Consider the following 288,358-nt stretch of genomic DNA (forward strand, 5'->3'; position numbering starts at 1 on the left):
GCAGCTTGTACAGCCCCTCCCGAGTGGTGAACTGGGTCTTAATCTCGTTCATCTCCTTCCACCTCCCTCCGCCGCCATCTTGGAAAGGAGCGCTCATCCTGCCCCAGTGCCCGGATGTGCCGACACTGCGCAGCCGCCGGCGCGCGCGCGGCCCCTGCGCGCGGGGGCGACACGCGGGGGCGGGGCCGGCGGGGCCTGTTTACCGCGCGACTGCGCGCGCGCCGGGCCCGCGCGCCCGGGGGGCGTGGAAAGGGGCGTGGTTTGGGGCCGGGGCGGGGCCTGGGGTGGGAGCGGCGGAGAGCCCGGAGGGGTCAGGCCGGGAGGGAGCGCCGGGGGACATCGTGCCCGACCTCCCTGCGCCAGGGGGTCATCCCACAGCGCAGAACTGCACCCGGGGCGCTCCGGCATGTCTCCAGTCAGCGGGACTGGAAAAATCTGTTCCAGTGCGTGGTCTCTCCACAGTAAAGAAGGTCTTCCTCATGTTCGGGTGGAACTTCCTGTGCATCAGTTTCTGCCTGTGGCACCACCGAGAGGAGCCTGGCTCCATCCTCTGACACCCCTCCTTTAGATATTTATACACATTGATGAGGTCCCCTCTCAGTCAGCTTTCCTCAAGACGGAACAGGTCCAGCTCTATCAGGCTTTCCTCATAAGAGAGATGCTCCAGTCCTTCAGTCATTTTTGTACCTCTCCACTGCTCCCAGTCCAGGAGTTCCACGTCTCTCTCTTGCTGCAGAGCCCAGAACTGGACACAGCACTGCCGATGTGGCCTCAGCAGGGCCAACCCAACATGGTGGCTCCACGGGGCAACTGCTCTGGGAGATGGGAGAGAGGGGGAGGAGGCGGTCACAAGCAGGGACTTCGTGTGCCCACAGGGACCTGCCATCTATGCATGTGGGCATCTGTGCCAGCACAGCATGGGATGGAGTGGTCCCTGTTGCTGGAAGTGCCAGATCAGAGCCAGGAGGTGTCCATGTGCAGTGCAGGTTTTGGGGCAATGGCCCCCAGGCGAGAGCCCCCACTCACATCACAGTGAGGCATCACAACCCTGGTCATCTCATTGGCTCCTTTGCCATGGCCCCGGCCAGCTTTGCCCACAGGGCACTTGCCAGTGCCTGGAAGCCTGATGAGATTCCTGCTGTGAGAGTCTGTCAGTTTAGGAACAGAAAATCCAGGTGTGCACTGTACTTTGACACTTCATGCCAAGCTCAGGCTGTCCCTGATGGAGATGGTACTTCCATCCCTTCAGCTCTGCACCAGCCTCCAACCTGTTGCAGGCAGAGCCAGGCCTGGGAGTTGTCCTGAGGTGCAAACCTGTAAAACTGGTTATCAGATCACTCACCTCATTGTTCTGATCATCCTGCAGCCATACAGCCAGCTGTGTTGCATGGTGAACCAGATCAATATCAGAAGGAGGTGGCACAGGGTTGGGAAGGGTTGTATTCACTGGGCAGGGAGGCAGCACTGTTTCTTCTGACAGCAGTTTCAGCTTTAAGAGTTTGTCTGGCTACAGCCTCATGACTGACTCAAACTGATCTAAGACTGATCTCCAGCTGTGAAAAAAACGGTTTGGCCCCTCCTCTACAGGTATTTCCATTACCTGCCTTGCATCAGTTCTAGTAATCATGCAACCAAGGTGAGTCAGATCCACCTGAAAATTAACACACGCACAGAAATTATGAGTTCTCAGGGAGGCAAAGTGTTGATCAGCAACCAGGTTGATTCAACTCACCACAGAACTGCTGGAGCCAAAATAAGGAAGGAGTCGGGAATGTGTGAGTAGGGGAAGATAAGCAACACAGAATTTGATCATCTTATGTTAACAGTATAAAACACTCTTTCAAGGTGTAGTTTCCTGCTGTAGCTGTGTGGCTCTAATGTAACCACTACCAAAGGCATTGTCCTACTCTCTTCTTTCTGGACTATGTCTATGCTGCTATTCCTTCCTGTACCAGCCACAGTGCTCTCCTGACCTCATGAGGAGCCGTTTCTGAAAGGTAAATGGATAGAGAGTTAAACTCCTTACAAATAAATATAGTTAAATTAAAAACACTGACTTCTTAAGGGAACAGACAGCAGGACCTTCCTTCTTTCCACTAGATCAGCTGAGCTGAAGAAGTCCACTCAGTCTTCCAGACTGCAGGGGGTTAAAGGGATTTAGTTTCAAGTCAATTTAGTTCAAAGAGATTTTGTTTGTAGCTGAATACTGTCTTGCTGCTGACTACCAAAATATTAGTAAAAGATAGCTAAGAGCCACAAAACAGCCAAAGATCTCCAGAACAGAGTATGTACCTGAGTGAATATCTGAACAAGTACAGATAATTAGACTTCTAAAATGCCAGATATTGAAGACTTGCTTGAAATTCTTAAGATAAAGCAAATCAATAATGACCAATAGATCTTGTCAGCTTATCAGCCAGTCCTGCCAGATGGTATTGATGACCTCCTAAAAGCACATAAAGTAGGTAAGCAATTTTTTAAAAATCATCTTAAGAGTGATTGTTTCATAAAGAAATTTCATTAATGGGCTTCCAGAGAAAAAGAAAATTTTCAGTCACCAAAGAAGAGCAGGAACAACAAGGATCTCTAAATAGTAATATTTCAAACAGATAAGGATGTAAAACCAACAAAATTTTTTTTTAAAAAAAGTGTTGCTCCAAGCAGGCATACTGAGTATGTCTTATTCATTACCCACTGACAACACTGGATAGATCACTTTGAAGAAGAAAGCAGGCAACTTTGGTAGAAGGACTGAGTGTAATGCAAATCATACTGAAACCACAGCAGGCCATCTGTCACTGATGGAATGAGTGTGATTCAAAGAATAAACAAAGTTAACAAGTACCTGGTTATCAGCAGTACATGGTGGTGCAGAAAGTCAAAGAATTGATGTAGTGTTTAACATTTACAAGAAACATCAATAAAAGCTGCTGAGAGATTCCACGGAGAATCCAAGAAAAATATTCATTTGAAAAACACAGCTGCAAGTCACAAGAACACTATTGTACAGCTCCATCAACAATGCTCATCAAATACTAGGAGAAAAAGAGATTACAGAGATAAGTCCTATGAAAAAATTCCCTGTACCACTTGACAATTCTTCTGTTTCAAGCTAACCAAGGATGATAGTTCTGAAATGATCCCATGAGGACATCCCAGATGAGTTGTTTTGTATGCGCCACACAACCAATAAACTGAAGTCAGTTGCAATCACTGCTGCGTTGCGGCTTTACTTTTTGCAAATTGTTTTGGCAAATTGGAAAACAGACATGAGCAAAATTCCCTAACAGTAATAAAATGTGGTCCTTTGAGATTGCTTTAAGCAGGGCATAAATTGATTCTGCAACTTTTGAGAATGTAATATTAATAGTGCTTTTACTGGACATGAAGAACCTGCAATGCAAATACAGTTATGAACAAAACTTTGCTATGCTTGAATTTGAATGCCATCTGTTACTTCCCAGAAAGTACAACAACTGGTATTAGCTTTTACCAGCTTTCCTGAGACAAAAAAAAAAAAAAAAGAAAAAAAAAAAAAGGAAGGTGATTACACCCATACTCCATCAGCCAAACTATCTATTCCAGCATGCACTGCCTGCAGATTATGCTGCAGAAATGTCTGCACTGTCTGTCAGCTATAGCAGGTCTGTCAAGTCTTTCTGGGACTTCTAATGCCCAAAACAATTTAGGCATTTAATGTGCCTGGCTTAAGAGTCCAGGGAGTCAAAAGCTCTGCACTGTGTAAAATTTTAGCAACTTTTGAGTGTGTGTGAGTTACTAACAGAGGTACACAGACACGTAAGGAACACATCTGAACTAGGCAAAAGGTTGGTGCTGGTGAGAGGATGGCGTGCAGGTTCCATGTAATATGGGGAGAAGAAAAAGGATGGCAGTGTTGGAAATATATTTCCAAGTACTTACATGGTCTTTAAAGTACATTTAACTTGCTTTCATCATGACAAATTATTGTTTCTGGCATAGTTTCATAGCACCTTATTTGCATTAGGAATCTCTTCTCAACCACTGCATACATTTAACATTAAATACATGAGGTAATGCATTATGTATTACGAAGTGAAAGGGTGTTACTCAGAAGGTTGTGCTCTCCTGGAACACATTACATGTTGTTTATACCTGTATCCCTCCACAAGAGGAGCAAGAGCATGTGAAACATTTTGTTTTCATAGTGGGGGGGTTAATTACTGGGAAACAAATGGGTACTCTTAAAAACAGGTGTTTGTATTGAAGGAGGCAAGGTAAAATGAGTCTGCTTTGTAGCTGGGATAGGATGATGAGTGAACGCTGTTGTGTCTGTGGAAAACTTCACTCTGCTGTTTGCAATCAGGTCACTGTGAGTTGTCTCCTGAAAAGAGTACCTTGCCTCCATAGCCAGGGGTGCTGTTCTGTCAACAACAGTTATTATCTTGGGGCTGTAGTTGTCCTGGAAATTATGTTCTCTGAAGATAAGACTGAGATATTGAATTTAATTTAAATTCTATGGAAAGTCGGAGAGATTGGCTTGATATACCTACAAATAACTTGTGTTTCTAAGCTGTGCTCCAGCATTTTGTGCTTCTCAAAACTCCCTAAATAGGGAAGACATATTATCCATATATACAGTACTGCTGTAATCAGCTGAGGAATGACAACCTGTAAATAAATAGGGCCTGATTGTTGGCCAGCAGCAGCAACTCAGCTTCTCCCAAAACTGGAATTTCTAGACAGTGTTGTAGTGTGAGAATGCAGCACCATCGAGAAAGCTAAGAACACTCCTAAAATGTGGTCTGCAATAGATCCTTGCATGTTTGTAATTCAAGAAACAATAGATTCAGCAAATATGTGTTTCAAAATTATTTTCTCTCTCATCAGAACTGGCTATTTCACTCAGCTGGTTTTCATTGGGAAGCTTGTGGTTATTGAGTTACAATAATGCGTGGTTGGTTATTGATGGGTCTTGCAGGTCAGCCAAGCAACCTGCATTTGGTGTGAGCAACAGAGTTAGCAGTCATCCCTGAAAGAAAAGTGGTTGCCAGTGTGTGATTTAGGAGTCCCTAAGCAGAACAAGAAAATAAGGAAAGCTGAGAAAGGTGTTCTTGGAAAGGACAGACTTTAACAGTCAAGGAAAGGGAAGCATTAAAAAAAAAAAAAAAAAAAAAAAAAAAAAAAGTGGCTGAGTTTTAAAGGTGATCAGATTCAGGAATCTCTGAACATTTTTCACTTAAGACAGGTATATGCATGTATATCTTAAGTCTCAGTCTCCCCCAGGTCATCTAGCTGATGGTAAGATCTTTCTCTGTTGCTTTGGTGTACTACTCAAAGAGGAACTGAAAACTTGTTAGCACACTCTTCATTCCTTTATCACCTTTCTCACATCAGAAAGGTTGCAGAGAGCTTCAGAAAAAGCATGGCTATCTGCTTTCTGTCCAGTCATAGGGGGAGATTCTCCATCAGTGTCACAAGCATAATTTCATTTCCATGGCTGGAATGACTGTCTCCAAATTGTTTTAGATGAAGCATTGATGCTTTAGATAAATGATCATCTAATGGGAATTTTTATGAGTTTTTCCATAAGCTCACTGAAGCATGGGAGCTCTGGATACTGCACAGCACTGGTTGTTCATTCAGTGCTCATTGAATCATTGCACATCTAAAGAAAGGAGAGCTTATTTCCCTGAATTATGGGCTGGCTCCATTCTGGTCATCATTATGTGCTGGCTTCATTATGGTCATGTGGTCACTGATTTTCATTTGCAAGTCAAGAAGGGTGTAAGTTAAATTCACAAGGCTTTGCCATCCATCTGGTGTTCAGAACTTATTCATTTATAGGAAGATTATGTGTAACCTTTCAGATAAAACTTACCATCAAAGTGGGGTAGTTTTTTTACGATTGGGTTTTTTTCATCTACAAGACAGGCTGCCTAAGGAGAAATATTCGTTATTATGACATGTATTCTTACATCATTACCATATGTACCTTATAATTTCATCACACACAAAATTTAATTCATCATAAAAAAATTATCATCACTCAGGCTTCCAGCGGCCTAAGTGCCTGTCTAAATGGAAGTCTGACTTTATCTGTGCCTAATGAGACTTGCTCAGTTTCTCTTTCCTCCCTTTCTTTTGCTGAGTACATAAAGTAAGGGATGGTATTACTAAAGAAAGTGTGATTTAGAAGATTGCCTGAGCAGACTCCTGGGTCCCTGCTTTTCTGGTCTACCTGAAACTATCATTGTTATGCAGCTCATACAATATTGTTCTTATGTAACAACCATATCAGTAATCATGTAATCAAGTATGCACATTCCTGTGACATTCCTTGTCTTTACCCTCCATCTTTCTAAGGCTGAGTGCTAGCTATAACAAGATTTATGTCATTTTCCAATAGCTGCCCTGTTGGTTGAGCTAAAACCCATCTGAAGTCTGTTTGTTCACTGTAATTTTTCTTTTCATGAGTAGGCATAACAAGCTAAAATACATGTATATGCGTACTAAATCTTCATGTATTTTCCTCATTTTCAGTAGTAAAAATGATAGAATTGCTCCTCATAGGCACAGTAAAATACAGAGAGCACCAGTCTGTCCTCTTTCACAGGCAATTACTTTCAATTTTCAAATACTAACTTCCTGATTCAGTGATTTGACAAAAGTGAGGATTAAAAATAAGCAAGCCTGATTCAACCTACAAATTTCCTGAGACAACTATTGGTTTGTGGGGTGGGAGAGAATGGTTGAATAGTTAAACATATGATTCATGGAAAATGAATGTAACAAAGTATCTGTTAAAAATAATGGACTCATTGAAGGGGTTTACTTAAAAAAAGGAAACCAACCAACTTTTATAAGGTTTAAACTCCTGTGCCATATACACAAATATATATTGCTCTCTCTACCCATCTCTATACATTTGCTCAAGATGACTCCTATAGAGAATATTTATATTTGCTGTATTAGCCCCATCTGGTGAGTTCTAACAGCATTGCAAACTGGACAGACCTGATGCTACAATCTCAGGTCCCAGCTCTTAGGTGGGTGGCAGGGCTTGCAGGGAGACCCCCGTATTCCTCCCTTTGCCCACTGCAGCAACAGCACAAACGCCAAGGAAGAAGCCTCATTAGCACGGCAGTACCATGGTTCATAAGGTTCTCTTTTGCTTCAATGGATTAATCTCACCAGTCAGGGCGTTTCTTTCTTCATTTGCATCCGGAAACAGGCACAGCCCATCAGTGCACTTGAGTCACTCTCGTCCACAAGAAATCTTCCCTTTCGGACCCTTGCTGCTGTTCCTTGCTGAGCCGAAACAACGTGTGCCTGGGCTGAACCAGCTGCTCCTACAGAGACTTTACCTTTCAGCGTTTTTCTGGGAGGGCTGCGGCCCACTTTCTGTAATTGCAAAGGGATGTCACCCACGATTAGCTCGTTTCAGAGCAGCTGTTAGTGGACACAGTAATTGCCAGCCTGCTCCAGGTGGCCCTGCTTGAGCAGAAACACATGAGGTGTCCTCCAGAGGTTCCTCCCAACCTCAAACACTCCAGCATTATCACTTATTTTTGTGCAGTATCAGTATGAATCAACACTGTTTCGAGTAGGAAGCATTTAACTTACCTTCTGTAAAAAGAAATTTTTATAAAACTCTTTGGAAGTGCAGGCTGATGATGTTAGTTCCTAAACAAGAAACGAGGAGACTGCTTTCCTCTAGTACATGGGTTAGCCAGCCCTGTCAGCCTTTGATATATGCTACGTCAGAACAAGACACTCTCCACGCCTTCCTTGACTTGCTCCATGCCTAAGGAGTCTTGTTCAGTTTCTTTCTACTCTCCTTCTCCTGCTGCATGTTTAACCAAGGGATGGGCTGCTTTTTTTTTTTTTTTTTTTTTTTTTTTTTTTTTTTTTTTTTTTTTTTTTTTTTTCCCCCGGTGGCTTGAAGGTTACCTACATTAAATCTGTAGAAAGATGAATGATGGCAATGATTCTTTTACTCCCAGACTTAGCTGATGAAGATTAGTTGCTCTTCTAATGTAAGCTGAAATGTGGCTACAGTATGTTTCTTTCCATCACTTCCCTTTGGAAAATTCAAATATAATCTCATCATAGTATTTCTAGTCAGTTTAAATTATAATTTATTCTGTTTCTTGTCTCCTTTCCTTCCCACAGCTGTGACAGGAGAGAATTGGGGCAAAATAAAAACAGCCAGTAGCCAGACACAAGGGCCTTGTGGTCTTTTTTTTTATGAGAAGTGAATAAAGGGGGTTGTTTAAGTATAACTTAAATGGGAACAGCAAATAATAGTCTATCTTAAGGAGGAAGTCTGCATCTTTGGGTGGTTTCAGACTTGGTTTCTGTTAAATAATCAAGAGAAGAGACTTTATACTATAACATGTTCCTTCAATAAAATGTGTTTCCTTGCAGTGTTATTATGACTTGAAGGGACTACAAACAAATATGTGTTAGTTTCATCATTATACCAACTAAGCCAATATCTCTCATTCCCCAGAGAACTTTCAAGCTTGTTTTTAAAATTAAAGAGTTACCTCAGAGTATTCCTGTTGAGGCAGTGTTTCAGTTAAAGGAGAGTGAAAATCTTGTGTTTGTTATTTTGTCATAACTGCAAAATTTTATCTCTGGGATGTCTCAGAATGCACAAGCAAAATTCATTTGTGATAATAAATCAAATCCTGTGATGATTTTTTTCTTACTTTATACTACAGTCTAACATGACTATATTAAAAAGCCTTTGCATTTCCTCTTGATTAAACAATTATTCATCCTATGTTATCTTAATCTTAAGCAAGAAATCAGGGAAAAGGAAAAACTCTAAAATGTATACCAGACTATTAATGATGAATCTGAAACAATAATTAAATTTCTCTGTCCTATGCTCTCAAGACAAATTATTTGTATTTTTTCAGTTTAAAAACATATGTGCCCCTGTCAAGTATATGTGTGGGTGCACATGCAGTGAGGTTTCAACTCTGTATATCCTTGTTAACACTGAGTCTGTGCAAACTGAAGATCAGCCCATGGATGAAGAGGACTCTTGCCCTCCAGGCTGAAATAACTGCTCATCATCACTTTCTATTCCAGCAAGAAAAACTTTCTGAGGGAGGCAGTTAGCAAATCATTGGTTGCAAGTAATCTGGCTATTAATGTGACTCAGCCAGTAAAACACTGCCTGGATTCTTGACTGAAACCCTGAGAACGCTCAAGCCTTCTGTTGTGATCCCGGGACAGAATGAGACTTCAGACTGTGCCTGATCCTAAGGAGCTGGATTCTGGGAATGATGGGCCTGACAAGCTCAGTTACATTCTGCCCATCACGGATTCAGGCACAGGATGACCAAAGCTGATACCATGACTACTGTGAGGTCCAGCAGAAGAGCTTCTATAGAAACGTAGCTTGTGCTGGTGTCTCTGGGCATGGTCAGGTTGGGGTCAGCTTCTTTGCCTCCCTGGCTGCAAATGTGACCGTGGTCACAAAGCAAAGACAGGCAGTAGGAGAGTCACCTTCATTCCAGGCTTCTCGCTGTCATTGGTAAATGTTTGTCAACAGAATTCGCTGTTCTCTATCTCATGGCTGGTGAGAGTCAAGTGAACACTCTGCAGAACAGAGTGGGAGCACAGGTGCACAGTCTGATGGAATAGGATCTCTACCTTTGGCAGCAAATTTGCCTGGCTGGGTAACAATCACTGACTGAACTTTGCGCAGCAGAGAATGAATGTGCATCACACAATACAGCACCACTGCTGAATTTCATTTCTAGTATGAAATGATTAACCAACATTTAAAGAGAAAGGTCAAACGTAGTGAATTTCTGCATTATAGACTCCCTCTTGCAGTTCATATGTTCTATTGCTGTGCTTCATGAGGGCTTTGAAAGCTGGGGGAAATACATATTGAAATGATATAATTACTTTAGTTATTGCATTTGTTGGAGCATAGAACAAGTACAGAACACCAGCTCAGCATTATCAGGTAGTCAGTGATGATTAAGAATTTATTGCTATTGTATTAACTCTTCATTTCAGAAAAAGGATGCTATTTGTCCATTTGTGCTGTCATTCAAACTCACATATTTCCTTCATGGGGAACCACATGACTGTAAAACAAAGATTATCCTATATCTGAAGGAAGACCAAAGAGAATACTTGGGAAAAAGGCAAATCAAAGAAATTGTGAAGAAGCATTCTCAATTCATCAGCTATCCAATTACACTCTTTGTAAGTGCCTTGTTTGAGATGCTAATTGTACATGCTTTGAAACACTAGTTGCATACCTAATGTCCTTGCATCATTCCCAGATGCTACCAGCACAACATTAACTTAGATGTCTCTGTACTGCCGGAATTAACTTTTGCAAGAAGGACTCTTTATTGTGTGATAATTTCTTGGGTTGCTTTCCTAATGAGCTCTGAAAGAGTACTGCCGATGTAGTTATACAATGTACCAGTCTAGATGCTGAGCTTCTCATTCACCAGCCAGAAGAGATCTTATAAAGATAACATTTATCTTAGTGACTTTAGTAAGACACAGTTCATACTTTTGTTAAAATCTCGACTACTTGGCAATGAAAAGACATGCTGTAGCTGAAGATCATAATTACGCAGGTGAAGCAATAAACTCTGATTATGCATTTTATATTGATAAATACTAAAGCTCTGCTTTTGGGGCCAAAGAAGTCTCCTGATATATTTAGATATGCTTCTGAAAGAGGTCTGGTTGGCAGTGACTAACTAGTAATTCTGGATTTTAAGCCAGACTTACTATGGCTCTGCTTTCAAAAGAACAGATGAGCAGAAGGCAATTTAGAAAGGTACTTAGAATGCCAGGTGCATCAGTATTATTTAATGAATTAATTCTACAAAACTGCAAAGCAGAGTTGGAAATACATCTCATATGACCTGTAATTATGTTTATTCATACAAACCCAAGGACATGCAGGGAAGTTAATCAAAATGGAAATAACATGCAAATTAAATAATATAATAGGAATGTGACTTGCAGAGGTTTCTAGAAAAGAATGCCCCTCATGTAATTTTCTGTCTTGAACTACGAAAGAGAAGGAAGCCAAGCCATCATGGTTATTTTTAGTATAAATTCATAACTGTATTTCTGTCAGATGAAACAAACTTGAAAAGTTCTGTGGAACCACAGCCAAGAGAGATATTTCATTTTGAACAAATGGTCTGAGGAAACACAGTTTTAGGTAAGTCATTAGAAAGAGCAGCTATGCCCTGAGGAAAGAAAGCTGAAAAATCCCTTCTTTTACTGTCCCAGTCCTTTGATGCCCCTTCCTGCAACTTAGCTTTGTAGATCTACTGAAGGACAGCCAAAACAAGAAACAGAAAACGCATTCTGTCATTTTTTTTTATAGTTTTGCTTTATAATAAAGAGTTTGAGTGGTTAGAGTGAACTTGCTAGTTTTATTTTAAGCACTAGACATTTAAAAAGTAACTTGAATTTGACAAAACAAAAGTACTTTCACTCTTCCAGATATATCCCATCCAAATAAAGCAAAGATGAAGAAATTCTGGGCTGTCAGCATCTGAAACAGTTTTAAGTTTGTCAATCACAAGAGTCGTTGCAACTCCCACAGTGCTGAAAGACCCGTTCTTGTTTTGTTTTGTTTTGTTTTGTCAGTGATGTGGGGGGAAAAGGCAGAGGTATCTCCTGACAAGTGTTAACCAGCACCCCTCTGGTTAGGAAATAACCTGGTGATTTCTAGTAACTGTGGTCTGTCCTACTTTCCCAGAGCAGAGCAGCTGCATTATACTGACCTGCATATTAACTGGCTAAGAATACCCTTGGCTCAGCTGACTGCAAAGCAGGATTTCAGCATAAGGAGCCAAGTTACATCAGAAGATTTGCCTCAGTATGGCAGGAAGCATCTCCTTGAAAGAGATGATTTTCCCCTCTAATTCACTATGCCTGGTTCCTGTAGCCCACAGATAAATTTGTAATGATTAATCAAGTACTTACACAGCTCTTGACAAAATTTTTCAAAGTACCTACTCACAGTCAGCTTTAATCAGAATATCTTACTGCTACTATTCTTTTTTTACGGCATTCTTTTGTGGAGAGGAAGCTGGGATTCAGAGATCTCTTGGTTCTTCATAAGAAATAAATCTTTTGATCTGTCTGACACAGCAAGAAAATAACATTAAACTGTGCCTAAGCAGAGTGTTCATCACAGATAGCTGTAAAGGCTTAATCTGTGATTATCTGAAAGCACTCCATAATTTTAGTACCTTGTTTTTTATCCCATCAATATCTTGCTAATAAAATGGGAGTACTGTCTGGAATATGAAAAGAAAAAAAAAAAAAAAAAAAAAAAAAAAGGGTCTACCGCAAATATATGGACAAATTTAAATAAATTTCTTGCCTTTTTTTTTTTTTTACAAGTATAGAGTGTCAAATTAAGGACCATATCCTGTTTAAAATACTAGAAAAATCTACCCCATTGACATCCATTTCAAATGCTTGCAATCTTCCGTCCTGAAAAATGTAGATCCTGATTGCAGATTTTTAAAATTCCTATGACTACTAAGACCTTTGTTGAAACATGCTTCATGATGAAATTTGAAACCTCTAGGTGTGTAGCAGACTCATAGTATAGCACACAGCATACACTGAATTCTGAACAGCTGACTTCAAATATTTTTTCACAGATATTGCAGCACAGCACAATTATGAAGGTGACATAATAAAAAATTTCCAAGTTTTCCTTGACCTTCAGGAGGAAAGAAGACAGCAAGTTTGTAAGCAGTTCTCTGGACTGTGAGGTGCTCTGCCTGGACACTTCTTTGAAGGAGTGACAAGAGTCAGCCTTAGCCAAGGCTTCTTACAAATCTCTTTCACAGAATTCCTATCATATAGGTCAGATCCAAGGTAACTTGGCTAGTGATACCAGAGCTACTTTTGAGTTATAATTCAGACTTAATAAATACCTAAAATTCCTCCATGCAAATTCTTTCTAGAATCAACTTTATCAGATTAGCACAAATTTAAGCAGTTGTTCTGCAAGGTTCTTCAATTCTTTCCATTTCTGTGCCCTCTTTAAAGTGGAATGATTGAGGTTATTGCATACTCGGTATCCTCAATAAAAAAGCGTAATTGATTTTCTTTAACCTAGTTCACCGTGACTCCAGCTATCACTGCTTAAAACCTACTTTCTCAGCTCTTTACACAACTAAAGTTCCATTCACAACTAAATCTGAAAGTGTGATCTCCACACCAGATTGCTCTCTCTTTCCTCCTGATTTCTAAGGTAAACCTGTCTATGAAGAGTTTTTTTCTCTTTAATTCTAGGAAATCGGCTTATAAAGAAGTAGGTGCTTTGGAAGTGTTTCTGGACTATGAAGGCCTTTCCAGCAATTCTTCTTCTTCCTTTTGCTGAAGTGACCAGAGCAACTTGATCCTAAACGTATCTTCTTTATATAAAATTTTTCTAATGCAAAAATATGTGACCTTTCTTATCTGCTTAAAACCCAGGACTAGAACTTACCTTCTGTGCCCCTATTTAAGATGAATTGAAAATTTATTTGCTACTATCAACTTTCCTTTCAATGTCATAATCACCTAACTCAACTCTGAAAAGTCATCTGTAATCAGTAATTTGCAAAATTGATACTATTGTATCAAGAATGTGAGTGAAGTACAGAACTTGTGCTTTGTGACATAATTACCAATAGTGTCCAATATTTAGAAGGTGGCTTGAAGGAAAGTTTTACCTCCAGATCTACCAGGCACACAACATAAGTTATGTAAGTGCTCCATACATACCTACACTTGATAGTAAATATGCAACAGTGCTCAGCTGTTATAGGGACTAAACCCCCAACCCTTACTGTTACTGAAGTCAACTCTAGAACTTGAGTATGTACAGGAAAAAAAAAAGTGTCAGGTTTATTTCCATGCTCGCTGATACTGGGGCTCTACTAAGTCATTTTCTAACCATGTAACTTTATCTTCACTATTGTTTTTAACATCTTCATGGGAAGTCCAGGGTTTTGTTTGTATAGGGACTTTTTAGTCAAACCTTCTGCTGTCTGGAAGGGCTTTTTCTCCAAGGGCTTGTCCTTCCGAATTAGGATCTATGGAAACTTATGCCTATGAATAGAACAAAGCTCTTAACTATGGATAATAAAAGTTATAGCTGCCACCATACCTCTTGTTCTCCCTCCAACAGTTTTATGTAACTGTCCCTGATTTAAGAGAGCTCTGCTGGGCATGACATTCTCCTGTCACTCTCCAAGCCATGTAACGGTGTGTCCTGTTTGGTTTGGTGGTTGTGGTTTGTTTTTTTTTTTTTTTTTTCCTCATGCTAGACAGAGACAGCACACATTTCCACAGAGAGGTACCACAGTCATCTCACAATGCTCTTACAACAAGGAGCAGAACCACAGGGTGCAAGAAAAGCTTTTAACTTGGTTTAAGACAGTGTCTTGTACAGCTCAGCTGGCATAGGTAGGATGCTTGATTTGTACATGTAATTTCAGCTAAGGAATATCTAATTATGCATTTATTCTGAGGAAGTGTAAAACATAAGGTCAAAAACTATAAAGAAAATATGTTATGTTCCAGTCACAAGGGAATATTAAGATGAAGAAAAAGATAAAATATCAAATATGAGTTGTTATAAAGTTAACCCATTAATTTTGTAACAAACATAAAGTATTTTATGATAAGACTGAACAAATATTCTGGGACATTATTAATGTCCTCTGAATCCAGGCCTTTCCATGCTCATTCTCTCAGCTTTCCTATGCAGCTGAACTTTACATATCTACATAAATACATTATATATGTGATATACTATATACATAATACAAATTATAATTTACATTTGTTTGTAGTGGAATTGTCAACTTTTTCAATAACAAATACATTCTTATTCAACAGTAAGCCCTTTTAGAATTCCTTCTGAGAGAAACGACTGACAGTTTTCACAGTCCCTGACAAATACTTAAAGAACTATAAACTTTTAGGAAAATAGTATGTGTACACAGAGCCTATGGTCCATGCAATTATTGCTGCCACCTGCAGTTCTACATTACAACTACATTTTATGAGATCGATTTTGTTCTTTGCCTCTTAAGTAGCTTCTTCACCAGAAAATATTTCTTCTAAGTGACTATCGATCCTATCTCTAGTATGAATCACCTTTTTTGTGACCTGCAGATCTTATGATCACTTTAGCTTCCAGCAAGCAATGAGCAAGCACAAAAGAGAGCCTGAGAAATAGTTTTAAGAAAATATGAAGCTTTGCTCAGACAGATATCCATTCCCAGCTTTACATTTCATTATGATAACACAGATTTTACATGCATAATTCCATATGTTAAAGCAAACTATACATATATTACCACATCCCTCTACTTGCATCATTCTTCTGAAATCTACTGTTAAGCAGTTTCAGTTGCTGCTGTTATATTTTCCTTCAGTCAACCCTGAAGCACTGAGATAACATGGCAAAACTGTCTCAGAACTCAAAACTAATTTTAAAGCAATGCTATAAAACCATTAAGGCTACAACACCAAACACTCAGAAATTACATTAAATGCTGGAATTCAAATTCTCTATGCAAATGTTTCTTAATTTCTTTGTGGCTTATAAAACCCAAAAAAAATCTTCTTCAGCAACACAGAAAAAGCCTTTGATTAAGAATAAACCCCAGTTTTCATAGGTGTTATTTCAACACTTTGAACATTAAAGAACTTCCTCTCAGCTGACTTTTACTTTGTTCTTTTTAAATATTGTAACTTTCACACAGCAAGGAGTTCTATGAAATTGTGTAATTAAAGATTCTATTAGGATGGAAATGTATACAGAGAACAAGTATGGGACTAATGCTTAGGAAACCAGGAAATGCACAACAGAGGCTTTCTGGTGAGGAGTGTCCTGTTGGTCAGCTGGGATCAGCTGTCCCACCTGTGTCCCCTCACTGCTCCTTGTGCCCCCCCAGCCTCCTTGCTGGGTGTCAGTGTGAGGAGCAGAAAAGGCCTTGATGATGTCCAAACAACGCTGCTCACCGATAATAAAAACCTCTCTGAATTATCAACACTGTTTTCAGCACAAATTCAAAATATAACTCCATGCTGGCTGCTGTGAAGAAAATTAACTCTACCCAAACGAAAACCAGCACAATCTCTTCACCAAAAAATGGATCTATCTCGCTCAGAATCTCCTCCAAAATTAACTCTGACATGAACCAAGTTTGGAACCAGTCTTTTTTTTTTTCTTTCCCCTTGTCTAAAAGTGAAGTAATACAAAACTGGGATAGTTAAAATAGAGTAACCATAGGAACAAAGTGTCTATATTTGCTAGCCCTCACTGCATAACAGAACAAAAAGAACACAGGTTATTGACAAGTCACGAAGAAAATATGTGTTTTACACAAGCACAGAGGAACTTGTATTAAGAAGAGTTGGGAAAGCTTAAATGGTTTGGTATGAGATTACACTCTTCCAGTGCACTTGTCAAACAACTTGGACAAAATAAATCAGTTCTCTCTTTTGAGAGATGAATAACACAACCACAAAAGAGAAAAAAAAATGATGTGACTGGAGATTAGAGAGTATAAAGGTATGTGATCCTGCAGACATATGCAAAACCTTCCACAGCTCTTCATATGCTTGAAATGGCATACATCCCTAAGTCTGAATAATTTGACCCACATAAATTGAGAGAGTAGAAAGGAAAATACTTTCTTAAACATCTTGAATATTTTTATGAAAGTGGCATTCTTAAAATTCTGGACAGCTCAAAAGGAGAGCACACAAGCAAATTTAGTAGGATATTGCCTGATAAAATACATGGACAGATTTTCATATATTGCAATACTTTTGCCCTTCTCTGAAGTACAGAAGCTACTTGGATTCAAATATATGCTAGAAAGCATTTCAGTCAATGGAATCTGAACATGAGAGGGGCACATCATACAGAATTTATACCACAACTGTTTTTTAATCTAAGAAGAAAATGAAAGTTACATCATTATGCCTGAGTGTAAGTGCCACACTTTATTAGGACAGTGATAAAGAGCCACTAGGCTGCTTTATAGAAGCAGACAACCAAAGCAGCTGTCACTGCTGATCACTGAAATCACAGTCACTGTGCAAAGAAAGGAACTTGTTGTACTCAAGAAAGCATTTTGGTGCACATTATTATTTTGTACAGGCATATATGTTTGAGAGAAAGGAAGAGAAATGCATTGAGAAGCACCTCAAAATCAGACTTGAACAGAGTACAGAAAACAACCAGCCAAAGTAAGTATCAAGAAGGTGACCCAGACATAAGTGCAGAACTTTGGAGGCTGAGTGTTGGCTGAAATCCAGCTCTCTCAGTGGCTTAGAATGATGAGCAAATAACCTCACCCTCACGGTCTGATTTCTCCTGTGGGCTGAGCAGCAGCTCATCTGTGCACCCTTTTACGTTGTTGACACCACAGTTAATTTTTCCACCTAATTAAAATAACGTGCAGGATCATGTATTTTGGCCAATTGCTTGGGTCAGAGCTGGAGCACCAGGATTTAGAGGCCAAAGTCCTTTTGGACATTGCACTGATGCACGTACTGATCCAGATACTGCAGAAACTACAGCAAGACAAGCTGTAATTTTAATTCCTTGGTGTTCCTACATGTTTTACTTGTGTACTTAAAGTATCTTCTTGTCAGAATGCTGAAAACTCCATGAAAACATAATGCTATAACAAAATCAAGCCAGTGGAACCCAATTTTATCAGATTTGCTTGTCTGGGTTAAAACTGCAGGATAACCAATGCAAAGGACACTAAGTCCAGCATGAGGATTTTTGACTAAATGCATTAATGGATCTAAGTACTGGAATATCTAATTCATTCTAGCCAGTCTAGTTCAGATGCTCAGCTTGGAGAAGGGCAGCTTAGGCAACTTAAACTTCAATTCCCCAAAGTCAGACAAATGTTGAACTGGATAGAAGTCTGGGACAGATCTAAGAGCCAAAAGAAAATGGAAAGAAGTTGCAACTGAAATGCATTATTTTTATTCCTCAAATAAATAGCCATTCTTTAGAGCAAGATTTGTCTCGATTCATGCTTACATCAGTGCACAATTTTAACATGTAGTTTCTCTTGGTATTTATATCCTTGAAAGTGGATCAGTTCCAAGAAGAAAGTTTTAGAAGTCTGGTCTGGAACACATGGGATGCAGATCATTCTCCTGAGATGCAGAAGATCTGCATTTAACTCCCTGCACCCAATCAGGTCATTCAGGATATAAAAATAACCACCTGCTAAATGCTGCAATCACAGAGCTGCTGGGTATAATGAGATGTGTACATATCAAAGCCTTTATGCAGGATGTGTAAATATATGTATAAAGGTGTCTCTTGCGGTGCCCTTTGAACATCAACCGAGATTTCCCAGATGAACTGGCAAAGGCCACGTTCAGGCTGAGAATCCCAGCGGGTTTCAGGCTTTGGGCTGTTACAAACCCAACAGCACTGGCCTACGCCTCATGTCTACTATTAGCACTTAAATCCTTAAGTAACTGCATAGCTATGTAGGTCTGCTGAGCCGCTTGGATTCGATCCCATGGCTCTCTTTACCCCGTGGAAGCGCACAGACCGAGAGGCAGAATTTTGTTAACTCCCAGACTTATACCTGCTGCGTGAGAACCGGTGTTGTTTCCCCTGAGCAGGCGAAACGCGTTACCACAGCGTGGCTAAGCTGTGATTCACTCGGCTACGCCCGGCAGCGCGGCCGGATCCCGCCCGGCGAGCAGAGCAAGGGCAGCGGTGCCGCCCTCCGCAGCCCCTCGTCCCACCCGAGGGGATGGCAGCACCCGTACAGCTGCACACCTGCAGTGCTGCCTGCATCTGCAGAGCCACACTCCTCCACCTGCCCATCCCGCGCCGCTGCGCCTCTGCACACCTGCACTCCTGCACAGCCACACATCTAAAGTCCTTAAGTAACTTAAATCCTTAAGCTAGCACAAGTACACCTGCATGCCCGCGCACCTTCATTTCCGCACCGCCGCACACCTGCACAGCCACACGCCGGCACACTCGCACACCTGCACCCCTCACTCATTCCCGCACACCTACACCCTCGCACACCTGCACCCCGCACACTTGCATCCCGCTCCCTCACACACCCGAACTCCCACACGCCTGCATCCCGCACGCCTGCACCCCCGCCCCCTCACACTCCCGCACCCCTACACTCCGGCACAGCCGCAGGCCGGCGCACCGGCTAAGCAGCAGAGAGGGGGTTCAGCACGGAGAGAGAGGGTGACCCCAACCCTAGGCCACTCCCGGAAGAGGGGGGGGGACACCCCGAGTTTTCCAGGCCGTTCCCTGTCGCTCCGCGGGGGCGGGGGAAAGATGAAGGACTGGGGGGGCGCGTGAAGAGACCCTGGCCCCGCCCCCTTCTAGGACGTTCGGAGCGGGGCTCGGCAGCGAATGACGTCATCCGGCACCGAGCAACCGCCCCGGGCGCAGCCCCTTCATGGCCGGCCCGCGCGGCCCCCGCGCATGAGCCCGCCTCCTTCCCGCTCCCCGCTCCCCTGCGTGGCCGCTCGAGCCAATGGCTGGGGGCGCAGCGGGGCGGGGCAGGGGAGCGCGCGCGCTCGCGCCCATTCAGCCGCCAGCCCCGCGGCGCCTGTCGCGGACGGCTGCGATTGGCTGCGAGAGGCACGGCCCCGCCCCTCGGCCGGCCTGTTCCGCCCCCGCCTCGCGGCCCCCTCCCCGCGCCCCCCCGCGCCGGCAGTGAAGGTTCCCGATGGTTCTGGAAGGAGGCGGATCCCGCCGTATATAAATCGGGCGGGCTGTGGGGAGCGCGCACTAGTGAGGTTATAGCGGAGCGGGAGAGCTGTGTCATACCGTCAGCGAGCAGAGCAGCGCCCCTTCCCTTTGCAAAGGTGAGCGGTGGCGGCGGTGGATCGGCGCAGGGAGTGTTTTCTGACCGAATCCTGGGGCTTGGTGGTTGGGGGAGCGGGGCTCGTGTTCGGAGTTGCGTGGGGGGTGGGGGTGGGGTGTGCTGCAGGAGCCGCGTGGCGCAGGTCGTGCTTCCTTGCGTGCTTCTTTAGATCCTGGGAAAGGTGATCGGGGTTTATAGTTCGGGTGTAGGTGAAAGAGAGAGCAATGGTGATTATTCTGAACGCAGTTTAGTAAAATTGTGTCCTTGTAAGAATGGCGGCGGAGGTGGGAAGCGGAGCAGTTCCTTGGGGGGGCTCCGGTATGGTAGCGGAGCGGGGCCGTAGGTGGCGGCCAGGGAAGGCTGTTCGTGTCCCGGGTGCCGCTGCAGCGCCCTCGGGAGGGCTGCGTGCGGCTGGCCCGAGCACGCGTCGGTGCGGAGCTATCGGGGGCTGGGGAGATCCGCTCTCAATGAATGGGCACACAGCCATGAGAGTGCAAGATGGAGGAGCTGCCGGGGGGGGAGCGCCGGACCGGGAGCGCGGCGGGGGCGAGAGGGAAAAGGGGGGAGGAGAGGAGTCGGGAGTAGGAGAAAAAGGAGCGGCCACGATGGGGGAAGAAATAGGTGGCAGAGGGAGAACGAACGGAGTAGTGGGGGGAGAAGGAATGGGGGCCAGAGGAAAGGAGCAGAGTGCCAGGAGGGAAGGGAGCGAGAGGGGAAAGAGTAGGGGCGGCAGAAAGGAAGGAGCGGGAGGAAAGCGGAATGTAGAAAGGGGGATGGGGAAAAAGCGGCGTGACGGAGCGGGGGCAAGGAAGCGAGGGCAGGAGCGGGCTCGGGGGCCGCTCGGCACCGCAGCGTTTGGGGGGCGGGGGATGCGCGGGCGGGGGGCGGGGCGGGGGGCAGGGAAGGCTCTGGCAGTTTCTAGAAGGTCTCGCGCTGCCGGCGGGCGCCGCCAGGGGGCGCTGCGCGGCCGCTCCCGCTCGGGGGCGCGCTCCCGGCGCGGGCGGGGGGAGCCGGCGCGGCCCCGCGGGGATGGCCGGGACCGCGCCCAGCGCCGGGACCGCGCCCGCCCCTCTGCCGCCGGTAACGCGGGCGAGTGGCTGGGCAAATCCCTCGCGGGACAAAGCCTCCGCCCCTGAGGGTTCGCTCCTGCAGTAGGGGGCAAACGCGCAGCAGGCACTCGGTTAAGGACGAGTATTTTATCAGGGGTGAATATTTGTCCAGAGAAACTGGTCCGAGTGAGCAGTGTTGGTACCTAAGTGAGAATTGTGTGTAGTGTTTGCTGCTGGAGGTGGTAGCTGTGTATGCGAAGTAATCGGGGTATGTGAATAAAAGAGAAACAACGCAAATAAAGGCTTCAGGTACTTCGGTGAAAAGGGAGAATAAGGGTCCCATATCAATCTGTAAATTAAGAGAGGAGAGGGGATAAGTCTTGTCTTACCCTAAGTGCTACACGGTAAGTTAAGTGTAAAGCTAGCCTGGAGTTAAAAGTCCTGTTATGTGCTTTCTGCATGGCTTAAAATTTTTGATGGTTACTGGCTTGGAAATAGGATCTGGGTAGGGCTTTTTAATGCGTGTGTGTGTGTACCTCTGGTGCTGAAACCACGTGGTTAAGAAACTTGATCTCAGAATGCCTTTGTCACTGCCTGCAGAAGGATGTGTTAGGTAACCTGTTGGATGGAATTTCAATTTCTCCCTCTTCCTTCACAGATGCCGGAAGCTGTGCAAACTCAGGACCAACCAATGGAGGAGGAGGTGGAGACCTTTGCCTTTCAGGCTGAGATTGCTCAGTTGATGTCTCTGATCATCAACACTTTCTACTCCAATAAGGAAATTTTCCTCCGTGAGCTGATCTCCAATTCCTCAGATGTAAGTACCAAAACTAGTCTGGTTAATTCTGGCAATCAGTGAAACTTTTTTAGGAGTAGTCAGGGAATGTTAAAGGCTGTCTCTTCTTTTACAGGCTCTGGATAAGATTAGGTATGAAAGCTTGACTGACCCAAGCAAGCTGGATTCTGGAAAAGAGCTGAAAATTAACCTGATTCCAAACAAGCATGATCGCACTCTCACCATTGTGGATACTGGCATTGGGATGACCAAAGCCGACCTGGTCAACAACCTTGGTACCATTGCCAAGTCTGGCACCAAGGCTTTCATGGAGGCCCTGCAGGCAGGGGCTGATATCTCCATGATTGGGCAGTTCGGTGTGGGCTTCTACTCCGCCTACCTGGTTGCTGAAAAGGTGACAGTGATCACCAAGCACAACGATGATGAGCAGTATGCTTGGGAGTCCTCAGCTGGAGGGTCCTTCACTGTCAGACTGGATAATGGTGAGTGTTCAGTGTTCCTGCTCAGTGATGCCTTTTAGAGATGTTTACAAGTGATACGTAGTCTGCCTTGGAAAAGAAACAAGAGGAAAGGAATTAATACAAGTAATGTGACACAGTAGGCACAGGTCCTGGTCATACTTTGGCATTTCAGGTGGCATAATTTAATGCATATGGAATGCCTGGGTATATGGTGCATAGAGCTTTCATGGGGAAATACATGTAAGATTTCAACAGCTCAGTATTCAGAGTCCTTAAAGATTCTAAACAGGGTTGTAAATATTTTTTGAAGCTCGTTTGAGATACATGCAGAGTACAGTAAACTTGAGAAAGTGTAACCTAGGCTGTTTTTATACGCAAAAGCTTCATTTTCCTAGTGGTGAAAAAATGGCTGATAGAGCAATGTGTTATTAAGGAGATAATCATTAAGTTTGCCCTGCTGCAGCGAAGTAAAATGTGAACTCCATTGCAGGTGAACCTCTGGGCCGTGGAACAAAAGTCATCCTGCATCTTAAAGAGGATCAGACCGAATACCTGGAAGAGCGGCGAATCAAGGAGATTGTGAAGAAGCATTCTCAGTTCATTGGCTACCCGATTACACTCTTTGTACGTACCTTACTTGAAATGCTACATAAGTGTTGCCACTTCCATATGTGAGAGTTCATGTAAGAAGGAGCAGTCAATCTTTACTTGGTTTGTTTCAGTTCTTTCAGATGTTGCATGGAGGAAGCTCTGGGAAAGTGCAGTTCTGTTACTTAAAATTGTATTTCATGGGATTAGGTGTAAAAAAAAAAAAAAAGATTCCCAAGCCAATGGTTTCTGTTTCCAATGCATTAATGAATCTAGGTGTACTGTTACAAGTCATTCAGTGTAATGAAACTGAAAAATAAGACTTAAGCTCATGGCATGTGGAGACACTACCACTTGGGTCAGCTCCCATAATTAGAGTGTTTGGACTGTAGGGGGGAAAGCCTGACACTAGGTTAGTGAAATTTTCTGACTTTGTGAGGGTGCAGGGGGTACCTTAGAATGGTTACTTTGTAAATTTACAGCTTTTGTAATTTGTGTCCTGTTGCTGTTTTGTAGGTTGAGAAGGAGCGTGATAAGGAGGTGAGTGATGATGAGGCTGAGGAAAAGGAAGAGGAAAAAGAAGACAAGGAGGAAAAGACAGAAGATAAACCAGAGATTGAGGATGTTGGTTCTGATGAAGAAGAAGAGAAGAAGGATGGAGACAAGAAGAAGAAGAAGAAGATTAAGGAGAAGTACATTGATCAGGAAGAGCTCAACAAGACCAAGCCCATTTGGACCAGGAACCCAGATGACATAACTAATGAGGAATACGGAGAATTCTACAAGAGTCTGACCAATGACTGGGAAGACCACCTGGCTGTCAAAGTAAGTTCTTTGGATACACAACTGCAGTTGTATGTGTAGATACACGAACTACAATATACAGCGTGGAAGCCAGAAGGTTGCTTAACATGCTGCTGAGCTGTGATCCATTGCACTTTGGTGTTTATAATCTGCGTCAAACCTGTGTTCAGGAAGTGCAGGTGCCTTCCCAGTTCATAGTTGAGTTACAATGTCTAATTAAATTTAAAACCAGGTTGCATATAAATACAAAAACTAATTAGGTTTGTAATTTGTCATTGAAAAGGTTTTGTGCCTTTAGTTTGGTGGTGGGAAGTACAATAAGAACATATTTGCTTTCTAAACCTCAGTATGCTGTATAAGGAACTGAATGTGTTTTGAATTGGTCTGCTGACCTCATAACTTAACTCCAATTCAGTGTGTCTGTCTGAGGAGAGTGCTTGATCCTGACCAGTGTCTCAGCTGCTCTGTTAATCTGATCTCTGGTCACAGTTTGCGTTCTGCATTTGAAGAGCTGTTAAGTGGTTATCACAGTGGAACTGTGCAAATGGACTAAAACTGTCATCTTGCTTTCTTCTAGCACTTCTCTGTGGAAGGGCAGCTGGAATTCAGGGCTCTCCTGTTTGTCCCACGGCGTGCACCCTTTGATCTGTTTGAAAACAGGAAGAAGAAGAACAATATCAAACTGTATGTGCGCAGGGTTTTCATCATGGACAACTGTGAGGAACTGATCCCTGAATATCTGAGTGAGTATAATTCTGGAGAAAGTGTTCCCTAAAAAAGTTAAAACTGCTTAGCTGTTCTGTAGTTTTGTTTTGTAGGTAAAGAAATTTGGAAGGGAGGGGGGGATGGTTTTAGTTCTGAAACAGTTAGTGAGCAGTTAAAAATACTGATTTTAGTTCAAGTTTTTTTGAGTTTTATAGAAACAAATTCATAATTTCTAATGACCAGACCCACCTGTAGGAGGTAGAGTGACTGGTAATACTTGTTTGGTACTAACAAAGGTGACTGTGTCTTTTTGCAGATTTCATGAGGGGTGTGGTGGACTCTGAGGATCTACCTCTGAATATTTCTCGTGAGATGCTGCAGCAAAGCAAGATCCTGAAAGTGATCCGGAAGAACTTGGTGAAGAAGTGCTTGGAACTTTTCACCGAGCTGGCTGAAGACAAGGAGAACTACAAGAAGTTCTATGAGCAGTTCTCCAAGAACATCAAGGTTTGTAGTCTTTATGTTGAACAGTGCTGATACTTGAAGTTGGAGATTCTTGCAGCTTCTAAAGTAGCACAGTTCAGTGTTTACCTGAAGGAATCATTCAGTCATTTTTCTCTGTACTACTTTGTAGCTTGGCATCCATGAGGACTCGCAGAACCGCAAGAAGCTCTCAGAACTGCTGAGGTACTATACATCTGCATCTGGTGATGAAATGGTTTCCCTGAAGGATTACTGCACTCGGATGAAGGAAAACCAGAAACATGTCTACTACATTACTGGTGAGTTGGGAGCTGACATTCAAAATGCCACACCGTTACGTAGGTTTACCTTCAGGGAGATTCATAAAAGCCGTTCCAGGGTTTCCTTGCTTGGCAGGAATGGGAAGTGTTTTTTAGCTGGGATCCCAGGAAATGCAAATTGGCTTCAAATCAGTTAAAGAGTGTTAGGTGCTGGAGTGTCAGTTCAAGCAGCTTTCAGTGTCTTTGGGCTGTCAGTGCCCCTTTAGTTTTCCCTGTGGTTGGGACATGAAGCACCACAGCTGTTGCATAGGCTCTGCAGAGCCAGAGCAGGCTGCTGTTAGTGCTGAGGCTCATCTGTGGTGGTGTTTGTTGTAGGTGAAACAAAGGATCAGGTGGCCAACTCTGCTTTCGTGGAGCGTCTCCGCAAGCATGGGCTGGAAGTGATCTACATGATTGAGCCTATTGATGAATACTGTGTGCAGCAGCTGAAGGAGTTTGAAGGCAAGACCCTGGTTTCTGTAACAAAAGAGGGTTTGGAGCTTCCAGAAGATGAGGAAGAGAAAAAGAAACAGGAGGAGAAGAAAGCAAAGTTTGAAAATCTTTGCAAGATAATGAAAGATATCCTTGAAAAGAAAGTAGAAAAGGTAAAAGTAGTACTTGGTTCACCTGTGTGTAAAAGTGCAAGCTAATATTAATTTGGGATAAATCAGTTGTCCGTTCTGAAATGCTTAAATTGCAAACTTGCGCTTTGTATTCCCTCTGCAGGTTGTTGTGTCCAATCGTTTAGTTACTTCTCCATGCTGTATTGTAACAAGTACATATGGCTGGACTGCCAACATGGAGAGAATTATGAAAGCTCAGGCATTAAGGGACAACTCCACAATGGGATACATGGCGGCAAAGAAACACCTGGAGATTAATCCTGATCATTCCATCATTGAAACACTGAGGCAGAAAGCAGAGGCTGATAAGAATGACAAGTCTGTGAAGGATCTTGTCATCCTGCTGTACGAGACAGCACTCCTGTCCTCTGGCTTCAGCTTAGAAGACCCTCAGACACATGCCAACCGCATTTATAGAATGATCAAACTTGGGCTGGGTAAGTTTCCAAATCTGTCCTGGCTCCAGTGAACTCGGGGCGTGTATTGTCTTGGTCCTGCTGGGTGGTGGTGTGGAAAATGAACCCCTCAGGTGGTTGAAGTGCTGGGGAGATGAAAGGTTTGAGCTGAGTCAGTATTAACGGGGTGTGTTTCCTGCACAGGCATTGATGAAGATGACACTGCTGCAGAAGAAGCCAGTCCAGCAGTCACTGAGGAGATGCCGCCTCTTGAAGGAGATGATGACACATCACGCATGGAGGAGGTGGATTAAACCAGTTTACAGGAACTCATGAATGTTTCCTTGGCTAATATGAATAAGTTATATTTTGTATATTATGAATGTTACCTGCCAAAAAAAAATCTTTGACACTTTGTCTGCATTCCCTCTTTATATTTATTTTCAAAGATGTTATACCTTTATTTTTGTTACATTGCTTTTTCAGCTGATGTGAGATACAAATGCCATTGAGGGAATATTTTCTTTAACACTGTACAACCCTAAACAGGCAAGTAAGGAGTTAGTTTTGTCTGTATTAGCTGGTTGCAGGTGGCAGGGTTTTTGACTTATTCTTAATTGCCAGAAATGTGGAAAGAAGTAACGAAGATGGGAAGACATCAGGGTGTTCAAGTTTGTTTAGTGTTCCACAGCTCTTCAACTCCTAAGTGTCTAACATACAGTACCTAGTAACTAGGTATCCAGGAGAGCTGAATCTTTTGGGGAAGCTTTAATCCTTCTGCTCCTAACAAGGTCTTGATGTTTAAAGTTGTTTTTTATACTGTTCAAGGATTCTGGATTGCACTCTACCATAGAATAGAATCCACTGTAAATCTCTATTGTGACTTATGCAACTCTGCATGTACAGTTCAAACCTAGAACTGTAAGAATAAAAGTGTTAAGAATTGAGCTGTGTTACTGACTCATTTGTTCACACTGAAATAAAACTGTTCTGCCCATGTGCATTGCCGCTCTGGATCCTGAACTCCAGCTGCGTTTGTGCTGTATGTATAATCAATAGGATCTGCTTGGTGATCCCAGTACAAACCAGTGCCACACTGGAGCAAGCAGAGTCTCTGGGAAAGTGGTTTACTGCACGTTTGGCTGTTAACACCTGTGGATGGTTCAATTGTCTTGAAGTCAGGGTCAAGGGAGCTGTAAGCCCATGGCTACATGTTGCTGAGGGGTGGTCAAGAGCTTTTACCTGAGACGTTGCCGGTTCACACACTGCAGGCCGTGCCAGGGAACTGCTTGGCTGTGCTGTGTTCTGAATTGCTTGGCATCTGGAATAGCAAAGAGAAATTCTTGGTAAGCGGCTCCATCCAGCAACTTGCCCATGGTGCCTGTTAGGTGCCCTTTTGCTGACTAAGGCAGATTATGTTTGGTATTCACAATGGCTTAAATTCACTGAACTTATTTGAGAGGAGAAGCGATTTCAGGGCTAATTCTGACCCTTTTTCTCTGCTGATTTCCTGTGCCCCTCGGTTCTGCTCCATGATACAGGAGCTCCCAGTGTAAAATCCACATATCTATGCGTTGGTGTTCTTTGTGTAGAAAGCTGAAAGAACCGAGTTTCTGGTCCTGTGTTTCACAGGTATCTAAACTCTGTTTCCTGTAAGCACTCAAAGCAACTTGCACGAGCTGTGGGTTTGTAGGGAGATCTTAAGTCAAAGCAGTGTTCTGAGGCAGGGAGAGGCCAATCACTGTTCCGAGGCAGGGAGAGGCCAATCACTGTTCCGTACAGAGGTTGGGGCAGTGGCTACACTGCAGCCTGAGGAATTCAAGCTGGTGTTCCTGTATGTTCACTAGACTGACGTGATCATGTGGTTCCAAATCTGAATTCCTTTTTCAAATAGGGGATATGAAATTCTACAACGCTGCTTACACAAGTGCTGAAGGCTGAATGTGTGTAACAAGTGTGGCATTAGTCTTGCACACGTCGCATTCTGTATCATGACATGAAATGTTTAATTTTGAACTACAGTTAGCTCATAAAGTCTGCAGAAGAGACTGGTGCCTGCTTGTCACTGGAAGCATTGTCAAAGCAAGGACATAATTTCCTTGGACAGTGAGGCAGGAGCCGTGGTTCCCGCAGAGCCCCGCCTGGGGCCTGTGAGCTGTGCTGTGAACTCCAGTGTCCCTGTGCCTCGGCAGGAGCTGCTCACCCTGGGTGACATGTCTGTTTATCAGTGCCCCTCACGGTGGTGGATGAAGTGCTGCTGTGATAAACACGGCAGATACAGAAAGGGAGTTACATTGCCCGATGTGTGTGCAGTATTGACTGTTTGGTGTGTGGGTGACAGAAGCAACGAGAGGAAAAGCCTTCCTTCTGTGGTGTTCAGTGTTAGTTATCAGGAGAGCAGACTTCAGCAAGCTTTAGGTTATTGCTTGGAGACATCAGTGTCAAAAAATTGTTTCAGTAGTATTGTATCAAAGCTAAGGGAGATTCTAAGGTATGCGTGATGTGACTAAAATCCATTTTTACACAATCTTCCGTAATTGTAAAAAATGGTGAAAATACCTTCCAATTAACAACACTGGGATTTCAAATTTACAGTGGCAATGTTAAAGACTTTCCTGCTTGGTCAGGGATGGCACAAGTCTTAACCTCTCTTGAAAACTATCTCTAAGAGAATAATTCAGGTGAAACTTGCAGGTTCTCTCTAGTATTGGTTGCCCTGAGAATGTGTTGGGTGTTTTTCAGTCATTCCCTGCATTACCCTGAGCAGCCAGACTTTAAGAAAACCTGGACTTAAGGGAAATCAGAGCTGGCTGGGGCTAGCACAAGTTCCGTGCGGGGCCAAGGGTGCCGAGGAGAGGCAGAGCGCTGAGCAGTGGGAAATGATGGGGATGAACAGCGAGCATTGTGCACCTCTGCGACCCTGGGGCCACCTCCTCGTTCACCCTGCAGCCACAGGGCTCAGCGTTGGATCGATCACCTGTGTGCTCTGGGAGGTGGACACCCGAGATCTCCGTTGGAATTCTGTTGGTGACCGTAACTGCTGCCTGGCCCTGCCCAGAAGGGCAGAGGGAGCCCTGGGAGTGCAGCCCAGAAGGGCACAGGGAGCCCTGGGAGTGCAGCCCAGAAGGGCACAGGGAGCAGGTGCTGGGGGAGCCCTGGGTGTGCTCGCCCTTACAGCCACCATTTGATTGCAGCCCCTCGCAGACCAACTCATCCATGGAGCCCCGGGCCTTGTTGCTAACAGCTGCTGCCTGTAAAGAATCCTTAGCTAATTTTGGGCAGGTTTTTGTGGGAGTGAGGACTCCCAGCCCTGTATTTAGGTGAAGCATTTGGGCTCATTCAGCTCAGCTGGTGCTGCAGGCACTAACACAGCCTCCTGTGCTCCCACTTCAGTGGTGGGAGGTGCTGTGGGGTGTTGAGTGAGATTCTCGGTTGTGTTTGGAAAATGGTTGGAGATTGTGAAGAGAAGGAGTTAATCATCAGATGGTTTTAGTCTGGGTGGAGAAGGTAAGGAGATGAAAAGGCAGGTGTCTGGGAGGAAAAGAGGTGTAAGCAACAGGGTCTAGCTCAGCTGGAGGCAGAAGTGGAGTGAAGGTTTGTGAGCTGCTCCTGCTACAGCTGCTGTCACTGTCACCCCACTGGGATTTGTTCCTGGTGCCTTTTCAGAGCAACAACCCACTGCTGGCTTTAGAGTGAGACGTTTGTTTTGCTGAGGTTTTTATACAGTGTGCAGAAAGATGCAAGAAAGCCATCTAGGAAGGAGATGATGGGAAGAAAAGGAGTTTGATTTGAAAAAAAAATTGTTCCTCATTTCCCATAAAAAGAAGAAAAAGAATGGTGATGTGGCTTTTAAAAGCTCAAATCAGATCCGCTTCTTTGTGAAAAACAGACCTGATCCGTAGTTCTCCAGTAACTCTGAAAAAATACTGTTCCTGATATTTAAAACCAGTAAAATTGCTGTGCTGGGTTGTAAGTGATTAAGAAGGTTCTCAGAAAGCTTTGTGTCCAGCTACAACTGTTGCTCTGCTAGAGGGGAGATCATCTGCTCCAGCAAATCTCAGCAGGAAACATCCTTGGTGGCCTTGGCTGCCTCTGGAGGACGAGGGCGGTTCCCCTGGGCTCCTCTGCCAGCCCGAGGGGTCTGTGAAGGAAAAGGGGCTCCAGAAATCAGCTGGTGAGAGCAGAGGGGAAGTGTCACATCCCTGGCCACCAGGCCGTGCAAGCTGGATGCGTGTGCCTGTGTGTATGCTTTTAAATGTATATATTATATACCCGTGTGTGTATTTTATACGCACCCTTGGGAAGCGCAGTGACTAGAGGAGCGCCGGCCCCGCGCGGTCAGCGCTGCTGCAGAGCGGAGGAGCCTCGCAGCGGCACGAAGGGCGTTCTCTCGTGGCAGGGGCTCGCTCAGGAGTTTTCCCGATGAATTCCCCGTGTTGGAGGAGCGGCTGCCCAGGTGGAGGGGGTTGAGCGGGGCCCGTGTGAGGCGGCGGCCCGGCCCATAAAGCCGGGGGCGGGAGGGGCTGGGGCCGGCATGGCCTCGGCGGGGAAGAGACAGCGGCGGAGGAAGAGGAGGGCGGAGGCTGGGCAGGCCATGGAGGGTATGGAAGGGACCCTGTGACACGGGCCTGCGGGAGGGAGGGGGATGTGTGAGTGTGCGGGGACCGAATACTGGGCCCAGGGAATTGGAACGGAGAGCTGGTTTATGGCACAGCTTCGCATTTGTCCCGCTCTAGTCTGGTTGGCTATCTTGAGCACAAATACCTCTTTAAGGGTTCAGAAAACTCGTAGTGCCTAAAAGAAAAAAAACAAGAAAAAAAAACCAAAAAACCAACCAAACAACTTCTATGGTCTGACGTAAGTTTCTTTAAAAGAAGTTGTATTTTCCTAATGCTGTGTGAAGGGACCAATGAAGGCGTAGAAGACAGTGGCCGCTTCTTACATATTTTTAAACAGAAGCTGCCTTTGATTGAGAGCTTAATACAGACCAAGTGAAGGACTGATCAACTTTTCTGCCATAAAGGGAGTAGCTCTGTCTGGGCATTTTATCTCAGAGAAGGTTTTCTCTAATGTGCTCTCCTACCCCTCTACCCGTTGCAGTAGATGCCCTGGAAAAGGAGGATTCTGTTAAAAGCCCAGACTGCATAGAAAGACTGGCACGAAAATACATGGTAACTTTCCTAATTGCTGCTTCTCTACCTCCCTGTTAAAATACAATTCAAAAAGTGTTTGTTGGTTTGCCCTTGGCCTGATGGTGCAGCTGGCTGGGCTGGAAAAGAGTGCATGAAGAACAGGTGTGGATGAATTAATTTAAATGGGAGGGATAGAGGCAGCTCCTCCACTTCTGTGCTACCCTCTGGGGAGTAGGGGACCTGTTTGTTTGTAAGGTCTCTTTCTGAGCAAGAGTTTTAGAAAAAAATGAGGGTGTTTTGAGGCATTCATTTCTGAGCCATAGGGCCACCAAATGCAAAGAAACAAACAGAACCACAGTGCGAACTAAAAAAATGTTTTGTAAAGTTACTCACAAGCCTGGAGTAACCATTCTTAGCAAGTGTGAGGCAGATTCTGGACTACTTCCCTTTGTGCTTTTGGGGGAGGAGTCATGAGAGACGCTTCTATTTTCCCCTTATGTCTCACTTGCACAACCCAACCAGCACCACAACTGTGGGATATTTGGAAAGACAAGTTGACTTCAGATGGGGAAGCTTTGGAGAAACTCAGCACCTACAGTTGGTACTAGAATTTCAGCTTCAGCCTGAAGCTGCAGTAACTTCTGCTTTGAGTGGCATTTCTTTCCCTTCCTCCTCTGCAGCAGAAGTGCGCAATAGAGTCAAGCACCGAGTCTGAGTCTGAATCCTGGGCAGAGGTAAGGACTGACTGAAGTGGTGTGATGGTGATGTGATCCCCTGATGTGTATCCAGCTCTTCCTTCAGCCTCAATAGGGAGCATCCAAGGCATGTTGTAGGGTTGTTGATTTTGCAAAACTGGAAAGAAGCCTGCAAAACAAGCCCAAACCAAATACTATCCCTTCCATCAGGCTCTTTCTTACAACTGTTACTAACTTCAGAAAAGTTGATTCTACGGGGATGAGGCAGGAAAGAGACAGTGGTTTATTTCTAAGAAGGTGCTGACTTGGGCTGTTCCTGGTGGTTATCTGCAGCTCTGGGATTTCTACAGCTCTGGGTAGAGAACTTCCACCTTCTGACTGCCCCTTTTGGAGGTGATTAAGAGCAGCTCTTGCCTAGTTATGGATATTGTTAACTTCTTGAACATTGTTCTGTCAAACTAGTGTGTTTAGTGCTGATGAAAAAAGACCTGATGCTGGAGTGGAGAACAGAATAATTAATTTGTGGGTAGAACTCTTTGGAATTGATGCTCACTGTTGGTCCATTTGGAGAATGGACTGTTCTTGCTGCTGGAGAACCTGCCTGCCAGGAATCTGCCATCACTTCACCTTCCAAAAAGGTCAGGGCAAGGGTGGAGTTGTCTGTGTTCTCCTGGGAGAAACCAGCCCGGAAATCCAGCTGTGTGATGGCTGGGCAGGGTGAATGGGGGATTGCACCAGTCCCAGGCTGAACAAAGAGCTGGCTGCTCTCACTGAGGGTGCCGAGGCAGATGCCAGGCCTGGACTGCGGGATCTGTGCTCCCTGCAGAAGCAGAAGGGCTTTGTGGGGGTGTCTTTGTCCTTGAAGCAGCACAGGAATACACGGTAACAAAACAGGCTTGGACTTTATCTGCTGATAAAGCCTTTGGTTTCCTGTTGAGCCCAGATTCCTGAGCCCTGCTTTGTCTCAGCTGTGCTCAGCTCTCCCCCTTCCCACTGGAAGCAGCAAGGCACTGACTGGCTGTGTTCTCTGACCACCTGCTGTGGATCCTTTTCAAGAAGAACTTTCCCACCTTCCTTGCTGTTAACTTCTTTCCTTTTGTGAGACTTGGTATCTGGGGTTTGCTTTCTAAAGGGCGTCTCTGTACATGGCTCTTTTTTTTAAGTTAATAAGCTCAGACTCTAAGTGTTATCTTGGGATTTCAAATCATCCCCATGTGAAAGAACAAAGAGACCTGAGTGGGAGGGAAGCTCTCTAAACTCTAAATTGTATCCTAACTACTATTATTTAAGTGCAGTTTTGGTTTATTTTTCTGGTGGTATGTAATCACTCACTGTTCTTTTTAGTGCAATGCTTTAAGTGCACTAAGACTTACCATACCTCTGTTTTAGGTTAACTTTACCAAACCTTTAAAAGTTAGACTGAGACACACTTTTTATTATCTTTTAGCAAAATGACAGTCTGGCTTCCTCTTCTCTAGGATTTCCACCTACTCTGTTTTGAATTTGGTAACTTACGGGAAAGTGCCTTATAAAGCTTTGTTAACTTCTCTTGAATAGGTTGTGCCTAGCCTTCTTGCTGGAGGACTCAAGAAAGCAAAGGAATCCAGGAGACTACAAGTAGGTTTTGGGTATTACAGTTTTTGGTGTAACATCCGAAAACTAAAACAGAGGTAGGAGTGTGTGGATAAGCAGAAAAGCTTCCACAGTAAGTCTGCGACTTACATTGAAAGGGATTTTAAAGTCCATTGTATGTTGCATCTTGTTTGGTTTGATTTTTTAAGGACAAATCATCATCCACCCTGTTCAGAGATGTTTATTTTAGTTTTTAGATCCTTACGATGGTGATTCAGAAGATGCATCTGTTCACTCTGACTGTACTATAAAGGATGCACCATGGACAAACAGTGCCCCAAAAGCAATGCCTTTGAAGGGTGTGGATACTTCAGAAGATGAAGAATCCTTCCCTCATCCTCCAAATGTCGATGACATTCAGGCAGTAAATGTCTGTAGGGCAGCCCCGGAGCTTCCTGGCCTGGAGAAGGATCTGTTGCCATGGGCTGACCCGTCTCCGGCCACGGCAGCGTTTACCCCCGCGGGGCTGACCCCTGCTGGCGCCTTACCCACGGCTGTTCACCCTCCCGTCTCCGGGTATGTGCCTGCGATGCCGGCCGACACTGCTCCACAGCCCCTGCTCACAGCTCACTGCCATGGCACAACGGCCGAGCAGCCCATGATTAAAAGAAAACGAGGGATTCCTGCTCCAGAGGATGCTAGTGAAAAAATAAAGAAATTCCGTGCAACTTAATCTAAGGGATGAATAAATCATTGGACAAACTGTTCTGAAGGATCATTCTGGTTGGGATTTCTTTTGCAGAGTGTACCTGCAAATAGGCTGCCTCAGGCCTGTTACAAATGCACTGTACTGTACAGTAAGCTCTGAGATCCATCTAGAAAATGGAATCGAACAAGTAGTGTGTCAGTTCCAGTGTGAAGTACCAAAGGTATATCCACAGCATGACAGACAAGCTTGGTGCCCAGTTCCTGTGTGCAGTACCAGGAGGCAGCTGTTCAGTTTCAGTGTCATTTCACCACCACTGCGAAGGGTTTGTGGAGGAGGGAAAGAAGAATGACCCCTTGGCTGCAATTAGCTTCCAGTAGCTACGTACCTGCTTCATGTCATGTTTGGCTCTTGCTGGGTCTGACCTGCCCCTTGAGTGGTGAATGATACAGGTTTGACTACCACCAGCTGAACTGCATCACGCTGAACTGACTGCACCTACTGGCAATGCAGCATTCATTTTATCCTTCAAACGGGGAGAAATCATCTCCTTGCTGTTAACACAGCTGCTCCTACCTCCTTTGATCAATGTTTTGGGCAGTTTCTGTGTAGCTGCCAGATCAATGTTTACAATGTGATGTGGAACACTAGCTCAGAGCTTCTTAGTAAAAGCAATCATTCAGGAGCTGCAGGAGTGGTGCCCACCATTAAGGAGCAAAAACTGCGTCTCTAATTTCCGTCTCCTGTATGGTCATTTCTTTAACCAGGTTTAGGATCTGAGTAGTCCATTTGTGTGGGAGGGGAACTACTAACTATGAAAGTATAATGATGGCTTGAAAGATGTTAGTACCAGCAACTTGTGAAAGCATTTGTTTTGTACAACTGGCAGAGATTTTTAGTTTTGTTTCTTTCGTAAGATGGAAAGCCATTCAAAATATTATTTAACTGCTAGCACTGTACCCTTCCACCTCTGTTGTTTATTTTATTAAAGCAACTTTTCTTTCATACTTATTCCCCCAGCTGGAAATGGTTTTTAATCAGCTTGCAACATATGTGGTTAAACAGTAAGTTTCAGAGGCCTTTGCCCCAAGACAGAAGCTACTGTGGTTGCCCCTTGACTTGTCCAGATGCAAAGATTGATCCAGAGAAAAATGAAGTTAATTGAAAAAAACTCCACACAAACCAACAACCAACCAGTTGCAGCTATAGATTTGTGTGTACTGCAACTAGGCTACAGTTCTCTCTGGAATGAAGACTTGTGAAAAACTTAGGAATACAATACTGTCACAAAACCGAGCCCCTCATTTTAGGTCCTAGCTATTAGACACCCTAGCTCTCAGCCCCATCAGCTAAATAAAACTGAACCCCTGACTTTCAAACTGCAGCCAAAAACCGTAAAGAGGATTTCGCTTAAAGCAGCTTTTTCACACAGCATGGAAAAAACATGACAGGAGAGGAGGGAAGTGAGTGGAAAGGTAAGCCACATGGGACAGTATCTACTTATTGGAATATGTTTACTCAGTATAAAAATCCAGGTGTGGAATAACTTGTGAACTGAAGCTGCACATTTTGTTAATTCAGGCCTAAGGGAGAAGTTAACCTAAAAGAGCTGAAGTTTGGAAAGCTCAAGCTCTAGGATATTTGAGCCTCTTGCTCTCCCCATCAGCATTTGCCAAAATGTAGAACTGCTTTAGGCAGAGTTTTAATAGCTGTAAGTGGTACCACAGCCCAGGTCTATGAGCTGTGCACAAACAGCAGTTGCTGAAAGGAAGGTGAATGTTCAGTGGAGCTGCCAACAGTGAGCTCTGGATTTAAGTTAACACTTCATACTGCAGCTGGTACGCAGAGCATGCTGCTAGCAGGAGGTGCCTTTTTCTGTACAGTGTAATTGAAACGATGCTGGAGGCAGCGATACCAGTTCCAGACATACTCTGGTGCTGGAAAGCAAAGTCTCTCAAAGAGGCTGAAACAAAGCAAAGGCATTATTAGTTACAACTCATTTTGGATTATGATGCATGCAGTTCTCATCTATGTTCCTCACGACTGGGTAAGAACTGCACAAAGATTGCATGATTCACTGGTCTGGGATTCACACTTTTTAAGGTAACAAAACCAGACAGGACAGTTCAGTATCAGGGATTAACTTTGCAAAACAGTAGGGAGAGGACAGAAAGCAGAATTGTTTCAGTAAACAGCAAGCATTGACCAAAACAAATATGTGAGGCAGGCTGAGATAGCAATTTTTCCTCCCAGCACAGGCTTGTACTGTAGAACTCCTTATCACAGAAAAATACTAGAGCTGATGAAAGTCACTGCTTTTATAGGAGAAATCACTGAAGGAAGGGGATTATATGTGAGAGTCTCAAATAATATTGTAACTCCTTGTCTAAGCATTTAATAGCCTCCTCTTGGGTTACTGAGACATGAATCTGGAGACATATTTCACCATAAAAACAGTTTAAGAAAGAGGAAGCTCTATGGTCAACAGGACAAGAAAGTTCAGCTCGGGATACTCCAGCTTCTCAATGTATTGTATCTCAATGCAGCAGGTTACTTGAAGTAAGACCCCAGTCCACTGCAAGTAATTAATGCAACGGCCTGATTTATCACAGATGTCAGGCTTTGTGTCTTACTGCACTACAGACTTACATTCCAAGATCCCTGTCACTGAAGGTTAGCTGGAAGAGCAATTCATAGCTGCTCTCTGAAAAGATCATGGGTACAGGTTTTCCAAACCAAAACCATCACTGAGAATTAGATTAACAAAAATAGACAGTCAAAAATTTTGCTATATATTTTATTTAATATACCATAATCCATCAAATATCACATCTACCAATAACCATCTAAAAATCTCATTCAATTTTCCTTCAAAGAAATCTCACTGACCTATCAGCTTCCCAACGCACCATCGCCTTTCCAGCCAACTTGACTCAAAATCCATCTGCTAACCTACCCTGATTACAGAAATACAGGTGAGCACTACAGAAAAGACTGACACTTACTATAGCATGAACCTGTGAAAATGAATTTGTTCATTCAGTGCAGAGAACTGCAACACCACGCTCATAGAAGCTGCGGGGATCTTCCTTGGTGGCTATTTCAAAGTCAACGGTGAAAATCAGATCAGCACGAGTGAAGTTCAGATAAACTGGTAAAGTAACCTGGGGAAAAACATGAATATAGGAGAGTAAGACAGCTGAAGAGCGTCACAAGTTTCTGTAACACTATATGGTACCGATGAGATGGGAATTTAGTCTCAGATAATTTAGTACTCAGAAGATGAGGAAAAAAACCCCAAGACTTAATAAATTCACAGATGCTGCTATAGGTATAAATCTGAATTTTAACTTGAACAGCACTGAACAGCATTTTTGGATGCCTCTCCTTTTTATCTATCTACAAAGGAAAGACATGGTCAGCACTAGGTCTGTTTGCTGCTAGTCCTGAAATTAGATGCCAACTGACACCAAGGGTAATTAGAGAACACCAATTCGATTTTTTGTGCCTAGTACAAGTATCCATAAAGCCTTAGGAAAAAATTGCTAGGGATATCTAAATATTTTCATCAATACTTACAACATTTGCTTTTTTATCAGCATTTGTCTGCTTGATCCAGCGGAGCTGTGTAATGGGCAGGACAGTTGAAATAGCATTTGAAAGTGACAGCTTGTTGTTACTGCATGTAGCTCCTTGAAGCTTCAGGCCTGCAAATTGCAATACAGTTCTAAGAGTTCTAAGAGCTTTCACACATCCAAACGCTGTCTCCCTCTGTATCATTTAAGGGCTAAGTCCACTAAATGAGAAGTATTTCATATTGCAAAATGAAGAGGTTGTGGGTGATACACTATTAAATACCACTTCAATATATACTGACCCCAGTCTTGAGATTTATTGGCATTGTAAGTACTTCCCTAATAACTAACATTGAACTAATCCGAAAATACTTTCAGAAAGTGTGTATTAACTTCTGCAACAACAGTATCTTTTTCATTTGACATAGCCCATTCAATACCAGAAGCTCCTTCCTTCAGCTAAGTTTACCTGTGACTCCAAAGCTGCAGGCATCCAGGACTGCGTTCTGGGTAGTTGTAACATTGACCTCAAGACAGAGCTCTTCAAGAGACCAACTGTTTGCTTGGGCAACATATTGTCTTGTAGCAGTAATATATGCCTCAGGTACAAACAGGCCACCCAGGCACACATGGATGTTCTATTTAAGGGGGGAATATAAGGAAAGAAAGTATTTCAGCTGCAGTATTAATTAATGACTATTATAAAAACTTCAGCAATCTATTTACCCAAAAATGTTCTGCTACTGCTGGAACACAGTGTAACTGCTAAGAAGCTTTTTCCTCTAAGGCTTTGTCTCCTGTTGTTCCACAGTACTAATGCTCCCTCTGATCTCTGTGCAGATAGCCTGCTAAGCCTCATCACACTGTGATCAGGAGACGCTCAGCAGTATTTACAGATATTGCAGAGATCATTGACTCAAGTTCATTGACTGAGGAGCTATTTAGAAGTCCTGATGTGAAGACACCAGGAACTACACAGCTCCACCAATAACCCTGAGGAGTCAGCACAAGGTACCTTCAGTTCTTTCGCTCCACCAGATGCAGCTGCCTGGGAAATATTCTGGAGCTGTTTAATGCGTTCACTGAAGTCAGACACCCACTGGATAACAGTCATACCAGCTGGCACTGTGTAATGAGACCAGCTACGAGGCAAAATACCTACAAAGATGTGATTAGAATTAAGTTTTGTTCATATACAGGTTGAAATTACACACTATATTGAAACTTTGAAGACTTGGACTGGAATATCAACCTCTACTTTAAAAAGCCCTTCAGTAAGTGAAAGCACTTTCCAAGATTACAGAGCAAATGGCCTCCAGGTCTACTCTATTTAAAATGCCACCCACTTACAGACACCCTTCAAGAGCAGCTGCAGTTACACACAGCTGTTTACTGCAAGACTGAATCTTCAACTCTGCAAGAAGATTCAAGTTCTTCAGAAAAAACTGAAGAGGTCAACCACCTGTGTTTCAGAAAATGCTTTTGTTCAAATCACCATGTATTACAACATACAGCATGTCTGTGAAAATTCCACATGTATGTACAATCATTAAATAGAAATTCAGATAATTTGAATAAATTCTAGAAGATTTTGTAGGACCAATACTACTGATTTGGTGGTATAAATAACTTTGTTCTGTCACAAGTCAGAAATTGAAATAATTTAGTAAGATTTCAGCCTAGAAATTAAGCTCCTAATATAAATTGTATAAAAAAGCCTAATAATATTACTATTAAAGCCTGTTATATTATTATTACAGCCTAATAATTAGGCTATTATCAACCTCAACTTGAAATCTCATACCAAGCCAATGGGAATTTTATGCTCGACTTTAAGTAATACTTGTGACAAAGTCCATCCACATTTTTCTACCATTTTTGTTTGTTTTTTTTAAGCTGCTGACTGCAGTAGCCTCTTACAGAGTGCAAGAAGGAAAGAGAGCCCTGGGAGATGCTCATTTGAGTTGCCATACCTTTCACCAGCTCATTTATCAGCGTACGCAAATAGTTGGTTTGTTTCTTCTTCCCTTCGCACACTTGAACCACATCCGCCAGGTCCTGACGAACATCCTGGAGCAGCTTAGCTCCCATTTTCACCTCTCTCTCAAAGAACCGGAACAAAGGATCCTGACGGTCAAAACATTCAAAGTAAGCTGCAGATCAAAGCTCTTGCTGGAAAACTGCTATGAAAAACAACCCCCAAATTCTGAGTGGACAGAGCAGTGACACTGTGTCTACAAGCACTGAACATGAAGATGCAGCCTGTGGTGAAGAAAGTGATTGCAGAAACTGTTTTACAACTGTTTCTCTCCCTTGGAGATGCAAGGAAGTAAAAGTCACAGTTGAACAATTAATGCAGAGTGCCTGGTTAGACTGTTGCCATTGCATTTCTTCAAATACTACCCAAAAGACATAAACCAGGTTTTAGGAGCATTTCAAGAAACCCAGCAGGTCATTACATGGCTATGGCACCCAAAATCAGCATCAATACAGGTTCCATTGATCCCTCAACAGTGTAATTGGTACTTGCAAACCACGATGCACCTGAACTTGTGCTTTTCCTCTGCCCGTGTTAAATAAAACACAGTTCTTACTTTTATGTTTTCCACAGTCCGCTTCAGATGGTTTAGAGTTTGTGGGATCAGATGAAGCCAGTTAGAGGCTGTGGTATGCAGTGTTCTCATCCAGGCTGGCCGTCCATCTGATGTAGAATCAGTTCTTGTCTTCTTCTCAGTTTCTGCATAAGCCAGATCATCCTCGTCCTCCAGCATCTGCATTTTCAGCATTTTACTGATCATATCTATGCCTAAAAAAGAAGATTTGCTGTTAGAAAAATCAGTGGTATCAAGATTAAAACATCTCGCTACAATCAAGAACCAGGACATTCCCTTATTCCTAGTCTAGACCTAAGATTCAGAACTGCCCAGCTGTAGGTGGCTCCAGAAGCTTATAATAAAGTTTCCAGAATCAGGACAGTAACTTGCCATCTGGAAGACTAAATGCAACTGGCATTTTTGGTTCACAGACTCCTGGTCAGTTTTTGGATTACTCAAAAACCAATTATGTTGAGGGAGAAGGAGAAAGCTATTGACTCTTAAGCAAAATTTGTATTTCTCTTGTGCTTCTTAGTTAAAATGGTGGCCTGGTAATCTATGGAAGACATTGCTGAAGTTCTGGACTTACCTTGTGTGGTGAGAAGAACTTTCTCTGCATTATTTGGCAGTCCCAGCCATGATGGTGTTTGTGTATCTGGGAGCATCTCAACCCACTGCACAAACTCTTCACGCCTGCAAGGCAGAATTTTAATATTCATTAAAGGGTTTCCTCTGCTAGAATGCCAAGGTAATGCTTTGCCTGAGACAGATGTTTGCTCAGCACAGAAATACAGGTTATGTGCTCAGTTTGTTGTTTTTCTTTGTGTGCAGTTTTCTAATTAAAAAAAAAAGAAAAAAAAAAAAAGATGCACATAAGAGATCAGGATAAGGAAAAAGTGATACCTGATTCCATCTGGCATCTGGATGTCTTTGTGCCCATCAACCTTGCAAGCCAGTTTGAATTCACTGTCAAAACTTAAGGTGGTGAACAGACGTTCCAAGAAAGTGTTTAACAAACGTTGATCAAATTCATTATCGATACGACCTCCATAGATAGACTGGGCCATCAGTGTCTTCAGCGCAGACCAGGGGATCTTATCAGGGGAAATGTTTTGGCGACCCTGTAATTAGCAGGAAACAGTTGTTGAACTGCCAACAGGTTTTTTGTGCCTACTCATTTAACTTCCCTAATTTTTCCAGAACAGACTGTTTCAGTGAAGACCCAAAGTAATCTGTTACCTGTGCCTAAGTACACAACAGTACTTGCCTTTGCTGTATCATCCAGCCAGGTATCCACTGTGTCACAGGCAGACCTCAGGTCAGATTCTCCAAACTCGTACTTCTTGGACCAACCCAATGGAGCATAGCGCAGGCGCTCTTGGATAATGGCATGGAACCAGGCAAGGAGGAAATATAAACGAGCACGCTCGTTTGGAGACTAGAAGTGGGGAGAAAATAACCAACACAAAACCAAACAATGGTTACTCAAGTGAACTGATAAAACCAAAGCCTGCTAAAAGACTTAGAAAGTATCAGATTTAATGCTAGATTGTTACTGAAACTGAATACATTCTACCAAACAGAAAAAGCAACTACTATTTTTTTATTGGGTGAGGAGACAAAAAACACTCCAGGTACATCTTATTATCTGAGGTTTGATCATCTAAGGTAAGATTTCAACAAACATGTTCTTCCATTTAGTTTCACCAAGATAAACCACAGCCTCACCTTGCACATCCTAGAAACTGGAATGCTACTGAAGGTCCTCAGCATGTTTGCCTTTACACCAGGAGGAGGCTCAAACACGAAGATTCGGCCGGCACGCAACAAATTCACTGGCACCTAGAGAAGATCAATAAGCTCAAATCCAGCTGCTTTAGCCTTCAATAAATTAAATCCCAGCACAGTTTGCATTAGCTTCAAAACCTCATGGTGAGCACATGAAGTACTGCCTTTCTTTTGGCGGTTAGGGGAATCAGCAAAAAGAACAGTATGAAGTTTACAGCTACAATTCAGTTATCAGAAAGCAAGGCTAGTAACTGCCCTGACAGCTGTGTATTTTCCTTCTTTACTGCAGAAAGGCAGTCATGAGACAACCTTCCCTGGGGAGCACTCTTAGCTCTGCAAGCCAGTTACTCTGCCAGATAATCAAATTTTAAATGTGTCTTACCTTTGGATTAATCTCCATGGTAAGGAAGAGTCTGAAGCAAGCATGGGGTTGCAGGGAATGTAGTTTCTTTTCTAGTTGCATGAGCCAGCCAGGAGCCAGGTGAACATTCTTCAGCATTACCCATCTGTGAATTTTTGAAACAGAACAAGTACTCTTTAGTGAACAGCTTATGGATCCTGGCTGTGATTACCACAAAGAATAACAGAACGTATCAGTGCTACAGATTTTTCGCCCCCTTTTTAACTTGCCTTTTAAATAGAATCAGTTACTATGTACTGTAAATGGGTTAACTTTCCTGTTTTGCGAGTACAACCTACTTCTCCTGAAAATATTTAAACAAAAGATGTAAACAGATGTGCTTACTATTACAAACAAATTCAAAAGATAAGCCTACTTTTTTGTTTTACTCACAGTTTTATCTCTTTAACCCATAGCTAACTTCCCCCTTTTACCTTTTTACTAGGCAGTATTTTAGCTGAAAATGAAATAGAACTTACCTTCCAGATTTCACTGCTGTGTTTATTGCTTTATCTGCTTGGTTAAATCCTTCAGCAGAACCTGAAAGACAGAAGGGTTGCTAAATCTCTTACTGCTAACAATTTCATTTATCCTTAGATGTTGAAATAAGGTGTGCTCTTACCAATAGCAATAGAAGTAATCTGTGTATTCTGCTCAGCTGCAAGGTCTTCAACATGACCACTGGCATCATAACCAGGCACTGAACACATCAGCACAGGGGTATTTGGTTTCACCTGTGCTCCAAGAAGTTGAAAAATATATGAATCACTCACTAGATAAATATGAGAATGCAGTAAGCTCAATGGTTCTTCCCTCTGTACAACTAAAACCATTATGTTATTCTTAGTTTTACTTTTTTAAAAAAAGAAAAACAATCCACTGATACCAGAGAATGGTAAATGGAAGAAATATTCATTGGATAGCTTAACTATGAACTCATGCAGAACTTAAGCAAGGTGGCACTAAGCAGTTTAGAAACAAGTAGTTTACCTCTGTATCCACAATGTGTGTCAGATCTAAAGGCTGCTCCATAATGGACATGAAAGACTCTCCAAGATTTGTGGAAACAAAGGTATGTGCCATGGCCAGCAAACGATCCGGACGGAAGGCCTGGATCAGAAGCAGGCGATGAATGGCCTGTCCAATGGGAGCTGGAAAGAGGAGACACAATTAGATGGACAGATAAGAAAACCATTCTTGACACCCTCCTCTCTTCAATTCTCCATTCAATTTCTCCCCATCTTGTTCTGAAGACTACGTATTTAGAAAGTTAATTATCCTTTCGGAAGATCTGATGCAACTTTTTAATGAAATGCTTATAATTCTGTTTTCACTTTAACAACTGAAAAAAAATTAGCAGTTCAGCTGGTTTACAAAATCTACAGGCTAGAATTAGTGACATGAGTGATTTTCATTTCCAGGGACAACAGATCTTTTCACATTTCATTAACAAAATAATCTGCTCTTCTGCTAGACTTCGAAGTCATATACACTTGTCTAATGTGGATAGGTAGACAACCTAGAGCTGCTTCAGTTAATGGTCCAGCAGCATTAATAAACAGCTAGTAAATACAAGCTTAGAATCCTTAATTTAGAAAGCCACAGGAATGAGCCTGGAATGATCAAAGGCAGCAAACACTTCCTAAAGTCACCTTTCACATGGGGGAGGAACTGAAGGAAAACAGTTACCCTCAAGTTCTCTAAAAAAATTAGCACTGACAACTAATGTAGCAAGAGGTAAGACCTTATGCTTAGGTACAACTGCAGGTCTAAATGCTCTACTAGACCAGCCCTGTCCTCAGAAAATCTGCCTTGGAGCTTTTTAGAGTATTCAGCGATCTTCAGACTGGCAGTGACTAAGGTTAATCCAAACTATTACGCAATCAATCAATGTAATGTAGAATTACATTTCACTCTCAGTGCAAGACCAGAACAGGTCTGCACAGGTTAAGGTGCAGCAACCAAGTGTAGCAACTACTGCTTAGAACTGTTTGGTTTAAAAAAACCCAGTGAAAACAAACAAACCTCCCAAAAAACCTCAAAACAACCCAGAACCAAACTCACTAGACTTGAGGTTCTTATACAATGCCAACTTCATGATTTTTTCAACTATTAAGGTCCAAAATTAAATTCTGCTTTAGAATTGCTTTTAAAATCACAGTAACTGGTAAGATCAGTACAGTAGGACTGATATGGACAACAGTGCACCATCACTTACTTGCAGGTTTTTCTTCAGTCCAAAGGTATGGTACAGTCTGTTCTGGAGAACTGCTATCCAGCCAGATACAGAATTGCTGTATTGAAAAAAAAATACACAAAAAATCTGAAGTTAAGTTTCAAGGTATCAGAAAAGTACAGCGAGGACATGGAGAACTCAAATTACTTGTCTATTATACTATCTTTAGATGTGTCAAATCATTTCACTGACATGCCTCATTTCACTAATAGCCTCCAGCACCCTTGATTCTACAGATCTCTATCAAGTCCCAGGCCAAGCTGTTAATTTACTCCAGGCTGAACAGTTTGAGAAAAATGAGATGTAGTAAAGAGAATTCAACTTCTAATATAAAAATTAGGCAGGGCAAACCAAACAGGTACTATTTAAGATATGGCCATAATTTATGACATATAGTTTCACCGTCAAGACAAGGATGTCTTTGGACACTTCAGTCACAAAAAGGTGCAGTGTTCAGCAGCTGAGTACTATCCAAATTGATTCCACATAGGTTTGTTCAAAAACCCATCATAATGGAGTTATGTAGGGCTGAGACTGCTCTCCTCTACTGCATAATTACCACACAATAGTGACACAGCAAAAGATACGCAGTGTCACACTTTCTGCTCCAATGAGAAGCAGTGTTGGTCAACCACAAAGCCAATGAATGGTGAAACTGTTTCTGAATGATGAACAGTGCTGGTCTTTACAGCACTGTTTCACAGCTGGGTTACAAAGAAAGTAAGAACATTCCTTTCCACAACTACAGCTAGTTAAATCTTTAGGACTTGCCTTTCCACAGCAGGAGAGCTCACTTGTAAGCATGAAGCTTTTCTAGCAGACACCTGAAAAGCTTAACAAGATAGTTGGAGAGACAGACCCTAGCCAACACTTACCTCATCAGCTTGAACTTTTGAAACAAGGTCCTTAAAGGCAGGAAGGCAGCTCAGCCTCATCATTGCCTCTGTTTGCTCTACAGTCAAACCATTGATTTTCGGGAGAGATGCAGTGTTTAGTACAATCTCCTTCCCTCTCAAGAAGTGCTGGAATTCTGCATCATATGTAGGCTCCCTAATGTTAAGGAGGAAAAGAAGACCTTAGCTAGATACCTTCAAGACAGCCCTCCCATTTTCAACTGAAGTGAAGCAAGGAAACAAACATTTACCCAATAGTGCCTTTCAGTTTGATCCGGGCCAACAACATGGCAAATGTTATGTGATCCTGGTGCAGCATGCCACGTGCCACTCGATTGAAGGCCACCTAGGAACAAAACAGAGTAATAGTGTAAGAAGCTCTGAACTTTGACCCTTCAAAATTATTAAAGAACTTTATTTATTAATTAAAAAGCAGAACCTGAAAGAGATCCTTTGTGATGATTGAGAGACGATGAGTATGGTCTGTAATTCCCTTCAGATTTGGGTTCTCATACAAGACATTGTGATAGATGTCCAAGAAAAACTGGAGGGAGTATTGGTACAGGAAATGTATCTGAAAGAGAAGAGAGTTTATTTTTTCTCTCCACAATCCTGCTGTTTGATAACCAACAGAGTATGCCTACCAAACTGGAATATTAGGCAGTGCCTATTTAGCTTTAACCAGTAAACACTCAAAGCTCTTGATAGGAAGACCTCAACCTACCTGTTTCAGTGACTCCATAGTAAAGTAGATACTGCTGCAAGCTGTAGAAAGAGGCAAGTACTGCTGGGAAACAGTCTCCACTTCTTGCATGACAATATCAGTCTCTTCTACTTTTCTGGTAACCTCTGCTGCTTCCTTCTTCAGGTTCTCAAGTGTAGTAATGATGGTGTCATCATCCAGGATACGTCCCTTCACTTCATTAAGTGCTTGTAGTAGGGATTTTTCCAACTGACGTAAGCGCAGCTGAAATTCACCTTAATTAAAAAAAAAAGCCACATTGTACAGATGTGTTAAAGAATTATGTGAATTGTATGTACTTTGCCATTGGGCATCCTGAAAAGAGTATGACATTTTGCTGTGTACCTCTAAAGTAAATGCGCTGTATTCTTTTGGAACAGGAGGAAGTTAATTTTGGTAAACATACCCTGAAGCTTGAGGAGGTCAGAGCGTTTTTCATCAACATCTGGTCTTTCAGCTTTCAGGACTTCATTCAGACACTGGCTCTGCAAGCTGCTGCGAGTTACTGTGAAGTTCACAAATGTAACACGAGAGCAGAGGTCTGGTGGGAACTCAACCTGTCACAGGAAACATGGAAAAATTTTCTCAGCTTTCTTCACACTCCATTTCTACAAACAGGACAGCTTTTGATTTTACTTACTGTTGGATCTCTGGTGGAAAGGAAGATAACGAAGGATGGTGACAAATCAATATCTTGGTCTCCCAGAGTAATCAGAACTCTGCCTCCAGTTCTTCGGACTTCACGATTCAGAACAGGATTCAGAACTGGATCGTAGCTCTCCACATCCTAGAAAGACAGATGTGTTAAAGACTGTTGTTTGCAAACATCTCAAGCTAAAACTCCCAATCCAACAGGGGCTTAAAATTTTGGTAAGCAAACAACTGGCAGTTGGTTTGGAAAAGGGATCACATTCAGCGGGTATTTGCACTTAAGATGTGTAATTGAGCTACACAAGTACAGAAGAAAAGTATTATTAGTGGCTGTAGTTTTGTTAGCTCTACTGCATGTAAGTCCTATTCTAAACAGCACAAGCAATAGTTACTGATCTTTACCATTTCCATACTAAGAAGTGAAAAACAAGCCCATTTCAAGTGAAAGTCAATTTTTCCTATAGTTGCCTGTTTCTTTATATTACTGAAACTTCTCTGATTATCAGAGCAGATTTAATTCTAGATAACTAACCATATTAGTTGCCATTACCTATGACTAGGAAAAGCACATGAAAACAAAAGAACAGATAGACAGGTTGCAATTCATTTTATCGCATGGAGAGATCAATTCAAAATAAAAGAATTTGGTCTTGAAATGGTGGAAAAGGAGATACCTTCTTTTGATTTTTTAGCTCAATAATTCTTCTCAGGACTAACACCACATGTATCATTAGTTTACTTGTTAAATGGCAAATTGAAAATAAAGTTGTTTGCATGCTACTAAGAGAACAACTTCAAACTTTTCTAATACACAGCAGAGAATCCAAGATTTTAAGTAGCTTCTACAAGATCATGCCACTAACCTGAACAAGAAGTGGGTTACCAAATCTCAAGGCACTTTCCAAGTTCTTCCTGAAAGCGTCATCCAAGAAGCTTGTACGAGTTATCTTACGATCTTTATATTCATTCATGATAAACTCTGTAGCTTGCCCAGAGGGATCGATGATCAACGGATACCTTAAGTTAATAATAAAACACTTTCATTAATTTAGGTTTTGACTGCAGACAGTGTCTAAGCAGTTTTATGAATTTACATTGCATTATTAGTCTCAACTCTAAAACCTTGTTTATTCCTTCACTAAGCTGAGGCAGGTTCAATGACTCACTTCAGTTTTAAAAGGTAAGTTTGTATTTGAGGAACAAAACAGCTCAAATAACAAAACAGTTCAAGCCAACTTATTTTGACAGCTGAGCATAACAAAAAAAGGCAAGCAAAGATGAATGAGAGTTTTTATGTTTCACGTGGTTGAGAAGCTTTTAGGAACATTAGAGTTCCTAAGTGAACAGTGAAACAGTGCTTTGAAGGATCTACTATGATTCAATAGGTGAAAACCCTGCCTGCTGCAAGAATGCTGCTTAAGAACTTCACCCCTCAGAACAAAGTACCTGTTGAAGCGCTTGAGCATGATGGCATTCTCCGTGCACAGGTCATCTGCAGGCAGAGAACTGGCCTGCCAGCGCAGCCGCTCATCGGCGTTGGAAAGGTACTCGGTCCTTGCGATGTCTGTGCGGAACTGCAGGAAGCAAACACAGTTCATGTTTAACTTGGCCTTCTCCAACCAGCTGGTGAAGACACTAAGTAAATGCAGCTCTACAAAGCTGCAACAGGTTTCCAACAGCTCCATTCCTTACCTAGCAATCCTAAAGCTTAACTCCTACAGTAAATCAGTTTATTGTTAACTTATCATGACTGTATCTTTACCTGGATGTTTGCTTGCTGCAAATGGTGAGACCATGTAGTGAACAGATTCTGACGCATCTGCTGATCAAAGTAGCCAGCATAGGCAATAAAAGCTCCTGAAAGTAAACAGTCTCCTGCAATAGTGGACATCTGGTTTTTGAAAGTTTCACTTGTCTTCTCCCATCTTTCACGTTCAGCAGAAAGACTCTTCAGAAGAGCTGTGCTACGGTTTACCTAGAAATAAGTGGTGAAGTAGATTCTTTAGATGAGGAGATGTTCTTATATAACAAATCTCTCAGAACACTGAAATTCTGACTCAAGGCCCAAGTTAAATTTAAAAGCTCAGGATGAGATTAAATTTGGGGTTCTTCAGTGCTAATTTATTCAGTTGATTCTGTCACCTTGAGGAACTTAAAAGTCCTAACTACTTGTACAGTAGCAACGTATCAAGGATGAGATCAAGTACATAGAGAAATCCACACTCCCCTCCTTGAAGTCCAGTTAAGGCATTAAAATCCCACTACATCCATGCCTGTTTTCAAAGGCTTTCTACATATTTTAAACCTTACGAGAACTGTCATGTTAACCAAATAGCAACATGAGTTGGTACTTCTTTAACTCCAGACAGGTTTCTTGAGAGGCCTCATGACACCCAGAGATGAAACAGTTCAAATGCACTGCACAGGGGAAGCAACTAAGTCCACTCTCAAATTCGAAGGATTCAATTTTGGACTGTGAAAGATTAAAGAATGAAAAATTATTGGTATATGAAGTCTTACTTTTGCTTCTACAGCAGCCAAGTCTGCCTTAATAGCTTGAGCCTCTGAAATCAGTACTGCATATTCTTCTTTGTAACGGGCAATACTGGCCTCAAGATCACGAATCATTTGCTCCACTTCATTTGCTTTCTGTTGGTTGTCTTTGGCATCATCCTCCAGCTTCTGCAGCTCATTGCGTAGAGGTTCCACTCTTTTCAACATATCAGCATAGTTCAGCTGCAAATGGTAAATAGAACCTTAACACTGTCTAAAATGACATGTTAACAGGAACCACAGCATTCAGCTATATACTATCAACTGCATCTTTTTAAAGTCATGTACTTCTGACCCATGTAGGAATTAATAACTACTCAAGAGAAATGTAGTATTGTTTATCAGTCCATAGGACTCCAACTAAAAAGCACAGAAACTTAAGTAGTTGCTTCTTGCAAAGATCCTTGTACTGCTCTGTACATTCACACAGTCATTCAAACAGTTCAGACCATATTAAGAAGTGTACACCACCACTTTACATAAATATTCCATGGGGTGTCCATGCTAGTACTGTGCTGATCTGCCCTTCTTAGCAGCGAAAAGAGTAGAGCTAAGCCACAGAACAATTAGGACAGGGCCTGTTGGCAAGATTCAAGTTAAATAATCTCTCCAGATCATGCCATTCCAAGCAGGCACAGTTTTAAAGCCAAGAATTTTATTGTATTGGAACACCATCAGGCAAGTAAAACCATTTTTGGGTATCTCACTCTGCGAGTAAGATTCCCAAAGCCTATTCCTTTAGGAAACTTAAAAGTCTGCCTTGAGTGTGTCCTACTCTGAGGCAAGCCAAATGCAGTCTCATTAAGAGGACTGCACTACATTTTCCAGTGAAGAGTTGTCTTGTTCTGTAGAATGGCATCACACACAGAAAGTATCCATCAGTGCTCACTGTAAACCTGGCTTTTCAGTGCAGAGGCTGTATCACCACTGGTCAATAATTCTCTGGCATGGCACTATATATCCCACAAGCATTCATCTAAACCATCTACCCCATTTCTTGGAAGCAAAATAGCTTGCAATAATTAGCTGAATAAAGGCAAATTCAGAGCCTTTAGACATTGCTATGTGCATTCTAGCTCACTCTTTTCACCTTGCCTTTGCTTCCTTCAAGCTAGCTTTACCTGTGCAATTGCCCATTTCACCATAGGTCCACAGGCCAGTGATGCTCTGTTTACAATTTCATAGTTGTAACTCGGATTTGACAGGTAGTTCTTCTTCATCTTCTCCCGGATGGCATCACTGCAAGGAAAAAATTTTTGCAGATAGCATGAGTACACTGTATGTCAGCACACAGATGCTCAGTATCCCTTTATCCAGCCTGCCTTTCACTAATGACAAGAAGTATTTCCTGGCAGCTTTGCTGAGTAGTACCTGGGATGTTCAACATGTTTCAGAAATTACAGCTTACAGGTGATTAAAAAAAAAAAAAATCAGTATTTTAAGATTAGTCATTCACTAACTGTTCAAACTCTGCTCTAAAAAAACTGGAATTGGAAGGGAATTCAGATGTCTCTAGTCAGACCTGCTCATATTTAGAGCCAGCTAGGAAGCTGACCAGCAGCCTGGTCTGTTACTGCTGCAAAACCACTTTCAGCTGACAATGTGGCTTTGGACACCAACACATTAAGTCACACAACAAGCAGCTGCTTTGTCCCAAATTTCATGATACACCCTGGCTTCAGCAGTCTACTTTCTGTACCACTTGCATGTTCACCATGTGCAATAAGCTGGCGTCAAAAGAAGTCAAGTGCTATGAAAGCAATTACACAGAGGAAAGTCCAGTTAAGACTCCCTTTTCTTTGTAAATGGTTTGTTCACATAAATATCTTGCACTTGCACTTTACCTGATCTCCTCAGCAGAGAAGTTAACAATGGTTGGAATGAAGTTCTCCCTCATGATGATGGAACGTATTTGTTTCCAGTCAGTGGTGCTCTCACCCAGCAGCAGGCAGATGGACTCCAGGGCCAACTTAACTGCTGCAGGTGGATTAGCCATGGAACGGACCTCCACCAGGTGCTGCTTCTTGATTGACTTCACAGCTAACCAGTGCCAGAAAAATGAACAGTGTTGATTGGGAAGAAAACAAACAATTAGCAAAGCCCAGCAAACTACCCTGGATTTGTACAAATGCTTCAAGATTCTAAAAAGGAATATGAGGTTATCAGAGAAGCAGATACTACTGAATGACTACTATATTACAAGACACACTTCCATGAATATCAGCTTGCCAAATGGGCACAGGCAACTTACTTTGCTGCCTAAAATGATTCACTCAAACCAGTGATTTGTCTACCCAGTTTAATGAATGACTTGTATGTATGCTGTCTGTTCAGCAGCAAGGCATCACTAGTCTTTCTACAGCTGGTCTGCTAGAAACTAAGCCACAAGCCATAGGAGGAGGATCAAGAATCAGATTGGTACTATACACAGGATAAAAAAACCCAAACAAAACCACAAAAATCACAGCTCAAAGACTGTAAATTTAAAATAAGGGATTTCTTCAACTCTGTTCAACCCCATGCTAAGAGCCTACACTTTTATTAGACTGGACCAGCCCAGATCACAAGAAAACACATTCCCATAGAGCAGTTTTAGATCCAAGACCACAGTGTGATCCCCTGAGGTGCTTAACATACCATTCTGAGCTTCAATGACAGCAGGCTCCACCTTGTCAAGATCTTCTTTCACACTCATCTGCTTGTCTGCAATGACCTCCTGCTGCTTGTGCAGCTGTTCCTGAATCTCCTGGCTCATAACCTATAAGGAAATTTCACAGACAAAATACTACCTTTTAGAAGCTGAAATTCTTCCAGCACTTGCTCTGTAGGCTGTTTTGTAAAAAAAATAGAGCACAGAGATTTAACAATTTTTTTACCTTTTTCTTCTCAGCTTCCTGTTGATCTTTCACCATCTTTTTCAACTTGTCATTGGCTGCTGCATTTTTCACTTCCAGCTCCTGACTCTTTATTCTTAGGTCACGCCGCAATTCTTCCACCTAAGATCGATTGTAAGATGGAAGAGCGAATTCATATTGAGTATTGAGATCTATTTACTCACTCCAGCTTTATAGAAGGCAAAGTTCTAAAGACACATACCTGATCAACTGTTTCCTTGATTTTTCGAAGACCGACATTCAAATGCATCTGCTGCTCCTCCAGTTCACTTCGCTTCTCATTGAACAAGTTGGCGTAATGGTTGATGAAGTCCAAATAGTGGCGTGGGGTGATTGCCATGGTTCTGCCTCCTCGTTTTGCCAGCCGAGCATTAGCCTTTAGGGAACAAAGTGTTGTAGAGAATGCACTGTTCTAAAATTTATTTGGATGCCAAGGACCATGGTTTTTAGGAAACCGGTGAATGATGCCATGGCCTAGGGGTAAGTGTAAGTTAAGCAGTGTAATAACATACCTGGTGAAGAGTCTGATGAACAAACACACAGCTATTAACAATAGCTTCCCTGTGTGTTGGTGGCTGTGGCAGCTTATCATACACAACTGGCATGTAATCAGGCACAATGTAATTTGGTTTCTCAAGATCCATTTTGCTTGTGAACTCTTTGCCAACTTGGTACAATGCCTCAGTTGACCAGTCTCCAAACCAGTTCAAGACACATCTGAAATATGAAGCATTTGTGAAGACTTCCCCAAAAGTAGTGTTTTAATGATATTTGTAAAGTATGTTGGAATATGCAGCAATTACCTGTTGAAGAGTGCAGGAGAGGTAGCTGCCCTGTCCTTCAGGCCTTCAGAAGATGGATTCATAGTGAACACTACATGGAGATTGCGAATGACTTGGCTGGTGAACCATTTGTACAGTTCTTCATGTGAATCCAACATTAAACCTTCTTTCTGTGCTCCTTCTTTACACTGAGTCATGAGAGTAGCATATTCATCTCCTTCAAAGAGACCAGGAACCTAATTCAAAAGATAGTTTTGTTATAGTTTATGGTCGTAAAAAGTTGCAAAAGATATTTACTTAAAATCTTCTTACCTCTCCATTGGCTAGGAGAGTGTTCATTCTCTCCAGGAATCCAGAATCCAAGACGTTTGACTCATCCATAATAAAAGCTATCTTTTCATTTTTACAGCCAGAGCGTCTCAATACTGTCCTAAGGTCTTCATCAAAATCTTCACCTGTGTATTTTCTGTGAACCTGGTAAGAGTTAACATTGGCCATTAACATTTTGGTTTAGCTTTTTCATGAGATTTTAGGAGTCAATATGTAAGTGGGAGTTTTGCCTTACAGGTTTTCAGTAAACTTAGCACACCAACCTTGATTTGGTAGACACTCAAACCATTCATCCAGGCAACAAATCTTGACAGGGTTGTTTTCCCTGCTCCACTGACTCCAATTAGCAGCAAGTGGCCCTGTGGCTGACGGAAGATTCTGAAAAAGAACACAACCAAGTGTGATTGGTAAGTGTTAGCAACTCACTGAAGCTTTTCCTAGAACGTCTAAGCTTCAAGCTAGTACCGTAACTAACACCTTTCCAGATAGGACCCTGCTATATGGAGGCTGGCAGTGTATTTTCTATAGACAACAATGAGACCATGTTCCATTGTTACTCTCTACAGAGGCTATTCTGGTTTGGAGTAACTCTAAATAGTGCTAATATGAGCAGCAATGGAAGTCTGAACTTACCGGTCAATTCTTAACACATGATCCAAGACTTCATTGAACAGGACAAGAGGTACATCAAGTTCTTCTTCATAGAAGACTTTAAGCCTAGCTTTCACATAGTCTCTCAATTCCTCTTGATCCACTGGAATATAATCCTAAAAGAACCAGTCAATACAGCATGGAAGTTAAGATTAAGGGAATTTGCTTAGGGGTAAATTTACGAGTACACTAAAGCAGAACTAATAATACTTTAAAGCAGCAATCCTCTACAAAAGCTTAAGAACGTTGTACTCATTTAACTTGCACAGGAACAGGTCCACTGCCTAGAGCAGCACAGGTATCAGCATGGGATTTAAACTATCTACTGAACCTACCATAGGCTGAGCCTGTGCTGCCAGTTACCAAAGAGACTGGGAAGTAGCACTACAGACTTACTCCCTTCCCCAGTTTATTTTAAACAGCCTTTCCTAGTCACTTACTATTGGTCAGAGAAGGGTAGCAAGCTGGGTGGACTTTTGCCTAAACTCACCAGGATTTGTACAGCTGGCCCAGACGGACCACTTCCGATTATAAGAAACAGGTCACCAGAAAATGTGTAATATCAGTATTGCTCAAGGGTCACTGCCTTATCTAAGAGATTCTGTAAAGAATAACTGTAACCTGGTAATGCTGCACTGTTCTTGAGAAATATTATACTGCTTTTACATTCCATGGTAGCATCTCTGGCATAACAGCTATTAACTTTGTGGCAGAGTCCACTTCAGATAATCATAGTAAAAATTTCTTGGAGATCAATTTAACAGCATGATGGGCACTGATTATCACTTTAATACGGTCATAAGAGCTGCATCGCTCACTTGTATCTAATCTATTTAATTTTGAAGTAGGTTGGTTTTTTTTTTTTTTTTTTGATTTTAACTTGCCTTTGACAGCCAGTTGCTGTACAAGATAGGTCTGCTCATAGCTTTTTCTTTGTCAATGTTGGGGAAGTGCTTCAGAGCAACCATGTCAATGTTCTCATCAGTCCAGCGTCTCTCCTCATCTTCCACAAGCCTGGATAAAGAAGTAAGTCAGTGAGTACAGTGCTCTGTAATGGGAGGATATAATCACACCATGGCAGCACTATGAAGTATATTTCTGCTTTGTACCTATACAACTTCCAAGAGAGTCAAGCTGGAGTGAAAGGAAATATTCTCACTGGTATTCCAGCTATTTAACATAAAGTACACTTTAGTTTGATGTTCTAATGGAAGTTGGCAAGGAGTAGGCAACTTTTTATGGTCTTGCTTCCCCAGCTCATGAATTTTTTACCTGTCCTGGAAGAGACGTAAGGCTTCGTGGGCCCAAATCCTGATAAGGCCTTCAACTGGTAAGGTTTCCAGTGGTCTTAATGCCTCAAATATACCTCTCACCCACCGAGTCATTTCACGAGGTGAGTAGATGTAATGTGGCTGTGTGTCTTGAGTGAATCTCTCCTAAAAATTGAATCTTAATTAGTTACTCTATTATCTTGAAGTTGCACCATATTTTTTACAGGCCCTGGCATTAGAAGATATTACTCTGACAGCATAATTCAGTCATCTTTGCCAAAACTCAAGTAACTAGTTGAGTTCTTGTACACATATTATCCACATGGAAGGCTAACAACACATGTCAAATGATTCAGCATAGAAGAACGGAGTTCTTCAACTGTTCTTCAAACTTCAACTGGAGTTTGGAGTTGCACTTAACAAGTTACCTGAGACATTGTGTAGAACTCTACCATGGCAGCGGTGAGAGGTTCCGCATACGTGCGAAGTGATGGGATCAGCCTCAGCATTGCACGATTGAATGTTCCATATATCTGAGTAAGTGAAGCTGGTCCAGGATAGTCCACGTAAACCACAGGAACATGTCGTAAAAATCTGAAAGATTAGCGTATTACACAGTACAGAAAGTCAATTATCTTCATTATCTTTTGCCAATATTAAGTAACAGCTTGATTCAAAATCATCAGCAGCAATTGTAGTTGGCTTGACTGCTCCCATTCTCAAGTGTTTCAGACAGGTAATTCAACAGCCTAACACAGAGTCAGTCTACTGCCCAGCTGTCAGTAAGAACCAAGCAGCAGATAGTGCAAAAGCAAGGAACACAATTTCAGCACAGCTGTTGTTAAACAAGTGTATTAAGAACAGATTACATAATCAATGCCTCAAGTTTTGACTCTTACTCCATTGTTACCTAGAATTTACTAGACACATTACCTGTGCGACAGAGGTTTTCTTCCAGGATCAGTAGGTGGATTACATGCACCAACAAACTGAATTCTCTCCAGTTTCACCCATGTCTGGTCAGACGTACGGTAGAATCCTCCATGTTCCACCATCTGGAACAAAAACATAAAAATAAAATCAAATCAGTGGAACATTTTATTTCCCTATATGTAGCTGTTGTGATACAGATGATTACAAAGAAAAACAAACCTGTCTAATGAAGGATATGACTCTCTGTGTGCCGTACTTATCCATATCTGGCAAGTTGATTTCATCACAGAACAGCACCAGCCACTTTCCTAACTGCACAGGAGCCAGCACCACTCCATTAGGGGTACGCCTGTACTCACAGTAGTGATCAAAAGTTTTCAACAGCAGTTCTGGAGTGGTAGCACTTGAAAAGTTGAGTCCAACCACCTTAAAAAGAAAATAGTGGAAAAAAAATTAAAATACACTAAGGACTGAAAAAAGTGTATCAGGAGTCCTGAAAACAGATGTTTGGCTGTTCACAATGGAAGTACAAATCCCATCCACACTACAGGTATATTACCACATATATACAGCCATATACAGCCTAGATACTCTTTGCTTCCCACAGCAGGTTCTCCGTTTACCATGCAGTAATGCTTCTTGCCCAACCCTCTATTTTGAACATCACAGTCCCATGTAACTGTCACTCTATCCAAGTATGAAGAAGGATGAGAGCTACTCTTAAACAGTTGCGCAGGTTTTTAACTGAATGCAAGAATGCTCCTCTGTTACTGAAGTGGCAAATGAAGAAAGCAGCTTTAGGCTAAAGAACTTTAGAAATGAATTTGTATTCTCCTCAACACAATTTTTATTTTTTGCTATATACACACCTGACTGACTGAAGTGAAGCTATGACTGAATTCTGGCTAGGAAATAAATTCCATGCTATCTTTAATCTTAAGAAGATTAAAGACTTGCTACTTCTCTGTAATTCACACACCCATGTGCAGACACACACAACTCTCTTGTGTACCTCCATGTCAGGTAGAGCTCTGAGAGCACTGAAGAGGGTCATGGTCTTTCCAGAACCTGGTGGGCCACAGAGCACCAGAGGTTTGTGTTCTGCCAGCCAAGTGTACAGCAATGCTTCATGGCGAACTGTATCTAGGGTTGGCACTACAACATCAGGAGCTGCCACTTTGTGTGTTTCAACTTCAATTTGAGGAACTTTGGATTGCCATGGCACCCATTCACCTGTAATGGACACCTAGAAGCACAAAAACATAATCAGACAATTTAGAAGGAATCCAGCTCAGCCTTAGTTAATTTAAGTGACATCAAATTTTATGTGCTTACTTAAACACGCTTGTAAATAAATGTTTATTTGATGTGTTTGCTGAAGTGTGAAACAGTAAAATTTAAAATAGTCTAGTAGTTTATTCTCCAGGTTTGCCTCCAAAATCTAAAGCAAACTTTTAAGAAAATGAAAGAGCAACACTTCTAGCACAAGAAAGGTTTACCTCATAGTCAATTATAGGTATGTTGGGTGCAGTTGGCAGTGGCACAGTGGTGATTCTCCTGATGTATTCTCCCAGCTCTGCTCTCATTTTCAAACGACTGTCTCCGGAAAGAGACCACAGTATCGCATAGACCAGGTACCTCTGTTAAGAAGCAACAACAGCCAATATTGGTTTTAGAGTAATGGAACGAAGCTCAATGAATAACTCAAACCTAGGCAAACACAGGAGTCACTTAACAGCAGACTGCCTTTACCTGGATGTAACGCTCCAGCTGGTCTATCTGCATGGGGAAGTCAGGATGGTTGGCGTTGTACTGGGCCACATTGCGGCAAGCTTGGTGCAGCATGGAGAACAGAGAGCCAAGGCAGCGCAGGCGGGTGAGGTCCATGATGTGCTCCAGCTTGAAAGCGTGTTCAAGTGCCTTGGTTACCAGCCCATTGGATGTGAAATATGGCTGCATGATTGTTGCAGCATCTCTCTGAATCTGTTGGGGGAGACAAACACTGCTCTAAGCATTTGATTCTCATTTGACTACCACGCAGAAAGAAAATATTTTGTTTAAACTTTGGAATGCTTCATATTTAAAAAAAAGAAAGAAAAAATGTGTAAAGAGGAAGTCAGCTTTTCTATGATAGGCTGTCATAATTTCTATGTATAGTGTACTTGTGATACAAGCATTTTTACTACTTTATCCCATAATGCAATCTAAGTTATACCTGCAACATTGGGGATGCTGCTTCTTCTCCTTCATCCTCTTTGCCCTTTCGCCTGCGCTGAGCTTCCTCCTCACCTTCATCCAGAGGAATGCTTCTTAGTCTGGCCAGGAAGTTATTGAATATCATGTCTGTACTGAGAACATCCTCACTGAACCAGACCATACCACACCTTGACACTGTAGCCAAAGTGGCATATTTCAGATCCTGTACTTCAAACATGATACGCACCTGAAAAACAGAATTTAAAACAACACTTAGGAGTAAAAACAACCAACCAAGATCAAAACGACAGAATAACCCTTTCCCCGAAGAAACAGAGACCTTTTAAAATACGCACATTTTCATTTAAATGCTGAATAATCAACATCAACATTATACTGTCCTAAGGTAAGTTCATAATTATTGACATTTACCATAAGATTTATATAATTCACATTTTGTCTTACAGGGTCAGATTAAGTGTAACATAAAACGTTTCCACAAAACCCCTTTACTCCAGCAAACCACAATCTGAACTCAGTATTACTTTGCTTGTGATGAAAAAGAGGGACAACACTAGTACATATTAAATTAAACCAACAAGCTTATATACAGCACATAAATACAATGTAAAAAAAGTAACATTACATTTGGTGGGAGGCTGAGACGTTCTCCATTTGGCAGAGTCAGAAGTTTGTTGTCATCCAGAACAGAGTTCAAGTTCTCAACCCATTCAGGGTCTACATCACCATCAAAGATAATCCACTGACGCTTTTGTAATTCACCCCTCACATTGTCTATGATTCTGTATTAAAGGAAATATTCATTGAAGTAGAGAATTAAGACTCAGTAAGGTGAAATTATCCTAGGTGCAAATGTACCAGCCATTTTGTATTTGTGCTATTAAACACTTACTTTCTCAGGACATGTGTAAACAAGCCATCTGTCCATTCCCTGGTATTTGGATCCAAAGTACCATAGAGGTGATCTTTGCTGATTGCTTTTGGATCTATAATGTGAGCAACACCTTCCACTCCCTCAAGGCGTTCAAGGGCCTTCAGAAGTACTCTCCAGGCCATGCTCTTTCCACTTCCAGAGGGACCAACCATCATCAAACCATGATTTATCTGTGTAATCTGATACAGCTGAAGAACCTGTGACGCAAGAAATAATGCGGCAATTAAATTCAGCAGTTAATCTAAGATTTCAGGTATTGTTTGTTTAAGACAAGAAAAATTCAAAAGCTTTTGACTTTTCATAATATAAAAGGAAATTTAGTCTTATAAACTTCAACTCCACATTTTCAGTTTCCGGTTTTACCTTTTCAACCCACATGCCACCAACTTCCTCTCCATCACCATAGGTAAGGTACATTTCCTGACACACTTTCTTAAGTTCCTCTCTCAAGGCTGTCATCTCTCCACGGTGATACTGTACTCCAGGGAATACATCAGAAAGGAGACTGAACAGCAGTGGAATGTCTTCTGCAACCAGTTTTGGTACCATAGTTTCACATACACTTTGGATCAGGATCTGCAGAGAGACAGTCACATTTCATTGACGATTTTTTCATTAAGTTCACTTTAAGTTCACTTTACCAAATGTGTTTGACAAGGAGTACTTCACTAAATAGTTTACTGATTAAGTACCAGACCAGGGTAGTCTTAGTCAAAATAACCACTGAAGTGGTTTCAACTTTGGAACTACCCAATGATTTCCTACTGATTTTCAGTTTATACAAGTCCTTCTTATGTCTCTCCATTATGCTTTTGGCGTTAATTGCTGAGACGCTGAGCAGCAATAAGTGTCACAGATGCACCACCTCATATGAATGAGTTCTGCACTATAATTCAGAGACTTAGAAGTCATGTTGAACTTGGTGCTTTTAAGCTATCAAGTTACCTTTGGTAAATAACATTATTATGTTCACATGGCTTAATACTAAATGGTTAACGCTGAAGGGTTACATTCTTTGTTTATTGTGCATTCTGTGTCACAGAAGAACTTTGCACACACATTACCTCTTGCTCTGGCAAGTTCTCAGCGATTTCTCCCTCATCAACAACTTCACCACGCTCTTCCTTCTCCCTCTTTATCTTCTGAATCCTTTCCCTCTTCACATTACCTGCACTAACCAGCACACTCTTCAGTGCTCTCAGGCCAAAGTCATAATGACTTTGGGAGGACAGCTGTTCATCACAAAGCCTAAGAAGCGAAAGAGATAAATACAATTTGATTCTCAGTACGAACCAACATAACACTCAGTAAATGTCATTCTTTACTTGAAATGATTGCTGCACAATGTGCTTAGTGAGTTGCAAAGAATATTACAGCTTTGAACAATAAGTTGTATTGTTACTGACTGGAGCCAAACTTGTTACTCACTTGAAGAATGGTACTATCTTATTGGCAAGAACTTCAGCAGTACGGAAACCTTGGGAGTACAGCATGACCTGGGCAATCAACTGACGGTCTGGTTTTGTCATTGCCAAGCTACGGAACAACTTCTTCAAATTGTCAGGCAGATTAGATCTGCCTGCATAGCCAGGATTCATGGTGATGAAGATAGCCATGTCAGGGCTCACTTTGACTTGTTTGTTCAGCAGCTCACAGGTAATGGGTGTTGCAGCTGAAAAGAGAGTGCATTTAATTATACCTCAGGCAGATCCATCACTCTGAGAACTGAAGTCATACATTATTCCATTTTAGTTTCCTACAGTAATAAGTTACATCAAATACTTAAGTTTTGGCAAAAAGTAGCTTCATCCTTGCATTATTTGCAAGAAATGTAGCTGAGCAACAAAACAATCTGAAGGATGTTAGAGAAGAATTACATACTCTTGTCATAGTTGGGGTTGGAATGCTCGCGCAAGGCTTCCTGGATGCACTGAACTTGCTGTGAAACAGCAGAGAGCATTCGCTCCTCCAGCCTGTTGAACTCATCAAAGCAGCCCCACGCACCCACTTGGCAAAGACCCACAAAGATGCGTCCCATTGCCTGCAAGGAGAGGGGAAAATTCACTCAACTGCATCAGCAAAGGAGCAGAGAAGAGCACTTTATACGATGCATCCAAGGCAGGAAGAAGCTGTGTTTATTTGTAGGCTACTGCATTTGCAGTATTGTAGGAGACACGAAAGGGTTCTGAAGTTCAGCTTTCACTGCTTCAGAGAACCACAGAAGACCATCATAGCTCCCTATTACTCCATACTGTACTGCAGTGTGTTCCTAAACAGGTAAACTAAGTCCAAGGCATGATGTTTTGTTTGCTGATACCATTAATATCAGGTGGAGTTCTAGGCCTTTATTGCAAAGAAGGTACAAGAATTACCCTCAGAAGGGCAAATTGGATGGCCAAAGTATGACAACCGTTCTACATAAACAACAGCCTTTAAGGTAAGATTCTGTGGAAGGCAACATGAGGGAACATGACGGAAGTCTAGAATCTACTGGTTTCAGATGAATAGTTATCAATTATTCACTGCCTTTTCTACTACAAGAACTTAGGAATCATTAAAAAAAAAGACAACAAAGCGCTGCCCTTTAATAAAGTACATAGTAATAGTGCACAGTGGAACAATTTGGTAAAGATGTTATAGAACCAAGTGTTCAAGTGGATTTAAGGGGAGAAAAGGTACATGAACAAAGGTTCACTGGAGTATGAACAGAGTAACACATTTCCACTGGGACATCCTGATCGTCTTAACTGTTAGAGGGAGGAAAGGAGCTGGGGTAAGGAAGGATTGCATTATCTGTGATTATTAATATACTTCCTAGGCATTTTCCTGCAGTCACCCCTACAAGCCAAATGCTGGCTAAATAGAATTCTGATCTGGTCAAAATAGAGCTGTACAGAAAAAAAAAAAAAAAAAGACATGGGCAACCTGGCAGAGTCCATAAAGTTTAGTGATTCCTTGTCCATGCTTTATATTGTTTTTTATCTATACACTTGGCAAGGTTTTCATTTGAAGATAATTTACTGTATTATAGTTTAGAGATATTTCATCTGGTTCTCAGTTTGAAGATGCCATTAATCATCAAATATCTGGATAATTTTTTTTAGTTTTGAATAATTCTTCACATGCTGAGATAAACTACACAGCTATGTCATAAAGGATAATTTCGTAATAGTATAGCTACTTCAATAATCTCACACTCCCATCTGTTCCTCATTCAACCAGTACTATCAATGCAAACTACATAGTTTAAGATACTTTCCTAAAGCCAGTCTTAACCCCCTGCCCCTATACTTCCCTTCCCTCCATCTGCTGTTACAGAGCTACCTGTTCAAAAACCCAGAACCTCTGCTCTAGTAATGCTCCATCCCACTTCTGCTTCATGCATTTTTCTTGTTAACAGAGGTCCTGTATGATCCACAGATACCAGCTCAGTTAGGACTTACACATAATCATCTTGAAAATAAACACTGCTGGCTGTTCCAGGGTTCTGGAGAGATTCCTACTGTTTGTTAAAAAAGATTACATTGTTTTAATCAAACAGCTTACCTGGAAGTCAAACGTTTCGTCGCAGTTGAAAACCAACACAAAGCGGCCAAGCTGATGTCCAAGAGCTTTAACAGATTCTGTTTTACCAGTACCAGCAGGACCTGTTTTTGAAATGGGATGGACATGCTTTAGAGTTCATCATCTGAGTACCACTGCCAACTTGTGTAATCTGCCAATGTGGATTCTGAAAGTGCCTGCTCAGGAGGGTTGAACGAAACCTAAAACTGTTTTGATTTCTTCCAAAAGACCGTTTTGTTCTTTGCTATCTTAGTTATAAGTGTTCTGCATGTTCACATTCATGCTGTATTGTGGGCGTGCACCTCCTTTCCCCAGTCCACCCCCTAAACCCCAACCCAGGCCACACCACAGTCTCAGGAATGCTTGTTAGGGCCTTGGCCTACATTAACAGCACCAGTTAGGTCCCCTTGAGCTTATCAGAAACCCTGTCTGCTCCCACAGCTTCTGCTGTCTAATGAGCTCCTGTTTTCCACTTAATAGCCTTGAGACTTACATTTTTTTCTGTCTGAACAACAGAGCAAGTAGAATAATATTTTTGTTGTTGGACTTTTCAAGGAATGTTTCAGTAACTGGCCAACTCGGATTATGGCCAGGATAGAAACTTCCTGATGACTAAAATCAGTAATTTTGTAACTCTATAAACAGTGGTCCTAAGTGAGATCCTTTGAAATCTCCTGGACTGCAGCAGTCTGTGGCCAGGAACTCTCTCCCAGTGGGATGCCTCTTCGAGCTTGTGACCTCTCCAATTTGCAATGGAGGATTGCCATTGAAAGCTGACAACTGAACCTGGACTGATATCCCCCACTCTTTGAGACCCAACTCTTCATTTCTGCAGAGATGCAAAGGCATCTGACATATTTCACTGAATTCAAGGGGAATTTTTCATAGGTATACCTTTGCACATACTTCATGTCTGTGTGCCTTATGAGTGTTGCCAATTTAGGTCTATAGTTAAAGTAAACCTTTTGTAAAATTACTGCTGTGATTACAGAAAATCTTATTGAATCATTTTGTTTTAAATTAATCAATCGTTCAAGTAGTGCTATTATTGCATTGATTAGGCAATTAAGTGTTGCTAAATTCTTTAGACTTAAACTTGATCCAGTCTGAATCTAAGTTGAGCAGACTTGTGACTCGACAGTAGCTCCCTTACTGCTCTGCATCCCGTTACTGTAATCTCTGCTTTATCCTTCTGTGTCCCCAGTCTCCACATAAACCATTTTAGATTTTCTTAATCTGATCTTTTCTTGTGTGCTTTAACTATATAGTAAGTAATCGAATGAACCCCACCATAGAATTTGTTGTGCTTTTACAAATTCTTATTAAACCTGCCTTTGCTGATACCTCACTAGTGATTCTTTAAGTGACCTAAACCACTCTTTCTCATATATATTACAAGAAATAAGAATCTTATACATTTGTCTCCCAAACTTACCAAATGGTGATCCTCCAAGTCTTGCCTCCAGGGCTTGTGTCATGGTCAGGTAGCAGCGGTCAGTGAGAGGAGTCTGTACCAGCTTATCCTGAACTCCAAGGTACTCAAACCCATAGTTGAATTTAGCATTTGCCATCTGAATGGAGAGCTGTTGCAACACATCTGTCTGCTTTGGGTCAAAGTAGAACCGCATTTGGCTGAGCCACTCGAAGGATTTGGAGTTGTCGATCTTGCTTTTGATCAGTGATCTTGTAACATCTCTCTGGTGCACCAACTCAGTGATCTGGAGAATGAAGTAACTCCTTAAGCCCACAACAGAAACCAACAAAGGCTAATAAAGACAGGAATCCTACAGCTTCTCATAGCTATGTGCACAGTGAATTGCCATCATTTAGAAATTACAACATAAAACCAGTCTCTGGTTTAAAATCTGTTGCTACAAAGCCCAAACTAACGTTGCCTACTGTTCTTAATGATTTTCCTAGTTTACATCAAAGTATTTTGCCCCAGTTAGCCTGTTAATCTATTACAGTACTGAACTTGGTATTTTACTTGCCAGAAGCCAGGTATTTCCCTCTAGAAATAACCCAGAATGATTTTAATTCACCACCCCCCCACTCCAATCCTTATCTACAAACAAAAGCATATTATGATTACAACAATAAGCAACTTAATGACATATTTCACATTTGAATGAAAAGAATCAGTAACTTCCATACCTGGAAGATCCAGTTTGAAGATCAGTTCAATGAGATAGCCTATAATATGGTATCATGCATTAAGCTGACTAGAGTGAAAAACTACCACCACTGACATTAAGGATCAGGCCTTAATGTAATTGCTTACATAGCACAAAATCGTTTCCTGGAGGAATAGTAAGCCTTAGACTGATCAATCTTTTCATTAAAATTTAAAAATGCTCACCTGTAAACCCTGAAGAGGAAAGGAGGTTCTTACTTACCAAGTGCTCCAGTTTCCTTCTGCGAAGGGGTGGCTGCTCCATCAGCACAGAGTCTGCCAGGACATTGAGTGTGACCTCAACATTGGCCAGCACAGACTGGAGGGGACTGTTGTCTCCACCTCCACCATTGAGGGCTGACTCCACATTCTCAGACCAAGCAATCTGGGCTGACAGCACAACAAGTTGAGCCTGTGTAAAAAAAACCTCATCAGATTGTTTTCCTTGCTGAAGTAACCAAGCTGCAGTATACTTAAATGTTCCACATTAATACCTGGTATTTGTCAATCCAAGAGATGTAGACTGCTGGATCAATTGAAGTTGCTTTTCCAAAGATTTCTACTTCAGTAACAGACTCTGCAAGCAATTTAGCAAGGGTCACTCTCATTTCTTTTTCAACAAGAGTGAGCCACTCATTGATCTTGGGATGTTCTGTGATGGAGACGGGTGTTTTGAACAGCACCTGCAAGAATTAAAGGTTTAAGCCAGCCCACATTCACTTATTTTCAGAATTTTATTTAGGAAGAAATACTGCAGCTATACCTCCTCTCCTTCACGTGAGGATATCCCAAGAACCACAGAATTGTCTTCATTGAGAATAATGCTAGAAACTCCAGCAAACATTTTCTTGAAGTGTTTCTGCAACTTAGCAACATTTTTGCTGTTTCCAATGATTTCAAGCAAGTCTTCATCACCAACAAAGTAGAACCTGTTAATCACATAAAATTTGATCTATATCAGAACTCCAACTATCACTTTTAATTTACAATTTATGCTTCATCCATGGCCACTACAGTGGAAGTAATTGACAACCATTTCCTTAACACAGGAGCTCATGAACCATAAATTTGCTAGCAGTTATATCTCAGTGCTACCATTAAGTTCACGTGGTCTGTACCATACAGAAGTGTACACATGCTCCATAGTGTGGAACATTTTCTTTACTTATCCATCTCTGCAACACCCACAGTTGGGTTTGCAAATGAATTGCCTATCAGCCAGGAAGAGCTCCCACTCAGTATCTCCCCAACTCTTTTTTTCTCATGCTAAGTGACAAACTAGTTGAGCACTACAGGTAAGGCCAAATAATGACCTAATAACTGGACTGTGACAATTCAGACACAGTCCTTCAATACAATGTCAGAAGAACCTCTTCAGTTTACAGAAATCAGCTGCAATGGTTCCTTAGGCAATATCCAAATCCTGCACCCAGGATGAGCAAATAAAGGAAGTTTCAGCCCCACTTCTGGAGAAGTAGCTGTAACTGAATCCTGTATATAGACAATACACATTTAAATGGTCATAACATCTCATATATATGCACCATAGGAGAACTGTCAGAGGCTTTACAGAGCCATACACCAACTCCTGCACAGAAGCATCAGGTTACTTCAGGAGCCAACTGCTTACCGAGGGAAAGAGGACCTCTCCCTTTCCAAGTATTCTCCCAGAGCTTTCTGTATCTTCCCAAGTAAGTCTGCCAGTCTCTCTAATGATCTCTGCACACCTTGAATGTTTAGAACATCCATCACAAGTGGGGATTTGGACACCTTTTTCATGAGTGCCAAAAATTCAGTGCTGATGCTGCAAGTAAAATAAACAATACGTTAGTGCCAACTCAGTAACCACAGGCCTACAGAACACCAAATAAGTTGTCTCTAAATGACCACCCCAGCTCTAATGGCTGCAGCAGCTCTAGGGAACACAAGCCTTAACTCCCCAAATTCCTCTTTATCTACCTCAAATCCACAACAACAAAATCTAACTTCTTTGTAATGTTTAATCTACCAAGTTCAGAGCAGGTCTACTATCTTTACTTCCTGAAGAGATGCATAAATCTGATTCTTTGATCTGACTGGAAGTGTGTGGAATGAGCAAGTATGATCAGACCAACTTAAAAAAGGAAGCAAATAATGTTTAAAGGGTGATATTAAAGCCTACAGCAACAGAAACTGGCCTGTTTGTTGCAGCCACAGTGCCAGAAAAACCCTTGACGTAACTGACAGGAACTAGCAAGAAAAAACACCTGAGTCTAAAACATCTTCTAAAAATTGTACATCTGTCCATTTACTATAAACATTTTGTGCTATAGTTGTACCTCTCTGCTTGATGAACTTGTATCTACAGCAGCTGTAATCCAGCTGGACCAGGTAAGAATGCAGTCAGTATTTCAACTCAGAGAGTGCTACAGTGAGTCTCAGGCTACAGTGCTACAGAAGTGTCAGGCCTGCCCACATGGCGCCTCAAAGGGAGGCAAGAAAATAACAAAATGAAGTTACCTCTGGAACCGCTGGGTCTCCACAGGCAGCAAGTGCTTGATGTCTGCACTGCCAGTAAAGATACCCTCCAGGTAGACCCATCGCCTTTGGACATCTATCCAGACATCAAAGAGTGCCATGATACGGTTCAGCTTATCTTCCCAGCTAAGGGCATCTTCCTCAAACACCTGAAGTTTAAACACTGCATTAATATTCATTTTAATATTATCAAGTGTTTGACTACTAATAATTATTAGAGGAAACAGTTTTTTGAGAGTTACAAAGTATGTATATACAATTAACAGTCTGTCAGCTTTCAACAGTGAATATAGTCCCTGCTGACAAAAATATAAACTAAACAGAAGTGGAAGGCAGAAATGAACAAAAATTCTTTAGCTTTGTTTTCCATTTTACCTTGTAGTATGGTGACAGCTTCATAGCAGACACACTGTTAATGTGCTCCTTGACTTTGTTGAAAAGGTCATCCCATCCACGAATCAAACGACATTTGTTCTGGTAATTGACCAAGTCCAATTCATAGGTGTTCCACACTTCTCTTATCTGAACAAAAAGATGTTTTAAGATATGACATCAATCATTTCTGCTCCAACATAGTTACTAAGTAGTAAAGTATTGCAGTAATCAGGTACTATTTTTTCTACCAGAAGATTCTGGCTTTACACTCAAGCTTTTGTTAAAAAGATTGAGACTATGATGCAGCAGTTCAAGGTGGGATCTTTGCAGTCACTACCAAGAACTGCTTTTCCCGAATAATGTAAGTCTCATCAGAGGAAGTTTACATAGCTTTAAACTGTTCCCCAAAACAGAGCAAATCATGAAGTCTCGGCACTTGTTTACTACACAAGTAGCCACCTAACAGCAACCCTCAGATTTGCTATTACATGCATACATACAAGAGCTGATACTAGCCTGTTTCAAGAACTCTTCCAAAGCCATCTCTCCCTGAGCCACGAGCAGAACATCTTTGACAATTGCTTCATTTCTCTGTAAATCGACATCCCAGATCTGGCCCAGGGTCAATTCTGACACAACCCAGTTAACATGAAGCCTCTTCATCAGTTGTTTCCAGTGTCGGTCCTTAAGTGCCTCGGATTTCAGTTCGATAACTAACATGTTTATCTACAGAAGAAAAGAAAGCAAGTTACACCCTTGAACCTGAATATAAAACACATGCATTTTAGAAATGTGTGCAACTTACCTTCATGTAGCCCTTCAGAAGTCTCTGAACATACTCATAGGAGGCATACTGCCGCAAACGGGCAGGGAAGTTTTTCAGTTGGTTCAGCAGACCATCCAAGTTTTGTCGAAGCTGTCAGAAACATAAAAGTAATGAAATCTTTCTCTACAAGTCCTGTGTACATAACCATACAGGTTGCCTATACATTTGTTACAGAAAATTCACTCTAATGAGACATTAGCAACAGGACAGCTCTTTTAAGCATTATCTGTATTTACCTAAGATGTGGTGACTCCTCAGTTGAGAATATAGTTTTATTGGTCTGATTGACATTTATGATGCAGTCTTGTCACAGGCAATTAGTTTACAGATTATTGCTCCTTACCTCCTGAGCACTGAACTAAAATCAATGCTGTTTACCCAACTGTATAATGAAGTTTCTCTAATGAAGTCCAACAGCCTATTTAAAAACAGCAGTTTCTTCTCTGTAGATGCAGTCCAATCTCAAACTATGGAAACTGCATAAATTCTCTGTAAGATTACTTAAATTATGACAATCCTGTGAATATTTTTTAGCTCAGCTTCAGAAGAAACATGCTCACAAGATACTGAAAAAGGTACCTAAACACTGAAAATGATTCAAACTGGCAATAGAGCATGTCTGTCCCATGAGGCCTAATTTCTAATTTGCATATACTTGTGGCAGTTCCATTGTTCATGTACACAAAAGTGAAGTACCTTGCGAGGCTGTACTGAGACCCAGGGTTGTTCTTTCATTTGATCAATCTGTTCCCAGACCTTAGAGAGTTCAGACCAGACACCTTTGAGATCCTGCAGCTCTTCAAGGGCTACCTGTAATAAAGAATGTATCAAACATCAGCAGTTATTCCTAATTTTTTCGAAGTCAAGAGCATGAGTGACTTAAACAAAATACTTCTAATCCATCAAAAACCTTGGGATAGTTTGCCAGTTCAACAGAACAGCAAATGACCAAGATGAAATTTTCCATTTTGGTTCACCTATCCGTTTCAAAAGAATAAGGAAGAGTCAAGGAAGAGATCACAGACAAGCTCAGAAGGCTAGAACTGAGTCAATGTGGAGACTGTGCCCTGGTATTAGTAGAGCACACACTACAAGTCACTCTCTGCTGAGGGAGAAAACGATGGAACGGAAACACTTTTATCCGAAACTGGCAAGAAGGTGTGTGAGCGGGTTGTACCTGGACACGCTCTTCGCTGCCACTGAGCAGCCCAGTATCTGTGAGCTCCAGAGCTTCCTTGGCCTTTGCACACTTCTCACGGTCATCCTTCAGCCGGCCGAATTTTCCTTCATAAATGGTAAGAGCCTGAAGAGCCTCTTCTGGACGCAGATTTCCCTAAAGTTTGCATGGGATACATTAATCCGATAATTCTACAGTTACACTGAAGGCAAGTTAGAAGTGGGGACTAAATATAAATGTTGGTTTGTCTCATTTTTTCACATTTCCATTTTACTGACAATAAGACAACGTACTAGTCCACAGTAAGTCTCATTTTATTTTTACATGCAGGTTGTGGCTTTACTAAAAAGCACTTCATGGAAAAAAAAGTGCAAAAAGCAGCTTGCTTCTGAATCCTCCTACATGCATACCTCTGACATACACTTGTTTCAGACAAAGCTCTCTTAGTCAATGAAGTAATTTAGTTTTCTGCACCTAACAGAAGCCTATGTTTTAAGGGTAAATTTCCCTCTGCAACTCTTTCCAAAAATCAACAGTATGATAGGTTATTATAGAACCCTTAAAAAGCCTTTTACTATCACCTAAAATAAAAACGACAAAAAAAAGCATAACAACAAACTCCCTACTTCTTACTGGATGCAGAAAATCTACTTCATTCACTGAATATTAATCATCTCTACTTACTGTAACAGGCTTTGTTTTCTCCCAGTCTGTCAGCAAGTCAGTTGTTCGGCTCTCCACAGCACGATCCTCTTGAACTATTTTCATCTGCAGATTTGCTACTTGTTGTTGAATGGCAGAATCTTTCCTACGCATAATGTCATTAAAGGCACCCCACTCTCCTTCGATGTTGTCAATGTACAGCCAAGAGGAAGGGAACTGGAACCTTTGTTTCTCAAGCAAGCGCTGACCATTGCGATAAAGCTACAAGACACAGTGGTTTTAAGTTAAAAAGACAAAACTTAAGTTGCAAGGCTAAATAAGCATACTTTAATAAATACTCACTATAGAGCTCACAAGATTTTTAAGAATATGAAGTTTGAGTCTGTTTTTAAGAGAACCTGAATATCGTTTTATGATTATGATGAAGCTACATTTTATGAGCTAAGCCTGACATTTCCACAAGTCAGAGCCATTAGCAAAAGACAACAAACCTACCTCAACTTGCTTTTCAAACTGTTTGATTTTACGTTTCAAGGACTGCACATATGTGATGAACGTCACAGCATCTGACGTGCTAGCAGTGTCCACAGAATGCTGCTCCAGCTCTTGACGGGACTGTTAAGGGCACAAATCAGCAAATCAGCGTTTTAGCATTCTACAACAGTTGATCTAAAACAGAAAAAACTGGAATTAAGACTTTTCTTACCTTAGAAATTTGTGAATGAAATTCTGTCATATTCTGACCGAGCATTTGGCCAAATTTGCTGAGCACTTCCTTGTGCCAGGAGTCATACTTCAAGTTCACCTTTGATTGTACCTACAAGCGAATAATGTTACGTAATAGTAATTTGTCACCCTTGCTGTATTCTCTTATTTGCCTATTCTGAAATTCAATGCATTTACCACAACAAATAATTACAATGTCTTACCTTGCCATAGTCTATGACAACAGGTCCAAACTCCTTTCTGGTTTCTGCATTGTCAAATGTTCCTCTTGCCTTTCTTATCTGAACCAAAAGGGCCTGCCACTTATTCAGGTCTTCTCCAAGACGATTGTATATATTTTCAGCCTGCATATCCCATAGACACTGGTACTGCAGCCAAACCTAGTGGAGGTATTTCACAATGTTCAGAACTTCTCCAATATATTCCAAAGGATGAGTTTCCCTCCAGCCCCCAGGAAAACTGAAAGTCCATGTTCATTTTAACTGTTCCATTATATCCTGTCAGCCTCCTACCTTGACATACTGCTCCACTTCAGTCACAATTCCCATGACAGCTGAGTATGACTCCTCCAGAGCTGCAGGGCCATCAGGCATCCTTGTCAATGCATTACGATAGAACTTCTCTTCCTCAGACAGCTCATAATGCACTCCAACCTAAGAACCACAGTTATACGTGTGATATGCATGAAGTTCCAGGGCACTCAGGATTGGTTTTAGATCGACACACGAATATATTGAGGACAGTTAATTAGTAAGTGAAAGCAATTGCTCAGACTTAGATACAGCTTCATTACACTTACCTGATACCTCTGACTTTGAATTCTTGGCAGTGACAGGATTACCATTTTCCAAGAAAACATTTCTTGGTAAAGTTTGTATCGACAGTCTTCAATTGGTGGATTCAAGTATATCACCTGATTGGTTATTCTTAGTTCATGTACAATGTTCTGCAGAAACAGTAAAAACACCTTGTTTTACCGGCAGATAGTGCTATGTATAGACAATAATTCTGGACTTCAAGAAGCACTTTTCAAAAATCAGCTTGCACTTAAATGCAAAGAGGAAAATATTTCTCCAAACACAGATGCAGAAGAAATATTTGTCTCCCACATAACCCTCAGAAATAATTTCTGCATCAGTTAATTTACAATAAGGAAAAAACTAACCAACCAAAAAAATCTAAAGTGAAAAAAAACCAGAGGAAAACTTACTTTGATCTTGGGTTCACCACCAGGCTTATGGCTCACTTGAGGCGCATCTGTATCCATGTCAACTTCTGCTTTGTCGTCTGCTTGTCCCAGAAGAACCTGGGTCCAGGCCCTCAGTCCAGCTTGCAAACGAACACCCAGGATTCTTTCAATCTAAAGAAAATGAGACACATCGGAGGAAAAACCTGCATATTCACTGCATGAAGATCTCCACTATCAATACATTCTGACAGGCACCATAGCGCCTCAAAGAACCAAATGCTCCTTTACTAAGCCATTCCAGCACCAGAAGGAGCTTACAAGACTTGGAGTGACTGTTTACTAGGACTTGTATCAATAAGACAGGGAATAATGGCTTTGAACTGAAATAAAGGAGGTTTGGATTAGGTATTAGGGTGGTGAGCCACTGGAACAGGTTGCCCAGAGAAGTTATGGATGCCTCATCCCTGAAAGTGCTCCAGGCCAAGCTGGATGGGGCTTTGAGCAACAGAATCACTGCCCATGGCATGGGGGCTGCAACGACATGATCTCTAACGTCTCTACCAACCCAAACCATTCCGTGATTAAAAACGTTCAGGAGTTTTGGTAAACTTGCACTGAATATAATTCAAAGCTTCTCCTGGGTCCTCATGGACTTCAATGTAATTAAACAATTTTAACTGTATTGAAGTTGGCCTAGTGATCAATAACCTGAAACTTAACAGGCAGAAGCAAACAACATGATGGCAACAAGTCTTTGCTACCAGGATAGCAAATTTCCACCACCCTTTATCTACCTTGCTTGCCAGGACCCTTTAGCCCATCAAACTGTATCAAACTTTTTTCTTCAAAAGACAAAACTTCCCTTGAATGAATTGATCCCAAAAGCCAACAGCAAAAAACCCCAACACAGGTCTTGTATCTTCTGCATACCAAAAATACACTGAAATTTTCAAGGAATGAGAATTTAGTCTCTAGTATGACTATAATGAAAAGTCACCCCGGGTGACTACAAAGATGATAATCAAAATATATTTTGCACCTGAATGTTACCTCTAAACACATACTACTCCTCCGCCTCAAACCTACCTCCATATCCAACTTATTAACCCAGATTGGCAAATTTGAGTATGAATGAAGATTTAAGTCATCCACAGCTTTCTGAACTCTGTTCAAGATTTCGGAGAAAGTCTTGTGATCGTACATGCATGTTTCCAATGACCTCACTTCCAGGTCTATCTTCTCTTCAATAATGAGCAGATCATCCACCTAAGATAGTTAGGAAAAAAGGGGTTGTTTAGTTTGACAGGTTAGATCAAACAAACAACAATTATTCAGTGATGGCTAATCATGTACCTTCACTTGGATGCAGCAATCCATCGATTTTAGCAATATCAAATAAAAATAGAACTGCAAACAGCAATTTCAGCACTACGAAAAGATCCATCCAGTTGGCCAATTTGTGCTGACTCAATCAGCTACTTAACCCGAAAGCTGCAGAACTGGCTCTCAGCTATCCAACAACACTTTTGGATAACCACACAATACTGAATTATAAATGTAAAAGTTTTACAGATTTTGACAGGTAACACCCACCTTTTCCTGGAAGCTGAAGACAGTCTCAGCCAAGCGCTGTACGTATGGATCAAGTTTGTATGATTCCCAGACGAGTGCAATTCCTTCTGCAATCAAGGCCTGCACCTCTTTCTTCAAGCCAGCGACCAGCAGTGAGATTGTATTACGCTCTTCTACTTTCTCACATGTCCGCTCATATGTGCGGACACTTTCAATGAGAGAAATAGCAAATGGATAGAGCTGGTTTGCTTGGTGAGCTTTGTTGACAATTGCTAGAGGAACACGGAAACCAAGCCACTTCAGGTTTCGGACTTCTTTTGAAAGCGTAATTATTTCTGGGAGAAAGTTGACTTTCAGTTTCAGGACATTTCCGGTTCGACCTCGAACACGAGTGCTTTCGATGGTGAAAATGCGACCAGACACACCAAGGTTGCGCTGCTGAACTTTTCTTGCCCAGTCATCAAAGATCTCCTGAGTGTTGAGCTTCATGCGAAAGCTATCTCCATCCTGCTTTAGCTTCTGACCTTCCACATGGTTCTCCCAGCCTTTGCCAAGGACATCCTCCACACGCTTCATGTAAGCGGTGAGCTGCCTGTCAATCTGTTTTGCCCAAATTATAGACCCAGACACAGGGGGCAAGTCACGAACGTGACTCATTTTGCACGCCTGACTCTGTGGGTATTGTACCTTAAACTTGTCATGAAGAGACTCGATATCATCTTTCACACGCTGGATCAACTGTGTTTGGTATTCACGAATGGCGCCGCGAATGTGAGGTCTGACAAACAGGGCGTTAAACCGGGAGAAGATTCTGAACATTTCATTGGCATTCTTTGCTGTACCGAGCTGGTCTCTCAGACGGGCTGTTATCCTCGTTTCAACTCTATCAATTCTTTCATCATAGCGCTTCATGGCTGCCTCCCAGGCTTCTGTACCTTCTTTGGAAACATCTAATCCATCCACTTCCTTAACATTCTCATAAGCAAGATTGACTTCTTCAATTGCATTAGCATCTGCAGCATCAAAAAGGACTTCTGCTACTTTCATATCCTGTGGTTCAGGTACCTCTCCTTGATTTTGCTGGGCAACAGCTGTTACCTGCATTAGAATCACAGTTTAGTGAGTTGGATACTTAAAATTTCCCTGGAAGTAGAAAATGCAGTTAGTTCTAAAAAACATTGCACAAACCCCCACCAACCAGTGAAAAATACTTGACAAACTTTCAGTCATGCTTCAGAATTACCTTCCAGTAGGAACAGGGCAACACAGTTCCTTTACAAACTTCCACTACTGTGCAGCATAATCTCATTTTCCACTGTGGTTTAGCCAAATTCAAGGATTTAAACACTTATTAATCTCCTCTGTGTTACGTCTAAACTTGGTGAGTATATTCACAGAAGGATGTATTATGCAATGTAAGTCAGAATTAAAGCTAATCCTATTAGCAAGGGTTCAAAACTAAACATGTAAACTGAATGTTACATTACATTTGTGTTGGTAACTTAGTAATAGTTACACTCTTGAAGAAGCCACACTGATACTCTGTTTGCTAACAACCAAGATTACCTGAGGTCGCAAGACTCTCACAATGACTGCTCTCAGCTGCTCGTGCTGACGCCTGAATTTCCTCATCTGATCGAGACGACTCTGGAGTTTCCTGTGAGCAGGATTGATGCGCCACACCATCTTCAGGTTCTCTTCCCTTTTTCTCTTCACAATATCTCTCAGCAGAACCTGGAGCTTCTCATACTCATCATCCCAGGTTTGGAATACTTCAAAGCATGCAACCATTACCTAAAAAAAGTTTTAGAACAGGAACTTTAGCTTCCAAATTAAATGTTTCCTGAAAGTCACTGTCCAACACAAAAATACAGCAACTGGTTTCCCAACAGCATGAACAAACCTTTTCAAATTCTTCATAGGCCACATGCATCAGTTTTCTGGTTCCCAACACTTTAAGCAGCTGAGAGCTCAGATCTCTTGAAATTGCCTCCACTAAACGTAATGCCCTTTGGATTGGGTATTTTGTGTTCCTGATTTTTCTCAAATGGGTAAATATTGCAACAAGGGCCTGCCTGATTTTGTCCAGCTCCGTAGCAGACAGCAAGTCATTCAGTGGAAAGTCTTTCATCAGTGGATTATAGTCATTCACAGTCTCCAGTGCCTGTTTCAGACCTAAAAGGAAAAGATTTTAAATATAACTTTTCATTTCATTGACCAAAATCTCTATCTGTAACTAGTCCAAGGTTCCTCTAAGCAGCACTGCTCTTTGTTCCACAATGTTCAAGTTTTATAACAGTTTAAGTTCTGTAGGACATTTCAGAAAAATGTTATTGAACAGATATTTTACCTGTGTCAGTATCAAAGCTGACAGTTGCATGAAAACGTTTGCCATGTTTCAGAATGTCCAGAGTCAGCAGAACTTCTGGACTTTCACGTTTTTCCTGAATGCGGTACAGAGCCCTTTCCAAATTTAACCAGAAGCTTATCTCCTGTAATGCAGTGCCTGATGCAGGATCTCGATCTAATTTGGTCACCTTCAAAGTAATGGAGAGAAAGAGAGGGGAGAGAGAAAAGCATTTAATTTATATGCCTCACCTGTAAAAATTTGCTGTAACTAAATACAACTGAAACACTCAACAACTGCCAGGTTTTAATAATCCAACCTCAGACAGTTTTGCCACTCATTCTTTTAAAAGTGTAGGAACTGCATGCAACATGTGACAAGCGTAATTCCAGAGATCCTAAAGGTTGGTTTTAGGACCCTCATGTAATCATCTTCAGCACAGCCTAAAAATGTCACATGCCTGCTTTCCTGAGCAGTGTCTGTATTGGGGTTAAAGGCAGATGAGCCAGGCAAGATAACAAATGTTTTATGCTCTTTAGTAAGAAAACACAACAGTGTTCATGAGCAACAGGTGTTTCCTGTGCACACAGAGGCAAAAAATTCAGACTAGTATCTTAAATGCTGTCTTTGAATAACACCAGCAGAACAGCAGTTCTTCTGAAAAGTAACAGGCAGAAGTATGAGATTACAAGATAGGGCTGGAGCAACCACTGTGAAGTGGTTGTGGATGCACTGGGGACAAATAACAGAACAGGCCAATGACATGTGTTCCTCTCGATCTGCTCTAAGGATTTGAAGAACAGTTACAAAATTCACAGGGTTACTACCAGTTACTTGAGTCTATTACATTATGTATAACACAGTCATGCTCTTGATTATTTGTAGGACAATTTAGACTAGATTCCAAATTTAGACTAGGCTCAGCCTAATTTAGATCAGTGGGTCTGGTGACTCAAAAACCTGGTCTCAGATCTTCAGAGTATCCTGCACTAAGCAGCATTTTATCAGTTAAACTGTGAAGAAGATACACAATACTACATAGAGAAGTTCTTATTACTTAGTTGCTTTTTTTTTCCCTGTTCTTTATTTGGTTACCTTTTGTATTTCTCTAATCCAGCGGTTGACTCCAGACTGTAACTGATTAAGGAACAGTGGATCCTCAGCCTTCTCACCAAAATCTGTAACTTTTGGTTTTTCTCCACGTTCATAACACTGCTTGGCAACATTAGTAATGGTTGCATGAATTGGCAGACTGATCTCTGGGATTTCAATATTCTGTTGCAAATGCAAGAGGCCCATTTCAAGCTCTGCAATCTTTTTCTCAACGGAAGGAGCCATCTTATCTCCATCCCTGAAAAAGCACAGACATTTCCATACAAGAAGGCAAACCAAAAGCTATATATAACACATTCAGACCTGAACTGCTTCCACAGAGTCAGCAACAGCATCATGCTCAACTGTACGCTTAAACAATTCATGTGATTCACCTCGAAGAGTCACTGTTGTTTGTTATTCTTATAATCATGAAACACTTTAGTTCATTAGCATAGAAATGCAGTACTTATACTGAATTACCTGTCTGCTTTGCCAGATTCTCGGATATAGGACTTGAAAAAGGGAGCAACAGCATTGCTAATGAAAGAGTGCAATGTTTCATATGGAGAATCCTCACTGAGAGTGAGCACTCTGAGCTGGGAAGACACTGGTTTGTCGGCATCAATCACTGCTGTACGTTTAATGAACGCCAGGCTACGGAACAGAGAACAGAGTTACTAACTGATCTTAAAACTTAAGTGACACAACAGCTCTATTCTGACTGCAAGGTTAGGAGTAAAATGGTAATCATCATACTTCATAGTCTTTCTTCTAAGAGACTTGAATACAAGTCTTTTAAATAAATACATCTTTACAGTTCAGCAAGAAGCAAGCTTAGCTACCAGTAAGGACTCTGAAGTAGGGGCACACTAAAGAAACAAACACATTTTACTAAGCTTCAGAGTCAAATATGCCTCAAGATAAGTGATAAATATGTAAGAGCCAGACAGAACCAAAGAATATTGAACCCAAGTTGTGCAACGTTACAGCTGCATGTATGCCAAAATTAACAAAACTTTGTTTCTTTAATCCTAGAGCTAGAAGTCCTAGGTCCACTCCTTCCAGCCCCATGACACACCCTTTTTTTATCAGAGCCTCTGATAAAAATAGCCTTGAAAACCTACTGTCGCACTCGAATAAAAACACTGCCTGAAAGCACTAGGTAAACCAGAGGTAGTAAATCTGCTTGTGGAGGTTTACATACTTAGAGTAGAAATGTTAAGATCTATTTTACTAATTCACCTGTTTGACTTTATTCCATAATGAATGTCAGTGCTGATACTGTAGGAAATGAATTCTTTTTCCTCTTCTCCTTCATCTCCCACATCCTCTGCAAAAAAATATAGTATATACAATATATATAAAAATATAGTATATACAGTAAGAAATACTTAATTTCTAACATCTGCCACTCCTTCTCAACCACCTTGTGCTATTACCAGACTATTCTCTAATCTTTAAGCTCCACACCAACTTAATTAACTAAATTAGGTCCAATGTAGCTTTGCAATCTCTCTCAGATGCAGAATGGGTTCATTGTCTTTAAACAAAACTCCATTAAGATTTATGTTGCTATAAAAATAATAAAACATTGCAGCAAATGAACGATAACTCACATTCTGAGAGAAAAATCTGCAATACAGAATGTGCATTTATTTGCAGAGATATGTTGCCAGGACAACTACACTTCAGTGAGAACATTAAACAGCTGCTTTTTTCTTTCAAAGGTGGCTTTGTATTTTCAGACATCTACTTTGAAAATGACTTGGGAATTAAGTCTCTGAACAAAAAAGAAAATCTCTTGACAGAACAAAAAGCCAAGCCATGGGAAGCACTCAGGCACTAGCACAGCCAGTGTATCACAGATGATGTAATTGCTGAGGATGCAGGCAGTCCTGCTGCAATGCAGTGATTTCAGTGCAGAAGGTTACTCCCTGTCGGGAGACACACTCTGACTGGACACATTATAGCAGACTCTGTCCTGCTCTGTTTTCCTTCAGCCCTTAGGAGATACAGCCTCAGGCTGTCACATCTGTGGCCCCAAGCACCAGAAGCCTGATCACTGAACAACACAGCCCTCAAGCCCACAGGAACCCATAGGAGAGCAGCTGGCAGGCTGGGGAGCTGGTGATACCAGACAGCAGCTTTCATTATGCAGAAATAAGGCTTCTGCTTTATCATACTTGTAATTGATAATCTACTTCATGCTTTGTAGTCCATGGACAAGAGTCAACAATAACAACAATGTCAGAGCACTCCGTATGCTGCTGGAGGTTGGAGATCTGTTAAGTTTGAACACTTGGCTGCCATTCATAAAATCCACTCTGCCCAAATAACTGCTATTGAACCAGAAGACATGGACAGAAATGCCCTCTGTGCACCACAAATCAGTATCTGGCCTTTGAAACATCTAATGAGTCTCAATTTCTTTTTATGCATGCATATATAACAATATCTATGCCATGAGCTGAAGATAACTGATCACCACTACCTTTATTACTTCCAACCTGAACTAGGGATAACCATTCTCATGATCCAGCCACAGCAAAAATGCAGGAATCATCTGCATTAATATTAAACTACTTCCTTTAAATCTTATTAAACATTGCTTCATGAATTCATAAAGACAGCTGTTCTCTCGTCCTCTTTGAGAAAATTAAACCTACGAAAAAGAAGTCTCAAAATTTAGAAGTGGAAAGAGGACGATAATCTGGAAATAGGCAAAAAAAATTACGGGATATTTTTAAGCAACATTTGAAGTTTACAATAGACAGTGAATGAAAGAACCTTCTTGATGTTTCTCTCTGTGTGCTGCAACTGCGGGGCATATACTAGGATGTTAAACGGTTTCTGCTGACATGTTAAATAATGCAATATGAAGTATGACTTTACTAGGATTTGATATATACAGGAACAGAACCACCAGTACATTAGGAGTAGTGATCCAGAAGCTTAACAGTAGAATTATGCAAGCTCACGCTGGCAGGCAGGTAGCCATTTACAGACTGCAGGGGCTTGGTTAATAGTAAAACTCTGCATTGTTGATGAAACCTAGCTGTATTTTGCCACTGTTCATTAGGCTGCATCCTGTGACAGTAAGAGCCTATTTAGCAACAGATTTGTTGACAAGACATTTTCGAAATAAACAGCCAGTTACAGCAGCATATGAGTAACAAAGACACTCAAGCCAGAGTCTCAGCTTAGCTGCAGTATTTCATGCACCATTTGATGCGGTTCCGAGCGCCAGCAGCACGGCCACCAGGCTTTGATAACTAAACAAAGGCTCAACTAAACAAAGGCTAAACAAGGTTCACATCTTCGTTCGTCAACTACGACAACTTCCTAATTAACCAAGAAACGATGCTTTTTGCAGGTCGATTCAGGGTGGCGATATTTTTTTCCCCTTTATCCGGGGTTTTGGCGCTCTTGTTCTGTTTCAGAGCGGCTATCTGCCTCGCCCAGGAGGTCACTTCCCGAGCAGCCGGCCAGCCGCAGAGCGGTGCTAAGGCCGACTGACGAAGCACTTTCGGTGCCCCTCCGAGCAGGACCGCAGATTTGCGCCCGCAGCCAGCCCGCAGCCCCGCCGCGCATCCGCCTGGGCCCCGGAGCGCGGAACAAAGGCGGCGGGAGAGGCCGGGCCGTGCCGGGCGGCGGCCAGCACGATCCGCTCGCCGCCCTGGCTGTGCCGCCGCCGGCCGAGCTCGACGGCGAACCCGCGGCGATTCCCAGCCGGGGCCGCGCTGAGGGGAGCGGGCCCGCAGTGCCCGGCACGGCGATTCCCGGCCTGGCGATTCCCGGCCGGGGCCGCGCTGAGGGGAGCGGGCCCGCGGTGCCCGGCACGGCCATTCCCGGCACGGCGACTCCCGGCCGGGGCCGCGCTGAGGGGAGCGGGCCCGCGGTGCCCGGCCCGGCGATTCCCGGCCCGGCGATTCCCGGCCGGGGCCGCGCTGAGGGGAGCGGGCCCGCAGTGCCCGGCACGGCCATTCCCGGCCCGGCGATTCCCGGCGCGGCGATTCCCGGCCCGGCGATTCCCGGCCGGGGCCGCGCTGAGGCGGAGCGGGGCCCCGGCGGAGGCGCGCCCCTCCCACCCGCGGCAGGGCGGCGGCCGCGGCCGGCAGCGGCCATTTTGCCACCGCGGCGGCTCCTCTCCCGCCTCACCTTTGAGTGTAGAGCGTTCCACCAGCACCGTGTGCACCTGCGGGTCGGAGAGGAACTTGCGCATATGCTCCACGGCGCCCTTCTCCTCCAGCGCGGCTTCCAGCGCCGCCGGCGCCTCGCCGCCATCCTCCAGCAGCAGCGGCACCAGCTTGCGCAGGTGCTTCTGCAGCACCGACACGTCGGCCACGTTCTGCACCGCCGAGCCCGACACCTCCATGCCGCCTTCCTCGCCGCCGGGGCCGCCGCCCCCGCCGCCGCCGGAGTCAGACATGCCGAGCACAGGGACAGCGGACAGCGCCGCGCTCCGCCCGCCCGGCCGCGCCCCGGCTGTGCCCGCCCGCCGCGCCGCGGGGGAGCCTGGGACGGACGCCCCGCCCCGCCCCGCCCCGCCCCGCCCGGGCCGCGGCCGCTCCCCGCTGCCGCCTCCTCGTGCACTCCTGGGGCCGGTTAACTTGGGAGACGCCTTAAGAATCACCTGGTTCCAGCACGCCTGCCGTAGGAAGCAACACCTTCTACTAGACCGGCTGCTCAGGGCCCCATCCAACATGGCCTAGAGCACTGTCAGGGATGCGCATCCACAGCTTCCCTGGGTAACCCGTTCCAGTGCTTGGCCACCCTCACTGTAATAGGCGTCCTCCTAAATAGCTAATCTAAACCTACTGTCTCGGTTTCAATCCATTGCCTCTTGTTCTGTCACTACACGCTCTTGTAAAAAGCTGCTTTCAGTTAGAAGAGTTGCCTGCAGGAAACCCTTCCACAAGGGTTTTATCAGAGCGGCTTATTCTGGAAGGAGAGGGCGGGATGTGGGAGAAAAGGGGAAGGCAACAGCCTCTCCTCCCCTGCCCTGGCAGCAGCACCCGGGAGGCATGGGTTCTGTGCTGCTGCCTCCTTACCCGGAAGATAAAGCAGGCCCGAGGCTCATTTTTCCAAAGGAAAATAATGTTTATTTCACGTGAAAAATTAACCCAGAAGCCACAAGGTCAGGCGTCAAAAATGACATAATCCCGTGAAGAAAGCAGCAGGCCAACTGCAAGGTTTCTTCAGTGAAGTATCTCCGGTGCTTCACACAGCCAGCCCAGTCAGCCAGCTGCGTGAATTACAGTTTAATGGATCCAGCACCCAAACCACTAATGCCAGTCTTGTGTGAGACTGCTTCCCAAAAGCAAATGACATAAAAGGAGACAGGGACAACGAGTAAGTAAGCGAGAAAGTGGATTTTAATTAAAAATGAAAGAATTTAGAAACTTAATTTAAAAAAAAATTATTAAACATCTGTTACAGCTGCCACATCGCAATATATGCTTGACTGATTGAGGTATTAGGTAAGTTTAACTCACTGCTGCTGCAATGGACAATCCTGTTCCTCCTTGCCCAGACTGGTTGCCCAGGTCCTGGTCACCATTTGGAGGTCTCTGGGAGAGGGGAAGGGGCAGCGAAGTTATAAAGCAACTCCACTGATTCCCCAAAAGTACAGTAGGGATGGTGGATGTCCACAGACTTAAACTCCAGTTTTTGCCATATGGAAGCAGAAAAAGGAATGCTGTCCCCAAAAGAAAAGCAAAGCAACCATACAAAACTGTGCCTGAACCTCCCATGCAGTTCCTCAAGAGATATGCAGGGAAATGGACAGAGACCCCAGGCCCAGGATGTGTTCAGATGTAGTGCCCAAGAAGTAAGGATGCTGGGGTGGAATATCCTGCCTGGCAAAGGAAGACCTGATCTGTAAGCCTCTGTGTACATGTAACTCAGCATTAAAGTGTGTATGTCCAGCTATGACACTAGAAATCCGGAGAGCCCACCCACATATCCCAGCTCCTCCATCTCTACCAAGTGTAACACCATGCTGTGCTCAGGGAGGCTCCTAAAGCATTTATGTGTCCTTTTAACTTTGAAAAAACCAGAGTTCTTAAGTAATAAAAACCTCAAACATCATTGCCTGGAAGAAAAATTATTCGTTTAGCAACTAAGTTTCAACTGCAAGGACCAAAACTAACAGAAGTTTTTTGATGAATCAAAGCTATTTAAACCTCTTCCCCACAAAACGTAAATTTTTAATGAAAAACAGTAGTAGATACTTCTCTGAATACTCTGGTCACAGAATGGTTACTGAGACAGCGCTTAACACAACACTCACCTGTTTCAACTTTCCAAAGTCTAAGTTTGCTCACACCTCATAATTCTTCTAAATAAAGGTTGTTTCAGGATTGTGTTTCGTATTAAAAAAGCACTAACTTTCCATGGCTGCCTGAATTCCACCAAGGCTATCCTGTATCTGGTCTTGGCTCACAGCTTTCCAATGCAGGGAGAATTAGATACTTCCTATACCCACAAAGTGAGCACCAGTACAGGCCAAGCACCCAAACCCCACAGGTTAAATTAACATTCTGTATGTGGAGATGTTCATTAAAGGGGTGTTGTAATATTCCTAAGCAATCTAGATACTAGATACATCTCAAGCGTAATTTGGCATCTCTCTGGAGGTGAGCTCAAGCAATGGTTTCAAGTACTGGCAGGCTCCTTCTTCTAGAGCAGTCACCATCTGCAGTGCCAAACTGTCACAGAAGTTTTGTAGCTTACAAAGCAAGATACAGTATTTCACTGCAGTAAAACTGTTGCCAGGAAAAAAAATGCAAATAAGGAAAATAAGGAAGTAGAAGAAAGCAGGACAGGGATAGGAAATAAAAATGGAAGTAAATATTTATATACATTGCTGCTGATTTGCAGAGAAAGTAGGGTCAAAAATCCCTCAACAACTCTCATCTTACTGTAGGTTTTAAAATTGGAAATGCTCCATGAGCAGTAAGTCCTGAATTCTGGTATGTGTTAGGGTACCTGCAACTAAAAGTCAGTGTAGGTAAAGACTTTGTATTCCTTTAATCACTTCCGCCTTACCTACTATGCTGAGAGGAGCAGGAGAAAGATGCAAAGTTAAAGGAAATTAAAGCAGAGACAAGATAAACTAATTTTTCACGAAGTTCTCTTCTGCAGTCAAAGCCTATGGGGAGAAAAGGCTTTACTAGTTTAATCAGAGTGAAAAATAATTTGCCCTGATCTGGTTCTAGTTAATTATGGACATCCTTTTCCTGGGCACACAGGAGACCCTGGCCCTTCTTTCAGTGGTGTGAGAAGCCACTGAAATCAGCCATCCAAAGGGCAAGACTGCCAATATCACACATTTGCCATATAATTTAACTAAAGACAAAGCTTTCAGAGAATCATAATGAGAACAGGATTTGTCAAGATACAAGTCTTACTCCTAGCAAATACAATATATGTAAATAGAAAACATTTTTCCTAAGTTATAAAGAAACTTGAGGGGGGGAAGGATTTTTCCTATATTTAATATTAATTTGGTAGTATTTTGAGACCAAAAACAAAGGAAAAAACCCCAACAAGTAACTGTTTGAGCAAATCACCTCATTTCCCATCTCTAATCCTCTTGCATCTCAAATTCAATAGTGAGTGTACTAGGAAAATTACTATGGCAAGGTTTTCATGCTAGCATGAACCCTCTGTGTGGTTTTCTGGATCATCAAAACAGCTCAAGGCAATTATGTGACTTCCCTCTCTCCTCTTCACCACGAGGTCATTGCTCATGAACCTTCCCGTGTGTGTGCAGATCTCTCTGGGAAGGAATGCAGTCCCTGCATGCCCGGCTCCAGCTCTGCTGCTCTTCAATCAGGTGAGGAGGAAATAATGCACTGCCTTCTTTTAGCTCCACAGTGAATTCTCCCTTGGGAATTTGTTCATACGAAATGTTTAACTACATCAAAGTTCTATTTCATAAAGTAAAGACAGCTCAAGCCAAGCCTCCTCATAGAAAAGGAACTATAATCCAGGGAGAGTGATATGGTAATTAGAATGGCATTTCTTAATTAGTTATACACATTCAGAGTCTCCACAATCACTGCACTCAGTAAGGACAAGATCCAAGGGGCAGAAGTGCTCCACTTTTAGGTGGGGGGCCCATAAAGAGATCCAGAACACTGGGATAACCAGAAATCACAACTATCTCCTGTAAGTATGTTTGTGAGCATAAAGCAAATGAACACATATCCAAATACAAGTAGTATGTACTACACTAGCACCTTCCTGTCCAATTCTACAAGGCCAAACCATGAAAGCAATGCCAAAAAAGGCTGCTGGTCGAAGCCCTTGAGACCAATTCCCTTAGAGGGAAAGGATTAAAGGTAATTTCCTGAACAAGCTGGCAACTCACTGAAGTATTTATATGGAAAAAAATCACTGCTGTCAGTATTTTAAAACACTGTATTTTGAGATGTATTTAACCCTGATTTCCACAAGTGAGTAACTGGATCCTCCGTTGTTTCAGTATCTTGTTTTTCATCCAGGATCTGATGCGTTTATTACTGAGCTCCTGCAGAAAACTGTTTCTTCCACTACACAAAGACCTAATGTGTAACTCAAATCTTATATTTGTAACTCAAGCCAGTAGTCAGCTCCATCCCAGGCTCAACCACCCCAACTCCCCTTCCAACTCCCCAGTAACTGAATGCCAGCTTTAGGTGAGTAATTTCCTTAGTTCTTTTTAAGATTTTTATGGATTGCAGAACAAAGACGACTCTTACTGCAGACTTCGGTTTTTCCCTATATCCTTGCTTGATTATGTATCAAGTACCACAATGTATTTCCAGATTTTATGGCTACTTTCTGTCAATACAGAAGTGTTACAGGGGAAAATACTATGCTATGAAAGATGCATTTTTCATAGCTGTAGATTGGAGTATTACCGAATTTTAGTATTGACTGCTGTTATACAGGTAAAGTCTGCCTTTTCTACTGAATATCAATTATTCCTACTTTGTTTTTTTTAACCTAATGGTCTTTCTGTGTTTGGTTTTTTTTCTTTTTCTTTTGTGAAGTTTATGAAGTTAATTTGTACAGATGATTCTGTTAGCAGTGATAACCTAAATACATCCCCAAACACCTTGTGTTAAACTTAGTTTCATGATGAGCAAGTAAAATTCACATGTTCTTTATTTGTCCATATAATACACCTTTTTTTTTTTAAGTTTTAAAATTAGATAAAAGCATATTAAATGGCAGGTGTATGAAGTTCTTCAGAAACAATGCCAGAACAAAAAATTGAATTACAAAATGTTAAAAAATATGTAGGTACATTTGAACTTAACATTCCACTAACATATAATGTTACAGATATTGTCTAATGAAAAATAATTGTGCCACTTACCTATTTTTGCTGTTTCTAGGAACTTTTTATTCTGTACATAGGACGATTCTGTACAAAATATGAAGTCTACATTTTTATTACTTATTACCATAAAACAAGGTACAATGTATGTACAATATTAAAATGAAGCCATACTAAAGCCACACTAAAAAGACACTTGTAATATTACTTTTGACATTCCTGATGTACAGGTGTAATTTTGAAAAATGGGGGAAGGTATCAGACAGAACTTTATGAAGAACAACAGTCACCAAAATTCTACTTTGATTTTTCTTTTTATTTTGGATGTATTAGTTTTAGAATTGTTTAGTACAAGATTATACGAAATATATAAATATTGATAACAAACATGCTAAACCATTAGTGGTAATAAGATTTTGGAATATTGCCTAAGCAAATGTTCAGTGGCCCAAAATTTCAAATATGCCTTTGTAGAGAACTTGAAGCGTCTAAATTACCACAATGCTTCCCTTTTTGGTGAGTGTTTATCTTCAATAAAGAATAAAAATAAAATCTAGACAGTGAAAGATGTTCTTATATGCTGAGTATCACACAATCAATCAAACACTGATATACAGTTGGGTTTTTTCCCCCCTTGGATAACATAAGAATAATTCCTTTCAGCAATCTCTTGCACAGACATACTGAACACCCAAAATCAAAGGTAACTGATAATCTACCAGCTAAAGATGGAAGTTCAAACAATGGTATATCAAAATACATAGACATTGCTTTACACAATTAAAAAAGCACCCTTTTTCCCTCAAAAGTAGAAGGCATCTTTAAACTGTTTTCATATAGTTTATCCTAATGGTAAAGCATTTTCTTTTTCAAGTTTTACAGGAAATGTTTTCAGACACAGTGGACATTCCACTTAAAGGTTGGGTTGGTCTTTAAATTTAGTTGTTGTAAGCCAATATTTACCACTCACAATTTTCTTCCAATAGACAATGTAACAAATATTGGAAATTGAATGTTAAATGCAACCAACAAACAGCAGGCACTACATCTGCACAAGGTTACTATGAATGTCTGCTTTGAGCAATATTTTTTTTTAATGGATGCAGGAGATGTTATACTTCCTTAAAAAGTAAAACAAAACTATTTTCAAAGAAGCCACATTTTTTTATCTCTTTATGCATCAAGACATTAAACATTAAGTTATATCATGTTACTGCCAGAGACAAAAGAAACTAATCACCCATTTAGAATAGCAGAAAGAACACATTTCAAACAGCTTGTAAGCAGGATAAGTAAGTCAAAATACTGGCCACCCTGAGAGAAATCAAATATTGAAGACAAAGCACTATATTTTTAAAGAGATTTTCCTCCCGTGCTTTTCCATCTACAACAAAAAGCTCATTACATGCAAGTAATCTTGTGGAATATATAGCAGCATTTGAAGATCATCAGCAACTCAGATGCATTTTCAGTTCACTTGTGAGGTGTATTTGCAGCACATGTGCTCTTTACAACAACAACAAAAAAATATTTTCACGGTAAAATTATGGTCACTATCTCCTCAGCTCTCAGACTCATTTAAAAAGAAGCAGAATGGAATTCAAGAGTCTGCTTTTTTTTTTTTTTCTTCTTTCTCTTTTTCATTTTAATAAGCTTATGATGTTGTGTTCATCTTTCAGATAAAAACTGATGCAACTGAAATCACACACAGTATCTGCCACAGAATATTGAACTCCTAGAGCCCAAGAAAAATGCTGAGTATTAAAAGCTCAGATAAGGGAGAAAAAAGTGAAAGAGTTATTTTATTGACTTGAAAAAACTTAAAATGAAATTTTATATTCAGTCTATTCCCAGTCATAGTAAACAAATTTTCATTTTAGGAAAAATTCTTCTACCAGTTCATATCTGGAATACTGGTGCCATATTATACACTAAAGACTGGAAGATATGGCTTTAAATCTACATAAAGTATTAGGATGTGGTATATATGGATATATATATCTTTACCCTAAGTAAAAGAGAAATGAATTTACAGAATTCTTAGAAAGGAATGATGACTGAGAATTGTCATGAATGTTACCAGTTTGTAAGCCATGTTTTATAATATGAAAGAATAACTGTATTTTCAAAACTGCTGGTATATAACAAGACAGCAATAATGTTGAAACAACTGTAAAGCTGAGAAATCCTAGAAAAAGTTTAATACTTATATTTGAAGTAAGTTTACTTTTGAAAACATACATTTATCATTAGTACCAACTATTGGTCATTCACTTATTTAGATGGAAAGATTTTATAGAACGCTTTTCTCAAATACAACTATAAAAACTGCATGTTATTGGCTCGTTGGTACTATGACAACACCTCCAGGAAATTGTGTCCACTTGATTATAGTCAACCCAATATTCTGCAAATGGAACTGGGTAATTTACCATTGTTTGAACTACTAATCTTGAGCTGCATACTCTATTAAGTTATTGCCTACAGAAATGGGTTGAAGAAAGCTTTGACTTTGTGTGTAACTGATTGGTATGGCACAAAAAATTAAGTTCTACTGTAGAACTGAGTCCAGAAAAAAAACTTTTCCTCCAAAATAGTATTTCACTATAATAGTTTAATGCCCATCATGTGATATTAATTCATCAGCTCTGCAATGTGATTCCAAGGCTTTCATGGTATAGATATCCTGAGGCAGTTCTGACTTGCGTCGCACAAGAGGACGATCTTTTTTCTGATCTTTTTGTGCCTGAAATAAAAATAGAAAAAGTTAGTCAAACATACTAATTACTAAACATTACTTAAGAGTATTTCTTACACATCAGTATGCTCACTTACAGGAAAGAAATAAAAAACATCTGGAAAGAAGTTTATACTTTCTCTCTTTACCCTACCAGCTATGCAGTTTCATGTATTAAAACTAACTTTTTTGCTAAGAGGAAAGCTAGAAATAACTATGAAACTCTATGTTAATAACAATCATCACATCACTACCATTTTACCAATGTTCTCTCAAAACCAGACAATATTCCTAACAAAGTACCTTTAAGCTTTATACACTAATTTGCTTTTTTATTTTTTTTTTCTTTCTATAAACAAGTCCTTATAAAAAATCTGCCTGGCTTTTACTTCGCCATGTATTTACTGGCATGTTCAAGGTTACTATGTCACAGTGGTCTAATTTTATTGTGGAGCATTCACAAAAAGTGCTCACATAGGTCTCATACAGAAAAAACATTCCTGATCTACTTTCCTCAGTCAATCATCTCTTCAGCAGGGACAATCTGCTATACTGCCAGCCTCTGGCATAAACCTTACTTCCACTGAAAGTACATAATCTTTATGTAGTTGCTCATTTCTGAAGTTTAATTTAAGAAACAAAGCTGTCCTTTTGACTGCCCTTTTTTTTTTTTTCCAAACTCGTAACTGTAGTAGCCCTTAACATAAACTGCTGATGGTACTTAGCAAGGGATATATAATTGTCTGCCCAGTGTCGTCTCAAAGACTGATGCAGGAATGCTACCTAGCCTGCTTTCTGCAATACTCTATTCCTTAATCAAATATTTTCCTGCCTGGTGATCCAAACATATCCATCCTCTTGCAGGCTAAGTTCTTCTAATAGTAAGAATTCCTGATGTAAAACATTCTATTAGCTCTGCTAGGACAGGATCTTTCTCTTTGAAAACTTGGCTTATAATCTTTTAGTCATCTCACTTCTTGCACACTTTGTGAGCAAGGAAAGGGAAGAAAGCATGCACTTGGAGAAACGGCTGAGGAATGCTTGAGCAGTTCCAACCCAAGTTCCAGAATTTTGTTTACAGTTTGTTCATTTTCCATTAGTTTCATTTTTTTAAGTCCCCACCCTTCCTTGCAATCGTGGGTGGTGGCAAATCAAGCTCATTCATAGGGATATGATGCAGCAGTTTTCCAGCTGGAGTGCTACTAAAGAAGCTGTATATAGCCCGAATTTTATAGCTCATAAAGTTGAATTCTTTGTAGAAAAGAAGGTTAAGACCCAGATGATAGACCTTGGTTTTAGTCTAGGCCGACATTACTGTTTCTGCATTTTATATTGTGCAATACCAGCCCAAATCCTCAAACTCTTCCAGCAGCTGGGACTGGGAATTTTTTTCTTAACTTGTCCCAATTACTAGCACAGAATTCTACCCTGGCTGCTTTCCTTCTAAGAACTGATGTTGGAGCACACAGACTTAGAAAGTAGGAATTTAAATGCTCTCTGGCCATGACAAAAAGTGAATTGTGGTCTCATAAACCATGAGAAAATAGTTAATTGTTAGGAAATAGCACAGTCAAAGATGGTTGCTATGATCAACACAACTCTAAAATTAAGTGGTACTCATTTTTTTAAATAATTTTGTATGCACCTTTCTCTACTAGAACTGGTTCGGGGCTCTGGAACAAGTGAAAGAATTTCTCCCTCATGTGGGCCTGGCTGAGCTGTCCAAAGTATGAAGAAAGGCAGAGGTTTAGAAACTTTATTCAGTCCAGTGCTCCTCACTGACTAGCTTTATCCATCATTCCCACTGATGGGAATGTTACACTTGTTCATTGTCCTGGAGAGGGATGTAATTCAGCTACCATTTACGTGTAATGCGCAAGCATCCACAACATACCAAAGGTGTTTAAATGACAGCAATCCTTGAGTATGCCCTAGAGGTATTTCAGCATTTCTTTTAATTCCAACCTTCACCCAAAATGCCATGTAACAAATAAGTAGTAAAATATAATATTGCAGGATAACAACACTGGACTTTTAACACAGAAATTTAGGAGGTTAGGTTGACCACATGCTTATTTTTATTAAATGTCTTTTTGGGTACACTGGTTCAAATTAACAGACTTTATCTCCAAATTCAACTGGTTTTTCTGGGTCCATTTCTCCAGTCTTAGACTTTGAGGGATTTAGACAGATTTATAGTACTATATTGTACATATTCCTTCCAGAAATCTCAGTGATTCTGAAATGTTACCTAGCATCTCTCCATTTTCAACCAGCTCCTAGCTGAAATCTCTAGTTTCAACATTGGTATTTATAATTCCATTTAACTGATGTTAAATTTAAAAGACATGAATATTACTGAGCATTAATTAAAGACAAAAGGATGGAAATGACCTTGAGAGTCCTTGCCCTGCAGTGGGTAATGGAGCCTGACAGATGGTGGACTGAGGAAGAAGACCCATGAGTGGGCAAGACACACACTTCACATATATTTTTTTAAAACACAAGAGCTTTAACCACTAGGAAGGCCCTGAGTAACAAGCAAAAATGTATAAAATTTAGTCAGATTCTAGTACAGACAAGCTTTTCTTAGAAACAATCAAAACTGCTATATAAAGCAGAAACTAGAACCTGATGTAGATTTTAGCTATAGCTGTCACTATCCTTAAAGCATAATCATTGTTCTCATAATGACATAAAAAGCTACTCCTAAGTGAAAATAAAAAAAAGTTCTGAGAAGAAGAAACTTTTAAAAGAGACTACACAGCAGATTCACAAGCATTAGAAACAACACTATTTCTGGCTGCTACACTGTCACTTGAAAGCAGCAGCCCCGATGAATTGTATTACTGTAGAACTAATAGTTACTGGGCTGAAAAAACAAGCCAAATTTGTCATTAGCCATCACCTAAAAGAAGTTAATTCACAAACTGGAGTACTTTGCTATCTTCACAAGGCTTTACCTGACAAGCCTCTTCTTTCACTGTCTTTTTCAGTGTCTGCAAATCTTCAATTAAAGGCCCGTCTGTTTCCATTGCAACAGGACTGTTCAGCAAACTCGTGTCACTGTATGTTGGGTACTAATAAAATGCAAAATGTTAAAATAATCATTCTTAGTCATAATAACTAAATACTAGGAGCATATTTGAGCACTTGAATGATATGACTACTTATTTGCGATCAAATTCAATATTTAATGCTTCCAGGGATTAAGTAATAGATTTTGGAATGGAACTCCAATACTTTCACGCTTGGCAGAAATATCCTGCTGAAAAATGCAGTCAGTATTAAAAAAAAGATGATTTGATTATCTCAGACTCAGTTTTAAAATATTCAGATTTTGTCAGTATTGCATGCCTATTCTGGCCATCAGTTATCCTGAAACCTTATTAATACATTGTCAAGTGCTCTGTGAACAATGTAGTAATGCAAACACAACCATTTTATTTGCTGATGCAATTTTGTGGTGGAAGAAAAAATTACACTGCTAAAAGCTGAATATATCTAATATACATTTAATATAATTTCAAACCAAAATATTTAACTTTTCTCTCTTTGGAAAGTAAAACACAAACATATAAAAGTCTTTTAGGAATTAAAAAACCCCCAAATTTTTGTTGTTCAGTGATGTCAATACATAAGATCTTATTTTAATTCAGATAAGGTATATAGTTTTAAATTCAGAACTTATATACATGTATATACAGACTTTTTCATCAGTTTTTACTCATAAATATTTTGGTATCTGAGTGCACCAATAACTTAATGCAGATGGGAAAAATTTTTGAAAAACCCTAACAGCAGGGATTTAACGAATTTAAAATCTTAAATTGTACTTTTGTATCACGCAGATTCAGGAAGAGCTCTGAACAGCAAGAATCATCAGTCATTAGACAAACTAAAAAGTTAACAGACATTCCAGGAAAAAATAACCTCCTAAAAATCCATTATCTAGAGCACTAAAAGCATTTACATCCTTGTGTCAATTCACTGGAGCATTCAGTAATTTTTATTTTAAATTTCTTCCAAATATTAGCTTTCTTGAAGCAAACTATGCAGAACATACTGTATACGGGTGGTGTTAACCGCTATCAGAAAATGTATTTACAGAAAGTTCCTTGGAAAGAAAAGGAAATTTATACTCTAGAAATCTGAAACATTTCTACCACTCAACCCACTTGTTTAGCCAAACATAAAACAGCTCATCATTTGTGATAGCAAATGACCATGTGTATCATGTACTCTTCAAGCAAAGCTTTTATGTAACTTATGTCATTAGAGAAATGTTTTGTCACTCCAAGTCAATTATTGCATTCATATGAATAGTCCTTTTTGATTCATTTAACTGATCTGTTGTCAGAAAAAAAAGACATTTTATTAATTTTAGCAGATTTTACTTAAGCAGTTCAGTAATTGTTCCCTGACAAATGACCCAAGAGGGAAAAAACATTTACGAATTTCCTCTTCTTAGAAAAAGAGATGACCTCACACTCTCTGTTTTAAAATAGCACAGAGATCAGCAAGTGTCCTCCTTCTGTTTACAGAGAACCATTTCTCCCTCTTCCACCACTTTAAACTCAGCTAGATGGTGTTGGAAATATGCAGTGCATTAAGTTTCTTGCTACAGTATAATAGAATTCTGGCTGCAAAGTAATTTAAAAGTTTGGAGTTTTTTTCTTCATAGTAGAAAACCATATGATTGAAGTAAAAGAAAACTGGCAGCAATCTCTAAGCAAATGCAGGGGGGTGGGGAACCCAAGCCAAACCATTTCCTTCTCCCATAATTTCAAAATACAATGAATATTCTAAAGGAGTGTTGTTTCTTTATCATCATTTGAGTCCTATCAAGTAATGCCACAAGTCATATCAATAATGTCAGAACTTGTAGCATTGATACTTGTACTTGATAATTACATATCAAGTAATGACAGGATGTTTTCCTTTAGGAAAAGAGGAACAGGTTCATCAGCAGACTGGCCCAGTGCAAGTATGAGAACAAATGCATCAGAAAAGAACAGAGAGTATTACTTTTATCCATTTGATACAAAGGAAAACCGACCAGTCAAAACTCACAGTTTACAGAAAGCTCTCTTTTGTGATATATTGTTTGCAAAACAGCTTTTCAAGAGAAACCAATTATGGCCTCTATATTTTTCCATAATTTTGCCCAATAACTTTATAATTTTTCAAATCACAATATGGTGTAAGTCTTATTATAAGGAAAGGAACAAGTACTTCATATCATACTTTTCAGAAACTGTTTTAAAAAAAATAATTACTTGCACAAGAGAAAGGTTACAAATTTGAAAAGTACTTTTATTGTGTATCTTTCATAATACAGTTGGTGAAATTTATTTCCATGATCAGTCAGACCTGTTTTCCCCACTGATATTTAACAAAATTAGAGTATTTAAACATGATCACGTTAATCTTTTCTAAATACCTGGGGATTTGATTTGGCTAGATTTTCTATTTTAACCCATGCTTCTTCCCGTTCCTTCAGTTTTAGCTTCTCTCTGGGAAAAAAAAAAAAAAAAAAAAAAAAAAAAAAAAAAAAAAAAAAAGAAGAAGAAGAAGAAAAGAAATTAACAAAGTAAATTATTTAGCTATACTTATGTGAGCCTATTGGCCAAAACACCACTGTTGATAGGATAATTTGCATCACCTCATGATATCAAACCCACATTAAAAGGGGAAACCCTCAAGATTTTCCCATGAAAACAACAAACGGGCTGATACCAGTTTATCTTTAGTACACGTACATAGTTAAAAGTAAAAATTAGAACAGAAAGAAGTTCTGATCTAGGCTGAAAGCTTATTTGTGTTTTATTGATAATACTAGAATTCTATATCAGTAAATAGGAAGTCAATAACTGACCATGAAAAGGACAGAGATTTTTACTTGTCAGCCCAATGACTGCAGTTAATTACTTAAAGGAAAAGGCACCAGAGACATTTGGAATTGAACTCTAAGAGAAGTACTCAACAAAACCATGCTCATGTTAGGGAATAGCAAGCCCAGAAGGATAACATAAATGCCTTTTTTTTTTTTTTTAATAAAGTAGAAAAAGTTTGTTTTCTTATGCCTAATGCAATTTGAAAATGTAAAATCTAGGATCTGTTTTCCTTTCTTTCATACAAATAAACATCTTGCACAGACTAGAATGAACACCTGTCTTTGAAGGCTGGTAAAATGTAAAATAATGTTGAACTAAGACTGCTAAAGACTCTCAGTGCAAGAGCAGATGACCCAAATGTCAAGAATAAAAGGAAGAATAGTTATATCCAAGCACATACATAATTTGCCTCCAACTCTCAATTAAGTTAATTCAAGATGGGAGGTAGGAACCCCTTAACCATTCCCCTTCTCAGTTCTTATGTGGTGGGAGATGTTTTGTTTTGCTTTTATACTGCTAGCTCATTGCTCAGCACTCTGCTTTAGTTCACACTCAGAATATCACTCAAAAAACTTCTAAAACTGAGAGAAGACTTCATTTTTCATTTAAACAGGGTTCCACTTACTTGTGATCAGGGAAAAGAGAATTAGTGTCTTTTTTTGAAGAGTCAATGGTCATATTTTGTCATCCATAAACACACATCTTAAAAAATTGTTACAGCACAAGTTAATTTCTCCTTGAATTCTAATAAGGAATTTCAAAATTGGACAAATCAATCCACATTGAGAATGTGTACTACTTCCAGTATACCAGTAAAATAGGTGCCTAATCTGAACCACTACTTGAAAGAATCCCTGTTTACTTTGAAATTTAAAACACAATTCAAATCCAGGTATTTTCAGTACCCACTAACTGCTTCCAACCCCTAAAATGAGACCCAAACCATTAATACTTCTGACTTCTCTCTCTCATTTTAGCAGAATTCTTCCATCAAATAAAATCTTTACTAGACACCTGCACTACAGTAGAATAACAATTTGATTTCAGGTAACTTTTACAATAGTATGAAGATATGCCAACACACAATGCAATGCTGAAAAATGCTGGGAAAGTATTTTGGGACAAACTGAGTGACAACATGAAAGGAAGTAACACTGGGTAAATAAAGCACGCAAAAATAAACACAGGATGTGAACTAAACTGTTTAACAGATCCTCTACACTGGGCTCCACCATGAGAAGTGTCCCTCTCAAAAACTTAATTTTTAGGAAGATGGTGACCCCAGAAGTATTAGGTCTAAGTCTACATGAGACACCTTATTGTTAAGAAGATTTACAGTTCACATATAACAAGAAGTTTCAGCAAGTCAACTTTGAGACTGTTGGAGTCAGACGGGCAACTTCCCACTAATGATACCGTGGTTTTTCAGAGCTAAAGCACTCCGAACAAATTACTCAAGAACAGACAGACACACTGACACGAAAACTTACTTCAGTTTTTCTGCTTTAAATTGCTGTGTGCAGTCATCGAACAGTTTTTGGTTCATCTCCATGAAGAGTTTCAGAGCATTGTATATCAAGCCATGTATTGTCCTATAAGTAAAACTTCTGGTTGAAACTCAGAGTACTTTAAACTTTGAAATCTACTTTTTCTGGTCAACAGTAGCCAATAGCCTACATAACTGGAAAATTACATCATTTCAGAATAAGTGGAACAAAATTAATTAGTGGAAGTTTCAATTTACCCACAAGAGGCCTAACACAAGTACTAGAATTACCAACTTTGAATGCAGTTTTCTTACTCTGTAGTACTACTCATCACTTACACTTCTGACATTTGAACTTCACTCTTAATACTACATGTATCAATACAGGGCTAGTTGTGAAATTTAGTAGCTGACACTAATCCCATGAGGGTTATTAGAGAAAACACAGTATGACATTAAAGATCTTGATGTAAGTAACTTACTGGCAATTCATAAAGAAAAGAAGAGTTAGTGATTAAAAGGAGTGTAAAAAAGATCCCATAACTTTTGAAAACTGCCACACAGCAACAGCATTCACTTTAACACAATTATGCCAAAACTCTTCAGAAATGCGTTAGAAAAGTAAAGTTGAAAACATCACAAAAATTACACAAAACCAATCTGCTTTATGAGGCACTTTTACAGATAAATTCACAGTTCCAGGCTATAATGTACTGCTGCTCAAAAAGCAACCCATTAAATGATTACTTTGTATTGTATATGGAATTACAAGTAAGAGTGCAGCTGTACTGGGTAACATGACTTTTGCTCAGAATAAAATGAATGCATGACCTTGAAAGTCAGAAAAAAAACAACCAAAAGCAACCCACATTTACTATGTACAACTGCATCACTGAATTGGAATTTTATTAATGAGCACATTATTCGTTACTGCTTGCACCCAGCGACAGTAAGCCATCACTTCAACATCACTTTATTTTCCATTTCTTTCCCAGTGTTTAATTGCAGACTGATTACTCATTCTTGGCCAGCCCATCAGCAGCCCTGAATTCACAGCTAGAGCCAGACTGGGATACTGTCACCATCCCAGCAGTTGCACAATAGCTCAAACAAAGAAGCACTTTACAATGGAACAGCTGCAGAAGGGAGCTGACCAGGACTGTTTTCATGCGTAAGTACTACGTTATTGTGGGGAAAAAAGTGAAAATAATCAATGGAGAAAGAAGAAAAAAGGCAGTAAACAAAAAGAAAATAAAAAGAAGGGAAAAAATGATCTGATCTACAAGATATTTCCATAGAATGCAAAAGAAATGCAAATCAGCAAATAGGTTAGTGATAAGAAATCAAAGTTAGTCTTCAGAAGTATCTGAACTACAGGTGAGTGCCAAATTTGCTCCATATTTATAGAAGAATGTAATGGATTAGATGCACTAAAACACTCTTTCTTGTTTAATTAAAAAAGGAAAAACTATCTTCCACAGTTCTTAATACTTCCTAAAAATTGACAATAGTCTATCCAGCAAATTCAGCATCACAGAATAAACAGCCCAACATACTGTTAAACTAGCAATTCACAGATCCAAACTCTTAAACCTAGAACTACACAGAAGTGAAGTAGCAGAAATTTGTACAAGTGTTTCTTACTTATTCCAGTGCGTCTTTGAATTCCGGTACAAGGATGGAAACATGATGGGTAAAATCTTTGCTGCATTATCACTAATTAAACTCATAATATATTCATTATTCCAGTAGTATAATGCTCGCTCTGCAACCTAAGATGACATGAAAAAAGGAACACTTCTTCAATCTTTTACAAAGTAAATAATTATAACATTTGGCAAATATAAGGGAAAGGTAAAAGAAGTTGCAACTCAGACTTGGATTTTTTAGTGCTAATGAGAGTCATGGAGCTGATGGAAAGAGAGACAGAAAAACTGCTTTTTTCCTTGCTAGGAACATGATTCAATCTATAACCCATGAACTCTGAAATTCAACCAAAGAAACACTTCCTAAAAGAACAAGTATTTGTAGAACTCGTATTACAAGTAATGAAATGCAAACACTGTACTGAAAGGGTCCAGGTACTTCCGAAAAAAGTTTTTCAGCCTTTTTATGTTAAGTATAACACTGAAGTGAATCACCCAACATGAATGCACATACTGAACTCTTGAAAAGAAACAGCAAAACTAATGTTTGGATCTCTGCAAGTTAACATAGAATTGAAGACTTTTTTGCAACAAATAAAATACATTATGGTGAATAATACATTACAAGTCTTCTTTACAAAAATCTTGATATCATTGTACATGCAGTAAATACAGACCTGAAAGTGTGGACTGGACACACATTTGGCTAGCTGTCTGAAGAGAGGTTCCATAACTTTAACAAATTCAGATGGTTCAATAACATCTAAAATTTCTTCTAATTCATTTAAAAACATTACTTCTTTTGGACTGTGAGTCTTTGGCCAGTATTTCAGCAGTGCCATTACCACCTGTAGAGACAAAGGTAAAATAATTTCATGATAATTTCACTTTACCTTGAACTGAATTATAATGCATTAGTAAGTCTGGTACTTCAAGCAGAACACAAAACTCGTGATTCTTGTCTCATGTAACAGTAGTCATCAGACTTGGTTCAGTATCACAGAAATAACTGATAGCTTAATAGGTGTAAACTCACTCCCTCAGAAAACAAAGTTAAATGTCTAAAAGAAATGTTCAAAAATAAAAATCAAAATACTAGAAAGAACCTAACATCTAACTTAATATGATCGAAGTGCAAATTCACTACTACATTATCAGGAAAATTACCTGCCACGTAAGTGACAGCAGCTTTAAATCTCTACCAAAATTCAAGCAATTCAGTTCTATTATTACATTTTAACAAAGTATTTACTATAAATGCCTGAAGTGATAGGTGACCACTGCTCTAGGTATGTTGCTCTTAAAACTTTGATTTGACTATCTTACTATAATCTTAATCTTAACCTTCTTCATGATTAATAAATTATTTACCCAGCTCGCTTACCTTACAAACCAAGAACACTCAAAACACCATTCTATGCTATTATGATTTTTAAATATAAAAACTCTAAGTAACATTTAATATAATCACCAACAAGACAACTCTGACAAGTAAGTGCTTCTTTCATGCATGTATTATTTAATCATGAAAGCAGACATTATGTCCTCAATTAATACACAGATTGTATTGGTTGGTTAATACACAGATTTAAAAAAATATAGAGATTTTGTGTAATAATACAAAATACTGTATTGGTTAATACATAGATTTTAAAAAATAAGATGTCAAAAAGTCTCACGTGACAATTATAAGGGGAAGCAAAGCATTTAAATTTGAAAGGACCAGGATCTTTTGAAGAGGAACCCAGTACTTCGTTGATGTGTGTGCAAACTTTTTAGAGGAAGTTGTAATCACATACCAATTTGAGATCAAAAAAGGAAATAAACTTGGTTGCATATTACTTCTGATTTCTACTAGGAAATATGCAAAATTCTACCTAATGTCTGGAAGAAAGCTAAGCAAACAAGATCTCGTATAGTACAAATGATAGACTGACATTTGCTAGCTTATTAAATACTAAAAGCTGCAGCTAGAAGAGAACTCTTGCTGAGGTGCATACTTCTATTTGTTACAAGAAAACCAGTTATGAAAATGGTCATAATCGATTAATGCACTTTTATTAGCAGCAATTGTTTCACTGATCTACTGATTAAACAGATTAGTTCTTAGCTACTTGATATTGGGTGTAATAAGCAAACAACTAGATACTACAGAGGACATTTAAAATTATTTATCTATGCAGTAATGTGCATCCAGAACAAAGTCTGATTTTGTCCAAGGTTGGTAGACATGAACAGGATGTGATTTAAGACCCTTGCACCAACAGGTAGCTGTGTGTCAGAAATCTGTGTTCTATCATAACATTCATGTCTCAACAGAGCACAATTCAGGCAAGCTAATTTCTGACTAAACTGCTTCTGGATCCACCATCTTCTATCTGCTCAGCCAGAACAAAATAAGCAGAATAAAACCTGGTCTCTTTGTAAGACCTATACTCTTAATGTTGTTTAATTAGTTTTGGATTTTCCAAATGATGGTTGGAAAAAACTGAATTTGATAGATGAAAATGGTTAAATATTTGACTCAAATATAGACCATTACAAATAAATACTTTGTTCCCCAAACCTCCCCTTAAGCAGTCTACAGATGTAAGGTATATGATTAGCTCAAAATATGTAATAATAGCAAGATAAACTTACCGGTTCTGTAAGTGTGCTGTCCTTTTCTAAAAACTGAACTACACAGTACGCCAGCTACAACAAAAGAAAAAGAATTTTATTAATTCTCACTATGAAACTGAAAACATTTTTGAAGTCACTAGCATAAGTCAAGAATAATTTTGAATGCTTCAAGTAAAATACAAGTTTCTTCTGTAATTTAAAAATTTAAAATTTAAAAACTCATTTGGCAGACAACTTAAACAGAAGGGTAAAGAGACTTATAAAATTCTTTACAATCTTTGCAAGTCTGTCCTCACTTTTTTCTGTGTTGTAATATAGATATATGCAACTTGATGTTTTCTTTTTAGACCCAGCACTGCATTGCATTGCATTTCACCACACTTCATCTGTTCAAATACAGGATTTAAAAATCATGATCTTGTCCTCTAGAATGCTTTCCACTCACTAATATTTTGGTGTCCCACACTGATTTAGTATTTTCTATTTCATAACCTAAGTTAGACAGAAGTGCATTGAACAGCTGCAAATCTTGCGATTTTTTTTATATATCACAACTAATGATAACTATGCCTATCAGTGTAAGCTGATGCAACCTGAGGCTGAATTACAGTATTTACCATCTGCAATCCTGAGAATGAGACTATTCACCTGTGGTGCCTAAATAGTGAAGAATTACATCCCTTAAGAATTACATCCCTTTCACTCCATAGGCCACAATCCCAATATAAGTGGGGAGATCACTGTTCATCTCACAGACTGTTTAACCATCTTCCTAAAGTCTCTCCATTTACTGAAGTTCAGCTGATGACACAATTACTTTTTTTTTTTTTTTTTTTTATTCCTACCAGGAATGCCCCATGGTAATTTGAGGAATGCACTGAGATTACTATAGCTGCTGTTCTTCCCAATTCTAAAGTGAATTTGATTTAAACAAAAATTACCTTTCTCCATGTACATCTTTAGCAGGAAATCCTTCTATCTGCCACTGTTTCAATTTAAATTTTTATGCATCTCCTCCAGCGTTTCACACAACAAACTCACTTGGAGTACTTTTCCATTTCATTCAGCAGGACATGCAAGAGTAGTAGTGGCATCCCTATGTCACTACCCTGTTTTTACTGATGCTGAACAGCAATGCAAGTCAGCTGAAGGTCTTGGAGAATTAGTTTGTGATTTAAGGGGAACAGATAAAGAACAGTATGTCTCAGGTCAGTAGAAAAGCTGGTGATCACGGCTGGTATCTGTTCTAGCTGAGATATGAAAGGTCTTGCTATTCACACCCCAACAGGTTTCGTTCATGGCATTAGAAAATAAAAAATAAATTTTGAAATGGGAGGCATTTTATTCTATTACTTCAGCAGCACCTGGTGGAAGCCATTGAAGACAAGATCCAAAGCAAATGCTTGTAAGCATCTCTCATTGCTAGAGAATTGTAATTATAGAAAATGTATGCTTAAAAATGCATGTTGTTAGTAGTTCTATTTGAATAAATAGTTCTTAGAACTTGGGAGTACTCAAACAACATAGTAAACACTGAACTTTCAAATTAAAAACCCCAAAGTTGTGTAACAATCTCTCACAGAAAATTTCAGCAGATCACAATACTGTATTTTCTCTCATGCTGTATGTTTTCTCACTCTGGAAATTCTGAATGGAACTAAGTTTAGCATAGAAAAGATACAGATGGTTTAAAAGCACTATGAACTCAGAAGATCCCTTTATTCTGTGTACTTCTAAAAGAATCTATTGAATTAAATAATGATGTCCTAGTAAATTCCCAATTCGTTTCTAAACACCAACAAACTGAATTCAGCTGAATTGCTTAATGTAATTTAGAATAAAGTGTTTATAGATGACATTCATTATAACCATACTTTTCTGCAATTTTTTAATGTCTACACATTACAGAAAAGAAGATAAAAAAAATCCTGTGTGGATAAATACTAAGAATTGTCACATACAATCAGCTACTACATGTGTTCATCTATAACCACTATAGTGCTTTTTAAAAGGTGTTATTGTGTACACACGTTTTCTTTTTAATTTTTCTATCAACAAGAGAAGCATTACAGGCATATATGTTAAGGAATTTCCTCCAGGCAGGTTATCAGGGAATTTTTGGACCTTAGAAGTGAATTTACAGCAGGCTTACTCAAGTCCCTCAACCTCTTCAAGCAAGCTTACTTAAACACTAGTATTAAAAAACCAAGTAAAACTTACCTGTGGATGGTAGACACTGAGTGATTTCACTTTGTGCAATGGTAACAAAACCTTCAATAGGAATATTTTGTGCTCTTCTTTTAATGGTAAGGCAAATCCATTAATTATGCTGCCAGGGAAAGAAATTTAAAAATAAAAATGAGTAATTATATAGAAGTCTGCAGAAGGATATACAAAAATTCTTGGGCTCCTTTTCCAATATTTACAAATAAACAGAATAGTCAAATCAACCTCTGCCCATACCTTAAACAAGTTTTTCAAAAGTCTCAAATTCTTTCAAGCTGCACCCAACTGTACCTACAGTTCAGACTTCACCCCTCACTATGAATTATTCACTGCTTCAAAGCTTTGAACACACATCTCTCCCAGCTTCTTCAGGGTACTAACAAGTGAAACAGACACTGGATGCAGGAGAGGTAATCCAGGACAGCAGGCAAGCCAAAAACATGACATCTGCTTAACTATTAGTATTTCTGCAAAGCCCTGGAGTACAACGAAACAGCATTCCAACACAAGACAGTCCAGTTACAGCTGAGCACAGATGTAGCTCTGTATTGGGTTGGTGGCACCTTTACCTAAACCCACAGTACTAGAACAAGAAGCTCTGTGTCAACAACATGCTCAGTGAAACTTCTTAATGGACTGGATGAATAACCAACACAGAAGAGTTACAGCACAGAAGCCTCACTGAGCTACTAGAAATTTAGATTTGGAAGCCTGAGGGGTTAAAAAATCCCCAAACCAAACCAACAACATCACTTTTAAATTTGCAACACTTAAAGCAACCTAACAAAATCAAGAATGAAAAAGTTGGTGACTCAGTAACAGTGTGGAAGATTTAGTTCCATATTCTAGTACTTAAACTTTATAGCTTTTATGATGACTTTTAATGAGTGTTACTTGAGTACAGTGTGTTGAAGTAATGATGGACATGTAACCTCTTTAATCACTGAACATTTAATTGAAAATTAAAGAACTATTCTGGGCAGGCATGTAGAGCTAGGAAATTTTAAAACATCTTTCCAATTTCAACAACCATCTGGGCTGCATTAGAAAAAGCATTGCCAGTAAGTTGAGGTAAGTGATCCTTCACCTCTGCTCAGCCCTGGTGAGATATCTGGTGTTTGCATCCAGGACAAGAAAGCTGTAGACATACTGGAGGGAGTCCAGTAAAGTGCAATGAAGAGGCTGGAGCATCTGCCATACACAGAGGGGCTGAAAAAGCTGTTCAGTTTGAGGCTGAGAAGGCTCAGGGGGATCTCACCCATGTGCACAAATACATGAAGGGATGGTGTGAAGAGTCAGACTGTTACGAGTGATGTGCATTCAAGGGCAAGAGACAAACTGAAAGATGGGATATTTAACTCAAAAACAAGAAAAAAAACCAACTTTATTGTGAGTGTGGTCAAACATGGGAACCCACTACCCAGAAAGGTTGTTGAGGTCTTCATCCTTGGGGATATACAAAACCTGACCAGACACAACTCTGAGCAACCTGCTCCTGCTGCTCTGTTACTATCATGTGCAAAGACATGGTAATACCATAAAGTAATCCTAACTGAGCTTTTGCAGCGTAAATAATGTATAAAAAAATGCCAAAAGCTTGCACATGGATTACAGAAGTCAGTTAATAAAAAACTCACTAGTTTCAACAAGGCTATCAGCTTTCAATCGTAACATTTTAGTGTCAAAGGCTTACAGATACATCACTGAAGTCTGAGAAATTATGGGGTTAGCAAAAGGAAGTTTCTGAAGTTTTATAACCTGTGCTTCTTTGGTTTACCCACTATGTGATCAGTGAAGAATTTTTAATAAATTTCAACTCACTACATTTTACTTGTAGTTGCTTTACAACTAATGTTAATTGCAAGGATCCTAAGCAGAAAATAAGATCAAAAATAGGATTATGAAAATTGTCATATCCCAAAACAGTGCCATAAGGTCAAATTTTTTTGTGGTTCTACAATGCTACATAAAAAACCCTTGATTTTTGCTTTTTAATTAAACAAAACCTACAACTTACCTTCCCAGTATTTCCAGTAATTCTGCTATGCCATTGTGATGCTCCGTTTCATAAATAAACCTAAACAAATTAAACACTTTATTGGGTTACTGCTGAAGAGAGATACAAATCTAATACCAAGATCCTAATCTAACATTATAGGTAGTCCTGACCCAAAATATTTTAGTCACTCAGTAGAAAGAAAGCTTTGTGGAGACAAAAATCACTAGCACACCCAGCTGCTTTCAACCTTCACATCTGCTTGTTCTTTTCTCCCACATTTAACAAAGCAGCCTACACTCAAGCTTTTCCCAATACTCATATTTTATGCCATTTTAATAATGCAAAACACAGCAAATAACGCTTTAAATATTAAGATAACACAAGAATATCTGGCATAATTAAATGCCATGACCCAACCTTCTATAGCAAATGCAAGCAACAAGGTGTTGAAACAGTTACTACTTCTGGATGTAAAAAGCTTTTTGGCACTACAGGTCTCTCTGCATACAAAAGGCTTGTTATGAACCAAGGAAGTCACATTTTCCTCAATCTTCTTCTGACAGAGCACTGTAATTTACGAGGCAGTCACCTTTCCAGCCTCCTTCACCGGAGTGTAACTTTATTGACAAAGTTCTATGCATGGCTTCAGGTAATTTGCAGAGCTATAAAAATTTACACCTAGGAGAAAATAATTCCACTAATTTGAAAGCATTTTTTAATTTGAAAATTTTTCACAGGCTGACATATTAACAGCTACTTTTAATCCAGAGTATTTGAAGCAACAGTTTTTCATCCTTAAAAGACTCTTTCCATATAATTTAGGGCAACAATTCTAAGCAAAATTAAACACACTGATGCAAAAAGGCTTGAATTGAATTAATAGGCACATACGGGTTTAATAATTAAGAGCAAAGGTATTTCACTTCAGGGAAAAAAATATATTAATGCACTATGGGGAAATAATTAATGTAATTCTGGTCAATAACTAGAAGACAAATGAAGGCCATATATTTCTTAGGTAAGCACAGCAATAAACTGACAAAGGTAAAAGGTAAAACTACATGAAAATGAAATATTTTTAAAGTTGTACACATACTTTAAGAGCTTATCATTTCACATAGCCCAATTCACTAATTCAAGACAGAAGCTGGAACAACCTCCCTCCTTGGTGATCATATCCAAGTGTACCTGTTTACATTTAGATGTAAAGTTTTTAAACTTTGAACTCCTAAATATTATACAGGTAAGTGAGCTTTTCTGCAGGTTTGTGGTTGACTTTTCTTTTTCTCCCACAACTTCGTAGCTGTGCAAATTATATAAGCATATAATGTATGTCAAATTGAAAACTCTCTTATACAAACTGTATAAAGTTGATCTAATGATGAGATCATTTCTTAGTCTTTCAAAAACTTCACACCAGAACAATCCGTATTTGAAGACTTTGCTTCCATTATCTCTGAAAGCGAAGTGCAACAAGTGGCACTTTTAAAACACTTTTCAAAAGTGCATATAATGCACTATGATGCTGTTTTACCATGTGGTTCAGATATTTGACCACATTATGCATTTTAATTTAATAAAATCTATGGAGCATTTATTAATGTGTGAGGAAAAAAATGTGCATCTTTAAGATCCACCCATACTTTTTCCTTGGGATATACTGGCTCTTCACTTGTCCTGTGAAGTCAACTTCCAGTTGACTGCCAAGACATTACAGGCTCACTAATTATTTTGAAGTAGCTCCTCTGTACCCCTTCCAAAGGCTCAGTTGTTGCCACAGGCAGGGAAGATCAACTCCCTCGACAGCAAGTACTGCCAGGTGCCATTCATGATATGGCATTGAGGGCCTGGCAGCTTTTTTGCTACTTTCCTAAAGAGGTAGCACCACACATTCATTTTGGGATGAAAACAGTGGCAGAGAAGGAGCAAGATGGAAGGAGTGTAAAACTGATATACAACATTATTATTTCTAGAAAAGCAAAGAATATCAAAATGAAAAAATTAAAACAGGCACCACAATCTTGTGTTCACACTGGACGTAACAACAGTAAAAACACACTTCCAAAGACCTTTGGTAATACAGGGGTTTAATTTTTCATCTTCCTGGGTTTTTTTTGTATCAGTGATAATACTACAGTTCATTCTTTGGCAATAAACAAATATTTCACAAGAGCTCAATGGCACATGTCAATTCTGAGTAAAGAAGAGGCAGCAAACACATTCCTTCAAGCAAATTACAGATCTCGCAGGCATTCAATTTCAGCCCATTTTCTGCATTATAAAGAACTACACCTTAATTATTATTGCATTAGTCTAATACAAACACTACTACCAAAAAAAAAAAAAAAAAATTCCTCCCACAAAGATACCAAACCACCCACTAAATCATACACTAACGCAAATTTCAGCTGCCAGATTTATCTCATGGGCAAGACCACCCTAGTTTAAATCTCGCAGTGATATAAATTACGTAGCAATACTGAGTATAAACATATTAAGAATTTTAAAAATTGCTAGCAGTGTCTTGGAGTGTTTTAACTGCACACCTGATCACATGTACCGTAATACAAAGATGTTGACATACCTATAAAATATATTATTAATTTGTTTCCGGATGTAAGCTCTTAAGCCTAAGAATTTCCCATATATTCTGTGAAGAGTTGTTTTAAGAAAATCTCTTTCACGAGGATCTTCACTGTCAAAGAGCTCTAAAAGCTGAAAAGAGGGGAAAAAGATGCACTTTAACTGAATCTAACACATTGTAAAAATAATTTAGAGCTTGAAGTCAAAAAAATTTTTTTGCCTCACCTGTAATACAAACTTCTGATCAATATATTTCTTAGCTATATTAGGTTGAAAATCTGGAGATTCTAAAAACCTTAAGAAAAATTCATAAACAAGCTGGAAAAAATAAACAACAAAAAACCCATTATTAGTCTTTTAAACAAGAATCATTTTATAAGCATCACATTACTAACACTGCTGATTAGTTGCTCAGAACTGCAAAATGTTTTTAGTTATATTTATCAATACAACACACAGTAAAGGCTTTGCTCTTGCTCTCCTGACAAATTACAAGAGCTTGAGGTTCTTTAAACTGCAGAAATTCTGCTGAGCTCCATCACTACACTTTACCCAAATGACACACAGTAATCTAATATTTATCATGCCCAGAAGTACATGTTCTAAGAAGTCTCTGTTCTCTGTTTGTCACGGTACCTCTGAATGCTAAAGATGTGCCAGAGCCAGATCAAAGCATTCACAGTGACAAACAGAAGCTCATTTAAAATCTCAGCAGCTACATCTCTACCACAAGAAACAATGAGCGTTTAACCTGTAACAACTGATTTTCTTTTACCGACTTTCAGTTATAATTCAAGAAACACATTTTAAAAACCACATAGAAAAGTAACTGATTTGAGATAAACATATAATCTAAACAGTTTAGAATAGATAAACAAATAGATAAACAATGAATTTAATGTCAAAATTCTGTTATGGGCTGTGATATCTCAGCATCCATGAAGTACCTGTAGATGAGGCCATGCAGCTTCTAAAGTTGGTTCATCTTCCTCTGGATCAAATTCTGCTCCCGTTGGATTGGAAGATGGTGGTAATGTTCGAAACATATTAACTGCAAACTGAAATTACATTTGTCTTTAAGAACTCTAAAACAACTGAATGACCCAAAACCAGACTTCCAAGATGGTTTTGACTAAGAATTCTTTACATTAACTATTTTAATTAACATTTGCAAAAATACAAGCTACATAATGCAGTATTTTAAACACTGAGGAACATTCATACTTCTTTAAATAGTTCTAACTTGGAGAACCTTTTCCACACACTAAGTACTCTTCGAAGCACAAAACTACTGTCAGGATGTGTTTTATGAGGACACTGCTCTGATCTCTCTACGCAGAGACATGTATGTAAGCAAATGTATTTAAAATATTTACACAAACGTTTTTTTATCTACAAACTTTATAAGGCATTGCAACAACCTGCAAAAGTGTAAGTCAGAAGTAGAGATGCAAACCAGAGATAACTGACATCTGTTCTTCCCTGGAAAATATTAGCTTCATTTCACATAGTGGCTGCGCACATATGTGAACACTTCAAAACCAAATTCCACACCACCACCATACCCAGTGGTATTTCACTTAAACCACGTCCATATACCTGACACTACAGAGCACTGAGGGGGGAGAACCACACACCCTAATCCTTTCAATATTTCAATTCTGAACCCCCTGAAAAACATTTAGCATCCTCATGGAAGTGGACCAGTCTCCAAGTGCTTGTCAAGGTACAAGTGCCAAGGAGCAGATGTATGTGCTGTCCTGCCATGTCACATCTGACAGATGGCTGAGCAGACAGTGGGAGGCAGTATCAAACTGCATCAGCTAAATCTCCAAAGCTTACACTATATTCCCATGAGGAAAAAGTCATCCTGATGCTCTGTTTTTCTGCATAATATTCCTTCATTCAAGCAACTGAGACACAAGTCTGATACACACCAAGATTGACAGGTCAGAGTAATAAATAACTACTGCAGAGAATTAAAAGTAAAGCTGATATATCTTTATGTTCCCCTTCTTAAAAGCATGGACATCAAGTGATTAACCATCTCTAACCTTTGTTTAACAAATATGGTGAAAATTTGCACTAACCAGTGGTCTTCAAAAAAAACAAAACCAGGAAGACTAGACTTGATATTTAAAACTTGCTACGGTTGTTAAACAAATGGAAGAATAAGCTTATCTAAAGAATTATGAAAGTCTCAGGCTCTCACTGTAAAAAAGAACTTCTGGGTTGTGTCAGGTGTTAGCAACAAAGTTTTGTACTCTGTATTTTTGAAAACAGAAAATAGAGAGATTAAAAACCTAGAGAGTATTTTTTCCCATGAGAAATGGAACCAGTGAAGCCCGATGTGTGATCTGTTTTGCATTTTATATCCTTGACCAACAGAATACAAAACTGCTCAAATCAAGCTGCAGGATCTCACACTTAAAGCACAAACCTGAAACTCTTTTGTCTGTTAAGCCACCGAGGTTTAGGAAAACTTACAATGAATTAATATCAGTGAGTCCTTTACCCATCAAACTGCTAATCTTTTTTCTAATTGCTCAGCCTTTTGACCAAACAGACCAGACACAATCTGCAAAGCCTGATCTCCTAACAGAAGTATAAATAAACACAGCATAACTAAAAACATTTCTCTCCCCAGCTCCTCCTCCTCCCATCAACAAAATTCCACAAGTCCCCCCCAGACTTATGAAATCAGAATTTTTATGAACACTGGCCTAGTGTGCCAAAATTCTGTCAGGGCTGCCAGCACTAACAACACTTGACTTCAAAGGACATAACAGGAGGATGGGAGAACAAAAAAGGAAAACAACCTGCATTTTTACTGGTTCAGGGTAAAAATTTTTGCTGCAATGGCAATCAATATCCCTGGTTTCCTTGTGGTCCTTTTCATACAATAAGAGAATATTTTCAAGCAAGTAGGCATCAGAGATACTACACATTTTCTCCTCCCTTCTGCTGAGCAGCCTAAGTGAAGCTTGATGTGAACAGCTCTGTATCAAGAGGCACATAACCTGAAAGTTTGTGCCTTCTGCATTCACATGAAGAAGCCCAACCTTATAGTTAATACAGCAACAAGCAGCACACTTCTACTCACAGCAGTTTCTCTTATCCTAGGGCAAAGACAGAAAACACCACTCCTGCAATGCCCCTTCAAAAACACATGAACAACCAACCAAACAAAAAAACCAACAAAACCTCAAGCTCACATGGGTATACCGAGTATGTAATTTTAATAATGCATGAAAAGTTACACTGAAAACCACTTCAGTTGTTGAATAAAATTAGATCTGCTCCTATATATAGTATCAATAAGAAAAAAGAAGTACTACACTATGTACACAGAATATTCTCACAAAGCTCTGCTTTCTTCTAAAGCCAAGCTAAAAAAAGCATGTATTATTTTCCAAGTAAGAATGTGCAATGGATGCTTTTTATCACAAAATCCTAAGTACATAATGTGTATTTACAAAATTTATTCAGACATTTGCCTACACACTTTATAGTTCTGGGAAGAAGTACTTAATTGTATTACACCTAGGAAATGGAACTTGTGTAACAAGCAGTTAATAAAACATTTCCTTTTCCATCACATCTTTGCTTAGAAATATAAAACAAATTTGAAGGACATATCAGCTGGCTCTTTGAGGAATAAAGGGAAAATACTCTTGAATCCACTCTGAAAGAAGAACATTAAATCCATTTTAGAAATTAATTTCTCATACTTCGTGAAAAAAAAAAAGACTTGGGCTTAACATTAAATTATTAGCTAAGCCACTAGATGAATAAATAGCTTAAAGAATCTTTTTATCATTTAGTCCTGGATACTTCAGTTAAAAAAACAAAGCAGGGGAGAGGAGAAAAAAGAAGGGTGCAGTGGATAGATATGACACGAGCATTAAGATTATAAAGAATAAAAGAAGAATGATATTATAAAGTGAATGTTTCTTTTGACAGGGAAAAAAATGTTTGAAGCTATGGAAAGGAAAACATTATTTTTTTTTTAGTAAACAGATAACCTGTGAAATTTATTGCCCTAAGTGACTGGCCTAAGTAATAATTCAATAACACCAAACAGAACTCGGACACACACACATATATAGCACGTACACATGTACATACACAAACGAGTAACCTCCAAGCTGTGAAGTCTGGCAGAATGGCACAGCAAAATCCCAATTTCCCTGGCAACTCCACAAACTTTTCAAACTGAGAACTATTCTCAAATCTGAATATTTCTTGATCCTCATAACTTTATTGAAAATGCTATTCCTTACAAACATAATTCAGTGGCAGTAGCAGCACATAACTTATCAATCTTTCTTGAAAGAGTTTTAAAGAGTATGAAGACATTACATTTATTTTCCTAAAATCCCCACAATCAATTCAGATATATGTCTAGAATTTAGCAAATGTACATGACAATCTACACATACATGCCTGAAGGAAAGATCATAACAACTACTGGAAAAAAAATACATCTGTTTCAACAAATGACAGAAGGAAAAAAACTATCTGAACTTAACCTCAAAATACCAGTCCAGGTGCCTTCACTGACAAGTGTCTCACACAGTGCTGTGTAAAACAAGGAAGGAAAGCCCACACCCTTTAGATCATCGCACACAAAAAGCATTTTAAATACACTGAAAGAATTTTTGAACAATTGCACGCTACCAATAAAACACTGGCAACCAAGATAGCAGCCAAATTCTGCCGCAAGATCTGTTCAGCTGACCAAAGTGGAGACTTGGTTACCACTGGGTGCATCTGAAAGCACAGAAAGTATACATTCTTAGCCAAATGAACTCTGGCCACAACTGTTTGATGAAGGAAGATAATGCAGTCCTAGAAAGCACAAGCAATGAACTATGGGCAGTTAAGAATTCTTGCACAGAACAAACACCAATGTCTGACATCAGTATTCAAGAACTCATCATGAACTCCACTTTACCCAAAGAAAATCTCAGCAAGCTTATTCTTTTTCATATCTCTCTTTTCAACAATGTCAAGTACTCCAAAACAAGCAATCAATTAGAAAAAAAATTCCAGAGATATAAATAAGTTATTAAAACATGGGAAAAGCCATGATCCCATATCTCCTCATTAACCATCCTCAATGCTTTGGGTACATGTTTGACATCCAGAGTTATGTGTAATCCTCATACACCCAAAATTTCTCATGGGAATAACTTCTCTCTCTGTAAACACTTATGGCTGATTCAGATAACAATCTTCATCATAATCAACCTCCTACACACTATAAATCCTTAGAAACTTTGAAGAAGCTTCAAGGTTGCTGATTTTTAGGAAGACAACTAAATCTAAGTTCACATTTATGTTAAAGAAGCAGTTTTCTCAACCCACTGAAAATTCACCCTAAGTCTTAAAGTCTTGGGAAAAACCATCCAGTTACACACAGCCAAGAGCTTCTTGTAGCCTTACTAGCCACGAATTTCAAAAGATGCCTTCTGTTCCCAGGGTTTTGCAGACAACAGCTACAGACTGAACCCAACTGCTATTCCAAGCCACTGGTGTCTGGTCACCACCATGATGAGAGCTGCAAGATTGCTGTAATTTCATGGCTTTCTCCTCTGGAGAAGACTTGCACACAACAGAAAAATAAGCTAAGTCTAGCTAGCCAGGATTTGGATAGTGAGAAGGGAGGGAGAATGCAGGCCTGAATGGTTCATGTAACTTGTTCCAGCAGAAACCTCATCTGCCATCCTGTGAACTTAGTAAAGTCTGATTCTCATTCTCACCTCTGAACACATAATAAAGTCAATCTCTGGTACTGAACAGAACTACAAGTGTCAAGCTTGCACAGGTGATCTTAATTCTAATCTTCCAATTTCTTAACATTTCAGTTTTACAATTTACACGTTTCTTTTTAAACAGTTTGCGTATATATATACATACACAGGTATGCATATATTCTCCTGTTGGAGTCCAAGGCATTCCTCTGGACGCCCTGGAAGGTCACAGACCTCGGTAGAGAGGACTGGGACCTGAACAAGAGGGTTTGAATCCTGGCCAGGGGGGTGTGGACCCAGTCTAGGGGGCCTGCCTGGCACAAAGCCCAGGAGGACACAGTCTTTGACTTCAGCCCATAGAAAATCTTCCAACACTGAAAGAAGAACTACAAGTCACAAAGGTGCGACAGACAGTAGTGCAGTGTTTCACCAGGTGGAAAATTTTGTAGTTTTGGGTTTTTAGACTATAGGTACAGGGGGGACAAGATGGAGGCATTAGGGCAGTGCCCTGGCTGCTGCTTCTTCTCCCCTGGCCTCCATCTTCTGATGTGACGGTGGCACGAAGTAGAGATGATCCTGTTAGTACAGGTGACAGGTATTGGCACATAACTGTAAATAATATACAGGTAGTTATCTGTGTAAGAGGACAGCGACCTCCCATAGGGAGGGGAGTCGTCCAGTGTCTCAGCAGCAGAACACCTCGGCCGGGCACAGAGAACATTGTAAGACAAGAATTAATAAACAACACAAGAAACCAAGAAAAAAACAAGACCTTGAACACTCCGTTTCATTCTCGCGTCTGGCTCAGGGCCTTCAGAGGGCAAAAGACTCTCTTGAACCACCAATCTCTGAATCTTGGGTGAGCAAAGAGAATCCAAACCCAAGAACTTCCCTCCCTGTTTTTATAAATACAAGGTTTTGTTTTAACCAACTTAAACTGTCACCTAATTCTGCTTCATATATGTGTCTAGTTTCTGTCTTACAAAAATGAAAAATCAACACTGGCACTAAAATTTCAAAGCCCTGTTATTCTTTTGCAACTGTGCAAACATAGTTGGACCTAGTTGATCTTTTTAGAAGATTTCAGCAAAATTTCTTTAAATAAATTGATACAGCTGAAGAAGCAACATTGAATTATAAACCAGGAAGTTCTCATTGTTAAATCACTTACCATATGTACTACTTCAGGGTAAATAGGTTCCGTAATCACATTGCGATTGTGTGTGATATATTCTACCATTTCACTTAAAGCTGCTCGTTTTACTTCCTTCCACTTTAGGTCACTTAGTGGATCAGAAACAAAGTCAAAAAGTACGCAACATTGTCGTAACTTCTGGATAAAAAGCTTTTCTTGATCCGCTGGAGGAACATCTGAAAAGTGAAAATAATTACAGTGTTTAAATTATACTGCAGTGGATTCACTGCCCTTCCCATTTTTACTTTGAGAAACACAGGTATAGGAGTGTTTAAGATTACAAGCAAACTTCCTAAATCTTCACACAACTTTCAGGAATATCATGTTCCAGAGTATGACCTCCACTGAAATACTCTGTACACGTCAGAATGATTAAAAAAAAAATTGCAACAGTGATGCATAACTTGCCCCTTCCAGAAACAGAACTGCATGGAAAAAATACGTACTTGAAAAAATACCTGCATGTGCTTTTGCTTTGTGTTTTGCTTAAGTAATCCCATGAGCTGTTAACATTATGGATATATGTGAGATTACAAATTATACACACCAAAAATTTCCAGGATCAGGACTTAAATATTTAGGAAATACTAGATAACTGGCCAGAGGTAAGAAAGCAGCACCATGTTTTGACTGCCGCAAAAAACTCATGTCCAATTCAAATGGCCACGATTACAGCACAAAACTTAAGACATGAAATGTGAACATGAGAGAGTTCACACTACAGAGAGTCTGCCTAAGTTTATACCATAACACATTTTATGCTTCTGCATAATGCCTTTTTTATTGTTAGATATGAACTACTAAGGCAATAATAGCATGTTAAAAAATAGGACTAGATTGACTTTGTAAAGAGTTCCGCAATTTACTCCCACTTCTTCCAGTTGATGACTTTTTCCTTAGAGTATCATAAAATGCTAGAATTTTCTTACACAAAGCAAGAGCTCCCATCCAAGTATTTCAAGGGGATACTACTGAATACAAGCACATATGTATGTACAATCTAATTAACTGAATGTACAACAGATCTACAGGCCAGTTGTTTAAATACTGGTTGCTCTCCTTATAACTGCCTGAAAAACTTCCTATAACAAAGCTGGAATAGTTCCTCTCTCTTAATGAGAAGCTGCTTCCTAAAGTATTTTTGATATAACAAACCTAGAAGACTTATTTGGTTTAAAACAGCTAGCAATTTTTTTTTAAGTTACATGTGCCTAAATTCCCTGAAGAATAATTCCAGTAAGAAAACACTGCATAGTAACACCCCTCAAGAACATACAGAATAAAACTACAGCCTTCATAAAAGAAACCACAACTAGTTAGACCTGGTGTCACCAAGACACCTGAGACAGTGCAGAATTCTAGAAGTAGAAAGAAAGTGCCAGGTAACAAGTGTCCCTATACAGAACAGCTTTCTGATAAATAAACCAAAATTCCTGTCCAGTGTTGTGAACAAAGCCACTCAAATTTTGTATACGAATACCCATGCTTTTGCTTATTTGAATTAAAAACTAAAGTAATGAATAGTTTCTCCTGAGAAAATATAAAAAAAAGTAATTAATTGAAAAGTTTGTATACTGAAAGCCAGCCAAATTTATGACCTGAATGTAAAAAGTCTCAGACACAGTGGTTGAAGTAGTTACCTTTCTTCAATTAACTGTACAATGGAAAGTGGTTCAACCTGAAGCGTAACAGTTACACTTAAGGATACTATGCTATGGATGTATTCTCTAAAATCCAAAACCTAAAATACAGACTACAATTATACAAGTAAAGGACATACAATTATAGTGATTACAGTACACTAACCTTAAAGAGGGGAAGTATTAAAGATGTAATTTCCACTACTAGTGAAAGTTAAAGAGTGACAACTAAGTTCAAGAAACATCCTCAGCCAGGCAAGCCACCTCCCTTTGCCATTATTCTGAGGTGGTTTAAGTATTTTAAGTACCTGAGTCATTCTCGTTATTTGAGAGATCTTCTTTATATAGACTGAGAACTACACATATTTCTAATGAACTGTGTTTTGTTTATCTGGGTGAGACATAACCCCCTCCTTTAGGAGTGTTCATTCACAGCTTTCAAGTGTCTGGATCTCACATCTCTTCTAGTACTTTATCTGGAGTAGTTGCCTTGAAACCAGGATCATTCCTACTTTTAAGGTTTGAAAGGATGATTCCAGCATGATACCAAGCAGAAGGTGGTTAAGAAGATAACTTGAATAGCCCATAATTTTTGTGCAGAGCATGTGTGCACACCTGCAGGGCAATTCTGGGACACTCAACAAGTCATTTATCCTCAGACATTTGCCAGGGACTATCTGGTCAGGTTCTTTCAGTTAACTGCACGTCGATTTCTAAATTACCTTCCAAATAAGTGATAACCCCTCACTTCCATTTGCTTAATTAACTGGCATATTTGAAGAGAATGCCATTAGGGAAAAAAATCCCTACTTGTGCAACCCTGGTGCTCCGTTCCCCAATGACTGTGGGAAGGTCATAAATATTCAGAAGCTACTCCTTAAAATTACACCAGAACTGATACTTAGAGCTATTCACTGAACAATATTTTTTAAAAAAAAACCTCAAACACCATAACTCCCAATCAAACCAAACCCCTTTATGTTCTGCTCCCCTTCCCCAGCTGGTAGCCAATTACATAATTTTCACAGGACTTGCTTCTAAACAGTAGCAGTAGAAATTTTTTTTTATTCATTCCAAACACTTATCCCTGTCAGTACTTATACCTTAAATGAGTACTATTTCTGCTCTTCTACTGAACAGGAGCACAGTTTGCTGCAATCCCAAAGAAGGTCAGTCTTATATTTGGATTGAATGTTCATCAGTTCCTGACATAGTTTATAGAATTTTGTTTGTCTGCATCATTTATCCTACTGTCCTTTTGCAAGAGAGAAACATACACTGGAAAAAGTATCAAAAGATGGTATATATTATGAGAGCAAGGTATGTCTCTGGGACAGAGGGATCAACTTTTTGCCTTGTTTAAGCTGTTCAGAGGTTTTTTCCTTACAATCACAAGATAACTGTTGGATCAAGTTATACAACCTGAAGATATGCAAGCTCTGCTCCTTCTGTTTTAACAGTATCAATACAGAAATAGCTATTCATTATAAAACTTTCAACATCATCTTAGCCTGTGGCCTTGCCAGACTCTGATATACTGATGAGTATAAAATAAGTTACTTTCCACTTTATAACTGACACTAGCTGTGCTGTTATTATCAGATTCACTAGACCAATATCTCACTCTGAAAGGCAGCACTTCCAGACTGTATTTCCCTTTGAAACAGCCAGGTAAAGGTCAGAGGTACTCAGCTACCAAGTGCCTTAGCAGAACACGAATAATTGGCTGGAAAAGCTTATATTCAAACACTGAACTCTGTATGGAAACAGATTCTCTGGAAGCTTCAGGCATGTCTTCAGCAATTCCTCCTGTGTGAGTTCACTACAAACAGATTTTGCACTGGTAGCTGTCCTCGACCCCTACGCTTCTCAGCCAGGATGTGGTACTGGTTTGCAGCCAGGAGCTACCACCCCCACCTTTTCTTTTGTAATGTATAGACCAGCTAAACTAAAACACATGAATATTCCAACAAATCGTCTTCATATTAGAACAAATTTCTCCTTGTTTTCAAGTAAAAATAAACCAGCAAACAGTGAAGTTCATGTTTTCAGTGACTGTGCTTATGTTCAGTATTCTGTGAGACACAAATATTTTTGCCATGTAGAACTGTAGAGATCTGTTTTCTCAATTTTTTATGTTCCTTCAAATATAAGTTATATTTTTAGTTTTGTGTTATAATTGTGACATCACTGGGCACTGATGATAGATCCATTCCCTATATTTTTCATTGAAGCCCATTTTTCTGTGACAGCAGTGCAATAGTTGTAATAGTTGCTGAATGGAGGACAAAGGCAAGGCAGGGTAAGTGGGTGACCCAGAGATGTCACATAAAACAGCTGATTTCGAGTACAGATTGGAAACAAAATAAGGTTGAATTTTAAGTTTTAGGTCATATTCTGACACAGAGAAGAGCTAATACAATTCCTACCACTAAACACAATTTATGGCCAGTAAAACTCACTATGTTACATCATTTTAAAAGCAGAAAACAAGAAATACAATTGACAATTTGAAAAAATACATTCAGATGACAAAATTAATCTCAGTTGTGTGAATGCTTTTTTACTCTTGTATAAAAGCTTAGCAGGGGTACCAGATTTGGTTGGCTGACAGGTCCCTATTTTGTTGCAAGGACAGTAGCTCTTTTTTTTTTAAAACTATCAGATACCCACAGCTACCAATCAGGACTATGCACACACAAGTAAATAAAGCTCCTCTCATTTTAAATGGGCAGCTAGATTTTTTTTGTACAGAAAGACATATGGAAGTTTAAGCCAGAGAATATCATCACACAAAGGGCATGTGCAAAGACAAGGTCATAGGAAAAAAGACAAACTAAAAACCATATGACAAAAGTAACTGCTTCTTTAATACAGTTGTGTAGAGCAAAAGTCCAAGCATTGTAGGATGACTCCTGCTTGCAAACAGACAAAACATCTCATGAAATGTGTCAGCAACCTTTGTGAAGGACTAGAATTGTTAATGGTTTGGAAAAACAACATTTAATTAATTGTCAAGTAGGGTGCCCAGAGGATATCCTTAAATTTACTGGTCACATGGTCATTTCTGCTGGTCAGAAGTATTAATGCATTTTAAATTTGATGTTCATTGTCAAAAAAAGCAACATTAAAACTTTATTAAAGCTTTGTAAGATGCCCTATATAGCTGTAGTCCAACAAGGGGAATCTACCTTGCAATGTTCTCTTAAAACACTTAAGTTGACAAAACCATGGCAGGATTTTTTCAAAGAATAGAGTTCAGTGCCTTAAGTAAGAGAAATGGAAATTGCCAGACACAAAGGCAGAGGAACTACATAGCATGGAAAGGAGAACATAAGCTGTCTAAACATGGGTTTACCAGAACGAATACTTTTTCCAAAACTAGTGATCAAGTCCTTAAAAATGAGAAGAATTAGAAAAAAAATTTAGAAAGAATATTACAAAAGCTGAACTGACATTTGACAAAATTCCATTTAAAATATTTACCTTATTCTGAAAATGTTTAATTACCATCCTAATTTAAAGCAAGAAACACTATTCTGGAATTATTTTTACTGCATTTCTATTATGTGACCAACTCTTTATAGTTTTCAGTGATTTTACTGAAATCATGATGACAATAATTAACACAAAGTAAAGATGACAGTCTCTCATTAACAGAATTCTATCCTAACACATGATATTTGAAACAGGTGGGTGGCACATAGAAGAAAATTTCAAATTCATGCATGGACAAATTTAATTAAAGCTATTTCTTCTAGCAGCATACAAAAATAAACTCAAGGAATACAAGAAAGTCCTAAAATTATACACAATACATTTTATACTATAACTAGCAACTCTAGTAGTGGGAGTTTGGCTGTGGATAACTCAAAGCAGGCAAGATGTTGTATGGATACACTGGACTAACAAATACATAAAGGATACTGCTGTTTATATTGTTTTTATTTACTGACCCTGCAGAAACATTTCTTTGCCAAAAGAAATGCTTAAAACAAGAAAAATTACCACAGTGACCAAAATGCCACAGGAATACTCACTGAAAAACAAGAGTGCTAATACTAAGCTCAAAGAGAGTATAAACATTTTAAGTGGCCCAGAAAAGGAACAAACTTCCTTTCTTTATCTCACTATTGAAGATAAGGAAGGGATTGAAGAAGGGATGTAGTACATGTCAGTGTTGTAAGTCATAAAGAATACAGGCTTACTCTAAAAGAACTGAGCTGTAAGTTTAAGGTCCTTGTTCAATGACCATGTATGAGACCTATAAACATTCCTGGTTCTTTTGTTTGTGTTTTTTTTTTTTTTAAACACTTTAAACATTTCCCATCAGAAACAGGACACTGAAGAGCAGATAGACTTTGTCTCATCTACAACAAGCTCATGACTCCCAAACAACTCTCGATCAATTAATAAAAAATAACTTACAGATACTTAGACCTTCTGTAAGGATTACAAGAAAACACTTAACTACTCCAACTAGCTTTATCAAAGTAAAGATGTTTTGTTCAAGACCAGCTAGAAGGTGAGCTGAAAAGTGTGGGTGAGTGCACAAGGGAAGTTTCCAATCTCAGGCACCTGGACAATGAAGAACTGGAACTTCCAAAGTGTGCCCTTCATCTGCATTAGCTGCCCTGATGAAGCCCTGTGATGTTCATCACCTGTGCAGGTACTCCTAGAGACATGGGAATGAGAACCACCTACAATTCCAGGCTAATGTCCATTCCTCTGCATTCAAGGAACTGACCTGCTGTGACCACAAATACCGTTGGACTGTTCTTCAAATAACAGAAATTTGCAACTGGAACAAACCCTGACTTTCATTTCCCTGTATTTGAAGAAACTACACTGTTCGTATTTGCCGCTGTTTCACAGTTTCACCTGAAAAGCTGACGCCTAAAATGTAACAGACACACAAAATGTAATAACTTCCCTAAATACTGACAGAAAATAAGGTTTTAAAACAATACTTAGAAATAATTTTCAAGTAGTTCAACACTGAGGTACTCCATCTTATTTAAAGACGTCTTCTTTCCATCAAACAAGTTCTTTTTAGTAAAAAGCATTCAAACTTTATATTTTAATAAAGCAACGGCACTGATATTGTTTCTATGCCAATCTGCAGCCTGGGTCAAGCTGTAAGTCCACTTACAACAAAAAAGTTATTTCACCTATGACAGTTTGTGTATGAAAAGAGTCTTAATCATGTGTCCAGCTCTGGGATTGCTGACACAGGAAGGACAGGGATCTGCTGGAGTGAGTTCAGAGAAGGCTGATGACAGTCAGAGGGCTGGAGTGCCTCATCTGCTCATCTGTGAAGACAGGTGGTGCGAGTTGGGGCTCTTGTGCATATAAGAGTAGTCTGGGGAGACCCTATAGCATTTTCCAGTATGTAAAGGGGCTACAAGTGAGCTGGAGAGAGACTTTTTACAAGGGAACAGGGTAATAGGACAATGGGTAGTGGCTTTAAACTGACAGAGGGCAGGTTTACTGTAGACATTAGGAATAAATTCTTTACTGCAAGGGTGGTGAGACATTGGGACAAGTTGTCATGAGAATGTCCATCCCTGGAAGTGCTCAAGGCCAAGTTAGATGAGGTTCTGAGCAACCTAATCTGGTGGAAGGTGTTTCAGCCCATGGCAGGGGGGCTGGAACTAGATGTTCTCTAAGGATCCCTCCAATCTAAACCATTCTATGATACAGAATTGGGGAGGGGAAGGCAAGAGCAACATGTTAGAATTCATTAAAGTACACAGCATTTAAGATTTCGGGTTTCTACAAAAAGAAATCTCTTGGCTAAATTTTCATTCAAAAGAGTGGGTTTTCATTTGATTATGAGACTTTTAAAGTAATACATTTTTCCCATGTGATGACCAAAAAAAAGGCTGTTAGAATCAAATGAGCTATTAGCAGACTAATTAAACAGCAACTGAAAAAAAGAAGGGGGAAAAAAGAAAGACAACACCTCAAGAATCCTATAGCTTGAAAGCACCTGAAAGGAATGGGAAGCACATGTTTTGTCAGCCCCAGAGTAAAGCTCAAAGCAAGTGCTTCACAACACTAATCCCCTCTGAAATCTCCAGTCATTGGGGAATCCAGCACTGGTGGCAGCTATCTCCTAACAGAGATTACACTGTGGTTTTGAGGATAGAGGAACTAAGTAATGACATTTCACTGTCAAAGATTTAAGATGAGAGACTTTAAGGACTGATTAATAATGAAATAGAAAAGAAGGTCTGCTGTAATTTTAAAATATTTGGCATAATTTTTACATATTAAACAACCTGAGGCAGTGAAATTACTGCCAGTAACTTTATTCCAGGTGTAAATCATACGTCTAATGATGATAAGTAGATCAACAGTGAATAATATGCACACCAAATTATCTAATGATTTTTCAAAAGCGGACCAACGCCACTCTAAAGCAAGCTCTTGCTTTACAAAGAGTTTTATCAGAAGTCAACTGTTTTATTAGAAGCCCCGTGAAATTTTTAAAAACCTTAAGGGAATATTTCTAATAATAGTTAAGAGAAATGAGGATTTTTCCACTATATTAAAACATTCAAAAACAGAAAGTGAAAAGTAAAAACGATAACTGCATAAATATTTTAAAGGCAATGTAGCATAAAGAGGAAAACAGGAATACTTTTACAGAAATGACATGTGAAACAAGCCGAAATGGGCTTGAGCTAATGAAATAGAAATTCTACCTGAAAATTAGGGAGAAAAATTGCAAGGAGGATAATCAAATAGACAGTGGAACAAAAAAAATGTGTCTTAACAGGGAAAGAACAACCCTCAGTAAAGCTTTTTGGCACACATACAGTTAATATGACAGCAAATCTCACTTTTAAACACAAAACGCTAAGAGAAAACCCCTCGATTTCACAGCCTCTAGAGTGTGCTTGAATCCACACTCAAGTTATCCAACATCTTCAAATGTCTTTGAAAACTATTTTTAAATATATGTAAAAGTCTCAGAGAAAATGAAGCACTACTGTTGTGAGGCAAGACCTCAATTTTGTTCTGTAACATAACTGAAGTGTAGGGTGTAACTCAGGAGATTTGGATTAGGAAAACTGAAGGAACACATATACCTGAATAAACTCTGCCACTCTGGATACTTGGATGAAATAAGTATCAGGTTATCAAGCTGAAGCATCGGCTACAAGCAAATGTGCTGTTTCCTTAAACACACCCAGACTCCACACACCAACCCCCAATTCTAGTCAGATACTGCTCTGAGTAACTTGTCAATCAATAGCACCTGTGACACATTCATAGTAAATTACAATTCAAAGAACACTCAACCACCTAAATGTAAAATAACTTGGTTCCTTCTCCAGAGCCTGTCAGACTGCCTCCCCCTCTCCTCACTCCCTGTACATTTGCTAAACCTGGGGGCTGCTGCTTGCTTTCTGTTAGATGCTTCTGAATGCCAAAACTGGTGAATTTAACGATGACACTTAGAATAATCATTAACAGATACCACAAGCTAGGTCTTGTGTAGGCTTAGAAATAGATGACACAATAAATTACAAAGCAGGAAAAAAAGCCCCTCGGCTTTTCTATGATCAAACTGATGTGTTTCACACTCGAATGCAACCTAAAGCAAATGCCCAGTCCCCATGGCTCTGGGGAAGTTATAAGCACATCCTTGCTTGTCTGAAGCAAACATTTATTTTGAAATTAACTAAAACTTCCATAAACCATCCCTGAGGACAACCTTGATTTAGTTTTCTAAATTCTCCACTCTATTTAAAATTAGAAATAGGAAGGGTAGGTCTCTTTTCATAGGAAGAGCTTAAACAGCACAGGTCACACTGAGCTTGAGATGCAAACTAAGGTCCTGAATGGCTGATCAACATTTAAATCATCTCAAATTGTCACACATCATTACAAGATATGTCAAAGTGTTTTCACCAGATGTCAACAAGGCTTTTGTGGTTTTCTTGAGAGGAATTTCTTAATAGACTTCAGCAGACTGCAAGCCTATCTCTAGTACAGGATTTTTTGGTATGTATTTGGGTTTTTTTTGGGGAGGAGCAGTTTGTGAGGGGTGTGGTAGGGTTTTTGGTTGGTTGGTTTGTTTTTTTTCTTGTTTGATTGTTTGAGTTTGGTTTTTTGTATCCACCGGAAAAAACCTCCAATTCAGTGCATAGTTTTCCTCATTTTTTGGCATGTACAGCCCCTTCTTCGTCCCACATTCTGTGAAACTGAGCTGCCTTGTATGAGGTGATACCAGTAAAAGAAATGATCAAGCAGCACAGAAACAATGATTTGGTAAGAAAATAAGGAAATATATTTAGAACTAGGTCAGTAAATTGCTTAGCAGTCAACACTGGCCATGTCAAATGCTAAGAGCAGTTATGAGCAGTTAATTCTCTGTTAGGAAATAAAAATTAATTTCCAGCAATGAAAATTTTGACTCAAATAAAGTAGAAAGCCAGCTATGACCATTTAAAAACACATGCTTTCAACATCTAGGAGATTAAAGATACAATACACCTGTATGTTTATCAGGAATTAAGTGCATAATGATTTCCCATTTAACCCCAAAATAATTCCTGCACAATCTAACATTATTTTCCTCATATCCATTTGTCTGAAAACATACACATTTGCTTCAACAGATATCTTCAGTCTCTGGTCAAAATAATCTCCAGTCTCACAAAGGAATTCTAGCAAGAACTGAAAACACACCTATTAGCAACAGTGTCCCTAATGCTTAGCTGCCAGAAAAGCTGACATTCTGCTGATAATTTCCACCCCTCTCACACAGGAGAGTGAACTGCAGTACGGAATACATTTAAATTGGAGCCTCCAAGAAACTGTAAATTTACAGGGCACAAACAAGTTGATTGGCTGTATTAGCTTTGACTCCAAGTCTGACTCTTTACTATATGTCCAGAAGTCCTGGACACGTTAAGACATCTCACTCTCATAACATTTTCCAAAATATTCATTATTCTATTTACATCTTCCCTTTTTAACAGAAGATTTAATATGCAATGAAAGCAACTTGTTCTCATTTCTTCCATTTAACTACAAGCTTTAGAATGCTTTATTCCTTAAAATACATTAATGATTACTGAGTTTCCAACAATGCGAAGTGAAATACAGTGAAATTATGCAGTGAAATACAGGCTCAAAATTTTGCTTGAGAGGATGTGTAATATTCTGATTCAAAAACCATAAAAATCTTCATTTTGTACTGGGACAAGAACAACTCAGTTCTTATAACATGGAAATATCTTTAAGACAGTCCTCAAAAAAAACCCTGTGCATCAATTTTTGGATTTTAGGACACTTTATATAAAAGATTAGATGTAATAGAAGCAGAAAGTATAAAAAAATATTCTGGGAATAGGTTAGAAGAAAGATTCTAGAATTACGACTAGTTTGCTTGGAAAATTTTTTTGAAGAAAAACTTATTACACCCAAAGAACAGACACCACATTTGTTTTTTGTAGGCTTTGATAATTTTGTTCAAGTTTTCTTTCCAACATGACTTGAATGAACACAGGACACCTTTGCAAACTCACTGACATTGTTACACATTCATTTGAAATATAGAAGTAGTAACAGAATTTGGTTCTAGAGGCTGTGAAGCCACACAGCTTTAATTTATTAACAGATTTAATCCAAAATGCAAATAAAAAACCTTCCATAAAAATCTTTAAAATTAAAAAGCACTTCAAATTGGTAGGCTTCTACAAACAATTAGAAAAGTCCCAAATGAACAATTTTAAAATTACTTTTTAAATTTTACATTTTATGCATATTGCGTAACTTACAAAGAAAATATTTACTTCGTAAAATTCAGATCACTATCAGTAATGAGCAATTATGAACATTGACACAGAATTGTCTCTTCCTCTACTGATAACAATGCAGAGTCAGATCCCACTCCTAAGTTTAACTATACTTTTAAAAAAGAAAACTTAATTGGCAAGTTATAGCAGAAATGGTACCACACAACTGTTATGCACATTAAGTGGAACTGATTAGAGGATGTGCGGATGTGGTTTAAAACATCATGCACTCCATGCGCTTTTTATCTCAATTCTATCACTTGAGTCAGGATGGTGCACACAGAGGGGAGGCACCAGCTCTGTGAGGTTGCTGAGACTGTTTTCACCTGGACAAGGTGCCCACCTCCGGCATAAAAGCCACCTCCCCCAGATGAACATCCTGTCTGCACATGATGCAAATAACCCTGTATCTATTAAATATTGCTGGTGCTCACTTAATCACAGGGCAGTTTCAGTAGCTAACTATTTGATGGCACATGGAATTAATTAGCTGCTTTTACAGAAGTCTCGATTAATTATTAGAAGCTTTAAACAAACAGAAGTGGAAATAAAAAATTTCCACAGAAACAGATGATACTTAATTTTTACCTTAAAATGTATTTCACAGCAACCATCACAAAACAGTATGAAAAAAATTTTGAGGGCATCCATTTTTGGTTCCTTGAAAGGGCATTCACATTAGTCCATGAGTCACTAAAAGTAATGTAAAAATTCCAGCTGACTACCTTCCTATAATTTCATGGTATTTTTAGCTCAACAAAAAGTCCCCTTTAGAGACGTTTTACAGTCATGCCCTCAGATATTTTACATGCAGTATGAACACTTAACATCCTCATTGTTTCCAGCAGAAGAACCCATACATGGATTCTTCATATTGGCAAGGGGTCTATATGAAGGTAAAAACAACCTAATGAAGTCGAGAAAGGAGAAGTGACAGAGAACAAAGAGTAAAAACAGCAGCAAGGTAAAATACTCTCTGTCAGAAAGTGATGCATGGTAAGTGAAGAGTTAAAAAGCATGTCACCATGTTAAAGGCAGCAGGAATAATAACTAAGCAACTTCCTTTAAATCTGCTTTTGGTCAAATATTAAAAACACTCTCCATGAATTTCTTTGGTAGATACATTAAAAAAACATCAGTTTATGTCTGGCAATGTCCAAATGTCCTTCCAAAAGGTCCACCAAAACAGCACAAGAAGCAATACAACAACAGAGCCATTTGTACCCATATCAGTCCTTTGATAATTCAGGTGATTATAACAGATGAAAATTTTCATAATTTGATATATACAAGAGACCTAGGTTCATTAAAAGTAGAAATGCTGCTTGTCCTTGAGGAAGATGGCCTTGCTTCCTCTTTTTGAGGCAAAACTTTTAGAAAGGAATAGTGGATGGGTTTAAAAGTGAACAATTAAGCGTACAAGTCATTAAGCAATGTTAACGAGCAGCAGTGGCTCAGAATTTTCAAGGAGAAATTGGAAACTTTTGTCAAGATGTATGACTGTGAGCTCCAGGAATCAGGCAATGTACCAATGGAGACCAGGTGGCTTGGCAGGAACATAACAGCCTGAACACAAGGTTGATACCTGTTCTCATCCCTTCAGATCTCCTTCCCTCCAACCCATTGGAATGGGTTCTCCCCTCACCATTCCAATTATAATTGGCTAATGGAGAGGAAAAGGGAAGAACAAGCATTTTCATCTCCTTAAAATCTCAAATGAGGTTCATCCATTAGATCAAACCCCAACAAGCAGGATAGAATGTGCATGCTGACCACAGGAAATCCCATTTATTGGATTGGGAGAGCTAAAAAAAAGTTTTGAAGGTCTTTTGCATGGAAATATTTCCACAAAATTTTAGAATTTAAATTCACCCAGAGAATTAACGCAGTTCATCACTACCACGGGAGCATCTCAGAGGAAAATTAAGATGTCTCCTCTATGTACCTTTCCTCCCAGGAAGCCTTAGCTCACTTATCACAACTTACCACATACCTTAAATGTTTACTGAACTGAAATGTGCTAAAGAATTAAAGAAAATTAAGATTTAGATAAACAGACATGCTCAGACCAAATAAGCTCACTATCCTTAAAATACCTACTTATATGGAAGGTGCAAGATGCATGAGAAGGTGAAGATCATAATTACACAGAAAATACAGAATGAATCAACCAGATTCATTCTCTGCTGCAGAATGTCCTAAGAGGAAAAAAACAGTATCATGAAAGGTGACTTTGAGATTTTCAGGTATGCTTTTATAATCAGAATAGGCTAGTTTCAGAGTATAATAAAATATTAATACTCCCCCCCAAAAAGGCAAACTCAGCACATGTAAAGGAAATTACGCTTGAAACGTATCAAATTCTTGGAAAGAATCAGAAGGTTGGTAAGTGACAATTATCCTTGGATTTTTGTATTTTTAACATAATGTTGTTATAATGCAGGAAGACTACTACAAACATGTTGTAGGGATGTGTTAGAAATGACACTGTTCAACATTTTCATAAACACCGCAGAAGACGAATAGCAAGGTCACAGTTTGTTAAAAGCTGTGCTCATTGTCAATTCAAACTTGTCAAAAAAGGCTAGAGAAAAATCTCACAGTACTGAGCAAATTAATTCAATCTATTAGATCTTTCCAAAAGCTGATAAATGTAAAGAAATGTGGGTGAAATAGCTGCCTGTGTACATTTATTAATTCTATCTTATTCAGAAGGCATGGACTGTTGCTGAGCTCCTAAATGAAGATTTAGAAATGAATAAAACATCCTTTTAGCATGCCAATGTTTTTAATTCCGCATGCAGATCCAGTCACCCATTTTTAACAGTTTGCTAAAACATGGTAAGAATTATTTAAAACACCATTAACACCAAAAATTGTGAGTTAACAGAAGTTAAAGTACTACTAATAAGCATTCTAGCACCAAGTATTTACAATGCCTGCCTTAGTAACTAAAAAGAAAAGAAGGGGTATAGAGAGTTTACAGTAAGAATACTGCTCTTTGAGCTTGAAAAAAACCCTACATTTAAATGCATGTTGTACTATTTTCACATTACAGCAGGGTCAGCAATTTTTTTGGCTCATAAGCACCAAAGAACGACAGAATCATAGAATTTTCACCAGAAGGGACAGTCATTTCTGTTAGTCTAATCCCCCACCACACCAACCCAGCTGCTCTCTAGTCAAAGCATCTCCAATTACAGAGATTTCACAGCCCCTTTTAGAATCTTGTTCCAGCTTTTAACCACTTCTATGATGAAAATATTTTTGCCTTGCATACAGTTGCAATCTGCAGTGTTTGCCAAGTCATATTGGTTACCTCTCATTCACCCACTGTGGATCTCTGAGAGCACAGGTCTGTGCTCTACACCCTCCCATCAGTTAGGTGATGATCAAATCTCACCTAATCTTCCTTCATTTAAGCCAAACAAACCCAGTTTTTTCAACCTCCTTTGTATATCATGAGGTAAATGCTTACTGTTCTGCATGCTGAGTTTGGTCTGTTCTACTTCTGAAGTGAGAGTTTTGGACTCTGCTTCTCATTTAATTACAAAATGGATAATTTTTTATTCTTTTAGCTCAGACATACTTCCTGCAAAGCAACAATCTAACCACAGTTTTTAGCAACTGGTTAGACGGATGTATTTTCAGGGCAATTACTTTTCAAGACAAACACACGATGAATTTTTTCTAAAATGGAAGTACCAAGGTTTTACTCCTTTAAGATATAAATTGCCCAACTAAACAAAGATCTTTCACCACCTTTGAGGAGCATGCAAATGCCTATGTAAATACTCAGATATTAAACACCCCAGCAACACTACCACTGATATTTTTTGCCCTGAAGAATACTATGTAAAGGCAGAATCTGAACTACCTTTGAGGATCCCTCACTCAAGATGAACAAGCAACACACAGAAAACATGGACAAAGTTAACATTAATACCATCTTTGAAAAAAAGTCATAGCATCCTCCACACAAAATCTAAAGTATCTTAAATAATGACAAGTCAAATCGGTCAAAAAACATCTGCTGCTCTGTAAGGCAAAGGAGAAGGATGGACAATGAGATATTTGAAACAGATTATGGCCTACAGGAAGCATCAGTTTGAGTTAACATAGTATCAGGGTGTTCTCACCCTTCTTCCCACACAACTTTCAGTATGTCTTGCAAAACATCTTGAAAATAACTTCTGAAAAGCATCAACAGACATTACCAGTTCCAGCCAGTCAGCAACCAAGCCACTAAAGTAACCTTTACATTCTGCTAATTCTGCCATTGCAGATGAGAAGTGAGTTTTATATGTATTTTGTCCAAAATATGTCTTGAGTTCATGAAAACACTGGCATTTGGCCTACTTCTATGCTCTGACAAAACAATATTAAAGGACGTTTCTTATCAGCCCTAAACTCTATTCCTAAATGAAAAATGTCTGCTCCCTCCTGAGTATTCACATTTTGCCTACAGAACGAATTACTATTATTTTCTACCTGTTATTACACTTTGTACTACAGTTGTAGTTTTGAACACTCAACAGTACATATGAATTGGTAACTCAAGTCTAGTGACAAGCATATACTGTTTGTCCTAATCCATGCAGCTTTTACAGCTACTTTTTCTGCTTGAAGTGCTGACATGGAAAGCAAAATGCTTCCTTTCCCCAAGGCTCACCTTGTTTATGTGGCTTGTCCTGTCAGGGCCTTGAATGCACTTCAGTCACCCTGGGTTTTAGCTGCCAGAAAGGCTCCATACGGATGCATCCTGAAAACACCATCTAGATCTGCTTCCCTCTTTGCTGTAAAAATGCTAAGTTCATAATACCTAATCACCCTCTTAAGGTCATCTTGATTGCAAGTGGTCTGTCAGTGCACAAAGATTCTAAAGGAGCCCTCCATGCAGACATTCCATTATGAGCTCCTTTAGCTACATCTGTTCCACAAGGTCAAGTCTCCATCCAAGATCACAAATCACAGCAGTTATTCCATGGCTGTAAAAGCTGCTTAAACTGAAACTGTAATTTTCCTGGAAGCTTTATATCATTCCAATACAACCAAGTTTTCAGTTCATGATGACAATCAGTGACAATCAACTCAAGGGCATAACACTCAGCTACCTTCTAGATAGCTGATCTAGAAAGATCAATGCAAGCAGTAGCATAACTCAGACACACAGGAGGGCCTGTTGCTGACCAAAAACTCACTATCCCAGCAGGCCAGGCCAATCACTCTCACTGAGCCAATGTTTTCAGCACAAGCAGATAATGTACAGCAGTGGTGCCACACCACTTCCATTTAGTGTGGATTAGGCTCTTTTGGTGCTTGTTATTTTCCTACAGTGGGCCAAAAGTCACCTGCATTTCTGATTTCTACACACTGCTCTTGAATAACTGCCAACGGTCTACAGTTGTGACAAAGGGCATAGTCTGGCAGTACCTGAATGAAGAAAGGAGAGCAGCTATACTGCAACTGAGGAGGGTCAGCTGACAGTCCCGTGGTTGCTGAACAAGTGCTCAGTGAAGAGGGACACCAAGCTGGATAGTCAACACACTGGGATCCAGATCAGCAAGGCACATGACAGGACAAGCATACAGCTGCAACCCAGCTGAGGCAAAAACCAAGGCCACAGGCCTGAGCCTAAAGACAGCTCCTGAATCAAAGGGGAACCCCAACAAGACCCACAGCTCTGTCCACAGCAGTCTGAGTCAGAATTACAAGAAGAACTTGAGTACCAGCAGCCAAATGAACTGCTGGAGGATGGGGTGTTTATGACCATGACACCTCCTATCCTACAAGTACCTACTGTTCCTTCTTTTGCTGATGTTGGAGATACCAGCTTCAGCAATGGTGGTCAGTAAAATTCTAACATTTTTATTTCCCATTCACAAGACCCTAACATAATTTTTAAAAACCAGTTACATCTGTTTTTCCAATTGTGTTGTTTAGGTAAAGCTGTAACCCAGAAAACAAAGCTCCCTCCAGTTCAGGATGCACAGGAGAAAGGTTTTGATCTGGCATGACATTGTTGCTTGCTAAAAATTTCCTTTTTATTCTGAAAATATTATATATTTCGTAAGATACAGATACAGAAAGTACTTTGGAATTAACTTTAAAAGTAAGATTGTAATTTTTATTTTCAAAGAAGTACTAACAGTATAATCCACAAGGCTTCACACGTTTTTTAGAAGCAAGATTGAGTTCAAATATGGTAGCTACACTGTCTCAAAATTAAATAAAAAAAAAATTGATCTGGTGCTTAAGAAATATTTTTCCTATTTCAACAAACAGTATCTATGAGAGACACCTAAGGGGCCTATAGCCCTACCCCCTGTCCTTGACCCTGAAGTTTTAGCTCTTACAGTTGCCAAGAGGAACACTTGTACTAGAAATTTAATCCTATATTACAAGAGATGATGCAAAAGGACAACTGTTAAAGCAGCATGCATTGGGACAAACAGCAGTAACATGTCATTAACCTTCAGAATTACTAGCTAATTTTTACTGTCATTAATTTTGTATCTATTGTGCTGACAGGCTTCATTTTGGAAGCATCAGTACTGGTAGTACTGGTGACATGAGGAACACATAAAAAACCCAGAGGAACTTCCGCACACATGGATGTATGGAAGAGATGCTTTGCTCTTCCAGTGTCAAGGAACTCCTCTGGGCCGTAATACCAGAGAACCATTTTATTTCTTGCCAACTGAAAAATGAAAACCAAACAATCTCCTAGTTGCTCTTTACTTGCTTACAACAAAGTCTACTCTCATAATCCACTGTAATCAACCAAAACTGTAATCAACCAAACAGAAAAAAACCCCATACCACCCAAAAAAGCCCTACACCACAATCCCTTTAACCTCATCTTTACTGCTGTATTATTCAGTGCATCAAAAATGTAGGTCTTGGGAAAGTAAATTTTGGAACAATTTCTCAAAAGCCATTGTTTCCACAATTATGTATTACATTGGAGCAATGGCAGGATAAGAAATTCAATGACAAGAATCTTGTTATCATGTTGAGACAAAGGATTAAGGACAATCATTGCAATATTTCATCATTCTGATTCCAACCTTGGCTTGTTTCCCTAACTTGCACCTTTAGAAGATGGTGCTTTTCCCCTTCCAAAAGACAGCATCTAACTAAAAACTAAGATGATTTGTACAGAGTGAAAAGCAAAGGCTTGTCCACAGGTCAGGCAGTTCCATTTATATTCCCTTGACAACAAGCATAGTGCGTATTTGAAATCAAGGGAATTTTACTGCATTTCCTCCCCCAGTCACAGATCAAAATTAGTTTTCTAGAATTCATCCACTGCCAGTTGAGAGAAGGTTATGGCTCTTTTAAAAGGTGAAGAGAAATCATGATTTTTAAATACCTGAACACCCATGTTCCTACTTAAAAGAATAGACTTCTGAACAGTTGGGGTTTACAAACTTCAAAAGCAAAATGTTTTTAGTGTATGGAGTGTTAATGAAAAAAATTTCTTTCCAGTACTAACATCTAGCGTATGCCAGTGAAAGCTGAGAAGCAAAGGTAATTAAGAAAGGTATCAGCTATATTTCTTGCATGTAAATACCACTGTTCAAGGTGCGTGCACCCCAGCTAATACACGATCTGCCTTCATAAAGTTCTAAACCAAAACCACCCTAAGGCATTTAAAAAAAAGCACGGGTTGCTTAAGTGCCAGCTAAAAAATACACCAAAACCCCCCAATACAATGCAAAATTTTATTAACTAAAAAAATACAGAACAAGAGATACACACTCAATATTGCTTGGAAGTGTCATATCAACATGTATTTTCAAATTATATAAAATGTAATTTGCAATGCACTAATTCTGTAAACCCCAAAGAACGTATTTGGTGAAGAACTGAACATTCAGAACTGCACAACACAGCAGGCACATAAAAGCTGGCTTGTTAAAGCCAAACCGCATCCCTTCTAGGAAATGCCTTCTAAATACATAAAGGATATTTTCATAGTAAGTGTCACATCTCCTCCCCCTCCTCCTCTCCGAACCCCTTCAATTCTTTTACAAGCTGCAGTGCACTTTAAGGGAGCTATATCTGAACAATTCAAACGAACAAACAAAAAAAGGCTTTGAAGCACACCAAAGGTTTGTTCTTATTCTTTAGAAACGATATAGGGATAACTTGGCTTTTCCCTTCCCCCCTCAGTACCTTTCGGGGGTAGTGACTTCACATCCTTTGACATCAGCACAGCTTGGAGGGGGGATGGGAGAGTTACGGCAGAAAGCTGTAAAACCTGCTTTTAACTATGTATGCAGTGTCTCTACGAATTCTTAAACCTTCCCCAAACACATTTAATAGAAAATGGGTTTTGCTCTCCGCCTGTTTTACTGCGGCTGTAACAAACCGAGAGGGACTGAGCTACAAAGGACTTCCTGCTCCCCTTCTCCGAGCTCCACAATAGCCATTTATTCGCTCGTCAGAGGGTCGCGATTCACTCTCACACGCACAATAACTCACCTCTAATATGCAAAAGGGCCACGGGCTGGAACGGCCCATTGGAATTGGCTGCGTCAACCACCATCCTGCTGCCAGCTCTGTTACATGTCAACATCTAGGCTCCAGCAGGCACGGCACTATATTCCTTAAGGCAAGAAACCAGCCTCCATTTTAGTTTAAAAAAAGACAGAAACTGAAGCGCTCTGCAGCTGGAGGGAACTGGCTGGGGAGTGATGTCAGCGGGCGGGAGGAGCCCCATTGGCCGACGGCAGCAACTTCAAATGACACGGAGGAGGCCGCGAATGAGCGCGGCCGGCTCGGGGCTCCCCCCGCGCCCGCGCCGGGCCCGGGCCGCCCGCGGCAGGGGCGGAGCGGCTGCGGAGAGGGCGGCTCTGCTGCCTTGCGTTTGCGTTTTTTATTATTACCAGGATGATCTCATTGCTGCTGTTGTACCCCCGCCCCCTCGATAATATTCAGTGGCACCTGCTAGGAAAAGCGCGTGCATTTTTATTTTTCTTCTTTCCTTAGCCTTTCCTTCAGTACGGTTTCCCAGGATTATCAAAGCAATGTTCCATTTAACCGTGGAAAAACACAGCATTGAGGGCACCATCTACGATTGAAGCTTTCAAGGGCCATAACAAAAGGTACTTAGTTCACAGTAGGATACAGGTCCTTGGATTATTATTGGTGATTTAGAAATATAAAACGTCATAAGCACTCCCTGAACTCTTTTATCACTGGTAACTAGTATGTATATAATGAATAAAAGAAATACGTATATATGACAAGCAGCAGATGAAAGCCTCATGTTTCATGCTATTTCTTTTAATCTAGAAATGGACCTGGATACTTCTATCAATCTAGAAATGGATCTGCCTTCAGTTTACATTAATGTTCCTAAATTTGGATATTGCAAAATACTAGTTTTCCTTTCTAAAAAAGATCAGTAATTATAAATAACTTTTTAAACTATTACTGAAAAGTAAAGGACTAGGAAGCAATATATAGGCATATGGAAGCAGTTTTGTTCCATAATCTCAGAATTACAATAAAAATAAGCACAGCACAACAATTTCTGAACTTGTTAGTTTGATTATTTAAGGTATTTACAACAAAACTGAGAGCAGCCTTTTTTCGTCATACGAGACTTGCACGTTTATTTTTACAATGAACTATTTGAAGGACCATTTTGTCTGCTGGGAGTGATCAGAGAAGCTGGCACTGGTTACTTGTGCTGTCTCCAAATCGGTCCTTCTCCCCAAATACTGTATGTCACGTACTAGTGCAAATCAGTATGTAGATTACTTAATCTATGACACTGTCCTAACTTATATCTGCTCTAAAAAAAAGGGGCGGGAGGCACATCAGAAGACACTTTTCCATTAGGTAATTTGCCGATGAAAATTTGAAATAACAACAAATTATAGGGCATATGTGTGTACCTGGTTAGAAAAATTATAGCACACTACGATAATATACTTTCAAAGCTGAGGCAGAGCGTTACTGAATATTATTCAATTGGTGAAGGGAAAAGACTAACTGGGATATAAAAAAGAATAATATCATCCATAAGACACACAAGGAAATCAATTGGATTTAATGATTGCTGACAAGGCCAAATTTGAAGTACATCCTGGATGTAAACCTGATGAGAAAGCCCAAAGACAACAAATCTTTAAAGTATTACTTAGTTAAAAAAAATTAAGCTCCTCTGTTTGATGTGGTGTGTGGGTTGGTTGGTTGTTTTCAAATAGAACAGACTTGACTGAGAATACCCAAGTACCTTAAAAAATAATTATGGAGGTGGAAGGAATTAATTATTCTACATTCACTACAAAAAGTAAATACATCCTACCTCAAAGAAGATTAGGTTAGAAATTAAATGAAATCCCTTCACGATAAGCACAATGAAAATAAATAGAAGACTTCGAAGTTTCTAGTAATTTAAAAAATGACCAAAAATAATGTGTGACATAAATGTAGTTGATCCTGCTTTTGACAACATCAAAATGAACCATTTTAGACCTTTTCTACAGACTACAGATTCAAATCCTTAATCCTTACACTGTAGGCAAAACCAGGGAAGGTGCATCCTCAGAAACTTCATGTTTTTTATCCATATATCCCTTGAGTATACCTCAGAATCACAGAATTATCAAGGTTGGAACAGGCTTTTAAAATAACCAAGTTCAGTGTGGGTTTTAGCCTTCTAAAACAAAAAGCTACCATAGAGATATGCTTTTAAAAAACTAGATTGAAAAATAAAACCAAGACTGACCTCTAACAAGGTTTTCTACAAGATTTTGAAGGAAAAAACTAAACAACTTGGGTAGTTTCTTGAAGTATTTTCACATGCAGGATCTTACAGCAAATTCTGGTTTTTTTTTCCTGATCTCAAAGCAGAATTAGTTTAATTAATAGCAATAAACCACAGTATGAAGCAGCAAAAATTGGGTTTAAAATTTCAGTTTATCTGGTAACCATATGTTTAAGATCAGCTGCTCCATCACTCCTCTTTAATAATGTCTTTGTTTTAATGGTCAGCTGCTGCTTCTGTCTCTCTGAAACTCCTTACAAAGATTAAATGGCTAGGAAGGCTGTCCCTGTGGCCACAGACACAATTTAAAAACAGAGCAAAAGGGGAACATTAGTTACAGCTCCATTTCCTAATTTATACATAAGCATGACTTTCATAGTTGTTCACTAGCAAATTTTAGGTAATGGTTTAAGAGTCAAACCCCTAGAAAATTCTTCATTAGAGAGAGTAAATGTGATATTTACAGAGCTAGCAGTCCTACTGGCGGAACACCCAGTCACAGTCATTGAATTTTCTCTTGCAGAAATGTTCTCATTTCTTCTTTTTTGCTGGACTCTGTTAGGTCTGAGTCCAGTACTGTGCAAACCACCGAGAAACTACTTAAATCAGTGTCTTTCTGGGGTAGTTTTGACAGGGCACTAGGGGAGCTAAACACTTTGGTCTTCAGAAGACCTTTTGCTGGTTACCACCATCTGCAGTCTTCTCACCAGTGTACAGATTGAGAATACATTCTGCCCAGGAGGTTTGTATACCCTCCCTTTGTTTCAGTCTTAAAATATTTGATTTGCCATCAAAGGAAAATATTTACTTAAGTTGAATTATTTTGAGCAACTTCATTTGGGAAAAAATTGCTAAGAAAATTGAGTTAGGAATTGACTTCCTAATGGAAGGGAAAGAATATTAGTGCTAGTGGAGCAGAGCTAATGAATATCAATAGAGGAAGAAAAGCTTACTTTAACAAATTTATGAAGACATTTCTGTTGCAAGAAAATGAAAAACAGTACAAACTTCAGCTATCCATTCTGAGAATTAAATCAACAAAACAATCATATTGACAAAACAGTGAAACACTAGCTATTACAGGTTTCCTCTGAACCCTGCTCATCACTTCTGACTTTCCAATGGCGGGAATGAAGGAAAAATCTTATAAAGTTCTCAGAATATAACTGTGTAACTTTTTAGAATTATAGAATGTTTTTTGTCGGAAGGGACCTTTCAAGATCATTTAGTTAGGATCCAGCATATTCATCTCCTACTAGCTGATGAATACTCCTTAAATTTGGAGACTATGTACCACTTTTTCAAAATCTCCATTTGGGTTATTGATTTTAAAAACAACCACTCACCCCACTTCTCACTCCTTCACAACACACACAGCAAATTCACCTGCCCAAAGGTTGCCTCTATTTCCATTTTACACCATCTACTATTCTAACTGATACTGGCAGAATCAACAACCTAAGATAATTAAAATTGCATGAACTCCTATTTGCATGATGACACTTGGGTTGGCTACTTTTTTATTTTTTGACTGAGAGAGGAAGGGAGGATATTTAGCCTGAGCTCTAAGGTTACTAAAGGCATAATTCCACAATTGCTGAAATTGTTATTCCTCATCAACCTAGGCCAGCCTTCTTGCAGGCTGCTTCAGGCCCCTTCCTGCACTTCTCTCTGCTTTACATTTGAAAATATTTTGCTCTCATCTGCTTCAGTGGTCATCAGACCCACAGCTGAGCTGGTGTAGTTCCTAAGTCAACAGAAAGCCACTTTATTGTTAGGTTAGTTTTCTGCTAACTTAGACTGTGTGACATGGCAGTCTAAGCTGAGCTAAACCTATAGGAGCTACTGCTGCAATCCCCTCTCTTCTGAGGCACAGGTGCCCAACTGTCTGAAATTGCTGTATAAGGGTTTGTGCAGCTGCATGGCTGAACCAGATTAGGAAACTGAGCACAGTTAAATAAGAAAAGGGTGAGTTTGAGCTATGTTGATTCCATTATCTGGACCACCAGACAGACACCCAAAAAAGGGACAGGAATAAACATGACTTGCTTTTTCTGGTAGGAGGAATGTAGTTTACTTTTCTCCCCCTCCAATTACAGCCTACACAAAACTTAAACAATTATGTCAGGCTATAAGAAAACATGAGTCTCATCACAATCCTGAGCTACTCAAAGAGTTACTCAAAGACAATAACTTTGTTTTAGAGAAGGAAAGGTACTGGATAATACACATTCTGGAAGAGAACGTGCAGCAACAGGAAGGATATGGGCTTCTCCTACTAGGTTCTGACTGAATTCCAAAGGACAGCCAAGAGGAAATCCTTCAAGGAAAAAGAGGCAGTAAACACCATGTTAATACCTAGCTATCAAAAGAAATACAGAGATAAGAAACATATACTTAACTGGATAAATGAAAGGGATATGAACTATAATGCAGCTTCCTTAAAAATTCTCAAGGCTGAAGCATGGTAGAAGACAATTCCTCATAGAAAAATTTATAATACTCACTCCTTCTAGTACAGCAAAATTTGGATAAAAAAGGAATTGGTAAATGTCTGTTTGTGACTGGATTTCCTGTCTCTATCCAGATTTCCTAATATTTGCATGGTCACTGTAGCACACAGGTTCAACAGTGCCAAGTTTTCCTTCAATCGATCTTGTATACTCAAGAATCCATCTTGTACACTCTTGTTTTGTGAGTGGGGGTAGGGAGAAAAACCAGTAGATATTGGTTGAGTTCAGAAAGCTGTACAACATTACCTTAAAAGAAACCTCTTTTTAAAATAGCATTGGTACAAAAACAATTCCTAGGGCAGATTGCAGAAGCTCATTTCAAATACTGGCACACTATTTTAATCAAGCCCTGTGCAAAATCCACCAAAATAACACCAAACTTACTGCTTTCTGCGGTCTTATTACATAGGTCACACATACCACTTTAGAGAAACAAAGTGTAAAAATTACATTTAAGAGTAAAAATCTGAGACCAGGCTAGTTATCCAACAACCACTGATTGATATTTATGTGTATAAATTCTATGCTCGATCTGTAGAGGTCTTAAGAAGAAAGAAGTTCAGTGCAGGGGCAAAAATGTGTTGGTCTAATTATAATGAGGATCTATGCAATGGAACAAAATGTTCCTTTTGTGAATAAGGGCATAATAGAAGACATTTTAAGAGAGATCTAAAGTGAATTCAGAGACAGGTTAGAATCTAGAAAACAAGACAATACCACATTTTAAATCCTATTTTTATGGATTCTATCCAAACTTCAGTGGAAACAAGTTTGGTAGGAAATGCTGCCAGTGACAGATGTAGTGCATTCTTCTAACACTTTCAGCTGCTGACTAATGAGTAGGTGTTTGATAGGGCAGTTGAAATGAAAAACGACTCATTAATCCAAGCCTATGATTTCATGTAAAACTAGCTGAAGGAGAAGAATTCACACACTCAAGCCAAGTATTTTTCCTCTACAACCTTTTTTTTTGGTAGTTCTTCATTCACTAGCTATCATGTTTCTTAATCTTTAAAATGCTACATAGCAATTCAGACTGGACAATTTCTCAGTATTTTAATATTAATTACTTTATAACCACTGATTGTATATTCCTGTATGAACACCAAAAAATTGTCAGCTTTTGGTTTAAGAAATGTATATGCTTACCACACATATTTTAATAATTATTTTAAACATTTAAAAGAAAAATCAGTACAGGAAAGTCTGTTAATGCAATACTGATAATGCTTTTAGGATCAAAGTTCAAGGGCAAAGTTGCTAAAGTAACAGGACAAAGAGCCTCCACAGTTCCTTCACATAATACAATACATACATTCACTAACACAGCCATACTGATAGAGGAAAGAACAAGCTTCTGCAGTATTTTCCATTATGGATTTTTTGTTTCAATAAATTAAATACAACGTTGGGCTGCCAAAAAACCCCTGTAAAAGCATGAACACAGTCAGGACAAAAGGACAGCATTCAGCATACTATACTCCACTATAGGGAGTAACTTCAGATACAAGGGAGAGGAGAATGATCTATTTAAAAAACTTTTAACATGAGAAGTAATTTGTTTTGCCTCAGTGTCTTGCCTTTTAAAAGAATTATGTATTAAAGCAAATTATATTTTATAGCAGAATTATCTTGTTTAATCTACCATCTCACTTTGCATAAAAGACTTAGCTAACCAGGAATGCTACCACCTTGCAGCTGGACACAATTGCCATGCATGCACATAAGTATAATTAAACTGGAAAGGCCGAAGTACAGCATATTTGTTCTCTACATAAATTACAAGTGGCAGGAGTAGATTTCTGAAATGAAAGTGATCCTAAACATTGAGGTCTCCAGTTTCAGCAGCTTATATGAAAAATGCTCCTCAAAACCCCCAAGCAGTCCATTAGTGCCATGATTCTCATAAATTCAATTATATTGCACACATCCAATCAGTCTCTTTTGTATCATGAAAATAGATGCTGGTTTCATATGAACAGGTAATACACTCTGCTTCAGTTTAAATATATTCAAATATGAGTTTGTAGAAATTATCAACATACATGTTGAATTTCTCTGCAGTACTGAGAACAAAACTTGACTTGCTTTCTCATTTACTTAGTATCAGTTTTGCTTACTTATCTGCACTCTGCAGTTGAGAAAAACACACAATAATTTTCCATTTCTGACCTCTTGAGCAATTCTCACTTTTTCCTTCTTCCTCATGGTTTCAACAGTTTTATCAATCAAAATTTGGTACAATTGGTTTTTTAGGTATCAGACTCAAACTAGAATCACCTCTTCTATAATTTTGATGCATCAGACTTGAATATTTTACAGATGATGAAAACAGAGCTATCTCCTAGACAGCCACTTAAAACTTAAAAACATTAGGAAAGCTTTAATAATGCTTGCCTCCCTATCAGTCCTGTATCACACGCAGACAAGTTGAGACACCACCCTGATGTTCTTTTACACAGAACAGAGTCAGAATTTGGCAGAGCTCTGAAGTCTCTGCTTGAAAGAAAACAAGAACCATGCTCTCTGCATGACATGTGCTCAGAAAAATGACCTGTCATGTTAATTTCTTTTCCACTCCCCCACTTTTATTGGGTAGGCTTTTTTGGTTGTTCTGGGGTTTTTCAAATATATATGACTAATAGTACTTCTAATGTTGAAACCATGCTAAAGCAGAAACTGACATCACCAGAAGATCAAAACCAGATCAAAATGTGTGGCAAGATCTTCAACAACAAAATACCAGAATCTGTTTAATCCTATGACATGCAGATACTCTACATTAAAAAACCAAATCTATACTTCTCAGCACTAAAAGTCAGTACATATGTCCTCAGCTGTCAGTGTAGCTCATTTCTTCCTACCTTCATAAAAACCTTTATAAGGATATAGTATCCACATCTTTGAGATCAGAAGTCCAACTCCCAGAGGTAAATAGTAACTTTTAAAATAAATTCAGAACTGTATTTGAAAATAAAAGCTGATGTCAAATCTCCATCGTATCTAACAATGTTCACTGTTATCTGAAAGAAACCCCCAACCCCCCTAAAAAACCAACAAAAGAACCCAATCCCAAATGCACAAACCCAACACAACATCCCAAGAGGCCTTTATATGGCTGTAACAGGATTTTACTGAGCTTTAAAAAAGTATATACAAAAATGCTACCAAAAAGTGTATTTTTGAATCGTGACTAAATTTACATATGCATGACTAACATATGTTCATTGGGACAATTTGCAACATTTTAGAATATTAAGTAGTACTGACTTTTTTTTTTTTCAAACTTGTTATTCTAGAACTGACAGAGAACATTCCTTTTAATGAATATTACTTGAAGGTTAAAGTTAGATTTGTGACACAACTGTATTTGACAGCGCATAAAACATTTTATCCTAGTTAGGGTGTTTTAGTATTATACTTAAAAATTCTCGTTGTGACATTTTCTTACATATTATAAAGGTTCAGACCACATCCTTAAAAATCTCACCACTGTGTACAATCATTTCTATTTTACAGTTTACTACATTTACTGTTTACTAGAATCAGCACATTCATGCAAAATAATGTCCAAATACAAGCACATTCGCCTATTTGCATTGTTAAAAATCTCATTTACCATGAAAAAATTACCAAAAATGTAACAATGAATTCAAGCTTCTTGCATAAAGCTGAAGTGAGCATCTGGAAAGAAGACAAACTCACTGTGTGAGAAGAGTGTGTGAGAAGACACACTCACTGTGTGAGTGCCCAGGTGTGCACAAGCCAGGATATGCTACTTTTTAAACATATTTACATAATAATACTGAACACTTACACTGTTTATTTCACAGAGTACATATTTTTGAAGTTTTAAACAATATTAACAGTTTATGTAATTGTAGTATCTTAAGTATAAGTTACTAATGTTAACTCATCCTAAACTACAATCTGCTTTCTTAGGAAACCAAAAATTAAGAAACTGGTAAGTTTCTGAAGGCTGAAGCACCCTTTGCTATTTATATTTGATAAAAAACAAAGCATTAATCTGCAAGCTTTCAAACCACAAACCCATCTTGAAGTCTAGTAATTTTTTCCAATGAACAATTCAAAGCAAAAATCAATTTTCTGTAATTTAAGTATCTGTACTACCAATGTTAGCTAACAAACGGAACTGGATAAGCAGAAATCAACAAAACACAAGTTTGTTGGCACAGATTTTTTTCTTTTTTTGGTGAAAATAGGTAAGATCTTTTTAAGATGTTTGACACTGTTCTGAAGGCACTTCTCTAGAGATACCTCTAGGTTATCTGTGGGCAGACAAGCTACCTGTTCTACCCAACTAAAGCAGGTTGCACTGCACTGTGCTGCAGGGAGCTTCATTAGTTTGCAGCTTTGCTAATACATGGATCTTGGTGTTCCACAAAGTAATTACATCAGAGACTTCTCTTTTCTATATTCAGCTCTCTTCTTAGAGCCTCTTAATTCATAATCTATTTCATTTTCTTTATGCATTATCTGAGCTATCCTGCTCCTCCATTTCCTGGATAATCTGAGGGTGCATAACATTAAACATAAGTTGCTCCAATGAACACAAATCATACTACACTAATATCAGTCACCAGGGCAAATATGCTGGCATTTCCAGAAGCTTACCATCAGCACTTTTGTGTAACACCCAAGAGAAAGTTTCCGGCATGCCTGAAGATCAAAAAAATATTTCTTAAATAAGAAATCTTGATGAAAAGCCACCTTGGCAGCTCCTCCTTTCCCTCCCAGTATTTCAAGTGATCTGCTGACCTCATCTCCAGACCCGTGGCACAGAAGAAAGGTGGTTATCTCACCAATACCACAGCTCCTTCACATCTTACCAGTTACAAGCTTTTACATATCTCATAGGGACCTTCAAGTATGCAAAGACAATCCCATTCTGTATTTTATGCTTAAAATACAGTCTCATGTAAAGTACCACAGAGTAGTCAATGCAACATTTGTAAGAAAAGACACATTTCTTGCTCTACTACAGACAAAAGAAAGGTTCCCCAGGTACTGTAGCCATAGAAATACAGCACCTGTTATGAGTAACAGGCGTCTGAAAGCTGGTTAAGCACAGCTAACCTGAAGGAACACTATGTTCTTCCCCAGCACTTCATAGAAGTCAAACCTGTCTTAATCATTTCAGTCCTTTAAATTACAGCCTGCCAGTCCAATTTAACTCTTGTCCAGACACAGACATTAAACAACACACTTAAAGATCTCCAAAAAGAAGGTTTCCCAGATTTGCTTGACCCACTAAACACACATCAAGTCAGCTATTCTGTATCTTTTAGAGGAACAGTACAACTGGCCAACAATATTCTGAGGCACCCTGGCAGATTGGAATTACATCAGGAGTAAGCACATGCAGTGAGCACAGCCATTATGCATCTGGTATGATCCATGAGATTGGGTACAGCTTGATAATAAAGCTATTACTATCTTTCCTAGTAAAAGGTGGCAATTACTACCCTTCACTAGGTCAACAATTGCACCTGTGCTCTGTAACAAACTTTGGCCCTTGACAGCCCAGGGGTGTACACACAGCACCAGGCATCCACCAGGGAGAAGCTCAAGATCTTTTCATTCCTTTCACCTCAGGGTGGGGGGAGTGATTGCAGACTGAAGGCAATTACAATGCACAATACTCCTACCATTTCTTCACAAGTACGTACACTGTGTCAAAAAGTGCTAGAATGCTCTGAGAAAACACCTCAGACAGTTTTTAAGAATTTTCTTTTTTTTTTTTTACTCCTCTCTCCTCCAGCAAACATTATTCTGCACTTCACTGAACTACTGGTTTAAACTCCAGCATAGCCAAAGCAGAAAAAGATCTTGAATTTCACCTTCACCACTGTAGGATGGATTAGTTCTCCCCTGTCCTACCTGCACTCATTTTCCCCATGTCCAGCTCTCTGTCCACACTGCTTCTAATTGCATGCTCAGATCTGGTATCCCTGAGCTGCAGTCCCAGGCACTACCAGAACCACTGTATTTAAAATAGGACCAAGAAACAAATTATTTTCTTTGCGGCTGAGTCTTTGAACAAAAGCTTTGCCAATCAATGTGGCTGTATGCATAAAAATTGTATAAAAATCACTATTTTAGTTCAGTGTCTTTTGCTTATGTCACTCATGCCCTTGGTTGTCACAGCTTGTGCATGAACCTTCTATGTCAGTTTAGAAGACAGAACATATTATTCATAACCTGTGGTGCTAAATATCCTTATTTTAAAAATTAATAAATAGATTGAAATTAACTAAATAAGCAGTAGTTTAGTCTTGAAATATACTAAACAGCATCTTGTATATAGGCTGCTATACTAACAGGATGGACAGTATTTCAGGTTTGTTTTGTAAAAACAGTACCTATGTGAAGAGAAAAATCTTACAATCTAGTTTAATCTGAATGAAATGCAGTGTAATTCAGATAGGCTAAGAAGCAGAGTTTATTTTCAAGAAACACTAATACATATTATATATAATATAATGTAATGTAATGTAATATAATATATTAAGAAAATGATGCGTGGAGGAAAGAATCCAACAATTTCCCCAATAATTTTTACATTGTCTGCACCAGTACTACTCAACATTTCAGTGATCTATTAGGCTTTCACTGCCAATCTTGAACACTAAATCAGTACACACTGCACTTCAAAAATGTCCTTTTTTTTTGTTTCCTCTAAATAAGTCTTCAGGACAAATAAAGCTGATAAAAGCTGGGTTAGTAAGAGAAAATGCATCAATTATCACCATCTTTTTGTCACAGGTGGAAGTAAATATAAATCTAAGAGATTAAAAAACCTTAAAATCAACAAAGAAAAAAATTCATGTGCACTAAAAAGGTACCACTCTGCCTGACCCATGCCCAGGAAAAACAGACCCATACAGACCAGGTCTTCTAACAATGTCAAGAGAAATTTTAGCACAAACGAAGTAAGCTTTGAGCACACTGCACTGAGGACAGCTGCCTAATATTTTGCAAAGAGAGCCCAAATATCCTGCAATTTTGCAAGATGAGTGAATATGCTGTCACACAGACATTGCCTATACTGATCGCCAAGAAGGCAACATACTGGAAGTCCTCAAATGCAGATCAAACAAAATTAAAAACCACCCAGTGCAAGTATGTGCAGTTTGTATATGTGCATACTTGATGTATTATGTATGCTGTCCAGATATTAGAAGTATGATAGCTCAGATGCTTCTCAGTCTCATGCCCAAATTTCCACACAAGAGTAATTCTACTTTGGAAAGACATACCTTTTAAAGCTGGCAGTTTTTGAAGCTCCCTGTTATTGCTAACATTAAACCTTGAAGAACTCTGACGCTTTTCCTTCTTCACTACAGTCTGTGGTGCTGGTACTTTGATTTTAGATAGTTGTGCTGGGGGAGGAGTGCTGTTTGATTTTTTGTTTGACACCTGTTTAAAAAGAAATTAAAGCAGTTAGTTACAGCTGAACTTAGAAATAAAAATCTTCTAAAAAGCCATTTTAGTCACAGAAAAAACTGAAAATTAATATACTTTTAATTAAACTATTGTATCCGTTATCTTCTGAATGTATTGCCACCTATTGTTCTGCTCATCTTTTCAGGATTCATTTCTGTACCAAAGCCCTCATATAGATAGGAACAGATCACCTTGGTACATGCAGTAGCCCATTTATTTGAAGTCACCAAACAATTCAAAAGAATTTTTCAAATCATGTATTTCTTCAGCTACTCTCACTTCTCCCTCCTTAGAAGTCCAGGTCTCCTCAGTATTAAAGTTCATCTTCAAAGGGACCAGAGAAACTTGTCTATTTACAGCAGGTGAACCTTTCACTGCCTATTCATCCTGGGCCTTGCTGCCACAGTCCTGAGCTTGGCCAGGGCATTCAGGCAGTCTTACTATTGTAGTAGCTTTAACAGCTTCTAAAACATACACTAAGATTTGTAGTGGTTTACTGCCTACTCAAAGCAAGTTGCTTTTACTGTAATAATCCTTATTAGACTGTCACTGTACCTCTGTATGAAGTTTATAACATAAATCAAGAAAAATGGTTCCCACTACAGGTTTCCAGTTTGCTGTTATTCCCCTGACTACACTTGACAGTGCTCTCTCTTAAGCTGAATAAAATGCATCATTAAGAAAAGCCTGTCAGAACTTGTGGTGCTGCCTTTCTCATTCCTTTTTTTTTTTTTTTTTTTTGAAGGAGGAAAAGCAGGTTTAAAGGAGGCAATAGTTAACTTTTAAAATATGAATAATTTCATGACATTAATTACAAGAATGATAATATATCTAGGTGTGATCTACACTAAAAATATAGAAACAGCTGACAAGGACCTCTTGCTGCAATATTGTAATTCATATTGTAATTCAATTCATTAACTTGCTGTAGAAGTCTCTCCAATTTGCAAACTAGAAGCATACACATCTTAAAACACACCTTGGCACTTCTGCCTTGCAGGAAAGACCATATTCTTCTCTGAAAGTGCCCACAAGATAACCAATAGGGAATAAAATCAGATGGGAATGCGATTCATGATGAAAATCAAGTTCTAACCCTGGTACTTTGGCAGTTCATCTTGATTTAATTATAATTTTGTTAAGTGTTATAGGTGTGAAAGCAGCTTCATTCCTGCATGGAATAACATCAGTGGCATTTTCACAGAGATATTGCTAAAACAAGATAAACCAATTTTCTTCATGTTCTGAAAAGTATTCCCAGAAAAGCTTATTCATCAACAATTTGCATAGTCTTGTAGTGTATATATTCAGCATGCATGGAAGTGTTACCATACATAAATATCTACCTTTTGAGTCTCCAAGACAGTAATTTCATTCAAATTTTGTTCTAGTAGCATGACTGGGAAAGAATATATGCTTCAAGAATATATTAACTATTTTATTATATTATACACACAGCACTTTATGTATTAAAGGTGACTGAAAGCAACATTTAGGTTTCATTGAACACATTTAAAATGACCATTTTGCAAATTTAATATAATAAAAGCAAAACCCTTATAGAACAAATATAGAACAGCCTTATAGAACAAATAAAGGGAGCCAGTACAGTGAATATTCTAAGTCTCAGTTACCAAAAAGACTCTAGAACTTGTTCCAGTAAAAATGGAATACATCAGCAAATTGAATGCATTTATGTACAAGTAATACCTGTTACATTGCATTTTTCAGACTATTTCACTTTTTAATCTCAGACAGTAAATGTTTAAAAATGTTTATGCTGAAATACAAGTGATCTGCAAGGTAATTTCTATCCATTAACTGAAATTTTCAAAAGCATTACAAACAGAAATATTAATAGACTAAGCTAGAAAAAAACCAATACTAAGAATTAGGAACCAATGACTTACCGAGTATTAAGCAGTAAATGCTAATTAAGATGCATCATAAACATTATTACTGCACAGGATTCTGTACTTTCAATACTGTTATTGAGCCTAATGGTGTTTTTCCAAACTGGCTACTTTCCACTGACACCTGTATTTTTTCATTACTTAGAACAGGAAAAGCCGTTTTCCTGTTTCCTCCATTCCCAAACAAATTCTCCATTTCAAATTAACAGGTGCACACATGCACACACTACAGTACCCGAAGGTAGCACACACCTCAGGGAAGGAAGTATTCTAAATTGCAGAAAAATTCTAAAATTAGCCCAAAGTGATTATTTAAGAGGATGGGAAACATTTCTGAATTGGAAATGTTGAAAGAAAGCATTTTTGTTGCTATGGCAACTTCCCATCTAGAAGTGATGACTCCAGAGTAATTCTAGCCCTGAATCACTGGACCATTTATCCAACAGATTTCCTTTTCCTTCCTACCTACCATCAAGCATGATCACTCCTGTTTTTCAGCCATCTTCCAGTCAGCCAGTACATACCAGAAAGCTACCAGAATGATTTCTAAACCATTATTTCAGTGGCACACAGCTGCACCCAGTGACCTCTGCAACTGGCATTATGGTGCCGCCATGAAAGAGCTGGCCTCCAGGCCTTACAGACAACATTGGATAGAACGGCACCTGGAAACTCAGTAAAGTCAACTTAAGCCACAAAGCTCAGCAGTTTTAACCACATCCCTTAAAAAAAGGCAAACAAACTCAGACTAACAATTTTGTATTCACTGGCTAAAGATCTCAAGGTACCACACCTTCTATGAAAGTACAGTCCTTCTGAGTTCAGATGGAAGAGCCAAGCTCAGCTTCTTGCTCCCAGTAACAAACCAAACTACCACAGATGCCACAACTCCCAAGAGTAAGTGATGGACATTCTGCTACGTCAGTTCAATGTATTTGACACCAAAAGTTAAGCTACAGACACCATTTTATCCATTTTCTTCCTATGACTAGAATAAGCAATACCTATTCTTGCCCTTCTTCTAGCAAACGGCTCCCTCCTACCCAAATGTTTATATAGATAGACACATTCAATTCCAAAAATTGGGAAAAACCCTCTAAAAATATGCACAAACTGCTCTGAAAAATGTCACATTTGAGAATGTTTCTTCAAATGATTAAAACACAACCTTCAGGTTTTCTGATCAATTTATTTCTGAAAAGCTAGAACTTTACATATTTCAATGAACATTAAGATAACCAGCTAAAGTGTGATTCCAACTTTTAAATTCTGATTTTAAGTATTGAAATTATACAGCTTATGTTCCTCAGTGCCTGTGACTATGCTTAAAATTAATTCAAGAGAGTGAAAGGTGGGGAGGAGAGAAGGTTTATTGCCAGTCACAACAGTTACAGGATCCTTGCATCCCTTCAGCTCTTGAATCCTGCATAAAGCAGGATGTGGTACATTCCTGTTCTTAACCTCACTCTTTTTAGCAAAGTTGCTTCTTTTACCCTTCTGACATTATACAGGCAGGTAAAGATAAGAACACAATGCTGAGTTTGCAACCAGGGAAAGAAAGATATGAGTAGAGCAAGCACATCTACAGTTACAGCTATTTTTTCTTTTTAAATTAAACTGATCATCATCAATCATCCCACAATGCAACTTTTACTTTTGGACAACTAAGATACAAGAGCGAGCATGGTGGGACCTGGAAGGAGGATCCACCCTGCATGCCATGTACATCAGTAAGTCTTTCAGAAGGATCTATTTTTCCCTTTCTGACAGTCTCTCAAAAATGCTGTTCAAGGTACCTTGACAAACGAGGGCAACCAGAAGAACTCTGTCTGACCTTACATTTCAAAGCACACTCACTAGTAACTGAATTAGACCAAAGGACACAAAGCCTTCTGATCCACAAAATCAAAAGCCAAGCCAAGCCTAGAGTGGGGTTAACTCTATAACAATGCAGCAAGCTTGCTGCTTTCTAAGATAAACCAGTAAGAGCACGGTGAGGGTTAGAAAAGTACAGTAAAATCACCTTGATGCATCTGTCATCAAAAGATTTAGAAAACTGGATGACAAAAATCACATCTCCTAAGCACAAGGCAATGGAGATCCTCTGCCTACAGAAACATGATGCTGGCAGCACCCTGTATGGTGTTTCTTTACACACATCAGTCTAAGACAATTATGCAAATTTCTGCCTTCTAATAAGTATCGCCAGTGAATTCAAATTTGTATCAGTGTGCACACCACTCCACAATGGCAGCAGCAAAACCTTGAGAAAAAACTCTGGACTATGAAATCTGAATAGGTGAACCCTGTACCAGTTCACGCGTGATTAAGGTTCCCTGAGAAATATAAGTACACAGAGCAAAAAGCACAGAACGCTGTAAAAGAATCAGCAGTCTGAATCTGAAACAGAGGGAAAATGCTTATTTTAATGCAGAATTAATCCCTTCCCTCTTCTCCTTTTGGTACAGTAAGCAGCCTCCATGGACTTATATTTCATTAAGATAAACAGAGGTCTGATCTACAGCACCCAGAAGAGCTTGTTTCTTGCAAAGGCAGCCTCAGAATGCTATGAAAGCATTTTGGATTACATCTAAAGCATCCTTTCAATTTCATTGTAATACAGGTTACTGAATCTAAACACAGATCATCACAAAACATGAAAGGGACATTAACAACTTGATTTTCAAAACTGTATGAGGGCCCAGTATGTAACCAAAATAATTTGGCTAACAAGTTGAGGCTTAATACATAATCAATGTAATTAGGCTGAGAATCTGGATTTAATTTAATCTCTTGAGATGAGAACCGAAATCAAAGATCAAGGAGTCAAAAGGGGTGGAGAGCAGTCAAAGAGCCTTCCATGTAGTTCTCTCCCCTTCTGCAGTAACTTCAAAGTAGTGAGAAAAATCTCTGAACACTCCAGGAATCTTGAACGCTACCACAGAGCTCTCTCCTTTGCAGATCTTCATCTACTGGTTTGGGGGTGGGAAAAAGGACATATCGTATCTGGCATATGGCCCAGCTGCCATCAACCTGGTAAATATATTCACACCATACCTACAGGAAGTGGGCTGGGGATGTGGTATCAGCAGCTGAGACCAAGGCAAGTTGCTCAAGACAACATCAACAGCAGAGCAGTATTTGTCAGCTGATTTCAATTCTCTGTTGTTAACAACAGCAATTCAACATGACTTCCAAGAGGATAACATAAGAATAAACTCTTTTTACTAATGGTATTAAAGATAAGGCCTGACAGAGCTTTCAGACAGTCTGCAGTAATTCTAGTACATGAAAGTACAGGCAGAGTTTATTATGGAGCAAATAGATACGATTTTTAACATGAATGTTTTCAATCTGCAGAGAATCAGTACAAACTATATGGAATACACCAGATATATAAAAGGAAATGCTGATCCATAAACAACACAGATAAAAACAGCACGGAAACATGTTTGCAGGGTACCATTTTGGACAGCAGATGTTTCTGAAGTTCTTTGCTGAAGATTCTTGCTACTATGCCATTATTGTTTACTAGTTTTACCACCACAAGCCAGTTTGGACAGACAACTTAAGGGAGGAGTCTCTGGAGAGGCAACTTATGGTGCTGAAGGCTTTGGGTGGATTCACACAGATGGCAATTTAGATGTCTATTGTTTTTCCTCAACAAAATCATTTGCCAGAATGATACCTGGGTTGGCTGCTAGAATGATCTTTGCAGCTGCCTTTCTAGCAAATATGCTTATTATTGTTAAACACTCTCAGTGGTTGAGATTACTGCTGGAGATTCCTATCCAATGCATCTCAGCATAACTTATTACTATTATATTATTATTATAATTATTACAGCAAGAGCTGCATCCTAAACCTTTGAGGATGCATGCTGTTACAATGATAAGCAAAAAGATTAACTTTTCAACAGGATAGTAATGACAAAGTTTGTCTATTTTAGCACTCGCAGACTTGTGTTGTAGTACTCGTTTAACAACCATGATTTTGCATTTACACTCAGCAGTGCTGGTGCTGGCCATTCTCAATGTCTAACCAGGGAGTTCCATCAGTGCTTTGCCAGAGACAGCAAGGAGTCTGTAGGATTGCGTCAGTGACTGGGATGTTTCCTAAAAGCACTGAAGGCCATCTGGGCCTCTTCACCATGGAGGGGTGCCCACAACAAACTTTACAGTCACAAACCACTTCAGAAGACTGATCCACAACTTGCTGAAGTTCTTCTGCCTTTCTTGCTGCTATTTCTCACAACACAAAGCATTGCTTGTACTTCCTGTTAGCTGCTTATACACAGAACTCTAATTTTATCTTCTAAAGAATTGTATCATCACAGCTTTGTGTAACAGACTGGACTTGCAACACAGCAAGCCAACCCCATGTTTCAGCTTAGTGTGCTGCATCCTTGACATTAATACACTGTAATTTTACATTCACAATTAAATATCAGTAGCATAAGGTTTGTTTTCCATTTGCTTCTTGTAAACTTAATTTTGCTTTAACTGGTTTACCCCAGAAGCTGATATTTGATTCCCCTCAGTCAGAGCTCAGATCTTCAGCTCAAGGTTGCAGAGTACTGGCAAAGATGAGAGAGTGCCCAGGCTCAGACTTCAAGTGGCTTCGCACTGCTTTGTGTTTGCTGAACAAACCACCATCAGTGAGCACCTGGTACTTCACAAAAGCAGCAAAGCAGCTCTTGTTTCCTACTGTATCTTCTATCACAAAACTTCAAAGCAAGAAATGTCCTTAGGAAAAAAAAAAAATCGTTACCTGCAACCAGTTAGTTGATTAAGTAAGATGTAAACCAGATAATGTCCTAAGTATTATTTTAAAACATTTATAAAAACACAAGGATGAAGAATCTGGATAAAGGATGCCTGGCTTAAATTACTTTAGTTCTTGATTTTCATTTATAATTTCTCTCCGAGCATGAAGCATCCTTTTACTTTAATAAAACCCCAAAACAACAAAAACTACCTTTGTTTTTTTAAATATAGATAGATAGACATGTATATACATACATATATATGTAAGGTTCCCAAATTTGAAGGAAATCACATACTAACTCATTCACTTTAGTCATCAGCTCCTATACTCTACTATAAATTTTAGTTATACACGGCTACTGATGAGCTAAGGCAACTGCACATGTGGCTTTCCCACTGAGGTCTGTATTTTTGTGCTCCCTGATCTATTCATAGAAGCTTCTCACTTCACACACTCATATTGAAAGCTTTTTCTATTTCGCCTCCTGCCTACCAATTTGGTATTTGTATTAGATGCTCTTTGAGAGAGTTATAGTCCATGACAAGTAACCTGGTCTAGTGGAAGGTGTCCCTCCCCATGGCAAGCGGGTTGAAACTGGATGACCTTATGGTTCTCTTCCATTCTAAGATTCTGTGAATAATAACCTTAACTGCTTCTAAAGAACTGTTACAGCAAATCATTTCATCTTTGCCTCTCATCATGCTTTTATTTTACATGTTGCTGGAGAAGCTTACGCACCAGTATTTCAGACTGCTAAATCGAGAAGTGATGAGGAAGTATATAAAAGTCACTATAAATATGTAGCGAATTATAATATTTGGCAGTCATGTTTTAAGAAGCATATTCAGGAATAGGCCAGGATTTTTTTTTGCCTAGCTTTTGGTTGGCTGGTTTCTGTAAATGGCCCTCTAAGCCTGTTGCAGGGAAGGACACATAAACAAAAAACCCCAAAGCCCACCGTCCCACTTCTAGGTTTACAAATTTATTCTGGTTTCGAATGAAATTGAAGGGGGGAAAAAGCACACAAGGTATGTTTTTAGAAGCTAGATTCAACAGTTACCTGTTTTTTTTCTCACTGTTCGTATTCTCTAAGAGATAACTACATTAATAATTCTGTATTACACGTGTTAATGTACATCTGAGTACTCTCTGAGTGGTAGGCCTTAAGTCTTATGAAAAAATTTAAGAGAAGCAATTTTAACAAAGGATGAAAAGGATGTTTTCAGTTCACAAAATGCTGGTATCCATTTTTTAAAGTCACTTTGCTCCATTTGATAAGAACAACCTTTACCTTCATTGCTGTGCTGCTTCCATTCAGGAAAGATTCAGAGAACTTAAAAACACCATTAGGAAGCAGAGGATAGGAAGTACTCAACCACACACAGTTCTCACACCTCGTATGTTACACAAGTAGTTCTGAGCCTTGTGTAAGTAGAAGAGTGTAAGATCCTGTTTTCAGAAGCATCCCATTTTAGGTAATAAAATACTTGTATACAGCAGTGTTTGGTACACTTCAACAACAACTTTAATTTTAAAAGCATAATGTTAAAGTTACATAACAAATGTCATTATGATAACCCCTCCACTATTCAGTAATAAGGTACCTTTGCTTGAAACACAGAAGAAAATTCCAGTTCCCAAAACCAAAAAGCCAAGATGCCAGTAAAACTTTGAAACTATGGATGTTAAAGACAAAAGGTTTCGTAGATGCTCTAAGAATAACACATATGGCATCTCTCTACTCAGCAAATAGCTCCTCATTTAGTACTAAGGGTGTATACACTCACATATTTTTAATGGTTATATGAACCCATTAAAATAATCTCTCTAGGAAAGAAAATCAGAACTGCACAACATGATCAAAAATTAGTTGTCAAATTAATTTTTATAGAAGTTGGCACACCCATTTAAAACCAAAAACCCCACTCCAAAGCCCACAGACTTTATTTTGGATCAGTCATAACTAATTCAAGAGAAAATGCTTCCCAACTTCACACACAGCTTTGGTTTAAAATCCTGTTTTGCTAATGATATGAGTAAAATCCCAAACTAACTTAGCCCTAGAAAGCTACATAATGGGTCTAACACTGTTTATAGTCCTTCTGTGATTCAAAGAGGATAAGTTATTTGAATTTCAATTTTATTTCATAATATATCTCTTCTTCCAAACAGAAGACCACCAGTTTTAAGATCACCTTTATCTACTACTGCATGGGACTGGCTCATGAAAAGCACTGGCTGCTCTGCCTGTCCAGCTGGGGCCCACCACTGAGCACACACTGAGCAGAAGAGCCAGGGCGCAGCTAGGGTTGTTATGTGATGAAGACGCCTGTCAGTGCTAAATGTATCTTTGGTAAGGACACCAGCTTCTATAAAGAACAAGTCAAGAACAATCTTAGACCTCAAAGATGATGAATGGAATGTATCCAAAATGCAGTGCAACTGAGTTACAGAGACTGCCCAACCGGTGTGAGGGTTGACACACCTGAAGGGTGGGATGCCATCCAGAGGGGCCTGGACAAGCTTGAGAAATTAACCCAAGTGAATCTCATGTGGTTTAACAAGACCAAGTGCTGGTGCTGCACCTGGCTCAGGACAATCCCAGTATCAATCCAGGCTGGGGATGAACAGATGGAGAGCAGCCCTGCCGAGAAAGCTTTGGTGGGGCTGCTGGATGAGAGGCTGGACAGGAGCCAGGGATGTGCAGTTACAGCCCAGACACGACCCGTGTGCCGGGCTGTACCCAAAGCCCCGTGGGCAGCAGGGGAGGGAGGGGATTCTGCCCCTCTGCTCAGGTGAGACTGCCCCAGAACACTGGATCCAGCTGGGTGGTCCTCAGCACAGGGAGGACATGGAGCTGTTGAGCAAGACCAAAGGAGGGCCAACAAAGACAATTAGAGGGATGGAACACCTTTGTTATGAAAAAAGGCTGAGAGGATTGGATTTGTTCAACCTGGAGAAGAAAAGGCTTTGGGGTGCGTGACCTAACTGCAGCCTTCCAGTACCTGAAGGCACCTAAACAGCAGGAAGAAATTCTTTACTGTGAGAGTGGTAAGGCACTGGAACAGTTTCCCCTAAAAAGTTGTGGATGCTCCACCCCTGGAAGCGTTCAAGGCCAGGCTGGATGGAGTTGTCAGCAACCTGATCTAGGGAAAGGTGTCCCTGCCCAAGGCAGAGGGATTGGGACTAGATGGTCTTTAAGGTCCTTTCCAACCCAAACCATCCTGTGATTCTACAACTGAACAACAATAATAGGAAAGACTTATATGATAGATGCTTTACATAAATGAATAAATACTTACCTATGACAAGGAGGTATTTCCAGAAATTATTTAGGAGTAGTCCTAATCCTTGTTAACAAGAAAGAGAAAACAATCCCAGAACTTTCTCCCCTCCCCAGTCCCCAAACTTCCACCTCCTCTGCTGTGGTGCCTAAATGAACCGCCCAATTAGTACTTACTTGTGCCAAGACTTTAAAGTATAATTTAAAAAAAATTCTGAAGTTGAAAATTCTAGTCTCAAACTGGACACTGAGTAACAGTCCCCATGCACCATCTTCAAAATCTGGTATATTTGTTTCTCAGGGTAAGTAGCACCACAATGAAAATCACAAATGGTAAATATGAGAAAAAATAAGCAGCATATATAGACAATATCCACTCAACTTTCTGAATAACTTCTGCTGCTGGTCACAAAAACCTGTTGTCACAAATTAATGCTGGATTTATTGCTTTTGTCTATTCCTCACTTTTCTTTAAATGTTAGGATACTTCCACATATGATCTCAGCTAAAAAAGCCATGCAAAAAACATCAACACTGCTTCTACTACCCATTCCTTTTGAAATTTCTTACTTTTGATGGAAGTGACAATCCTATGTGCTCATATATTCAGGAAACATTACAAGCAGTAGTGAGAATACTGAGAGTCTTTCCCCACCATGTGCTGGCTAATATAGCAAAGGTGATCATGGAAAACTGGACAGCCATCTCTGGAGGTTCTTTCAGACGGATGAAAATCCTTACTTGTGCTAAGGTGTTTTGAAGATGGCCCACTAAAAAGAAGATTTCTGTAATTTTTTGGCAATTCCATTTACTGAAAAGTACTACCACTATGTTAAGTAGCTTAAGAAATTAACTTTTAAATTTAAAAGGCTTCAAAAAGCACAGAAGAAAAACTTCTGAAAACAAAGCCTCACAAAATTGCTGCACTGAAAGCCATTGCAGTAATAAACCTACTGAAAAGCGATGGCTGTAAGACAGTGGCAGGATAGAAGCATGAATCAGCACTTAAAAGATTTTAAATTATTTTTAAAATTGGTTTCAGTAGTGATTATAGTCCAACATCAGCAACACATGCTGTCAATAAATCCATTTCCTGAACAGCAAGAAAAATGGCTAATACAATTTGCATTTTATTACATTTTAATTTGCCTATATTTAAAAGAAGAAAAAACCACAACGAAATACCTTTAAAGTAGAAAGAACCAACAAGGACAGCACATGGAAACAAGAATACACACACACACTTCTCAAAACCACATTAGTCTTCTGTTTGCTTTTCTGCATGGCAGCAGAATGAGTTACAATTTCTGTTTTCATTTGCTGATAGTCACCAGGCCAATACTTTCTCAAACAACGAAAATAGTCTTTCTACAGACTACTCAGCATCTAGATTGAAAATTAATACAAATGAAGTTTCATGCCAGTTTAGGCCAGCCCAGCCCAGAGAGAAGAAGCTATCACTCCCAGTCACCAGTTTCATACCAGACTGTCTTGCATGAAAGGCTACCAGCTACTTCTGACCCTTCCATCCCCCAGATGAACCACAGAAGGGAATTAATTGTCCTGGACTGTCCCAGTGACTGGTGAAAAGAACAAGTTTTAGCACCTACTCTTCCCACAGACATAAAAGGTCAGAAATAAAGAGTACATAGGGTTAAAATCTTCACTTCCTTCCCCTGTGGTAATATTTTAAAACCACTGCTAAAGTAAACTACCACACTTGAATTATTTTAGCTGTTAGGTTAGGTTTTTCTGGAGATAGAAAAAGGTCATGTTTTTCAACAGTCATTAACTATTACCAAGTCACCTTCTCTAAAAAAATGAGCCTGTCCACAAATTACTACTGCCTCAACTCAAAAGGAGACCTCCACACCCGTGTGACAAAACAAAACTCTACAAAAAAGCTTATCCAGCAAACAAGTAACTTCCAAAAAAGTCAGTTAGATCACAGGGTCTACGTCCACAAGGTACCAAGTGCTGAAATGGCCAATCACCATACCACAAATTCTTGGGCATTTAATTTTCAGCATTAGTTTTTGGTGCAAGTACAGTTTTTGGGCACCATTAAGCAAAGGGCCCAAGAATTTACCAGAGTAGAGACACAACTCTCATAGAGAGGAAAAACAATACACAACAGATGAAGTCTTTGTTTACAACCTGAAGACACTGATATGCTGGATCAGCTGATGAAATAAGATGTTATACTTAAAGGAACCAAATCAACTATTCTGGCAACTATTTAGTCTAATTTATTAATGTTTAGTGACAGGTTACAAAATAAGCTTAGATAGGACTTAATCATATTAGCTTTTTTCCTAAGTGTTCAATAAACAAGCAACATGCAACTGGAAACTGGAGAATTGGCACTGGATACACAAGGATTAGGTGCCCTCACCTCACACAGACTGTGCATTTCTGGTACTTCTGTCACAAAAAGGATAACAGTAGATGGAAACAAGAGAAGAACAATTAAAGCAATAGGAGTCCTCCTATCTAGGGGACATTAAGCAGGATTTTTGGGGAAAAAAACCCTAAATATAAAAAATATATTAAAAATAAATAAATATCAATTATATAAGTAATTTAAATCCAAATTCACACAACTTCCAGTTAAACAACCTTCCAAACCACATACTGGCCTAAATAAAAGCATACCAGGATGGAAGATTATACATACAAATCTACTCTGTTTCTGATTCTCTCTCCTTGAGCACCAGTAGATGACCATACAGCAGTTCAGAAGGGAGGCCCATGTTACTTCATATGTAGCAAGCCTTTTTTAGAATTACATTGAGTAACCATGCACAGCTAATGCAAGAAACATCAGCTTAAGTGATTTTCACCCTCTTTTAGCATGGGCATTCTGGACCTGGTATACCAGGAATCATTTCAATCCCTCTTCAAACTTGCTGTACAGCTTCCCTCAACTGAAACCTCATTTCCCTGACTGCAAGACAGGAAAAACACGTGCTCATTTTTGTAAATACTAAGATCTGTTGTACTTTTTTATCTATAGAAGTTCAAGGCATCATGAATTCAGTTAAGTGCTATAAAAGTGTCTATAAATAAAGTATTTGTGGGATGCTGCTGCTTGTGTTGTCCCTGTTCTTTGAATAGCAGGCAGTTTCCAGTCTTTACAATCTTCCATTTGCATTAAATTTATTTGCATTAAATGCATATGCATTAAATGCATTTTGAGAAACAAAAAGCTGAAATGAGGCATAATATTTCCAAATCTACTCGTAGTCTAGAAGAGGATTTTTTAAAAGCCATATTAAAGGATATGTAGAATGACACATGACAACGTTTTTTAAAGAGAAAGGAAACTTAGAAATGTATTAACAGTGTGATCCTGAATATTTGTGTATTTACCAATCCTTGCTATGTTAATAAGCAAAGGTTTCTGCTCATATAAGCACCAGCTAACACAAAGCAGAGCAGGATTACAGCCAGCCACGTTAGAATGCAAAGTCTACATTACTATTTGTGTGCAATAACTCTATTAATTGAGATAATGAGTCAAGCACTGAGGTGTTCAAAACTGTACAGAGACTAAATAATGCCCACTGGGAATGAGAACCATGTGCAGTCACATTCCCAGTTCCTTTTTCATTCTGCCCCTGCTCACATATGATCAAGTATCATAGACAAGTGAACTGTACTTTAGGAATTATACTTGGATGGACAAAAGAAACAGTGTATGAACAGTAAAACCTATTCTTCAGTTGAGATTCATCTCTCTCACATTTCAAGTTTATAACCCAAAAATCTAGATCTGCAAAGACACAAAGAAATGACAAAGAAACCCAAATATATATTTTTGGCTAGCATACAAAGCTCTTCACTCATTATCTCGGGGAACTTTACAATCAATCCTGAACTATCAAGAGGGAATAAGAAAATAAGTCTTGGTCTCAGCAACTTGTCATTCAGAAGCTTGAGAAAATCAGTAGTCAATACATGTACTGCAAAGATGGTGATAATGACGAGCCTTACACTTGCAAAGGAATTAAAATTATGGTGTCAAGTGACCCTCTCTTTAATACCACAGCAATGTACTGTAAAGACAGAACACACCACAATGAAGTGCATCTATTTACACCACTATAAACATCTACACTGATACACTTCCCACTTCATTATATAAGCTCCTAGCTAAGAGCCTTTCTAATAGTTAGCTTCCCCCCATCAAAACCAAATCACTCTTACAGGAATTTACCAAAATACTTTTCCATGTAATTTGCAAGTTTTAATGATCTTAATTTATAACAGTAGCATGAATTGCTCTGCCCAACAGACAAATGAGAACTCACTGAACTGTACACAATAAATAGTCCAACCCACCTACCCCTAATGGTCATTTCAGAGCAGGAAAAACAGTAAAGCTGGATGAGTATTTTGTCCTCAAACATTATCTTTCAGTATCAAGACATGTTTAGAGGCTGAAATATGTAACCTTTCAGTACACCATTTTACATTCAAACTACTACAAAGGTTTTAAAGGCAATTTCAGGAAATTCACATAAACAGTGGATTTCCAAATCAAACAAAACCACTAATTCTGAGTTTCTGGATGAATGTGTACAAGGGAGTGAATAATGATTTAATCGTCCCTTTTCATGTTGCTGTACCTTGCTGGTGGGCAAAACAGAGAGAAATGCAGAAGGAAAAAATCAACAGAATAATTTGTCAAAAATGGCACACTTTGTCGTACACCTTTAAAAAGAAACCACAGAACACAACAACTGGCAGCCTTTGATTAAGCCTAAGGTCTCCTGACAATAAACCAGGCTACTGACACTTAACTGACACGCCAGCATTGACAGTTTGTGGGAAGAGACCTCTGGGAATTACAGATTTCTAAAAACTACAAGAAGAGGAGCCCAAAAACTCACAATAAGGCTAGAAAATAAGACAGATGCACATCTCATAACCAAAAACAGGGAATAGAGGAGTATTTAAGACTACAGCAAGCAAATATTTATTTACTCTAAATAGAACTGACTGCCTTAAAAGCATTGTTTCACATCTTGACAAATACTAGGGCAGTAGTTCTACAATCATTTTCCCTCAAAACTACCTGTCAGGTCAAAATTACAATTTTGAATTCCAGAAAAACTTAAAATACTTTTCAGAAGTGACTACAAATAAGCGTGAAAAATACTGTGTTTCTTAGTAGTATTTACCTCATGTTCTTGGTTATCTTGTCCATCTTTGCCACTTTTTCCACTCTTGGCTGATTTTGCAGGTTCCTTAAAAAAAAAGTTGACAGTTTCAGTTTTTGTTTTTTTTTTTTTAGAAAGGAGATCTAGAAAGATTTTCAAGTCAAGGAATCTGGCTTTTTTAGACACTTACTAAAAATAATAAAAATGATACTATTTAACTGGAAGATGATAATATTGAACTACCAGTCTCTACAAAGCCACTTTAGCCATTTTTTATCTGTGGACAGACTTTGGAATTTTATTTATGCCTCAAAATTCACCTATAAAGATAAGTTTTCACATAGGTAAGCAGGCAGGGACAAAGAATGCAAGTGATTTGAACCACGTCTAAGAAATTACTTAGTTCTACTACTTTGCTGTCTTTGGTTTTTTGGTTCAGAAATATTTACATTTAGTTTAGCTTTGAAACTAGCATCAGTACAGTACACATTTTACACTTTATTATTTGGTCTGTTCTAGGGACCAGAAAGCCTAGTATTAGAAGTAGGCCCACAACTCAATTTTCTGCCTCACATCATTGTACTTACCTTGAATCCTTCACCCATTTTTGAGATTAGCGAATTTCAAAAAACTGAAGGAAAGTTTCAATGTTTTTAACATCGAAAGTGCCAAGGACATTGGGAAAACGTTAAAGCAAACAACCCTCACAAACCACAACACTCAACCTCCCGACATCTACTTTTAAAATGACGTTGACAAACGAAAAGCCAAACAGAAGCGGCCGAGAGGGACAGCAGCTTGGCTGAGGCAGACAGAACACTTCACTGTTTCTGACTTCCACTCGTGGCTAATTGCCTATCACACAAAATAAAGTGAAATCCAGCTAACTTCCTGCCGGATTTGCAAGTTTTCTGCGATCATTACTTGTGCAAGCCCCTTTCGTAGCCGCCAGACAAATCACTCCCTGGAGCCTAAGGCAAAGCGGGGCCAAAGCCAGGTTCATTCTATTGTCAGGAGAAGGAGCTGAAAGACTCCGAGGGGCGATTAGCGCTATTTGAATACTTACGGAGATCCCCCAATCGCAACTCCCACTGCAGCCTGAGCTACGCAGCAGCCAAACTCCCCAAGACGGGGCCGGGCAAGTAGCCGCGGGGACAGACCCCTCCACCTCGCCGTGGAAATACTCCCTTCCCCCTCCACAACGCCCCCGGGCTAGCCCCGAGCGAGACCCCCCCCTCCCCGCTCCGCCTCAGCCAGCCCCGGCTGAAGACACGTTTCCCATCCCCTCCCTTCAGCACTCCCCCGCACGCCAAACCCACGGCGGCCCTCCACCGACTCCCTCCCTCCCTCCGACGGCTGCCGGCGAGACGGCACCAGGACCCCGCCTCGGCACCCCCGGACTAGGCCCCGCCGGGAGCTGCCCCTTCCCCGGCACCCGGGGGGAGGCGGAGGTCGGCACCGAGCAGGGAGGGAAGGAGCTTCCCCTCACCCGGGGCTGCCCCTCGCGCGGCTCTCCCGGCGCCGGGGAACGGGCGCCGCTCGCCGCTGCCGCCCCCCACCCCAGGCCCCTCCTCCTCCTCCCCGCGGGGCCTACACCCCACGGCCTCCCCCTCTCCGCGGAGCTCGGCCTCTCCCGCTGCCCACGACTCACTTTCTCCTTCTTGTTTTTATTCGGCATGGCCGCGGAGGCACAGCCCCCGCCGGCCCCGCTTCGCTCCTCGCCGCGCCCGCCCCGCGCTGCCGCTCCCCCGCTCCGCGGCGGCCTCGGCGCCCCCCCTTCCTCCCCCGCCCGCGGGGAGCGGGCCCCGCCCGCCCATTGGCTGCGCCAGTCACGTGGGCCAGCGCTCAGCGGCGCGTCACCCAGCGGGCGGGGCTGGCGGCGGCCCCGCCCCCCGCGGCTCCGGCGCTCTCCTCACGGCTCCGCGGCTCCGCTGGCGGCTGCTCCGCCCCGCCCGGGCTCCGGCCGCGCCTCGGGCTGTGCCCGCGGGCTGAGCGGGACGGGCCGAGCCGTCCTCAGGGCCCCGAGCCTCTGGCAGGCTCTTTCTCAGCCGGTGGCAGCCCGTGCGAAGCGAGGGGTCCCTGCACCCGCTCCCTCAGCCGCTCATGGGAGAGGGGCATGGGCTCCCCGTGGGCGTCCGGGCGCCCGTCACTGCGGAGAGGAAACGTAAAGGAAGGACAAAACAAAACGAAAAAAAAAGGAGGTAAAAAAATATAGAGCATACCTGAAGTTTGCTGGCCCTCTCGTGCAAATCCAATGTGTCTGTCATCATTTTGAGGACTTCAACATGCGCTTGCAGTATGTGGATGAGGAAGGTGAGCTTTGCCAAGCCTGGTTTTGAAAGGATATCTTGGATGCTTTTAAAAGCCTGAGTTCAGTTGCGCATGTTTTTATGATGCCCACCTGTACAAGTGATATTTTTTTTTTCCAAAGAAATCACTTTATAATGTCCCAAAACCAGAATGCAAAATTGAGGACAGTCTTAGAAAAGGAAGAAATATGCAAATTCTTCATGTGGAAAATTTACAAACTCTATTTCTCCCATTGTCAGATTAAGCCGCAAATTACCATTAGCTGAGGAAAAAGTGCAAAGGACATTAGCATCAAGGCATAAAATATTTTAAATTTAGATTGGACATACTTGTTAAATTCTAATTGTATTGTACTGCTAAAGGATAGAAAAATTATGACTTAATATATCCAGTGTAAAAGTGAAATTGATCTCGTTCCTTACCCAGCCTGTGAGTATCAAATCCAGCATGAGCAAGCAGATACGCTCTCATTTTTGTGACATGGAATTCTAATAAACACTTGTCTGATGGGATAGTATCTAATGCTAGACACTTGTATTAGCTTGTATCCGTTATGATTGAACGCTGCTTTTGCTGTGGCTAAAAAGACAAACTTTCCCTTTTCCAGGCACTGCAAAGAAATTTACTAACTGTGGAGAGCTGCTTCTTCTTGCTTAAGTCCTCTTCCTTTCCTGTTTCTTAGGTGCTAGGAAACAAATTATGTCTGCCTCTTTATCCTTTCTCTCATTTCTGGTTTGAGAGTTTGGAAATAAGGTGCAGTTCTCACTGTTGTGCCTCTGCTAAGAGCCAGTCACGAATGAGTTGCTACTAATAAATGACTTTTCTCACCAACAGAATAACATGAATTTTTGAAATACTAAGAGACAGCAAAGGAAAGAAATCTACCTCCATCTGTAGTCTGGAGTTTGATTGGTGTGAAAGGGTTTGTATAGCTAAAGATAAACTGAAGAGCTTCACTTCTTAGTTAGGTTACAGTTTTGTAGAAGCTTAAACTACTCTTAATTCCCAGCTGTTGTGCTCCTATCTCCCTCCCCTGCACTGATGCTGGTGCTGTGAAGTTTAAACCTGTTTGTAGAATTGATCAGGTTGAAAACTGTCCTCCCAAAATGATGTATTGGGGTGTTGGTTTAGTGTTGGTTCGGAGTTTGTTGTTCGGGTTTTTGTTTTTTTGTTTGCCTTGAACTGGCACACCACCACCTGCTTCTGTAAACACTAGCATTGGCTGAAGGAAGGGGGTGGAAATATGTGGCGGGGGCGGGATGTGACCTCAACAGCCTAGATTTAGATCAGTTTAAGCAGCTTAATGAGTTTCTCATTGGCTCTTGGCCTCTTTTGTGCTGCTAGTGCTCACAGTTTTTTCTAAATAGTGGAAAAACTCTGTCAATGCCGTTCTTACCCAAGTATTTCTGAATAGGAGCAGCAAAAATTGTCTGTCCTTATTTTGCAGTTAGTTGGGAAACCTTGAATCGGTATGTTGAACTGAATACAGGTTCAAAAGTTGGCACTGACTCAATTAACATTATGAGGTTTTCTTTGTGGCCACAGATGTAGAAACTCTTGTGAAAACTTGACTCCCCCTCACCTCGCTTTGCTGCAGAGTCTAATTCACCAGTAACAGAAAGCAATTGTGTTTTTCAAGGCCTACTCTATTATATGAAAAAGTCAGTGGGTGGAGGAGGTTTACAAGAAAAATAGTTCCATCTGTATGCTCTAGTGTCTTCATAAAACATTAGACTAAGATAAGTGACTTATGTGATGAAATCTTACTTTTACTACAGTGGTATGGCACTGTGGGCCTAATTATTCTGCTATGGAGTAGAAATAACTATGTAAATAAGGTGATTTAATTTGGGTCTGAATATGACTATATTAATAATTGCATTAACTTCTGAACACTTTATACAAACTAAATGTTTTCAAAAACCAGAACATAGTCACACTGATTAAGTCATTGTTCTTATTAAAATGTCAAAAACTAATGCATGTGGCATAGTTTTCAATTTCCATTTTTTACTGCACTGATCAAATTCTCTAAATTTGCAAAAGTTAAGTCACCAAATAATGTCAAGTGTTGTGTAAAACACCTGGATAATATTTGATAGCTTGAAACTGGGCCAAGTGTCCTGTGTGCCAATGAAAGGGGAATATTTACACAATTAGTCCTTTCCAGCTGTATTGGATATTCTTGTCTGTTTGATTGCTTTTCATTTGTTTTTGTTGCTTGTTTTTTTAATCCCTTTACAGTGGCTGAGCAGTCATGCTCTGGCCTGAGTTTACTGAACAGATCACTGTCACAGTGACAGGGATAACATCTTCCATCCCCAGTTGTATGAATTTATTGCTTCCCATGCGCTTCTGGTTTAATTGGGTGGTATGCCAGTTCAGCTTGTTAAAATGGCAGAAAACTAACTGAGCAGTGGTGACAGGAGACAATGAGACCTTTTGCTAGGAAGCTGTTAATTTGGCTCAGCTGAAACTATGCTGCAGCACTTGTGGACAAGGTTTTAGCAGCCAGTGAACTGTCATCATTATACATAATTGTCAAACATTGTCAGGCTGTTTCTCAAAACATCTCTTCATTGACTGATGCTGACTTTTGTTGTCTGGCACACTGTGTCAGATATAGAGAACTGAAACCTGAAGGACCAATGGCAGTAAAGAGGCTGGAGTAGATGGGCTGAAATAGCAACAGATTTTTTTTTCTCATGCTTGCATGGGCCAAAATACTACTTAAGGTAACTTTCCTGGCAAGAATAGTGGAACTGGCAGATTATGTCTGAAGGAACTAACTGAGGGAACAAACTGCTTAATCAGCACCTGTAATAGATTCTGCTTCTATGCAGTCTAACTTGAAAAGCTGCAAAACCAGTATACTCAACTTCACAAAAAAGTTTAAACATCTTTCAGGAACTTTCTCTACAAGCATGCATTCATTCTGCTTACCCTGAATCACATTGAATAATTCTTGTGCTGCTCTCAATCTAAATTGTAAGGCTTTGATTCTCCTCAATTAATTTAAAATCCATTAGTATTGGATGCCCTGCTGTCACAATCTGCAGTACTGTAAAACAATTTATTCACAGCTGTGTAAAAGTCAGATTCTTTTGAGGTGGTCAGTAACAGGTCAAACTTGGAACTTCATGCATGTAAACAACATGATATTTTAGTCCTATATGTGACCACATAATTACAAATGGCAATTATTGGCATCACTTAACACAGAACCAGAGATGCATGTTCAGAACCATAATTAATCATATGTGTGTGTAGTAGTGTCATATTGGATGCTATCTAGCTGTAATATTACTCTGTATTTTTGTAAAATTTGGACTAGTAAAAACTGAAAAAATGTTCATGTATGATTAATTATGCTATCCGAATCTTAGCTTTAAGAACTGTGGAACTATTACATTGAAATACAGATTTCTCTGAGTTTTGTCTGTTCTAAATCCTTTTCCCTCTCTTCCTTTCCTCTAAGTTAAAAAAAAATTAATAAGTCTTCATTTGAATGTAGTGAATATTATTAGTTATTTAGGCAATTATTGCATTATAGAAAATTTTTGCTAGGAGATTTTTCCCTTTTTAAAAAAATTCAGAACTCTCTTTCCTTCAGGTAAGTAGTGATACTCGTGTTTACTCTCTTCTCAGTAAGCTCCCAGAGGCTTATTAGCAAATCCAGAAGTCAGGTTGCTCATCTTCTCTTGGGGAGCAGCAGGAGATGCTCCATGAAAGAGAAAGATCTGGGAACAGAGCGTGGCTACAGCAAATGCCCTGGCTCTCTTACCAGGGCATTGACCCAGTGAGGTCACGATGGTGATAATACCAGTCTGAGACAAGACAAGAATTTAGGCATCCACCCAAAAAATCCACTCAAAAGTGGCAAGAGAAAGAGCCAAAGACCAGAATGAAGACAAGACTTTCTATAACACAGATCAGAGCCAAGGAGGTAAGGCTGGACAGAAGGCTGCTTATAACACAGGGTTAAGGTTCATTCAGGCCACTAGGGCTGGAGAGAATGGTGCACCTGCAATGTAAGCCTGAGGTCCACCTAGGAAGTTCAGTTAATAAATCATGTTTGAAGGAGACATGGCTGGAAACAAATACAGCTCTGACAAAGTGGGCCAGGTTCAGGTGGCCAGGCCAGAATTTAAATGGAAGACCTGGAGCACTTGGAAATGTCACATATGGCTGGAAACAGGCCTGGTACTAGATATTGTTGGTAGCCATGTCTGTCTTAATTAACACATGGATTCTGGATTTCTGTTTGGGCCAACTTAATTTTAAAATGGGCATGAAAAACATAAATAATGAGAATGGGACAACTCATGCAGAATGTTACTAAGGCATTGGAGTGTTTTAACTGGGATAGAGTTATGTTTCTTCATAGTAGCTTCTATGGGGCTAGATGTGCTTTGAATTTGTGATGAAAACAGTGCTAAGGACATAAGGATGTTTTTGTTATTGCTGAGCAGCGATTACATAACCTCAAGACCTTTTCTCCTTCTCACACTGCCCCACCAATGAGGAGGCTGGGAGTACACAAGAGGTTAGGAGGGGACACAACTGAGACAGTGACCCCAGCTGACCCAAGGAATATTCCATACTGTACAGTGTCTTGCTCAGCAGTAAAACTGGATGGAAGTGTGTGGAGGTTGGCTGGGGCTGGCACTACTTGGGGACTGGCTGGGCATCTGTTGGCTGGTGGTGAGCAATTGTTTTGGTTTTTTTACATATTTTCCTCTTTTCTTGTTTGTGTATTTTCCTTTAATTTTTATTAAATTGTCTTTTTCTCAACCTCTGAAGTTTCCCATTTTTACCCTTTTGATCCTCACCCCTATTCCATTGGGGGTAAGTGAGCAGCTGTGTGTTGCTGAGCTGCCTGCTGGGGTTAAACCATGCCAAGCATCTATACAGAGATTCAGAAATATTGGGGGCAAATAATATATCACAAAAATATCTAATAATGTCTAATGGTAGTTAAAACATTTTTATCTGCTTGTGGCCCCAGTTACCACAGTGGTTAAGTATTAAAATGACCTACATGGGGGAATTCAGATGATGATCAAAGTAAAAGACAGGCTATTAAGCCGGATGAACCATTTGTCTTATCCAGAATGCCAATTCCTATGAGAAGTGCCTGAATCTGTGTGCTGATACCCAAATTCCAGGGAGATGGGAATTATAAAAATAGTAACATTAAAACACTTTGTACAAATCGCTTGATGTTCTTCTGCCTCAGAGAAGCAAATAAAAAGATTTAAAAGCTAGACTTTGCTGTATATCATGGATTTGAATCTTTTCAGGAAAAACACCTCAAAGAGGTGCAGCTCTATCTGTGACATTTATAAATTAGGATGTCTGCATTCACATTTCCACTATTTCTGTGGTTTTGTTTTTTGTCTTTATAATGAGTTAAGAGTTACTTGAAAACATAATAATCTGTTTCAAATTTATTGTCTCTGCCTAGCATTTAGGAGGTAGAAGGGACATATTTATTTTTGGTAGTTCATCTCTTTTTCATGTCCAAATTGAGTATTTTTATGGTGTGTTTTGGTGCAATTTATAGAAGTCCTTGTGCATTCCAGGTTTTTGCTGCATTAAGTACAATGTTCTATACATGTACTAGCATCCTTTCTTCCCACTCGATATCAAAGGAAAGATTAATTTTGTATCAGATGAGTGAGACTAGTAACATAAAGGTGACTGCAGCTAACCTCCTACATTTTCATTTTTATCATATTTAAGTTGGTATTTATAGAATGAACGAAGAGATCCAATTAATTGTACCTCCTGTTGATTGCATGCAAGATTTTCTCCTTCAACACTTCATACCTTTTTTTCTGCGGTTTTTAGGATTTGTCATAGCTAATATAGCTGTATATTTTTATCTCAGTGTGGGAAGAGTTGAAAGACATACTGAGAAGGCGTACTCAGGACTTAACCCTGCAAGTACCATGAGTTTGTGGACTCATGAGGGTCCGTGTCTGCGTATGCTCAGGAATTTCCATATTCTGAGATGATGCATAAGCTGGATTTCTGATTTTCAGGAGCAATCCGTGCTTCCTTGTCAGAATGTGAGGAGTAGCTTCCACCAGCAGAGCTTTTGGCTTGCTCCCCCTAGGGCAGGCTGCCCGCCGCTGCACAGAGCAGGCTCTGCAGGGATCTCAGAGAGCTCTGCAGGCCTTCCACAGCCTCTCTGCGTGCATAGCACAGAGCATCGCTCCTCTGCTCTGCTCTCATCCTGGGATCGCGACAGTTCTTACTGTGTACTTGAAGAAGGATAAAATTTGGGTTTAAGTATCATTGCCTGGGTCTACACCGAAACCCCTCAACATGATGCAGCCTCACCAGGTCTGATTTGGTAGTCAGGGTAATTCCTGCAGTCAAGGTTCCCTGTCTTCAAAAGCTGTGATAGTCTGAGGGCCTCTGCCAGACTGATTCCCTCTTGGCACTTTAAAGTCTATCTTTGCATATGAGACAGCTGAACAATTTTGAAAGGTTCTTTAATAACAAAACTCTTTTTTGTTTGCCCAAGATAAAAGGAGAAATGCTTGCGGCACACCACTTATCTCCTACTATACCATGTTATCAGAAAGACATCTTACAGGGTCGTGCCAGGCAAAGGCTTGCAAGGATGATGGAGGATTGGACTAAGCATCGAGCGATTTTGTTCTCAAACCAGTTCCTAGAGCTCTCTAGTCACTGAATGGCTTCTGGAATTTTTCTAAGAGCAAGCCTTGTTTTGATTCAGAGAATATTCCAGGAATAATCAAACATGCACAGAGTGAATGCTAATGAAGATGACCTTGGAAGGCAGTAATTCAAACTGATAGTCCAGGTGCACTCAAAATCTCCTTATGTGTTGCGATGAAGCCTTGGATTCTAATTCAGCTGTAGATTCTACTGGTTGGTAAAAGTCCTGAGTCACAGAATCATAGAATGTGTTGGGTTTGAAGGGACCACAGTAGGTCATTTTGTCCAAACTCCCTGCTCAAGCAGGGTTGTCTTAGAGCGCATTGAACAGAGCTATATCCAGATGGTTCTTGGGTGTCTCCAAGGACAGAAACTCCACATCTTCTCTGGACAATCTGTTCCAATGCATAGGCATTGCACAGTAAATAATTTTTTCCTCATGTTCAGGTGGAACTTGCTGGTCATCAGTTTCTGCCTGGTGCCTCTTGTCCTGTTGCTTGGCACCACCGAGAAGAGCCTGGCTCCATTCTCTTGCCACCCTCCTTTCAGATCCTTGTAGACATTGATGGGGTCCCCTCTCAGTCGTCTTTTCCCAAGGCTAAATAGGCCCAGCTTCTTCTTCCGTTTCCTAGAGAGACACTCCATCCCCTTAATCACCTTTGTAGCCTTCCAGCTAGACCCAGTCCAGGAGCTCCAGTCCAGTATGTACTGAGGAATTCATAATTCTAAATTCAGTTTTTCGATAGAAGCATTATTAAGAACTAATCAACTTCATCAAACCAGAATGTTTTTGCTTAGTCACATTTTAGAAGGTGTCTGCTCCATTTTTATTGCAGGTTTAAAAAAAATCATACTCTGAAAGAATTTAGACAGAGCAATTAAACATTGGCAAAGCTTGTAAGCATTTCAAACCAATATCTTACAATAGGAAGTGTTAGACCAACTTAACTGCAGATTTCTCTTCCATCTGTATTTATATCATGCTGTGTACTGACTATCTGGTATGCCTGTACAGACTTTGCCCCAACACTAAATTTGTTTGCATCTTATGTTCAGTATTTGTTTCAGAAATTTTGCATAGATATGAGTTGTATTTACATTTTATCACCAGTTCTTAGGTATGTTAGAACTTCTTTTGAACAACAAGAAGTCGATTAGAAGTATTGGGTTGACAAATACTAAGAAGTCATAAAACGAGGCCTTTGACACAGATTTTTTTGCCTGCATGAACCATGACACATAATCTTTATATTTCATGCAGTCCATTCACAGAGGTTCATGGTTTTTTAAACTTTATGTTCCTTTTTTCTGTCCACAGTTTTTTGCTGTGAAAACGGTGTGTGTCAATGTCAGCACAGCTGATTAATCACAACTCTTCTCTCAGAGTTTAATTTCCCAAACTAGCTCCCATCTCCAGCATGCTGTATTTTCTCTGCTTTTGCTTTTATTGCTATTCTCATGTATTTATTTTCAACTCAATCTGAAGATTCTTGATTCATACATTTCTTGGCTGTTCAGGGAGGTATTCCATATACATGTAACAAGGTGATTCAAAAACCAATTGTGAAATCTCCTCTTCCTTTCACTGACACTACCAAGGTAGTTTTATGGGCAGCCCTTAGCCTGTCTTGTGTTATCTAATTTATACACTAAGTGCCCAGATTTCTTTATGTACTCAATTTTTATTTTTCAAAGGAAGAATTAGCAGGCATTTGAACTAAAGTTATCTGCTTTTTAATATAAATTGAAATGAAAAATCCCTGTTAGTAGAGAAAAGAAGAAGCAGATTGGTAAGTACCTGTTCATAATTCCCAGGGCACTTTACATTTAAAGCTTCTTTCATATATGTAAAGAGGATAATGGTAATAAGGTAAATAAAATGTGTACAGAAATGAGATAAGGTATGTAAGATATATAAATAAAGGTTTCTTTACATGCATTTATATAAAAATCATACTCATCACACCAAATTAATTAGATTATTTTATGACTGCACCAACTTGGATTTGAATTTTAGTTCTGCTAAATATATCAAGGCATTTTAATATTTATCTAGAATGTCAGAAACTAGATGAATTAATGCCTAATCTTTAAAGATTTTTTTTAAATTTACTTGTGTTATGGAACCAACCAGGGATTTTAATTCAAGGCTGAAGCATTATAGCACTGTAATTGAAATGCTACTAGGGAAATGTTGTTTTCACAGAAAGATCTGGATTTGCTATGTACTTCCCAAACAGCGTGCTTCATATATATTATTATTCAATTAAATCCTAAATTAGCCATATGCATAAGATGTGGCCTGGAAACCAGGATGAGGGGGAAGTAACCAAAAGCTGAGCAACTGAGTAGTAAAATTTATTAAGTATACATAAGTCAAGGGATGCAAAGGTTCGCTAGTCACTGCCATGAGTGTTCAAGCTCTGATGGTGTTTTTCCAGGCTTCTCAGCTGTGTGTCGATCAGTATTGCTTGGCCTGAAGGATAAAGTTCATCACCTGATGCTGCCCCTTGTATTCCTGTGCATGCTGTTGGCTGCAGAAGATGGTAAGACATCAGCTGGCTCAAGAGGCTCATGCAGGCTTGAGTGAACCTGGAATATATTCGGTGCAGCATGAACATTCAGGAGCCTCCTTGTCAACTTCTTGATTATTCTCTAAATGTTACAGAGGAAGTGGAATTTTGATAGATGGTAAATTCAGATGCTTCATGTTTAATAAGTCTTTTAATGGTCTAACATTAATTACCACCAGTAAACACTGATGGCTAATAAAAATGTCTTAGAAAAAGCCTGAAGGAATACTCTGTGAGCTCAGCAACAGACTGGGGGTTGAATGATCTGGATTCCATTCCTAATTTCACCATTAATTTGCAGTGTGATTTTGACAAGTTAATCTCTGTGGCTTTTTTCCTTTTCACATCTTCAGTCTCTCTTGTCTGTCTTTATGGCAATTGGTCTCTACAATGCCTAGAATAAGGAAGGAGGCAATCTGGACTGTGATTCTAATAACAGTGATAACAAGTAGCTTTAAATACAAACTGAATTTCAGTTGTTCTATTGAGGTATGATTGTAATAGGTTTTTATGGGTATACAGAGACAGAGATTTAAATTATGTGTCCAGCCACCTTTAACCTAAGGGATTCAGTCCTGTCAGAGAGCAGTCTTTAGCATTTGTCTTCATGTTCTGTACTGACATGAAAGAAGATAAACCATGAAGATAATGTCCATGGAAGTCAAGGAGGTATCAAAGTTGTATTTTTAAGAATTCTGACTCAACAACTCTATCACCTACTGCTAGATGTCTGCAGCACTTTTACATGTAGAATTCCCTTTCATTTCTGATACATTTTTTTGAAATATTCTCATAAAAAACCCTTTCATGTGATACTGACCTTATGCTTGAGATTGACTGATTAATTATGTTTGAGATGTCTATTGCTAGGCTTACTCCAAATACACCCTGATGGTAATTTTCTTTTCACAAGAAAAGGTCTTCCGCATTATGATTAATTTTTCTGTCAGATTCAAGGTGCTGTAGGCAGCCTTTGAGCCTGTATTGAAATTCCCTGAGTTTCAGTTGGATTCCCTGAAAATGTAGGTGTGGTTTGTTCAGTAAGCATAAAAACCCCTCTAATAAATTCAAAGCTCATGGAGATTGCTGAACATGATGAGTTTTGTTAAGAACAGCCAGGCTTCCTGCAGAGAGGGGAGTTACAATCACTTGATTTGATCAATCTTCTAATTCTTTTTTTGGCAGTACATTTGTTTTGTATCTGCACTACATGTTTTTATCCATATGAAAAATTCTTGTGCCTTGAGTGGGCAGAAGAAGAGCATGTCCTATCCTTCATGCAAAACTTTGTGAAAGCAACAGTCTGTCTCCTTACACTAATTTTTTTCACTTTAGGTTGTTTTTTTGAATTCATCTCAGGTTGGTGTTTGTTTTTTTTTTTTTTTTTCCCTATTGTATTTTTGCATGCTTTTTTGTATTTTTAAAAGTTAATCTAGTAATTGAAAAAAACACCTGATGGACACTAACGGAAACTGTCTGCTGAGTCCATTGTCCCACTTGCACCTGGGTCTCAAAATTGTTCTGGTGGACTGACCCTTTAGACCTAAAAGGGTAACCAAGTCTCCTGGCCTACTCAACCCTGAGTTTGAAAATAACATGGCAGCTTTGTTAGCCAGATTGAACAGGAAAAGCAGAGTCTCTAGACTGAGACTGGCTATTGCGTTTTTGCTATTGAATGCCTGTCAAACAGTACCTTTCAGTTACAGCCCACTTGAGACAGACCTGACACAGATACTTGGAGATGAAAAGCTGTGTATCCTGTTACCAGTCACTTGAGCCGTTCAGTGGCCATCTGCTGATTGGCGAAGAAAACATCATGAATAATGTATTTGTGGATTGTGCTGTAACTTTTATGTTGCTATTGGTTCTTCCAGCATGAGCTATATCACCATTATTTAGCTTCTGAACTCTAGCTTCTAGTTAGTAGCCATGGCAAGATTTTTTGTATTTCCTGTTTTAGGGGATAAAAGGAATTAAAGCATATGATGTGGAATTATAACTGATCCATGAGTACGAGTTTGCTCACTGTTTTCATCAGAATCTTTACCACATTAATAATTTTTATCACCGTTTCAAATTGTTTTCCAAAAGAGGGAGTGTGAACAAAGAAGAGTAACTTGTATAATAATTTATTTTAACTAAAACAACTGAACTCGTACTTGAGAATATAAATCATTTAATGCTATGAAACAAGTAATACAATACTTTGGACTTAAGCTGAATGCTGACATAGATTGGTGCAGTTCTGTTGAAGTCAGTGCTAGAAAAATAGCCAGAAATATTTAAAAATTTTTGTTTGTTTTGAACAATGTCTTAACATTTTTAATTAACAGTTTCACCAGGCACAATACAATTATTGCATTAGAACTTAAGCCATTCAAACCCATAATTTACAGTCTTATCATTTGGAGTAGTTTCAATTTTATATTGCTGAACAATATGACCTGAAAAGTTGTCAGATTAAAGCCTGCAGCCAAAACAAGACTGAATTAGCTGTTAAGTTTTTAATGTCTCTGGAAGTATTGCTTTTTTCTAGGTATTGATCCTTTTTTTCCTTACAAAGGGTGGTTTGTATACACTTGGAGAATAATTATGTGCCTGGGACAAAATGGCATGCGGGTTTCATCCTTGATCCAAAATAAAAATTCTTTTTAGCCTATTATTTTTTACAATTTTAATATCAGATATTATCACTGGCCAAAACCACCAAAGGCTTGGCTGTTTACCTGTGCTACAGATCTCTGTAGGTTTTATGCCTTTGTGGCTTCATGATTGTATTACTGCAGAACACAGGGACAGAGGAGCTATAGCTATGGCAACCAGTGCCTGGTAGGTAACTGACAGCATGAATTGCAGCATCTCTAAGGATTTGCTGCAGACTGGTCTCCTTGCTGGTCTGATGGCTCATTTTGGGTTTGACCTTCAGGGCAAGGACCAGCATCAAGACATTTTCTGTCTGTGGTATTCATCCTTCTGTAAGAAACTCTAAAGAGGTCATGTAGATAAACAGGTACAGATGGCTCTTAAACTGGTTTAGATGAGGATTTTTTTACAATCATATTTATTGTTATTCTTCAATTGGGACAAATTGTGCCTCATTTTTGCGAGTATCAGTATTGCTGTACCACTTAGACCACTACAACTAGCTCATTCAGCAGGGTATGGTTTCCAGCCTTGGTTGACTCAGTGGTATGAATAAATTCCTGAAGTCAAACTCAGCTTCAGATATAGCTCTTGTATTTAACATGGATATTAAGGTGGGATATGAAACATGCTTGTTTTTATTATTTAGGTTATGCAAAATGTGTCTGAATTACAAAAGCCAGTTGCAACTCTGACATTAAAGATACAGGTCTTCCACTGTCACTGGCACTTGGAGAATGTTTCATAGCCATATCACAAAAGCCAAGAGATTGAAAGGGGAAATATGAGAGAAAATATTTTCTTAATATCTCTGTGACTTGCTGATTAAATGTCAAGAATAATTATACTAATGTCCCTGGGTAATATGTGGGTCATGGTTCAGAACCTGAATTCAGTTTCAGGTATCCTTGCCCAAAAACACCACTTAATGCTGATTAAAATACTTCATAGATCAGAATTTAATCTCTCTGTTGACAATTATTTGGGCTTCTTTTTTTATGAAAACTCTTGGCCATTTCTGTAAAAATCATTTTTCAGCAGTTATCTACTCACATTTGCTTAATCATGTACATTTAAAAGCAAAACTGAATGTGCCTAAGCACTTATACCTACAGCCAAATACCTTGTTAGTGCAGATATAATAGCATTATGTAATAGTAATAACAATGATTTAATTGAGTAACCCAGGACATGTGTTCTGACATTGTATGCAATTAAATAGCTGTTGCAAATATTTCAAGGAAAATGAAATTAATTTGTAAGAAAATGAGAACTGCAACTTATAACCAGTTTCAGGAGTCATAGCCAAAACCCCCAAACTCGTCTGAATGAAGCAGTTCATAGTATAGAAAATCTGATAGATTTGGTGGATTTCTTTAGAATGCAGAGATCGCACACAGAATTTTATTGCTTAAATATCATCTCAAACAGTAAAGTGTAAAGTGTGATTTTTAACATGTTAATACAAAAGTTTGCTAAAATGGAAGTAAAATATCTTTATAAAAACAACCTTAGTATGGTGATTATATCTGCAGGGAGACAACGCATAATGCAGCAGTTCACAGGAAAAATCGCTATTAAATGTTTTTGGAATTTGCTGCATTCAAAATTACTCAAATTTGCTTCATTTTAAATTAAGATAACAGAATGAAATTATATTCCTAATTGAATTTAAATAATTGTTTGAAAGAAGAATGCTTCAGTTGTGGCATGACAAAGCTGAAGCATTTGGGATCCTTGGTTTTGGTAACTACTATTCACTTTTTTTAGTGACTGATTTCAGTACTGGGAAAAAACTGTCAGAAATTGTTAGTACAGTTTCCAAGATTGGACTGATAGCTAAGAAAATAGGAGAGAATTATTTGCATGGATAATACCATTATCCTAGTTTGTATCAATTTTATTTGGATCGCAGATGACTAGAGATTTTTGTCTTGCAATAGTTTAGGATTTTGTTGAATAGTTTAGTATTTAGGATACAAGAATTACAAATATGCAGGAAAGGTGAAGAGATAATCCATGGTAACCTATTAATCTTGTCAGTTTTTTTCTCCTGAATAATACATGAAAACCTCTTTAAATTTACTGAAAACCTTTGGTAAAGAAGGTCTTACAGCCCTCTTAGTTAGTCTACTACTTGGCAGAATTATTATTTTATATGTTTTAATTATTTTCAATATAATATTTAATTACTATTTCCTGTGTTTCTTCCAGTCTCCTTCTTCTAGTGAATACATTGAGCAATAAATTATAATCTTTTTACAACTACCTTTTTCTTGTATAAAGAGAATTAAAGTTCTGCACTCTCAGATTCTTCATCTCTCTCATAGGTTGCATTTTCTAAGCCACACGTACTGTTGTTTTTCTTCTCTATATGCTAACAATTGCTAACCCTATGGAGTTTTTAAATTAAAACAACACAAAATAACTCAGTAAATAGACACCTTACTTTCGCTATTGTCATATTAGTAATGTAAATTGTTTATTAAGTTTTTACATTGGAAATTGTAAAAACTTTATAAACATTAAGAAAAAATACTCTCTGGTTCTGAATAGTGTGGTGTTCAGTGTGTGAAATAATGTCATAAGGTCATCATATGTCTAAAAGAGTTGACTGTGTTCCACTGTAGATTCCCACTGCTGAAAACAAGTATGTAAAATGTATCCTGGCCTTCTTCATGGAAGAATACTCTCCATATCTTCACCAGACTGAAGTTAGATTTTGATTTTTTTTTCCTCACAGAAATCAGAATTCTTGTTTTGAACATGGAGAAACTTATAGATGTAGTGCATCAGGTAGAACTGTTGGGGATGACTGAGATGCTATCTCCTCCTTTCCTTTCTTATTCCTGACGGCAGCAGTTCATAACGGCTTTTTATTTAATTTCTGAAACTTGCACAGGTTTTTCTCCTGTGATCTGCAGATTTTGATTGAAATCTGCAGCTGATCTAGTTCTGCTTTGCTGAAGTGAAGGTGTAAGTTATGTATTGGAGGAGTGAGTTTCTGATTCCCTGCTACTACCATAAAGGAGTGTTCCCCAGCTTAGCCTGATCTGGCTGCTAGTCCTCAGAACAGTGTCAGTCAGTTTTCAAGTCTGATACCTGTCTGGTGCATATCAAGTACCACTACAATAGAATTCAGTTACCTGCTTCATGTCAGACCCCTGCACCAAGGCTGTGTGCTTCCAAGACATTCCCAGGTAGCACACTCAGTCTGAGGTGCATTGATTTAATTTACTTGAAGACAAATAACATATTAAAGATTACTAAGATTACATATTAAATTTATTAAGAATAAATATTCATGCCATGTGATTTTGCTCTCTGATTTTTATTTAAAAAAATACTTCAGGGTTTTTCAGGGAAAAAAAATCCTTTTTTGAAATAGAATATTTTTTCCCTGGATTTAGAAAAATAAGCAACTTGAACTTTTCACTAATTTCATGTAGTCGTTGTACTTAACGTGTGTCCGTAGTCATATGGCAACACTATCCTCTAGTGGCGGAATGTGTTAACACAAGGCTCCTGCTACAGCAGTGGGGACTGGTTTATGCGTGTTGAAAAGATGGGGTGTGGTCGTTACATTCATAAATTCAAAGTTTTGATTTACATAACACAAGGAGAAATTAACTGAATGCCGCATACAATGTGATGACAATATGTACTCCAGCCACCAGCATCAGCAGCACTACATAGATTTTATGTTGCTATCAGAATATATATATATATGATTTCTTGTGATTTTCCAGACTTATGTAATTGTATTCTGCTACGATCACTTTTTCATAGGTGTCGTGTTTAACATGGTCGACCACCAGTTGGTTTTTAGTCTCTTCTTCAACACTACTACTAAAATCTAACACTCATGGTGAGAGTGTCTCTAGATATTGTTATCCACATGCACATGAAATATCCTTAATTTCTTTTTTTTCGGTTTGAAATTCCAAAAGTCCAGGATATGGTTTCAGGAAAAATAATGAAATGAAAAATTTGGTGTAAGAGAACAAACTCTGAGATTTCAGTGCATCAGTTTTTTAAACTTAATAAAAAGGCTACTCTGGACTGAAGATGTATTTGTTTTCTGTGAGTATAAAAAGTACAAAAATTTGAATTATTTCTCACTCATGCTCAAAAAATTTTCCTGCTCTGGAAGTCTGGGAATTTGTCTATGTTAAAAATCCTATGTCATCTTGGTTTTGTGGGGTTTTTTGTTGGTGTGGGATTTTTTTCCTGTGTTTTTCTGTTGTTAGGGTTTGTGTGGTGGGGTTTTTTTTGTTGGCTTTTTTCTTAGTACTCTGACATATTTTGCAGAAATCTTGTCTAAATATTTCATCATGCATTTTGGGAATAAGGTGGTTTCGATGCTTTCCATTCCTGCGTGCCCCACATAGATCCAAGGCCGAGTGACAGAAGGAAACAGAGAAGACCCAGTTAAAGACACAACTTTAGCTTTTGGTATGGAGCAATTACTGCAAGCGAGAAGCAGAACAGATGGGAATGGACATGCTGATGTTTCCACTGTTCTGATTTTACTTTTGAAGATCATTTGACGCATAGCCAGCTAACTTGTGTATCAGGTCCAGTTAGAGGACCACATACCTGGCTTAACAAAGCTTCCATTTTTCTTCTCCATACCCAGATTTAGCAGACATGTTTTAGGAGGTGACATTATACCTTTTAAATGTTACCATTTAATGCTCCATAAAATATTAACACTGGATATTAAAGGGCTTCTACTGGCATTGATATATATGATATCATTCATATAACTTACTTGTTTTTTAAAAAACTTTTTTTTTAATGCATAAGTGTATTTGTTCCTACTGTGCTACGTTGTTTTTCAGTTCTGTACAAAGAATTCAAAGTAAATATTTCCTAAATTTCCATGTGAATTGTCCTTAAAAGCAAAAATAAGAACTTAGAAATGCAGTATTCTTTTCTCCAGCATTCAATTTATATTGCAAAATTTTTGCAGTGCCATTTTTTTGGCCTCTGAGGTCTGTACTTGGACCAAAGGAAAGACTTGATTTGAACAGCTCATGTGCACAGAGAGAAGTCATTGTCTTGTTGCCTTTGTTCCGCAATCCTCTTAAGCAGTGTTTGCTATAGTCATATAAATTGCAGTGTGAACTGCAATAGGAAAACGTCAAATTTGTGACAACATAATTCTAGCCACAGAACAATAACTGGTCAATAAGCAATTCTCTTGAATGAAGCAACAACTGTTTTTAACGTGTCAGTAAGAACTATTAGTTCTATAAGCAGTGCACCACTGAGGGTCAGATGTAACTCTGCAATGAACGCTGGTATTTTAAAATATCATACAAAGAGTTCACGAGTTACAACACTTGAAAGATTCTTGCTCAGGGGCTTACATTGAGTTATGGATCCTCTTGCTTCTGACTCATGACTTTAATTCCAGTTCACATTGCTAGTGACAAAATACTGTATGTCAGAGCATAACACTGTGTTTCAAGAATTAACTGGATGTGTCAAGTCCTCAAAATTCCAGTTAGAAGTTTACACTGCAGATTGACAATGGCTGGTGATTTTGTTGGCAATGTTTGAACTGGGGGCTTGACTGCTAGCTCTGCAGAAATGAATTAGCAGGGCAGACAACACAGAAGAATAGTGAAGGTTCCTTGGATAATATCCTTCTCTGTGGACCTAGAACATGGTTCATTTTATCTGCTCCTTTGAAATTCATGCTGCTTGCTGATTTGCACAAAGAGAGTCCAATAATGGCAGAGCGTTCACTTCTGTTAGAAATCTGTGAAGAAATACAGGAAATGAAATCATCAGATGTATTTCTCACAGGTCAATGAAGAGCTACAATGTCACGTGCAGCTAATAGTTGCACACCAACCATCTGGAGAATGTGAATTTGCAGTCTGGCACAGTTACACTCTGTTTCCACTAATAACCACATGAAACAGCCCCTGTCATTGTGTAATGATGTACTGTATGCAATGCTTAGAATATTAGAACTTTCATATGGCGAATGTGTCACTTTACCGGTGTCGCTGAATTCAATTCAGTAGGGCAGGTGTTCTTCAGTGAATAAGGTTATTATTTTGCCCTGAATTGGGCAGCACAGAGTCCTATGTCTAAGAAATTGTGCTGGCAAAATGTCTCTATTTTTCTGGAGTTTGTCTATAAACATAAGAAAGAATAATTCATTGTGTAACATAGGAGGGGATACAGCAGTACAATGAAGGGATTGACTGTGATTTGCAGAGTGTGTTTTTCAATGCAATTTCAATTGCACCAGTGTGAAGTATACCTTCTCTTTCTCTCCAGTGACACTATCCCATACATCTGGAAGCAATCACTGTTAAACAAAGGGCCCTGAGATCTCAAGGTACAGAAAGCAGACCAACTGTATGTGGCAGAGCTACGACAACAAATCTGAAAATCTGTCTTCATTGATTTCAGTTGCTGTAATTTAGATTTGATGCAAAACTTATTAAGTATCAGCTCACTCTTACATGTGTTGCTGCCCAAGCTAAATATCTGGAAAGTATTACGAATTACTTTTTAATATAAATTGAACAGACAGATCATGTAAGAATGTGCTGAAAATTTATTTTATTTGAATAGGCTGCATAACAGCCTAAAGTATAATGAAGTGTAGCTGTGAAGTAGTTTTTATACTATAGGACTACAGAGAACAGAATCTTTTTTCCAGTCAGCTTCCGCATCAACTGCTTAATCTCTGTAGAATAAAAGAGCCTTCTGATTTTCCATACTGTGAACTCAAAAAAAAAGTGTTTACTAAAAAAAGCTATTTTATTACTAAATACTTTACTTTATACATTTTTTGTATCAATTTGTAAGCTATAGTTTTTGAAAGTTACATTCTTTTCAATGTACAGCTTTGTGGCAATTGTGAGAAAAAAAAAATGCGTTATTTTTTCCCTTTGCAGATATTGAACAAATGTCTCTAGATGTGGTATAAATCAGAATCTGGCTTATGAAAAGCCTAGCTCCTCCTGGGATTCAATGGCAACCTAGGCTACAGGCAGGTTCATACTGCTGGAGATTTTAAATCTCATATGAGGAAAAGAGAAGTTGATCAGGGATGTTGAAAAGGAAGCTATGTCCTTCTCATTTTTTAGTAATAGTACATACTATCAGTAGTATGAACCAACAAAACTACTAATTTGTTACCAAGTAGAGCAGAAGGCCACTTAAAAATTAGTTATCCTATTTGTTGATCTGAGACTGTAACTATAAGAAAATAAGTACTCACCATTGTGAAAATCATTCATTATGTGTCTCTGGAGTCATTTGCTATTAAATTTAATGCCTTGTGTTTTAAACTGAGAACCTTTTGATGTGAGAGGGGAGTTGTTTCTTCAGCTTGAAAATGGCACCATTTCTAGGTGCATATTTTTTTACTGCTTTTCTATGAAAGAGAAATTACTGTGTGCAGGAGTAAATGAAGAATATGGTACTAAAGTAATTAACATATTGGTTTGTGATGGGAGATAATATTTCTATATTTGAATAAGTTAACAAATAAAACTGATATGAAATAAAATGAAATTTCTAAATTAAGCAAGGGTTCTAAATGTTTTGGTCAAAATATTGTGTAACAAAAGTGCTACCAGACAGAGGAGTCACACAGCTTTTCCAGGGAGTGCCTATTTCTGTATTTCAGCAGGTCTCTAATGGGAAATAGTGCTACAAAAATTACTGGTAACAGAGTGTGAGAGAACTTAGTGCTTTAAGAATAAGCGTTTTGTCTAAACCAAATAGTGCTGTAGTGTTGTCATAATAATCTAAAATAACATTAATTCTTACTTTTTTTCTGAATAATCATGTCACTTCCTGTTCTCTTCAGGACAGGATACCCCTTCTTCATTGATATTCTCTTTACAAATCAAATATTGAATTCCACATGCTCCTTTTTGCTTGTTAGGTAAGAAAACAAACTCATGGCTTCGGATACATTGTACAACAGTTAAAAAAAAATCCCATCTACGTTCTAACTGTTCTTTCATTACATGTCTGTTGTTTATAACACCACTTTTCAAAGTAATTTACTACTCAAAGGAGAAACGTTAACTAGATACTTTGACAGACTTCATGCAAAGAGTTTGTTATCGATCATGTTTCTTTTGAGGAATGGAGAACATGACTCCATAATATTATTTTTTCTATTAATCACAATTAACTGCAGTCTCTTCATTACCTTCCAAACTGTTTCCTGTGCCTAGACCCACCTACTGTGAAATTATTTTACGCCTAAGAGTGTCTCAGATAATTTTCTTGCCAAAAAATATTTTTAGTGTCTTACATTCTGTTCTTTAAAGGTATCAGAGAGAGTGAACTAATAAGCCAAATTCCCCTCAGGATTTGAGAATGTGACTCTGTAATCTTGTGTAAAGAGGCATTAACAATATTAGTCACAGTACTCTGCTTTTTTCCATATTCCTGACTAGTCCCTGGTGTGGCTGTTCTTTCACAACCAGAATTCTCACTGGCATTAACGGATTTATCAAATCATTCTAAAAAAGGATTGAGATTTGTAGAAGGGTACTCCTGTTCCTAAAAGGAACAGCGTATTTTATTGTTGTTTACTAATGCATACAAGTTGCACAAAAAACATCAGAATTTTGAATAGACAGTATTTTATAGTAGGGGATGCCTGAGTGGGGACCAAGGGCAGAATTTTTTGTTTCTGAGATTCACTACAGTGAATAACCAGATTTATACGTGAGCACTGCCTCTGTAAGAATTGTATGATAAAACTGCTGAAGGATGATTCAAAATATGTTCATGATAATGGGCTGAATTTTTTGGCAAAGGACCAGCAGGAAGGACCTTAGAACTTTCAGATTCTAAATTCAGTTTTACATCTACCCTTGCAGCACTACAGAAAGAGGAGCAGTCAAAATTTTCACCTTAGTTAGGATCCACATGAGGCAGTCCACCAGCTGGAATTGTTTTGGTCATGTTCTGGGCTTGCTTCCTCAGTTCATAGAATGAACTTGCTTCTCAGTTCATAGAAAAACCATAGAATGGTTTGAGATCTTGAAAGTCATCTGGTTGCTAGCTTAGACTATAGGAGTTGATTATACTGAATGGATCATGAAATGTGCCCCCAAAGATGTCTTAGAATAAGTAGCTTATACAAGGAAATGTTTATTGGAATGTGTGTTCCTTTCAGCTTTATCAGCAGAAGGAAAACACCTGGATGTCATCCTTGCTATGCTCTCTTTACCCTTTCATTCATTTATTTTTGTTATTGTGAATTTTGAGTACATACAAACAGTCTGCAATTGAAGAATCAGGTGCTTTTTAGAGTATGTTACTACTTTCATTTTTCTTGAATGTTCATATTTGAACTTCCCTTAGAATTTATTTGACTGCTTAAATTTTTTCTTGGTTTTTTTTTAGTCCATTTGATATAATGGTAAATGCACAAGATTGAGTTTCTTTCCTGAATTGCCTCTTTGTTCCTTGAATTCCTTACTGATTTCAGTGAAAAACAAAAATTGATTTCATGTCACAAGAAGGATTCTGAAAACTGAGTGATATCAAGAACGAGGCAAATGATGAATGAGAGAATATTTACTACTAAAATTTGAGATCTAATATCCTTATGCACTCTGGATATGCATGTCTATGGCTTATGTAACATTATGGAGTGTGTTCCAGATTGAAGTATTTTTATTTTCTTGTAATTGTTTTGGCCTAATTTTTTTGTGTGTGTTTGACAGTGAAAATAGTCTTTTGTTTGGAAACTGATTACATTTAGATGCTCCCAAACTAGGGACAGATAGCCATAATTATTTTATATAGTATAGATTAAAAAGTATGTTTGTATCAAGGTGAATCAATTGCCTGTTTTGAGATCAGCAATAGTGCAGCAATATCAAATTTGAAAAAACAGTGGTCAGCTTTTTTTTAGGATTCTTACCACTGATTCATAGGAAGGAGTGAGCTGTGGCATGTGTCCAAATGCAGCTCCTACATGGGATAAGAACAATAAATTTTAATTGAAAACAGCCATTAGACTATTCAACTTTACTATTTCCCTCCAGAGGCGTTGGTGGCTCCAGAACTCTCTAGTGAGCATCGTTTATGTCTCTCTTTTAAGTATTTTAAAACAGATTATAGAATTCTGTCTCTTAAATTGTACTTAAAAATGGAAAATCATTGTAGTATGTAAGACAGACTTTGGGAAGATAGTGTCTCTACAGGGTTTTCCAACCCATCTTTTTATTTTAGTTAATTTTCTGGACTGTATTTAATGTGATATAATGTTATATTGTAACATCATCCAGCATCTGTAATGACTTGGTGTGCTCAGCGTAACTTTTTCTGACAAGCATACAGGAGTCATCTACCGTATCTTACTAATATAAAAATGCATCCTGATTTATTAATGCTTTAGTACTAATAATGCAGTTGACATGGGTTATAGTGCAAATAACAATAGTGGGGACTACTGCTAAGGAATTTCTTGTGCCAATTTTTCCAAAAAAGAGATGATTCTATGAATGGAGTTCTTAAAATACTGAATTTATACACTAATATGTGGGCAATGTTCTCATTTTCTCACAGAGAATTTATTTGCTAATAAACTATCTCATGGGACTTGTTAAATAAGGAATCTGCAAGTTGTTTGCAGCAATTTTAATTTATTTAGTGCCAATAATCTAAGAATGTGTAAACGCTTAAAAATATTAATAAAGTAAATATCTGATTACTCTGATAAGGTTATTAGATCTCTTGCAGATGAACAGAAAGAGGCCTGAAAAGGAGGTGTGATGGTTAAACACTAAAAAGGAGATCTGTTAAAGAAACTGGAATGTGTTAACCTGAGTGTCAAATACTACAGTAGGAGTGCTCTTCTCTGTCTTGCTAGCTTCTTTTGATCCATAGCTATTAATGGACTTGTGGAAAGATGAAAACTCAACTCTTATTTCATTTACTTGGAAACAAAACATAAATTTACGTGAGCAGTGACAATTCAGTCCTGATATTTTAGAAAATAAATAAACATCTCCTTGCAGACTACAATTGAACAATATCTCAGGAAAAATTATGTATTTACTAAAGAATTTCCCAACATTGCAAATTTAAGTCAGAATTTTATTGTCTTGGTTTTCAGAATTATCTTAGTTTCTGAAATTAATGGTATAGAATGTAGAAACTACATTTTGTAACTTGGGGATAGATGCTGTATAGGACTTCAAGGAAAGATGGCAGTAGGCCATCTGTGGGGTCTGATCAGTGGGGTTTGGACAGCATCTATTGTTGCCGAGGAACATTATTAGTAGAACTGGTAACTACAGAACTAAGCAAGAGCAAGGGGTCAAATAAGGATAAAGTGCCACATCCTGCAAACTGCTGAGCATAATCTGAAGTGCTGCCCTTGACTCCTGTTGACTCCTGCATGCAAGGAGAGTGGATTGAAAGAACGTGTGTATGTGCATGTGTGTGGAATCAAAGAACCTTATTTGAACCTGTCTTTGGGTTATAGCCAAGGACTTTAAGTCAAGTCGATAGTCAGATGCCTGGGCTATGGAGTTACTTAAAGCAAAGGAAAAAAAAGGAGTATAGCTGCTTTGGTTTTGATCTTGCTCATGTGATAAAAGTTCCAATAGCTTTCGATCTTGCTGGCAGGTCCAAAGACCTTTTCTCATTATATTTATATAAATGTTAATAACTATTTCAGTATTATTAATGATGGCAAGATTTGAACTCATTAAAGGTGGGAAATTTGTGGGATTAATTTGCTCCAGCTTCTATTTGCCAAGAGAGCATTTTCCCAGCATTATTCTTTCTCCATATATATTAACTTTGTAATTGTGGATCAAAGCATACTCAGCTTTGGATGTATTAAGTGAATCTTACTGAAATAGAAACTCAGAAAGGCATTTTCTGCCAAAAAATGTAAGTGGAGAAGTCACGATTGAGTTCAGCTTATTAAATCTGTTTACTCAGTGTGCCTAAGTCATATTGGAATTTAAAGAAAAATTAAAATATGGGTATGCTTGGGCTGTGGGACATAACAAGAAGTGTATTTTAGAAGAAGTAGTCCTGAGGTACAGGTTTGAGAAACATCAACAAAACAAAACGGTAAACAAGACCTCATAAATATATTACCCAGAATAATATGTGGCTCTATGAGATGAAAATTACTCAGGAATTGTGAAAAATCAGAACTTTAAAGGCTTGTACTTTATGTTCATCTGAATATAAGAATTCCATCTGGTCCTGTATCCTGCCTCTGAGAATTGCTGATACATTTATGCTTTCAAAAGAAGGTGTAAAAATGTACAGGAAACTTTGTGGCTGGCATTTTCCTGAACTCTAATTGCTAATCTGATTCAACTTTAAGTAGTTCTTTCCATAAAAATAAATATATATTAAATAATAATTGTAAGCATCTGCTCTATTTATATTATTTTATATGAATATTTACATATAAGTTCTTGACGCCATTTACGTAACTTAGAATATCTGATCAGTCACATAAATGAGACTAAAGTCAGTATAGCTCAATATTGCTTCTCACTTGCTATGTGATAATTCTGTTGGTGGGCCTTATTATTTGCAGAGCAACAAAACCCGGATTATTCTTCTCTGTTAGCCTCTTTAATTGCATTAATGACTTTAGTTATCACAACATTATTATTAGTCATCTTTTGCTTTCAGTCTTCTGGATTTTTTAAGTGAAGCGTCTTGCTGTGTTTTGTTTTTCTTTTTGTAGAAACAGAGAATCATTAGGATTGGAAAACACTACTGATGTCATCAAGTCCAAACATTAACATAACAGTGCCAGATCCACCACTAAGCCATGTATGTCTCTAAGCACCACATCTACACAGCTTTTGTACACCTCCAGAAATTATGATTTCACCACTTCCCTGGACAGTCTGTTCCCATGCTTGACCATCTTTTGTGTGAAGAAAATTTTCCTAACTTCCAATGTAAACATCCCCTGGCACAACTTGAAGCCATTCCCTCTGGTCCTATTAAATATTGTTTGGGAAAAGAGAGTGACCTACACCTCACTACAACCTCATTTTGGGTAGCTGTAGAGAGCAAAAAGATCTCCCCTGAGCCTCTTCCTCTACAGGCTAAACACCCCCACATCCCTCAGGAACTCCTCACAGGATTTGTGCTTCAGACTCTTCCCCAGCTCCATTGCCCTTCTCTGGACATGGTCCAGCCCCTCAATGGTCTTCCTGAATTGAGGGGCCCAAAATTGGACACAGCATTCGAGGTGTGTCCTCACTAGAGCCGAGTACAGGAGGATGATCACTGCCTTGGTCCTTTTGGCCACACTATTGCTGACAAAGGCCAAGATGCCATTGGCCTTCTTGGCCGCCTGGGCTCATAGTGGCTCAAATTTGGCTGCTATTGACCAGCACCTCCAGGTCCTTTTCTGTTTGGGAATTTTCCAGTCGTGCTGTCCCCAGCCTGTAGCACTGCAGGGGTTGTTGTGACCCAAGGGCAAGACCTGGCACTTGACCTTATTTAATCTCAAACCATTGGCTTTGGCCATCAATCCAGCCTGTCCAGATCCCTCTGCAGAGCCCTCCTGCCCTCCAGCAGATCACGCTTGGTGCATCAACAAACTGACTGATGGTGCCCTTGATCCCCTCATCAGATCATTGATAAAGATATTAAACAGGACTGCCCCCAAGACTGGCCCCTGGGGAGCACCACTGGTGGCTGGTTGCCAGCTGGATGTAAATCCAGTCACCACCATTCTCTGGGCCCAGCCATCCAGCCAGTTTATTACCCAGTGAACAGAGCACCCATCCAAGCCCTGAGCAGCCAAGTGAAGCTCTTCCATACTTTTATTTGTCTTCGACACTGTTTCTATAGTTTAATAGACATTATAGTGTTGTAGGAGTTAAAACTATTGTTTTATAGGGTCTTTTTTCTGAGATGAAATGTCAGAACTGCATACTTTGCAGATATGGTAGTTTTATGTGGTTTTAGAATTATTTCTGTTTCTTTCCTAGTAGTTTCTATTGTGTGCCTTTTTGAATCCTGGTGCATATTTAACTGCTATTTTCAAAGAATTATCCAGAATGAATCTTCTTTAGACCACCCTTCATTGAGATAATATAAAGGGATTGCATTTTTATATGATTTCACCTGTATGTATTATGCTGCCTTTATTGATTTTATGCATCCATGATCCATTTTAAGAATATGGGAATGATTGTCCTAGCTTGAACTAGAGGTTACCCTAGGCCAGTCTCCTACCTCTGCCACTGGCTAAAATAAAATGCTGTTGGAAAAAAAAAAAAAAGTGTTCTTGCAGGGCAATCATGTATTGTTATTTTGTCAGAATATTCTCTCCAGCTCCAGCAGTTTGCAGCTCAGGAAATTCCAAAGTCAGAGATACTGTCTTTGTAGCTAATGGATTTTACTTCCTGCACTCAGTACAGCATAATTCTGCAAATGCTAGTAGTAGGTTTTAGATTTGACTGTCCTGACTAATTTTTGTCATTAATAATGCTTCCTCCTATTCTGTCGCTATACTATTAGACTTAATTGAAGTAATAAAGTCAATTAGTCTTCATCAAACTTCTAAGTTTGCTTAGAACCTCAGTTAATTGGTCATTCCACTCTTTTTTTTGTCATATCTAATGTAGTTTATGTTTTTTTACAGCCCTTTCTTAACTCAGAAACTTTAATTTCCTAGTTTGGCTACTATTTTTTTTTCAAGGTAGAAAACACATATTTTAGGAAGAGATTAATTGAATTTGAGGCATCCTTTGACTGTTTACACCAAAGCATGCTGCTGCTTAAGGTGTAGAAATTAGTGGATATTCCAAATGCATTCTATGCCAGCTGCAACTGTTTAGGTAATTCACTATTTTTTGAGGAATTATGATTGAATGGGGATAAAAGTGGAAAGAATTGATAAGTGTTTTGATTTAAAATGTTTCTGCTTAACCTTTTATTATGTTCACATAGTATTTTTGCAATAAATACTGTACTTAAGAATTTGGTCTGTGATTAATGATCTGCCTGAAAATATGAGTATCTTGTTTAATGTTACATGTAGAATTAGATCCTGCATTGTTGAAATTAATAGCTTTCTGTTTTGATCTTATTTTAGGGAGCAGGACCTTGGACACCAATGTGCAGTTGGACACATTGATGGTTAAAAGGTTTTCTGGGGTGGTTTCTTTTTGTGTGATCAAGTACAGAGATAAACACTGTAACACTATTTACATTTTCAGGACTATTGCTATTGTAGTTTTAAGGGTGATATTGTGTGCACCAAGAATGTGTGTCATTACTCCTTTGAACAACTTCATATTTTAGGCATGATATGTTAGTTGTGGCTTAAGGAAAGAACAGACGTGCAGTCTACCTTGTGGGAAGGGGATTCTTCTGGTATTTCCCTATTATTGGATAATCTCTTTGATGAGGAACAGTCCCCAAATTTCTGTTCTCCCTTTAAGTCTGGCACCTGCCCCAAATCTGTATTTATTTGAAGAAACAAGCCCCCAAAATGCCTTGCATATTTAGCACTGCTGTTTCCATTTACTGCCTGATCAACCTTTTTAGAGACTATGCTCTTTCTTCAAAGGTTATTGTTGCTGGGGAAAAAAATCTAGTCCTAGATACGCCCTCTGGTCTTAAACAGTATCTGTTCTCAAACCACAGGTTCTTGAAATGAGTCCATGTTAGCTATTACAATGGGTTTGCTACATCACAGGCACTCAAGATCCAAACTTTTGTCCTTGTGATATAAGTAGAGGTGTGCTGTTGGTCTTCATATAGGGAACTTCTCTTGTTGAAAGGGAATGATTTGCAGATCTTTTGCAATTGATATATTTCTTTCTCCTGAACTGAAGATTTAGTCCAAAGCCTCATTTCAGTTGTGCAGAACATACAAAGGTTAAGTCACATGACCAAGCCTACATGTGGGATTACCTTTGTTTACTCAGTTAGGGCCATATTTCTCAGGGGTTTTCTCTTTGCTGATTGTTCAGGATGCAAATACTATGCAAAAGTTGGCTAGACTTTGAGGTTTTATTCTCAGGAGTTAAGAAAACTTTGGTATTTTCATCTTCTCTCTGATCACTAAAAGATGAGTTCATGCCACAGTCTAAATTCTCCATATCACTATCTAGTGATACGTGTGTGTTTTATTCCAAGACTGTCTGCTTCTTGAATTGGCTTATGCGGATCAACTTTCTCTCTCCTCAGTCTAAGTGGGCTTGCTTATTTCTCAACACTATTGCAGCATTGGCTGCTGAACTGTTTGGCTTTGTTTTCTAGACACAGATTCAAATGGCTTCTTCCCTGTGTTCTTTTGTCCTAATACTTCCTTCTCCCTTTTTAATGAAGGCCAGATGGTCTCTCAGCCGTGACATGCCTGCTCCTGATATGGCAGACATAGGTACCCATTCTATTTTCTTACCTGTTCATCAGTGGTGATTTACATAATTACAGACCACTGGACACCTTTGGACATACAATACTCAGAAGGAATTTGCTGTCTAATCATTCCTTCATTTTCATTTCCAGAGTTAAGCTCCACTCTACAGTCTTTAGAATTCTTAGACCAGTTCTGTTGGCCAGGAGTCTTTTCTTGCAAAGGGAACAATGTTTTACTAATTGCTAATATTAGATGATCTGTGCCTTCACAGGCTTTGAAGACTGTAAGCCTTGGCCATGCGTTATTCATTTTAGGTTTTAGATTTATGTTTCCTCTCAAAAAGAGAACTTGCAATAGATACACGATGCCCCTATTTTCTACATTCTGTCCTCAGATTTTGGATGGAGATTCTGGCTACTGAAAGAGATTATTGAAATAACTGGCAAGCTAGGCATCCTGGCTTCAGCATGTCTAGCAGTCAAAGGACTTGAGAGAGGAAGTCAACCAGTATTTCAAAGTGAATAAACTCTCTTTTATCAGAGGTAATTAATTACTGAAGGGAATAGATAGTAGTGCATAACGGTAATATTCAATATGATGGCATTACTGTTAACCCTTACCAAACAGTTCTTCAGGGCTTATGATGTTCTTGGCTTTTAAATACAATGTAACCTCTGTATAACATCTCTAGTCTAGGCAGTGCTAAGGTATGCCTGTGAGTTCCCCATCCAAGCCTCCACAACTTTTCTGCATAGTCATTGACTGCATTTTAATTTCACCGTGATCTCAGGTTTTATGCAAACTTTAAAGTAACTAGTTTTGATATTCCCAGAGATCCAAACATTATAAGAGTAATTTTTCCAGACACTCCTTGTTTATAGAACACTACTGCTATGGCCTTTATCTAGAGTATTTAGCTAGGATCTAGTAAACCGTATGTGTGAAGGAAAGAATGAATTTCAGCGGAAGCTTCTGTACAAAGCTTTCCTAGAAGAATTAAGAATTCCAAACTGCTTTGCTGAATAGCTATTGGTATATGTGTCTTGTAAACAAAAAATGACAACAATTGCATATTTGGGTGCCTTATATTTTTATTTCTCTGAGTTACAGGATAAGAACATTCCTTCTTCTTTTGACAAGTCTTTGAGTTGTAGTGATAAACAATTAATCTGTTCCAGAATGTTTGTTGGACTAGCATTTATTAAAGATAAATAGTGCTGCAAGATGTAAACAGTGTATACAATGAAAGGTGATGGTTTAATGACTAATGTGAAATTCTAAGAGACAGCAAAGCCTTCAGAACACATTGATACTCCTTTGAAAACTGTGGAATGAAAATCTTAAGAATTAATTTTGAGAATTAGTCTATAATCATGAGCAGACAGAGCTGAGGATATCAGATTGCCAACAGATAAGTATTTTCACATTGGAAAAACACATCAGTATCCACCTCAGGATTTTCTGGAAAAAAGTTTTGGCTTTTCTTTATTCACAAAAGAATTTCTAAATAGTTTTCTGTATATAATTCATATTGTTTAGACTTTTGGTATTAAAATAATCCCAAATTCATTGATACAATTTTGTTTTCAGAGTCTTCTATTCCCCAGGCAAAAAAATGTTTCAATTGCTATCTAGCTTCAATTAAATTTGGCTGGAGGGGTTTTTTTCATTGGAAACATTAGTCTATTTCCATTCCAACTGCAGGCTAACATCCATGCTCTGGGATAAATAGCAATGAGCCTTCTCACAGTTTCTCAGAAGCTCTTTAAATAAACAATAATTGCGTATCAACACCCTCCTGATATCAGAAGTTCTTCTTTTTAAGAGGCATTCAGTCTGCTTTGTGGGTTAATAATTCTTCTCCAGATAATGTTTAACTAAATTATTTGTATAAATGGTGTAAGATGAAATTCTATGAGAAGGAGCTACAGGAATATGCAGTGTGTTGGAAAGTGATAGTTAAACAGTGCGAGGATTGTTTGTCTGTATTGTCGTAGCTTAAGAGAGATGGCTGGACCTTGAGCTGCAAGTGGGATATACTGTGGAGCTGCCTAAGGGAAATGGAAAAAAGTTCTATTTAAGTTCTCTGATAGTAGAAGAGTGCTCAGAATTGGTCTATGCCAGGTATGCTGGTTGCCAGTGGCCCCACTGGGATAATCCAACAACCACTGGAAAACTTCATTTTGTGCCCCCTGGCTCTGCCTAGTGTCTTGTTATTGGTGGAGAAATGGGATAGAGGGCACTGTGCTGGGGTTGCACCACGGGGAAAAAAACGTGTAGTGCATTTTTCTTAGAGAACTGAAGGTGTCACTAAAAATCATGAAGACGAATCCCTTCCCTGGAAGCCAGAACAGGGAAAATCTGGGGAAGTGGTGAAAAAAATGAATCCTTTTCCAGTTGCAGAGTCTGATAAACCAACATATCGGAAAGTAGGGGGCTTTTTTATTGGTGTTAGATCTGTCTCAGTTCTTTACACATCTATGTCCTTAAAAAGTGCTAATTGTGGCTATAATTGGACTTAGTAAGTTCTCCAAGCAGTCATTATGGTAAGAACAGTCTAAAAGGTTCCATTTCCATCTGTTACTAGATCTATGGCTTGAATAGCAAACATTTTTTTTTCCTTAAAATTGGCTTTGTTTCTTGTATTACACTTGTTTGTCACTGTGTTTGGTATGTGGAAGATAAATACATGTCACTGTAAAATGTTTGAAAATTATTTTTAAATGCTTCCTCCTGAATAGGTACAACCTCAAATAGTCATATTTTCTGGTTCTTTCTTTAGAAGTGAGTATTTATTATTGAAATATTTTCTTTTCATAATTCCTTCAGCTTGGCTTTCCTTATAATTTAGGATCTTGTGTTTTCTGAGGTCATGTCATGGGACATAATGGTATAGTTAGTGGAAGAATAGAAAAATATAGAAAATATCTTGATAAGCATGCTTTAATTGACATGATACTGAACACAGTGGAGAATGTAAGACAGTATTGCAATAGTTCTCTATTCACTCTTCATCTTTCAGTTTCCTCCCTTTCAATTTTGACATAAAGTAATGTTTTAAGTTTCATTTTTGGCTGGAAGACAAAATTTCTGGGAGTATTTGCAGTAAATGATCTGTCATAGTGTCAAAGAGTACATCAAGTATTTAATAAGACAATTACCAATGGACCATACTTTTTTCTATAACAATGGAAAATGAGCACTTTATCACTTTTAACAATGAGCAATCATCTCACCTTTCTACCAGGAAGCGATATCAAAGAAATCATTAAATATCTACTTAGGAGGAAAAAGCAAGTAGGAAATAGAGAAAGAGATGGCTGAAGAGAAAGCAGCAGATTGAATCTAAATGGTCAATATCTGCCTCCTGCTATACAATCTAGTACAGTCTTATTGGGCTGGGGACTGTTGATCTCTGCCTCTGAATGATCCTTAAATTGAAAATTATTTTAGAAAAAATATTTGTCCAATATCAAACTACTGCTGGGTTCGATTTCAAAACAAATTTCATTTGCATGCAGTGGTGTGGTGTGCCAACACTTCCTGAGTTGGAGGAAACACTGATCATTTATCCATATGCAGAAGCAGAGTGAGGGCTAACTTTGAAACTGATTTGAGGAAATTGTGTAATGGCCAAAATGGAAAATGCAATTACTTTTGTCAAACATCTGTGGAAATATGAATAATCATCTCATGAAATGTGTTAAAAAGTGTTTTGCAGAATTTATTACTTTGCTGATTTAGATCCTGTTGTACAAGGTGTTAACTCCAGGAATAGTTTGTGTCTCTGTCTTCATGACTCTTTCTCATCTATCATCTTTAAGTGCTCTCTGGTAGTCTTGTCCCAAAAAAATGTATGTTAGATAATCTGATAATGCAGTTGGAAGCTTAATCCCATAGCTGAGTTTAGCTTCTATGGGAAACAATATTGATAAAGAAAAGTGCACTTTCCTGACTGATTCTCAACTTTTGCAAAGTTTCTGTACCTTGTTTAACATCTTCAGCAGACGTCTGAAAGACTAATACTTTCTAATTTTTAATATTTTTTTAGAAAGGGCTTCATTTTTTCCCCCAATCATTTGTATTCTACCAAAGCCATAAATAAGGCATCATGCACATCTGCGTGTCTTTCTCTACCAAAAAAAGCTCTATGCAGAGCTTTCCCACTTTCATTTTTCACTTCATCTTTATTGGCTGAAAATCAAACGCCTTCTTGTTTATTTTGGCAGGCTGTTGAAGGTTATGACTGAGCCCCTCCATTTTCTTTCTTTGTTACATTTACAGTAGTGATCTAAACCATGAAGTTTCCTTTATGTATTTCTTTGCTGAGAATTCCTGTGAAGTTATATTGTGGACATAACTGCTCTTGGCATTTACTGCCAAAATTTAATTATCTGATGCCTGTGTCATATTATCACTTATTCATTTCAGTCTCTTCTTATAATAGGGTCATATTGTGCCTGCAACCACATTTTCATTACTTGTCTTTGACACCTTTCTCTTTCAGCTAAACATCTCTTGAAGCGACATGGAACGCAGTAGTCAAAGTTTCATTGCACCATCACTAACCTTTACACAGTTTATATTGCTTTCCAACTTTTTTCTCTGCTGTATTCAATTCTCAGTTTGATGATTTTCTGTGTGAGTTGTAAAACTCATTTGTTTTCCAAATATATCAGTGGGTTTTGCATCACACTTATGTTAACAACAATATAATTTATATTTCTCAGATTCAATATTTGAGTTTTGCAGTTTGTCATAATAATGAAAAAAAAAGCAAGGATTTTCTCTATCTAGTTTATTTCACTATTTTTGTGAAGATTATGACACTTAAGTTTCTAGTACAGCAAATGAAATATAAAATTTCATATAGATAGATTAGATGAAAATATTTTTATGTGAGAAATATAATTGTCTAAAAATTTTCTCAAAATGTTATAAGATACAAGGAACATATTTATGGTTTTTTGTACATGAATGTTTTTAGTTGGTTGACCAATACTTTTTGTTCTGTTCATGAAATGTTATTTGCAAGCACTAGGCTGTTTGAGAATTCATTGTGCTACTTGGAATATTGAAGAATGTTATGCTTGCACTCATATTCATATGTCTAATACACGTAAGTACTTGTTACATTAGGTGACAAATATATGGGCATATAATATGTGTGAGTAATTGAGACAAATTAAGACCTTACCATTACCTCTGGAAAGAATGTGCCACTGTTTGTGGAAGCTCCACCTAGAGTTACCTTTTACAAACCTGAATTTGTGGGGAGAGGGCTTTTACTGCACGTGCACCAAACATTTTGCTGGCAACTTTCCCCATCCCCATCAAGCACCACAGGAATGGCTCCTTGCCTTAAAGAAATACAAAGAAATAAGTGAAGAGAAAAGTCACTAAATGCCAGAATGAGAACAACCACAAGACTGAAAAGGGATGAAAAATAAAACATTCAGAATTTCATAATAAACTGGAATTCAGATGGAAAACAAACTGAAGGAAATAATAAAAGAGAAATCAAGACATACAGAATAATGTATTCATGTACACTGATATATATTCAAAAGCAGTAATTAGTGATCCAAACTTGTAGATTTCTGCCACAAACTCCTGTCTGGGAGATTTTGGCCATCTTCCTATGAGAAGGCAAGGCTTTTAGAAAGCATGGAATTCTCACAGCTGAAAAGAGACTTTAATGTTGGCACACAGATGCTCCATTGGCTTCTTAAGTTGTTGATCTAAAAACATTTCTTATTCCAGCAAAGGAATATATGGTAGAATTGCAGGCTGTGGATCATCTCCACTTTCTCCTGCAAGAGAGAAGACTTCAGGAAGCTGGGTTTTTATGGAATGTAGAGCCATAGGAAAGGGTTCTTCTCCTTGAGTCTGCCAGGGAGAGTAAAGAGAAAATGGTCAAGTAGTCTGAAGTTCAGTGCCGTTAGTTAAACACAGGGGATGTCAAGGATGTTTTCTTTATATTGCCTTTCAGTTGTGAAAAGCTAGTTTTGAAAGCATATTAAGTCCTGTCCTGAGATATATTATATGCCTGAAAATCCTACTGACCTCGCTGGAAATTTGCAATCCTGTGTAGGAGGTCAACAAGTTCATTTTTATGAACTCATTGCCTTGTTTTCCTTTGAGGCTGACTCCTGAACTACCCGGTAACAGAGTTCACTGTCTAGAATTTGTCTTTGCAGTCTTGTCTTAGTTTACCCCAGAGCCAACATCTGTGTTCGTCCTTTAAATTCTCATCTGAGGGAAACTGGCTCGCTTGGCAGACAGCGTTACTGGGACAAATATAACTGGACCTCAATGTAATTCCCACATGAGCAGATGTAGGCTGATGTTTTTGCTACTTGTTGTTTGGCAAAAGGTCTTGCAAAGCCATATTGGTTGTTGCTTAGATTGTGAAGCATTATAGATTATATACAGTGGAAAAGAGTGGAATACATGAAGCCTGAAAAATGAAGAATCCATCGTGCTTTTGCATCTGTGAATTTTCATTGGTTTGGTATGTAACCATTTGATTTTGGCATTGTACTTATGTTCGTGTCAATAAGTAAGATAGCTAAACCTCTTGGGATTTTCTGTCTCTTAATCAAGCCCATCATTAAACTGGGTATACAGAAATGGGCCTAGAGACTGGAGTTCCTGCCAAAACCCCAGAAGCCAGAAAAGAACATAATGATTTTAAAAAACATTCCTGTGAGACATTTACCAATGTTTATGCGAGTCTTTGTCCGTCTCTTCCATTGCTACTTTCAGTTGATTGAGAGCATAAGGTGCTATGTTTCCTGTAAGTCAAGAGAAGCCTCTAGAGAAGCAGATAGGAATGATGCCTTTTTTCACTTTGATGTGGTATGGTCTTAAATTTACTCAAGAGTTCTCTTGGATCCTCCTCTGGACTTCACCTATCTGCAAAATCCTGATTAAGCAAGGCTCCTATTTGTTTTAATAGCCTCAGATTTCACTCCAAGAGTGCAACAGTATGTTTGGAGTATCTGTGGACACTAGTTTTAAATTGTCATCTGAAATGTGTTTACTGCATGCTCATAGACTGAAATGTGTTTATTGTTATGCGCATAGAGTGTGCATCGTTATATAAATGTTTAATATATGTATAAACTTGGTTTTTTTTCCTTGCTGCATTTCCTTGTTGCTAAGAATCGTTCAGTCTAATTTGTGTGTTTATTGTAAGAGCACATGCAAACAAACATCCTATGAGTATTGATATAAGCACAAACCTAATGGAAGCATCTACTTGATGATCTGGCTCTGCCAGATATTTACTATCACATGGTCATTATGTTTCGAACAGACTATAAGTGTATTACATGCACATAGAAAAATACCAGCAGCTGTAAGGGTCTAACGTTGAAAATTGGATCTTTAATCTTACCTTTTCCGTATTTCCAGATTTTTCCGCTTCCCCCTCTAATTTGAGCAAAGTTTGAAATTAAATTGTTGTCTTTGAAATGAAATAAATTGCAGAAAACAGTGATTAGGCACGAATCATCTTTTTAACTCCTGTAAAAAATTCGAACCTATAATCAGCAGTGGTGAGGTCCAAAAAGAATAGCTCAGGAGTTAAACTGACCCGAAGTGCGTTCTTTTTACTGACTTATATATCTTTCTCGAAGGAAAAAACCCAACCAAACAAAGCTCAACAAAAAATCCACACAATTGGTGCACAGATGGTACAGAGCAGAACCAGATTCCTCTGCAGAACTGTAAAGCTTTCATGCCATGCAGTTTCTACACTGATACAGATTTTACCCATCCATCTGAGCTGTTAAGTTTTTGTGCACTGAGTGTGAGACTCATAGATTTGGCTCCAGCATCCACTCACCCCCACAGATAGGGGTATGTCTTACAGACTTTCCTAGCACAGTGCCAGAATCTGTCTCCGGCTGCATGACCTGATATACCAGCTGCAGGTGGTTGGCAGCTCCTCTCATTCCATGTCTCCCAGTGTGCTGCTCTGCCCAGTGGGACAGGCTGCTGGGCTACATGTCCACCAGCTCTTGCCCAGGTGTTGGGTTCCAAGGAACCTGCTTCCAGGTGTGTTTCCTGGCTGCAGCACAGGAACTTTGCCTCTTCCCCACCATGAACCCCAACATGCAGAGGTGTCATCTGCACAGGACCAGTCCACAGTTTTGTCTTATTCACTGGAAAAGAAGAAACATGAGAGGATGGAGCCATTTTTAAATGAAGTTATGCAAAGCTACAGTCAGTTTTGTTTTGCCAGAGTGTTTTGCCATTTGCTTGATGATTTAAAAAATTTGTTCACATATTTCTTCCAGCCTGTATCAAATATTCTGGAAAGTCATCTGCTTCTTCAAACATCTTTTTGGTCCTCTGTTGTATCTGGATAAATGTATCTGAGGATTGCTGCTTTATTGGACTTCTACTTTCATAGTAATAATGCACTAAATTGTCATTATTTCCCAGACAACAAAAAGAAATATTTTGTTTATTGTTCCATAACTTATTCCACTCATGTGGCTTTTTAAATTTTTGCTTATTTCAGGTCTGGCTCAGCCGTATTTCATCAGGCAAAGCTGCCACCAAAGCTTGATGGTAGATCTGTCCAAGTAAAGGCTTTAGGATTTGACATGTATTATTTTGCTGTGTCTTTGTGCTGTTATTGTCTGTCATTTGATTTGGAACATAGATAATTATATTCTAGATTTAAAACAACAGCTTTTTGTCTTGTACAAATAAAATATTTGGTTTACTATACAACGCCTGGAAACACCTTCAAAGAGGTGATTTTAGTATCTTATAATTTTCTGTACACCATAAATAGTTACTTGGAATGTGCTTCTAGTTGTCTGCCCTAAAAGCAAAAAAATACTGACCAAAAGAATTTAAAGTGCTTAAGAGGTTTAACCACAGAGGATACACAGAGAGGCTAGAATGGCACATGGTGCTGAGCCTGTCAGATTCTTAAAATACCACCAATTTGGTGGTCTATAATCCTGTCACTCTTTTCATATATCTGAAAAAAATGCTTAACATCCTCGTTAATTGAAACTATAGCTTTCAGGCAAGAGATTTGATTTTTCCAGTATCAGTGTTATAAAATCAGGGAGGATTTAGAGTAAGAGCATAGGGCTCTACTTTCTAAAAAAACTACTGAAGTTTTATAAAAATATTTTCCAAAGCAGTTTACTCAGAAGGGTTCTCTTGTATATCATGTTATCCACAATTTCTCTTTTCTCATTTTTGTTGTAGAACTTTCTTTTCAATATCTGTGTTTTAAAATCCACGTGTCCCCTTTTCTTCCTGCCCATGAGAATTAATTCTTTCTTTGTGATTTCATTCTATCAAACTCTTTATGATGTCACAAAGGATTAGATTCAGAGGAAACCTGAGAACTGATCAAAATTAGTGCTCAGAATTTCACCGTGTTGAGCCCACTGCAAGAACTGCAATCATATTGAGGCATAATTTTCTAGCAAAAGTGAATGAGCTTTAAATGTGAAGTGATCCAAGAATATATGAAGCTTAAGGATAAATATTTCAAAATAAAATGTTTTCCAACATTTTCTCTGAAGGGTCAGCTATACAATTAAAAAAACCCAACAAAAAACCAAAACCAAAAACACCCAAAAAACCCCCCAAAAACCAAAACCAAAACTCCAAACAAAAAAAAAGCATCTTAGTTTCAAATCGAAGAATAGAAGGATTATAAACCAGAAATGAGAGTACTAAATAGCATATTATCTACAGTGTATGAACCTAAAGACATTCTAGAATAAACTGGAGCATTGTCATCGTTATCACAATAATTTTTAATTATTTATTCCAATATATTTATTCAGAAATTTCTGTTTGTTTTCACCCTTTTCTTATCTATGTCTTACAAGAAAAAATTATATAGAACCAACAGGACCAGTGAAGCAGTAAATTGCAGTGCCAAATCAATTTTATTTGTTGAGCCACACATGGTTTGTGTTGCAGTTTGGGTTTGAGTGATTTGTTTGGTTATTTTAGTGAGAAATAAAGTTTTCCTCTCCTCAACAGCAACATTAGTGACGGAGAAGATGGATCAAACCATTCTGAATTTCAGTAAGTGCATTAGTCAGCCTTCTAGTCTTTCAATATGACCAGTTCACTCTTTATACAAACCATTCTTAAGTTCTTTCACTGAGTAAGTAGAGACAGAACAGGTGATTCTTTCAGCAGAGGAGCTGGAGGGGAAAATGCCTTTACCACCTTCTGCTATATAACATGTGCTTACAGATGTCCTCATCCACTTCTCATCAATGAAATTATAGGAAATAATTGTTGGGGATAGGAATCCTGAGAATTTATAGCATGCATGTTGAGTCTATTCAATCTTGACAATAAGGTCAGACATTCATTTCACTGAGGTGGTATGTACATCCTTGAGACATTTTCTCCATCTGACAACAGCAAGGTCTACAGGAGATTGAAAGTGGATGTCCTTCCACCAAAGGAGGGCATCCTTGGGTTAGCACAGGATGTTTGTGTATAATGGGAAAGATGAAATCTTAAAAGTCTCTGTTGACCTTCACTACTAAAATGAGAAGAAGTCCACATCACCTATGTGTTACTTAGGTCTATTGAAGGCTACCAACAAATTCTTATATGCAAATAATTTGTGCATTTGGTCTTTGTAGATACTAGCAGACTTATATCTGGGGAAACAGCTGAGAAATTAGTGATTTCTTAAATGGGATAACTACCTTTGGTGATGTGTTTTTATTTGATGCTTGGCATGTTTTAAATTCCATACAAAACAACCTGCCTGCACTGTGATGTGATATCCCTGCAAATTCTACTCACTAATCAGATGGAATGGGTTTTCTTCTATCTTCTTTTTTTTTTTTTTCCTTTCTAGACTAATAAGATTTTAGAAAAGGTACAGTCTTGTAAGAGTGTTCATAAACTCTTGTCACGTATCGTATATTACACAAAATCTCCTAGGTATTCTTTAATTTCCAGGTTTTCCAAAGGTCTCTCTCCCAGATACCTTTTGAATGATTATTTCCTTCAGCTTGCGTTTTTCCAGAATGAATCTCATTTTGGGTGATATCCAGAGCCCATTGAGGTCAGAAGAATGTCTCCTCTTGACTTCAGTGAACTTTGGATTTGTTCTTTTATTTCCTATTTCCAGAAGCCAAATTCTGCACACCTTATTGTTTTAATAGGAATTTTGTATTAGTAAGGCAAGCAACATTGGCTTCCATAGTCTGACATTTTCAGACTCCTTTGCAATGTATTTCACTCTTTTCACTAACATTTATAATGGCACAATATAATTTACAAATATAAGTCCTGTTTATCTGTCACCATGAATAGCTAATGGAAATCTTAAGTATTACTTAAGTGAGTGAACTCTGTTGCGTTTGGTACCACCTCTTTCCAAACTTGATATATGTTCTTCCGTTACTTTTTCCTTTGGTCTTTAAATTACTTTGCAGTTCATAAGGCTTTGTAAGGGTTTGGAAAAATATGAATAATTTGTGGATAAAGTTTTGGAAGGCACTGTAATCAGATATAAAGTCCAGCTACAGGTTATATTTTACATATAACAATCCTGCCCAGATTCGGGAAAGTGCTTTAACATGTGCTCACATCTACCCCTGTTAAGAAATGCAACTAGATTCTTAAATGTAATTGTGTAAGTGGGACTTTGATCTCAATAAAAATTAAGGAATACTTTATCTTCATTCCTGAATAGGGAGGTCTTTTCAAATAGTGTCTTTTATATATTATCAGTTCTCTTATATGAAAAATTCCAAACTGTTCTAAAAAGGCTATTCATCACTGCATTATGATTATGTCTGTAGTGAGTGTGCTATACATCTTGCCCAGGATTTGTCATTTCAATTTAAAACAGGAGCAAGTTTAGTGGTGGGCCACCAAGATAGTCAGGGATTGAAGGATTTGGCTCGGGATGAGAAGCTGAGGCTTGTCCAACATGGAGAAGATATGGCTTTCAGGGAGTCTCAGAGGATGGAGCCAGTGCTGTGTGATGGGATGATTAGGAATAATGGGCAGAAGTTCAAAAAAGACAAGGTCAGGCTGGATTTAAGGAAAAACTTTTTTACAGTTTGGTCAGTTAAGAACAGATCAGAATCTCAATAATCAGAAGAGATTGCTAAGAGAAACTGTGCAGTCCTTGAAGGTTTTCAAGACCAAGCTGCATACGAATAAGTTGGTCAGATCTCAGAGCTGGAGGCTGGACTGGATAAACTTCAGAGGTACCTTCCAACCTGAATTATCCTGTGGTCTTTTGATCCTATTCATTTTCTACTGTTGCTTATGGTTCTTGTCTGCTCTTAGTCTCCTATTGGGTCCATATTTTTTTTTCCAAATAGCATGTATCCAGTTGTTTTTCTGAAGGAGAAGAGATACTGGAAGCAAGTACTGGAAGCAAGTACTGGAATTCCTTGGACTTCCTTATGAAAAGTATTAACCATATTTCTCTCTTTGGATTTCTTTTTTCCATTCTCAGTACCTGTTCCTCTTGGCATACCAGTTTAATTGTCAGTGGTTCATGAATTATCTAGGTAATTCTTCTATGATCTGTGGATGCATATGTTGTCCTTCTGGTTTATATTTTTTCTTAGCTGTTTTATTAAGTACTTGTTAAAAATAAATGTACCAGTATGATTCTTCTTCTCTAGTTCCTCTGGCATATTTTCCTGGGTTTTCTTGTTTAAGATGATTGTTTTTATTATTCCTTTATTCTTTCATTTTTCTTCTTTAATCTTTGGTCAATTTGAGTGATATTTCACAGAATCACAGCTCACAGAATGGCTAGGGTTGGAAGGAACCTCTGGAACATCTGATACCACTGCCTTTCCCAGCAGAGCCGAATGGAGAAAATTGCCCAGGTCCATGTCTGAATGACTTTTGAATATGCTCATGGATAAAGACTCCACAAGTTCCCTGGGAAACCTGTGCCATCACTCAGTCATCCTCAAAAGGAAAAAGGTTTTCCTGATGTTCAGATGGAAACTGAATAGGTTGCCCGTTGCCTATTGTCCTGTTCACTGGGCACCACTGAAAATGTGCACATCTTCAGGCATTTATTTACACTAGGAACCTTCTTTTCTCCAGGTTATACAGTCCTCTATGGGCATTTTTAGTGCATGGAGTTATTTTAAGGCATTTTCATTTCATACATAACAGAAGGCCTGCAAGGGTAAAGAACAGCAGCTGAAGAAATCTGAAAACAGGTAGTTTACAATATAAACTATTAATATGCCTAGAGCTTTAGCTGGGCTGTATGAAAAATTACAGATTGACTGAACAGGTGAAGCCAATTTTTCAGACCATGGTTCAGTGCTTTACTACTAAAAACTTTAAGATTAATATGAAGTCCTCTATTAAAATTAGGTGGATTTTTTTTTTCAGTATTTTTCCTCATCTTTCAGCAAAAGTTTTAGTTTTAGCCGTTTTAGCCTAGGTTTGTCTGGGGCAGAACACTTCTGGTTTTGGTTTCAGTATCCACTACAAGCGCATAAACCTCTTGAAAGATATTTCAGAGAGCAATAACCAACAAGGACATACTCTACCCAGGAAAGTTAATCTATGAAGAGGTACATCTAGGCAGATATTGTTTCTACATAGAAGATATTAAGAATTCCTCAAGGGTAGCTTCTGTGGTGTTGTCCACTCAAGACAAATAATGGACAAACAGATCCTGATTTGGTCAGTGAATGAACTTGTCTGTTTGTAAAAAATGCTTATACTCTGTGAAAGAGTCATCCCAAGTGGGAACAAGAAAGAGAAATTCTTGAACATCTCCTGGAGGGGAAAATAAAAATACAGTTTAAAACTACTTTGGATTGCTTGATTGTATTGTTTAGTTAAAATAAAGACATTCAGTTTAAACACTTGCAATTTTTTATAACATGAAAATTTGAACCTTTCTTTTCCAGAAATGTCTGATTGAAATTTATCTACATTTTAAAAGTTTTTTCCACTTTCCCAAGAAACTCATCAAAACAGGGTTCAATGGAAATGACAGTTTTCTGGTAGAGATTAATCTGACATATTTTTTAACATTTTGTGTAATTACTTTAACTGAAATGCCTCAGTTTTCATTCTATGATAGTTATATAATTTATAAAAATAATTAGTTTTATTACTTAGAGAAGATTAATCTCTGAACGGAATAATAAAAATTTCTGTGGTAGTCTAAGAGACACCAGCAAAATTAAAAGGAACCATCAGGAATACCCTGAATCATGGATATAAATTAATAGTTAGTTTAATTAAGTCATTAAAATCACTATAGGCTTTGTTGGTCAGAGCTATATCAGGCAGGCATTATGTGCAAAAATGTGTACACACCCTTTTTTCCTACTTAGAAATGGCATTTAAATTCATCTGTCACTTTACCATCAAGTCATTTGGGACTGTGAGGTACTTCTATACCCTGCCTCACACAACTGCAGTTTTGATTGTTCTGAGTAATTTTGGATCATCAGCAGAACGTATAAAGTTTCTATTTACTCTGTGTTTGAGGTTACCCAGGAGCAGGCTGAAAAACAAAGATTCCATCAGAGACCTTGTAACGCCCTGAGAGCAGCTTCTTCCCTTCTGACAACTGGCTGCTCATTCCTTCTTTTCCCTCCTAACTTGAGAAAAGCTAATAATACTCAAGCAGACCATTCCTCTTGTGCCATGGTAGCTTCATTCTCTTAAAGGCTCGCGAATTTTCTCAAAGCTCCACGGAAATCCATGACATATGCACCAGAGTATCCAAGTATAAAATTGCAACACTGCAGTTAGCAGATCATCTCATCCACGTGCTCCTTTGGACAAGCCTAATACATTTTTGAGACATGACTTCCATCTGCAGATCTGCATTGATTCTTCTCCAGTAAAAATCTCTGTCACAGCTGTAACTCCCATCATATTGCCATACTAGGGTAGACTTGTTAAAATATGCAGTCTTTGTCTTCTAAATTGTTTGGATACTTACCCTTTGATTCCCCCAAGTATTATTTTGCTTCTTTGTTTTTTTCTTAGAAAAAGAAGATAAAAGTGAACAAAACACCACTTATTTTTCTGACTAAATAATTAGCACCAGAGAGTTCATTAAAGAATGCTTATAATGAAAACCAAATTCCAGAAGTTTATTTTATGAAAGGAAAACAAAATGAAGCAAAGAATCCTTTAAGGTAAGGTCCTGCATCTCTACTAATTAGTTACTAACCTGTAACTAATTAAATATTATTGTCTTTATGAGCTCTCTGATATTATTTTCTGTGTTTTGATTTTCAGATACGTATGTAGGCAACTTAATCTAGGCTTTGGCTCTCGCTCAGCTATGTCTGGCATATACACATCTGAGATCTGTGATAGAAGAGACTGTTTTAGAGACATGCACATTCACGTCAGTATCACATTTCTAAATCTCACAACAATCTTCATTTTCAGGCCTTCATACTTCATACTTTGTGCTAGATTTTCCTGTTGTGTCACTTGGTTTTTCTGCCTGTGGAGCACCAAATAAAGCATTGGTAAATCCAGTCGGAAATTGCCTGTGCTCTTGACATTTTCTGCTGTTGAAAAAGTAGCAACAAACAACTCAGTTCTGATTTCCAGCTTACTTTAAACTTACAGAAATGGTGTAACTGCTGCCTGTTTCTAATTATTCCTGAAAAGCCAGTAAGAGGTAGTATGAAGTATCATTCAGGGGAATGATTCAGAGTAACCTGGAAGCTTTAGCTCTTGTTCCTTGACTGATGACGTTCTCCTTGCTAAGCCAGACGTGTGCTGCCCAGACCGCAGGTTGTTCATAGTGTCTGTTCTACTCAAGGCACAAAACCACACTGATGGGGGTTCAGAGATGGTGAGGATATTATTTTTCTTAGAAATAATAAAAATAAAGAAAAATAAGTGGCTTTAAGAGGTGTTCTATTGGTAACAGCATCTTCTGTGGAAAATCGAAATCTCTGCAGCTCATCAATGATACCAGCAGTTACCAAATATTTGAGCTCCTCACTGCTACACTCTTCAAAGAAAAAACATTAAAAACTGGATGCCTGTATTTAAATAGGCTCCTGAATGTATACTGATAATGAAATTTTTAGGTAGTGGGATATTTAGCCAAGTTGTACTTCATACTCATTCACTGAGATTTGTGGATATCTGTCACTGAGAATTAACAAATTTACTGACTCGAGGGAGACTAAATGCAGATTTATAAGTTTAACATTAGGTTAATAAATATGTTAATATTTTGACCTATTTCTTAGAAATTTTTCTTTTTTTTTGCCTTAGAAACACCCACAGTGAGTAAAGCAATTTTTAAATGTCTTGGAATGGTAGTTACAGCATCTTATAATCATATAATTATTTGGGTTGGATCACCAAGTTCCAATCCTCCTGCCACTTTCCACTAAACCACATTGCTCCAAATACCATCCGACCTGGTCTTGAACACTTCCAGAAATGAGGCATCCACAACCTCTCTGGGCAACCTGTTCCTGTGTCTCACTACCCTCTGGGTAAAGAATACCTTCCTTATATCTAGCTTCTCCTCTTAGTGTTTAAAGCCATTCCCCCTTGTCCTGTCTGTGCAAAAAGTTGCACTCCTCTATTTTATAAGCCTGCTTTAAGAACTGGAAGGCCACAATGAATTCTTCCTGGAGCCTTTTCTTCTCCAGGCTAAACAGCCCCAACTCTCTCAGTCTTTCTTCACAGGAGAGGTGCTCCAACACTCTAATCCTTTTCGTGGCCCTCCTCTGGACTCACTCTAACAGGTCCATGTCTTTCTTGTGTTGAGCATCCCAGAGCTGGATGCAGAACTCCAGGTGGGGTCTCGTGAGAGCAGAGTAGAGGAGCAGGACCACCTCCCTTGACTTGCTGGCTACACTGCTTTGGATGCAGCCCAGGAGTTAAAACATACTCCAAATTTTAATATTGGTACAATCAAATTAAAAAAAAAATTGGTCAACATTTCTTAAAGACACATAGAGTAGAAGCAAAATCCTACCAAAATTAAAAGCAAGTTTATTGCTTTTCCACACCTTTTAGCATGAGGCAGTGAGACAGAAAACCCTGGATGTGTTGGATGTAAAATGAGAAGTTTTGGTATGATTCTGTTTTATTTTATGTAGACAAATTAATACATGAGTAAGTGTGTATAAAATCCTTCATCTAACTGTGATTCTTGAGGAGTCTTGATCACTCGTAGCTTCCTGGCTTACTGCATTAATGCTACTATTTAATATGGGGTTTTTTCTGTTTCGTTTAACACTGTTCTCACCTTTTCTTAAGTAAATCTCACTCATCCTACCTCCATTTCTCAATGATGTGTTTATTTTCACAGTTCTCTCAACCATCTCTTGCACAGGCAAGTTCACTGACCATTTTTCAGTAACTTTTGAGACCTAAGTATGTACTTTCTTCACATGATCCACTGATAATTTAGAATCTAGGTCTCTTCATCCTCTTATTTCCTGGCAGCTTTGTCTAAAACCTATCATGGGGCGGCCAGCCATCCTCAAGTGCTTCGTGCAAAAGCTGATCTCTGCAGATCTCAGATAACTGTTGTCTTTAGAGATCTTCTTTATTGAACACCCATTGTCCAGTGTTGTGTGCTTACCTTAAGGTATATTTATTCAATGTGTCACATGAGCATCTGCACAGCAGATAACAGCAATTTGTGGAACTTCAGTCCTAAGCTGCAAATAACTCTTTCGTAATAGAAGCTGCCTCATCCCTCGTGCTCAAAAAAAAAAAAAAAAAAAAAAAAAAGCAAGCATTGAAACACAATGTAAATGAACTGATAACTTTACTATGCTTTAGTAATGTGGATTATTTTTTCCTAATTAAAATGGAAAGTCCTTCAAACTAGAAAGTCCTTCAAAATAGAAAAAAGATTTATATTTTTATTATCAGCGATAGTGTTTACAGCTAAAGCTCCTGAAGATAACCATCTCCTGTGTTAAAATGCTTTTTTTGAAATCACTGCAAGAAGCAGGCATAAATTCTCCCCTTGCCATGTTCACTGTTGGACCAGTGATTTCTGTGCTGCCTCTGACATACCAGACACATGGCATTGCTGGTGTTCAGATAAGATAAATTATGGTTTAGACCTGATATTTCTTTGTTAGTTTTACAGTATCACATATAATTATTTTAAAGTGTAAACCTGAATAAAACTCTCCCATAAAGAAAGCTCTCAAATGGTCATAGGCTTAATGTCCCTCCATCCTTTTTACAGGAAGAAAAATGACTAAAACTTGAAGTCAGACTCTGGCATGCTTGAATACCATATGCCTGCACTATTGAGAGACTGGAGCAGAGTATCTGGAGAAAGATGAGAGAGTGTGGGTGGCAATAGAAAAAACAACCACGACTGTAAGTTAGCAAGATATTATCCTTACTTTCTTCTGTGGGTCTCAAGAGTGATTAAAAAAACATTGGTGTTTTAAAAATATTGCTGAGGACTACAGTGTGACTCATAATGCTTCAGAGAATGGAATTCTTGGAAGTTTCACTGTAATGCCAGATTTTAGAATGGAGGGCAGCAGAGCTGCAGAGAAGTAACATGAGGCTATGTGGATGAAGAAAGAACATTTCTGAGGAAATTCAAGTGAGAGAAAAAGAAAGGAAAAGAATGGGCCTGAGGAGATAAGACAATCAATTACTTATACTGAGAACTGTTGCTTGCACTGATGGGGATGTTTCACTGCTTTTTGAGGTTTTGTTGGTCAGCACACCTGCCTACACCATACTTGATCATATGCCCAGCAGGGGAAGATAAGTAACCATGTTGACCAGTCAGACAATGAAACAACTACAGGCAAGTCCAAAAGTCTATCCTAGAGCTGACCTAAAAGTTCTGAATAAAACCTTTCCTTTCCTTTCCTTTCCTTTCCTTTCCTTTCCTTCCTTTTCCTTTCCTTTCCTTTCCTTTCCTTTTCCTTTCCTTTCCTTTCCTTTCCTTTCCTTTCCTTTCCTTTCCTTTCCTTTCCTTTCCTTTCCTTTCCCTTTCCTTCCTTCCCTTTCCTTCCTTTCCCTTTCCTTTCCTTTTCTTTTTTTTCTTTTCTTTTCTTTTCGTTTCTTTTCCTTCCTTTTCCTTCCTTTCCTTTCCTTTCCTTTCCTTTCCTTTCCTTTCCTTTCCTTTCCTTTCCTTACCTTTCCTTTCCTTTCCTTTCCTTTCCTTTCCTTTCCTTTCCTTTCCTTTCCTTTCCTTTCTCCTTTCCTTTTCCTTTCCTTTCCTTTCCTTTTTTCCTTTCCTTTCCCTTCCTTTCCCTTCCCTTCCCTCCATTGGTTTTTTTTTTTTTTTTTTTTTTTTTTTTTTTTTTTTTTTTTTTTTTTTTTTTTTTTTTTTGTTGGGGGGTGATTGGAGCGTGTGTAAGTTTCTGGAAAGTTCAGTACTTTTATGAGGGAATGTATTGGTTAAATGTTGGAAAGCTTTCTCAAGTCAGAATAGCATTTCTGGTCAGAATAAAAAAAAGAAGAATGTTGGTCATCTGGAATTAAATAGTAGCCTCACAGTTATGGCATGTACCTGATATTTTGCTTGATACTGTAACACAGCTGTTTTTTATCCTCAGGAAGTAGCTTTGCTAGGAAAGTGAGCAGTCTTTCTCCAACCATTCGCCACAAGAGCTGATCTCACAAGACCTCTTCCCTTTAAATTCCAATAAAACGGTTTCTGAATTTCACAGACTATGACATTGTCCAGGTTATGGAATTTCCAGGTTTAGATCCATGGATGTGAGCTGGGCTTTTACCAGAATATCTTCCTTTAAGTGAGTGTCCTCACTATCTGGCAACTGAGGTAGGATTGAGTTCTCCCTATTGCTTGTATTGGAAGCCTAAATGCTAAAAAGTAGGCTTTTTATTTATTATTTTAAGAGCATTCCTATGATCCAGGTCTGTCTTATAAACTCTGGTTTGTGCATATTATTAAATTAAAGATGTTGGTTCAGATTTCTAAAAATGTGTCAATGGCTTAAACTTAGATAATACTGCTATCTGGATAGAAAATCTGTATATCTTGTAAATATTATTGTTTGTCTGATAATTCACATCTAAAAAATGCCATTACTTGATATTTGGTATTTCCTCTCGGAAAAAACAAAGCCATATAATCAGCCGAGGAGCAAATATGAAAACATTCATGTAAGTGATGGTTCTATATCACAATCTAATAAATATCCTAAGTGAACAATTAGTTGATAAATTCTTGGCTGTAATTTCTTAATGTAATTTGATCAATGAAGTGTTTGCACAAATTAACTGATCATAACCAGTTCCTGAGCCGTTCATGAGCAGTAAGATGCACTCCAGACCAGGGAATTTGAATAATGTATATTTTATTTCACTTGAATAACTGGAAAAAAAATTTTTGAGTTGGCCAAAGTGGAAAACGAATTTTTTTTTTCTGGAAAATTTAATCTAGTTACATTTAGAAATGAAACATCCTAAATGAGAAAAGTGGTCTATTATGAAAATGAGCATAGGGGTATTTTTTTGTTTTACTTTTAGTGTTTAAATGTTATAATGAATTTTTGGTGGACTAATTTTGCAGTTTTCAGATGAATGACACATGGATTTTAACCAGCTTGAACTGACAATTGAGTGGATAAAAAATGTGATTGAAAATTTTTCTAGATTTCCTGGGATTGGGATCTACCAATTCCTTGATTTCCTAAAGCAGTGAACTGAGAAATGTTTATTCATTTATGGGGTTAGTGCAACTAATTTTTTTCTCATATTGCCTGTCATCCAGTAAATTTCATAATATGTGAACACAGCCAGACTGCTATGATCTCAGAGTCAGCAGTGAAATCTACAATGCATGGTGATAGTAGGTTCTCAAATAAACAGGACTTTGGACGGAATGAAAAAATGCACCAAAAATTTGAGTAAACAGCAGCAAGTCAATCTGCATCTTCTCAGTATATGTAGGAGAGATAAGTTGGAGCTGGGAAACATTTTCTGTTATGCACATTAATGGATATAAAACTCATCCAATCACTCAGGAGCTAATACTGCACTTTTCTGTTCTATGCATAAAAAATGTCATGCCAAATGACTCTGAGTGGTATCCATAATGATGAATTTACAGCTATCAGTGAGGAGACTTCTTCGATTGTCTGCATTAAAGCAGCAGATGATTATGATCCCATCCAGTGCTGCTTTTCCTTGGCCTTATTAAAAAGAACAGCATACAAGGCAGTCATACTCTTGGGTGTCATTTGATTTGCTTAAAAGTATGACTTAAGTGTTGATTTCTTTTCCAAAAAAAACCCAAATTCCATTTTGCAATGATGACACATCCATTGTCTAAAAACAAATGACATGGGAATTGCAATGAATACCCTGATTGCTCACCTGGTAGCAAAAATAGCACCAGGTTTCAGAGACAATATTGATCTGTGCATGTCTGTCAGCTGTCAGTGCTGTGTATGGGAATAGGTAATCTTCTTCTCACTGTCCCACAGTTTGGCCTTAATCTCATGTATTTGTGGTACAGTGCTGTGACCTCAGCAGCTTCTTCCCCATTTTCTGGCCCATGATCCTTACTGCACTGAGCAAGAGGGGCTTGACAGATCTAGGAATAAACTGTGTCAGAGGCCATGTTCAATAACTGGAAAGACAAAATAAAATCTGATATTCCTTTTTGTTGAGTCTCTTTTTTTTTGAGTTTAGATTTATTAACAAACCAGAAGATTCCAAAGTGATTTCATAGTGATACAGAATATGTGGTAAAAGAAAAAAGATCTTTCGAGCTTCCAGCAGTGTCTGCGGGAAGTGCTAATTTACATCTCTCAGGGTAGCTTCCTATCCAGCTTTAGAAAACTGATGTATTTCTGTGGTATGTACCAATTTGTTTCAGTTCTACTGGTATATCACTATGAAGTTCCTCCCAACCTGTCTTTGTGTTCATGAAAAGACAGCAGAAGACTTTTACTCAATTAGTAAAAAAAACCCAAAATGAAAGATCCATGACGTTTCTTCCTCAATCTGCTCTTTTTTCTTCCATTCTATTCCTCCCAATAGATAACTTCCGGAATTTATTATGGCCGAATGAATCAACGGAAGACATCTTATGGGAATAGGAGAGGTCTGGACGGTCAGTTCTGGGGAACAGTTCCAAATTCTTCTGCTTCATTTGCTTACTGTACTTTTGCTCTAATCAGGTAGATAGAACAATTGATGTCATGGTAGATTATTTAGTATCAAAGATACTTCAGTCAACTAAACTCTGACAGAAATGCACACAGATCTGCATGAACATCAAAGGAACTGGAGCCCAGCATAATCATTCCAGTGGTATGCATTCTAGAGAAGGCAATATACAGTTAAAAGGAAAAAAAAAAACATGATTAAATGAAATCAAGGTAACTAGACAATTGAGTTTTATCTAATCTGATCCATTTCCCAAAACTGTTCATTATTCACCAACACACGTGCAATGGGATATGTTTAACTTTTGCGTGAGAAGACATAGAAATTTATTTGGTAATTAAAAAAAAAAGGTATCTTTATCACTTCTTGAAATAACTGTTTTATTCTATAAAATGCACAACTCCCTGCCACTCCCTTTCCAATGTTCCAAATACTCTTTGGGCTAATTTTGATCTCTCCAATTGTATGCATCTGTATGTTAGTGGCACAATATGTTCTCTATGTCTATGTGCTGAAAATCTGGTTGACAGCAGCCTTGCACCCTATTCTTTCCTGATTGTCCTTCATCACAAAGAGAAAGTGATCAAATAAACAATATTTTTTCTTGCATGGAATTGTGCAACTTCCAGAATTTCTTCAGCTCAGTGCCATAGTTTTTTTTAAGGGTCACTTCAATTAGAACAATTCTTAAATGACATAACATATACATTGAAAATTTACTTATAACTTAATAAAATGTATTTTAAAATAAACATATATTTTAATTTTTATCCAGATGTTATGAAATTATTTGTTTATTCTTAGGAATTATTGTCACTATCAGGTCTTCGGCACTAAAGATATCTGTAACATAATTATGCTTTCAAAGTTATATGAACTCAGAGAAAGCTCTGGAAGATGTTTCAACACAAAATTTAAAAAAATTATGATACTTGAGGTGAGGTTCTATGCAGTGATGCCTCATTTAATTTCTGTAAGGTGGCACATAACTTCAAAAATTATGCCTAATAACCTATAGTGATTAAATAACTATACTGAAATTTTGTCTACTGCAAAGGATTAGCTCAGTTGCTTGGAGCGTGGTACTAATAATGCCACGGTTGTGGGTTTCATCCCCATATGAGCCACTCATATAACAGTTGAACTTGATAATCCTTGTGGGTCCCTTCCAGCTCAGAATATGCTGTGATTCTGGGTGTATATCCTGACTGACTTTTCAGGCAAGAAAAGCAAGATGCAAGAAAAAATAGAAATGTGGCCCCAAAAATCCAGCCTGGGGTGACTTGGAAAGGAATGTGAAAGTCTGGTGAAATGCAGACTACTGAAGCGCTAGCTGCTTTATAGACCTAAAATAGTGAGAAGATGGGCGTAAAAGAAAGCTTTGTCATGGTTCTTACCCTCATTGTTAGGGGTTTCAATAAAATACAAGTCTGCTTATAATTTTCCATAGTTCCCATTGCCATATGATGGATAATGGAATAGCCTTCTGCTGGGAACTATGTGCCAGTTCATTCTTGAAGACTCCAGTAAGAAATGCAGCTCTTGGACACCTTTATCAGACTTCCAGGGATCACCTCCTTGTTGGGGTAATTCTGGGCACTGGGGGGGTTGCATAGGAAGTTGAGCTACCTTACCCTATACAGCCATGTTATAAAGGTCCTTTTAAGGCAGAGGATATTTATTACTTGAAAGGAAATGGAAGTAAATGCTTCCATGAGCGAAGTCAGGATGGAGCTATTAATTTGCCAAAGAGAGATGAAACAATATACAGACCTGATCTTCGAAGTCTGACTGGCACAGGAACTTCATGGACCAGACTGAGGGAGCCTAACTTTTGAGGGCACAAGCCCTGAGAAGGATTCTCATGTAAAAGTCGCTGGCTGAAGGATTTTAACCTTGTCTCGTATTGCATTTTTACCCAGAAAATACTGAATGCTGTTTGCAATTCTAGTGAAGATGTTTTTGCCCATTGAGTGTAAGTGCATCTACTGCTGTAAACCACTTCCAAAATCTCTGAAGAAGCAGGTGGAAGGCCAAGAAAATGAGAAATACGTGAGTTAGTCAATTAAGTGGAGGTCATAAATGAGCCCCTTTTCAAGAGGCATCACCAAACGTTTGTCTGAAAAGAAAAATTTGCAAAGATGGAAGCAGGTGTCAAATTCCCTTTTGGCATCTGGATCTTAAAAGCAATTAGAATGAAAAGCTACCTGATCTAAAGCTCAAGACACCAGGAGGATGTGCAAGTGGAAGGGAACACGTATTGATGGGGTTTACAACTCTCATGCTGTAGGGAGGATGCAGAACAGTGAGGAAATGTGCTGACATGCCTAAATTGTGGCAGGATACAGGACCCTGGCACTGGCAGTGAGGAGGAACTTGAGAATGATTTCTGAGCTCTGTATGCAAACAGATGTCTGTCTTCCACAGCATGCTGTAGAAAATAGAGGTTTTGAACCATTAGGAAAGCAAAGGAAGTGCAATAGCCCAGATTTTGATCATAATTACACCCAGGTGGTTCTGAAGTGACTACACCCGTGTCATTGAAGTTACACCAGTGCAAAAAACTTGTGTGAGAATTGAATCGAGCTCTTGGGGGTTTTTTGCGTTTGTGTACCAAAAGAGTACTCTAACAGCTCTTAGTAAATAATAAATTAATAATGATATGATTATCTCCCTTATGACTGGAAGAAGTACAGAAAAATAAGTGTCAGAGTGAGAATTTGCTTGCAAGATTATTTGAATGTGTCATTTCTACATTTGTATTGAGTATAGGATGCTTTGTTCGTCTAATTTTAGTTTCTGGACCAATTTAAATTTTTATTGCAAGCATCAGAAACATCCAGTGCAGTCAGGTAGTATGTGGTGAACAATAGAAAGACTACAACATATAGGTCATAGTTCAAATGAGCGAAGCCTTTGGTCTTTGCATGGCAAAGTACCTTTAAATCCCCAGCAGAAAGTTGTAATGAAAACAACTAATGAAGGCAAGTGCTTTTTCGGTCTCCCTGCTGTAAAGCAAATAATATTTTAGTAGTTGGTTTCGTTTGTGTTTCCCCATTTGTGTCTCAGAATACACCAGATTGCAATGTTACATCACATTTTTAATGACTGGAACCATGTCCTTAGATCCCCCTCTGACCACACCACAACTTCCTTCTTTCCTTTCTCCTCCTGGCTAAAGGACTGTATGTAATTACGATGAGGACATAATTCAATTAATTATTGACAGAACATGTAATTGCCACTCAGATGTCTCTCTGATAAATCTCTCCGCGCTCTCTGACTTCTGTTTGTCGTGCACTAGGGAGGTGGAAAGGCACTAAAAATGCGTTTTAAAGATAGGACGTTTCTCAATCCTTTTGTATCAGTCGGAGAGGCTTCTGCCGCCCAGGGCTCTTTAGATGTACAGCGTATTGTTCTCTTCTGTGCTAAACAAGTATCCCCGAGAAAGCTCAGTGGGATGGAGGCTTATGATTCATTTTAAGTGGAGGATATAATAGGAGCAGATAACTTTGATTTGTGCAAAGGAAAAGTGTGATCTCTTTCAGGGATTCCAGGAATTCATAGCAAATTTTTCTTCTGTTGCTGATTAAAGAGAAAGTGATAAATAAGAGCTCTGTGTTCGGTTTAAAGGAGGAATGTAGCTTTAGAAAGCTGACTTATTTAGGGAAAAAAAAATCCTGACCTTATATAGCCTTTGACCAAGATCTGCTAGTAGTAGAGAGTAAAGATGAGGCTGTTTTTGTTATTATTAAAGCCCACAGTGACCATTTCTGTCTGTATGACCGGAAAACGTCCTAGGGGCCAGGCTGGGGTGGGGATGTGCCCGGGTCTTGCCCGTAACTTCGGATTACAACTAAAGCTTGCCAAAAGCAGATAAAGGAAAGAGATAACGAGGTGAGAAAGCAGAGAATGGCTTTATTGTAAAGTCAGGAAAACTAAGCTGTTAAAAAAAATAATAAAGGAAAGAGAAAAGGAGTAGTCGCGTACATAGAGGCTGCCCTTGTAGCCGAGAGACGAGACCCGCTGCTCCTCTGCCTTTGGTTTTTACGGCACGACGTGCGTGGGGCTGGGGAAGGCGCCGCAGGGCAGGGCCGGGGCCGGGACCGCGCTGGGAGCCGCGGGCTGCAGGGCGGAGAGGGGGGCTCTGCTGTCCCGCAGCGGGGCACGGCCAGCTTTGTTGGTGCTCGGGAGTCTCGTACCGGGGAGGAGCGCTCATTCGTCCCTCGGCGGGAGCGAGCCGAGGCTGATGTGCCCGTGCACCAGCCGGGAGGCACCGGCGGGGGCTAGCCGCGGCTAGGCACCCACACCTTGGCCGTGCCTGGGCGGGCGCTGCCCGTGCCGGGGGGAGCGGGGTGATGTCCTGTCGCAGCCTCTCCTGCTGGCTCTGCTGCCGAGGCTCCCCTACGCTCCGGGACTTCGCAGAGAGCTCTGTGCTTAGCGCCCGGCCAGGGAAAGCAAGACCGCCTGAGGGTGGGCGGGAGTCCGCCCCGCCGCCCCAGCATCAACCAGAGGCACCTGAGACGGGCGGAGCCGGTGCCTTGAGCCCGATGCTGGGGGCTCCGCTCTTGGGGGCAGCGGAAAGGTGAAGAAGGGCGGAATGGGATTCGAGCCCGTCAGAGCAGACACAATGGCCAGCCGGGAAACCCGAAGCGGGCACCTGAGCAGCATCTTTGGACACCTCAGCAGAGCGGCCCGATTTTCAGGGGGGGCTGCAGGGGCGAAGGGGCGGATGAGCGGGGTTGGAGCATCTGATTTCTTTGTGAGAGATCACTCGGTGCTGCTTTTCTAGCGGGCAGAGGAGGGAGAGGTTACGCAGGCTGGTTTAAACCCTGGATGTTGAAAGACTGGAACACTGAGGTTCCAGAGGAACATTGTGAGGACAGGGGCTATAACGCCCTTACAAAACAGCTTCTCGCAGGTATAGTTTAGCACTCGGGGCCCGACTCGGTGCCCACCTGCAGAGAGCGGCGTCCGCCGCTTGCCCTGCCTTCGGGCCGTGCACCCTCTCCAAAACTTAGGGGCGTAACAGCCCGGGCGCCTCGTCCCGCTGCTGTCAAGGACGTGGAGACGTTCAGAGGCGCCACGGGTGGTCCTTAAAGACCCACTCTTTCTGAGCAGCTTTGAACGGCTCCTGCGGAGGTTGTGGGATGCTCTCCACGCCCTCTCTCACCTGTGGGGATCCAAAGGAGCAAGGTTCGGCACCGCGCACACTTTCAAGCGCAGCCCCCGGGGGTGGGGCTGGGGAAGGCGCCGCAGGGCAGGGCCGGGGCCGGGACGGCGCTGGGAGCCGTGGGCTGGGCGCTGCCCTGCCGCCCGAGCTCAGCCGCGCTTCGCCGCAGGTGCGATTCGCGCTGCCGCCGTCCGGGCTCCGGTCCTGCACCGCCTGCGTCCCCGAGACCAGGTGTCCTCGGCGGGGCGGCTCTCCCGCCCAGGACAGCCTTCCCCGGCCCATGTTTTCGGTCGGGACTAACTTGCCTGCACGGCGCCGGTCAGCCCTGCGCCTTCGCCCTCCAGGGCTCAGGGCTCAATCCGGGGCCGGCTCGCCGGGGTCACTGAGGGAGCACGCGGTCCTCCTGACCGGTGTCTTCTCCCAGGAGCCCCGGGGCTTTGGATTTCCCTATGGGGACACCCAGTACTCTCCCTTTTCTCCGGGTCGCGGGTGGTGCGCGCTCCTGCCGCCGCCGAGCCAGAGCTCGCCGCCCCCGAGCCCCCGGCAGCGCATCCTCTCCCGCCCGCCGCTCCGCCTGCCCCTCCTCGGCTGCGGGGGGATGTTGCGAGGTAGGCAAAAGGGAAAGTGAACGTAGCGGTCTGAAGATAGAGAAAGGCAGTCAACGTATTGTTACTCAACCTTTATTCTTTAAAAAAATTCATAAAAAAAAGGAAGGTGAACGAACCTCTTACAAAAACCCCCCACATAAATAGGACATTCCGTCCAGCTCTGGCTATTGGCAGTTCTAGTATTTGACAACATCAGACGCGATTTCCTGGCATTAGAGAAACCCATTTCAAAATCGGTCATCACAAAGAAATACTAGAAATCCCAGTTAGCACTTGCTAGGCAGCACGGAGCACTTGTACACAACTTTTCAGACACACACCCGCGCACACACGCAGCTGGGAACAGATCCCGTAGGAAGAGAGCCTCCTTAAGAAATAGTAAAGGCTTAAAAAAAAAAAAAAAAAAAAAAAAAAAAAAAAAGGGAAAGAAGAAAAAGGAAAGAGACTTATTTACAAAACGCACATGGAGATACAGTATCGACAGAGCGTGGCTGGCAAATCAACATGATTTGAATAGAGAAAGGACTATGGCACGTCTTGCTCGAAAGCTCGCGCAGCAGCCTCCTTTGAGTGTCCCCGCGGGAAGACAGCTCCTGCCATTCGCGACGCAGTGCCTTCTCCCTCCCCACCTCTCCTCCCGCCCTCCCTCGCCTCTCCACCCCTGCGCTTCTTGCCAGGTCCTTTTTACACTTGGATGACCACCGTGCTGGGGCTCTGGAGCCGGGTTTTGTACTGGTCTAGCCAGCTCCTCAGCTCCGAGATCTTGTAGCCCTCTGGTCCTCTGCCTCCCTGGTACATCACCTTCTCCTCCTGGATGATGTAGAGCCTCTCGAAGTAGGCGCCGTAGGCGGCGCTGGAAGCATTGTCCATGGTGTCCACGGCCAGGGGGCAATCGGGCGCCCCTTCCCTCATCAGCTGAGCTGCCCGCAGCCTGTCCTGGAGGCACTGGTGCTTGGGGATGTTGTAGGCTGCGTCCGAGCTGACCCAGCCGTCGGAGGGGTGTGCTTCTTCGATGTACACCAGCAGGAAGTCGGCAATGTCCACGAAGTGCGCGGCCAGGCGCTGGAAGGACCTCAGGCGGGCCATGAACGGGGGTCAGGTGCAGCTGCCGAAGTTGAGGATGAGGGGTCTCTTGCCGCGGGCGAAGTCCAGGATGCGGAGCCTCTTCTGGCCGTCCAGCTGGATCACCTCGGGGTTAGGGGCCACGGAACCCACGTGCGCCGACTTGAAGAAGTCCAGCTTCTGCCCGTGCCACACGGCTTTCAGCGACTCCAGCGTGAACATGCGGTTGGAGTCGGACACGCAGACCGGGGGGTCGTCGGGGGGCGGCTCCTCGCTGGCGCTGGCCGCCTCCTCCGCCGTGGGCATCGTCAGCATCTTCTTCCTAATGCACAGAAAATCCAGGAGCCAGAGCATCACGGCGGTGAGCAGGAAGCGGGGAAATAGGAGGATGCAGGCAGCCGCCTGGGTGAGCAGCTGCAAGGTGTGAACGCCGACGGAGTGGAGCATCGCAGCGGTTTGTGCTGCAGGGCGCTGGCTGCCGGGGGGCCCCCACGCACCCTGCGTGCCGGGGTCTGTGCAGCACAGCTGAGATCCCGCTTCTCTTTAAGCCCATTTTATAGTCAGGGATTTAAATGAAAAGTGACTCCACCTCCGTCCAGAACCCGCCCCTCTGGAACTTGAGCCTGGGGATTACCTACCCCTCCACTCTAATGACCTAAAAATACACAGACAAAAGGGGAGAGAGCCCCGGCGGGAGCCGCCAGGGACGTGCAACGGAGCAGGGTGCAGCCGCTATCAGGCGGGGCAGAGAGTCCGACACAGGGCACCGCCGGGGTCCCCGGCCTCAGATAGCGGCGGGGGCTCACAGACAGCCCCGCCAAGGACAATGCAACAGGCACATCCCGCCCCCGGCCCGGCTCCCCCACGGGCTGTGCGGGCAGGGGTCGGGGCGGGAGCGGGGGCCGGGGCCGTCCCGGCAGCGCCTGCAGGTGACAGGGACGGGCCGCCCTCGCCGCGTCCCTTCCCGCGCCTTCCTCCCCTCTCCGCCCCAGCGGCGCGGTGGCCCCCTGAGCACAGCCTCCGCCCCACCGCACGCCCCGGCGCTGCGGGAGCACCCGGGTCTCGAACCCGCGGCCGCATCCTCCGGCGGCGGCGGCGGGACGGGCGGCGGGCGCTGCCCCAGCCCCGCTTTTCCCCCGGGCCCGCGCTAGGCGGGACGGGCCCCGGCGGCGGCCCCGGGCGGGGGGCACCAGGTGGGCGCGGGCCGGTGGGCGCTGCCCCGGGCGGAGGAGGAGCGCGGCGGCCGCCAGAGGGAGCTGTTGGCCGAGAAGCCGCGGCGGCGGGAGCGCGGGGCCCTCAGCCCGGCCGGGGTGTCCGCGCCCGGCCCTGCCCTGCCCGGCCCTGCCACCTGCCCTGCCACCTGCCCTGCCCTGCCCTGCCCTGCCACCTGCCCTGCCCTGCCACTTGCCCTGCCCTGCCACCTGCCCTGCCCTGCCCTGCCCGGCCCTGCCACCTGCCCTGCCCCGCCACCCTGCCCTGCCCTGCCCTGCCACCTGCCACCTGCCCTGCCACCTGCCCTGCCCTGCCACCTGCCCTGCCCTGCCCTGCCTTACCCTGCCCTGCCCTGCCCTGCCTTACCCTGCCCTGCCCTGCCCTGCCCTGCCCTGCCCTGCCTTGCCTTACCCTGCCCTGCCCTGCCCTGCCCTGCCCCGCCGCCCGCGGCACTCGGGAGTACGGGGCTGCACCGCGGCCGGTGCTGAGGGAAGCGCCACAGCGGGTGGGCAGAGGGGACTCTGGAGGTGACAGGAGAGCGCTGCGTCTGCGATGTCCCGCTGCTCACTGGGGTCTTGCTGCATCCCTTTACGGCGTCCCAGGAGGAGCAAGCAGTACTTTTCTGCACCTGTCAAGTGACATACAAGCTTCTCATGGGATTAGGTCGGGCAAAATCCTTAAACTGAGGGCTGAAGTGTCACCTCACGGGCATGGCCAGGTAGACCTGTGTGCTGTCCACAGAGCGGACACGCGAGTGGTTCTGGGTTGGATGGGATGTGTATCAGTAGCAAAGGGCTCACATTATGTGGAGCTGAACACTGACTGGCCACCTTCAGTCTTCACCCATCAGAAGGATTTTATGGCCTGTAAATTCGTTCCTGCTGATGGAGACCTGTCCCAGAAGTACAGAGCTTACTTACAGAGTAGTTTGGTGTCTCTGCTCAGAACTTAGCCACTCCACCGTTGCAGGATTCCCAGCTTGCAGCGTGCACATCCTTTCCCCAGCAGCTTCCTCAGAAAGGGACATTACTTGTCCAAAACGCTGAATACCGCCCTCTGCTACGCAAATGTAGCTCATGCAACCCTGAGCTACTGCTGCAGCTGGCACTCACCCAGGTGCCTGTCACACCGACTTTGGGACCTGCAGCCCCGTGTGCCTGTGGGTGCTGAGTGCCCTGTTTCTGCCTGTGGCCAATGCCAGGTCTCTGGCTGCAGATTCCCAAAGACCCTGAGCACCTGCAATTTCCCCAGGTGCACTTCGTGCTCCAAAAGTGATTGTGCATGTCTGTGCCTCCTGTCCATCATCTGCAAAATGGAGAAATGAATGCTGAGCCTCCTCATGGGAGGCTAGGCAGCTTGCTTCAATTTTATGTAACTTATTACAAGGACTCCAAATAAAAGGCAAAATTAAAATCTCATTTTATTTTTTTTTTCTTTTCTTTATCTGGTTCTGAATAGGCTGGTTTAGAGCAATCTAATCAGATATCTGGTTTGCCCTGGTTCATCATTTTTAGTTGGAGTCAGCAGCAAGGTAATTCAGGACTTTAACATCTGAAGGGAAACGTCTGCTCCAGCCCTCATAAAGCCAGGTTCATCCACTAGTCTGATTAATAACTTCTTTGGAATTCCATGGTACTCAGTCCAGGGAAAATTACTGAGCAGATATTTACTATATTGTCAAACTTATTTTGAACTGTTCATGTGGGCCACTCACCACCTCTCTGCAGTTATGCAATCTTGAAAACCACAAATTAAAACCTCTAAAGAGACGCAATAACAAATTGTGGCAGCTCTGAAGAAACCCCCAGGAAAAAAAATTGATCTCTCAAAGTGACCTCTTCAGAGTATCCTAACAGACAAAGCCTGAGTAAACAGATGGGTTTGCAACCCTGAATATCAACAAACTTTGCTCTACTAGATCAGTGAGAGATTTTCTGAGCTAAAAATGCTATCTGGTCATATATACTCTATTTGCAGCTGGATAGGGACTTTGGAAATGGCTTTTTCTCCATTCCCTGTAAACAGCTTTGCTTTGTTTTTTTTAGCTTGAAGGAAACCTTTGAATTGTGGTTTCCTATTCAACTGTGGATAGAGCAGGGAACTGAAGCATTTTGTTTCACTAGCCCACTGCTGCACTTTCCTGCCACAGTTTGGAAAATCCAAGCATGTCCAGAGGCCACTGTTTCACGGTGGAACAAACGGTGGCTGTGCATGGCTCCCTACAAGCCGTGCTCTGACGTGCTCAGCCAAGGTGCAGCACTCATGGATTAACTCCATGGGAAAGGGTGGAATTCCTTCTGCAGCCCTTTGGTTCTTGGAAGGTTTGAAGTGACGTCTTGCTGCTGTTCTCAAGTCTGTGTTAAGCTGGATGGTTTTCAAAATCCTGTGTTTTAACTCCAGTAAACCTCCTCTCTACTTCCCAAAGGCTGTACCTCCCAGCTGGAACTTGGATATTTTTAGGTGTGTGAAGGTAGTCAGTCTTTCTAGGAATCCATATCACTGATATTAATAGTGTGGGAACTTATGTCTTCCTGTATACTGAGTATTTCATAGAATATATCCTAAAATATGGGTTTTACAGTGGCACATCTGGTTATGGGTGGTTTTTACTCTTCTGCATGTGGTCTGTGGTTCAGCAGTCACTAACTTAAAAATACATGTTTGTGTGTGTGTGTCCTCGCACAAGTGCACATACATGGTTCACATTATTTCCTTTTTTCTGAGAACTTTATAGCTGTAGTTTTTCTTCATTTGATAAATGTAATTTATAACTCTTTTAAACTTCTATTCATAAACAGGAGCTGCAAAATAAATCCAGCAACTTATAAAAGCAAAACCTCAGAAAACTGAAATTAAAACCATCAGGTCTGCTTTGATGTAGAGGATGTGTTGAAATGGTATATTTACATGTTTATTTTCTATTTTATAATTTCCTGCACAAAGGCACGCAATACTTTCTGACAGGAACTGAAATGTATTTTGGAATAGTTCCACCTCTCATGTCATCTAAGCTCCATGTCATTAATGTGGTAGAACTGTATTTGAAGGAAATGAAAAAGACTTTCCTGAAATAAGAGCTGAACAATTTCTACTCATCTAAGTGGCTACCCAGTGACTGAAGAGAGGTGCAGCGGTAAATTACTCACCTGTCTGGTATCTGTAAGAAGTGGGTAGATGTTATATTGCTGAAATTGGTGGTGGATAAACCCCATTTGCAGTTGTTTGCTTGTAGTGACACCTCTGGAAAAAAGCTACCATTTGCTGCAGACTGTGCATGGGTCTGGCTGTCTCTGGAGCTGCCTCTCTTAATCTTTCACCACTTTTAGATGACACCTGTTTTTATTTTATTTTCCTCCCTTCTGGGTTGTTTTTTTTTTTTTTTTTTTTTTTTTTTTTTTTTAATAAAATATTTATGACTCAGAAAAAAGCATACAAATCCAAGCACATAGGTAATGCCTGGAGTAGGTTTGAGTATGGAAAGAAAAAAAGTGCTATGCTGCAGATTTGTCTATAAAATCACTATCAGAGCCATGGTCTTTGAATCTCCTGCCCACTCTGTCACTCTTACCTTCGAGTACATGACAAGTGTGTCATATATGACAAAGAGGTTCCTAGCACTGAAGCTTTCTAATTTTTTTCCCCTCACTTATTGCTGACTCTGGGTTGAACTGGGAAGGAGTTGTTTAATTTGGAGAGAGAACTGATTCCACAGCCACAGGTCTGTTAGTACAATACTCACCCTGAATGAGTGTAAAACAACATTTTCTTGAGCCTGTGAGCCATTTTCCAAGGCTTTGCCGTGTGACCAAGTGTACATTCCCCTGATGTGTTAGTGGGTTTCTGCACCTGCCTCTCCATGGCTGCTCCCTAGTGCCCCTGTTGTGCCGGCTGCCTGTCAGATAGGTGTAGAAACTCAGTAACAAAAAGGTTCTGGATTAAAGAATATTGTTTTAAACCCAGAGTTTAGTGAGTGGGTTTACTTTAGAATCCCTAAAATAGTGTCTAACAGCATAACTTTCAGTGCAACTGGAATTACAAAATGTGCAACTTTCCATTCCATTAATCCTTCCTCACTTCTGCTTGCACTGTATCTTGTGTGATCCTGAATTGATTGGCAGTGATGTGCTTTGGGGACTAAGGGGGCAGAAGAGCTTGGCTTTAGAAAAAAAAAGAGAGTTATTTCCTGACAGATTAGTTCCCTAAACTTGATAATGATGAAAGGAAATGGTAATTTGCGATACAGGGGAGGCACAAGAGAAATGGCCACAGCTGATGGCCAAGGCAGGGCTAACAAGACCATGCCATCTGACTGATTTAGCAATATTATCCATCCGCCCCTGGGTGGAACTGCACAGTGAGAATGTGTTAAGAGCAGAAACGAGTTGCACTGCAAATGTGGATAGTCTTACCCTTTTTTGTAGCGGAAGAGCATAGGAGATGTGCAGGAGGTGACAGTGACTGTCATAAGGTCCTGCTGGGCAGTGTAACTGGATAGGGTGCACAGCTGGCTTCTGGGGGAAGCCAGCAGTATCAGCTTCAACAGCAGCTGCTAACACACCTTCATCAGTGGGAAATCAGATTATCCAGAACCCCCCGTGCCAAGCACATCCCTGCTACCCATCAAGCAAACTACTTAAAAGCTGCTGTGGCTCAAGAGCTCGGGCTGGACCCCCTGGTAGCATGGTATAATTACAGTCATCTGAATGGTTTGCTCTGCAGCAAAGACAACAGTCTAGTCCAGAAGTGGAGCCCCATGGAGTTATACTTAAGCAGCGACTTTATACACCGTGAATACAGATGAAGTCCTTGGCAGAAGACAGAAAATACTTCTGCCATTGTCTTTGTTTCAGGTGTGCTGTAGGTGAAGATAAGGAGATGCAATTTGCTTGAATCTAAATCTCCTCTAAGAAGATTGTAACAAAATTCACCACGTGCAGTGTTTTACAAGAGAATATGTTTCAGTGCATGACATAAAAATTCAATACACTAACACTCTTTAGAGAGATGGGCACAGCAGGCTCATAACTCAGATTAGTTTTTCATCTTTCAAAAGGCAGCATAGCAAGAGTATTTTCTCAATATGTTACGGGGATAGTTTGGAGTTGAAAGACTGGGTCCAGCCTCTGTCAGGGTAAAGGGAACACCATTCCTTTGAGGTCCTTTGCCAAAGTGGGGGGGTCCTACTGCTGTCTGGCAGTCACAGGCTGGACCCCCAAGGTTTGTGTGATGAAAGCTGGCAGTGATCAGTAGCAAAATTCCTGGTACTTTCCTTGTGACTGTGATTTTGCCCAAGCCATGTAGTATGATAACAGACAAAAGGGGGGTCTGAAATATTCACTATCACTATCTCACTTTCCTTAGCAAGCACAGTAGAATATAAAGAATTTGAATATAATATAGTTTAATAATTCTCAGGTTTTAAGGCGATTGCATGTGCCCTGCCTGAAATGTTACACACGTTTGAATTTTCAATCTCTAACAGACTCAGAGAGGAAGGCAGGAAAAAATAGCATTTTAAAAAACATTTATTCAAGGAAAATCTTTAGGGATCATGTATAGGATAATCTTCTTCAGGGTGACCCTCATTTTCTACAATATAATGGTTTTACCCAGCAGTGGTTTAATGGTTTTGAATAAGCTGTAGAGCAGAGCAACAAACATTTTAGCGGGAATGGAGGAGTTTACCCAGAAAGGCAGGAGTGTCAGCCTACTTTGAATATAGAATGGAGATGATTATTCTGCTGACCTTTTATCCCTACCATCACTAAAATGTATATTATGAACATAATGGGGTCTGGTTTTGGGTACATGATTGCTGTAAGCATGACTGACTCGTTTGAAGCAAGTGGCATTCTTGAGCAGGAGGCTGTAAGGCACCAGTGCTGTGCACTGAGGCTCTCATCAAACAGCTTTCTTGCTTCAAGCCTTTTATTTGAACATAAATGTTTGTGAAGTTTTCCAGTGATTTTTTTTCCTGGCATTCACCCCACGACTCTTATTATTTTTAGCCATGTAAATTGGCATTATGCAATTGCTGAATTTGTTTCTTTCAGCCCATGATGATTTATAAGACTTAATTTCCAGGATACTCCCTTGAAGTTACCTTCTCTTTGTGACCTCAGGATTTCTCTTCCCAGACCTTTGGTATTTATTTTTACTATTTCTGTGGTTGAGGTTTGGCAATGTTGTTTTGGATTAATGACAAACATACATAAGGACTGGAAGGAATAGATGTCTTAATATCCTAATTTAATGTGTGGATTGTTTATCAATAGTAGAAAGAAGTTTCTGGACAGGTTTAGCACATCCTAATAATAGGCCTCTGCAGCCAGATAGAAAGATTTTGATGTATCTGAGCTCCATGTAATTCTTCACTTGTTCCAAAATAGATGAAATTTGCTTATTTTGTATTGCAACGCAGTATTTCTTTCTCAGACTTTGGCCAGAAAGAATTGGAAGTGGAAGTCAGTTAGTTTGGACAAGTATGCGTTGTTTATATGGAATATTTTAATTGACATAAAATTGTGTAAACCTTCTAGCTCCTCTGCTCTTGGATGAATAAAAGATCTTTGGCATAGCAATCCTGAATTTCTGTTCTATTTTTTACTTTTATGCAGGAAATTGCAAGTAATTTAACGCACAAATGAAATTACTCAGCATTTTACTCAGTTGTTGAATTTTTCCTCGCAAGCAGTATATTTTGCTTTCATCATATACCCAATAATTTTTTTACTTGCATCTTCTTATTTTTGATTTCTCTGTATATTCTCATCTACATTCATGGTTTATTTACTCAGGCTTAATTCCTTCCCTCCACAGCCTACTGTGAATAAAGTGTTCCTTTGAAAATGATTAACTTTGCACTTTGTTTACAGTGTAGTCTTGCAATGTTATATCTGATACTCATTAGAAGGAAAACAGAAATAAAAGGAGAAACATTAGTTATCACTGCCAATCATTTTGAATTCACTGAGACCAGGATCTGACCTGAAATGTTTAGGTTAGCTCAACAGCTGAAGTTGATTTGAAGGGTCTCAATGTTTATGCCTAACAGTGTGTCCTCCTGTGACTTTTTATTTTTAACTGCTCAACAGTTCTCACTTTCTGTGAATTTTAAAGTTATTCTTAGGCTAAGCAGTGTAGTCTCTTCACAGGGAAAAACTGTGACAAGCATATCTATGTGATACAGCTCATCATTTCTGAGGGCACATCACATCTACCTGAAGCTTTAGCAGGAAAAAACCCAAGACTAAATAGGTACTTTTAGACTTAGATATGAAACTTTGGGTTCCAATTAACTGCTTTCAATGTGTGAATTATTCTGTGTGCTTGGAATTGTCCACCTTTCCCTGTGGAACTTAATTTAATGGCTACAATATTTATCCCTTGCTACTGTGTCTTGAAACCAAATTTGAATTTCTTAAAACAAGAGAATGCTGCCTTTTTAGAAAAGTATTAATGATTCCTATGTAAAAATGGGTATCATGTACTTACATATGCAAATAAGATGGATCAAAATTGTCTAAATGGGAAAGATCTCTGAAATGCACATTAATTGCAAACAAACCCTGGGTTTGCTAGGTAATGAGGGAATAGTTTTTAAAGAACAATTATATTGTATTTGGAAATCCTGACATTTTCTCTCTTAACTAATTTTAATTGGCATAATGATCCCACTGAGCCAAAAAAACCCCTCCAAGAAACCAAGGAAGACAGCAGCAAAATATAAATATAAACCAGCAGTAAAGTATCTTAGCTGATGAAATAATAAACAAATGCCTCTGAAACCTTTTTACAAATACCTTCTTCAAAGTGAGGTGATCCTTGAGCAATTGTGGCCCATGCCTATTCCTTGGCCTCTTCTACAGTTGTTGACATTGCACTGCCAATGAAGCAGCTGTCACTTTTTACCAGCGTAATGCCTGCCAGCAGCTGGCTCAGAAGTGCTGCTTTTAATTAAATTTCTGATTTCAATTGGGTTTTGGTTTGCAGTTCACAGCTAACAGAGATTTTCAGGATGGGGTCTCATGGGGCATCTGCAGGCGTCTCAGACACCTCTGTGGCACAGAGATGTGTTCAGAAAAATCAAGCATCACCTTAAAATTTGTTACAGCTTTCCTCCATTACTTGTGAGAGCTCTTCCAGGATCTCACTGCTATAATGAACAGAATTATTCATATTTTCAGCTTAAGTGTATCTATGGCATATTTACACTGCTTGTTGGTGTGCCAACATTGTCTCTTTGCTGAGGCAGTTATCCTATCTCTCCTTTCTCTGTAAATTAAAGAACTATAGAATCATTAGATCGTAGAAGACCTTTAAAATCATTGAGGGCAGTCCTACCCCCTTGGGCACTGCTCCACTGGGACTAAAAAGCCAGACTCTTTGGGGTGTGTTGGCTCTGATGGGGACAGGCAGACCCAGTCTCTCTACAAACAATCTCAGTGAGCTGGGATATGAATTGAGCCTCTCCTGCTGCCTGTAGGGCTATGGCAGTGTAATGCTAAACCTGTGCTGGTGAGTTCTGCTGGAGACTTCATTAGCACTGATTTAGCTCAGGCCATGTGGATTTTGGGACAGTACGAGGCCAACTGAGGCTCACAGTGCTCTGCACCTGTTTGTTCAGATGTGTGCACAGTCTATTCTCACGAGATGGATTTTCTGTTTCTCTGATCCCTCTAGAAGCAATTTTCTGCACCTGTTTCATGACAAGTCCATTTTCTTGCATCATATAGGAAGGAATTAATTGGAGAACAAAAGATTGCTCTAACCTCTCCTGCTTTTCCTTGGATTACCACTGCTTGGCAGAGCATATGGTCACTGCTTCAGCACAATCATTCTCATCAGTCAGGTTGACATCTGGAAGTCACAGGCAAACACAGATGCAGCTTGACAGCTGAACACCTGGGCAAGGAGCGTGGCATGACAGGGACATGCTGGGTGTATACCCTATATGTGCTGTGCTATTTGAGCACTGCTGTGCAATATGGCTTGGACCTACTGGAAACCCAAAGGACAAATGAAAATTTGGGTACATTTTGTTCTGAAGCCTCTCTTGTTGTATCAGCCAACACACCATAGAGCCAGCCCATCCTGGTGAGCCTGGTGTGACCGAAGAGGCTCGGGCGGATTGTGTGCTCGCTGGCCATCTGTGTTCTTCACGTTTCCCACAGGCTGGGTTTCCTGCACATGCAGTGCATGGCATGGGATTTCCCAGGCACAAACATGGGAGCCCAGGCACATGCTCGGGGGCCATGTGACAGGGCTGTGGCTGTGGAACTTCCCCATATGGAGCACAGCTGTGTCTGTCCTTGAAAGGAGTGACCTAAATTTTACACAGTATTCCAGTGACGTATGACCAGCACGTCCCTCACTGCTGGAAGTATCCCATGAGTTTTTGAATTGTACTTGTTTACCATTGCTGCCTCTCTCTAGGGGCTTATACTAACCCTGACTTTGATTGAACCATCTAGAGTTTTCTCCTCCACGTGCAGCTGGCAAGTGCCCAGTTTGTTGTGATATTTTTTGCTGCCAGCTTCATGAATTTGAGCTAGGCAGTTCTGGATTTCATCCTGTTCATACTGCTTCAGTCCTCGAAGTTGTTTAGTTCTTCCCATGAAATACTCCAGTCCTGTTCGGTACACTCACAGATTTCCTAAGGTTGTACCAAAGTTTTGCACAAAAAATTTTGTTTTATGTCATATATATGGTCTGCTGACCATATTCTTGTATTTTAATTTGATCATGATAATAAGCAGACAACAGATAACCTTAGCTGATGTAACTGTCACAGCTTTTGCTATCAAAATAGTGCTGGTAATGTTCCCAGCTAAGGTTCTGCCAGAATGTAATTAGAAATGTACCTTTAAAATGTGATCTTTCTTTAACTACTGTAAACATCTTTTAACAGAATTCCAAAGGCATTGCTTAAAAATAAAACCATGCTTATGAAACACTTACTCTTACACCAAATTAACACTAAGGATGTAACAGAATATTAAAGGTACTACAATATTAAAGGTTTAGATTTCCATTATGAGGAGTATTTGCCCTTGTTTAACTCAGCTGCAACTTTTTCCTATATACAGAATCATTTAGGTTGGAAAAGAACTGCAAGACCATGGATTCCAACCTTTGACTGACTACCCCCTTGTCAAATAAACCACAGCACTAAGTGCCATATCCAGTCATTTCTTGAGCATCTCCATGGACAATGACTCCACCGCTTCTCTGGGAAGTCCATTTCAAAGCCTGAAAACCCTTTTAGAGAAGAAATTCTTCCTGATGTCCAACCTGAACCTCCCCTGGTGCAGCTTGAGGCCGTTTTCTCTTCCTGTCACTGGTTGCTATGAGAAGAGACTGACTCCAAGTTGGCTACAACCTCCTTTCAGGTAGTTGTAGAGAGCAATGAGGTTTCCCCTGAGCCTCCCTTTCTCCATGTTAAAAAACCAAGCTCCCTCAGCTGCTCCTTGTATGACTTACAGTCACCCCAGCTATTGTGACAAAGCACACACCTTTTTTCGAGTCAGATGCCAAAGAGATACTGCAACAATCAGTCCTGTCATCAGTCCCTTCCAACAGTGGTGTTGAAGTTGGCCTTTAAAGCAGTTTTGTTCTGTTAACCTAAGAAGTGGGCATTATGTGGCCATTTTCTCTGTGCCACAAGGGCTGTCTGGTTCCTATCCCCTTTCTCCAGCTTTCTGATTGTGGAGAAAATGAAAGAAATATAAACCAAATGCAGTAGTGCATCTGAAAGCAGTCTAGGTAACGACTCCAAGAGACAAGCTGGGCCACATCTCGCATATGTTCAGCACTGATGATTGAAGTGTTGACATTGTCATGGTGACAATTAACAAGCAAGGAGGGGAGGATCCTAGATGTAGCTGATATAATGGGAATATTTTGGTTCTAATATCTATCCATTGCTAAGAACCACCCAAATTTAGTCCTAACAGGCTCCATGAATATGAATCCTTTTTAGGGGGAGCAAAGCTGGAAAACTGTGTGTACTGAGAAAACAGGAAGGGGTCCTGTGCTGAGCAGCCCTGTTTTTTGAGAGCAGCAGCTCATCTGGGTAATCAGGACAGAAGCTGCTTAGTTAGTGGGTGCCACCATCGCTTCGACCAGTTGGTCTCTTACAGGAGATGATGAAATTTGAGCATGTGGCAATAGGAGGCAGTGGTGCTGCCTCCAGCATTTAATGAATCACTTTGAAAGGTGTTTGGAACTTTTTCTCATTTCTAGGTTCTAATCAGCCAGAGAAGGATTTTGTAGAACATTCTTCCATTCTGTGTGTAAAAATGATTCACTGTATTTGGTGTTTGATGCTTTTTTTTTTTTTTTTTCCATTAGGACATCAAGCCATAATCTGTCAAGCACCTGCATGGAAGTGTCCCAAAATGACCTGATATGGTGAATACAGCTATAGACCACAGTTGAAGAGGTGCTTATTTTCACAGCTATGGAAACTGTAGAAAAAGGAAATAATTTTTCTGAAAAGTTCTGGCATCAACTTTTTTCTCTTATAGAGAGCTTTTTAGTATAGAATTAAAGTTGTGTAAGTATATTTCCTAGCACTAAACATTCTAAAAATAATACAGGATGATAAATAAGGTGACATTTATATTCAGTACAGTGCTCACTGCCATCAAACTCTGTAACCACAGCCTTCTTGTACAGATATTTAATTTAACAATACATCACCTTAGCTTCACAGCTCTGAATAACTGAAAAATCCTCATGTAATGCTTGCCCCTGACCTGCAATAACTTGCCATTTGTTCGAATGCATTCAGTGAGTAAGCACTTGAAGCAAGGTGCTTCTGCATATGTCAGTAATGTTTGTATGAGATTTAATTTAGCACTGCATATTACGTCTCGTATTTCTGGGAAAGGTGATGTGAGGAAATTGTTTTACTAAGTAAGGACTGCAAAATTCATTATTTACTGCACGTTAATTTGATGTATAATTTTTGAATTCTAGATGGATTTTTGTCATTCAGCCGCTGAACAATGTAATTTTGGAGTTCAGCTGAGGTCTTTGTGTCCTGAGGTACATGAGCATGGCAGTACTAAAGGGGTCATTAGCAGCCTTCAGACAGTTCAGATATCTTGTGTGTTGGGGGATGAAGTCACTCCTTTCCACATAAGACAGCTGTTCAAATGCAGACTTCCTCTTCCCATACACATTTGAAGTGTGGGGTGCAAATTTTCACTTCCTTTTCTGCTGTAATTGAGCTATATAAAATCGCCCCAGAATCTGGTGTATTTGTAACTGGATAGTGCTATAAATACCTCAAATACAACTCTTCTGCTCAAAATGTCTGATAGGTTTTTGTTTTGTTTGTTGAAGTTTTGGGTTGCTTTTTTGCCTTTTTTTTTTTTTTTTTTTTTTTTTACTTTCTTTAGTAGGAAAAATGAAGTGCATTAAGTTTTTTCAGCTGGCCTGTTTGATCTTTCCCAGCTTGAACATAAAAATGTCACAAGAACCTGTGAGTAATCTGAAACACAAGGTGTGACTAAGGCAAATTTTCAAGGCTTTACTGAGACATAACATACTTTGAATAAAACCTGTTGGAAGTCGTGGTCCAAGCTGTCATGCCTTAGTTATGGTGGTGTTTTGAATGGTACATCAGAAACTGCAGAGATGAATATAAAGCATTATGTCTTTTTTCATCTCTGTTGCTATGCTTCATTAAAAGGTTATCAACATCAGTTCTAGCTTAGCAGCATCTCAGTCTCCCTCTCTGAGGACTGGTTTCTTCCTGTTACACTTTCTTCCCAGGATTTAATGTAATTTCTCCAAAGTGGCTCTTCTCCTAGGTGTACCACAGGAGACACGGGTAGATGGTAGGCACGAGTAGTGTACTGGGGACAAGTCTCCACCCAAATGTAGCTGCCATTCTACTCAAAGACAATGCTGATGATACCCAAGATCCATAGTTGCTGAGTGTCTTATGTGCTTGTCCAAGCGGAATTCATGGACCTATCAATGCACTTCACTCAATAACCACAAGTTCATAACAATTTTTGACTATTACTAATATAGTACAATACAAATGAATGTGTTAACAGTGCTGTTGTTTGTTTCTCTCATAAGCAGTACTGCTTATGAGAGAACTGTTTCTATTTTCCTACCACAATTATCACACATTACTATTCATTTAAATTGAAATAGAAATGAAAAGTCACTCAGGCTTTGGAATATGGATGTTTAATATGTCTCTTATACATCTATTTTTCTTATTTTAACTTTTTCACTGTGTGTGTTTTCTTCTCTCACTCTGTACCCATTAATATAATTAAAAAATGATTGCTTTTTTTGAAATATAACTTCAAAAGAGAAATGTGATTTTCCCAGCATGCCGAAATCTTGGGTGGCATACAGTGTTGTCACTAGCCATATAACTTAAAATTAACACCATTGACAAATGCTGCTTTAAAGCTTCTATTGAAAAATCCTAACATGTGAGTGCGGTAGGGCTTTTTTGCTGATCTGGATTTACATTTGTGTAATTTATAGTTAAAAACTGGAGAGATCTTGTTATAGCTTGATTACTCTTCTTCAGCATACCCCTTGTTTTGTATCCCATTATTCACTCAAAGAACTTAATTAAATGAATCAGAGTATAAGCTCACATTTGCTGCAACAATCACAATTCCCCATAGATAATTTTCTTTGGCTGGTCTTGCTGGGATTTCCAGGAAAGTTCCCAGAAACTGTTTCACAGAATAGAAGGATTTCTCTTTTTAAAACCCTTTTTTGGTGGTACACAAATCTGAGCCCAGAAGAGTTTAATTTTTGAGAAATAACCATGGATTCTACATGCATGTGTGACTCTGTAACAACAAAATCTTCAGAATAAATTGTGTTTAAGTTGAATCTTATTTGATTTTTTGTGGTTGGCTTTGGAAACATTTGGTAGTTATTTTCCATTGAAATTCTCATCCTCTTGGGGCAGCAATGTGTTTAAGTTCTCCTGTTATTTATGCTCTGTAATCTTAATTTTAAGACTTGTTTTCAAATTTTTTTTCTGTTTGCTGTGTTGTGTGTACTTATCTTTCACATGGCAATAAATAATTCTGTGTTTGGTATTGGTGGTCTTGGTCTTAGTGTGCATGTATTTGTGTTGAAGGGCTACAATATATAGCCCAGCAAATAGCATTGTTCTTTATTTTGAGAAAGAGAGAAGGAAGGGTTCTAATTTATATCCATATTGGTGAAATAAAAATGGGGCCTCTCCATTCAAGAATGTGGCTGTAATTTTTCAAAATTACTTGTAAGGCTTAGATGACCCATTTACAGCTGGCTAAACTGGGATGTTTTTAAGAAATAAATTTTTAGAGAAGAAGGTTCAACACTACAGAAATTTTGACAGGACAAGCTGGTCCCAAAGAACCAGTAACACTCTCAGCTGCTGTCTATGAGTGCAGTGCAGTTCCCTTGGTTTTTGGAATCAAGATGCTTGATTGCTTGATTCTTATTAGACATTAAATAATATTGGTTCATGCCTCAGTGTACTGACATTCTGATGACAGGCATTAAAGAGATGAGGCACCATGGTATGAGTCAAAAGGGAGAAGCTGTTTTGGGATTTTGGGATTTTATTTTTGCTTATTAACAATTAATTGAGGACATTTCTAAGAGAGCAGGTGAAAGCTTCCTCTGAGCATGTAGCAGACTGACAAGGTACAAGTCAGCTTGAATCCAGAAGCTGTGTCACTGTGTCAGTGTTCCACTGTTTTGCAGGAAATAGTAGCTCAGGCAAAGTCACCTGTTCACAGTGCTGCACAATACTTCTGCTAGTGCTGGGCTGCTTCTCGGCAGCCTAAAGGGATGAGTGACTCTGACTTCTTGCACATTCACAGACATGCATCTATTTCTGTGAGTATCAAAGGCTTGTTTTGAGGCTCCCTATGGAAGTGGGAGAAGCCCAGTCATCTCTAAGGGGGTTTGTATCATATCGCAAGAGCTCTAACTAGAATTTATTGAGGCTAAGTGCTGTATCTAGGAGCTCCAACTGAAATACGGTTTCAAATGGTAAATACAAAGTAAGAAAGTAAGATTCTGCTTCCAAAACTTGAGCCTGAACTCAGAGGAAACTTGGATGGAAATGATCATCCAGCCCAATCTCTTGCCAAAGCAAGATTATGTCCTGCAGGCTGTTTTCTAACATTTGCCAATCTGGCTATAAAAGCACCAAACAAACAGGCTCCATTACTGGGAAGAGTCTGGGAGACTGTTCCATTGTTTAAGAGACGTCATGCCAGTCCATTGTCTTCTGAAATTAAGTATTTATTTTTTTTTCTTATCTTAGTTACATCTTACCCTTGGTTATGTTCTGAGATACCAAATTAAAATCTGACATTATTAAAGGCAATATAGTTCTTGGCTATTACAATCTACCTTTGTGTCCTCAAACCCAGGGTGTTGATCACCACAAGGCAAAGGGCTGCATGACCATAATTATTCTATGTTACAGGGGCCAGGGCAAGCAAACGATGGCTATAAAATGCCTTTTTCTGCCTTTTTGTATCTGACCTTCTCTTTCCTTCTGAATAGCTTTCTACATCCCATCACAGCTTTTGATGTTCTTCAGTGAGTGTTTGCCAGCAGCTGTATCTACTTTAGTAGGTAGTGTGGCCTTGTAAGAGTGTGGGGTGAAAGCAAAACAGGACCTATAGAGTAACACTGTTGATGCTGAGGGCTTAGCATCCACAGTCATGCATGCTTTAAGGTTGTGGAATAGTTCTGGGCTGGTCCCTCCAACTGCATGTATGTACTGGTTGGAGATCATTATATGGACTTCTGGAATGCATTTTCTGATTTAGTTTTGTCTGAAAGTCTGTGAGTATGAGTTTATTTTGTTATGTGAAGCAGAGCATAATATGTAAGGATGAACTAAAATGCTGGTGGCAGATACAATCCAGATATTTTTGAGTATGTGTTGTTCAGAACTGAATGCATTATATACCAACAAGAGAGATTTGAGCCAGACGTCAGGAAAATGTTTGTAATGATTAGGGCAATGAAGCACTATGGAAGCTGAATAAAATCCATGCTGAAATGTTTCTAAGAAAGATAAACAGAAAATAATTTACTAAGAAGAAAAATACAGTTGTTCCTACGCAGAGAAACAAATGGATTTGGTCAGTTTTGGAATCTCTTCAGGCCAAATTTCCCCTGGAGAAAAGGTGGTTTGTGGGGAGGCCCTTATTGTTCACTACAACTACCCAAAAGAAAGTTGTAGAGAGGTGAGAGTCAGGCTCTTGTCTCAAGTAGCAAGCAGTAGGACAAAAGGAAAGGACCTCAATTTGCACCAGGCAAAGTTTAGATTGGTTATTAGGAAAATCTTTTTCATGGAAAGGGTTGTCAAGCATTGGAAGAGACAGTCCAGGGAAGTGGTGAAATCACCTTCCCCAGGAGTATTTAAAAGACGTAGAATTGGCACTCAGGGACATGGTTTAGTGGTGGACCCAATGCATTTTAAGGCCTTTTCCAACATAAACCATAATATGACTCTATGATTCTATAATGGGTATTCCTTTTTCTTTTGTGTATCAGTTTCATTTTTTTCCAATTTTTAAATTTTATGTCCTTTGTCCTGCTATTCATTATATTTTTTTTCTTTTCCTTGTCTGTTATTTATGACTTGTTCTAGTTTAGCTACATCATGGAGTCTCATGGAAGCCAACTTACTCTCCCAGATACCAAAAGTTTTAAACAAAGTTGACTCAAAAATTTGGTCTATCAAATGGTATATGTCATAGGTGATAATTTACAGTGAGCCAGACTTCAAAACACGTATCATGTTTTCTTCAGGTCAGTTTAAATTCAGGTTCAGATGAGAAATAATCACAAATGCTTTACTAAACTGATGGTATATAATTGTTTCCCAATGTTAATTTGTAATTCAGTCAAGAGGAAAACTTCACATTGATAACATTGGCACCATTCTCTTCCTCTCTACTGTGCAGTTTTGGGAATTATGTTCAATATTGTGTGTATCAATATGCTCATTGTTGAGAAAGAAGTATCTTGAAAGAGAACTGCACCCCGCAAAATACACCTTTCAGAGCCAAACCCCAAACAAATCCTACTCCTAACCCTCAGGTCACTCAAAAAGAGACTCAATATAATTTGGCTTCTCTACCATTGAATTTAAATAGATATTGAGATCTTAAGTCACTAAGGTTTCTTTTAAATGCCTCCCATCTGTACAATGATGTTTTGTTTTATGCTTTTTCTCCTGTGCCTTATGAAGATTCCAGTGTCCTAAGAGGAGGGGCCTTTTAAGTGGATGGTACAGGTGTCCAGTTTCAACACAGAGAAGCAATCTAGACTTGCCTCTTGGCTGCTGTTTAATGCAATCTCTGGGAAAAGGGAAACACAGATTTAAACCTACCCTACTAAAATGTTTTAAAATCCAGATCATTCATTTCCCATAATTTATTGTAAAGCAGATTCATGCTCTAAAAATAAAAAATATTTAGAGATCCAAGGCCACATCATATGTGTTCTTTTGTGCTGATGATATTTTATTAAAAAAAATTACATACTTTCCTTTCTCAGGTATTTCCATTTTTCTAGGATAAATACTATTCAGAGATATTTTTTGGTTGTCCAAAATTATGTGCATACCCCCATCCATTTTTGATACTGAATTTAGTAATGTAAAAAAAGAACAATGAAGGGGGAATGTTTTGCTACAAACATCAGTTTTGGAATGAAAACATTTTCATCCATGAGGCTCCATTTGTTCTGCAGTTAGCAAATACTACAATTGACACTGTTGTCAAACCAAGGACATAAAACTGAGAGTGTGATATGTTATCTGCTGCCAATTACGTAAGTTCATGATGCATAAGTTATTGCAAAAAATGGGGTCATGAACCCTAAACCAACCCCTTTTGAAGTTGCTGTTCTTCATAAAACCTCCCGCATATTTGTGTATTTTAGTTGGTTAACTCTTAACTGATTTTATGCAAGTGCTTATGAGAACAATTATATGACATTAAAGAAAAAGCAGACTCTTACGTCTACAGAAGTACCAATTTGTTGATATGCTAATAGAGAGGTGAATCTGACTAAAACATGGGTTTTAGTTCCTAATCAAAGAACTCAATCTAAGTTTCTTATCAAAGAGATGCTTGAAAATAAATATTTTTGACCATCAAATTTAAATATTAAAGTTATTACAGTAGATTATCTAGCAGTGAGGTAAGAAGATTAGGAATAAACCTCTCCAGTCCTTGTCTAACCTTTTATATGATCTTTTATGGCAATGTTACATTAATCACTGAATTTTCCTATTGCTTTCAGTTATCTTTCTGTATGACTAAATATGACAAACTCATATTCGTCATGTGAAAATAGTGTGTAAGTAATAGACTTAAACCTTCATTTGAAAAATGCCAGCAAAGCCGGGAAGAGTGTTAGGTGAAGAAATCACTTGGAACTGGAACAGTGAGGTCCTTTTTCATGTCTGGGGCAGAGGTTCTAGAAACTTTAAGACTCAAGATATTGTGATGCTAAAGATATTATGCAGCATCTTCATTTTAATGCAAGGGATCATTTAGCTAAAGGTGGTGTTTTTTTTGGTTTTTTTTTTTTTTTTTAATCCATAAAGGAAAAAAAGTATGACTTCTAAATATTAGTTCTTTTCAAAATTTGGTGGAGCTATCATCTTTCAGATGATTGGACAAAGCCTCTCCTAGAAGAGCTACTAGTCCTTCTTCTTCTTCATTCAGGTTAAGGACTGAAAAACAGGTGATTCATACTCTACTAAGTGACTTACCAAGTGGTTTTCTTTTTTTCCCTTGTGTTTTTGGAACCCCTCAGCTACTTCTGTTGCACTGCAACTTGCTAACTTCATACAAGCAGTTACCTATTCACTAATGGGGAAAGAACAATGCAACAGTTAAATGGGCAGCCTAAGTTCAAGCCCTTGAATTAATGGTTATTTATTTATACAAAGTGAAACAGGTCCAGCAGGAGAGACAGAATACAAGAATAGCTTGATATTTTGGTGTCCAGGAAGCTTGCCTGGAATACAGGATTCTGATATCTTGCAGAACAGAAACTTGAAATCTGGACTGATGTGCCACCAGTCAATGTCTTGATCATAGGATGATTACCTAGGAGGGCAAGTTTTCTTTCTCTTTGATGTATTTCATGCTAGGCATGAGAATATTCCCCAGGTAAGAACTTCATAAGAACTGGTAAGTACCTGCAAAGGGTTTGGTCTCAAGAGAATATAATTTCTCAGAGAAAGAATGCATTGCTGTAAACTCCAACGGGGACGTGACTTGAGTTTTTACGACCATGTAGGTCCAGAGTGGTTTGTCCACTGTGATGATCCATCAGTGTCTCATGTTTGAAGGGGAGGTCAACAAGCTGGAGGGCATGAGTCTCAGGAAGCCTGCAGAATGCCAAAGCATATGTCTGTGTAAGTGTCAGACTTGTAAATCAGCTTTGGTACAAAAGTTTAACAATGGGGAAATGGTCACACACAAACAATCATTTGGGGATTATTCTTATGAGTCTGGCTGCTTTTAAACACTTCAGCTGACATGATATGAAACCAGGGCATAAAACCAGGAGCCTAACGTGATCTGTTGCCAGTTGCCTTCAAATTACCATGTCTGATGAGAGAAAAAAGAGATGAAGTTAATGGAGAAATGGGACAGGTCATCTGGACTCTGATAATTATTGTTCCCTAGAAAATAAAAGTTTTGAAACTTTCCTGGAAATGAAGTTTTATGATCTGCTACAACAGCCCACAGGGGGAATGCTGCAACCTACACATATTGACAATTGTGGTATTACCAGACAATTAATTTTTATGAGTAATTTCCAGAGCAACCCTCAACCATGCAGTCACGCATACAGTGCAAGAGTGTGCCATGAAATCGAGACTCAGCTAAAGGCCAAAGATTATACAGATTTATTAATATTTGCAAAAAAGTTCCCAACAGCAGAGAGCAAATTGAGCAACAGAATGAGGAAGAAGCAATGGACTTCACAATAAAATTAGTTTTGTAAGGATATGATCCAGAGCATGATGAACTCAACAGAAAGATTTCCATTGATTTTTTAAGGTCTTGGATAGATCTCAAGAGAAATGAGACACTCCACCTTATACCTTTCCCCCTACTTTCTCCATTTGAATGGAAAATACATTCTTGTTCACAACTGGTATATACCCTTTAGTGACCAAGAATTACAAGCAAAATGTTGATCACATTTGAGATGTAGAGCCAAGAATCCCAACCTAAGCAGTCCCAGAAATGGTTCTACAAGCGCTAAGCAACTGGCAAATTCTCTCTAACGTTACCTTCATATTTGTATTAGATAGACTCAGAACAATCTTACCCTGTACTTCATGTTGCAAATCTATTCTGCTTTCTCACTTAAAACACAGAGAATAATGGAGTAACTGAATTTATAATTTAACTTCTCTTAAATCCTTCTCCACACACACCTTACTTGCAATGGTAATGGCCTGTTTAGTTTCCCCTCTATTTATGTCTAGTCCAAGTAGTAATAGCTGTTACTTTTAAACAGCTGTTAAATACTTCAGTAGTTCTTAAACCATGCCAAGGAATACTTGCAATAAAAGAACAATGAACAGAGATTACTGGAGATGAAGCTGTAGAACTGAATTTGTTTATATATCATTCAGAAGAAAATAATAGCTCTGTCAAAGTCCCTGTTAAAGGCTGTTAGACAAAATGATATACTTTGCACTAAATGAGTCTACATAGATCATGGATTATGGCCCCAAGTGATAGATCTTCAAGATAAGCTTGGTTATCTATTTTCAAAATTTTTCCTTCTGCGGGAACAAAAGATTGCTGTCTAATGTAAGTAATATTTGAGAAACTCATCCTGCTGTGATAGCAACTCTTATTTCGTCCTACACACTGAAGAACATAATTTATCTTAACACTAGGCATTGAGCAAAGCTAGCTGTGGGGAAGTAGTACTAATAAGGTTTCCTTTTACTGCTGAACTCAATTGAAATCTTCAGTCAAGCCAAGCCTGGTTTAACTACTCTGCTGGTTATTTTCTTTAACATGGTGTGAAAGACCAAAGCTGCTTTATTGCAATGGAAGGATATGTTACCAGCAAGACATGCCGAGTTGAGGAGTTGGTGACAACACACAGAAAGAGAAATTGGCATTACTTCCCATCACTTTGGAGATACAAGAATAAACTTCCTTACAGAGAAAACCAAGACATTTTCAGTGGAAAATGCTCAACAGAAAATGCTACTGTTTGATGGATTGCAGCCTTCTCAGTGTCCAGCAGATCAGGAGTAAACACTTCCAGGTCCCTAAGAACATGCCCCTCACCTTGCCCAGGCTATACATGATTGGAGTGCCTGCTTCTCATCTTCCCATCAATCTGGATTCCATCTGAATCAGAAAGCCCAAATTCCATGGTCTGAGGATTTACTCACTCCCCTCACAAGCATTGTGGGGGCTGGCATCCCTTCCTCCAGGATGCTGTAAGGTAGCATCAGTGGAGAAGTTGTCCTTCACCTGACATCAACACATACTCAACCCCCCTAACAACTGTCTTTGGCATCTCCTTCTACAAGGTGATTCTGACCCAGGAGGCAGAGCACCAGCAGTGCCCAAAGCTTTGCAACAGAACAGAAAATATGCAGTAGAATTGGATTAAAAGAACAGAAATGAAAAAGACCTGCAGTTTTCTCTTGTTACAGCACTGGACACAGAACAGCATTTCCAGTTTAAAGTCCGTCAAATGATGAAGCACAAATAGTGTATTTGGAGTTATCAGTTTAACTTTTGCCCCAGATCTTCCTGAGGACACTGAGAATTCCTCTGTGTTTGATAAACCACAATAGATGCTCTTTCCTCAAGGACAGATAAACACATAGCCATTAACAGTCAGGTTGTAAAGGATAACTGAGCTTACCCAAGGACTTGTTTTCTCAGGTTCATCTGCGCAATCAGCTTGAGCACATCTGTGAAGATCGCCTGGGGGTCATGCAAGTTGCCCTCTTTGCTTTGTCTTGCTCTCGGGATTTTTTTTTACAAGTTCCCTGTCCACAAAGAGGTGTGGCAGAATGATGCTTGAAAACCTGGCTCTGTTCACTCTATCAGTGTCACAACAGATCTGGTTTTTTACCAGGACGCCTCAATGCCATGGCTAGAGAAATGAGGGGAACACAGACTTTACTTGTGAAAAATATATTAAAAATCTGGTATGTTGCCACAAATAATGTCAAGGTAAAAAATCCTGATTCAAAAATCAGGATTCAAAGGTCAGTATGAGTCTGCTGGGCAGAAACAATTATTTAATCCACCCTGTGGAGCAACAAACCCAGTAATATTCTTGGTTTTATCTGGAAAGTGACGATAATGGCAAAGATGATATAGTTCTATGCCTTTGACAAAATTAACAGATTTTTCTGTGGACCCCACCCAAATACTACTGAAGCCTCCAGACCCCCCCCCCCCCCCCCCCCCCCCAAACCACACGAAAACAAAGGGTGCTTTCTGTGCTTGCATACCAAAGGAGATATGTATCGGCTTTGCTTTTAAACACAAACCTTAGGATGCATCCAGACCCATCCAGCACATGATTACACAGCTGATGTGTACATTTCTCCTTTTACCACTCTCATCAAAAGGTTCATCAAAGCTGTGGAGATGTTTGATATTCCTGGTGAGATGAGGTCAGTGCCCCTCTCTTGGAGCTGATTCATATGAAGTGGAGGCTGAAAGGGGACAGAGGGCATGCGAGAGAATAGGTACTATTTTTAGCACAGAGACATTTATCAGTAGCCCTGGCATCACTGGAAATCAGCAAAGAGAAGTCTCTGTTGGGGACATGATTCATGAAATAATACACAGAAGACATGTGGCTACCTGCAGATAGTGGACTCCCCTACGGTCGTGCTATTGACACCTGTTTGTATTTGGATTCTGTCACACTTGTGTGCCAGTATTTCAGACTTATTATTTTTTCCCTTGGTCTTTTAGGGGTTAGCACAGATAGTGACTTCCCTTGCGTGTTCTGCCCTTTACGGTTGTTTCTGGTGACCACCTGACTGCCTTCATTGTGGTTCTGTTCTTTTCAGAGTGCTATTGATTATATACAGCACTTCGTGGGAATCTGGTATAAAGGGACAGCTTTATAAGACATCATGGGCTCTAGGTATCTATTTTTATCAACCTAAGCAATAGTTGCTTTGAAAAAGAGACCCCTACTTCCCAGGCTGTGTGTTGCTGACCTCGGTTAGTCCGAACTCCTTTGACCTCAGTGCAGCTTAAGCGATGTGACAGCCGAGTCAGCCCCTTTAATTCCAGTCTTTGTGAGGCTCATGTGATAATCATGCACTTGCTCTGTCAGAGGAACCGGCAAAGAGCGATTCTGTCTGTACTTGCTCCCTGCAGCAGACCTCTTTCTCGCATTCTCTCTTCTACCAGATTCCTTTCATTTTGTTGGTTCTATTCAGGAACAAAGAGGACTTTGTTGAATTGTCTTTGTGGTTTATTTTCCTGAGCCTTGTAAGATAGCAGACTTTTGCCACTGTTTTATCCAATCCTTTATCACATGCACAATAACCTGAGTGCTTAACGGAGGCTAGTGTGTGTTAGCCTAACTATCTCTCTTTTTTTATTTTTTCAGGTTGGAAGCCAAGGCTGACTTCTGGATGCCAAGTTAGGAATAATGGCTGGAGTAAAAACTCAGGGAGGGGTCTGTCCATGCAGCTGCAATAAAGGATTCAGGCAGAAGAGCTGTAGTCATCAGTAGATTTCATCTCGTTTTTCATGTTCTCTGGTCTTACTAGGCCCCCCGTGTCTATGTAGAAATCTATTTCTTTAGAGGTGTAGAACACATTTTCATCAAATGGTCTTTGGGCACATGTTCAAAAAGAGATAGAAATGCACTGGCTGGCCACTACAGCTGTTAATATTTTGCAGCTTTTATCTGAGCCTGTGAAAGTGTTTTAACATGTTAAACTGCTGCGGTCTGCACAGATGCAGAAAGGCAGTTCAAAAGAGTGAGGCAAAGGACTTTAGTTTATAAATTTTACCATAAAAGTCTTCTCCAAATCTCTGGACAAGTCAGTAGTGTGGCGAAGACTAAATAGAGAAGCTGGCTCTAATCTTCTGCCCTAACCACTGCCCTGGCTGCTTTTCTCATGACCTGCCACTCTACCTATTCCCAACACATAGCTCTTTACGTGTTTTCTTTATTTAATTCATCAAAACATGTTTTTTAAAGCCATGGAAAATGTAGCCATTACTCAAGGCTGTCCTTGAGTGATAACTTTGTCTGTTTTGTCTATTGCCAGAAGGACACAGTGCGGTCCTGGAATCTCTGGATAAGGTAATAGCTGAGAGTTGCTTCATCAAACTCTTCCCATGAGGGAAGAGATCTACAACCTTTGTTTTTAGTGGAACAGACTAACATCTCTGAAAGGGTAGTAGGCAACAAAATGCAGTGCTTCTGGACTCTGTATAAAAAAAAGGTCACTCAGTTTAATCCTGAGAGTGACCTCATGGGCCTTGAGAGAATTTCATCAAGGATGTAGTTAGTCTGTATTTTGCAATAATCTGAAGGAAATAGGCTTGAAATTTCAGAGGTAAAGCTCACAAGCAGCACCATTCCAGTCACCCAATGCTCTTTGTAAATGGGATTTTTGTGCTGTTTATTTCTAAAAAAGTCTCATGTTCAAAACCTGAAACTTTCAGCCCTTTCTTGAGCAAAAATTGCACAGAAACCAGTATGAACAGTGCCTAGAGCAAAGTGAAATAAAAGCTGGAGGATCTGGTGCTGTGTTATTTGGCTCATGCTGCAAAACTTCAGCAAATTTGTCTCTAGTGAGCAAAGTGAGCAGTTTTGACAGCTTTTATTATATTGAATTACAGTGACAAATAGGGGCATTGGTTTGCAGAACATTTGAAAGCGTGATAAACACAGTCCTAATGAGAAAGATGTTTCTTTTTATTTGACAGAACACCACTGTTTTTCCTCATGCATAAAAGTGCACAAAAAAAGGAGGAAAAAAAACCACCAAAAAAAGACCTGGTTATTTGAGGCAAAATTCCTGAAATATTATTCTCTAAATCTCTAGGCTTTCACTTATTATTTTTTATTCACAGAAGTATTTGATGATTATATTGTCCACAAAAATTGTAGCACTGATAAAAGAAAATCAAATTGTTAGTTCAAACAGAATACCCCAGTGTTTTTTAATGAATTTAGGTATGAATTTAAAATCAAACATGCTTTTCAACATTAAAAATCTTATTGTCCAAAAGATAAACGCTTGCAAGGAGAAAATTGCTCTTATATCCCTCATGAAATTATACTCTTTGGGTTGTTTAACTCCAGGTTCACCCACCATGTAGCTCTTTGAACTTTGAAGCCTACAGTGGTCAACTTGTACTACAGAAGAAAATAATTTAGCATCCACGTGCACACAACAGTTGTAGCAAGCTCACTGGAGAGTAATCTGTTTGGAAAGCAGCTAGTGTTATGAGTGCTGCTAAAAATAGCAATAATAGCAAGATAATTTTGCTTATCCACCAGTAACACTTGCAAATGAAGGCATTTTGCTGCAGCTGTTAGAGATTCAATCACTTCTAACAAAGGTGTTTAGTTCAAGATGCTGGAATTTTACATGAGTGTGGATTTCACTGAAAACTGTTCAGTGCTGCTGTCCGTTGTGTTTCTAAACTTGCATCCCTCTCCATCTTCTTCAAACACAAAGAGTGGCAGCTGCCTGTGCAGATTCAATCTGTTATGCTGGTCCCAGACCCATATATTCCAGCACCTCTTTTGGTTTTGATGTGGCAGTGAGACGGGACCAGGAGGTTGCTGCTGTTCAGACAAGTGCTCACACATTTGAGCCCTGCCCACAGGTACATCTTTGTGTGCACGCCCCTTACACACGCACGTCCCTGCCACCGTATGTGCACGTCTTGCCGGTTTCCTGATTTTCGGAGGAATTTTTAGGACACTTAGCTGAGGTGGGTCTTTGCTGGCTGAGTTTTTTTCTTACTTTTTCCCTTACTTTTCACTGGCCTGGTGGCTCTGTCCTCCCGGCACGCAGTCTGCGGAGATGGTGCCTTGAGCCGCCCCGGGCGGGGACGCGTCTCCTGGAGCCGCTGGCAGCGCTGCCTGCTCTCCGCAAGCTCAGCAGCCCAGGAACTCGCTCTGTGCTGATGCAGTAGGGTGCAGTACCAGCTGAGAGAGAGGAAGCTGCCAAGAAAGCCACTGGAGCACAATGCATATGGAAATGAAGTTATGACAAACCTGCCGCTAGGGCAGCCTCAGCTCGCCCAAACCGTGCTGAGCAGAGGCGCAGCTGAAGGAATTTTTCATGTATTGTCACATCCTCAAAGGTTGTTTTTCAGAGCGTAGAAATGCCTTTTGTTGTCTCGGAAGCCACCTCCTGCACATTTACAACTTTTAAATCAGTCTTACTTGGATTCGGCAGAATTAGGGATAAGGAAATCCTATTAGATCTTATTATCGTTTGAACTACCAGAGGAGTATTGTTCTATACGTTAATTTGACAAGCACTCTGTTCCTGTTTAAATAACTCAGTGTAAACACCGTGTAATTATTGTCTGTGCCTCTTAATACATATTAATGCATTTGAATAACGATTTTTTAATATTTCACTTACAGTTCAAACACCTTCCTCCCTCTTTTTAAAGATTTAACCATTCCTCCTCATCCAGAAGGTTACGTTAATTTTGATGAGGCAGTGGAGGGAGGGTGAAACGACACTGACAGCTTATGCCATATGTTCTTTAGTCAAATTGCTTTTGGACTCTCTGTTGAATGAACTGATTCCCTTAAAACAAAATGCAAAAGGAGCATTGTGTCTTGAAACCTCTTCAGAAGCACAGTGAGAAAGGAAATGCCTAGTTTGGCTTCTTGCACCCAACGCAGGTTATTCCCAGTGGCTGCTGAAAATGAGGTGTGAGTACATGTTCTCCCATGTGCTCCAGCCCCTGGAGAGGCAGGAGAGGTGCCTGCCTCTCATCACAGACAGAGAGGGAATTTATTTGACTGAGATGATTTTAGCCCCATGCATCTACTTCCTGTCCAGCAGTCTTGTCTCTCAGCTCACACCTTTTCAGCCCCAGCTTACTGGGTGACACCTTTCCCTCTCTCCTTCTGCCAGCCATTCCCATCCAGTCACACTCTGACAGCCTTCCTACTCCATGGTCATGGCCAGAGTTGTGTGCTCTGGCATTGCGTGGAGCACCTCTGGGATCTTGGGGCTGTGGTAAGCACTGCTGCAGTCTTGGAGCAATGAGGTGGCACCTTCCCCCTGTGGAAGGGTTGCTGCCCTGGCCATGCTGAAACCTTCACCAATGACAGACCTACAGTAAACAGGTGTGTGCCCAAAAGTAAGGAGATCACACCAGGATTTTTGCCTGTAGGAAAATATCTGAGGCCAGTAAAGATGCGGGCCTGATGCATGGAGACATCCAGGTGGAGACCTCTTAATGCCAGGTGAGAATGAAGATGCAGCCCTGAAAGTGTGTTCCTAGAAGGAAGGCTGACAGCTCTCACTGGTGTTGTGGTGATACTGCCATGCCATGGTTACCAATGCCCCCACCACTCCAGCAAGCTGCCCAGTGGAAAAGGACTTGATGGTGCTGGTTGACAACAGCTGAACATGAGCCAGTGTGTGTCCAGGTGGCCAAGAAGGTCAGTGGCATCCTGGCTTCTATCAGGAATAATATGGCCAGCAGGACAGGCAGCAGTGATCATCTCCCTGTACTCAGCACTGGTGAGACCACACCTGTCCTGTGTCCAGTTCTGGGCCCCTCAGTTCAAGAAGGACATTGAGGGGCTGCAGCATGTCCAGAGAAGGGCAATGCAGCTGATGAAGGGTATGCAACACAAGTCTGATGAGGAGCAGCTGAGGGATGTGGGGGTGTTTAGCTTGGAGAAAAGGAGGCCTGGGAGACCTTATTGCTCTTTACAACTAACTGCCTGAAAGAAGATTGTGGTGAGATGGGGGTCAGTCTCCACTTACGTAAGCAATAGGATGAGGGGAAATGCCTCAAGTTATGCCAGGGGAGGTTTAGATTGGATATTAGGAAGCATTTGTTCAACAAAAACATTGTCAGACATCAGGAGGGGGTGTCCAGGGCTGTGGCTGAGCCATCACACCTTGAGGTATTTAGAAGGCATGTAGATGTAGGAGGACAGGGTTTAGTGGTAGACTTGGCAGTGCTGCATTAATAGTGGGACTTGATGATCTAAAAATGCTTTTCCAACCTAAGCAGTTCTATGATTCTATGATTTTGTCAGCGTAGCTGGTGTGCAACAGCATCAAGCTGGAGAGATACCCACAGCAGGTTGTGAGTTGGACCTCTCTGCAGGGTGGTGGGCCATCAGGTCTCTTTATAGTGACAGTTAAAAAAAGAGAGGGAGAACATGGAGACACACTCCAAAGAAGGAGATGAGTAGGCAGAAAAGGAATATATATGAGTATATTTGGTAGCCTTAGGGCTACCTCTCTGGTCTGGACAGAGACTGAAGCTCCTGGTGGCTGGAACAGAGGTGGAAAGAAACCTCTGTACATTCTGTGTGACTGGCAGTGGAGCTGGAAAAAGACACTGTCTCTGAAGGGCATGTAGGGAGGAAAGACAGAGGACCAAAAGACACACACTGCCAGAATGATTCTTGGTGACCTGGCTTATGGGTGGCTTACTGGTGGCCTGGAATGGGTTATGCAAGAGGCTGCAATGACCTGTCCAGCCTGTCGCCCCAGATTTGTCATGTTGAGGTCAAGTAGCTGATCACATGCTCTGCTGGGAGCTTGCAGGCAGCCAGACCCATACTTGTATTGATACAGTGCCTGAATCTCTGTAGGAGATTGTCAGTAGAGTTTGCCCAGGTGCCAAAAATTGTTCTGTTGCCAATAACTGAGGTAGGATGAAAACCTTAGCTACCATGGCACAGAGCAGTGTTGCAAACAGCTGCTCTTTTGCAGGTGTCTGGTGTAGTTGCCAGTTATCTCTGAGCCTTCTGTTTAGGGCTCAGAAAGGGGAAGAGAGGAAATCTCTTTGCTGATGTATCTTTGGAGGATACTAAGGAGTTTTATTAGCTTGTTTAGGTATCTGGAGAGTGCACATAGCGTAAGAACCTGTACCAGCCTTCAGTGTATTTTCAGTGGACACATTATTACACCAGCTAGCTAACCTCACCTCTGAGCCATCTCAGACCTCTATAACAATTGCACCCATTATGGGTAATATCGGTGAGAACTTTGATTGGCAAAATTCTCTAAAAAGCAACTGCAGATTTCTCTTTCACTACAGGTATCTAGAAGGGGAACGGCAGGAAGCCCGGAAGTTGGTCTGATGAATACAAAAGTGTTGCCTCCATCAAGGGTAATCCTAGATCAACAGCACAAACTCTTCCAGGGAGAATGGACACCTCCTGTGAGCATGAAGAGACTAACATGAAGAGAGAATAACACTCCATCCCATGTATGCCATCAGTCTGGGATTGCTGCTTTTATCTTTGCCATCAGTCTTGTCTATGCCTTGGAGGTCCACCTGAACGAGTCTGTCCACCTGACACAATGGACTGTTTTTAAGAATGCAGATCCTTTGATAGGTGGGAAATAGTAGCAAGGGCTGTATGGATGAGCACAAGCAACTTGTTCAGTAGAGGTGAAACAAGGGGGAGTGGAGGTGATGCTGCCTGAACATTGGACAGTGGATACCAGAAAACTTGGAGCACAGCCCACCTTTAATGTGCTTGCTGTGCTGTGGAACACATGAGGGATGAGTGTGCTGTGTGGGTCGAGCTGGAGCTATACATGAGGTGGTTCAGAGGCTGGGGCTCACTCTGGTTCCTGCTTGGTGGAAGTAACCCTAGCCAGTGAGACATGGGCATTACTGACAATGAGAGAGGAAGATCTGTCCTGCTACACTAACAGGGAATGGATATGGACTTCCTAAGTCTCTTTTAGATTCTACTGCAGCTCCAGTATTTGAATCTGTTTCTCTTATTGTACATTATTCTCCTCTGGGGAATCTCTCTTTCTGTGTATAAGAAACACAAAGAATAAGCTATAACAGACTTTATTAAGTTATCCAAGAGATGTTGTGCAGGACAGTATCCCTGGAAGTCATCCCCTTGCTCCGAGGAAAGATCACACTTAACTAGATGGTCCCTGAGAGAAAATCCTTTAACTCCTCCCTGCCACCTCCAGTGATGCAATATCAGCTACACACTGAGACTTCAAAGCTTCACTCCCCTTGCACCTTGCACTTCATTTATTTTTTGCTGTCCTGACCTCAGTGTGTCTTTGCTGCAAGTCAAGATTAAAATTTCTTGTCCAACTCTTGCTGCATATGGCAATGCTTTCTTTTGGTAACAGCCTTTCCTTCATATTGGACAACTCTTTGGAGGCCTCTTTCCCTCTGTCAAGGCCTCTCTTTTCCATAACACTTAATTTTCCTGCTGTGCTCCACTGGCCTCTCTCTGGCTCCCCTGCACTGCTCTTCTGGTGTGAGCCTTGTGTCCCTGCTGACCTTGTTAGCAATTTAGGTCTAATATTTGATACTGAGCACAAACCTAGGATTGAGGCAACTTGCTCCAAAGACCAGGATCCTGGCAGAGTTCTAGCATGTGGTGCTCCTAAAGAATAATAACTCCATGAGGATTTGGTGACCCCTCTGTAAGACCTGAGGAAGAGAGTGCTGGCCAAGGCCTGGGGAGTTCTGTGGCATGTTGGCCCTCCCTGCTCCATCTGCTTTCTATTGCGCTTGAAAAGGAAATGAACTGAGCTAAATGATTTCAAAGTGACATTCTCCACACTGCACTCTAATTCCGTAATTGCCATCTCCATGCAGCTCCCAGTACTAAAATGTTTAAAATAACAGCCTTCAAAAAGAGCCAAATCTTCGAAAGGCCATGCACCACCTCTGTTGGAGTAGTAAAATGATGGTAGAATAATTTCCACATGCAGTGGATGGGTGTTTGGTTATTTGGGGGTTGAACACAGTTACTTCCCTTGCCAGGAATTTCTCTAAGTCAGGAACCAAAATTACTTTTTTCCTTTGTGAGCTCTTTTTAAATGCTTTATTGACTGATGTATCAGCCACAGTTTGGTCTACAGTTGATCTCTCAAACTTTCTGGTACAAATTTTTGAACAGACAGAGGAATCCTTTTTTTTTTTTTTTTTTTCTACATGGAATACTCTGCATCTCCATATGGAGAGAGGAGTGAGATAAATGTTTACTCTCTGCCCTTTGATCTGATTAATTTCTCATGTGCAGTTCTGCAAATGCCTCTGTAGCTATGATAGCACTGGCTTGGTTTAGTCTGACATCCATTAACAGCATCTTCAGTATGACGTGACATCTGGGACAAGAAAGATAATGTTCAGACAGTTGACAGCAGGCTGCCATCAAAGATGTGTTGGCCAGTGCTGGTTTGTACATCATGGCTCAGGAACTGCAGGCTGAGACACTTCAGCATGCAAAACTGCAAGACTAATTGTGATTTTTCCTAACCCATTAGCTGGTTTGTGTTGCATTCTTTCTCTAATGTTATCACCATTTCCTCCATGCACATATTGCTCATATTTTCTCTTCCCTTGTGTTTTCCCTTGTGTGAGATTTTTTTATTTTTTGAAATCTTCCTCCGAATCAGTTCTGCATTTTTAGCCTAATATATCTACCAGCATGATTGACTTTCCTGTGTAGCATTGAGTCCGCTTCTGGAATTCATCAAGTTATTGTAAAGACTCTTGTATGTATTCCATTAAGTGAAGTGTATCTTGCCATACCTTTAAACAACTCTTCTGTTGATTTTGACATAGAGAATTCAACTTTTTTCTTAAAGTAAAAAACAACCAGAATAAAAATAGCAAGCAATCTTTTCAGCAACAAGCAGTCAGAATTTATGTTCTTGTTGGGCACAGCTCTGAAGATGTGATGATTCCATTCAGCTGAGCATCAACAAGATCAAAAGACTTTGTTGAAGTGTAACTGTCACTTTGATCAGAGCCGTACTGGAAACTTAATTAAATGAGTGGCTTTTTTTGACAGTTGCTTCTTTTGACTATTTCTAGTTGTGGTTTTGATACTATGGGAAAATAACCTGACTCTGTTGAGTGCAGACACTGTGGTTGGATTTTGGGCGAGAGATTAGGTCAGGCTTTCCTTTTTTCTCCAGTAAATACAGTTGTCTTGAATTTCACCTTGAATTTTGGATCCATCCAGCTGATTTCTGAAGTTAGACTTTTTTTTTTTTTTTTTTTTTTTTTTTTTTTTTTTTTTTTTTCTTTTTGCCCTGATCACAAGCTATTACATTAATTTGAGATTTTCCAGCATTCTCAATATTTTTCAACTGGATGCTGTTTCCCATTCTGGGCAGGAGAAGGGATCTGATGGCCAATGCCCTAGCCTGAGACTTGAAAAATTTTGACAAAATTATGTGGAAAAATCTGTCCATATTTTGTATGAAGGTTCAATGACTTGAAGCTTGGTTTTGTTGCACTTCCATTGTGCTTCACTTTGCAAAATCACTGTGGAGGCTAGAGAAGACTGTAGAATGGAGTTGGTTTGGGAGGTTGGATTCAGGAATGAACAATGCAGGTCTCTCTATAGGATGATTTTTGACCGACCCTTTCTTTGCATTCTCTCCCTCAGGTGGTGACTGAATTTGTCTTTGAAGTGGTTTACCCCTAGCTAAATATAAATGACTGTGGACAAATTAACCTGTTTTTTCAGCTTGGTTCTGAAGTTATCTATAAGCTCCTGGTTCAGAGCATTGTGCACTCTTTTTTGGACTGTGATAATAGTTTCTCTGGAAAAGCTGATTTTCCTTCTTTTGCAATTGGGTTTTTAGCTTCTTTGAATACATCTAAAAGTCTCAAATTTAAAGTTTGGACATTTATTTCCTCAAGTCTTTTCTTTTACCTTGTGATATAATCCTTAGAGCACTACCACATTACACACAAGCAGATGGTGATTTTAACTTTTAAAAATTACGAACAACCAATGAGTGCCTGCAGAGGAGGTACTATAAAGGCTCTTCTCTCTTTTCCTACCAATCCTCTACAAGCAGCAGCTGTAGTCATGTTTAGAGGTTCAAGTGACTAGATTTGGGACAAATGAACACCCTGAATTTGGATGCTCAGGTCTGAACTTTATGGTGTTTAAAATATTTATTGCATGCTAGACTTGAAGCCACAGCTTCCCATCACTGTAATTTTGCTGCTTCAGACATGGGACCACCTTCAGAGCTGGTGGGGGAAATGTTGCACACTTGTCCTCACTCTTAGAAGACATGGCAGTAGCACTCATCTTCAATTTCTGCGTTCTACATCAGAAGTCAGCTGGCAATTTGACTCTCTGGTGACACAGATAAGACATCTGTCTTGTCCAGAGCTTGAACTGCCCCCAGGTCCCCTGCAGAACGAGCTTTGTGTGGGAATGTCCACGTATTTCCTTCCCCCAAGCTGACACTTTTCAACAAGGGTTGGTACCAGGTTTCTCAGAAAATTTAAGCAGATGACTAAAGATTACCTTGTGGCCTGAGGGCTAAGGCCTTTTGAGAGAATCTTGTTTAAGAAAACAAACAAGAAAAGCCCAAATAGGAAGAGTGGCTTTGAGCTGTCTTCATTAAAAGGAGCACTTGGTAGCAGAACGGCATGACACCTTGTATCCCTCACAATGAATATGTCTAAATTCTAATTTCCTGAACTCTGGAGAGGAGTCAAATGTCTGAAGAGAGTTTCTTTGCTCACGGGCCCAAAACTTCTGCATTCAGAGAGCTGGGCAGACAGCTTGTCTCCACTTTATTCAGGAGTGCATTGCCAGATCTTGCCTGGCTGCTTCTGACAGTTTCCCACTGCAGGGCCGGCTGCTGCCTCCTCCTGTTGTCTCTCCGCTGCCTGAGAAGCCCAGCAGACAGTCTGGACCCTGCCATCCACAAGTCATATTCACTAGCCCGTGTCCAGGGTGTGCCACAATCCCAGCATTTGCTAAACAGAAGAGAACATGGATGTTGCTGTATTTCTGCTGAGCAGACGTGCCTCCCACAGTCCGGTGAGGCAGTGTGGCTGCCTGGCCTCCACTATCACAGCCATGGGATTAAGCCATCAAATTTCCTTCTGATTCCTGAGTTACTTTATGCCCTGAAGCTTGAAAGCATAAAGCTTTCCAAAGCACTTGGCTTTATCAAATGCTTGTCATTCTGTATATTTTTTATTGCCCATATGAAGGTTTCCACCAATGTAACTTCATGGATTTCTAGCAGAATAATCTTGGTATCTAGCCATGTGAGAAGAGGATCATATTCCAGGATTTTTCAGCTTGGGACAATTATATTTTCAATTGGAAGAAACAGCCTTTTGTCTGTAGACATTTTTAAACCTAAACTATTCTGCTATTTGTGCTCCACCAATTAATTTCATTGATATTTTGATTTCTTGGCCTGTTTTTGGATGGAAATGAAAGTTGAAATAGCATCATTCCTTTCAGATTGGAAATTCTGCCTTTTGATTAGGTCTTATGCATCATGGGATTCTTTTATTGCCTGATTTAACATACACACACACATATATATATATACATCTCTCTGTAATGAGCACCTTAGGACCCTAAATAAAAGTTTATTACAATTGAGTGTTACTTGTAATAGCGTTTGGCAATTTACCAACAATTGGAAAAATGTCCAATTTTAATCCTGTAGGAATTGTATAGTAACTTCATGGATAAGCTTCATATTGATCAACTCTCAAAAAGATCTTGTAAGGAACACAATAAATACTTGAGAATAGAACACTTGTGTATTTACAAGCTAAACACAGCTTGCAGTGAAGAAAGCAAGAAAAGTAAAACCATGATACTGGGGTCAGCCTTATGTCTCTGAGATTTTTCTGTGTGGGAATTTGGCACAAGCAGCTTTACTATGGCAAAATTAGAGTGTTTTGAGCATGTTGAACATCCCTTTTAAGCTCCCCCAGGCAGCTGTTTAACACTCCCCTCTTGTTGCTGCATTCTTCCTCTTCATCTCTGATGTTTGGAGCTGTTGCTCTGCTGACCTTCATCTTTCCAAATCAACTTCTCAACTTCTCTGCCTTGCAGGCCTTTTTTTTTTTTTTTTTTTTTTTTTTTTTAACAAAGGTTGACGTATGGATCTTTGAGCAGTTAGTTCAAACCCTTTGTTTCAGATTTTACTTTCCCTACTTCCTTCTCTTTCCCTCTCTTTCCCCAAGCTTTTCAAGACTGTGACACTTGTTTTTAGGTGAATCCCTTAAAGAGACACAGGGCAAACAAGGGGGCACCTTCATGGTTAGGAAAACACAGGGAAAGTAATTTCACTTTGTCTCCCTCCCTCCAGCAAATATCGGAAGCCTTTTTGTTGAGCCTGGTTGCATGATAGCTTAAGTGCTCCTCTTCTCTGAGGGTCAGTGGGGACAATGGGTGTTGAGCACCTCTGAAAATCCTTCTTCTTAGGAAGCCCTGCCTAAAAAGGCTGGGCTGGGTCAGGCTTGGCCCCACATGGCTACAGATCATTTCTGATTTGGGCCTGGTCTCACCTGACATATGCCAACCCAATGGCTCAGCTAGTCTTTGGCTATTTTTGTCTTTTCTTTAGGGAGACAGCTTGACTGCTTAAGGCAGCGCTTAATTCTCAGGTCATGATCTGCATGTCTTCAGGTCATAGGGGAATTTTGGCTTGCCAAGTGTTAAACCTTCTGTGTTTATAAGCATTAAACCTTAATGTGGTTAGTGCTCGCTGCTCTCTATGTTTTGTTTCAATCTCATGAAGACTATGACATTTAGCTTAAGGGCACTGCAGACAGTAACTCAAGCTTTGTTTAAGAAATGGCAGATAAAAAATTTTCATGCTACTAACATATTATGGTAATGTGGGACACTTTATGCTGTGTAAATACAAAACTAGCACGTTACAAGGATGAGGTATTTGATATTTTCTTGCCAAGGAAAATATTTACTTATTTTTATAATGATTTGTACATCATTAAAAAACCACCTTATTTTCTTAGCTTTTGTGTGAATTAGGGGATGGAATCTTAAATTTATTTTAAAAATAAAACCCCCACATTATGGAGTCATTCCTACACAATGTGGGAGTGCTGACCTCTTTAGTCACTTCCAAAGAACATTTCTGGTTGGCTTTTCCAGCTGCTGCAGACCCAGCAGCCTGCAGGTGAATGACATGTGGAGAGGACTCACTCTCTTCAGTCTTCCCACCTTCTTACTTCTCTGATAGCTTTGGATCAGCACAAAATTCTTTCCCCACTGAGCATCTGCTGACCTCAGTGATCTGCTGAAGTCAGTCAGCCTCTGCTGACCTCAGTGATTTCCCTAAGAGCTATAGTGTATATGCAGGCTTTCCTGTTATTAAGACCTATATGTTAAGGGCCTGTCCCAAACCCCACTGAATCAATGGCAAACTTTAACCAACCTAAATAGGCTTTAGATTGAGTCTTATTGCAGAATTTGCTAGTGAAATACAAAGGGAATTTTGTGCCCTGGCATATTTTAAGCAGGAGTGTTTTTCTGCTTCTGGACAGAAGGTAAAGCTTTATTTGTATGGGATGGGATCAGGTCCTGATGTGGATCCAGGGACATACTTGTGTGTAAGAGGCCATGAAGAACTCCTTTGAAAGCACTGAGGATTGTTTAAAAGACCACTTGGCAGTTTTAATCTTGCTACAAAAGTGTGTGCAAATCTTATTTCAAGGTAAGTGGAAGAACCCCAAATCCTGAGCTATTAAATTTAATCTCTATCCAGAACACTGTAATAAACAAAGAAGGAAGAAAATACCTAAATAACAAAGAACCATGCAAACATACAAAGTCTTTAAAGTACTTGTTTGCCAGGACTCCAACCAATGCCTGGTTGTACACTATACATTTGCAAATGGTATTTCTGTTTGATTTCATTCAGACCTCCAAAGCTGTCTCTTCTCCAGGTGGAAATGTGTGGAGGTGTTACTTTACTTAGCTATGTGAGAGGGTCTTACACAAGTGCTTGGATGAGATCTAGCTATAAAAAGCAGTGATTATTTTGCCTTTTATGTACTGGTTAAGGGACAAGACCTATACAACACGGTACTTTGCTCTTTTCCATGTTATGGAGGAATTGCTGGCATGTTACAATGTGTTATTATTGGAAGCCAAACTCTGACCTCACTTGTAAATGTACAGATTTTATAGAATACGAGAGGCTTGGATGTGTGTAAATGAGATCAGGAGTTTACTTCATTTTTTAGAAATTTAAAGTGAAATACAACCATAGAAAAACAGAAGTGAAAGGGTCCTCAAAAGAACCTTAAACATCTGTGTGTAGCAAAGCAGGACCAATTGTGCCAGGGTCATTCCTGTCAGCTGTTCATTTAACTTGTATTAGAAGATAATACAGTACAGGAAAATCAAGATGATCTATTCCAATGCCCAAATGATATATTCCAATGATTCACAGTTGTGTTTTTCCTAAGTCAAATCTGAATCTTCTCTACTGCAATCTTAGCCTTATTCCTTTTTGTCCTATCTTCCATGCAGTGTCACACTCCTGATTTTTAGATTGCTAGGAATATTTTCCTGTGTTGTCTATCTGGAGGTGTTCACAGACATGTTTTCCAACAGAACAATTGTAATTTAATTAAGGTGCTATGAGGCAACAAGAATAGAAACTATTACATCTACTAACAACAGTCATATCTCTGCTTATCAGCATAATAGCAAAACAATTTAATTAAATGCATTGGCTCAGTCAAGAGAGTTTGCAGTCTGAATTTGCCATTCCTGTTAATGAAGCCAAATTTGTTTATTTTTAGGGATTCCAGAAATTCATGTAACCATTTTCCAAGAATGGCTGTTGTCAGCAGACTGACAGTAGCGTTGAATCATTTGTGCTGGTTGCAACAAAGATTTTTATTCCTGAAGAGGTATCCACTGAAAGGCAGGAGTATGTGCAGTTACAGACTGTGATAGGCATGTATGATGTTGATGATGTGAAGAGGACAGAAGGCCCTTTAAAAGAAAAACAGCCAGACCACAGAGAGCAGGGGATTCAAGGTAGGGCACCATGGACTTGGCAAAGGAGATGAATATTTTGTCCTTGTAAAGGAAGCTTTCTAAAAATGCCTCACTGTTGGCTCTGCTCCACTGACATTAGTGAAGCTGGAAGACATAGTAATAGCCTAGAAGATCAAAAGCATGAGTGGGAGTTCTCTGCTGTGCCATACTGGTAGAGCTGGAAAAGGTCTCAAAACAGTGGGAAATCCTTAGTGAACATCCCTACTATAGACAGGACCCCATGGAGCTTCTAGGAGTTAAATCTGCAGGAAATAGAAAGAAGATGAGGGAGTGTGAGAGATGCAGTGCAGACCGTTCCTAACAGGAGCAAAACTGAACATAGCTCAAAATATAATATACGGAATAAAATTGAAAAAGATGGTTTTTGAATGAACAATAACCTTTAAATTCTTTAGTGTGTGTTCTCTGAGCTGTAGAATGTTCTGATTGTTAAGGCAATTAGCTTTTAAAAATAGTTATTTTTTTAGATTTTAATTACATGCTGCATTTTGCCTTTGTTATTAGATGGGGTCAGTAAGGTTACTGAAGTAATTATTGCGCTCTGCTTGGCACTGGTTAAAGCATAACTGGAGTAACTGCATTCAATTCTGTATGAAAAAATATGGACAAATTGAAGAATTTAGAGTGGAAGAAAGATGGTAAGAAGTCTGGCATTCTGATCTAAGAGGAAAGGTTAAGATAACTTGGCACCTTTAGCCTAAAGGCAATAATAACGGGAGACATAAAGGAATGTCATAAAGAGGACAAGGATCAATTATTCTCATTAGTCAACAAAGATGGGACAAATAATAATTGGCTGAAGCAGAAGGGAAGTTTTAGGTTAAATATTAGGCAAAACTGTAGAAGAACTGTTTGGCAGTTGGAGAAGCTGCCAAGAGCCGTTGGACAATCACTGTCGTTGGAGTTATTTGAGGGCAGACACCCATCTGCAGGAACAGTTATAGAATAATTAGATCAATCCTGCCACAGACAGAAGGATAGACAAGGGGTCCTTCTGGCCTCAGTGACCAAGATTTTGTTATGGATCTACTTTTTCAGGATTTATGCCCACCCACTATTTTGTAAACTATGGTGTCTGCTTCAGCCTCCACTAAAGAAGGAGACCAACAATTTAAAGCTGCTCTTCATAGGGGCAGAAAGCATGTGAAACATAAAATTATCCTCTGCTCTGTGGCCATGCATTTATTTTTACAGCCTCTTAGAATGAGACTTCCTCTCCTCTGGGCATCTCTGCTTTGTCCCTTTGAACATATGAGCTCTGGGAGCATAAAGTAGTAACCAAAACAGAGTAGAATGGCTTTGGACTTATTCATTGCTATTCACTACTTTATGGCAGCTTTTAGAAGTTGGATTGTAAATAAAGTCTGTGTTTTATTGACAATATGATCTTCATCTTCCCTACTACTTATATAGGAGAAACCAATCATGCTTTCGTGGTATCAGCTGATCTCTTCCCATGGATGTACTGAGATGCTGAAAACAAAGCAAACCAGGAGTAACTGTACAAAAATTTGCTGTGCTATAAAATGCTTGCCAGCTGGATTGGACCCAAAGACTGGCCTGGACAGGTTCTTCTTCCAACTACACAGTGAATATGTCAAGGCATGGCTCCAAATATTGGTCACTGTGTTTGCAAGCAGAACAGATCACTTTTAGAGGTCCATCACACTGTTTCCAGCACATCTGAGATTGGAATCTGGCTGCATGATGGACAAAAAAAGCGATGGCTTACATTTGCTCTGAGAGGCACTACAGAGATGATACAAAGGGCAGTGAGCTAATTTGTATTGCAAAGAGTGGTCTTAAAATGGTAATTACATATGAAATTATAAACCATGAGCCCAGCTTGTTTATTTTTCCCCTCTAGTGCTAATGAAAAACAAAATAGTCTTAGTGTTTTGTGAGATCCTGGTGCAATGTGAGCAATCATTTGGCTGGCTAACTAGGAGGCAGAGGCATGGTATGACACTGGTTGTGTTAAAAAAAAAAAAAAAAAAAAAAAAAAAAAAAAAAAAAAAAAAAAGGAAAGAAAAAGATAAAATAATGAATAAAAGAGAGCTGGTGACAAAGATTTTAAATCTCCAGAATAATGGCAAAGTCATACGAAATCCTTGTATTTGCTAAACCTCATAACACTGAGCAACCCTTAGTGTCCGGAATGCCTTGGCTGGCTGTTGTCTGTCCACTTCTAGCTGGTAATGTTATCTCAGAGATACAGGGATACATCTGCAGTGGAGATAACCTCTCTGCTGAGTCAGGAGACCAGGAAATGGTCACAGAGCAGGAGATGCTCTTGCAATGTGATGCACCATCCAATGTGTAGAGTGAACAACTCCATGAGTGGAACCATGGGATGTCTTCGCTAAGCTCCATTGTTATTTTTTTGTTCCACACTCCCATTTCCTGTGACACAAAGCAAAAAGTGCTGAGGCGCTTGGAGGAGGGCTGCATAAGAGGGTTCCTTGGTGACCTAGGAACCCTGGGAAACCTAAGCAGGCAAAATCCCCCTGGGGAACCAGCAACGGCTCTGTGTGATGGCTGGGAACTTCCAGTCAAGAGGCAGGAAGGGGTGATGGTCCTGCAATTTGCTTTATTTGTATGGGATGGGATCAGGTCCTGATGTGGATCCAGGGACGTACTTGTGTGTAAGAGGCCATGAAGAACTCCTTTGAAAGCACTGAGGATTGTTTAAAAGACCACTTGGCAGTTTTAATCTTGCTACAAAAGTGTGTGCAAATCTTATTTCATGGTCCCCATCATGGCCCTTGCACGTCCAGGGTCTCTATGAGGAATCATGGCAGCCTCATCTCCTGGCTTCACTCTCCCTCGGTCTGAGCATGCTCTGATCATCTTCTGCAAAGTGTATAAAGGGACAGGGAAGATGCTTTATGCAGGCCTGGTTTTCTGCCCTAGTCGTGTTGAAGGAGACCATTTCATAGCAATAACGCTATGTTATTTCTAAAAGCAGATTGTACACTTGATGAAAAACTAATATTTAAGCAGACAATGGCCTTTGAATGAAGTTATCCCTGCAAAATATGATATATATATATATATATACATCTCTAGCAGGTCACCCATCTAACAGGGGAGGAATGAACCTTTTCTTCTGTAACATCTATTAATGAGTCTACGTGCAAAACTTCATCAAATAGTTTTTGGAACTATAAACCCTTCCTTTCTTGGCTTAGTTCTTCAGCCTTTGCTAACCCACTTTTTTTTTGATGCTGTGTCATCCTGGACTAATTCACATGTGAGTGTGAGGGGGAAGAGCACCTTCACCACCCCTTCAGTGCTGAACTGAAGTGGTCTGGAGCGCTGAGGGGCGAGGCATTTCTACCTACAAAAGTGGCTGATATCTTAGTGTGGAAGGCAATGCAGTCCTAACACCACTGGGATTTAACAACCCAGAGCTGCTTGATGTGCCATCCCTTTTGTGCTTGTGGGTCTCCTTGCCCGCTAGAACCCCTCTGTAACCTCGGGCACCCTCGAGACCCAACCCCCTCGCTTTTAATTCACTGGGGAACTTGTGACATAACAGCATTAAGCCTCTGCCTGCTCTGGCTTTTTCTGTGAAGGGGGTGTTTTAAGCAAGATTTCTGCTACAAAGTTGAAAGACTAGAGGAAGAAAATCTGACATGACTTAGGGGTAGCACAAACGAGTCATAGGAAACTCACTCTAGAGATATCTCCAGAGACTAGTCAAGACAAAAGTTACAGCACAAGCATTTGGAAGGGGGCCACTGCAAACAATTTGTCCTCATTCCAGTTGAGCAACTGTAAGCAGGGACATTTTCAACACAGGCCATTTAGGGACAGAAGGAAAGATTGGATGGCACTAAAAGAAACTACACAAATACGTGGTGATAGGATGACTCGGCCACCCGCCACACATACTCTGCTGCTTCGTTTTTCTTTCTCCTGTCATCCCGACATCTGAAAAGGTTCCACCCCAGCACAGCAGCACAGCACAGCGGAGACTGGAATAAATTAACTCCAGGTGACAAAACCACCTTCCTCATGTGGCCTCAGCTTGCAAGGAAGGAGGACAGAGGTCATATGTGTGTCAGGAGCTGAGGACAACGGGGTGAAAAAGGAGCTGAGGACAACAGGGTAAAAAAGGATTTTGCTTGTCTAAGTGAGCAATATAACAAACACAGGGAGAAAAGATGCCTCACTCTGTAGTTTTCTCCCTGAGTTGTTGGGTTTAAAGGACTGCAGTCATCCTGTTTTTTGAGGAAATACTTGAATACCGTTATTTCAATTTCTTTAATCCTTCTCTTCCCCCCTCATTTACAAGCTGTTCCTGCTCTACTATTTTCCTCAGCATGCCAAGGCACCATACCTTTCTGTGGAAAGTTTCTGCCACCCTCTCTGATTTTGTATTCATGCCGCATAAATAAGAACAAGACCTCCCTCCAGCACCTTGGCATGATGTGGAGATTTGGGTGGGAGGATGGTGTGTGATAGAAATATTATGTAAGCAAGGTTTGAATGTCTGTAGCCCTAGCTCTAGACAGCCGTTATCCACAGATATGTTAAAACTGCTTCTTTTTTCTTTTTTTCCCTTCTGAGCATCACATCACAATACAGTTTCATTCAGTGAAGAGCTGGCATTCAGGGGCTGGATGGCTTAACTGGCCCAGATGGGGTGCCTTTCATCTGTAGGTCATTGCTTTGAATTCTGCCCACATTTTTGGCTACTAGGAGTTCTCTTCTGACAGCAGTGCAGCAGCATATGCAAAATTGCTAGGAAGTCTCTGATCCTAGACACCATGTCTAGATCATAAAAGCTACCATAACAATGAGTCTAAATGGCACCCCTCTTGGCAGCTGAGGCAGAGGCCAAGCAATAAAAGGACTATGGAGAATGGGCTACTGTCTAGCATCTATAAGCTAAGAGTGAGGAACACTAGTGAGGGAGTGTGAGAAAGTGTGCACAGCTCATGAAGGCTCTTTTGGGTGAAGAAAGAGGATTTCAGTCTCCTGGGCTGAAAGGCCAACACCTTTCAATAGCAGACGAATCATTCACAAATGCGAGAACAAAACCATTGTTAGTCCTCGTGCCTCTAACAATGCTGCTTCCTGTTGGCATCTTTTGCTTACTAATAACACAGTCCCACAATTTGTATCTTCACAGTGCTACACTAGCACTAACTAACTAATCCTTTTTCACCCCTCTGAGGCAAGTGATTTTTTATTTTTAATGGTCTGTAGTGGAGACATCTTCCTTAAAACAGATTGCAGATACGTTTATAAAGGCTACATTATGTTGATTACACAGTGGATACTAGCATCAGGATTTATGCTTTTGATACAGCTATTCAAGTTCAGGTAGGCTACACCCAGTTATATGTTCTGATGAACTGAGGTCTTAATTAAAATAAATGAGAAATAAATCTTGGGAAAAAAAGCCAAAACCAGGTCAGAGTAGGCCAGGTTTACAGTATAATGATACGAAACAAACAAACAGCCCCTCCTTTCTGCCCCCCAAACAAATCAACTCCCCTTCACTGGAATATTCTCTGGCTGTCTGACCTTATTTATTCAGATGCTGACATGAATCATCATCTGAGCAAGTACTCCCTCCTACACCTGCAGTACTTGGGGTTATAGTTCTCCTTGGTTTTCTGCAGCAATAAGAGCTCAGTGTTACTTGGAGCCATCTCCATCTGGCAGGCCATGAAGTCCACAAAAGCACAGAGGTCTTTCTGTAAAAAAATGGAGACAGCCCAGATTGCTTTCCATTTACACAACATCTCAAGAGGACTCCAGACTTCTCTCTTTTGCAGCTACAGTCAAGTGTGCAGTCTTTTTCTCTCCTATCTACTTTTTGTGTGATGACCTCTTCTTGGGGTAAAGAACTGCGTGGGTGAGTTTAGGGGGAGGGGTTGTTCTTCTCTGGAAAGCCAAATTGCAGGATGCAGCACATCTTGAGCTTGGCAGCCTTTCACGCTTCCCCAAGAGGCAGCTGAAGGGCCCAAGCAGGGGTAAGACGTTATCAGCTCCCTTCTACCCTGCCAGAGCATATCTTTACACACACATAGTGACACACTGCCTGCTCCACAGTTGACCTTCGTGGGCCAAAGGAGATCCTTGGCTGGCAGCTCAGGGAATATCTCGTGTCATCTGAACTCTGTTACAAGGCTGAGTACTTAACAAACGAGTAGCTCTGCAGCTTTAGCCATAAAATGTGTGCAAAAGTGAAGGCAGAAGTTAAACATTATGTTATCTGCCAGTCATTCATTGTTTGGAGAGAACATCCCAAGAGCATGGTTGAGCATTGGTGTCATAAAGATCTATACATTGCTGTTGAAATGAGGTCATTTGTCACCATCTGGGATTATACCACTTGCAGTATACGAGTGTACTCAGCTCCATGTTTCAGCCATATGGAAAAAGTGTAATATAGTGAGAAATTCAATCCTTTAATGGAATCCAGAGCACCTTCCAGAAGGTTTTCCTTAGTTTTATTTCTTTGCAACGCAGGCTTAATAACCACTGATGTAGCATTTAAATTGGAAGAGATGCGACATCTAGATAAGAGGGGAGATCTGCTGATACCAACTGCCTTCTGATAGGAAAATCCCTTGCTGTTTCAGTGGAAAAACCCACCAGGCTTACTAGACCCAGAGGAAGGGTATGGCACAGCTGTGGCTTGCACTAACCTCTTTTGACTTTTGTCTCTGTAGACACCCTGAAAGGCTCCCTTATCACAACAGAAATATTCTCAAGTAATTATCACTCTGGAAATTCTCACCCCTTTCATGAATTGAACATGCAAAATTCTAAAAGTATTAAAAAATTGTGATGAAATCCTGATGGTGCACAAGAAAGCAGAAGTCCTTGTCTCCTTCCCTATGACCTACCCCTCTTTATAGACGACATTTGTCTTAGAGAATTTGGGTTGATATGACCTCATGGCTAGTAGGAGACTATGTTTGCCCTTGCAAATCCATTTGCAGCTGTAACATAATAATAATCATAAATATGAACTTAAAAGTAAAAATGTTTTTTTCTATAGTCTTTCCTGCTGATGGCAGGCTAGCTTCCCCATTGTTGAATAGAGTATATGAAACTGTAGGTTATGTTGTTAAGGATTTGGAGCGATTCTGGTGAAGGTGGGAGGAGATGCTGTAAGAAATTAGCTCCATTGATTGAGAAGTAATGATGTCTGTACCAAACTCTGCTTCTGGCTGGGTGTTGTCTGGAGTGCCTGAAGGAATTTGGTGTAATTCCGAGCTTGACATCTCCTGTCAAAGGCTGTTACTTAGATGTACCTTACATGGCATTGTTGCCTAATGCCAGAAAAATGGAACTAAACCCTGAAAGAGATGGTGGGGTATTCTGAGGCCAGGAGCAAATAATACATATTGGTGTCTGGGAAAGGTACAAATAGCTGCAGCTCAGTGCAAAAAACTACATTATGGCTATATCTGGCTTAAGTGCTACATAGCTCTGTGGGCTGTTAACAGATGTTGCCAGAGCAACATGTTATGACAAGCTGTGTTGTATTTCTGAACCCAGTAATGTTACTGGCACCACCTCCTCCATCTGCTAGTGAATGGGAGTTACCTTTGGTTAAGTTCACAGCCTATCCTAAACAAATACCCTTGAAGCTCCATACGTGAGCTAATGAGGGTCTGAGCTAAGTTTAGTGTGTGTGACAAATAGTCCTCTGATAGCCAAATTTTCCTAGTTGCTGTACAGGTCCCTAGAGCTTGTCAGGATGTTTTAAGGGCTACATTTTTAGGGGTAGACCAGGGGAGCATTTGACAGTAGGGAGGAAGTACAGATTGGCAGAAAATGGGGAAAGGGGAATGGAAAGAGGCAGATGAACTCTGCAATAAAGTAGTCACGTGGCAGTCCCATGCCCATACCTATATTTTCAATCAGACAAAGAAGGGATCTCTATCTAGGTAGGTATATAATTTGCAATGCAGTTGAATTTGGTTGGGTAGATCCCTTTGTGTCTCATTTGTTGTAGAAACGTTTAAACTCATTGCAATTAGTTTCAGGAATTTTTAAAAGAAAATTTATAATTTTTTTAAAGTCAATCCATTTACAGCTGTGTTAGCCAGGTTATTTTCTCTCCTTATAAAAACCCTGCAAATAAGCTCTTTGGGAGAGGGTATGAATCATGCAGTACACAATATCTCAGCTATTCAGCCCAGTAGAGGATGAACTTTTCACACAGTGAAACAGATAAATCAATGGCAATAATGTAAGGAGATAGTAAAGTCTGTGGGAAAAAAACCCTTAGCATTCTATAAGTCAGAATTCTATATTGTGTTGCTTAGTTTCTTTTCTTTCCTACTAATATAGAAGACAAAACAATGCAGAAGATCACCAAAGAAGATTCATTCCTTACTGGCCTTTCCTGATGAGTAGCCAGAAGTGAGAAAAAATGAACAAAGGTTCCTTCCAAAGGCCAGCAGTGGTAATGGATGCAGCTCATGACATCCATCACTGACCCATCTTTGTTGGTTTGTGTGAGTCAAAGCAAAGAGTAATTGTGATGTAGTTCTTCATGTTTTTGGTTTCTTGACAGAACAATAACACCAAAACAGTAAATGAAGTGATAGAATAAGCAAATCCTCTAACACTTTTATTATCTAATTGATTCTTTTCTCCCAAGCACAGTTTGCTCAGTAGCAAGATGGTGACTTGTAGTTTGTCAAAAGCAGAGTTTGCTGGACCTGGAGACAGAAATGCTTTGAACAAGACGAAACAGGCATCTCAATAACTTCGCAAAAACTGGGCATTTATTCTCTCTGTGGATTTGATGTGCTAAAAATAACTGTGTCACGTGGTCTGTGATCAGAAGCCATGCTGGTCAAAGCCAACAAGGAATGGCACGGGCCACCACTGCCAAGAGAAAAGGCTCATGCAGACCACAACTGGCTTATTCCAAAAAGCAAATAACCTTGAGGATCTGATCTACAAAAGTGCTGAAGTAAATGGGAGTTGTGGTTGCTCAACACTTCCACGGGTCAGGCTGCTCTGTCCTCGTTAGCCACGCTGCTGCTAAATCCCATAAACCCTGACACTCCTTTTCATGCAGATAAGCTATCATGTGGGAGTATCCCAACTCCCTCCACCCCGCCAAGTCCCACAGCATTTCACCAAATGAAAGCCCCTAAAATACAGCACTAGTATTCATTTTTGGTAGCCTAATGTCTGCAGATGCCTGATTTTACTAATCCTGCCTGTGACTAGCTCAGGCAGGCTGGCTGATGCATTCGCAGAAAGATGGAGCTCACATGTGCAAGATCAGGAAAACAGCCAAACCCTCAAAAGACCTATGAAGTAAAATAAGAAGGTTTCTGGGATTTGGACAAGACATGTCTGCCATCTAGTAACTAGTCAGGGCTTGTTTCATGTAGAAAATGAAGAGTAAATAATCCAGTACCACATAAAAGGGGAATAAATTTACTGGGGCTTTTGACAAATGAGAAAAAGACTGTCAATGGTATTTTAAATGAGGTTCTTGGAAAACAATATAATTAATAATTAAAATAAAAATATGTGAATTTCTAAACTTGTTTTGTTTGGCTGTAAAAACAGTTGTATATGCTAAACTAATAGACAGGAATACAAGTGATGAAGTGTTACTGTAATAATGGAGTTGAAAACTCTGGGTCCCACTCTCAAATACAAAGAGATTGTTAGCATGAGGTCCTGTTGGCATGAGGTATGATCTGGTAAACGTTTGACCAGTGAAGTGGAAGCCAGGACATCAGAAGTTTTGTGCTATTTTGTTCCTTGATTGATTGGGTAAGGCACAAATTGGCACAAAGGACCACTTTCAGTCTCAGTTTACCCATTTGTAAATGAAGATATATTTATCACAGCGATGTTATCAGACAGACTTAATTATTATCTAATTAAAACTTCTCAAATGTAAGTTGTTATAGAAAAATGTGAAGCATTTTGTTCTTAATCTAAAGTACATATAAGATTTTCAGAATTCCTAATCTTCTGCATTTGATTCCATGGGTAACTTTAGCTGTGAATAATGTTTTCCTTTACACACACACACACATGTTCTGTTGAAAAATAACATTCTCTTTGCTTTCTAACAAAGTTTTCTGTAGTGTGGCTTGGCATCCAAAAACAAGGCTACAGTTCTGCTGAGCATCGGTTTAGTTTGTCTTCAATTTAGTTAATTTCTCTGAGCCATGTAAGATGCTGACTTGCAGATAGTTATAAAATAGCTAAAATACTGCTTAAAGATATAATGCTGGTGAACAGTAGGGAAGGGCATGGCTCTGTCAGCCTCAGAGTCCTGCTCAAAGGGTGGCTTCTGGTTCTTGGCATTAGAATAATGTTCCCTGACTTACTGTCAAATGGGATCTTGTATGATCACCTGGATCCTTACTGTGTGTCCTGCTGCTACTCACAGCAGGATGTTATGAGGGGCTGTCATATCCACTGGACAATACAGGGACTTGTGGTAGCAGGCTGAAACTGGGGGCAAGGTCTTGTGAGCAATAAGGGGGACATGGCAGGACAGTGCACACTGCACATCACTGTGTTGTAGTGGGGAATGTGACATGGCTAAGAAGGAGTGGAACTGAATACTGGACCAAGAAATTTAAATTTTCACTGAGAGTTGAACAACATATGTGAGTAAACTGCATTAAAACTGGAGAAAAACTTAAATTAGTATCTTGTACTGAATGCGGGAAATTAGGAGCCAGTGTCAGAAGCAGCAAATGCATCTCTGCTGGGGGCAGCTGCGTTTGTCAGGGAGATTGGACAAGTGTAAAAAAGATATCAAATATCTGATATCTGATCAAATATCTGATCTTTCCTGTGGCTTCTTCGGGGTGGCCCCATCAAGTCACTTTTTCTCTGGTCTCAACCCCTTTTTTTCCCCGAGAAAAAGTACCATAGACTGTGACAGAAGGGCTACTGCAATCCCTGATGGGGATCAGCCTCCACAAGCACAGCAGGCTGGGGTGGTCCTTGACTTAGATGGAAAGTGCTGGGGGGCAGGTGACAACTTCCCTTTCACCACTCGGAGAGGTCCTTTTCAGGTCTAACTCTCCTCTCACTAATTTTAGTCTTACATGATTCAATTACTTTAGTGAGGTTGCCTCCTGATGTATGTCAATGAGAGCGAACAGAGTATCAGCCCTTGAGCCTTTTGCTGAACAAAGTATGATGTTACACTATTTCTGGACATCATCATGTGCTAGTTGTGCAACAGATAAGAATAATGCCTGGTAAGTCATTAGTACTTCAGTTCAATTTGTGCTAAAATAATCAGCTACATCCCATTTAGTTTCTAAAGCCTCCTCATTATTGCTTCAAACATCAGACCCATGACCTGCTTTTCACTCTGTGAGAGAGGGTAAGTGAATTTAATGTGATCTCTGCATTACAAAAAGCCTGCTGCTGCTCCCTTGAAATCAGGTGGTGCCTTATCATTGACTTCAGTGAAGGCAGGATCAGGTCCAAATTTCAAACACTTAATTTTCCAGCAGAAGAGAGTCAGGCTTAAATTGCTGCACTTCTTTGGCAAATAATGAATGGGACCTCATTATCTCTATTGGGACGTGACTTTACAGACGATTACATGCTGAAAGTATGCCACTGGTAGACTGTCCTGAACTGTGAAATTTGCACAGGGAATCAGAGACTGCTAACTTTCAAGACATGTCATTCATTCTCATATCATGAATGGCTTTGTCAATGAATGGGATTACTGACCTTGTTGATCTAGTATTGGCATTTCCTGCTAGGTACAAGCATAGTGATGCTGTGACTACTGAGCAATATCCCTGCATCCTTTTAAAATGAAAAGTCACCCAAAGTAGCATTTACCAGAATTTCTCTCCTTGTAAGATATTACTGTGACCTTTTAAATTTCTAAACAATTTGATATCGCTTATGAAAACAGTACACAGATTAAGAATCAAAGGAGCTTCTCCACAAGTTTTATGTAGAAAATCTTGATCTGAGTTTCTGAACATATATTTGCTAAAACATTGTGAATCAAGAAGTGATAAAATGAATTTGATTAACTTTATCCTTATTGCATACTAGAGGTGAAATGCAAATAACACAGAAATAGAAAGGTTTTGACCATGATAGATCTGTTTGCTCCTGCCACACATTCCCTGAACTCTACTTTTTAGAGGCATTATAGGGCTAAAACCAGTAGTTCATGTGTGTCTCTCGAGTGTCTGTGACGGGTGCTGTGTAGAAAGCATGTTGAAAGTGCGTAAGAGACTTAATGATTTATGAATTTATTCTTACAAAACATTTCTGAGTCAGATAAATACTGTTATTGATGTTCTGCACATGGGTAAATTGAGGGGTGGAATACTTAAGTAGCACGCACAAGATCACCCAGCAAGTCTAGAGAAAATAGGCTGGAACCAGAACGTTTAATTTCTATTTTCATGTTCTGTAAGTGTTAGATCATCTTTCTCCCATGATTAGCTGCTATTCTGGCATAAACTCAGGACCATTATGATAGAGCTATTTTTCATACAATGGGATGAGACTGCCATGGCTTTAATTACAAGCATGTGTTCACTTCTTTATGGCATTGTGATTGTTATGTAAGGTGATGTGTAAAATTAATGATTTTTAAATTAGGGGTTTACATTACAAACCCTTTGGGACAGGGAAAATTTGCTTTCTCCCTGTTCATACAGCACTTATTAACTTGGAGTCCTAGCTAATGGCTGGGTTTTGGAACTAGTACACCAATGCAAGAACAAAAGGAATTATCAGATTATTTTTATTCAAGAAGAAAATGTTTAACATAAATAAGGAAGAAATCCCACCTTCAGAAATTTGCAGAAATGTTTGTACTTCTGATTGAACATACTTTTCATAGAATTCACAACTGGGATGGGACACATACTCTTAAACTTGAGCTTAGGAGTAGAAGCATCCTAAACCTGTCCCACAACATATGTTTCTGAAGTTTGTAAATGTAACCCAACTCTTTTGGAGAACAATATGATGATTTCAGAAATGAATAACTGATGATACATTTATAGCTTCTTTTCAAAGAAAAGAAAGGTAGCCAATCCTTATGACTAATAACTATTATTTAAAGTACAATCTGAGACACTTGTAAAATTTCAGCCAGGGTCTTGGCATGACTTGGTGCACAAGAAAAGGATATCTATATTGGGAATCAGCTGCTCTTACACAATCTTTTTGATGATTTGGAGCCACTTAAAAACAAGGAGTTGATGATATAATACATTCTTTGGATTTGGAGATGTTCATCCTATTCCTGCTTTGAATTAAGATAATATATTGGTGGTTTAGTAAAATGTCTCTTAAGTCAAAATTATATGTTTTTCTTTATGCTGCATTTGAAGCCAGATCCAGCTCTTACTGTAAAAAGAAACATACAGGTGCAAAGAGCTTTCAGCTGCTCTAAGAGTGAGATTTCAGACACTGCAGTGGATGTGAAGCTGTGGTCTGTAGACCACCAAAGACCAGGGGAGTGTCTGTAGAAGAGCTGGCTCATCAGACTGGACTGACTGGAATTTTTTTTGTTGTTTGTTTTGTTTTTTCCCTAACAGTTTAATGGTGCTAAAAGTAGCTAAAAACACATTAAATATTTCCTAGCTAGCACTTTCAAATGTTAACAGTTGTGCTTGCCTCAGGGTTGTTATTCAGCCACCAAAACTAGAAGGTTTCTGTGTGATCAGAAAGCAGGCGTGTTTCAATGACAAAACTTAGGAAGATGCTGCCTGTAGTCTGAAACTCTTAAGGAATCTCTAGCCTATGTCCTGCTTAAAACCTGTTGGTAAATGCAAACATCTGACTTCACTTAGCAACTGAGGTGTATTTATATCGTTGTGAGGATGCAGACAGGGTGCTAGTGAATTGTAATGATTGTTTCTGATGTGATACTGTCAGTACACGTTATTTGGCGGACTCGCTGCTGGTAATGTGCCCTACAGCAGCTATTGATCACCAAATAATAAAATAAAGATATTAGCTATTATTTAATCACCTAATAGAACATACAATCTACATATTTAATCTGAAAAGTTTATAAAGGATACAAGATTAAAAGTGGCAGTCATTGAAGTAGAATATATACTGTGCATTCGATGAATAATTATAAAAACATGATGAATCAAAAGTCTAGGATATATTTTTCTCCTTTGTAACTCCATTCTATGTTATTCAAGTTATTTCTCTGCCTTAGGTGGCAGAGAAATAAGCCTCAGTAACATTTAGCCTCCATAGGTGTGGCATTTCCAGATCTGGTGTTCAGCTCTTGAAGGCGCTCTTTTCCCACTAAATCTAGAAGGCAGAAAACTCTTTCACTCATATTTTTCTGAAGCCAGAGAGCTGGACATAGCAGGGAAAAGCATGGGTTATCAAAATAGTTTTTGCTATGCAATATGCTTATAAATCAGGGATTTCACAGTACTACTTATGCAGAGTTTATGATGGCAATTGTCTGTTCATTACAACTGGCACTACTAAAAGGATTTGTCACTGAAATTCTTGAGGCCAGAATAATCTTCAGCCATTTTTAGACTGATGCAATGCAAAATTAAAACTGAAAATGAAATGTAGGTAGACTCTGTGTAAAGAAATAGGCACAACTAGCGGAATCCACCCTAGGTGACTTGTCTAAATGAAGAAATTGATTTCAACAGCCATAGTAGATCAATTGTGCATTGCTGAAACTATTAATTAAAGCCATTACTTGGGAATCAACAGAAAAGAATCTGTATCCATTTGCTCAATCCAGCAATTTAAATGTCTCAGGATGCCATGAATAAACTGTGAAATGTATCTTTAAAATAAAGTTTTTAATTAGAACTGGCAGTTCTGAACCTGCTGTTGGCAGGAGCCAACCTACTGAAAAAGAGCGTGATGCAATAGACTGTAAAGTGTATTTGCTTGATGCTTTAGCATTTAACAATTGAAAAAGAACTATCAACCTATAATACTTTAAGTTCTGTTTCAGCATAAACATTAGAAGATTTTTTCCCCCTATAGTTAAAGCAGTTTGTAATTTTCAACTGCTATTCTTTTACAATAGGTAAAAATGTGCCAAATAGGTGCCAAATACAGATGGTTTCCTGAAGGGTGAAACCTGCTTTACAGGAATGTACACAAAAAAAGAAGTAAAAATGAGTAAAAGGGGAAAACCCCCACTTGCTACAGTAGATTCAGCGGTTCAAGTGCCACCCTACAATCCATGGCTGGACTGCTGGTGCTGGTAATCCTTCATTGGTTGTGACCTGAATCAAGCACTCAGCCAAGCACATGCTGAATTACACTTTACTTAAATTGCATTGTCTCTTATCAGGACTTAAGCATGTGCTTAAAGTTCAATGTCTGAATTTTAAATACGGTTTAGGAATGACACCTGCTTGGAAGAAATTACTCAGTTATTTTCAAATATGCCTCACTGCTCGTTCCCCAGAATAAGTGGTGCTAACATTTTAAAAAATCCTAACCTAGGCTGAGTAAAATAGGTGAATTTGTTGTTTTGGTGAGCATTCATGGTGAAGAAATAAAAGGTTATGTTAAGGGCCAAAAAATTAGGTGAATGAAAGAGCACAGTGTCCTATGCCACCTGTCTCTGCACATTCTTTTGAGAAACATGAATACATCTGTGCTTCCCTTTCACCTGTGTTTTAGAGGCCTTGGTGGCTTCTGCATTCCTCTTCTTCTTTCATGTTTCTCTGACTGTGATGCCTTTTAGAAAAATCCATTTTTTTCTGCAGTTGAAGCCCAGTAACCCTTGTCGCTGACCTCACCAGCCATGTGCTCAATGTGAGCATGACTCACAGTAGCGATGAGGAATCCTTATTCTCTCTAATTTGGCTTTCCCAAGGAAGAAAGGGGGAGTGGAGGTGGGAGGCATTGGGTGGTGGTGGTGGTGAGGGGATGGGGGACATTCTGGTATTTCCAAACTCACTTGCTGGAAGTGTTGTGTCAGTTACGATAATTTGGTCTAGCACATAAATCCTTAGGCTGAGTTGCGATTCCCAGCACACCCCTCGTAGTCTAATTGAGGAATTGCTTTTCTGTCAGTCACATACTGCGGTGGAAATGCAAGAATGTGAGAAACAATAGGAGCAGGCTTGTACTGAGTCAAAACAGATAAAGCCAAATTACTTGTTGGACCGAAAGATGGGAGCAAGTAAGTTGGTTGGAAAGCCATCGCTGGGTGCCTGTGCAGAGGGAGCTTGCCCAGTGTGGGAACATGAAGAACAGACAGCAAAAATGCCAGCAAGAATGCCAGAAGGAATGAATCTTTTCTTTATGAAAGAGGAAGGATAAGCGCATCGAAATAACACAGTAGGCTAGAGCCTGCAGGGTGAGGAGAGCACTTTCCAGATTGATCTGGAGGTAAAAAAGAGCTGGGGTAAAATAAGCCTATGGGCAGGTTGGGTGTGAAGTGAGTGGTGCATGGACTGTGTGGGACTGGGAGAGCTGTGCTGGGATCTGGGCTGTTCCCAGGCTGCCAGTGCTCTGGATCCATTCAAGATGGCTGACCAAGGGAGCACGTGGCGGGCTTCTTTTCCCTCTGGAGACTCTTGTTTGTTATTCCCTTTCTGGTCATTTCCTCTAATCTGAAGAACAAGATGTCCTTAATGAAAACAGATGTTTTGCTCCCTTGCATATGATAAAAAAATAATTCCCCCAAAATAGAATAAACCAAAAGAATTCTGAAACCACTGATGAGTTTCCATAAACCTCCTCATCAATGCCCTGACCTGGCTGCTCATTTGCTCCTGACACATTGTGGAAGCTGTTGATGCAAAGGTCCGTGGTGAGACCTGGGTGTAGGAGTGAGTGAGCTGTGTGCCTCTGTAAAGTGTAAACACCACACTGAGCTGGCTCACAGCTTTCCTCATCCATGGTCTCCCACTGTGAGATCCTGGTCAATGGCAGCTTTTGTCACTGGCTTCAGTGTAACTCGGAATTGGTCCCAGTATTTAATTTAAAGCACAGCACACAAAACACCAAAATCATAACATCCCTGCTACATTTATAGAGCTGCATAAGCCACCGATTAACAAATGGATGAGATGCTGAACTTTGCTTTACCATCTGTCTTTAATTACATAAAATAACTTGAAGCAATTAACAAGAAAGAAACACTGTGACACAAATAAATAAATCCTATTGATAGAAACAGATGAGGGAATACTTGAATATATGGATGAAAGTCACCAAAGCTGTATAATCTGAATTCAATAATATGACAAATAGTATCCAAAAGATTTACACTTATATTGCCAATTATTTTTGAAAAAGGAATAGTCACCTGTGGAGATGCAGAGAAACAAAAGGAAAGCTCTGTGTGTGTGACTACAAAAGACAACATGTCGTCTATCCAACAGTCTAAGTTTTTCTTTCACAGATAAGAGAAATTAATATCAACAGAAAAATATACAAAGCATGAGGTTTCATAACTGTGGACCTACAATGAGTCACGTAAGTCTGCGCTTATAAGTGTTTAGGCACCAGTCGGGATTAGGCTTTTTAACACTTTCCAGGATTTAAGTTCTAAGCCCATTTTTTCAGCATTCAAATGCACTTCTTTGCCTTCTCTGTCTAAGCATTTAATGCAAATGAGTACTGTACAACAGGTATTGAGTGACTGCTGAGTGGATTAAGAGCTGACTAACTGATGGGTGTCAAAAAGCAGCTGTCAGCTCTGAAGGAAACTGGAGTCAGTTAGCAGAAATGGATGTTACGCTTGGCAGACCCCAGTACTGTCCTTAATGGCCGAGAGACAAGTACATCCCTAGTTAAACAATGCTTAGTAGATTAGGGAGGAAATTAAAATTGGTGGAATGATAAATAAATTGTGAAGATGGAGCAGCCCATATTCGGTAAGCAGGACCTCTGCACAAAAGAAGATATTTAAATAATGTACAAATGGTGTCTGTATTGATGCAATAGAAATCATATCCCAAGGCTGGTGCTTGAAAAGTCTGTGGTATCATTGCAGGGAAGCAATTGGACACAGGACTCAATTTGATGGTGTGGAAGAGGAATAACATCCTCTTCAAACAAGTTAGCAGGGATACACGAGTTGACTTATATGGCTGGGGTGTGTTGCAGCACAGTGGGTGCTAGAAATCTGAAAAAGGGTGGAAGAAAAGGCACAAGAACTTCTTGCAGATTGGAAAGTACGTTTTGTTTCCCTTACCAAAATGAGACGACTGGATAACAGTGTATAATTACCTTCACAACAAGGAAAAAATTGTCTTGCATTAGATGAATATATTACAAGAATCAGTGGGTGGAAATATAAGCCAAGTAAATTTAAGCAAACGTTGAGGCTCGGATTTGTAGCAGTAAGCGTGATGAACTGCTGAAACAAACTGCCCAAGAAAGCAATTGTGTACATATCAAAGTTGAATCCCTTTCTGAAAACACATATCAGGCAAGCAGAAATTTTGGGCTCTGTGTATCAGGAATGGGGTAATGTCTGTGACAGAGAAGGTTAGACAGGAGAGTTAATGGTCCTTTCTGACCTCAAAGGTCATAAATCAAGGACAATGTCTTTAATATTTTAGGCCAACTTCCCTTTATTTCTTACAGCTAAGTCATCCAACTAATCCCAAGGAAACGCTGAGCAAATAGCATCAGGAACAGCAAGTAGTATGATCTTGTAAAAAGTAAAACATATCAAAACTGCCTTTCATGTTAACATGCAACATATAAATTCTGTATATTACAGATTTGAGGACCGAGGCTGTAGGCTGTGGCCAGGATGCTCAAGAGTGAACAGAGAGATACACAGCATGATGGGGACGTGGGTGAGTGCATATATGGAGCACTGAGTATGTCATTTGACACTGTTTCAGGTATTCGTGTTGGGAGAAAGAACTTCAATTGTTTTGGCGGAGAACACTGCTGTGTAGACTAAAATGGGAGAAAGAATGTAAACAAAGAGCAGTGATCAATTGTTGTAGCTTGTGGGAATATCTTGTAAGTCATGTCAGGGACTTTTGACAGACATTGTTCTATTTAGTATCTGTATGGTAATCTCAAAGTAGAGCTAAACAGCAAAATAGTGAAATGTGGTGCTGATGTTAAACCAGGAAAGAATGCAAACAGAAGAAAGCAGATAATGATATCAAAGGAATGGGAGATACTGGAAAGCTAAGCACAAAATCGCCCAAACAATCCACAGAAAAAAAAAAAAAAAAAAAAAAAAAGGGGGGGGAAAGAAAAAAAAAAAAAGGAAACCATACTCCAGGATTTATTGGAATGTACATGTCCTGGTCATCAGTATTTCTGATAGAGTTTCAAGGTATTGTGAAGAGAAGACCAGATGGGAGAGAGATATGAATTTGCACAGTTATAAAATTGTGCACGTACAAATATGTGCCATGAAGCAGAGAGACAAGAATGCCTGTGTAAAAGATCTGTGCTATTACATTCGACTCTGTGTTCAATATTGCCAGCCACTGACTGACTGGAAGGAGTTGGAAGAAATCCAACAACGATTCAAAGGCTGGAAAAAAGACTTGGGAGAAAGACTGAGGCTCAAACCAAACATCTCATTAAGCATAAACTTAACGTAAAGTGTATGAGCTGCGCTGCAGATTTACAACTCCCTTTACAGCCCTGCTAGGTGGCTTTAACAAAGGAACTACATATCAGGTTAAACAGTGCACATATAAAAGCACTTCATTAGCCTGGAGCAGGAAGGGGCTTGGTTAAATCTGTGAGGAAAAGTGATCAAACTCTGTGAGCCCTTGGCCACCAAAAGGTGGATGCTGGCTGCATCAAAATCACCAGGCAGTCATCTATTACCATAAGGCTGGGCTTCTGCATTCTTAGGCATGGAACAAAGGTCTGTGAACTCTTAAACCAGCCAACATTATATAACAGAGAGAGCATGGCAGTGAAATCATCCGTTTTGGGTGTATCTTTTTTAAGGTGAAAATTGGAAGGCTGTCAGATGGTCTTTCAAGAGGAGTTCATATTACTGGGGGTTTTGGGATAGGTTTGAATAAAGCACCAGAGAATGCATGCCTTTACATGGGAAGGCTCAGAGTTCTTCCCTATCCCAAGAATTCCTATAGTTACCACAGAAGCTTCACAATTCAAGGTGGGAGGAACAGTTCCCTTCTGAGCTCTGAAATCATCTCTGTAACTGTTCATAAAGCAGTTCCTGTGAGGCTGAATTCCTGATGCTGGTTTTCAAACCAAAGAAAATTAATCTTTGAAGAATAGGGCTGTGGAATGCTGAACTCGAATCACAGATAAGGTGGGAATATCTCTCCTGTGTAACCATTTATTGTGCTTATAACTGAGAATTATCTGAAGTAGAGAGCAGTTTGTTCTCTAAGAATGGTATTTTGGAGGAGTTAGCACTCAGTGCTTTTGGAAAGTCAAGAGGAGGTGAATACCCATCTCTTTAGACTCTTAATCATTGGCACAGACTGAAAAGGGTCTTTTAAAAAAATTTAGTCAGAAATAGTAGGAAAAAAATTCTCTTCTGGAAAAATTAACACTTCATTGTTTTTGCTTAAATAATTATTCTAGTCTTATAATGCTGTAACTATCACATGATTTTATAGCTAGTATTAGCAAATCACTGCATATTTAATTTCATCATTCAGAAATAAATTAGTGAAGAAAGTGTTGACTTTGGTAGGGATTTAGTCCTGGAAAATTAGCAGGCACTTTTCTGGGCTTTACTAGTCAATACCCACAAGAATTTAATAAAACCCTTGCATAGATTATGAAATAAGTAACAGGGAAAGACCAAATGAATGATGATTAAGGCAGAGCTTCCCTTTACAAATCTTGATTGAACAAATTTTTCAAAGTCAGGTTTCTCATCAGAGTATTGAAGTCAGGATATAGGGTTAAATTATTCACGAGTGAGTACAGATCTTCCTCCTTTTTCTTCTTTCTCACTAACCTTTACAGCCCAGGTTTCTGTTGTCTTGCTTTATTAATACTCTGGTGCTTTGCCCCTCCCAATAGGATGTCTGTATAAGATCTTTACATGCCAAACTCTCAATCTGCTGCTCTCTTCATGCATTTACTTAGTTTTAACATTTAGCACTCAGTCCTCTTTGGAGACTGAGTTGCTGCAGCAGTTGTTAAATATTTTATGTGTAGTACAATACAAAAGCTACCAAAAGAGGGCAACATATGAGCCAACAATAAGAAATGCATCCTGACAAGTTTACGGTTGTGTATTTGTGACAACCTCCCCCCCTTTTTTTTTGATAGAGAAAGAAATTTTAGCAGAGCTGGTCAGTACATAGAATTTCCAACCTATGGGAAATTCCATCACTTGGGCAAAAAGAGAAGGTGGTGAAGTTTTCAGGGACTGAAAATTCCATGAAAATATATTTGGCATGGTGGAAGTGTTCCCTAAGTGTCAAATCATTCTCACACTAGAAAGCCCAAAAGTTATAATGACATTAAAATATTCAATTTAGTAGGAGAAATGTTAAATATATGAATGCTATATAAAGTTCAAAACAAGATCAAACAAAACAAGGAACTACTTATATGTTTTCACTTTACGGAAAACAATAATTTAAATATAATTTACTGTAAATAATATTTTAATTTGTCTCCATTAAAAATGTTGTCAAAATGAGTGTGCTCTCAAAAAAGCCAGCTGATTAAGATGAAGTTGTATTTCCTTGAAGAATGTTTCCTCTGAACATGGTTTATCTTCATGAAACGCCTGAGAGAATTTCAAAATACTCTTAATAACCCTGCAAGGCACTAAGGTAAATTGGCTGCATCCCAGCACTGTCCCCAGTGCTCTGTTTGTGAAGTGAGACAACGCCAAGTGCCCAAACACCAGACGTGTGAGCTCTGGAGCTACTATACCCTGGACAACACTGAATGTACACTCATTGCCAAACAGTTTATTATAAACAAAGGGTTTTTTAAACTATTCAATAGCACTCCAAGGAATTAGACAGTCTTGAACACATGCCAGCATGGCAATGGGTACAACAAGCAAATATGATCTACCTCACTTAGGGTAAATATTTGGCTACAAATGTATTGAGAGCTCTTTAATTTTTTGTATACTTCTGTGATGAGAACCAGAGGAAAGGCAGTGGCGGTACAAGGACTGGAGGTGATTTTTTTTCTTCTTATCAGCTGCCCAGATAGGCTAGCTGCCAGTCAAATAAAAAACCTCACCGGAGGAAATGAATGAAGACCTGTAGGTGTAGAAATCTGCTGTTTATACAGCTGCCTCAAGTTCTGCTAATGATCAACCAGAATCAGCCACATCTTTAGTACATGGAGATGTACTAAATTCTGTGGCAGTGTCCAGAAGGTTGGCTACAGAAATCAGGGCATCCTCAGTTTGTGGTGTTTTTTTTGGTTTTTTTTTTTTTTTTTTTTTTTTTGTCTCTTTATTCAAAATGAACTTCTGCTTTCTGCCTGCCTCTATTATGCCTTAGAATGCTGGAATATGTCTGGAAAAGAAAGAGGGGCAGATCTATGATCTAACTGGAGGGCAATGAAATATTTGGAAAGTTTGGAAGTACTCACCCATTTTGAAGACAGGATGTTCTGCTTGCAGGAGCAATACCTTATCTTCTCTCATTTACCCACGTCCTGCTTTTGCATCTGTATTTCTGCGGATCCCAAAAGAAAAGATTTATTCTTCCTAGTCAGAAACAAGCAGAGGTTTCTGTCTGGAGGGTTTCTGTACTGTCTGATCTATCTCATGAACAACGACTTCACACTGTTCACCTGAGGAAGGGCTGCAGAATCACAGAGTATCCACTGACATGTTCAGTATAGGAATGACAGACGTGAAAACTGTGTGGCTGGATCGAGTGTATTGACTCTAATCACAAGGTTTTTAGACAGCTTCTGCATTCTGGATATGCAGGAAGATATACTCCTCTACTTGCCCTTCATTTATTGTACTGCTCATGTGTTCTTGACTAATGTCTCGATCTTCTCTGGCAGGCAATGACACTACTTTTGGGACACAAACAAGGAACAGCATGGAATGTAACACAAATATTTTAATGGCACTGAGAGGTGAGCTTTATCATCTGGTCGTGTTTATTTGTAGAGAAAAAAGGTAACTTGCATCCCTAAATAGCCTTGACTCCTGGGTGTAAGCCTACATGTCTGACTGACATCTAATATCGACACTTTACCCAGGAGCACAGGGACTGGTGTTTACTCAGAAAAGAATTGGCCCATGCACACAGACACACTGATTCTCACAAATGATTCTGTGTATGCCTTGGCTTCTCGACTTCTGCCAAACTCAAGCCTAAATTCTAGGAAGCAACAATAACACTAACAGGAATCACGTCAGACTTGAAAGTGATTGCTTTAGCTCTGTGAACACAGAATGGACTTCTTTTTCTTCCTTAGAAGTGATTTTTAAACATGCCTTGGCTTCTCTGAGCCAGCATAGTTTCACCCTGCCAGTCAGGTTACGAAGATGAAGCTGTTACCCCCTTTTGCAGATGTGGTATGTGAGCTTAGTTACATCACATTTTGAGGCAGATGGGTCTCTGAAGGAAGCTCCAGTATCCAGTCATGTGCTTTCTGCCCCTTGCTATTGATTCTTGTGGTTAGTCTGTTTCTGATTTTATTTTTCTGTGTAGTTTAAGGGCAAGTCTGTGGTTTGCCCCATGTGCCCAAACGAGGGAGCAAGGGTGCAGAAGACTGCCTGAAAATAAATAAATCAGAAACAGATAGACTAATTACAAGGACAAATGCCAAGGGATGGAGAACACACAGCATCCTCATGATCAGATACGCCTGGCCTGTTGGAGGAGGGATGGATGTTTCACTATGTGACGTAACCCTGCACCACATTGGAGAAGAGAGCCAGAGCGTCCTGTTCCTTCCCTGGCTGAGCAAAACCCTCTCGTGTGGCTTGCCCACATGGCATGTCCCAGCATGGGGAGAAACAGCTTCCCTGAGGTAAGGGTGGGGAGGAGCAAGGCTGGGAAATCAGAGGCTGCTCTTGCCTTCCCAGTGCCTGCCCCAACAGCCAGCAGGCTAAGCTGACACGAGGAAGGATGTAATCTGCTCCTGGTTGTTTCATGCTCAGGGCACATTACTTCCTTCCACGGAATAAGAGGATAGTCATGGATGTCATCGTGACTCACGGTCTCCTGGGGCGGCATGGCTCCGTGCCATGCCTATAATCAGATGACCTGGGGGGTGAATTAGGAAGGCTTTTGATGTCATTCTCTGAGCGCTGCACCACAGGAGACAAAGACTTCTTAACGTAACATCAGGCTATATCTTAAACATAACCATGAAACTAACTTTGACTTGCCAGCAGCTGGTACAGACAGTGGCCTCCCTACACCGCTCTGGCACTTAGCATAAGAAATGTCATTATGTGGGTGGATTAGGCAGAACCTGTCAAAGTTGTGTGCGTGTTCTTTGGCTGTGTTTCCCTCCCCAGGCTAATAATGCTGAAGAGATGGGGAGTGGGTTGACACATTTTCTGGCATGTGTCATGTAACCCAGTGAAGTGGAGGACATGCCAATCACAAGACTTTTGTGCTTTAGTAAGGCGCAGGCAGCAGGGACACGCTGCAGTGGCTATAGCAGTTCTTAATCCTCTCTGGATTCACACCCTCAGCCCCTTCATCGTGGTTACAGCTTCCCCAGGGTTCTCTGACACACCCACAGGTATGTTTGGAGGAAAAGGTAAGGAGATGTATCCAGGCAGATATTGTTTAAGCTCATGTTACTTACAGACCCTGAAGCTCTTTGCAACTTGACTGACATGATTTCCATATGAACCACTGAATTTAGCACAAGGGGAAATATTCATTGCCTGTTTTGCAGTGTGCAGAAACGCTCTATACCAGTTCGGCAGAGGATACAAATAATAACCATGCCTGTTAAGAAGAGATTTTTAGGATAGAAGATTCTAAAGCAAGATAACCAGAGACTGATGAAATTTAGGACACAGTCACTGTTTCTGGTTCCCTAAACAAGAGTGAGGGGTGTTGATATAAATATTGGGGTGAGAGAATTCCCACAGTCTAACACAATCTCAAGGTAAATCATCCTCAGGGGAAGACAGAATAACAGTGCATTCAGTCTTACAGAGAAGTCTGGTTTGGAACAGCTGCTTGCTTAACACCCGTGCTGAGGAGATGCAGTTTACTCCCTGGGCTGAGGCAATATGCCAGGTTGGTTCCTCACAAATCACCCTCAGAGAAACAGAAGATGGAATGAGCATGTATGCCCTGTATGACAGAAATGCCATCTTCTGTCTCTGCCTGTGTGTTGCAAGCTATGTTTGGTTGTTGGGAAAAGATTTATCAGCTTAGGTGCCGACAGCACACCCCAAAACACACAGGCTATAGGTCTCATGTGACTTGTAGCAGGCACAGCACCCAATCCATGGTAAGAGTTACTGTACTGTTTCCTTGAAGTCCATAATATTAAATTAAAAAACAAAAACAAAAACAAACCCAAAAAACCAGTAGTTTCTGCAAGTGACTACAGCTGAACAACTACTACTCTGTTGCAGAGCATCTGTAGTATCTCAGGTCAAGGACCGTCATGCCCAGGTGCCATGTAAATTCCATGTAAAAGTGAGGAGCAGTAGCTGCATAAGTGGTAGAAATATAACTTGGCAAGCATGGAGGCAATCTATGGAGAAGATCTGCACAATAACCCCACAGGATGGGGGGTTCCTCCTCCATGTGGGTCTCCTCCTCCCTTCACTTGCTGGTGTTGAGTCACACTGGGGGATTGTATTAAGAGGGTGATAGAAAGTGGCCCTTGGCTGTACCTCCTGCAAACACATCATCAGTGTGACACGGGTATCACACAACTTGTCACCAGTTAGTCACTTGGGGACAGGAACCTGAGGGACTGCGATGGCATGCTCTGAGGGATGTCCTGTGCTGATTATGCTGTGGGGAGGAAGCGATAGAGGATACTGATGAGGTGGGAGATGACTCTGACAATTTTTTCTTCTTGCGTTGCAAGAACACTTGTGTGAAGTTGGGAAAACCTGCATCAACGCAATACCTGACACTGAATTTGTATTGTCCCATGACAAGTGTGACCCTGCTCAGATTGCCAGATAACGTCACATCTCCAGTTGTGTAACACCACCATGCTCTCTAGATCCCAGATCTTTAAACATTATTGAGCTCACTGTTTGTACCCTGTGGTGGGAATTCAAATATTGTTTATCAGTGGAAATGTTAGCTATGTGTCCTTTGTTGGGAGTAAAGCAACCTGATTTCTCATACATCTGTGTATTGAAAGTAGAAACTCAGTGGAGAGAGAAAATGTATGCCAGCAGGGAAAAAGGAAGAGCTTTAATCTATGAGTGAGTACACAACGTGCAGGGTACAAAACAGTGTTTTGGTAGATACCAGTGTTTTGCAATTCTAGGACCACATGACTGAAAAAAAAATTCCACTTCTGCCATGGTATTTTTCATTTACAAACAAATAAAAATTAAAACTCCATTCATTTATTGCTTTTATTTCTCCCCACCTTGTTTGTTTCCCTATTTTCTTGTATGGTAATATGTATGATGTTTGGTTCCTTGTTTGCTTTTATTTGAAATAACTTTGCATGTAATTTTCTGAACCCTTGCAGAGCAGAGAGACTAGTAAATGTGTATGTTTATGCACCTTTGTGCATGTACAAAGAATGATGGATACTTAATAAAATGCACATCACAGCAATCCTTTCATGCTTAAGATCCCCAAACAGAAATTGTGAGTATTCAAATAAAATAGAACCGATCCAAAATGTACATA

The 288,358-nt window shown here is 39.8% G+C and overlaps 4 protein-coding genes and 1 long non-coding RNA gene across 7 annotated transcripts; 2 read left to right on the forward strand and 3 right to left on the reverse strand.

Annotated features, from left to right (window-relative positions):
* The first annotated feature begins 19,743 nt into the window (after positions 1-19,743).
* Positions 19,744-27,045, forward strand: LOC136362867 (heat shock protein HSP 90-alpha). The gene is made up of 11 exons (XM_066321781.1): positions 19,744-19,896; positions 21,603-21,761; positions 21,856-22,222; positions 22,692-22,825; positions 23,306-23,614; positions 24,171-24,336; positions 24,615-24,805; positions 24,933-25,080; positions 25,417-25,685; positions 25,807-26,140; positions 26,303-27,045. The coding sequence occupies exons 2-11, from the start codon at positions 21,603-21,605 to the stop codon at positions 26,410-26,412; spliced, it is 2,187 nt and encodes a 728-aa protein (XP_066177878.1). The 5' UTR covers positions 19,744-19,896; the 3' UTR covers positions 26,413-27,045.
* Positions 27,046-36,986: 9,941 nt separating this feature from the next.
* DYNC1H1 (dynein cytoplasmic 1 heavy chain 1) lies at positions 36,987-82,335 on the reverse strand. The gene is made up of 78 exons (XM_066321779.1): positions 82,030-82,335; positions 79,114-79,201; positions 78,352-78,525; positions 77,872-78,127; positions 76,780-76,966; positions 76,333-76,604; positions 75,996-76,223; positions 74,451-75,527; positions 73,944-74,123; positions 72,879-73,028; positions 72,468-72,614; positions 72,181-72,321; positions 71,872-72,048; positions 71,649-71,759; positions 71,438-71,557; positions 70,964-71,203; positions 70,280-70,435; positions 69,799-69,912; positions 69,082-69,192; positions 68,793-69,002; positions 68,277-68,423; positions 67,884-68,050; positions 67,015-67,188; positions 66,148-66,313; positions 65,879-66,067; positions 65,608-65,796; positions 64,647-64,929; positions 63,194-63,294; positions 61,529-61,688; positions 61,076-61,319; positions 60,712-60,895; positions 60,011-60,223; positions 59,606-59,844; positions 59,339-59,495; positions 58,712-58,939; positions 58,249-58,479; positions 57,996-58,136; positions 57,509-57,742; positions 56,716-56,922; positions 56,497-56,618; positions 55,992-56,157; positions 55,565-55,728; positions 55,177-55,306; positions 54,275-54,408; positions 53,905-54,019; positions 53,624-53,785; positions 53,333-53,547; positions 53,042-53,246; positions 52,732-52,905; positions 52,512-52,631; positions 52,273-52,393; positions 51,480-51,675; positions 50,757-50,874; positions 49,603-49,818; positions 48,845-49,057; positions 48,529-48,656; positions 47,946-48,099; positions 47,072-47,218; positions 46,838-46,988; positions 46,414-46,667; positions 46,129-46,263; positions 45,941-46,035; positions 45,672-45,846; positions 44,779-44,854; positions 43,551-43,711; positions 43,183-43,294; positions 43,040-43,100; positions 42,543-42,666; positions 42,101-42,214; positions 41,640-41,810; positions 41,276-41,493; positions 40,962-41,065; positions 40,373-40,584; positions 39,752-39,905; positions 38,794-38,936; positions 38,248-38,416; positions 37,783-37,910; positions 36,987-37,367 (listed from the first exon to the last, which is right to left on the reverse strand). The coding sequence occupies exons 1-78, from the start codon at positions 82,298-82,300 to the stop codon at positions 37,239-37,241; spliced, it is 13,950 nt and encodes a 4,649-aa protein (XP_066177876.1). The 5' UTR covers positions 82,301-82,335; the 3' UTR covers positions 36,987-37,238.
* Positions 82,336-87,244: 4,909 nt separating this feature from the next.
* PPP2R5C (protein phosphatase 2 regulatory subunit B'gamma) lies at positions 87,245-164,482 on the reverse strand. 3 transcript variants are annotated; one of them, XM_066321775.1, is made up of 17 exons: positions 164,350-164,482; positions 162,720-162,785; positions 147,384-147,543; positions 144,739-144,783; positions 115,326-115,525; positions 109,346-109,456; positions 108,624-108,716; positions 108,400-108,530; positions 105,834-105,893; positions 103,811-103,919; positions 101,609-101,662; positions 99,646-99,816; positions 98,967-99,094; positions 97,327-97,428; positions 95,383-95,455; positions 92,903-93,019; positions 87,245-89,948 (listed from the first exon to the last, which is right to left on the reverse strand). In XM_066321775.1, exons 1-17 carry the CDS (start codon positions 164,374-164,376, stop codon positions 89,817-89,819), a joined length of 1,779 nt encoding a protein of 592 aa, XP_066177872.1. In that variant the 5' UTR covers positions 164,377-164,482; the 3' UTR covers positions 87,245-89,816. The 3 variants fall into 3 exon arrangements, with proteins under 3 accessions (XP_066177872.1, XP_066177873.1, XP_066177874.1); XM_066321776.1 differs by lacking the exon at positions 144,739-144,783; XM_066321777.1 differs by lacking the exons at positions 144,739-144,783; positions 162,720-162,785; positions 164,350-164,482 and adding an exon at positions 135,295-135,418 and having other exon boundaries at positions 147,384-147,522.
* Positions 164,483-174,183: 9,701 nt separating this feature from the next.
* On the forward strand, positions 174,184-175,300 carry LOC136363222 (uncharacterized). Its single transcript, XR_010743935.1, has 2 exons — positions 174,184-174,247; positions 175,225-175,300. It is a non-coding gene; the product is annotated as an uncharacterized lncRNA (long non-coding RNA).
* Positions 175,301-221,278: 45,978 nt separating this feature from the next.
* Positions 221,279-223,013, reverse strand: DIO3 (iodothyronine deiodinase 3). The gene has a single exon (XM_066321778.1). The coding sequence runs from the start codon at positions 222,729-222,731 to the stop codon at positions 221,907-221,909; it is 825 nt and encodes a 274-aa protein (XP_066177875.1). The 5' UTR covers positions 222,732-223,013; the 3' UTR covers positions 221,279-221,906.
* Positions 223,014-288,358: the final 65,345 nt, after the last annotated feature.

This window comes from Sylvia atricapilla, chromosome 6, assembly GCF_009819655.1.
Source record: "Sylvia atricapilla isolate bSylAtr1 chromosome 6, bSylAtr1.pri, whole genome shotgun sequence".
Classification (NCBI taxonomy): Eukaryota; Metazoa; Chordata; class Aves; order Passeriformes; family Sylviidae; genus Sylvia; species Sylvia atricapilla.

What these genes read in the sequence shown, in the direction of transcription:
- LOC136362867 (XM_066321781.1), top strand. Translation starts at nt 21,603, where the DNA reads ATGCCGGAAGCTGTGCAAACTCAGGACCAACCAATGGAGGAGGAGGTG. An exon ending in AAGACCACCTGGCTGTCAAA is followed by an intron (nt 23,615 to 24,170) that starts GTAAGTTCTTTG and finishes GCTTTCTTCTAG; the next exon opens with CACTTCTCTGTGGAAGGGCA. An exon ending in AGTTCTCCAAGAACATCAAG is followed by an intron (nt 24,806 to 24,932) that starts GTTTGTAGTCTT and finishes ACTACTTTGTAG; the next exon opens with CTTGGCATCCATGAGGACTC.
- DYNC1H1 (XM_066321779.1), bottom strand. Translation starts at nt 82,300, where the DNA reads ATGTCTGACTCCGGCGGCGGCGGGGGCGGCGGCCCCGGCGGCGAGGAA. An exon ending in CAGCTTTGATACTGACACAG is followed by an intron (nt 76,605 to 76,779) that starts GTAAAATATCTG and finishes TTTTCCTTTTAG; the next exon opens with GTCTGAAACAGGCACTGGAG. An exon ending in TGACCTCCTCAAGCTTCAGG is followed by an intron (nt 46,668 to 46,837) that starts GTATGTTTACCA and finishes TTTTTAATTAAG; the next exon opens with GTGAATTTCAGCTGCGCTTA.
- PPP2R5C (XM_066321775.1), bottom strand. Translation starts at nt 164,376, where the DNA reads ATGCCGAATAAAAACAAGAAGGAGAAA. An exon ending in AAGATAACCAAGAACATGAG is followed by an intron (nt 147,544 to 162,719) that starts GTAAATACTACT and finishes CTTTTTAAACAG; the next exon opens with GTGTCAAACAAAAAATCAAA. An exon ending in TGTCCAGTCCACACTTTCAG is followed by an intron (nt 99,095 to 99,645) that starts GTCTGTATTTAC and finishes ATGTCATCTTAG; the next exon opens with GTTGCAGAGCGAGCATTATA.